At 43.0% G+C, this 285,692-nt stretch overlaps 3 protein-coding genes and 1 long non-coding RNA gene across 8 annotated transcripts; 2 read left to right on the forward strand and 2 right to left on the reverse strand.

Annotated features, from left to right (window-relative positions):
• Nucleotides 1–43,146: 43,146 nt before the first annotated feature.
• On the forward strand, nucleotides 43,147–198,171 carry LOC112230760 (netrin-G2-like). Of its 2 annotated transcripts, XM_042311251.1 has the most exons (18): nucleotides 43,147–43,852; nucleotides 45,159–45,439; nucleotides 45,714–45,963; nucleotides 74,365–75,008; nucleotides 132,583–132,755; nucleotides 135,052–135,087; nucleotides 137,007–137,177; nucleotides 146,719–147,057; nucleotides 156,883–157,014; nucleotides 157,145–157,264; nucleotides 171,684–171,803; nucleotides 171,932–172,033; nucleotides 172,223–172,327; nucleotides 172,486–172,617; nucleotides 174,445–174,522; nucleotides 176,576–176,743; nucleotides 177,575–177,709; nucleotides 196,983–198,171. In XM_042311251.1, exons 3-18 carry the CDS (start codon nucleotides 45,745–45,747, stop codon nucleotides 197,207–197,209), a joined length of 2,901 nt encoding a protein of 966 aa, XP_042167185.1. In that variant the 5' UTR covers nucleotides 43,147–43,852; nucleotides 45,159–45,439; nucleotides 45,714–45,744; the 3' UTR covers nucleotides 197,210–198,171. The 2 variants fall into 2 exon arrangements, with proteins under 2 accessions (XP_042167185.1, XP_042167186.1); XM_042311252.1 differs by lacking the exon at nucleotides 137,007–137,177 and having other exon boundaries at nucleotides 43,150–43,852; nucleotides 45,159–45,963.
• Nucleotides 198,172–209,833: 11,662 nt separating this feature from the next.
• On the reverse strand, nucleotides 209,834–213,066 carry LOC112230543. Of its 2 annotated transcripts, XR_002950352.2 has the most exons (4): nucleotides 211,835–213,066; nucleotides 211,319–211,471; nucleotides 211,055–211,134; nucleotides 209,834–210,510 (listed from the first exon to the last, which is right to left on the reverse strand). It is a non-coding gene; the product is annotated as an uncharacterized LOC112230543 (long non-coding RNA). The 2 variants fall into 2 exon arrangements; XR_002950351.2 differs by having other exon boundaries at nucleotides 209,834–211,134.
• Nucleotides 213,067–230,766: 17,700 nt separating this feature from the next.
• Nucleotides 230,767–237,668, reverse strand: LOC112230761 (dolichyldiphosphatase 1). The gene is made up of 8 exons (XM_024397032.2): nucleotides 237,400–237,668; nucleotides 236,123–236,223; nucleotides 235,703–235,787; nucleotides 233,058–233,157; nucleotides 232,838–232,936; nucleotides 232,485–232,613; nucleotides 232,200–232,289; nucleotides 230,767–232,088 (listed from the first exon to the last, which is right to left on the reverse strand). The coding sequence occupies exons 1-8, from the start codon at nucleotides 237,473–237,475 to the stop codon at nucleotides 232,052–232,054; spliced, it is 717 nt and encodes a 238-aa protein (XP_024252800.1). The 5' UTR covers nucleotides 237,476–237,668; the 3' UTR covers nucleotides 230,767–232,051.
• Nucleotides 237,669–269,083: 31,415 nt separating this feature from the next.
• On the forward strand, nucleotides 269,084–280,061 carry LOC112230762 (alpha-N-acetylgalactosaminide alpha-2,6-sialyltransferase 6). Of its 3 annotated transcripts, none has more exons than XM_024397033.1 (7): nucleotides 269,084–269,189; nucleotides 269,847–269,926; nucleotides 271,064–271,270; nucleotides 277,477–277,895; nucleotides 278,175–278,282; nucleotides 278,500–278,571; nucleotides 278,686–280,061. In XM_024397033.1, exons 2-7 carry the CDS (start codon nucleotides 269,903–269,905, stop codon nucleotides 278,870–278,872), a joined length of 1,017 nt encoding a protein of 338 aa, XP_024252801.1. In that variant the 5' UTR covers nucleotides 269,084–269,189; nucleotides 269,847–269,902; the 3' UTR covers nucleotides 278,873–280,061. The 3 variants fall into 3 exon arrangements, with proteins under 3 accessions (XP_024252801.1, XP_024252802.1, XP_024252803.1); XM_024397034.1 differs by having other exon boundaries at nucleotides 278,503–278,571; XM_024397035.1 differs by lacking the exon at nucleotides 278,500–278,571.
• The last annotated feature ends 5,631 nt before the right edge of the window (nucleotides 280,062–285,692 follow it).

Raw genomic sequence — 285,692 nt, forward strand, 5'->3', positions numbered from 1 at the left:
ATTTGTCAACGTATTGTGATCTATGTGGAAAATCTGTGTGGAAAATGTATTGGATTTGAAAAAAGTAATCGAAGTAAATTGTTGTTTTGAGGGTGAAATTTCAACCACAGGATTATGTCATCATGGTAACCAAATTTCAACATAAACAAACCTTGTACAAAATATGTTGAACGTGTACCTTTTAAACAACATCAGATCTTCAAATGTTTCTATCTACAGCTACCCTTTGGTCTCACATCCACATTTTAACCAATCCCAATGTAAATAGTCCGGGTGGCCAATTTATTAATTGTTCAGCAATCTTATGGCTTGAGGGTAGATGTTGTTAAGGAGCCTTTCGGATCTAGACTTGGCACTCCGGTACCGCTTGCCATGTAGCAGAGAGAAGAGTCTATGATTTGGGTACCTAATTTTTTGGCGCTTTCCTATGACACCACCTAGTATACACCCAGATAGCAATGAGGAATCGGCCCAGAAGCGTCCCTCTTCTGGGGGCCAGGAACTGTTTGAATCGGCATGGAATCAGGTGTCGGACTCGGCCCGAAATCAAAATGAATGACTACCCAGAATCGTCCCAAGTACATTGGGCCATTTCTTTCTACCGGAATTCAGCCGACTTTGCCTACATTTTACCAGAATCCCCCAGAAGCGGCCCGATACAAATGTAAATAAATGTATCCAACATTTTATACATATTATACCCAACCACCATGTTTTTTACCCCCTTTTCGTCACATCCAATTGGTAGTTACAGTGTTGTCCCATCAATGAAACTCACGTATGGCCTCGGTAGAGGCGAAGGTTGGGAGCCATGCTTCCCCCGAAACACAACCCTGCCAAGCTGCACTGCTTCTTGACACAATGCGCTTAACCCGGAGCCAGCAGCACCAGTGTGTCAGAGGTAATACTGTACATCTGGCGACCGTGTCAGCGTGCATTCGCTTAGCCAGCCACAGGAGTTGCTACAACGTGATGGGACAAGGACATCCCGGCCGAAAAAACCCTCCCCTAACCCAGACGAAGTTGGCCCAATTGTACGTCGCCTCATGGATCTCCCGGTTGCCCCAATACATTTGGGCCAGATAACTCACACCGGATTTGGCCCGAGCCCTACGTAATACATTTGGGCTAGGTATCTCACACAGGAATTGGCCCGAGCTCAATCCCCGCGTCCTAGCCATAAGCAATACTGCCGAAGGTGGGCCAGACTCGGGCCACATGACATCAGCTGAATCTGACTCTCAGCCGAGTGCCCCAACCCTCTGCCGGAATCCTCTATGCTAGCTGAGTAGGTTCTATATGGCAGGAATCTTGGCCCCAGTGATGCACTGGGCCGTATGCATTACCCTCTGTAGCGCCTTAAGTTTGTATGCCGAGCAGTTGCCATACCTGGTGGTGATGCAACCGGTCAGGATTCTCTCAATGGTGCAGCTCTAGAACTTTTTGAGGATCTGGGATCCAATGCCAAATCTTTTCAATCTCCTGAGGGGGTAAAAGTGTTGTTGTGCCCTCTTCACGACTGTCTTGGTGTGTTTGGACCACAATAGTTTGTTGGTGATGTGGATAGCAAGGAACTTGAAGCTCTCGACCCGCTCCACTACAGCCTCCTCGATGTGAATGGGGGTGTGTTCCGCCTTCCTTTTGCTGTAGTCCACGATCAGCTCCTTTGTCCTGCTGACGTTGAGGAAGAGGTTGTTGTCCTCGCACAAAACTGCCAGGTCTCTGACCTCCTCCCTATAGGCTGTCTCATTGTTGTCGGTAATCAGGTCTACTACTGTTGTGTCATCAGCAACTTGATGGTGTTGGAGTCATGCTTGGCCACACAGTCATGGGGGAACAAGGAGTACTGGTGGGGACTAAGAACACACCCCTGAGGGGCCCCCGTGTTGAGGATCAGCATGGCAGATGTGTTGTTGCTTACCCTTACCACCTGGGGGTGGCCCGTCAGGAAGTCCAGGATCCAGTTGCAGAGGGAGGAGTTTAGTCCCAGGGTGCTTAGCTCAGTGATGAGCTTTGTAGGCACTATTGTGTTGAATGCTGAGCTTTAGTCAATGAACAGCATTCTCACATAGGTGTTCCTTTTGTTCCTTTTGGGAAAGGGCAGTGTGGAGTGCGATTGAAATGGCCTCATCTGTGTATATGTTGGGCCGGTATGCGAATTGGGGTGGATTTAGGGTTTCCGGCATGATGGTGTTGATGTGAGACATGACCAGCCTTTCAAAGCACTTCATGGCTACCGACGTGAGTGCTACGGGAAGTAGTCAGCTTACCTTCGCTTTCTTGTGCACAGGGGCTATGGTGGTCTGTTTGAAACATGTAGGTATTACAGACTCGATCAGGGAGAGGTTGAAAATGTCCTGGTAATTTGTCTGTGTTGACCTGTTTAAAGTCGTTTGGAACAGCTGGTGCTCTCATGCATGCTTCAGTGTTGCTTGCCTCGAAGCAATCAAAAAAGATATTTAGCTTGTAAGGTAGGCTCGCGTCACTGGGCAGCTCGTGGCTGGGCTTCCCTTTGTAGTTTGTAATAGTTTTCAAGCCCTGCCACATCCGACGAGCATCAGAGCCTTCGTCGTCGTAGGATTCAGTCTTAGTCCTGTATTGATGCATTGCCTGTTTGATGTTTCGTCAGAGGGCATAGCGGGATTTCTTATAAGCATCTGGATTAGTGTCCCACTCCTTGAAAGCAGTAGCTCTAGCCTTTAGCTTGGTGCGGATATTGCCTGTAATCCATGGCTTCTGGTTTGGATTTGTACGCATGGTCTCTCTTGGGACGACTTCATCGATGCATTTGTTGATGAAGCTGGTGACTGAGGTGGTACAATGACATTGGATGAATCCCGAAACATATTCCAGTTCTAGCAAAACAGTCCTGTAGTGTTTCATCTGCATTATCTGACCACTTCCGTATTGAGTGAGTCACTGGTACTTCCACTTTAGTTTTTGCTTGTAAACAGGAATCAGGAGGATAGAATTATGGTCAGATTTTCCAAATGGAAGGCGAGGGAGAGCTTTGTATGCGTCTCTGTGTGTGGAGTAAAGGTGGTCTAGAGTCTTTTTCCCTCTGGTTGCACATTTGACATGCTAGTAGAAATGAGGTAAAATGGATTTAAGTTTGCCGGCTTTAAAATCCCCAGTCACTAGGAACACCGCTTCTGGATGAGCAATTTCTCATTTGCTTATTGCCTTATACAGCTTATTGAGTGTGGTCTTAGTGCCAGCATCAGTTTGTGGTGGTAAACAGATGGCTATGAAAAATATAGATGAAAAATCTCTTGGTAGATAAGTGGATCATGAAGTACTCTACCTCAGGTGAGCATTACCTTGAGACTTCTTTAATATTAGACATCACGCACCAGCTGTTATTGACAAATTGACACACACCCCCGCCCCTCGTCTTACCAGACGTAGCTGTTCTGTCCAGTCGATGCACGGAAAAAACAGGCAAAAATATATTATCCATGTCGTCGTTTAGCCACGACTCGGTGAAACATAAGATATTACAGTTTTTAATGTCCCATTGGTAGGATGGTCTAGAATGGAGATCGGATAGAACGGATGATTGAGGCGGGTTTCTAATTCTAACAAGGCACCCTGATCTCCACCATCTTTTCTTCGCGCGAACAACAGGGATTTGGGCCTGGTCTCGGAGAAGCAGTATATCGTTCACGTCGGATTCATTACATAAAAAATCTTTGTCCAGGTGAGTAATTGCTGTTCTGATATCCAGAAGCTATTTTCAGTCATAAGAGATGGTAGCAGCAACATTATGTACTATATAAGATGCAAACAATGTGAATAAACACACAAAATAGCCCAAATGGAGCCCGTAAAACGGCAGCCATCCCCTCCAGCGCCATATTCAACAATGCATTGTTTTACTCCTGACAGTTTAAAACTTTCTGAGAAACTTTCCATTATTGACTATTTTACAAATAGGGTTACTATACATAACCTTAACCCATTGTATAAGAGATTCTCCAAAATGGAAATATTGCAGGCATTTATATATACATTTCAGGTGTACTGTATCAAAAGCCTTTCCAAAGTCAGCTATGAATACCAGGCCTAGATTTCTGTGTATTAGGTAGTTGTTGTGGAATTGATAGATTACTCAGTTTTGCCTTAAAAGAATGGGCAAAAATCCCAGTGGCTAGATATGCAAAGCTTAGAGACATACCCCAAGAGACTTGCAGCTATAATTGAAGCAAAAGGTGGCTCTACAAAGTATTGACATAGGTGGAGTGAATAATTATGCACGCTCAAGTTTTCAGTTTTTTTGTCTTATTCTAAGTCTGATTCACAATAAAACATATTTTGCATCTTCAAAGTGGTAGGTGTGTTGTGTAAATCAAATGATACAACCCCCCCAAAAAATATATTTTAATTCCAGGTTGTAAGGCAACAAAATAGGAAAAAAAACAAGGGGGGTGACTTTCACAAGCGACTGTACCTCTGCTGCAGAGGATAAATTCAGAATGAACTGCATCTCAGATTGCAATCCAAATAAATGCTTCACAGAGTTCAAGTAACAGACACATCTCAACATCAAATGTTCAGAGGAGACTGCGTGAATCAGGCCTTCATGTTTGAATTGCTGCAAACAAACCACTACTAAAGGAAACCAATAAGAAAAGATTTGCTTGGGCCAAGAAACACGAGCAACGGACATTAGACCGGTGGAAATCTGTCCTTTGGTCTGATGAGTCGAGATTTCAACAGTGAAGAGGCAACTCCGGAATGCTGGCCTTCTAGGCAGAGTTACAAAGAAAATGCCATATCTTAGACTGGCCAATGAAAAGAAAATATTAAGATGGGCAAAAGAACAATGATCCAGTCTATCTGGAGGCCTCTTACGCTTCAATGTTGTGATGCAAAAATACTAGTGAAATGCATAGCACTCAGAATTAAAACGGTTTTACCAGGTATTGTTCATCCTAATTAGGCAGGTTTTTTTACATGGACATTACATTGGAGATAATACACGACAACTACTAGAAATAATAGAACATCATGAAAAATCTAAGAAGCCAGGCCTGGTATTTATTGCGGATTTTGAAAAGGCCTTTGTGTAAAAGTAATGTATAACAACCCCTAGGTGTAAAAGAGTAAATAGCGGCTACTTCTCAGAGAGTTTTGAATTGTCAAGAGGAGTTAAACAAGGGTGTCCGCTGTCGCCATTTCTATTAGTTATGGCCATTAAAATGCTAGCTATTAAAATCTGATCAAATAACAACATTGGCTATTAGAAATTCAATGCTTAAAAAAAGGTGTACATGTATGGCAATGTCTCAAGTTATATATTAAGTCCACAAGCTAGATCCCTGCAATGTCTCATTGAAGATGGACCTCTGGACTAAAACCTAATTATGATAAGTGTACAATATTACATGTTGGATCTTTAAAAAATACAACTTTTACATTACCCTGCAGTTTACCTACATAACGGCTGACGGTGAAGTAGACATACTTGGTATTCATATCACAAAATATATAAATGAGCTCTCCACAATGAATTTCAATAGAGAACTTCTAAAAATAGACAAGATCCTGCAACAATGGAGAGGTAAATACCTGTCTATTTATGGAAAAAAATTGCCTTGATTAACTCCTTAGTCATATCTCAGTTGACTCATTTACTTATGTGTCACATTCTGACCTTAGTTCCTTTGTTATGTCTTTGTTTTAGGTTGGTCAGGGCGTGAGTTGGGGTGCGTAGTCTATGTTTTTGGCCTAGTATGGTTCTCAATCAGAGGCATGTGTCGTTCGTTGTCTCTGATTGAGAATCATACTTAGGTAGCCTGTTTTCCCCATTTTGGTTGTGGGTGTTTAATTTTCTGTTTAGTGTTTTCTGCACCTTACAGGACTGTTTCTTTTTTTTTCGTTTATTCACGTTGTTGTTTTGTATTTCAGTGTTCCATTAATAAAATCATGAACACGTAAAACGCAGCGCTTTGGTCCACACCTTCTTCCACCTACGAAAACCGTTACATTATGACGCTGCCTACTCCTGATGATTCCTTTTTCAAATCGTATGAGCAAAACATATTTTGCTTTATCTGGGACGTTAAACCAGGCAAAATAAAGCGTGCCTATCTTTATAATGAATATGAATTGGGTGGGTTGAGATTATTAAATATAAAAGCACTAAACCTCTCTCTAAAAACTTAACTTACTCAAAAGTTTTATTTGAACCCTAACCCTAAATGGTTTTCATGTAGATTACTAAGAAAAACTCATCCCTTGTTTAAAAATGGCCTTTTTGCCTTTGTGCAGATTGCCATGTCTCATTTTCGATAAATTGAAAATGATACTTTTTTCAAAGTATCTCTCTTTTTCAAACAAGCATTGTAGAGCTACAATTTACATTTCATTCCTCTGAAAAGAAAGAACACATTATATGGCTGAACTCAAATGTGCTGATTGATAAAATGCCTGTATTTATGGGAAAGATGTTTGAAAAGGGTATTTTGTTTTTAAATGATATTGTAAATTGGAATGGTAGCGTAATGTCTTTCATGGAGTTATCAGAATTGTTTGGGAAGGTCTGCTCAATCCAAGAGTACAACCAATTGATTACAGCATTACCCCAAAAATGGAGGAGGCAGGTGGCAGTGGGAGGAGGTAGGGAACTGGTCTGTCTGCCCAATATAAAGGATCAAAACTGGCGGAGGAATAAAAATAGCATAAATAGGAAAGTATACCAGTTTCATTTGAGGACCAGGATGTTGACAGACAGCTGTTTCATACAGATTGCAAAATAGTTGGGAAGAGATTTTTGATGTACCAATTCCATGGTACAGGGTGTATGAGTTGACACTGGTATCTTCTGTGTGTCGCTCTGGATGGGAGTCTGTATGTTTTAAACAATTATAGTAATAATAAAGTTTATAATTATAGTAATTATAGTAATAATAAATAATAAACCTTACCCAAGATGAGCTGTGATTTCAATTAAAGATTAAATAAATGATACGCTACTTTTTTTATCACACAGTATTCATGTTCATAACATTATCTACATAATGTTGCTGAAATGTAGCAGTGTCATTTTCTGGGTCACAAAACAATACATTTTTGGTGGGTGGCCTTTGGAATATAACTTTATCCTGTATGGCAAAGAAATGCAAGAGAGAGAGAAAAGGCAGATTTAGAAGAGAGGCTTGAAAGAAACAGCTATGCTGCAGGTTGTTAACAACTTTCTTGGGATGACCAGGTAAAGGGCCAAAGGTCACCATGTGTGGGTTTTTTTGGGGGGGGGGGGTCAGGGTCAGTGGGTGGTCATTCCCTGTTTCCTGGTGAGTGAACAGAACACCTGATGAAGGTGAAAAGAGCACCGCTCCCAAGGTGGAACCACTCACTGTGGGTTGCTAGGAGACCAAGCTGAGGTAACTGTGTGTGGGGGCGGAGAGGGGTGTGTGTGTGTGTGTGTGTGTGTTCTTGTGTGTGATTTTACCCCCAAGGAAATCTAAGTTCACAGTTGTCTTGAAAGCACCATGACAATGAGATGTATGTACCATCGGTCTAGTAAAATATAAAAGCTAATTATTTCAATTCATGCTCAGCTGTGCTACAAAGGTTATGTTTTGAAATACAATATTATATGGTCTGAGAAGAACAATATTGGCAGGCCCGACATATAGCCAATATACTGCACAAACCTAATTCCTACAGAACTGTTTTTATTAGGTTATGGTTATACTTTTTAAGTCGTGTTTTCATGTTTAAAAAAATATATATTCTTAGTAGATCCCCGCTTGTTTTTTGACTGTGAAAGTAGTCTTGACTCAGAAAGGAAAGGGTTGGTGACCACTGATCTACACTGATTGAAGTGGATTTAACAGGTGACACCAACATGAGATCATAGCTTTCACCTGGATTCACCTGGTCAGTCTACGCAAGTCATGGAAACAACAGGTGTTCCTAATGTTTTGTACACTCAGTGTTTAGCCTTGGTGACAAACTGAAGAAGGTTTACATTAGCCTAATTGCCCTAAATCACTATACAGTACTACACTATAGAGAAGAAGAGAAATAGGCAACTCTCTCTCAGCTTCAAATAACATCAAACCACTGGAAAGGAAGTACAGTGGAGAGAACAAGTATTTGATACACTGCTGATTTTGCAGGTTTTCCTAGAAATAAAGAACTCCCCGGGAAGAAGAAAAGCGGTGTTTCATGATTAACTGGTGTGATTGTGATAACGTACAATAACTAAAGCCCTTTTTGTTCACCCGACCTAGAATACCTCACAATCAAATGTTGACCGTATTACCTCCCAATATAATTTTATTTGGTTATAGTCACAGCCATGTATATTCTCCCTCAAGCCGATACCATGACGGCCCTCAAGGATCTACACTGGACTTTGTGCAAACTGGAAACCACATATCCTGTGGCCGTATTTATTGTAGCTGGGGATTATAACAAAGCAAATTAGGGATGCCTGTAGAACTCACGCATCAGGAACTCTCGACCATTGGTACTCCCCCTTACGGTATGGCAACAAGGCCCTCCACCGCCCACCCTTTGGCAAATCAGATCATGACTCCATCCTGCTCCTCCCTTCCAATAGGCAGAATCTCAAACAGGAAGTACCTGTGCTAAATTCTATTCAAGGCTGGTCTGACCAATCAAAATCTATGCTTCAAAATTGTTTTGATCACGTGGACTGAGATATGTTCCGGGTTGCCTCTGAGAATATCATTGACATATACAGTGGGGAGAACAAGTATTTGATACACTGCCGATTTTGCAGGTTTTCCTACTTACAAAGCATGTAGAGGTCTGTAATTTTTATCATAGGTACACTTCAACTGCAAGAGATGGAATCTAAAACAAAAATCCAGAAAATTACATTGTATGATTTTTACGTAATTAATTTGAATTGTATTGCATGACATAAGTATTTGATACATCAGAAAAACAGAACTTAATATTTGGTACAGAAACCTTTGTTTGCAATTACAGAGATCATACGTTTCCTGTAGTTTTTGACCAGGTTTGCACACACTGCAGCAGAGATTTTGGCTCACTCCTCCATACAGACCGTCTCCAGATCCTTCAGGGTCCGGGGCTGTCGCTGGGCAATATGGACTTTCAACTCCCTCCAAAGATTTTCTATTGGGTTCAGGTCTGGAGACTGGCTAGGTCACTCCAGGACCTTGAGATGCTTCTTACGGAGCCACTCCTTAGTTGCCCTGGCTGTGTGTTTCAGGTCATTGACATGCTGGAAAACCCAGCCACGACCCATCTTCAATGCTCTTACTGAGGAAGGAGGTTGTTGGCCAAGATCTCGCGATACATGACCCCATCCATCCTCCCCTCAATACAGTGCAGTCATCCTGTCCCCTTTGCAGAAAAGCATCCCCAAAGAATGATGTTTCCACCTCCATGCTTCATGGTTGGGATGGTGTTGTTGGGGTTGTACTCATCCTTCTTCTTCCTCCAAACACGGCGAGTGGAGTTTAGACCAAAAAGCTCTATTTTTGTCTCATCAGACCACATGACCTTCTCCCATTCCCTCTCTGGATCATCCAGATGGCCATTGGCAAACTTCAGACAGGCCTGGACATGCGCTGGCTTGTGCAGGGGAGACCTTGCGTGCGCTTCAGGATTTTAATCCATGACGGCGTAGTGTGTTACTAATGGTTTTCTTTGAGACTGTGGTCCCAGCTCTCTTCAGGTCATTGACCATGTCCTGCCGTAGGGTTCTGGGCTGATCCCTCACCTTCCTCATGATCATTGATGCCCCACGAGGTGAGATCTTGCATGGAGCCCCAGACCGAGGGTGATTGACCGTCATCTTGAACTTTTTCTAATAATTGCGCCAACAGTTGTTGCCTTCTTACCAAGCTGCTTTCCCATTGTCCTGTAGCCCATCCCAGCCTTGTGCAGGTCTACAATTTTATCCGTGATGTCCTTACACCCTCTCTTGTCTTGGCCATTGTGGAGAGGTTGGAGTCTGTTTGATTGAGTGTGTGGACAGGTGTCTTTTATACAGGTAAAGAGTTCAAACAGGTGCAGGTAATATAGGCAATGAGTGGAGAATAGGAGGGCTTCTTAACTAGCCTCTCAAAGTTCTTCATGATGACAGAAGTGGGTGATAGTCATTTAGTTCAGTTACCTTTGCTTTCTTGGGTACAGGAACAATGTTGGACATCTTGAAGCAAAAAGGGACAGCAGACTGGGATAGGGAGAGATTGAATATGTCCGTAAACACTCCAGCCAGCTGGTCTGCGCATGCTCTGAGGAAGCAGCTAGGGATGCCGTTTGGGCCGGCAGCCTTGCGAGTGTTAACACTCTTTGGGCTAGGGGGCAGTATTTTAACGTCCGGATGAAAAGCGTGCCCAAAGTAAACTGCCTGTTACTCAGGCCCAGAAGCTAGGATACGCATATAATTGGTAGATTTGGATAGAAACGCTAAAGTTTCTAAAACTGTTAACATAATGTCTGTGAGTATCACAGAACTGATAGGGCAGGCGAAACCCAGAGGACAAACCATCCAAAAAAAATATTGTTTTCAATGGCTGCTATGTTTATGAGGCAAGATCCTTCCAGATTGCATTTCCTAGGGCTTCCACTAGATGTCAACAGTCTTTAGAAAGAGTTTCAGGCATGTTTTTTGAAAAATGAGCTAGAATTATTAGTTTTTCTAAGTGGCTCCCATTTTGGCTGTAGTGTTTTCATGCGCGTGAATGAAAGCGCGTTCTTTGTTGTTTGTTGTGTAAAGACAATATCGATTCTCCATCTTCAATTTTATTGTTCATTTACGTATTGGGATAGCTGAGGTTTGATTATAAACGTTGTTTGACTTGTTTCGAGAAGTTTATTGGTAACGTTTGGGATTAATTTTGTATGCATTTTGAAGGAGGGAAAAAAGTGGAGTTTTTGGGGTTATAAAGAAGGACTTTATCGAACAAAAGGACAATTTGTGATGTAGCTGGGACGTTTTGGAGTGCCAACAGAAGAAGATCTTCAAAGGTAAGGCTTTTATTATATCGCTATTTCTGACTTTCGTGGTGCACCTGCCTGGTTGAAATACTGTTTTCATGCTTTGGTATGCGGGGCGCTGTCCTCAGATAATCGCATGATGTGCTTTCGCTGTAAAGCCTTTTTGAAATCTTACACAGCGTCTGGATTAAAAATAAGTTAAGCTTTATTTTGATGTATGACAATTGTATTTTCATGAATGTTAAATATGTCTATTTCTGTCATTTGAATTTCGCGCTGTGCAATTTCACCGGATGTTGTCAAGGTGGTTCGCTAGCGGAACGCCTGCACCGGAAAGGGTAAATGTCTTACTCACGTCGGCCACAGAGAACGAGAGCCCACAGTCCTTGAGAGCGGGCTGCATCGGTGGCACTGTGTTAAACTCTTTGGGCTGCAATCCCGTTAACTTCTCTAGGATAGGGGGCAGCATTTGTAATTTTGGATGAAAAGCATGCCCAAATTCAACTGCCTGCTACTCATCCCCAGAAGATAAGATATGCATATTATTGTGGATTTGGATAGAAAACATTCTGAAGGTTCTAAAACTGTTTGAATTATGTCTGTGGGTATAGCAGAACTTATGTAGCAGGCGAAACCCCGAGGACAAACCATTCAGATTGTTTTTTTGAGGTCACTTTCTTCTCAATGGGATTTCATTTGGAATCCAGATTTCTAAGGGACTTACCTGCAATTTCTACCGCTTCCACTGGATGTCACCAGTCTTTAGAAATTGGTTGAGGTTTTTCCTTTGTGTAATGAAGAAGTAGCCCTGTTCAAAACGAGAGCAACTTCATGTGTACTGTTTGATAGAGGCGCGTGACTAGAAAGCATGCGTCAGTTTGTTTTCTTCCTGTATTGAACACAGATCATCCCATCTTCAATTTTATTGATTATTTACTTTAACAAATACCTAAAGTTGTATTACAAAAGTAGTTTGAAATGTTTTGACAAAGTTTTACAGGTAACTTTTGAGATATTTTGTAGTCACGTTGCGCAAGTTGGCGTTTTTCGGAATCAAACACGCCCAATAAATGGACATTTTGGATATATATGGACAGAGTTAATCAAACAAAATTACCATTTGTGATGTTTAAGGGACATATTGGAGTGCCAACAAAAGAAGCTCTTTAAAGGTAAGGCATGATTTATATTTTTATTTCTGCATTTTGTGTCGTGCCTGCAGGGTTGAAATATGTTTTCTCTCTTTTGTTTATGGAGGTGTTATCCTCAGATAATATCATCGTTTGCTTTCGTGGGAAAAGCCTTTTTGAAATCTGACATGTTGGCTGGATTCACAACACGTGTAGCTTTAATTTGGTATCTTTGATTTTTATAGGAATTTATTTGAATTTGGCGCTCTGCATTTTCTCTGGCTTTTGGCCAAGTGGGACGCTACCGCCCCACATATCCCAGAGAGGTTAAATTTGCATTCCGCCCCAAAAGATCCACAGACGATGCAATCGCCATCGCACTGCACACTGTCCTATCCCATCTGGACAAGACTAATACCTATGTAAGAATGCTGTTCATTGACTATAGCTCAGCCTTCAACACCATAGTACCCTCCTAGCTCATCATCAAGCTCGGGCCATGGGTCTGAACCCCACCCTGTCAACTGTGTCCTGGACTTCCTGACGGGCCATCCCCAGGTGTTGAAGGTAGGAAACAACACCTTCACTACGCTGATCCTCAACACACAAGTGTGTGTGCTCAGCCCCCTCCTGTACTCCCTGTTCACCAATGACTGCGTGGCCACGCACTCCTCCAACTCAATCATCAAGTTTGCAGATGACACAACAGTAGTAGGCCTGATTATCAACAATGACGAGACAGCCTACAGGGAGGAGGTGAGGGCCCTGGCGGAGTGGGTCCAGGAAAATAACCATTCCCTCAACATCAACAAAATGAAGGAGCTGATTGTGGACTTCATGAGACAGCAGAGGGATCACACCCCTATCCACATCGATGGGACCGCAGAGGAGAAAGTGAAAAGCTTCAATTTTCTCGGAGTACCCATCACTGACAATCTGAAATGGTCCACCCACACAGACAGTGCGGTGAAGAAGGAGCAACAGCGCTTCTTTAACCTCAGGAGGCTGAAGAAATGTGTCTTGGCCCCTAAGACCCTCACAAACTTTTACCAATGCACATTTGAAAGCATCCTCTCGGGCTGTATCACCGACCTGGTACGGCAACTGCATCACTCGCGACCGCAGGGCTCTCGAGATGGGTGGTGCGGTCTGCCCAACGCATCACCGGGGGCACACTGGCTGCCCTCCAGGACACCTACAGCACCCGATGTCACAGGAAGGCCAAAAATATCAAGGACATCAACCACCTGAGCCACAGCCTGTTAACTCCGCTATCATCCAGAAGGTGATGTCAGTACCAGTGCATCAAAGCTGGGACCGAGAGACTGAAAAACAGCTTCTATCTCAAGGCCATCAGACTGTTAAATAGCGATCACTAGCAGCTAAGTAAGTAACCACAGAGATAATACATCCATACAGATAGCAGTTATCCTCTAAGAACAAGTTTCAGATAGATACCAGACATGGATAATATAGTATTATTCTATCACATTCAATAGTAAGTCCTCTGGATACTGTAACAAAGAGATACATGTTGGCCCCTCAGAGGGGAAGGGCTGACTAGTCCTTGGGCAATGTTCTTTGTTCCTGGACCATTTGCCATGCGGCTCCAGGTGGCAGAGAACACATAAATTAAGGCCGAACCTACATTACCATATAAATACCTACTCTGCTAATGAGCTAACATTATACATGCTACCAAATGAATACCTGCTATGCACGTGAGATAGGACACAATGTGAATTATATTGTGTTTACTAGATAAATGTAAAAGTGACAAGACATTCAGACCAGCCTTACTGGTAAACTTTGGTAAACTACATTTAAAAAAATGTTGTCACAGTATACAGATTACACACACTTCTACTTTATGAATAAAACACTGCAGTATTTCAGTCATTGATTAACTTGTGATACCACAGTTTTGCCACATGCAACCTAATCCATCATGAGACCTGGGACCATGGGAAAATGACAGCCAATTCACTACAACTCAATGAACTAAGAACGTTTCTCTATGGTCTGTCAGGTCTCTGTCCTCTTTCTACCCCAAGGATCCTCACCTGAACCCTGGCTACGACAACACTGTCCTAAGGGGTTGTTTACAGATGTGTCACTTTTCCTGACCAAACACAGCAACCGTGTGTGTGTCCACGGACCATGGTGAACAGTTACATTACATTGCAGATCATGCACCACTTCTTTGGGGCCATCCCAAATTTCCAGACTGATTTATGCACAAGCACGACTCCCACACAACTTGACTTTTGCGTCATCACAAACTGATAGGAGGGAGTGAGATGCAAAGAAAGAAAGAAAGAAAGTAAGAAAGAAAGAGCAACAGAAGTAGAGAGACAGAGAGAAGGGGAGAGAGATGGAAAAAAGCTGTGAAAGAGGAGACAGAAAAGAGAAAGAGGGCCAGAGAGAGAGCGAGACTGTGTGTGTGTGTGTGCGTGCGTGCTTGTGTGTGTGGGTGTGTGCGTGTACGTGTGCGTGTGTGTGGTTGCGTGAGCACTGTCCTGAGCCCAGTCCAAACTATGCAAGTCGTTATGATGAACCGTATATCTTTTTATCAAGGTCTGCCAACCAGGCTACTCAGGAACCCCAGCCCTCTGCCAGACATATGGACACACAGAGGCTACATCCCCAATGGAATCCTATTCCCTATTTAGTGCACTAATGTTGATAAGGGCCCATAGGGAATAGGGTGCCATTTGGGACACATCCAGAGACAGTACTGCCCTCACCACGTTTTCAAACTCAGCATTTTGCACACTTTTACGATGTCATGGAAATCAAACATCTAGAGGGTGTTGGGTTCATTAGTGAACACCATATCACAATGTTTTGGAATGGAATATTTAAATGGTTTTGCAATGAAAAATGTAAATGTGTGTTTATTATTAGAGACGTTGAGATAGTACCTCCTCTCTTCGGAACACTTTCTTTAGTTCCGCGGATACTGAACATGACCTAGGTAGCTGACAATGGTTTATTAGCCTAATACATCCAGAATTGGCCTATATATAGAGTATGTTCAGTATATTCTGTCCAATGAGAACACTGTATTATCAGATTCATACACTATCGTTTCATAGTTACTTGTGTCATTGCCAAGCTCAATCTAAATGGCACCCTTATTCCCTATATAGCCATTACTTTTCCCTAGAGCCCTACAGTGCATTAGGAAAGTATTCAGACCCCTTGGCTTTTTCCACATTTTTTTACCTTACAGCCTTATTCTAAAATGTATTTATTTTTTAAATATCAATCTACACACAATACCCCATAATGGCAAAGCAGAAATGGGTTTTTAGACATTTTTACCACATTTATTAAACAGAAAAAACAGAAAACCCCTATTTACATGACTATTCAGACCCTTCGCTATGAGACTCGAAATTGAGCTCAGGTGCATCATGTTTACATTGATCATCCTGGAGATGTTTCTACAACTCGTAGGTTGATGGGAGTGGTATTGTGAGTGACCTGGCCTATAGAGTGTCTGTCCAGTGCTCTAACGTCCATGGTACTGGAGAGGGGCTGAGTGGGGATGCCCAGCTCTGACGCCAGGGCAGCATCCAAAAAGCTCTCATCGGCCCCAGAGTCGATGAGTACCCGCAGAGATTTCGACTGGTTCCCCCACAGCAGGATGGCATGGAAAGGGGTGCGAGTAAGGGGAGAGGAAAAGTTCTCCATAAGGCCCACCAGAGTACTCGCCCTTTCCTGAAGAGCCTGGGTTTTTAATGGGCATATAGCTACGAAATGTCCCGTAGCTCCACAATATTGACAGCTCTGTGTGTGGAGTCAAGCTAGCCCTGCCCAGGTGCATGGAATCCGAAGGAGGCGAGCCGGCAGCCCTAGGTGATTCCCGAGAGAACTCGGGTGACGTCGGGTTCACTCAGACATGTAGACTTCGGGGGTCTCCGAGGAGGGAATCGAGGGCGACACATATTCCCTCGCCCTCCTGCGTTCTTGAAGCCGTCCATTGATCTGTCAAGGCTATGAGGGAGCACCCGGTCTGGATGGTCAAGGCTATGAGGGAGCACCCGGTCTGGATGGTCAAGGCTATGAGGGAGCACCCGGTCTGGATGGTCAAGGCTATGAGGGAGCACCCGGTCTGGATGGTCAAGGCTATGAGGGAGCACCCGGTCTGGATGGTCAAGGCTATGAGGGAGCACCCGGGCTGTGAGCTCATCTTTGATCACCTCTGATAATCCGTGAAGGGACATGTCGAACAATGCTTCCAGGTTCCAGGCACTCTCAGACATCAACGTGCGAAAATTCACAGCATAGTCTCCTACACGACAGGAGTCTTGATGCAGCTGGAGAAGCTTACGAGCAGCCTCTCCCGGACAACGGAGAATCAAACACCTTCCGAACATCCTCCATGAACTCCTCCAGACTGATGCAGACGGCTCCCACAAGGCGAGTGCCATACCGGACATCAGGGGGACCAGGGCAGGGAGAGGTCCATAAACAGGTCAGAGTCGGGCATGTACAGAATGGCAGGCAGGCTCAGAGTCAGGGCAGGCAGAATGGTCAGACCCGGGAAAACTAGGAAACAGAACTTGAGAAAGCAGGGAGACGGGAAAACACGTTCGTAAGACCTGACAAGACAAGACGAACTGGCAACAGACAAACAGAGTACACAGGTATAAATACACTGGGGATAATGAGGAAGGTGGGTGACACATGGAGGGGGGTAGAGACAAGCACATAGACAGGTGTGACATAAATGGAAGAAGTTTGGAACCACCAAGACTGGAGCTGGCCGCCCGGCCAAACTGAGCAATTGGGGGAGAAGGAACTTGGTCAGGGAGGTGACTATGAACCTATGATGGTCACTCTGAAGGAGCTCTAGAGTTCCTCTGTGGAGATGGGAGAACCTTCCAGAAGGACAACCATCTCTGCAGCACTCCACCAATCAGGCCTTTATGGTAGTGTGGCCATATGGAAGCCACTCCTCAGTAAAAGGTACATGACAGCCTGCTTGGTGTTTTGCCAAAAGGCACCTAAAGATTTTCAGACCATGAGAAACAAGATTCTTTGGTCTGATGAAACCCAGATTGAACTCTTTGGCCTTAATGTCAAGCGACACGTCTGGAGGACACCTGGCACCATCCCTACGGTGAAGCATGGTGGCAGCATCATGCTGTTGGGATGTTTTTCAGCGGCAGGGACTGGGAGACTAGTCAGGATCAAGGGAAAGATGAACGGAGCAAAGTACAGAGAGATCCTTGAGGAAAACCTATTCCAGAGCACTCAGGACCTCAGACGGGGGCGAAGATTTAACTTCCAACAGGACAACAACCCTAAGCACACAGCCAAGACAACACAGGAGTGACTTTGGGACAAGTCTCTGAATGTCCTTGAGTGGCCCAGCCAGAGCCCAGACTTGAACCCGATCGAACATCTCTGGAGAGATCTGAAAATAGCTGTGCAGCGATGCTCCACATCCAACCTGACAGAGTTTGAGAGGCTCTGCAGAGAAGAATGGGAAAAACTCCCCATATACAGGTGTTCCAAGCTTATAGCGTCATACCCAAGAAGCCTCGAGACTGTAATTCGCTGTCAAAGGTGCTCCAACAAAGCACTGAGTAAAGGGTCTCTATACTTATGTAAATGTCATATTTCAGTTTATTTTTATTTTTACATTTGCAATAAAATCTAAACAAATGTTTTTGCTTTATCGTTATGGGGTATTTTGTGGAGAGAAACTATTTAATCCATTTTAGAATAAGGCTGTAATGTAACAAAATCTGGGAAAAATCAAGGGGTCTGAATACTTTCTGAATGCACTGTATGTAGGGCCCTGTGTTTTGGTAAATCATGCCACATTACCTGGATTTTAAAGCCCACTTGCAGTCCTTTTAATAGTATTTTTAAATCATCATTTTATGTGAAAAACATTTTTAAAATATAAATACAAAATATATTTTTGATAATTTTAACATGAAATTAGATATTTTCACACACAGCCCTGATTGGCTAATAGGACGGTCTAGGGCCCACCCCCTTACCCCTTTCAAAAACACACAAAAAAAAAGCCTTATTCGGACAGGATTTGTTTAACTGGGGGAGGTCAGGTAATGTAATTACGTGCACGAGCACAAAACACAACATCTTCTAGTCCAGTCCGAATCTGCAATGTCAGTCATTTTTACAGGCATGAAAGTAACAATTCCAGACAAAATAACTTACTGTTTTTTGGCCAACTTCAAAGTTCTCTGATAATACTAGTCCGTGCGAATATAAACATCCCTGTGTTCTGAGAGAAATATTTTAGTTTGACAGGTGTTGCACGCAGTTTGAGCAAGAAAACAATAAGTGATCCGATAAATTGAATGAAGTGCTACACAGCCTATATATGAATGGCCTACATGCATCAACTTTATAGTGAATTATTTTGTTTATAGGTTCTGTTGGAATGAATTGAACATCAGCAACAACAAAAAAAGCCTATTTAATGCAACCCTTGCTGTTAATATATCGCAAAGCAGCTGAGCTAAACGTTTGGAAATGACAAGTTGACTTTCTCATTCAAAGCCTATAAACAAGGCTGGGGGGCATTAAGGATGTCTACTATTGCGGATTGCTAAAATATCCTAATGATTATGATCACACTTCCTCAATTCAAATATTATGACGACACTATACCAAAGATCGTTTGGTATGGTTTAAAGAAACGTGGGAACCAAGCTCGAGTTATCAGTGTAGCCTGTTATTGCCGGGACTTCTTGAAATATCTAGAAAAAAAAACACCAGGCTTCTGTCATAAATGTCAACAACAACAAAAAATAATTAATTGCAGGGGGCAGTTTAGAAAAAACGAATCCTGTCTGAATCCTGGGATTATAATGATGACAGAACTACGTGAGTTTTTATATTTTGAATTCCATGGTCGCACATTGAGATTCGTGGTTGCAAGTACGATTCGCAAATGTGTAATTTAATTTTGTAAGCTTGTATCATATGTGTGAAAGATTTATTATTATTTATAAAAATATTATTTATTTAAGATCGCAAAGTTTTAACTTGACATTTGAATACATTCAATAAGATTTGCAAGTATAATTTATTTTTAGAAATATTAATTAAGTCCATTTACGAGTATGCTGTGAATCCACTTGCAGAATTAGAATTTATGCGCGCTTGGAGTTCTGTCACTGTTGTCACGAGTGATTCGTAAGCTTGTACAAAGTGTTGTACGTTTGTAGAAAGAGATTTTCAAGTGAAAATGTGATTTGCGCTCTGGGGGCAGGACCTTTTACTCATGACCCCTAAGACCTCACAAAAGGTGCAACAGCGCCTCTCCAACCTCAGGAGGCTAAAGAAATATGGCTTGTCACCTAAAACCCTCACAAACGTATACAGATGCACAATTGACAACATCCTGTCGGGATGTATCACCGCCTGGTACGGCAACTGCACCGCCCACAAGCGCAGGGCTCACCATAGGATGGTGCGGTATGCCCAACGCATCACCAGGGGCAAACTACCTGCCCTCCAGGACACCTATAGGACCAGATGTCACAGGAAGGCCATAAAGATCATCAAGGACAACAACCACCCGAGCCACTGCCTGTTCACCCCGCTATCATCCAGAAGGCGAGGTCAGTACAGGTGCATCAAAGCTGGGACAGAGAGACTGAAAAACAGCTTCTATCTCAAGGCCATCAGACTGTTAAACAGCCATCACTAGCACAGAGAGACTGTTGCCTACATATAGACTTGAAATCATTGGCCACTTTAATAAATGGAACACTAGTCACTTTAATAATGCCACTTTAACAATGTTTACATATCTTGCATTACTCATCTCATATGTACAGTTGAAGTCTGAAGTTTACATACACTTATGTTGGAGTCATTAAAACTAGTTTTTCAACCACTCCACAAATGTATTGTTAACAAACTATAGTTTTGGCAAGTCCGTTAGGACATCTACTATGTGCATGACACAAGTACATTTTCCAACAATTGTTTACAGACAGATTATTTAACTTATAATTCAATGTATCACAATTCCAGTGGGTCAGAAGTTTACATACACTAAGTTGACTGTGCCTTTAAACAGCTTGGAAAATTCCAGAAAATTATGTCAAGACTTTAGAAGCTTCTGATAGGCTAATTGACATAATTTGAGTCAATTGGAGGTGTACCTGTGGATGTATTTCAAGGCCTACCTTCAAACTCAGTGCCTCATTGCTTGACATCATGGGGAAATCAAAAGAAATCAGCCAAGACCTCAGCCAAATTGTAGATCTCCACAAGTCTGGTTCATCCTTGGGAGCAATTTCCAAATGCCTGAAGGTACCATGTTTGTCTGTACAAACAATAGTACGCAAGTATAAACACCATGGGACCACTACGGTTTGCAATGGGGACAAAGATTGTACTTTTTGGAGAAATGTCCTCTGATTTTATTTTATTTTATTAGGATCTCTTTTAGTCCCCATTTGGACTAATCTTCCAAGAGTCCTTAACATTAAAATACAATTTATAATACAAACACACTTTCACATACTGTATAACACACTATTACAAACATACATAATACACTAGCATAATGACCCAATAAATACTCAATCTAAAAAAATATTGATGGTATGATGAAACTAAAATAGAACTCTTTGGCCATAATGACCATTGTTATGTTTGGAGGAAAAAGGGGGGGGGGCTTGCAAGCCGAAGAACACCATCCCAACCGTGAAGCACGGGGGTGGCAGCATCAAACATGGGGATGCTTTGCTGCAGGAGGGACTGGTGCACTTCACAATATAGATGGCATCATGAGGTAGGAAAATTATGTGGATATATTGAAGCAACATCTCAAGACATCAGTTAAAGCTTGATTACAAATGGGTCTTCCAAATGGACAATGACCCCAAGCATTCCAAAGTTGTGGCATAATGGCTTAAGGACAACAAAGTCGAGGTATTGGAGTGGACATCATAAAGCCCTGATCGCAATCCCATAGAAAATGTGTGGGCAGAACTGAAAAAGCGTGTGCGAGCAAGGAGGCCTACAGACCTGGCTCAGTTACCCCAGCTCTGTCAGGAGGAATGGGCCAAAATTCACCCAACGTATTATGGGAAGTTTGTGGAAGGCTACCCAAAATGTTTGACCCAAGTTAAACAATTTAAAGGCAATGCAACCAAATACTAATTGAGTGCATGTAAACCTCTGATCCACTGGGAATGTGATGAAATAAATAAAATATGAAATAAATGGTCTACTCTTATTCTGGCATTTCACATTCTTAAAATAAAGTGGTGATCCTAACTGACCTAAGACAGGGAGTTTTTACTAGGATTAAATGTCAGGAATTGTGATAACTGAGTTTTAAAGTATTTGGGTAAGGTGTATGTAAACTTCTGACTTCAAATGTATATACTGTATTCTATACTCTCTATTGCATCTTAGCCTACGCCACTCTGTCATTGCTCATCCATATATTTATTTAGTCCATTCCTTTACTTAGATTTGTGTGTATTAGGTGTTTGTTGTGGAATTGTTAGATTGCTTGTTAGATATTGCTGCAATGTCGGAACTAGAAACATAAGCATTTCGCTACACTCGCAATAACTTCTGCTAACCATGTGTATGTGACCAATAAAATTTGATTGATTTGATTTGACCACCTAATGCGAGTCCGATTCAAGACCTGAGCAAATCGAGTTTGAGTCAAGACCATGACCGGAAGGGGGGCGAGACCGAGTCAAGACCGAGACCCGGAGGGGGACAAGGGGTCCAAGACAGAGTCAAGATCAAGAACCAGAAAAATGTGAGTCCAATTCAAGACCATGTTATAATGTTGTCAAATCACCACCATAATAAGAGTTCAAACTGTCCAGTATTTCTGTGTTCATATTTCAAACCAACATATGGATTCTTTAGACATTCAGAATAGTGAATAAAGGCAGGATGAGGGAACATAGAGCCACTCTACAAATTATTACTAACCCAAACACAGTGGGGAACAATGGGCCTCCTGCACATTCAGAGAAGGGTTAAGGATTTATAAAATAATAATAATAATGATAATGATATTACTATTTTCAATGATGTTCTGATTGAATCTCTTCAGTTTTTGTTGGAAAGGGTTAACACTGATCTCTGTGGAGATAAATCTAGCTAGGTAAGTCAGCCATTGGCTATGCCATCAGAAGCTCGATAAAGGCACCTGTCATTCAACTGCATTAGGGCAAAATTCTGGAGTGACAGTGGAATCAACCAATCACATTTTGACTTAATGAGTGGGACTTTTTTACAAAAACATATGGAAACTTCTTCCTTGTTGAAGTACAACAGGTCACTGAGCAATAGCGAGCAGTAGTTTTCCCATGGTCTAGCTAGATAGCTTAACAGGTCACTGAGCAATAGCGAGCAGTAGTTTTCCCATGGTCTAGCTAGATAGCTTAACAGGTCACTGAGCAATAGCGAGCAGTAGTTTTCCCATGGTCTAGCTAGATAGCTTAACAGGTCACTGAGCAATAGCGAGCAGTAGTTTTCCCATGCTCTAGCTAGATAGCTTTTGTTGTTGGCTAGTTTACAGTGGCTGCAGCAGGTGCTATTAAATAGGATGTTGTTGCTAAACTTGTTAGCTTCTCAGGTCTACACCTGCTGTATTCGGCGCATGTGACAAATACATTTGAGTTCATTTTGATTACTCGTCCATCTGTGATTGATTGTATGGCCAATAGAAGACGTTGGTAGTCATTACAGGTATTTGGCATATAGGAGCTTTGTTAGCTGGTGCTGGGGTTATCTGTTCCATAGGAACAGAGTGGTGCTGCAGCCTGCACAGTCCATCGCATCTACCAGGGGTTCCAGGATGACAAGTGAACCCATCCTGGATGGGTTTGGAAACTTGTCTGCAGAAAGAAATGAACAGACAAAGAACATATATGAGCTGCAATAAATCTGAACAACTTTCATATCCATACCATAATTTGCCAGATTGAAACTGAATATTCACTGAACTTACACCTTACCTTTTGAATAAAGAATGTGGTGACATAAAAATAGTTGTTGGTAAGAGGTAACCCAGTCAACAGCCAAAGTTTACTTTTTCCTTGGGGCTATGACAGTCTATTACAAATCAGTCTGACAGTACTTTGACAGTATGTAAATCTGAAGGAAGTATGGATTGAAGTGACTGAAATGATTGAGAATGGTATTGGGAAGTGATCAGAAGATCTCCAGTCAATTATTGTATGATCTTCTGTGTAGAAAATAACATAATTGAAATTTCTTCAATGATGTGTTCTGCCTGACCCTGTCCACATTGTTCGTACCAGTCCTGCAGTTTGTGTGCATCTCATTCCTGTTCCTGAGAATCATATCTTTCAGGAATGCGATCATAATAGTGTTTAACTCCAACCGTTAAAAAGTTAGAGCCACATTTGCAGAAGAAACACAGAAAGCACTCTGTTTATCACAACCGCATTTAGAAAGCACTCTGTTTATCACAACCGCATTTAGGGGCTGCTATCAGAGCTGTATCACATTAGTGGAAACCAATATTGTTCTCAGGGCAGGTCTGCTGGTTTTAGCTGGCAGAAGTAACTTTTTAAAGCAGGTTAGGTTAACTAACAAAGCAGGATAGGGGAAATAACGTGACAGGTTAGGAGAATTAGGTTTGGAAAAGGGTTAGGGTTATGGTAGCTAAAATTGTCTCTGACGTGACTCAAACATATCTAGCTACAACCAGGCCTGACCTGAGAAAAGTCTGTCCATAACACTTTTTTACAATCTTCCTCTGTCCATTGTCTGTGTTCTTTTGCCCATCTTAATCTTTTCTTTTTATTGGCCAGTGTGAAATATGGCTTTTACTTTGCACCTCTGCCTAAAAGACCAGCATCCTGAAGTAGCCTCTTCACTGTTGACATTGAGACTAGTGTTTTTCGGGTACTATTGAATGAAGCTGACAGTTGAGGACTTGTGATGTCTGTTTCTCAAACTAGACACTCTAATGTACTTGTCCTCTAGCTCAGTTGTGCACCGGGGCCTCCCACTCCTCTTTCTATTCTGGTTAGAGACAGTATGCGCTGTTCTCTGAAGAGAGTAGTACACAGCGTTGTACGTTGTACGAGATCTTCAGTTTCTTGGCAATTTCTCGCATGGAATTGCCTTCGTTTCTCAGAACAAGAATAGACTGATGAGTTTCAGAAGATAGGTATTTTGTTTCTGGCCATTTTGAGCCTGTAATCGAACCCACAAACGCTGATGCTCCAGATACTCAACTAGTCTAAAGAAGGCCAGTTTTATTGCTTCTTTAACCTCTTGAGCTTACTTGAGACGCAGACGTCTCACCTAGAGCTCTAGAAATGCACATGCGCGACGCTATATGCTAATGGTATTAGTTAAAACGCAAACGTTCATTAAAATACACATGTTTGGTATTAAAATAAAGCTACAGTCATTGTGAATCTAGCCACCGTTTCAGATTTTTAAAATGCTTTTCGGCGAAAGCATGAGAAGCTATTATCTGATAGCATGCAACACCCCAAAAGACCCGTAGGGCATGTAAACAAAAGAATTAGCATAGTCGGCGCTACACAAACCGCACAATAAAATATAAAACATTAATTACCTTTGACCATCTTCTTTCTTTGCACACCTTGATGTCCCATAATCAATACTGGGTCTTTTTTTGGATTAAATCGGTCCATATATAGCCTAGATATCGATCTATGAAGACTGTGTGGAAAACGGAAAAAAAAGAGCGTTTCATAACGTAACGTCATTTTTTAAAAGTTAAAAATTCGACGATAAACTTTTACAAAACACTTCGAAATACCTTTCTAATGCAACTTTAGGTATAACTACACGTTAATAAGCTATAAAAATCATCAGGAGGCGATGTAAATTCGATAGCCTGCCGTGTGGAAAAAATGTCCGGAGAAAAAGGCAGACAATGCCTCGGGTCGGTGGTCGGAGAGAATCGGTTCCCTTTGGGCGGATCTACCAAGAATCAATTCAGATTCAAATGAGGAGACTCTATAGATCCTGTGGTAGCTGTAGGTACTGCAAGCTTGGCCAAATATATTACGGTTCACCTTTAACAATTCATGGGAGTGGCGCATGGATACTTTTTTCCATCTCCAGTGATCAGATTTTCCTGCGCTTTTCGATGAAACAGACGTTCTGTTATAGTCACAGCCGTGATTTAAACAGTTTTGGAAACGTCTGAGTGTTTTCTATCCACACATACTAATCATATGCATATACTATATTCCTGGCCTGAGTAGCAGGACGCCAAAATGTTGCGCGATTTTTAACAGAATTTCAGAAAAGTAGGGGGAAGCTTAAGAAGTTTAATCAGCACAACAGTTTTCAGCTGTAATTGCAAAAGGGTTTTCTAGTGAGCAATCAGCCTTTTAAAATTATAAACTTGGATTAGCTAACACAACGTGCTATTGGAACACAGGAGTGATGGTTACTGAAAATGGACCTCTCTACGCCTATGCAGATATTCCATTAAAGAGCAGCAGTTTCCATCTACAATAGTCATTTTGTTACGCCCTGGTCTTAGTATTTTGTGTTTTCTATTTATTTGGTCAGGCCAGGGTGTGACATGGGTTTATTTTGTGTTGTGTTTTTGTATTGGGGTTTTAGTAGGTATTGGGATTGTGGCTGAGTAGGGGTGTCTAGCATAGTCTATGGCTGCCTGAGGCGGTTCTCAATCAGAGTCAGGTGATTCTCGTTGTCTCTGATTGGGAACCATATTTAGGTAGCCTGGGTTTCACTGTGGGTTTTGTGGGTGATTGTTCCTGACTCTGTGTTAGTTGTCACCAGACAGGCTGTATTAGGTTTTCACATTTCCGTTTGTTGTTTTTGTATGTTTCGTATTTATCGTCATTAAAGATGTCTCGATTTAACCACGCTGCATTTTGGTCCGACTCTCCTTCGACGGAAGAAAGCCGTAACACATTTACAACATTAACCATGTCTACACTGTATTTCTGATCAATTTGATGTTATTTTAATGGACAAAAAATGTGCTTTTCTTTAAAAAAACAAGGACATTTCTAAGTGACCCCAAACTTTTGAACTGCTCTGACAGCTGGTGCTTAAAGCCAATGAGGGAGATATGAGTCTCCAGCTTCAGTGACTTTTGCAGTTTGTTCCAGTCATTATCAGCAGAGAACTGGAGGGAAAGGCGGCCAAAGGAGGAATTGGCTTTGGCGGTGACCAGTGAAATATACCTACTGGAGTGCGTGCTACGGTGGGTGCTGCTATGGTGACCAGTAGGCTGAGATAAGGCAGGGCTTTACCTAGCAGAGACTTGTAGATGACTGGGAGCCAGTGGGTTTGGCGACGAGTTATGAAGTGAGGGCCAGCCAATGAGAGTGTACAGGTCGCAGTAGTGGGTAGTATATGGGGCTTTCGTGACAGAACGGATGGCACTGTGATAGACTGCATCCAATTTGTTGAGTAAAGTGTTGGAGGCTATTTTGTAAATGACATCTCCAAAGTCGAGGATCGGTAGGATGGTCAGTTTTACGGGGGTATGTTTGGCAGCATGAGTGAAGGCTTCTTTCTAGCAAAATAGGAAGCAGATTCTAGATTTAATTTTGGATTGGAGATGCTTAATGTGAGTCTGGAAGGAGAGTTTACAGTCTAATCAGACACCTAGAATATGTGGACAACTACAATACCTAAGTCAAAGCCGTCCAGAGTAGTGATACTGGACGGGCGGGCAGGTGCGGGCAGCGATCGGTTGAAGAGCATGCATTTAGTTTTACTTGCATTTAAAAGTAGTTGGAAGCCACGGAAGGAGAGTTGTACGGCATTGAAACTCATCTGGAGGTTAGTTAACACAGTGTCCAAAGAAGGGCCAGAGGTATCTGTATACCTCTGGCCCTTCTTTGGACTCTGTGTTAACTAATGGTGTTGTCTGTGTAGAGGTGGATCAGAGAATCACCAGCAGCAAGAGCAACATCATTGATGTATACAGAGAAGAGAGTCGGCCCGAGAATTTAACCCTGTGACACCCCCATAGAAACTGCCAGAGGTCCGGACAACAGGCACACTGAACTCTATCAGAGAAGTTGTTGGTGAGCCAGGCGGTGATTTGAGAAACCAAGACTGTTGAGTCTGCCGATAAGAATGTGGTGATTGACAGAGTCGAAAGCCTTGGCCAGGTCGATGAATACGGCTGCACAGTATTTTCTTTTATCGATGGCGGATATGACATAGTTTAGGACCTTGAGCGTGGCTGAGGTGCACCCATGACCAGCTCTGAAACCACATTGCATAGCGGAGAAGGTACGGTGGGATTCGAAATGTTCTGTAATCTGTTACGGATGCAGGCAATGAGGCAGTGATCACTGAGATCTTGGTTGAAAACAGCAGAGGTGTATTTAGAGGACAAGTTGGTTAGGATGAAATCTATGAGGGTGCCCGTGTTTACGGATTTGGGGTTGTACCTGGTAGGTTCATTGATAATTTGTGTGAGATTGAGGGCATCAAGCTAAGATTGTAGGATGGCTGGGGTGTTAAGCATGTTCCAGTTTAGGTCACCTAGCAGCACGAGCTCTGAAGATAGATGGGGGGCAATCAATTCACATATGGTGTCCAGGGCACAGCTGGGGGCAGGGGGTGGTCTATAGCAAGCGGCAATGGTGAGAGACTTGTTTCTGGAAAGTTGGATTTTTAAAAGTAGAAGCTCTTATTGTTTGGGTACAGACCTGGATAGTAAGACAGAACTCTGCAGGCTATCTCTGCAGTAGATTGCAACACAGCCCCCTTTGGTAGTTCTATCTTGTCGGAAAATGTTATAGTTAGGGATGGAAATTTCAGGATTTTTGGTGGTCTTCCTAAGCCAGGTTTCATTCATGGCTAGGACATTTGTGTTGGCAGAGTGTGCTAGGGCAGTGAGTAAAACAAACTTAGGGAGGAGACTTCCAAAGTTAACGTGCATGAAACCAAGGCTTTAATGGTTACAGAAGTCAACAAATGAGAGCACCTGGGGAGTTGGAGTGGAGCTTGGCACTGCAGGGCCTGGATGAACCTTTACATCATCAGAGGAACAGAGGAGGAGTAGGATAGGTACGGCTAAAGGTTATCAGAACTGGTCGTAAAAAGCAAGTTGCTGGGCGTGATAGAATAGAACATTGGAGGTAAACCTAGGCATTGAGTAATGATGAGAGAGATATTGTCTCTCGAGACGTTTAACTCAGGTGATGTCACCGCATATGTGGGAGGTGGAACTAAATGGTTGGTTAAGACATATAGAGCAGGGCTAGAGGCTCTACAGTGAAATAAGACATTAATCACTAAGCAGGACAGTAATGGACAAGGCATATTGATATTAGGGAGAGGCACGCGTAGCCAAGTGATCATAGGGGTCCAGTGAGTGGTTGGGCTGGCTGGAGACGCGACGATTCAGAAACCTAGCAGGCCCGGGGATAGCAAGCTAGCAGAAGAGCCTTAGAGGGACATCGCAATGGAGGAAAGTCTGTTTTAGCCTCCGCATGCGGTGATGTCGATAGACCAGTCGTGATGGATTAGTAGGGTTCCGAGTAGCAGAGGGGTCCAAGTACAATTGGCAAAATAGATATAGCGGCCCAAGAAATTGGGCAATGGATCTATTCAGCTAACAGTCCAATATCCTCTAGACAGCTAGCGGGCCGCGGCTAGCAGATGGGCATTCAGGGGACGTCGTGGCTTAGGGGCCAGTTGAGTACCCCCTCAAGCAGATTACGTCAGTTGTCCAGTCATGAAGGATTGGCGGGGTTCCGTGCTCCGTCCCGGCAGTAGAAGGGGTCCCTGTATTGTAGCCCAGGAGTGGCTGATGGGCCTCTTCAGCTAGCCAGGAGAATGGGCCTAGCATGGGCTAGCTCCAGGCCAATTGGTGCTTGCTTCGGGACAGACGTTAGCCAGTAGTCACTCGGATTGCAGCTAGCTAGCTACGATGATCCAGGTGAAAATGTTCAGAGCTTGCGGTAGGAATCAGGGGACATGGAGAGAAAATATGTCCGGTATGCTCTGGTTTGAGTGGCGTTGTACAAACTGGCGAGAGCTTTCCGAGCTAAAGGTTAGCTGAGGACCGCTAGCAGTGGTTAGCTGACTACTAGCTAGTAACTAGTGAGCTGGCTTGATTCTGTTGGGGGACTCCGGTTCCGAGGTAAATAAAAATACTTTAGTATAAAACAGATCCACACCACATTGGGTGAGGCAGGTTGCAGGAGAGTATTTTGAAGTTTTGAAGGTTTGGAAAAATATAAAAAACATATGCGAAGATATACATGGGACACGACAAGGCGAAGGACAAAGATGTCTGACTGCTACGCCATCTTGGATACATTGATCTATATGTATACATACGTACATACGTACATACATTTAAAAACGTATGCATACATATCTTTTATTAAAATATATATTTCCTTTATTACCCTCCAACCCTCCCCCAATTGGAGCAAAATAGTGAACAACACTTAGGCCTGTATTTCCAGCTTATACATACTATATACATTTTATGGACACAGTTTATTTTTACCCCTGTCCTTCCTCTACCTTCAACCTCTCCCATCTATTTCTGATTTTCTATTTTCCATATTACGTTCTTAACATATACAGTTGAAGTCAGAAGTTTACTTGGGTTGGAGTCACTAAAACTCGTTTTTCAAACACTCCACACATTTCTTGTTAACAAATTATAGATTAGGCAAGTCCGTTAAAGGACATCTACTTTGTGCATGACACAAGTACATTTTCCAACAATTGTTTACAGACATATTATTTCACTTATAATTCACTGTATCACAATTCCAGTGGGTCAGAAGTTTGCATACACTAAGTTGACTGTGCCTTTAAACAATTTGGAAAATTCCAGAAAATTATGTCATGACTTTAGAAGCTTCTGATAGGCTAATTGACATCATTTGAGTCAATTGGAGGTGTACCTGTGGATGTATTTCAAGGCCTACCTTCAAACTCAGTGCCTCATTGCTTGACATCATGGGAAAATCAAAAGAAATCTGCCAAGACCTCTGAAAAAAATTGTAGACCTCCACAAGTCTGGTACATCATTGGTGGCAATTTCCAAAAGCCTGAAGGTACCACGATCATCTGTACAAACAATAGCACGCAAGTATAAACACCATGGGACCACGCAGCTGTCATATCGCTCAGGAAGGAGATGCATTCTGTCTCCTAGAGATGAACATACTTTTGTGCAAATCAATCCCAGAACAACAGCAAAGGACCTTGTGGAGATGCTGGAGGAAACAGGTACAAAGGTATCTATATCCACAGTAAAACGAGTCCTATATCGACATTAGCTGAAGGACCACTCAGCAAGGAAGAAGCCTGTGCTCCAAAACCACCATAAAAAAGCCAGACTACGGTTTGCAACTGCACATGGGGACAAAGATCGTACATTTTGGAGAAATGTCCTCTGGTCTGATGAAACAAAAATAGAAATGTTTGGCCATAAGGCCCATCATTATATTATGAGGAAAAAGGTGCGGATTGCAAGCCGAAGGACACCATCCCAACTGTGAAGCACGGGGGTGGCAGCATCAGACATGGGGGTGCTTTGCTGCAGGAGGGACTGATGCACTTCACAAAATAGATGGCATCATGAGTTAGGACAATTAAATGGATGTATTGAAGCAACATCTCCAGACATCAGTCAGGAATTTAAAGCTTGGTTGCTAATGGGTCTACCAAATGGACAATGACCCCAAGCATACTTCCAAAGTTGTGGCAAAATGGCTTAAGGACAACAAAGTCAAGGTATTGGAGTGGAAATCACAAAACCCTGACCTCAGTCCCATAGAAAATTTGTGAGCAGAACTGAAAAAGTGTGTGCGAGCAAGGCCTTCAAACCTGACTCAGTTACACCAGCTCTGTCAGGAGGAATGGTCCAAAATTCACCCAACTGGGAAACTTGTGGAAGGCTACCCGAAACATTTAACCCAAGTTAAACAATTTAAAGGCAATGCTACCAAATACTAATTGAGTGCATGTAAACTTCTGACCCACCGGGAATGTGATGAATCAGATAAAAGCTGACTTAAATAATTATCTCTACTATTGTTCTGACATTTCACATTCTTAAAATAAAGTGGTGATCCTAACTGACCTAAAACAGGGAATTTTTACTTCGATTAAATGTCAGGATTTGTGATAACTGAGTTTAAATATATTTGGCTAAGGTGTATGTAAACTTCCGACTTAAACTGTACGTTTTAAGGTCACAGTGTGTTTTAGTTATCTTGTTCTTATTAGTTATTAGTCCCAACCTTCAGCTCCATTCAACCCCTCCCATCTATCTCTTAAATAGCCATATTTGACCGACCAGACAGCCCAAGCCACCTGCACGCCCGACCCCGAACAGTCTAGTCAATACTCAACTCTCCCCCAACACAATTTCCTTTCCAGTTCACACTTTAAAAAATATAATTCCCAAGAGAAAGGTATGGAAACAAAAAAACACATAGTGACAACCTACAGGATAGCAGAATCCCCAGGGCCAGGACTGAGCAGCCCAGCAGCTAGGGACAGCCTAAATAGTTATCTCTTCTGACGTGGGCATGTTTTCAATACAGACTCCTTCAGTCATACTGTATTCCATGTAAGGCATCCAGACTTTATTAAAGTTGACCAGTATACCCTGTAATAAATCAAATCTACTGATACATAACTTGACATTGTGGGAGGATAACCAACCTTCCAAATAAATGGCAATGCATTTCTTAGCCGCTATAAATGTTATTTGGTTTTTAATATATCAGTCTCCAGTAGCAACATTTCATGGCAAAAAAAACAGGGAGAATCTGTAGACATGCTGAAATAAAATAACATACTCTCTTTACACCTATCAGGAATCAGGATAAGACCCAGATGCAGACAGTTCGAATCACAGATGTTTATTTACAAAACAATAGGCAGGCAAATGACAGGTCATGGGCAGGCAGTGGTCAGTAATTCAGGGCAGTGTCAGAAAGGTACAGAACGGCAGGCATGCTCAGGGTCAGGTCAGGTAGAGGTCAGTAATCCAGGGCAGTGTCAAAAAGGTACAGAATGGCAGGCAGGCTTAGGGCAGGCAGAATGGTCAAAAGTGGGAAGACTAGGGGGAAAAAAACTACAGCACGGGAACACGCTGGTGGGACAAGACAAACTGGCAACAGACAAACAGAAAACGCAGGTATAAATACACAGGAGATAATGAGGACAAATGGGAGACACCTGGTGGGGGTGGAAGACAAGCACAAGTTTAGTGAAACAGATCAGGGTGTGAAAACACCTCCAGCAGAGGATTGACATTTCTGAGTGCATGTAGTTCAGTTTCACTGGCATATAGTACATTCTACGGATGGCCTTAAACTGCAGTAATTTATGTCTGAGATGATATGAACATGACTGGGCCTTCAAACATATCTGTATCCACTCATCATCAATAGCTTCTACCAGGTCTTCCTGGTTTGTGTTATCACCTCTATCAACACTGGATACAATTTGTAAATCAACTTTGGAGGTTTGTCAGGCTGCCTTAAAATAGTATCTGTCTTGTCCAGTGTTTGCTGCACAGAGACAGTAAAGTGTTGTATCTGAAAACATTCACCTCACCTCCATCACAGACGGGTCTTCCCTGGCTGCCTGACCCTGCTGAGACCCGTCACCATCTGAACCTCCTTACATGAGGCATGACAAAGAATTACCTTGGTGTACATTTATAACTTAAATTATCCAATAATATGGTGGTTGAATAATAGAAATGACCATCATTCCTAGACTGTAGCTTTAAGCTGCTGTCCTGTAGCTACTGTAGCTCTATCTATCTTCTCAAGATGGAACTTTGTATCATTCACTGGTAGTGTTAATATTCTGCAAAATTCCCCTGAGCTCTGTAGACTGGTCTTCCCTGGCTGTCTGACCCTGCTGGAACACCTGCCACCATCTTGCTAACACATGATGAGCGTAGTGTTATGTACTGACTGCACTAGAGGGCTGCATTCAGCATTTTTCATGGTGCGCGCGGGAGCGGGCGGTCAGACAGACGTCTTTGTCCCACAGGTTCTTTGGAAATGGGCCTATTTCTGTTTGGGCAATTATTTTCCATGGAGGGCCATGTTAGAATATATTTTTGCCATCGTGGGCCAGAATCATATTACAGTATTATACATAATGTGTATGACTCTGTTGACAGATATATCTACTGTAAACCACGTCCAGATATGAACAGAAATAAACCACATCCGTGTTCTCCTTTTGGTAGGTATTTTAATTATTCAACATGCAATGAACGACACAGAGGGAAAAGTACACTGTGCATTCAGCACCACGGACAGAACTCCTCTTAACGGGAATGCACAAAAACACAAGAGAGAGAGAGACCTCAACATTACATTTAAACTACTACTACTACTACTTTAAACTCTAAATCAGTGTGAGGAGTGAAGTCTTTGATGGGCATTGACTAGAGCAGTGAAGTCAGGTATAGTTTCTGACATCGCTATGCACAGGATTGCTGAGAGGTGTGAGTCAGGAAGAGATTATCTGTGCCTTGACTTGTTATATTTCATCACTGAAAATGTCTGTTCACATACATAGGTTACCCAAACAGTACCAACATCTTCTGAGTGTCAAGATCGTCGTATGAACTGGAAATATACTGCAGCATGATTTGGGTACCACATGTTTAATAAAGGAAACTCACTAAACCAATAAACTGCAAATGAACCGTGAAGTTCAAGCAGTGCTCACCAGCAGCAACACAGAAACTAGATCCCACAAAACACAGTGGGGAAATGGCTGCCTAAATATGATCCCCAATCAGAGACAACGATAAACAGCTGCCTCTGATTGGGAACCATACCAGGCCAACATAGAAATAAATGCACTAGATCACCCACCCTAGTCACACCCCGACCTAACCAAAATAGAGAACAAAAAAGGCTCTCTATGGTCAGGGCGTGACACTGGGCATGATTCCTAATCTTTGGATAGTTGTGTTCATCAAGAGATGCATAGAACCTCGTCAGTGACATTGTTTTGAATAGTTCTCCAATCACTGCATCAGACTGAAGATCGATAAACTCAAGTTGCAGGTCAGTGGGAGCGTTATCCACATTGAAGGTGAAAGGAGAGAAAACCAACAGCATGTCATTTTCCAACACTTAATCCTCAAAATTATGAGAAAACTCACCTTTCAAAGCGCGCAGCAGAGATGTATACTTCACCCACTGGTCATCTGATAGGGAACAGACTAGTAGTGTCAGAAGGTCATCTGATAGGGAACAGACTAGTAGTGTCGGTAGGTCATCTGATAGGGAACAGACTAGTAGTGTCAGAAGGTCATCTGATAGGGAACAGACTAGTAGTGTCAGAAGGTCATCTGATAGGGTACAGACTAGTAGCGTCAGAAGGTCATCTGATAGGGAACAGACTAGTAGTGTCAGAAGGTCATCTGATAGGGAACAGACTAGTAGTGTCAGAAGGTCATCTGATAGGGAACAGACTAGTAGTGTCAGAAGGTCATCTGATAGGGTACAGACTAGTAGCGTCAGAAGGTCATCTGATAGGGAACAGACTAGTAGTGTCAGAAGGTCATCTGATAGGGTACAGACTAGTAGCGTCAGAAGGTCATCTGATAGGGAACAGACTAGTAGTGTCAGAAGGTCATCTGATAGGGAACAGACTAGTAGCGTCAGAAGGTCATCTGATAGGGAACAGACTAGTAGTGTCAGGTCATCAGGGTACAGACTAGTAGTGTCAGGTCATCTGATAGGGAACAGACTAGTAGTGTCAGAAGTTCATCTGATAGGGAACAGACTAGTAGTGTCAGAAGGTCATCTGATAGGGAACAGACTAGTAGTGTCAGAAGGTCATCTGATAGGGTACAGACTAGTAGTGTCAGAAGGTCATCTGATAGGGAACAGACTAGTAGTGTCAGAAGGTCATCTGATAGGGAACAGACTAGTAGTGTCAGAAGGTCATCTGATAGGGTACAGACTAGTAGCGTCAGAAGGTCATCTGATAGGGAACAGACTAGTAGTGTCAGAAGGTCATCTGATAGGGAACAGACTAGTAGCGTCAGAAGGTCATCTGATAGGGAACAGACTAGTAGTGTCAGGTCATCTGATAGGGTCATAGTGTCAGGTCATCTGATAGGGAACAGACTAGTAGTGTCAGAAGGTCATCTGATAGGGAACAGACTAGTAGTGTCAGAAGGTCATCTGATAGGGAACAGACTAGTAGTGTCAGAAGGTCATCTGATAGGGAACAGACTAGTAGTGTCAGAAGGTCATCTGATAGGGAACAGACTAGTAGTGTCAGAAGGTCATCTGATAGGGAACAGACTAGTAGTGTCAGAAGGTCATCTGATAGGGAACAGACTAGTAGTGTCAGAAGGTCATCTGATAGGGAACAGACTAGTAGTGTCAGAAGGTCATCTGATAGGGAACAGACTAGTAGTGTCAGAAGGTCATCTGATAGGGAACAGACTAGTAGTGTCAGAAGGTCATCTGATAGGGTACAGACTAGTAGTGTCAGAAGGTCATCTAGGGAACAGACTAGTAGTGTCAGAAGGTCATCTGATAGGGAACAGACTAGTAGCGTCAGAAGGTCATCTGATAGGGAACAGACTAGTAGTGTCAGGTCATCTGATAGGGTACAGACTAGTAGTGTCAGGTCATCTGATAGGGAACAGACTAGTAGTGTCAGAAGGTCATCTGATAGGGAACAGACTAGTAGTGTCAGAAGGTCATCTGATAGGGAACAGACTAGTAGTGTCAGAAGGTCATCTGATAGGGTACAGACTAGTAGTGTCAGAAGGTCATCTGATAGGGAACAGACTAGTAGTGTCAGAAGGTCATCTGATAGGGAACAGACTAGTAGTGTCAGAAGGTCATCTGATAGGGTACAGACTAGTAGCGTCAGAAGGTCATCTGATAGGGAACAGACTAGTAGTGTCAGAAGGTCATCTGATAGGGAACAGACTAGTAGCGTCAGAAGGTCATCTGATAGGGAACAGACTAGTAGTGTCAGGTCATCTGATAGGGTACAGACTAGTAGTGTCAGGTCATCTGATAGGGAACAGACTAGTAGTGTCAGAAGGTCATCTGATAGGGAACAGACTAGTAGTGTCAGAAGGTCATCTGATAGGGAACAGACTAGTAGCGTCAGAAGGTCATCTGATAGGGAACAGACTAGTAGCGTCAGAAGGTCATCTGATAGGGAACAGACTAGTAGTGTCAGAAGGTCATCTGATAGGGAACAGACTAGTAGTGTCAGAAGGTCATCTGATAGGGAACAGACTAGTAGTGTCAGAAGGTCATCTGATAGGGTACAGACTAGTAGTGTCAGAAGGTCATCTGATAGGGAACAGACTAGTAGTGTCAGAAGGTCATCTGATAGGGAACAGACTAGTAGTGTCGGAAGGTCATCTGATAGGGAACAGACTAGTAGTGTCAGAAGGTCATCTGATAGGGAACAGACTAGTAGTGTCAGAAGGTGGATGAGATTGTTGGCTTCTATTTGGCAGGTCAGGAGGCTGTACATCTGGTGTGCAAAAAGGCTCTTCCCTTGTAGTTTGGAATTGAGTTCATTCATGAGGGCCATTATACCCACGGTGAAGGCAAAATCAGCCAACCATTCTTTATCTTGCAGTTGAAGGAAGTCTACATATTTTCCTTTAATTTGCAAATATTTGCACCTTCCCCAAACTCGCCGGCTGAGGCATGGGAACCTGACGAGCTGGCTGAGGCAAGAAAACCTCTCGAGCCAGCTAAGGCATGGAAGCCTGACAAGCCAGCTGAGGCATCCCTGGTTCCTTCGGCAGCAGCACCCGAGTCGGCTGAGTCGTGGGAGCCTGACGAGCCGGCACCCGGACCCGACGTCACCAACCAAAACAAAAACAAAAACAAAAAAACCTCCCTGAAAAAAAAAGAGATCAGATGTGCGAGTGACTTTTGAGTTAACTTGAATATTAAATTAACTTAAATATGATTAGACTGTAGTTTACTACAGTGTCTGTAAATAAATATAGATAATGGAAGAAGTGGAGGGCGTCCAACCAATGTGAGTCGAAATGCAATCAAAAAAGGTTATCATCATTGAAAAGGAAAAGGCACATAGGTTAGGCTACTTTGGTGAGAGAGTAATTTCGGAGTGTGGGGGAGATATGACCCCGTCCCCAGTGAAAGTTGCACCCCTGACAAATTGTAATGTTTTGTTTTTTAGGTATAGGCCTGTCATAATAATGGCACAATAACACATTGTTTTTCATAACCAAGTTGTAGGCTATTGCTTTCATTTAAACTATAGATTGATAAGTTATCAAACTCTTTGACTCAATTTTTGATTGTGGATGTCACAAAAATGAACCAGCTTTGAAGACAACTTCAGAAGGGTATTTGAACATGGATAGCGCGTCACTAGCCACGCGTCACTAGCCATTCTGAAGGCGCTGTCCATGGTGCTAAAGCGGACTGACAGTTTGTACTCTTGTACTTTCTCCACGGATCTCATACGCAGGGCCTACATGAGCCCAGCTGGTGACAGCTGCGTTGCACTTCAAACATTTAAAAGCTGTGACATGTATTACAAGAGAAGAACCGAAGCTACAATAGGCTATGGTGTAATAACAATGTCATGGGGTGTCCTGGTTTACCACTTTTTTATGGTGATTTTGGATAGTGAGAGAGAGGTAGAAAGAGAGAAACGTGTATTTGGAAGGGAAGTCTGAACCTCTATTTGGGAACACTGACAGTACAGCATGGCGTTGATCGATAGTTTGTCCTTGCCACGTCTCCTCTGTCTTTCTCACATCTTTCAGATTCTTCTTAACCCTTGCAATGCCCAACTGAGCCCCCTTCACCCATCCACGAAAAAATGTTTTACTCTGTAATGAAGTCTTCATGTAAACACTCTAAAATGACAGTTGAGAAAAGACGTAAATAAACAGGCTAAATCGGCCCGTGATCGCTTGGAGTCACATAACATGCATTAGGATGTGGCATTCATCAAAGTTAGAAAAGCTGTCCATATGATATGAGTCCTGACATCTTTCTCAAAGGCCCACACATGATTTAGATTTGGTCATTTTCCTGACGTCAGCACTGTCGCTGACATTAGCTAGTTTGGTCACATCAAATCCAGTTCACTTGAAAACGAGACTTGGCATCAGAACATTTCAGCATCAATAAACACGTCAATGAATGATCTCATTTAGGATATTATTGATTGTTTTTGTATTCCACTTTCTGGTTGTAGTCAAATTATTGGACTTTGGATTGCTAATTAAGGTATGCTAAATTATTGGTCTCTATCTTTCTGGCTACTAAGGTGCAGCATGCAGGTGTCTTATTTTTTAAAATGTATTATGTGTTTGTCCTTAAGCCTTGTCTTATCCTTGTAATCATTGATGATGCTTGAGGTGATAAAATAATTTCCCAAGTTGGGATCAATAAAACTATTCTCTACTCTACTCAAATGCATGTTAAATTATTTGGTGGTCTTTGGTCTTGCTTGAGATGGTTAGGCCTATGGAAACAATATATCATATCGATTGCTTCTCTAAACTGCAGCTTTTGTTACATCAAGGGTGAATAATATGATAATACCAGTTTCTAAACCCAGATGCACAACATCGCGATACTTCCGGGAACGCTTGCGAAACCGACCAGGCCAGGGTTTAGGGTTTGAGAAGTCAATGAGAGAAGTGAAAATTCTTCCTTAGTTGTTCAATTTTTCAAAATCTAAAGGCACAACCTAAATTCGAGACAATGTTGTAAGTAGTTGAAGATGTTATTACTCCAACAATGTGACACATTTCCAATTTCATCAAAAACAACTTTATATCGAAGTGCGCAGCTCGGCGTGAGACGACCGTTAGACCAGATGACGTGTTTCTACTCATGAGTTTGGCTAGCCAACATCGCCATGATATCACCTACAAGTGTGATCGGGGATTTCTATTGGATAAGCAGTTTTTGCCTATCTTCATACTGTACTGTCTTTGACAATACTACCACTCCCAATTCTCAAGGTTTTACTGTATAATGGTGGTCAAAAACAGGTAAAACGTGGTAAACGATTGAATATTGTATATTCCAATAGTTTCACACTCTACTAGATCCACTTCAAAGTAATTTCATTCAAATGTCAGCAGTGATGATGGTGATGAATGAGGGGCTTGATATGTTTAAAATTATATTATGCCTACCTTCATCCCCCAGCATCAATAACAATGAAACACCCTGCTGAGGCACACTGCTAATAGAGCTACACTGTAGCTTTATAGTAGGGCCCTGTGTTTTGGTTAATCATGTCACATGACCTGGAGTTGAACCTTTATTACCATTTTTTTTACATCATATTTTCCCCTTTTCTTTTTATGTCAGAAGGTCCAGCACCATTGTCAGATTTTTTTGTCTAATTCTCTTTTCTGGAAAGGCTTAAAACAAATGTTAAAAGGACAGTGCAGCCTAAACATCTAAAATGAGTTTGGGATGATATTTCCACACTATGAGGTCGAAATAAAACAGAAAATTAAACAAATTGTAAAAAAAAAGCCTGGAATTTCAGCCTGTTTAGATAAATTGGTGTTTTTGTCCGCGGTCTGATTGTAATTGACCAATGAGTTCATCTTTGATTTCAATATCCCCTCCTACTCGCCCTGTCAAATTCTTGTCATACACAGGAGAGGTAGCTAACTAGTTATGCACAGCAAAAAGCCAGAGATATTGCAGCAAGGCAGCAATTGTTTCTTTGCACTGTCTTCCAGCAGAACAATCACTTCATCTGATTAGACATTTTGACAAGCTAGCTACACCAACCAGCCAGTGGATTTGCTAGCAGCTTCATCATCCATCTTGCTCCGTCAGGATTCTGTCTCATACATCTTGCATCCGGCAGCAATCTTTCAAATAAGCATCTATATAGTTATTCTTCTAGCTAGCTATTATTATTAAAGGCAAAAGACATAATATTGTGGTGCTGCTGCTAGGTAGCTAACGTTAGCTTAGCGACTGCAACTAGGATAGCTACCTGACATTTACATTTACATAGCTAGGGAGCCTACCTGTTGCTAGCTACATAACAAGTAATTTCAGAATCGTAAAGGTGCAATGCTCCCCTAGGCATACTTCCCCCTATGTCTGGGATCCAGCCAGCCCTTTGATCATGAGTTTTGTTAAGAGCCCCGACGCTCGGTCTGAACATTAACACGCATCACTTGCGGTACGCTCTTGGAAGCATAAGGACCTTATATTTCATATCAGCGAGAAATTATAATAATAATTAAAACAAAATATTAAATTGATACACACCTTTATAGGGTTAGTGTTCCCACACAGCTATATCTCTATGATACAGCGCTTGTTTACAGAAAACAGACTGAAGACAGAGTTGACCACCTGTGCTAATTAGCTACCTAGCTTGCTCTTAACACTGTGTCAGCACGACTCTGGAAGTGTAGCAAAAGTGTACTTTCCTCAGACGCTGTATGGATCTGTGCAAAACCAGTAAGTTCATCTTTTTATTTGAAGGATTTTTTTTTCTCGCTGATGAAAGATAAAAGGCCATGTTTCGAAAGCCATATCGCAAGCGATGATTGCTGATGTTTCTAAACATCAAAACACAGCGTCAGGATTGTGGTTCACATGAGCCAGTTGTTGTCTTGTTTTGTACACTTTGTACAAAATAATAAAATGCGGTACTACAGGATATTTCTTAACGTAGCTCTTTATTAGCTAGCTATAACTGGCATGTTCACGTATCGCCAACCAGGATCAAACTGCCCATGACCTAACCATCTGGGTGGTCTTAACCAATCATAGCACAGTATGATATGGCGGTAAAATGCATCCAATTACAATTCAGTATGTTTACACATATGAATATTACAGTTGTGGACAAAGCTGACCGCTGGAAACTGTAGGAAGAAGCCGCCTAGAGTTTAAGAGCTAGGATTCAGCTCGCTAATGTTAGCTAGTGTCTAGCTAGATAGCTTAACAGGTCACTGAGCAATAGCGAGCAGTAGTTTTCCCATGGTCTAGCTAGATAGCTTTTGTTGTCGGCTAGTTTGCAGTGGCTGCTGCGGGTGTTATCAAAGAGGATGTTGCTACTAAATTTGTTTGCGTCTCCCTTTTCAAGAATAAGTTTCATATTATCATCATCTGGTAAGTGGTAAGGTTTTTTATTTTATTGCAGTTATGCACATCAATAACATAAACTAATGCTAGCCAGAGCTATAAGTGCGGCAGGTAGTCTAGTGGTTAGAGCAGGTAGCCTAGTGGTTAGAGCAGGTAGCCTAGTGGTTAGAGCAGGTAGCCTAGTGGTTAGAGCAGGTAGCCTAGTGGTTAGAGCAGGTAGTCTAGTGGTTAGAGCAGGTAGCCTAGTGGTTAGAGGCAGGTAGCCTAGTGGTTAGAGCAGGTAGCCTAGTGGTTAGAGCAGGTAGCCTAGTGGTTAGAGCAGGTAGCCTAGTGGTTAGAGCAGGTAGCCTGGTGGTTAGAGCAGGTAGCCTGGTGGTTAGAGCAGGTAGCCTAGTGGTTAGAGCAGGTAGCCTAGTGGTTAGAGCAGGTAGCCTAGTGGTTAGAGCAGGTAGCCTAGTGGTTAGAGCAGGTAGCCTAGTGGTTAGAGCAGGTAGACTAGTGGTTAGAGCAGGTAGCCTAGTGGTTAGAGCAGGTAGCCTAGTGGTTAGAGCAGGTAGCCTAGTGGTTAGTGCAGGTAGCCTAGTGGTTAGAGCAGGTAGCCTAGTGGTTAGAGCAGGTAGCCTAGTGGTTAGAGCAGGTAGCCTAGTGGTTAGAGCAGGTAGCCTAGTGGTTAGAGCAGGTAGCCTAGTGGTTAAAGCAGGTAGCCTAGTGGTTAGAGCAGGTAGCCTAGTGGTTAGAGCAGGTAGCCTAGTGGTTAGAGCAGGTAGCCTAGTGGTTAGAGCAGGTAGCCTAGTGGTTAGAGCTTTGGGCCAGTAACTGAAAAGTTGCTGGTTTGAATCTCTGAGCTGACAAGGAAAAAATCTGTCATTCTGCCCCTGAACAACGCAGTTAACCCACTGTTCCTAGGCCAGTTAACCCACTGTTCCTAGGCCAGTTAACCCACTGTTCCTAGGCCAGTTAACCCACTGTTCCTAGGCCAGTTAACCCACTGTTCCTAGGCCGTCATTGTAAATAAGATTAGTTCTTAACTAACTTGCCTAGTCAAATAAAGGTTCAATGTTTATTTTTTTTATTTTTTTTAAATAGGACTGCATGTCACACATATGTCACACATATGGAAAAACATATGGAAATGTCTGCTCTACCCAAATTACAACCGACTAATGCAGCATTACCACAACAAATGGAAAAGGAAAGTGAAAGGGAGAGAAAGTAAGAAACTTTCCTTGAAGACCATCATTGGTTGAAGAAAATTGTGATAAATAAAAGAGTATACCAGTATAATATAAGGACCAAAACATTGACAGCGGTGCCCTTATAGATTGCAAAAAAGTTGGGAAAAGATTGAGGTACTGATTCCATGGCACATGGTTTATGCTGAACAGATACGCAAAAGGACGCTGGATTCAAAATGTTGAATGTTTTAATTTAAATGATTATACAAAATTCTTGCAACTAATAGAATGTTATATATGGGGGATACAATCTTTCCATCTCTGCAGATTTTGCTGTGAGGAGGCAAAGTCATTAGATAATTTATTTTGGTACTGTCCATATGTAGCTCGTTTTTGGTCACAGGTCCAGGAATGGCTGAAGAATTGTAACATTTACCTAGAACTAACGCTGCAGATAGTAATACTGGTGATTTGAAAAGCCATTGTCAATCGATCAAAAATATAATTTATTCTTTAAGCAAAACATTTTATTTTCAATCTGTAGAAACAATGAGAATAGAAAGGTTCAGAACTTGTCTGAAACAGCACAGTTGAAAAATATATGGCAAATATAAATCCAATATGGATGGTGTTAAACCCGAGCAGTGTTTATGTCCCGAATCTAAACCGCCATCTATCCAACACGTCCTAAAACGCGCAAACAACTCTGGCTTATCTGCTGCTAGCAATTTCCTGATCCAACTATCGGACCGCTCGGACGCACAGGATGAATCCGTGACAGAGAGCGGAAAGATACGACATGGGCTATAGCTCCACTTCCCCGCAGGTCCTTTAAGCAGCGCGTGCTGATCGGCCTATGGGACGGTTCAGTTTGGTGCATGTCGGCCCACGCGAGAAAGCGTCGAGAGCGAAGTTGCGCCGCCCGCCCCGGAGGTTAGCAGATAAAAGCCCTGAAAGTGATTGGAAGTGACGGTGAAAAGGATTTAGCCCAGGCATTAAGAGAGAGAGAGAAGGGTTTGTGAGTACATAAGAGAGAGAGAAGGGGAGAGAGAGAGAGGGACAGGGAGTAGACGAGAGAGAGATTTTCCACCAAGCTTTTTTTTTCTGCCCTTGAGCATCCCGGGTAAACCCGAGCTTGTAAAGTGGGAGGAGAAGAAACGGGCACCAGCCCTTCCTCAAAGTCAATATTTTCACTTTTGATTCTCCTTCAAACTGGAAATCACGCTCTTTTTCCCCAACCGCCCGTTTCCAGATCTAGGATACCGTTCTACTCTGTGCAGCCTTCCGCCGTGTAGTAAAAAAGTTACCCGCTGGAGAAGACCAACAAGGAGACCAGACCAGATAACAGGAGTGGAGTACAGTAGCCTACACCTCGACAGGAGCCCGATAGTGTAGATGGAGCCGTGCACGGCTCACGGCGGAGAGGTGGTCGTATAAAGGGACAGAGAAGCTCTCCCGGATCAGATGAATGTTCTAAGTAAGTGGCAAATCCGACACGTGTCAAAATGTTTGATTTAAAAAAAAATAAACGAGATTACGAAACCTAGTCTAAAACGCACCGCTCACTTCGAGTGATGCAGACTATTCAATTGCCACTCACTATTCTAAATAGTATTAGGCATATACTCAACAATCAATAAAACAGTTGTCACTTCATATTATGTTTAGAAATAATATTATTTATTAGGTTACCAAATTAAATGCAGCCTGAATGGTTGCTATACTTTTGATTCGCTCTGCTGAAGCTAGCAGAAGCACTAGTCAGACACACCCCTATACCGTATTTGAAGAACAGCTTTCAAACTAAACGCTGAATTTAGCTTTACCTCATTTTCGTGGAAAAAATATCTGTGGACAGATAGCCAAACTGTGAACAGGGTTAATCCAATTAAAACGCATTTTGCTCACTCTGGTCATCTAGCATTTGGAAAGGCGATGCAGAATCAAACTCTCGCGCATAGGCGGCAGAGGGTCCCTGGTTCGAGCCCAGGTTGGGGCGAGGAGAGGGACGGAAGCTATACTGTTACATTTACGCAGGTGCGCAATCAGGACAGCAGAGTGACGGTGTGTGTAATAATTTACGAAGTGCAATGTCAGATATAATGCATGGCGATGCAGGTGAAGTTAGGATGCCTCATATTTTATGGAATTGATGCACAAAGTGGTGGAGTGACTTTTTCACTTTCCTTCAAACCCACCTTCCAAGACGCAATGCATATGCTACATCATAAGTTAAGTTATAGCTCATATGTCTTTCCTTCTTTCATTGAAAGTCCACACCACCCACACATTCCCACCTTTCCTTCTTTCATTGAAAGTCCACACCACCAACACCACCCACACATTCCCACCTTTCCTTCTTTCATTGAAAGTCCACACCACCCACACATTCCCACCTTTCCTTCTTTCATTGAAAGTCCACGCCCAAACCACACCACCCACACATTCCCAACTTTTGAAAATTGGCACCAAGCCCTGCATATGACTTAAAAACTTGTGCATAATTCTGGAAATAAGATCTCTGAAATATGTCACCTACACGATCACAATGACATACTGTTTGCTTACAATATCCTCTCTGTCAGCCTACATGGTTTGGTCCAATTTCTGGGAAGTTCAGTCATAGGCCTACTCTCCCAATACAACTTAGGTTATGTAGCCTAAATGTCCAATATTGGAAAATAAAATGAGCGAAACATGTGATGAACAAGAGAAACTATGCTATGTAGTCTCTCTCTCCCTCTATCAGTCTAATATCTTAATAATTTCCCTCTTCTTTACAGGACAATCACTGAGGCAAGGCTCCGGGCCGCTGCATCACGACCCGATGGCTGTATCTAAAGACGTAGTCCACTCTCCCTTTATCATCCCTAGCGGGCAGCTCTCACCTCTCCCAGGCGAAAAGGACCTCTGAAGTATGGATTTGTTCTGCTGATTCTCCAACCACCACCACCGCCAACGCAGCACTGGCGCCACTATGGTTGAAGTAGATGTGAAGTTTCTCTGACTTTCGACGCCCCCTGCACTATTATTGGTCACTTTTCCATATCCGACATCGAAACAAGTTAGTGTCATTTCCTAAAGGATCTGTGATTATTTGTAGGCCCACGTTTGCTGAACGGCTGTAGATTTGACTTAGCCAACTCGAAAACTTTTGTTTCTCTTGCATTTTGTATTTTTTCCATCATCCCCAAAACGTCCCCTTAAGCTCAGGTGAGCGTGCAGATGCATCTTGGTGACAACGAAGTTACTTACTGTGTCCGTATGATCCTCAGTCGAGTTCCATGCTCTTCGCCTCAACTCTGACTACTGTGGCCCCCCTCGCCCTTTTCCGCCAGACCCCACTCGTCCTCGGACCACTCTCGTGCCATGCTCCGCCAGGCCGTGTTGCTCCTCCTGCACTGCTTTTCCCCCTTGACGCTGGGCCAGTACGACCTGTGCAAGTCCCTGGTGAGCACGGACGATGGCGCAGTGTGGGAGCAGTATGCATGCCAGCCCAAGGCCCAGTCCATGAAGGACTACATGCGGGTGAAGGTGGACCCGCCGGGCATCACCTGCGGCAACCCGCCCGAGAGATTCTGCACTCTGGTAAGTTGGAAAGGTGGAGTGGTTGGTTTATTGTAATGCACTGCAATTGATGTTGAAAGTTGCTGCAGTGAGGGCGATGAATTAAAGAATGAGTTGAATTGACAGGTCTGAACTATAGTCCAGGGAACATCCAGGCAAAGGGTAACCTATCGCAATGCCTATTTGCAATCAACACTATTTCAGTGTGACTTTGGGAAAGCCTCATTTGTTTGCGGTCTTAAATAACCCAGTAAGAGGCGATATGCAGAGTTTTTGCTCAATAAAGGAAATGTGAGAACAACAGAAGCAGAGTTGGATAAAAAAAACATACCAGGCTACTGGGCTTACTCAGGTCAGAACCTCCTGATGCAATGTGAATTTGAGCAGGCTTGAGCGGTCCTTGGCCAAGTTTGGCGGGCTCCAAAAGCCATGACATCAGTGAAATGACTTGGCCATGGGCTCGAGCTCACTGAGAGAGGTGCGGAGGTGTTGTTTACATTCACATTGTGTTGGCAGACTGTCAACCGGCTTGATTGCGTTTTCGGGAGGACTTCAAATTTCGCCTGCTAAACAGCATCAAGACGAGAGAGAGGGTGGAGGACCTTTCGTTTCAAGGGCACTCGCAGGGCGAGAGTGGAGAACTGCGGGAAAATACTAGGCATTAGAATGCAAGGCTCAACGTTATAGTTCCCGCTTTAATAGGTTGTTGAGTGGAATTAAACTCTATAAGTAGGAAGTTTGGATAGTTTGAAACTTTTTAGAATAGGCTACCTCTGTGGGCCTGTTTTAGCTACAGCATACTGCTTACTTTTAATTGTCACAACTTGGACACAATCTGAGTGTCTACTTAATGTGTTTGGCGCAAGATCCCTATCACTTGGCTGGACAATCCTTGTAACAGCTACCCAGTCAATGAGTCAGTGAGGTAATCAGATGAGGAAGGACTTACAACCAAGGACAGAGATACAGAAGTGATTTATTCATTATCCACTGATGTCTCAGAACCACACTTTCACATACACACACTGTGTATTGTACACTCTTAGAAAATGTGCTAAGTAGTACCGTATAGGGTTCTTTGTTGTCCCTATAGGGGAACCCTTTTTGGTGCTGGGTAGAACCTTTTGCAGAGGGTTCTAGGCTTTTTCAAAGAACCGTCTGTATATGGTTCTACCTAGAACCCTCTATGAAGGGGTCTGCTTAGAATCCTCTATGGTTCTACCAAGAACCATTTTATCATCTAAAGGTTTTCCCTAGAACCGTCTACGAAGGGATCTACCGAGAACCCTTTTGGAACCCTTTTTTCCTAAGAGTGTATGGCTACCTTAATCCTGCATTTTACAAACATATCTACACACTCCTCATTGAGACTAATAACAGGACTCAAGGATCATTTGATAACGTGAAGCAGAGTGGATATGCTCCTTCCTCGGCTACCTAATGGTTAATGATTTGTTTAATGTAGAAGTAGCAGAAACTGCTGACGGCCTGAGAAAGCCCTCTCCAGTGACTGCTCCTCAGAAGGAGAGCGAGAGAGATGCTGAGGCGTCCTGTGAGAGAGAAAGAGAGAGATGCTGAGGCGTCCTGTGTGAGAGAGAGAGAGATGCTGAGGCGTCCTGTGCGAGAGAGAGAGATGCTGAGGCGTCCTGTGCGAGAGAGAGAGAGATGCTGAGGCGTCCTGTGCGAGAGAGAGAGAGAGAGATGCTGAGGCGCCCTGTGAGAGAGAGAGATGCCTCAGCATCCTGTGTGAGAGAGAGATGCTGAGGCGTCCTGTGTGGGAGAGAGAGAAATATGCTGAGGTGTCCTGAGAGAGAGATGCTGTCCTGTGTGAGAGAGAGAGAGATGCTGAGGCGTCCTGTGTGAAAGAGAGAGAGAGAGAGAGAGATGCTGAGGCGTCCTGTGTGAAGAGAAGAGAGAGAGAGAGAGAGAGATGCTGGGGCAGCCTGTGAGAGAGAGAGATGCTGAGGCATCCTGTGAGAGAGAGAGAGAGAGATGCTGAGGCATCCTGTGAGAGAGAGAGAGAGAGATGCTGAGGCATCCTGTGAGAGAGAGAGAGAGAGATGCTGAGGTGTCTTGTGTGAGAGAGAGATATGCTGAGGCATCCTGTGAGAGAGAGAGAGAGATGCTGAGGCGTCCTGTGTGAAAGAGAGAAAGAGAAATGCTGGGGCGTCCTGTGTGAAAGAAGAGAGAGATGCTGAGGCATCCTGTGTGAAAGAGAGAGAAATGCTGGGGCCTCCTGTGTGAAAAGAGAGAGATGCTGAGGCATCCTGTGTGAAGAGAGAGATGCTGAGGCGTCCTGTGTGAGAGAGAGAGAGATGCTGAGGCGTCCTGTGTGAGAGAGAGAGAGATGCTGAGGCGTCCTGTGTGAGAGAGAGAGAGATGCTGAGGCGTCCTGTGTGAGAGAGAGATGCTGAGGCGTCCTGTGTGGGAGAGAGAGAAATATGCTGAGGTGTCCTGTGTGAGAGAGAGATGCTGAGGCATCTTGTGTGTGAGAGAGAGAGAGAGAGAGAGAGAGAGAGAGAGAGAGAGAGAGATGCTGAGGCATCCTGTGTCAAAAGAGAGAGAGATGCTGAGGCGTCCTGTGTGAGAGAGAGAGAGATGCTGAGGCGTCCTGTGTGAGAGAGAGAGAGAGATGCTGAGGCGTCCTGTGTGAGAGAGAGAGAGATGCTGAGGTGTCCTGTGTGAGAGAGAGATGCTGAGGCATCTTGTGTGTGAGAGAGAGAGAGAGAGAGAGAGAGATGCTGAGGCATCCTGTGTCAAAGAGAGAGAGAGAGAGATGCTGGGGCAGCCTGTGTGAGAGAGAGAGAGATGCTGAGGCGTCCTGTGAGAGAGAGAGAGATATGCTGTGGCGTCCTGTGAGAGAGAGAGATGCTGAGGCATCCTGTGAGAGAGAGAGAAAGAGAAATGCTGGGGCGTCCTATGTGAAAGAGAGAGAGTGAGAGATGCTGGGGCCTCCTGTGTGAAAGAGAGAGAGAGATGCTGAGGCGTCCTGTGTGTGTGAGAGAGAGAGATGCTGAGGCATCCTGTGTGAGAGAGAGAGATGCTGAGGCATCCTGTGTGAGAGAGAGATGCTGAGGCATCCTGTGTGAGAGAGAGATGCTGAGGCATCCTGTGTGAGAGAGAGATGCTGAGGCATCCTGTGTGAGAGAGAGATGCTGAGGCATCCTGTGTGAGAGAGAGATGCTGAGGCATCCTGTGTGGGAGAGAGAGAAATATGCTGAGGTGTCCTGTGTGAGAGAGAGATGCTGAGGCGTCCTGTGTGAGAGAGAGAGAGAGAGATATGCTGAGGCATCCTGTGAGAGAGAGAGATGCTGAGGCGTCCTGTGTGAAAAAGAGAGAGAGAAATGCTGGGGCGTCCTGTGTGAAAGAGAGAGAGATGCTGGGCATCCTGTGTGAAAGAGAGAGAGAGAAATGCTGGGGCCTCCTGTGTGAAAGAGAGAGAGATGCTGAGGCGTCCTGTGTGAAAGAGAGAGAGAGAAATGCTGGGGCGTCCTGTGTGAAAGAGAAAAGAGAAATGCTGGGGCCTCCTGTGTGAAAAGAGAGAGAGATGCTGGGGCATCCTGTGTGAAAGAGAGAGAGAGAGATGCTGGGGCATCCTGTGTGAAAGAGAGAGAGAGAAATGCTGGGGCCTCCTGTGTGAAAGAGAGAAAGAGAAATGCTGGGGCCTCCTGTGTGAAAGAGAGAGAAATGCTGGGGCATCCTGTGTGAAAGAGAGAGAGAGAAATGCTGGGGCATCCTGTGTGAAAGAGAGAGAGAGAAATGCTGGGGCCTCCTGTATTGACGTTTGCCCTCTAATGGCATGGCCCGAACCTGCAGCTAGAAACTTTCACAATTATGTTTCTGAGCGATGAAATATTGATGTTCTCCTTAATGGGCTTCTTCCTTACAAGGAGCTCCGGACGCTAGCCGCCATTCCGTTCCAGATCCCAGTCTTAGGCTCCCTCTATCCTCCTGGAATGTTCCATAGGGGAGGGGTTGTGGGTGGTACCTGGGACAGCAGATTAGTCTTAGTCATCAGTTTTTATACCAGCTGGGATCAATAGGCTTGAGTAGAGCAGACTGGTCCTTTCCTCTTAGATAGTGATGCACTGATATGACATTTTTGGCTGATACCGATATCCAATATTTTCCTTGCCAAAAAGAACTATACCGATAACCAATATTTAACAGGCTGACCACACTGCTTGCGTCGCATGCGCGAGCTTTGCAAAATAAATGTAGAAATCTATGTTTTTCAATTATTGCACCCACACTGCTCGCGCGCCCCAAAGAGCGTCTGCGCTGCCACAGGCTAAAATAGAAATCAGTTATATTTCTGACACAGATCGCGCTGCAAGTCCTGCCTCTCCCATCTCCTCATTGGTTAATAGAAGCAGGTACCCACGTGCCATCTCCTCATTGGTTATATCCACGTGGGTGACTGAAAGATGAACGAGGGCAGTGGTGGTAATGCACCTAATTTATGAAAGTTGCCAATTGCAATATAAAGTCAAGAGAAGAAAAAGCATGGAAGGAAGAGAGATAACTAGAAATGATTCGGTTGACCGTTTTATGTGAAGATTAATTGGCGGAGTAGAGGACCTTGTGCATTTCAGGTAAAATAACAACTCAATGTTTATATTCCAGGGCAAATTAGCTAGCAACAGCAAGCTAGCTAAATAGGACAAATTAGCTAGCAAGTGCAAGCTAACTAGCTAAATTGCCATAAATGTTTAATGCTTTTCGACCTGTCCCCTAATTAATATAATTGGTTATGAGTTTGTTTTGATATTTTAACCTGCGTGTCGTTATCGCGTTTGGTGTGGGGGGACAAAATACATTTATGCACGATGGCACGCGCAAAGCCGGTTTGGGTTCCGTGTAAGGCACTGCATCTCAGTGCAAGAGGCATCACTATAGTCCCTGGTTCGAATCCAGGCTGTATCACATCCGGTCATGATTGGGAGTCCCATAAGGTGGCGCACAATTGGCCCAGCGTTGTCCAGGTTTGGCCGGGGTAGGCCTTCATTGCAAATAAGAATTTGTTCTTAACTGACTTGCCTAGTTAAATAAAGGTTACACACACACACACACTGACCAAAAAGTTATTTTGTTGGCATTTATGTATGTCCCCATTACCAGTAAAACATAATCAGAACCTATTTCTTTCACTTACTTGCTGTGCTGTGTCATTGTTCAGTCATTTCATTCTCAACCAGGACTTCTATGGAACGCCGTTGGGTCTTTGTATGTCAAAAAGATACACGTCAAGTAATACTTTTTGACGTGTCAAATAAGCTTGTTGACCAATCAGGACCCGAATATGACTTCACGTCACATAATAATTTAACGTGTTCATAAATGTTTTACATAGTTATTACACATTGATTACACTCGTATTTCATATGTCACAACGATTTATCCATACGTATGTTATGATGCTGGTAAAGTTGTCTCCTGTATCTACAGTGCTCGTCATAAAGAACATAGCAAAAGGACAATCTTTTTCAGTAATTAGCTAGCTAACTATATAGCTAGGTGTCATCATCTAAAATAACCCTCATTTATAAGACTGTTCTTATTTGATTAATGGTGGTCGGACCCATCTATGTGAAGCTGGCCACAATAAGGATTAGCCACAATAGTGGACTTTGTGGTTAGCCTTCAAAATAAAAGTATGTCATTGACAGTGATGCAAATGAATACAAATAGTATAATTATGCCATAATTGAATTTGATCATGCTAAACGAGATTGTAATGTTATATAAAATCAACAAAAGACAATAATTTGTTAATTTGACACAAATCTGTTGAAATCACACTGGATGTATTGTACTTTAGAGTTGCATTGGGGGGCATCCTTATTTCACTGCACAGCCTTATCTATGGATGGTGGATCAATGACATCGGGTATCAGTCTACTCAGTGACACCCAGAGAACATTAGCGTAGTATAGCCATGCGGCCGTGCCATTAGCGTAGTACTCTTATTGCGGGACTCTGAAACATCTGAATTGAGCCACATTTATTGTCAACCTATGTATTGAACGCTTTCCCTAGGAAAACAAAACTGTGTGGATATTTTGGAGTCTGAAAACTCTGAGGAGGATGTTGGGAAAATATTTATATTGGGTAATGAGTAGACCGTTACCCCATTTCATTGATCCCCAATCCTTAGGTAAAACTGTAAAGTGCAATATGAATGTCAACACACACAATAGGCTGACTGGGAAGGGGATTTCACACAGTCAAAGTTCCGCGATAAAAGCTACAACGCTAATATTTGCGTAAACTCTTCATAGTTGTGTCCTGTGGGTGTCACCGAGTAGACAGACACCCCATTTCATTGCTTCACATTACAACCTTATTTAACATTATCTAGTCTAAATATGGCATGATTCCACCAATTGTAACCCTCTGCATCAATTTCAAAGAGGTACTTTTATTTTGAAGGCAAACCGTAAATTCCACTATTGTGCCGAATCGTTAATGTGGCTAGCTTCACAACACATAACCCTGTCAGGTCTCACTAGCCAGATGAAGCTAGCTGGCTGCTTTGGGCAACAGGGTTAAGTAGCTGGCTAGCTATTTATTTTCATTGAACTGAAGCTCAATTTCAATAGGGGAACAACAAGTGGCTACCAAGCTAATACGCACAAGGATTCCTAAATCATTAATAAGAATAGTTTAAATGACTGCAGTTTCAACTGGACATTGTTTTCAGCTTGGTTGTATTGGCGCTATCTAAGTACCAAGCTAAAGCTAACTAGCTACCCCAGTTGTGAAGTTGCGGTCGAAGAAATAATGCTTTATTACCAACGCGGTATTGTAAACACATTGTTCGTGTTTGCTTGTTTGCAGACTTTTTTTGTACAGCTTTGACAGTGCTACTGATAGTAGTGGTGGCGCTTGACTTGCACGTGCAAATTCAGAACACACAACATTGTATAACAGAACTGTGTTATTTGACGTGTCAAATTAAAAGCTTATTTAATTCGTCAAATAATGGTATTTGACTTGTATCTTTTTTGACACGCAAAGACCCAAACGGCGTTCCATAGTATGTCATGAAGATAATAGCAGTGACGCTATTACTGTGTACTCCGGTAGGGCAACATCTGAACAGTAGCGCACTTGGTAACGTTAGTGTGTACTGGTGCTCGTTCAGTTGAGAATGCCAACATCACCCACGACAGGGAACGGTTGATTGTCAAGGACAATGAATTCCATTATTTTGGCGTTAATAGATTTCACCTTTGAGTTGCCTCGCTGAAATTTTGTTTATCTTTCAATTGACTGCTCGACTTGTTGACTGCTCGATCCACACAGCAGAAATTGTGGGCTAGGTTAGGGATGCTGTGTTGCACGTGTAGCGGAACATTTTACGTGGGGTCATTATATAGGTGGGGTCATTATATAGGTGGGGTCATTATATAGGTGGGGTCATTATATAGGTGGGGTCATTATATAGGTGGGGTCATTATATAGGTGGGGTCATTATATAGGTGGGGTCATTATATAGGTGGGGTCATTATATAGGTGGGGTCATTATATAGGTATATTATGTATGCACGTCAGCTTTCACATCGGTGTTAAACTAGACATCTGGCCGATACCGATGTTGGCATTTTCAGTTAGACTCAGACGATTCTGATATGTTCACCAATATATTGTGCATCCCTACCCTTAGATCATCTAAGGCTGTGTGTCGTCACCATTCTGCATACTTCATTCCTTCACTGATGTGTGCACTCGTTAGCTCCACCAAAATCCTTTATTTAGAAAAGTTAAAAGGTGATTGAAGTTTCAACCATCTTGGTGTTCATCGGAATAAGTAACAAACAGAGAAAGTGTGTGTGTGCATGTATGTTTGTGTGTATGGATGCATACAGTACATGCATGTGCGTGTGTGTGATGGCAGTTCAGTATCTGTGTACAGTATGCATTGGAAGACACTGACATGGTGCTGAAGTATATGAATGGACATATGGACATTAGTCAGATCCCAATGCTGTTTTCTATTATGTTATGCAATAGTGAGACAGATGTAACTTAAAGACCTACATTACAGTAAATACACACATGTATGTGTGGGTGTTTTATGCATGTGTGTGTTCTGTGTTTTATGTGTGTGCGTGCGCTTTTTCACCAATGCATGTCCCCACTGTACCTTAATTATTTTTCACATGAATACACTGTTTCCCCAAAACGAAGGCCGTGAATGCGGATGCTAGTTTGATGTTGAGGCACAGATTTCCCTGCCTTCATTTAGCCCTGTTCCTCCTCTCCTCTGGGATACACTGTTATATTCATCTCCTGTTCATGGGGTGTGAAGCTAGCTATAGGTAGTGTCCTCTGCCAACTGGGGCAGTATGGTAACTCCTTTAAACATGGCGGCCCTCTTTCTTTTGAGGATGATTCTACTGTACTGTAGCGAGCTCTCTATACATGGTAGTTGTACTGTTTTGGTCGTGTGTAACCCCTGGGGATGGTGTGTGTGTGTGTGTGTGTTGCAGGCAGGGAGGGAGAGAGATAATGATGAGGGAGAGGTGGAGAAGATCACATCTTAGCTAAGCAGAAAGATGAAATCAGACCAGCACTGTCCTCGTACACACACACACACACACACACACACACACACAAACACAGACAACAAGCCTGTGTTAGTGTACAGTACGTCTTTCATGTGGCTTGGTTTGAACCAAAACCTTCAGTCAAGTCCCTTAGGTAAAGTACCCCCATGAAAATTGATTCCTCGCCGTGTATGTGTACATGTATGTGTACGAGTGTATGAAGTAACTGATGAGGGATGAACAGAGTGTGTATGTACAGTATGTTTATGTGTGAAAGAAGGGAAAAAAAACCTTCCTCTTCCACAACAGATTTAGCCTGTTTTAGAAGGTAGAAATCAGCCAGCTCTAAAAATAGACGAGAGAGAGAGAGGGAGAGGGAGACAAGCTTAAGCGGAAGAGGAGCATGCTTGAAAGGAGAGGAAGATGGCAGCTGGTAGTGTGGTGGAGTAGAGAATAGCAGAGGGGAAGAAAGAGGTGAAGCTAGAGGTTTCACTCTTGCCAAAATCGGTCCAAAATATGCCCAATGCGTTTCTATGGACCTAAGCTTGTCGCCTGCCTTCCTGCCTTTGGGACAACAACTCCCATTGTTATGGCGGAGACATGAGCGTCTCGTCATTATATACAGATCTATGAGAACAGTCAGTAGATCACTGCTGTCGCAATCTGGGCCCAGGGCCATGCCACCTCCCCCTGCTAAAGCCAGGCTAACCCTGCCGTTGCCCTTTCCCTGGCTACCTCTGCCCAGGGTAACATACAGGGCTACCCAAACCCAGCAGACCTTGTGTTAGGTCTGTGTTCTCCTATCCTGATTATCCAGAGTGGTTGACTGGGTACCGCAAGGGTCTTGGGCAAGACCCAGGCAGTTGATATTGGAGACCGAGGTGGGAAGACCCGGTTCACCGGCAACCCCCGATCCCCTTCGGACACGGCCAGCCATGCGGCCGTGCCTAACAGGGAAAGGGGGGATGGAGCCGGTCGGGCGCAACCCAGGCAACGTGAAATGCGGGGAACTGAGCTCGGGCGAGGGCCGACGCCACCCTCCCGGCCCAGGACACCACACCGAGGGAAGGGAGAAGCCTACCCGGCCTTCAGAGAGTTATAAATACTCGCGCTGTTTATCCACGCTTCGTTGGTCTGTTTCGCTTGACGGCCCTCCGATCTGTTTTTGTTAGATGGCCATCCAACCTGCAACCTTTTTTTTACTGTTATATCTGTGTTCCCTTTCTTGTAATGTCACTTATTGCCCACTTTACTATCATCCTGGGCTTATACAGTGCCTTGTGAAAGTATTCGGCCCCCTTGAACTTTGTGACCTTTTGCCACATTTCAGGCTTCAAACATAAAGATATAAAACTGTATTTTTTTGTGAACAACAAGTGGGACACAATCATGAAGTGGAACGACATTTATTGGATATTTCAAACTTTTTTAACAAATCAAAAACTGAAAAATTGAGCGTGCAAAATTATTCTTATTATTATGCAAAAAGGTCGCAAAGTTCAAGGGGGCCGAATACTTTCGCAAGGCACTGTAGATCGAGATCTGCTGTGGATATGGGTACGGCGTGAGATTTACACCCTCTACCCCAGATTTTTAAGGGCCATTGACAGCTCACCGGACACCGCCGTAACCACAACTCTTTCCAGGGCTTGGGCCCTTCTATCGGGGCGAAACCATTCCAAGGGCGCCCTGTCCTTCACAAAGAGAACTCTCCCCGGGATTCCCGCCAGCTTCTCTGGGAAAGGGTCGCGTTACCGCACTGGACGACTCGCAGCGTCCGTCTCCGCCACTCAGGATTCGAGGATCTGAACCTGACTCTTTCGAGGCCATCGCCCCTCCTTCCGAACGACGTTCGCCCAGAGAGCATACATCTCTTAGGACCGACTGACCCATGTTCAACTGCTGTTCACATGGAACCCTTCTCCACTTCTGCCTTCAAAGTTCTCGTTTGAATATTTATCCATTTTCAGGGCTAGTTGATTTGGCAGGTGAGTTGTTACACACTCCTTAGCGGATTCCGACTTCCATGACCACCATCCTGCTGTCTATATCAACCAACACCTATTCTGGGATCTGATGAGTGTCGGCATCAGGCGCCTTTACCCGGCGTTCGGTTCATCCCACCACACCAGTTCTGCTTACCAAATGTGGCACACTAGGCAACTCGCATTCCATGCCTGGCTCCAAGCCAGCAAGCAAGCAAGCCAGGCTTCTTACCCATTTAAAGTTTGTAGAACTAAGAACAGATATAGCCTTGGTTCACCCCAGACTTGACTGCCCTTGACCAGCACAAAAACATCTTGTGGTGTTCTGCATTAGCATCGAATAGCCCCCGCGATATGCAACTTTCAGGAAAGTCAGGAACCAATATACTCAGTTAGGAAAGCTAAGGCTAGCTTTTTCAAACAAAAATTTGCATTCTGTAGCACTAATTCCAAATAGTTCTGGGACACTGTAAAGTCCATGGGGAATAAGAGCACCTCCTTCCAGCTGTCCACTGCACTGAGGCTAGGAAACACTGTCACCACCGATAAATCTACGATAATCGATCATTTCAAAAAGCATTTTTCTACAGCTAGCCATGCTTTCCACCTGGCTACCCCTACCCCGGTCAACTGCCCGGCACCCTCCACAGCAACTTGCCCAAAACTCCCCATTCCCCCTTCACCCAAATCCAGATAGCTGATGTTCTGAAAGAGTTGCAAAATCTGGATCCCTACAAATCATCTGGGCTAGACAATCTGAACCCTCTCTTTCTAAAATGATCTGCCGAAATTGTTGCTACCCCTATTACTAGCCTGTTCAAACTCTTTCTTGTCGTCTGAGATCCCCAAATATTGGAAGGCTGCCGTGGTCATTCCCCTCTTCAAAGACACTAGACCCAAACTGTTATAGACCTATATTCATCGTGTCCTGCCTTTCTAAAATCTTCAAAAGCCAATTTAACAAATAGATCACTGACCATTTCGAATCCCATAACTTGTCCACTATGCAATCTGGTTTCCGAGCTGGTCATGGGTGCACCTCAGCCACGCTCAAGGTCCTAAACGATATCATAACTGCCATCGATAAAAGACAGTAGTGCAGCCATCTTCATTGACCTGGCCAAGGCTTTCAACTCTGTCAATCACTGCATTCTTATCGGCAGCCTCAATAGCCTTGGCTTCTCAAATGACTGCTTCGCCTCGTTCACCAACTACTTGTCTGATAAGAGTTCAGTGTGTCAAATCGGAGGGCCTGTTGTCCGGACCTCTAGAAATCTTTATAGGGGTGCCACAGAGTTCAGTTCTTGGGCTGACTCTCTTTTCTGTATATATCAATGATGTCGCTCTTGCTGCTGGTGTCATGCAACAAACCTTCCGTGGCCTCCAACTGCTTTTAAATGCTAGTAAAACTAAATGCATGCTCTTCAACCGATTGCTGCCTGCACCTGCCTGCCCGACTAGCATCACTGCTCTGGACAGTTCTGACTTAGAATATGTGGACAACTACAAATACCTAGGTGTCTGGTTAGACTGTAAACTCTCCTTCCAGACTCATTTTAAGCATCTCCAATCCACAATTAAATCTAGAATCAGCTTCCTTTTTCGCAACAAAGCCTCCTTCACTCATGCTGCCAAACATACCCTTGAATGTTTGGCAGCATACAAGGGTATGTATCCTACCGATCCTTGACTTTGGCGATGTCATTTACAAAATAGCCTCCAACACTCTACTCAGCAAATTGGAAGCAGTCTATCACAGTGCCATCCGTTTTGTCACCAAAGCCCCATACACTACCCACCCCTGCGACCTGTACACTGTGGTTGTCTTGCCCTCACCACATATTCATCGCCAAACCCACTGGCTCCAGGTCATCTATAAGTCTTTGCTAGGTAAAGCGCCGCCTTATCTCAGCTCACTGGTCACCATAGGAACACCCACCCATAGCACACGCTCCAGCAGGTATATTTCACTGGTCATCCCCAAAGCCAACACTTCCTTTGGCTGCCTTTCCTTCCAGTTCTCTGCTGCCAATGACTGGAACGAATTGCAAAATCACTGAAGCTGGGGTCTTATATCCCTCTCTCTAACTTTAAGCATCAGCTGTCAGAGCAGCTTACCGATCACTGTACCTGTACACAGCCCATCTGTAAGTAACACACCCAACTACCTCATCCCCATATTGTTATTTATCCTAGTATCTCTACTTGCACATCCTCATCTGTCACTCCAGTGTTAATGCTAAATTGAAATGATTTCGCCTCTGTGGCCTATTTATTGCCTTACCTCCCTACTCTTCTACATTTGCACACACTGTACATAGATTTTTCTATTGTGTTATTGATTGTACATTTGTTTGTGTGTAACTCTGTGTAGTTTTTTTTTGTCGCACTGCTTTGCTTTATCTTGGCCAGGTCGCAGTTGTAAATAAGAACTTGTCTCAACTAGCCTACCTGGCTAAATAAAGGTGAAATAAAAAAAAGTTTGAAATCGTCCCAAGACCTCTAATCATTCGCTTTACCAGATAAAAACTGCGAGACTTTGAGCGCCAGTTATCCTGAGGGAAACTTCGGAGGGAACTAGCTACCAGATGGTTCGATTAGTCTTTTACCCCTATACCCAGGTCGGACGACCGATTTGCACTTCAGGACTGCTACGGACTTCCAACAGAGTGTCCTCTGGCTTCGCCCTGCCCAGGCATAGTTCACCATATCTCGGGTGCTATCGCACGCGCTCACGCTCCACCTCCCCGACAGAGCGGGCTAGACGAGCCGGTGGTGCTGAGGGATCCCACGTGCACCGTTCCTCACTTTCATTGCGCCACGGGGTGTGTTTGGAGAAAACCCTCGGACTTGCATGCGCGTTGGACTCCACACCATAACCTACCCACAGGTGCGCCATGCGGCCTTGCCTAACAGGGAAAGGGGGTTGAGATGGCCCCTGGGTGGCCAAGAACCCTGCGCCGAGGGAAGGGAGAGGCGGGGGGCGTGAGCCCCCTACCCTACCCAGCCCACAGTTTTGTTTTTGGAGCACATTAATGGTCACCAATGGAAACCTTGTTACGACTTTTACTTCCTCTTGACTGACCTCGGCGGGGCCGATCCGAGGACCTCACTAAACCATCCAATCGGTAGTAGCGACGGGTGGTGTGTACAAAGGGCAGGGACTAAATCATCGCGAAGTGACCAACTATTCACCAAGCTCTTGATCAGATGTTAGTCTTGGTCTGGAAAAAAAGACCAAGGGTCTGCATAGATACATTTTTAGATCATGGCAGATAAAGATGGGGCTGAACTGGGAACATAGAACAACTAGCTTTTAACAAAGTTGCAAAAACTACACAGAAAGAAAAGATTGAGGAACATTGTCAGGTGCGCCATGACAGGGGGGAGGAGTTCAACATAAGGAATGATTCAATCAACAACAACAAATGAATAGTCCTAAAAGAGCCAACCAATTGTCAGGTGCGCCATGACAGGGGGGAGGAGTTCAACATAAGGAATGATTCAATCAACAACAACAAATGAATAGTCCTAAAAGAGCCAACCAATTGGGCACAAAGTGGTTTGAATAAAAGTTGTTTCAGCTAAATTTGGCAACATATTGTGACGTGGAATCTATGTGGAAAAACACATTGGATTTGCAAAAAGGGTGAAATTTCAACCACAGGATTATGTCATCATAAACAAATATTGTATAACATATGTTGAATTTTTACCTTTGAAACAATGTCAGATTTTCAACATTATTTCCACTATCAGAAAAAAACGTCAGGGCAGCACCGCCTACTGATGAGTTAATCGAGAGCTATCCCTTTGGTCTCACATCCAGGATTTTAACCAAGCCCTAGCATTGGTATTCGTCACTGACTGCTACCAATGTGCTCTCATGAGAATGATTATTGAGAGATCTCCACCTAATTACTAAATAGATTCATTGTGGCTATCAAAGTCATTCCAAAGGTTAGGTTTAACACAGGAAATGAAATGTCAACAAAAATATAAACGCAACATGTAAAGTGTTGGTCCCATGTTTCATGAGCTAAAACAAAAGATCCCCAAAATGTTCCATATACACAAAAAGCCTTTTTCTATCAAAGTTTGTGCACAAATTTGTTTATATCTCTGTTAATGGGCAGTTCTCCTTTGCCAAGATAATCCATCCAATCCATCCACCTGACAGTTGTGGTATATCAAGAAGCTGAATAAACAGCATGATCATTACACAGGTGCAGCTTGTGCTGGGGACAATAAAAGGCCCCTCTAAAATGCATGCAATTGGCATGCTGATTGCAAGGAATGTCCAACAGAGCTGTTGCCAGATAATTGAATGTTCATTTCTCTAACATAAGCCTCCTATGTCATTTTTACCTTTCTATAACTCACCTTGCGAGGGTTACGGCACTGAGCCTTCTAAAATGTTTCCAGAGTTGGAGAACACGTTGGGAGAATTCTTAGATCATTCCTCCTTACAGAATCCTTACAGATCCTTGAAATAACTTGTCTGCGCTTCAATTCAAACCACAGGTTTTCAATGGGTTTCAGTGCTGCAGACTGAGATGGCCATTGCAAAATGTTGATTTTGTGGCCATTTCTTTATGGATGTGTGTTTGGGGGGTTTGGGGTTATTGTCTTGCAGGAAGATCCACTAAGTTTCGACCTCCTAGCAGAGGCAACATGGTTTTCCTGGTACGGTGTAGTTCATGATGCTGTTAACCTTAACAAGAGTCCCAGGACCACTGGCCCACAACATCAAAGGTCCACCACCATATTTTACAGTAGATATGGGGCTCTTTTCTGCTCATGCATACTCATTTCGATGCCAAACCCACCACTGGTGTGAGTGGCCAAAGAGCGATTTGATTTGGTTAGATTATATGAAAAAATAGAGCACTTTGGTGTCGAAATGAGAATGTATAAGCAGAAAAGAACCACATACCTACTGTAAAATATGGTGGTGGATATTTTCATAGTTTATAATTCTATTTATTTTAGGTGCAATGTTTCGTGTGTGTGAGTGTGTGTGTGTGTGTGTGTGTGTGTGTGTGTGTGTGTGTGTGTGTGTGTGTGTGTGTGTGTGTGTGTGTGTGTGTGTGTGTGTATACATATGATGTGCATGCATGCTGAGACTGTTTAGATACACATGGTTTGTTGGTGGAATGATATCAATAAAGCCTTAGGCGGTTCAAATTCGGACTAGGGAGGATCTGTTACTGGGCTCAGACAGTCTGAGGTGAAGAACTCACACCACCTCTAAGCCTCCCAATGATACCACTTCACCTCTCTGCCTCTTGGATCCTTGGATGGAGTACAATATTGGGAACATAGCCGAGGGTTCGTAAGTTAAGATTTCCGGTCTTTAGCCATGGGATACTTATCGCAAAAAGATAGCAGGATATCCTGTGTCCCTTGAAATATGTCCCCAAAGCTGATAAAGTTAGTTGAGTATTATTTTATTAGTACTTAGGCTGAGTTTCATAAATGTAGGCTAGTGTTACATTTTCCTACAGCTATGGTAGCTATAGGCTCAATCTCCCCCTAGTTTTTGAGTGTCCCTCAAACAGAGCAACTAGTGGTAAGGAGAGATAAGTAACCCTGGGGATTGGGACATCACTGTCTCATTTGCACACAGCAGAAGCTGTCAAAGGATAGCCTACTACACAATGCAGACCTGGCTGCTGATAATCTGGGCACACTGTCCTGTGGTGGAGCAGCAGCCAGATGACCCAACCCTCATCACCCCTCTCCTCTCTCGTCACCTCTCTTCTCTTCCAGTACTGGGTTTTGTCTCTCATCTTTTGGCCTGCTTTTCACAGCTGCATGCATGTGCACGTACAGCACCAGGCAAAAGTTTGGAGACCTACTCATTCAAGGATTTTTCTTTATTTTTACTATTTTCTACATTGTAGAAAAATAGTAAAGACATCAAAACTGTGAAATAACACATGGAATCATGTAGTAACCACAAAAAGTGTTAAACAAATAAATGACCCAACACACCTCCATGCTGAACAAATCAAAATATATATTTTAGATTCTTCAAAGTAGCCACCCTTTGCCTTGATGACAGCTTTGCACACTGTTGGCATTCTCTCAACCAGCTTCACCTGGAATGCTTTTCCAACAGTCTTGAAAGAGTTTCAAATAGCCCTTAATCAGCATGGAGGTGTGTTGGGTCATTGACCTGTTGAAAACAAATGATAGTCCCACTAAGCGCAAACCATATCACTGCAGAATGCTGTGGTAGCCATGCTGGTTAAGTGTGCCTTGAATAAAACAAAATAATCACAGACAGTGTCACCAGCAAAGCACCCCCACATCATCACACCTCCTCCCTCATGCTTCACGGTGGGAACCACACATGCGGAGATCTTTCGTTCAACTACTCTGCGTCTCACAAAGACATGGCGGTTGGAACCAAAAAAAGACAACATTTCCACCGGTCTAATGTCCATTGCTCGTGTTTCTTGGCCCAAGCAAGTCTCTTCTTATTATTGGTGTCCTTTAGTAGTGGTTTCTTTGCACTAATTCGACTATGAAGGCCTGACTCACGCAGTCTCCTTTAGTAGTGGTTTCTTTGCACTAATTCGACCATGAAGGCCTGACTCACGCAGTCTCCTTTAGTAGTGGTTTCTTTGCACTAATTCAACTATGAAGGCCTGATTCACACAGTCTCCTTTGAACACTTGATGCTGAGATGTGTCTGTTACTTGAACTCTGTGAAGCCATTATTTGGGATGGATTTTTCTGAGGCTGGTAACTATAATGAATTTATCCTCTGCAGTAGAGGTAACTCTGGGTCTTCCTTTCCTGTGGCGGTCCTCATGAGAGACAGGTAACTCTGGGTCTTCCTTTCCTGTGGCGGTCCTCATGAGAGACAGGTAACTCTGGGTCTTCCTTTCCTGTGGCGGTCCTCATGAGAGACAGGTAACTCTGGGTCTTCCTTTCCTGTGGCGGTCCTCATGAGAGACAGGTAACTCTGGGTCTTCCTTTCCTGTGGCAGTCCTCATGAGAGACAGGTAACTCTGGGTCTTCCTTTCCTGTGGCGGTCCTCATGAGAGCCAGTTTCGGCGCTTGATGTTTCTTTAAACTTCTTGAAAGGTTCCGTATTGACTTCATGTCATGTTCTGTATTGACTGACCTTCATGTCTTAAAGTAATGATGGACTGTCGTTTCTCTTTGCTTATTTGAGCTGTTCTTGCCATAACATGGACTTGGTCTTTTATCAAATAGGGCTATCTTCTGTATACCATCCCTAACTCGTCACAACGCATTACGCATTAAGAAGGAAAGAAATTCCGCAAATTAACCTATAACAAGGCACACCTGTTAATTGAAATGCATTCCAGGGGACTACTTCATGAAGCTGGTTGAGAAAGTGCCAAAGTGTGTGCAAAGCTGTCAAGGCAAAGGGTGGCTACTTTGAGGAATCTAAAATCCAAAATATATTTAGATTTTTTTTAAACACTTTTTTTGGTTACTACATGATTCCATATGTGCTATTTCATAGTTTTGATGTCTTCACTATTATTCTACAATGTAGAAAATAGTAAAATATAAAATTGAATGAGTAGGTGTGTCCAAACTTTTGACTGGTACTATATAGACGAATGCATGTACAGATGCATACATGCAGATTCATGCATTCATATGCACACACACACACACACACACACACACACACGCACACACACACGTGCACACACACACACGCATGCACGCACGCACGCACACACCACCCACTCCTCTGTCACTGGGACTCCTCAGGGAAACTGAGCCTGTAATTAAACGAGGCAAAAGGGTTAGCAAAATAACGCAGACACACACTCTCTGTCTCACACATCAGCACACGCACGCACACACACACACACACACACACACACACACACACACACACACACACACACACACACATTTCATCACTCACTGGCAGCAAGTTACACCAATAACAGACACACACTCTCTCTCACACATCAGCACACACACGCACGCACGCACACACACACACACACACACACACACACACACATTTCATCACTCACTGGCAGCAAGTTACACCAATAACAGACACACACTCTCTGTCTCACACATCATCACACACACACATGCAATACTCACACCGATACCCGCACGTACACACACACACACACACACACACACATTTCATCACTCACTGGCAGCAAGTTACACCAATAACAGACACACACATGTTTCTGTACAGGACAATCACATTTCCCAACAGGACAAGGGAGACAGAGAGTCCTCTAGTGACCTAAACTCACATCTTTGAACAAAACAACATAATGCAAGAAAGCAATATCCCCATGTCTGTCCCACTGTGTGTTTTTTTATGGGAGGCTCATTTCATTTGATGATTGTTCTAAACACTACATTGTGTTCTTTGGCTGTCATGGTCTTTATTCCCCTTGCTGGCAATACCTGGAAAGTACTATAACGAGAGAGAGCGAGAGAGAGAGTTACAAAAATAGCTACACAACATCCCTCTTGTTGGTGTAGGTCATTTGAATTTGATTGAGTCCTATTACTTTTTAGATAAACAGCCAAATTGCATTGATATTGTGAGTGATTCTTTTTTAATTGAATATATTCATGTTTGGTACGTAGTTCTCCAGTGTTGGGATGTCTCTAACTTGTTATAATGTTTCTTCTCTCCTCAAGATGGATGTGCTCACCTACACTGAGTAGGTAAACATTAGTAACATCTACTCTTTCCATGACATAGACTGACCAGGTGAATCCAGGTGAAGGCTATAATCCCTTATTGATGTCACATGTTAAATTCACTTCAATCAGTGTAGATAAAGGGGAGGATATAGGTTGAAGAAGGATTTTTAAGCCTTGAGACATGGATTTTGTATGTATACCATTCAGAGGGTGAAGGGGCAAGGCAAAAGATGTCAGTGCCTTTGAACGGGGTATGGTAGTATGTGCCAGTCGCACCAGTTTGAGTGTGTCAAGAACTGCACTGCTGCTGGCTTTTTCACACTCAACAATTTCCTGTGTGTATCAAGAACACTGAGTGTTGGTATCCAAATCTAGGTCCCTCAGGTGTAGGGATCGAGGGCTCATGCATGCTTCTGTTCCAATTGGGACGTATCACATCGAATCATAAAACACTGTATACTTTTTGGACCATGGTTATTGAGTGTTCCGAGTAAGACATATGTACCTAAGGAATGAGCAAGCTTCTGTTCTGATTGGGACTTGTCCCGCTTAAAACAAGAACCCACTTATCACCTTGGCCCGCTGCGTGTAGACACGGCGACAGAGTTCCATCGCGCTGGTCGTCACAGTGACAGGATCCCAGTGAGGATAATTGCTGGAGGGTCTTAGCGGTGCCGGCCACCTGCCGTAGCAGTTGGCCAGGATCTCTCTGTGTGTGTGCATGTGTGTGTACACACTGCTGGCAGAAGGTAGCTATGTGGGCCAGAGAAGAGGAGAGAGTAGCAGGATAAGGAGAGAGGGGGTAAGGAAAGAGGGCATGAGAGGGGGAGGGTTTAAACAAATACACTCACAACCCTCCCATACAAAATGAAATACATCCCGTCCCTGATTATCTGAGAGACAGAGAGGACAGACAATCAGGTCATGTGCAGCTTTCAGTGAATCATTTAGCGCATCACAGCTCAGTCCCTCATACTCAACACACGCACCAGATCCAGATGTACAGTGGCGTCTGACATTTTTGTCACCCTTGATAAAGATGAGCAAAAAAATATATAAAATAAATAGTATAAATACTGCGCTGTATTGTATGCTCATATTTTGGTGGGAAATTATATTATTTTATACTAATGCGATTGCTCAGAGAAAGCGATTTTGTTTAATTAGTCATGTTTTTTTCTCAAAGATTGGGGTCCAAATTATTGACACCCCTGTTTTCAAATCCTTTCAATACCTCACCTTGCATGTGAGCCTTTTCCAAAAATATTTTATGATATTGGAGAACACATTTGGAGGGATCTAAAGCTTTGTTCACACTGCAGGCCTTAATGCTCAAATCCGTTTTGTTTTTCAAATCTGTTTTGAAATGCTGACTGTCCAACCAGCAAGTGATCAGATTTATTGTGTTCAGACAGCAGTCATTTGATGACATGACTACGCTAGTTGCCATAGTAACAACGGGTGTGAGTGGTGTAGGTTGATTGGTTCTTGTGTTTCCCATCACTCAGAAGCTAAGGTGACAACAATACAACAATACCTGCCATGGACATTTCCCAGTTACTTTGAATGTTCAAAATCATAGTGTTAGAACACTTTTAAAGCCTCAAAGGATATGACGATCCAACTATCGAAACACCAGTCAACTAGCTAGCTGTTTAGCTTACTAGATCATTCACTAATTTATTTGTGAACAATTTGCAAGATGGTTAGCTACCACATGTCCTTGTCAAACTGTCAACACTAGCTATGCCAAATAACAGTCTAAAAACCACTTGAGGAAAAATACATCAGATTTGACCGTTCAGACACAAGTAGCATCTTTCCAGATCCTTGACATCCTTGACAAAATCAACATCTTGCAATGGCCATCTTTCGCCGGGAACACTATTGAATAGCTGTGGTTGAATTGAAGTGGGCCGTCCATAAGCACAGACCATTGATCTCAAGGATCTGGAAAAATGCTGTATGGAGGAATGGTCTAAGATCCCTCCCAATGTGTTCTTGTACAACATAAAACATTTTAGAAAAATGTTCTGTGCCGTTCAGTGCTGGGGGCTAACGTGTTATGTAATCAGATTACTTTTATGAGTAAGCGAGTAAAGAAGTGCGTCCTTTTTTCAAATTGCGTAATATTATTACAGATATTTTGGCAAACGACTTGTGCATTACTTTCACAATCATAGTTTTACTGAGCACGTGTTTCCATAATCCAATTTGTTTCCTCATTTAGTTTTCGAGCGAGCAGAGAAAGGCTGTTTGGAGAAATGTCATGACAGCTGCTGTCCGTAGAAATGTATACAGGGTGCACCTCTGATCTTTGCCATTGATCGCTTCCGTGGTAACAAAGCCCACAGAGGGCTTTCCCGTCTAGTGGCAAGTGTGCCCTTGATAAATCTCCAGGGGTCCGTGTACGTGTGGTCTATAACCAGAACTGGCGGCTCGATAGAAAGATGTTGAATGAAAAGATAGGAAACCTGTACAGATGTTTGGCTGACATTATATATGACGAATTAAGCAGCCCTTATGATAGTGTAACAGATGTTAATCGTAATCTCCTTGCGTTGTGTTTTGTCCAAATAAATCACCCCAGCCAGTGGTCCCAGTCGAACATTATTGCCTGTATTTAATAGGAAACAGCACGTTAGTTGTGCAGGGCTTAATGATGTCGATGGTAAAATCTGTAGCATGAAAACAACTGTGTTAGCAGTGAGCTTATGTGACCATTACATCGGTGCATGCTAGCTAACACACTTATATACAGAAATCATATACCAAAGCACATCCCAGAAAGCCCCTCAATCCCTAACAGGCACCATATACCCACACATGTATATATCAGCAATGTACAGCAAACTTGTACACATTGTAAAACAGTATTCAGAATGTGACCTACCCCTTGCATCACATTTTCATACTGGGGAGACCTGACGTTCGCGATCTCGCCCTATCTGCAAGCGGGGCCAATAACAACACGCCTTATTGTCATCGGAATTGAACCAACCAATAAGATTGCTTGAACATTAAATACACCTTTCTTTAGAGGCAAGTGGAAACATAATCAACCCTGTTACAATAGCACAGCACAGGAAAACAGCGCTACATATGAAAGGAGAAAATAGTTATCAAGCTTGACAGTCAAACAAGCAGTGCAATCTTTTTTTTTTTTTCATAAAGGTAACGCAAAGTAACATAACTAGTATTATAAACTGGGTGGTTCGAGCCCTGAATGCTGATTGGCTGACAGCTGTGGTATATCAGACCATATACCACGGGTATGACAACATTTTATTTTTACTGGTCTAATTACGTTGGTAACCAGTTTATAATAGCAATAAGGCACCTCGGGGGTTTGTAGTATATGGCCAATATACCACAGCTAAGGGCTGTGTCAAGGCACTTAACAGGTGACATCAATAAGGGATCGTATCTTTCACCTGGTCAGTCTATGTCATGGAAAGTGCAGGTGCCCATAATGCTTAGTACACTTAGGTATGTACTTGTTCAACAATATCTCTTTCTCTGAGTAATTGTATTAGTATCAAATAATATAATTTTCTAAATGTTTTTGGCATGCAATATAGCTCAGTATGTGTATTTATTTTATACAGTCTTTTTAGCTAACCTTTATCAAGGGTGCCAAGTGACCTCACTGTACATGCAAAATACCCAATCCAGAAACACTATAATATATTTGCGTCATTCTTTATACAGACCTTCCGTCACTCTGTCCTACGTATTGCTATACATTACCGGTATGTCAATCAAATTCAATCACATGTATTTATAAATATACAGAAACCCAGCCTAAAACCCCAAACAGCAAGCAATGCAGATGTAGAAGCATAGTGGCTAAGAAAAACTCCCCATAAAGGCAGGAACCTCGGTAGAAACCTAGAGGTCCTCTTCTGGCTGTGCCAGGTGAAGATTAGAAGAGTACATGGCAATTAAGACCAGATTGTTCTTCAAGATGTTCAAACATTTATAGATGACCAGCAGTGTCAAATAATAATCTGTGCTTGTAGAGGGTGCAACAGGTCAGTACCTCAGAGTAAATGTCAGTTGGCTTTTCATAGCCGAGCATTCAGAGGTTGAGACAGCAGGTGTGGTAGAGAGAGAGTCGAAAACAGCAGGTCTGGGAAAAGGTAGCACATCCGGTGAACAGGTCAGGGTTGCATAGCCACAGGCAGAACAGTTGAAACTGGAGAAGGATCATGACCAGGTGGACTGGGGACAGCCTGGAGTCATCAGGCCAGGTTGTCCTGAGGCATGGTCCTAGGGCTCAGGTCCTCCAGGAGGGGAGAGAGAATTAGTGGGTGCATACTTAAATTCACACCAGATAAGACAGGAGAATTACACCAGATATAACAGACTGACCCTAGCCCCCCGGCACATAGACTGTTGAGGCATAGATACTGGAGGCTGAGATGGGGGGGTCGGGGGACACTGTGGCCCTGTCCGAAAATACCCCCAGATGGGCCATCCGGACAGGGCAAACCAGGCAGGATATAACAGGATATAACCCCACTCACTTTGCCAAAGCACAGCCCCCACACCAATAGAGGGATATCAACAGACCACCAACTTACTACCCTAAGACAATGCTAAGTATCGCCTATGAAGACCTCCACCGCACGAGCCCGGGGGGGTGCAAAACGGGACAGGAAGATCACGTCAGTGACACAACCCACTCAAGTGACGCAACCCTCCTAGGGACGGAATGGAAAAGCACTAGTAAGCCAGTGACACAGCCCCGTAATAGGGTCAGAGGCAGAGCATCCCAGTGGAGAGAGAGGAGCCAGGCAGAGACAGCAAGGGCGGTTTGTCGCTCCAGTGCCTTGCCGTTCACATTCACACCCCTGGGACAGACTATACTCAATCATAGGACCTACTGAAGAGTTGGATAGCCAGACCATTCCATAAATTTTGAGCTCTATAGGAGAAAGTCCTGCCTCCAGCTGTTTTCTTAGGAATTCTAGAGACAATAAGGAGGCCTGCGTCTTGTGACCATAGTGGACGTGTAGACCAAATTGGAGAGATAGGTAGTAGCAAGCCCATGTAACGCTTTGTAGGTTAGCAGTAAAACCTTAAAATCAGCCCTTGCCTTAACAGGAAGCCAGTGTAGAGAGGCTAGCACTGGAGTAATATGATCAGTTCTAGTCAGGATTCTAGCAACTGTGTTAAGCCTCTAAGTTTATTTAGTGGTTTATCCGGCTAGCTGGAGAGTAGAGGATTGCGGTAGTCTAATCTAGAAGTGTCAAAAGCATGGATTTGTTTTTCGGCATAATTTTTGGCAAAAAGTTTAGGATTTTTACAATGTTATGAAGATGGAAAAAAGTAGTCCTTAAAATATTCTTGATATGTTCGTCAAAAGATATATCGGGGTCGAGAGTAACCTATATGTTCTTGTGCATCCGGGACAGTGTCTGTACAGTCTAACGGTGGTCGTTTCCTCATGGCATGTCACTAATCCTCCTTGTGTCTGAAGCAGGAGTGAAGGTTGGACAAATATTTGTACCTTTTTTTTGGCCCAGGACCAGAACCTGGTAACTTTCTGAAAATTCACAGGTTTTCCACAAATCCTGGTTGGAGGATTCCGAATGACCTGCTTATTCCCTGCTGATTCTAGGAATCTTCCAACTGGGATTCCTGGAAATCCTGGAAATGTAGTAATAGTTACGGAGAGGAAACGAGCATGCCACCTCTCCCCAGTGAGAGTGGGAGGTTCTCATCTAATGTTGTTGTTGGGAGAGAAGACCCAGTCGTTTCAATATTAAGTCATAGCCGCCCACACTGCAATATCTTCTATAGCAGGGCTGTTCAATTCCGAGCTTCAAAATCTGTAGTACTGCTGGCATTTCATTCTTCTCCTCTTAACAGGGATTGGTGCCTTGAACACAGCAGGGTAGTGTGCAGTAGGGCACACCGAAGCTAAATATTTTTCAACCTCTGTTTCAAAACATTATATCTCTACTGAACACAGCCTCGAGTGGAATCTTTGACCAATCAGTAACCAGGTTTCCATCCTATCTTTTATGCCCGTAAAGGTCTGATGGAAGCAGAACATTTGTTGGTAAACTTTCCAAATATCGACAAAACAAAATACTAGAAAAATATAAGGTGGTATCTTTTTGTTTCTGTAAAAAATTTAGAGAAATTTCGCTTTTATGCGCAAATATTGATATACAGTGCATTCAGAAAGTATTCATATCCCTTTACTAATTACACATTTTGTTTTTAGACTGAATTCAAAATGGATTCAAAATGTTTTTTAACCCATTTACACACAAAACCCCATAATGACAAAGTGAAAACATGTTTTTTGACATTTTTGCAAATGTATTAAAAATGAAATACAGAAATATCTCATTTACATAAGTATTCCCCCCCTAGTCAATACTTTGTTGAAACACCTTTGGCTGTGATTACAGCTGTAAGTCTTTCTGGGTAAATCTCTAAGAGCTTTCCACACCTGGATTATGCAACAATTACCCATTATTATTTTCAAAATTCCTCAAGCTTTGTCAGATTGAGTGTTGATCATTGCTAGACAACTATTTTCAGGTCTTGCCTGTGACTCTGCCACTCAGGAGCACCCACATCTACTGTGTTTTAGGTTATTTTCTTGGTGAAAGGTGAATTTATCTCCCAGTGTCTGGTGGAAAGCAGACTGAACCATGTTTTCCTCTAGGACTTTGGCTGTGCTTAGCACTATTCTATTTTTTTTTTATCCTGAAAAACTCCCCAGTCTACCAATAAGTGCCCTTCTTTGCGAGGCATTGGAAAGCCGGGTCTTTGTGTTGAATCTGTGTTTGAAATTCACTGCTCAACTGAGGGACCTTACAGATAATTGCATGTGTGGAGTACAGAGATGGGGTAGTCATTCAAAAATCATGTTAAACACTTTTATTGCACACATAGTGAGTCCATGCAACTTATCATGTGACCTGTTAATCAGACTTTTACTCCTGAATTTATTTAGGCCAAAAGGGTTGAATACTTATTGATTTTCATTTTTATTCATTTGTAAAAGAAAATTGAAGAAACATAATTCCACTTTGACATTATGGGGTATTGTGGGTAGGCCAGTGGCACAAAATCTCAATTTGATCTATTCTAAATTCAGGCCGTAACACAATTTTTTTTGGTAAAAAGTCAAGGGGTGTGAATACGTTCTGAAGGCACTGTAATAACCATCATATCGATGTAAACGTGGAGTTGTTGGAGAGTTTCCAGTCATCTGATGATTCTCAGTACCGATACTGTTCTCTTTGAAGTAGAATGAATAATCGATATACGTTTATATATTAGACATGTGTAAGCAGAATGAAGGCTGAGCCCATGTGAGCTGGATCAACATCGAGTCAACTATTAGATATGTAAAAAACAGAATCTGTGTGGATGAGGCAAGGTAGACCAACAAGACGTGACTGGTCGGGGCCATATCTGACCTTGTGAAGGTTACTGGACATGCACATCGGTTAATCATACATAGACAACATCGGCCTGAACTTTTGGACAGGAACATTAAATCATCTGTGATAGGCACCAGTAGGAGTGTGCATGTCACGCCACAAATAGAATCTATGCCCCAATGTCTTGAGTCAATAAGAGAATGGAAACTAAGTAAGACACCAAGATTCATAAAGTGGAGTGACAATGTAAGGGTGTAAGGGTAAGACTGTATAAAAGCCAAATACTAAGAATGAAGAGTCAGTTGTTCCATGGAATTGCCCGGCTCTGTTACTTTGTAATAAAGTCTAATTGAATTTACAAGTTCCGGTATCTGAGAAATATTTGATTCCATAATTCCACAACAGAGTCATGTGATGACATGTTGTATGGTTCTCCCACTACGACTCGGGAAAGCATGCAGTTTATTAGGCTACAGATGAAATAAGATTAACTTCACAGGGTGGTGAAAGTGTAAGGTGAGAAGCTTGATGCTCCTTTCCAATAAATATCGAGGGTTTTACTCTGGTGACATGATGATCGATGATGCTTGGCTGCCGTATTTACAACTTAAAATAATTTTGCTCTTATGTCCATAATAATCTAAACTGTATCTGTAAACTGTTAGCTAGAGCACACGTGCCAAAACCAGAGTGGGCACAAAACTATCAGTAGAGTTGAATTTGTATTTGTATTTTTTTATCTGTACATGGGAATTTAAACGCAAAATAATTTTTATGTGCGCTATGTCGTCACGCGTATCCTGAGGTTAGGATCTGAGTACCCCACTCGAGCAGGCGGCAGGTAGCCTGGCGGGTAGGAGCGTTGGGCCAGTAACCAAAAGCTTGCTGGATCGAAGCCCTGAGCCAACAAGGTAAAAATCGGTCATTCTGGCAGTAAGCAAGGCAGTTAAGAAGAGGAGTTGGGTTAAATGCACAAGACACATTTCAGTTGAATGCATTCAGTTGTACAACTGACTAGGTATCCCCCTTTCCTTTCTTCTGAGAAGTTTCTCTTACCCTCGCACCACTAGATTTTGCATATGCTTGTTTTTTTCTCTTAGCTCAGTGTCATCATAAATCAGATGATTTATGAACTCAGCCTGCACAGAACTGTAAACTTTATTTTGTTATTAGTGTGGGTTTGACGGACTGGTTAGTTTTTTGTACAGGCACAGTTCACCATTTCAAATCATTTACTTTTCACTTTTTTAAATTTAATATTAAATGTTTTGGTTTAGGTTTTAGGATGAATGCCAGGAGCATGAAAGTAGGTACAGGAATTTCTTCTTTTGCATCATATAGTCCAGGATTTTGCATTTTTTGTGATATTTGTGGACGAAAATGCTTGATTTTCCTGCGTAAGTTCTGACATTTTGCATGCAATATGTTGGTTAAGAGGGGTTCAGGGCAACGGGACCATGTGACTGTCTGCCAGTAGGTGATTTTGTCAAATCTCTTGTGAAAATTAGCTGACGGGGGAAAAGGATTGTTGATGTGAGGCTCGATTGAACCATATTATGCAGTAAAGTGCAGTGATTGGTTGAAATTGCAAGCCCTCTATGTACTGCGTTGATGATAATATTGTGATGAAATAGTTGTGATTGGTCGATTTTGCTAAAGAAAATTGTGATTGCAGAATCCTGGAGGGACTGATGATAGACTATATTCCATTTCACCTAAGACTTGAGAATCATTTAGTGCATCCATTTACTGTCTGTCCACTGACTCGTTTGTGTTCTTTTGACTCTGCAGGAGAACCCGTACCTGTGCAGTGACGAGTGTGACGCCTCCAACCCGGACCTGGCCCACCCTCCTCAGCTGATGCAGGACCGCGAGCACACCGGCCGCATCACCTACTGGCAGACAGTCACATGGGCCCGTTATCCAGAACCCCTCTTGGCCAACATCTCCCTAGCCTGGAACAAGAGCCTGGAGCTGACGGACGACATCGCCATTACTTTTGAGTACGGCCGCCCCACCTTAATGGTTCTGGACAAGTCCATGGACCACGGCCGCACCTGGCAGCCCTTCCAGTTCTACGCTGACGATTGTCTCGAGTCCTTTAACATGGCACCAAAGCGTGTCCCCGACCTATCGCCTGCAAATATTACCCTTGTCATCTGCACCGAGCAGTTCTCACGCTGGGTGGGATCGAAGAACGATAAGAACGTAAAGTTCGAGGTTCGGGAGCGTTTCGCAGTGTTCGCCGGGCCGAGGTTGCTCAACATGGACAGCTTGTACACCCGTATGGAGAGTATGAAGGGCCTGAGGGAATTCTTTACCTTCACTAACCTCAGGCTGAGGCTGCTCAGACCGGCCCTGGGGGGAACCTACATGCAGAGGGACAACCTGCTCAAGTACTTTTACGCCATCTCCAACATCGAGGTGCCCGCAAGGTAAGATTGATCCAGTGATCCTCTTACTAAAAAAAAAAAAAAAAAAAAAAAAAAGATTGAGTTACTGTTAAATGCGATAGAGAACAGCGTCATGTCTTGTCCATTTTCTGATGCTAATGTTCTGCTACGTTCTACTACGGTTTGCTCTCTACTGAGCAGGACCAAGGTGTTTTATAGAGAGAAGTGTTGGCTGCTGGGTAAATGAGTTTACTTCAAGGTTCATACACTGAAAATAGGTCAAACACCTGAAACGCTACTCTTATTGTTAGTTTAGAAAGCTATAATTAAATCACTCTTACATTCATACACACTTTCACACTCCCCAACATACATAACCACACTAATCATAGGTCCTTTACACTGATCCTCTGTTACTCCTCTGTTACTCACTGTGCATGAATCCTAGTACTGTCGCTGTCATTGGTCTACTAAGGCGTGATGATGAACGACGCTAACACATGGCCTCGGTGGTCTTAACATAAACCTGTGTCCACATCTACTGTGGCGCCGTGGGGCCGGGCAGGAACTTGGAACCTCTTACACAGCAACTTTGTGACAGGGAGAGATGGCTTTCGCTGTTGCACCGCCTGCTTAGCATCAACAAGCCATTTCTCCCTCCTCTCAAAATGATTATTCCAATCAAAATGGCAGGGTGACATTTGAATGGTATTTAACAGCCACATTGGAATGGAGGGAGGAGGGGAGGAGAAGAGAAGGGGGGTGGAGGTGTGTAGCGTTAAAAGTGAGAAACGTGTGAGTGAGGGATTGTGTTGAAGAAGTGTTGGTTGACAGAGGTGATGAGAGAAGAAGAGGAGTAGAGGTGTTTGAGGTCTTGAGTGGATGCTGACACAGCACTACAGCCCCCCAGGTAGCTCTGCCACCCCCCGGCCTGTGGTTAGAAGCAGGAGCAGACCTGGAGGTATTGATCACAGACACTTTTCATGCTTAGCATGGAGATGCAGAGGGAAAAGCTGAGCGAGCGATAGAAAGAAAGGTGTAAAGAGGGGAGGGATATGCAATTTCACATGGTTGGGCTTGGAGTTTTTCCTGACCACAAATAGCCTAGATGTAGAGCCTAGAGTATCCTGGTTACTTTCTGGTCACTTGGTCAGGAATAACTCCTGAGCCTATCTCCCAAACCCAACAACCCTGACCAAGCCCCTTTGCCCAATACTTAACTTACCAATGTTGCGCAATTTCCCCTAATCAAATACAATACCTCTATCAGTTGTTTTGTAATTTCTCGCTAGAGCAATAGCTACTGAACAACCGCATTGACTAAGTTGCTTTGCATAAAAGCGTCTGCTAGTTAAATGTCCATTTAATATTCTAATTTCCTTACCTTATAGAACATACCTCATCTCTCAGTCTCTCCCTTTACATCCGGATCGAGCAAAGAAGTTTTAACACAATACACAATACGCCTGATGTCTTCCTCCATCCCCACCCACATCCCCAGTAACATAGTCACTGATCAATGCTGTTATTCTGGGATTGAATGGAGGGAGGGAAGGAGGGAGGGAATATTGGGTGATGGGGGTTGGTCGGTCAATGGGCCGGTGGGGGGGTCTCCGGACACTACTGTATAATCGGAGGTGTCTGATGATTACCGTTGGATATTGATTTCCGAAGGCCAGACGATTAGTCAATGTTCCCTCGGGACAATAGGGCCATCCCATCTGGCACGGAACATATTTGGATTTCCAAACTGCTCGGGAGAACATTTTAATAATGAATAATGAATATTTACCTCCGTTGCAGATGCACTGCTGGGACCGCTCGCGCTGAAATTGGTTTTATATTATAAAAGAAGACCAAATGGCGTGCTTCCTAGTCCAGGTCGCCGCAGTAATGACATAGGGTGGGGATATCGACAGTGGGGAGAGGTAGAGAGTCCTTTCCTGAAGGGCTCGTGTGGCCCCTGCACTCCCCACTCCTGGCCCCTTAAGCAGCAGCTCAGTGACTGAACACTAAACAGTGAAAGGTAATAATCAGTCATTGAACTCAATGAGGTGAGTATGGGTAATCCTAACACGATAGGCCATTAAGTGCCGATGCAGGAGAGGAGGAGAGATTGTGTTTGTGTGTGTGTGTGTGTGTGTGTGTGTGTGTGTGTGTGGGGGGGTTGTTAGATCTGTGTATGTGCCGGATGTTTGGAATCATTTAGCAACCTGGATGGGAGACAAGGTTGTTGGAGACTTATTATAGGTCTATATTCCCCAAGAGATTAAATCATTTCTATACTACTCAGGTACTGTACATACACATTGCTTGCTCATACTGTATTGATCAGGCCCTATAAAAACGGTGCTATCTCACTGTATAACCGGAACTCTGACTCTCTCTCTCCCCTCTTCATCTCCCCATCTGTCACTGGCTATCCAGAGCTATGGAGTGGGAGGAGGGGGGGGTACCAACGACCATTCTAAACCATTCTAGAATGTATAATGTATTTGGATTAGGACTGTGCACAGATGTGGATTGGGCCTTTCTAATGGAATAGGCAGCAGGTCGTTGAGTGAGTCTGTATAATGGAATCGATGTTCCGGCTTAGAGCCATACAGGAAGAATAGAAAGAGCCACCTAAGTGGATTATAGGCCCAAGACAGAAAGCCCTGCTGTGGCCAGAGACGGATGAGGATGAGGGCAATGAGGGTGAAGACCTACATTTGTCTCCCTGGTAATCTGACAGAAAGCATAAGGCAGGGTGGCAGGCTATAGGCGGCATCAAGACGTCTGTTAAAAGGCACACAGAGGGTGACTTTTTCCTGTCACAAAGACACCTGCGCTGTGAGCTAATGCATAGTGTAAACAAAATTATATCTGCAGCGCGATTTATGTTGTAGTATTTCTTTTTATCAATTACAATGAGGAGAAACTTAAATGTAAGCGCAGATTTACGGAGCATTTACACTATACAAGCAGCACTTGCCCAGCCATGCAAGCATCGCCCTCATGTGGGTGCCAGCAAGCAAGCAAGCTAGTGCTACGTATCAACAGCCATTGTCAGACAATCCAGTAGGGGTCGGAAGCTATTGTGAGCATCCATTTGTAATTTACGTCATGAGAGTATTTTTTTATAATGTTCAGCTTTCCCCAACTTTAGTGCAAGTTTAGCTTTCTCGCCTCGCTCGCATCGCTCAACGGTTCCCCCGACCACTTTGCTTCTCTCACTTTCCTTTAATTGAAATGGCTTCCGATATTTCACCACACGATGCCCCTTCCTAGTTTAAATGGCCAATTAGTTAAAGCGCAGTACACGCGCCACAAGCACTGCAATCGCGAGGTGTAGTATTCTACCATTATTTTCACTGTTGCAGTGTGTTAGTTCACAGCACAGCTGTTTAAAACTGCTTGGTGATAGGGGGGCAGGTTGAGTACCTTGGATGAATAAGGTACCCAGAGTAAACTGCCTGCTACTCTGTCCCAGATGCTAATATATGCATATTATTAGTAGTATTGGATAGAAAAACCCCTGAGGTTTCTAAAACTGTTTGAATGATGTCTGTGAGTATAACAGAACTCATATGGCAGGCGAAAACCTGAGAAAAATCCAACCAGGAAGTGGGAAATCTGAGGCTTGTAGTTTTTTAAAACTCAGCCCCTATTGTAGATATAGTGGGATATTGGTTATGTTGCACTTCCTAAGGCTTCCACTAGATGTCAACAGTCTTTAGAACTTTGTTTGAGGATTCTACTGTGAAGGGGGGCCGCATGAGAGAGGAATGAGTCAGGTGTCTGGCAGATTGCCACAGGCTCTGAGGCAAGGTCCGGAGAGAGTTAGCTCTCGTTCCATTGCTTTTCTACAGACATAGGAATTCTCCAATTGGAACATTATTGAAGTTTTATGATAAAAACATTCTAAAGATTGATTCTATACTTAGTTTCTACGTGCTGTAACGGAACTGTTTAAACTTTTTGTCCGACCTGAACGTGCTTTTGGATTCTGTACTTAGATTATTGCATGTTTTTTTTTTTTCCCGTAGATTAAAAAAAAAATGACACAGCGGTTGCATTAAGGAGAAGTATATCTCTAATTCCATGTATAACAGTTTTATTTTCATCAACATTTATAATGAGTATTTCTGTAAATAGATGTGGCTCTCTGCACAGTCACCGCATATTTTCGAAATACTGAAGGTAACGCGCTAATGTAAAATTTGATTTTTTTGATATAAATATGCACTTTATCAAACAAAACATGCATGTATTGTGTAACATGAAGTCCTATGATTGTCATCTGATGAAAATCATCAAAGGTTAGCGATTAATTTAACTCTATTTGTGCTTTTTGTGACTCCTCTCTGGCTGGAAAAATGGCTGTGTTATTCTGTGAGTTAGTAGGTGACCTAACATAATCGTTTGCGGTGCTTTCGCTGTAAAGCATTTTTGAAATCAGACACTGTGGCTGATTAATGAGAATTTTATCTTTAAAATGGTGTAAAATACTTGTATGCTTGAGGAATTGTAATTATGAGATTTTTGTTGTTTTGAATTTGGCACCCTGCACTTTCACTGGCTGTTGGCGAGGTGGGACACTACCGTCCCACATATCCCAGAGAGATTAACAAAATGAAAATGTTGCCCAAAGACTTTCTTAGTTGAGTTTGAACAGGTCCATTCCCAAGTTGAGGGAACAACTCTTCTTTTAATTAATTTTTTCTTTACTTTCTCAACACGTTGGAGACACCTCAAACCAAGTGACCATACGATGTTAATGCTAATGAATCGGAGTAGTGTTTTTCAGATGAACATGTCGCATCGTGCTTGTTTGGCGTGTTTGTCTCTTGGCCATGTGTATCTCCCTTTGATACCTGGGCCCCCTGCTGAGTGAGATAATGTGCTGAGCGCTCTTGGCTCCCTCAGTCTCCTTCTACCCAGCTGTTTGTGCTGGTAGGGCGGAAACAGGTGGAGCTAGGCTTCTGCAAGTTTGGGGGAGTGTGGGGTGGTAGGGCTGAGGGTTGTAACAGGTGCGGCTACGCCTGGGGTACTACAAGTTTAGGGGACGGGGGGTAGGGATGGAATGGGTGAGGCTACTGCAGGTTTGGAGGACTGGGGAGTGGGGGGGTGAGACCTTCCTTGATTTGAGGGATATTTCTTGTTTTATTTATTTTATTTTTTACAATTTGCATTTGTTTATGCCGATCTAAAGTAAGACATACATCTCTAGTGCTTTAGGCTAGAAACAAGCTGTAAAATGCCAGAGGAAGATGCAACATTCAGAAGCTAAGCTACAACCTTCTAAAGTTGAAAAGTCTTAAGTAATTGGGCTTTGCTTGGGAAGAAATCTTATACAATGTGTGACTCTGTCGCTATCAATTGATCAAATCACTTTCTGTAAAATAGAATGTGTAATTAAATTGAGCGTTCATATGAACTAAGGGCTGTTCGGTGGGAGGAGAGGGGGGGGCTTAACATTACCTTCATGGCTCAAAGACACAGTACATCTGGGTATTGCAGATAGGACTGTATTTGTTTAACAGGCAAGGTCTGTGTAAACTTTGTGTGATAGGAAGTTATGTGTGACATTCAAGAGCTCTGTGTGAGGTACATATGTGGGTGACAGATAAGACTGTGTGACAGGTAAGGCTATGTGACAGGTAGGTTTGTATGTATTATGTGAAAATGACAGGTTGTTAGTCCCAAGTAGTGAGTAATTTTGGGTCTCAAAGCTCTGTCTACTTTACCTCCTGTGGAGAATGAAGGATTGATGCTAGCTAGCCCTTTGTTGTTTCTCTGTTTCACAGCACTCTTTTTTAGGACTTGATTATCGATGTTATTGGAACTTTGTCTTTGGAAACTGCCACACTGACTGGGTTTTGAATTATGCCAAAGTTTTCTTTGGTGTCCTTTACCTTGTGAAGGTGAGGGGAGAGGGAGGGAGGGGGGGAGGGAGGGAGGGAGGGAGGGAGGGAGGGAGGGAGGGAGGGAGGGAGGGAGGGAGGGAGGGAGGGAGGGAGGGAGGGAGGGAGGGAGGGAGGGAGGGAGGGAGGGAGGGAGGGAGGGAGGGAGGGTGATAGATGTTGAGATGATGAACCTCCAGTATAGAAGCATTGTACTGGGCTGTGTGATTTTGTGTTGAATTATGTGTGTGTGTGTGTGTGTGTGTGTGAAGCTCTGTAAGTGTCATCCAACACACAGCTGCCTACATGGTGAGTGAGTAGCATTCCACCTCCAAAACTGATAATGAGGTTGTACGTGACTGCAGTTCCACCAAAAATATGTTAAGATCTCAGGTAATAAATTGAAGTTAACACAGTGATTTCTGGATATCTGATCTCATATCATAACACTTTAAAAAAAATTATGTTGATATATTTTAGCATTTCCATCCAACTAGAAAATGCAAACATACGGTATCTTACGTGTGAGAAGTGTCTTAGAAAGATACATTCTACACATGCATTAATGCAGATAAGGTGGGACCATTCTAGCCAATGAGAGGGCAGATACGAGTGTGAACCACAGGCACAACTCCGATATCAAGTGTTTTTTTTCCAAAGTTGCCGAAATTCCACACGTCTCCATTTATGTCAGTGCATTCCTAACAACCTCACCATTACGAAACATCATCTTGATCAAATAAACCTCACGTAGCAAATTAGCAACAACAAAAAATATGTTGACCAAATTCGACACGGTCATTGAACTCTGTACAATATCCCTCACTTCATGGTTTTATTTTCGTGGACAGATTTTGTGCGGAGTAAACTCACGGCCGGCCCGCTCATTAGACAGGATTAGGGCTGACAGATTAACAAGTGCGGCATTTTCTGAGCTAAACTGACCAAGACGCACCTCCAACAACAACACATAAAACCTCAGACAAGTCTGCCATAAACAATGACAATTTCTCTCAACCAGTGGCATATGGCCGTTTTAGGTGAGCGCAGATGCTGAACATTGATAGCAGTGCCCACTTTGTCAAAGGCAGGGGTGCAAAATATTTTGTTTGTGCATTCCAAGCGCGCCTCTCCAGGGTCCTGTTGGAGAGACGCATCTCTGCAGCGCTCCACCAACGTTCCTTCAAAAACATAATCTATCATAAATCATGTAGCAGATACAGGATATGGTGGAAAGAATATGTGGCCTTTTTTGTAGCCTAAAGGCTGGAGATAAAAAAAAAATTCTGAGCTAAACTGACCAAGACGCACCTCCAACAACAACACATAAAACCTCAGACAAGTCTGCCTAAAAACAATGTTTTTTACAAATTTTTATAGCCTACAGGCTGGAGATAAAATGTATGACTATGTAATGAGACGGACACTTTTTACATCGTGCAGCCGATCAAATAGCCTGACCTAAATGACGCTCAATCAAATATAAAATATCATGTTAACAAACAACATATCCTAAAAAGAGGACAGGTCCAAGTAAAATTGACAATATGGAATGGACAATCATTCCATATTGTCATGGTCATGGTTTTAAATGTACCTCAGTAAGCATGGACTGATGCTGATGCCTTTTGGATGTCTTTTGGTGCAGTTCCAGATCGGCCTTGATTTCAACATCCATGGACTTTGGTTTTTGGTCTGGACCAAATCTGAACCAATCCTAGACGTCTATGTTTGGTTCAGATTTGGTGCAGTCCAGACCAGGATTGATTTCAACGTCGACAGACATAGATTTTTGGTCCGGGCCAGACCAAATGTGATCCAATCATAGGCTTTCGATGTTTGGTTCAGATTTTGTCCTGTCTTGATTTGGCCCAAACATAGAAATCTATAAATGACTTATTTTTATTCATTCAGAACCAAAAATGTACCTGATTTCAATGTCCGGAAAATACGTATTTTTTTACGTCAAGAAAATATGCCTTTTCAACGTCTTGGAAAATATGTCTTTTAGACATCTTTATCTTTTCAACATAATTTTGCTCACTGGGACTATTCTAGTTTTGCAGGGGGTGGCATTTTTTTGGTCTTGCCTATGGTGGCAGAAGGACAAGGATTGGCCCTGAGTAAACCCTGTGGCTTTCCCACGCCCCTTATATGTTACCTCAGGCAAGCTCCTTCCCTCAGAGGTTAACTTCCAGCTAGAGAGACAGCTTTCTCAGAAAACAGATCACTCTTTAAATCATTCATGAGAGGGCTCTTCGGGAAAAGAAAGACATGCAGAAAGGAGAGGAGAGGAAGGGCAACAAAGCGGCAATGAGGTGTCATTCTTCCTCTCATATGCAGTGATTTATGACGCAGAGGTTGTAACTGATTTGATAATCACTGGTTATTTCCCCTCCAAGGCAGGAGAAAGTAAGAAGTCAGCGGTTTTTTATTTTTTATGTTTGTTTTTTTGTTTCACTGGTGTGCTTTCTTCTCCTCTTTCAGTGAATCTTGCTTTCTTCTCTATGCTTCACACACACACTTAAACACACGCACCCCCCTTCTTCCATAAATATCCTTTTAAATTCACATACACAATACATAATTATCCTCTCTTCCTTGTGGTACTCTATGGAGTCAATTTGTTCAAAAGAATATGACCAAAAGAAAAAATTACGTAAAATATATTTTTTAATTGTAAGTGAAAGTGATGCACATTGAAACAAAAAAATATACATTACCAGTCAAGCGTTGACATGCTCATTCAAGGGTTTTTCTATATTGTAGAATATCAGTGAAGACATCAAATCTATGAAATAACACATATAGAATCATGTAGTAACGAAAAGAGTGTTTAACAAATCAAAATATATTTGAGATTCTTCAAAGCAGCCACCCTTTGCCTTGATGACAGCTTTGCACACTCTTGGCTTTCTCGAGCCCTTGGACTCCCGAGCACCGAGTTTGGGAAACGGAGCATTATGCAGTATTGTTTGTAGGCTATTGACAAAATAATCTCAATTTAATCCATTTTAAATTCAGACTGTAAAACAACAATGTGGAAAAAGTTAAGTGGCGTCAATAGTTTCTGAAGGCTCTGTATGTAAAACTGTACACTTTATTCAGGTGAACAGTGTTCAATGACTATGCAATTAGAGCAATCTCTAAGGTGCCAACACGATTAATCGGACGATTTTTATATATCTATATTTGTAATTATGACAATTACAACAATACTGAATGAACACTTATTTTAACTTAATATAATACATCAATAAAGTCAATTTAGCCTCAAATAAATAATGAAACATGTTCAATTTGGTTTAAATAATGCAAAAACAAAGTGTTGGAGAAGAAAGTAGAAGTGCGATATGTGCTATATAAAAAAGCTAACGTTAAAGTTCCTTGCTCAGAACATGAGAACATATGAAAGCTGGTGGTTTCTTTTAACATGAGTCTTCAATATTCCCAGGTAAGAAGTTTTAGGTTGTAGTTATTATAGGAATTATTAGACTATTTCTCTCAATACCATTTGTATTTCGTATACCTTTCACTATTGGATGTTCTTATAGGCACTATAGTATTGACAGCCTAATCTCTGGAGTTGATAGGCTTGAAGTCATAAACAGCGCAATGCTTGAAGCACAGTGAAGAGCTGCTTGCAAATGCAGGTAAGTGCCGTTTGAATGAATGCTTATGAGCCTGCTACTGCCTACAACCGCTCAGTCAGACTGCTCTATCAAATATCAAATCATAGACTAAATTATACTATAATAACACACAGAAATACAAGCCTTTGGTCATTAATTTGGTCAAATCCGGAAACTATAATTTTGAAAACAAAATGTTTATTATTTCAGTGAAATACGGAACCGTTCCGTATTTTATCGAACGGGTGGCATCTCTAAGTCTAAATATTGCTGTTACATTGCAACCTTCAATGTTATGTACAATTCTGGCAAATTAATTACGGTATTTGTTAGGAAGAAATGGTCTTCACACAGTTCGCAACGAGCCAGGCGGCCCAAACTGCTTGCACAGAACGCAAGAGAATTGACACCATTTCCTTAGTTAAAAGAAATTCATGTCAGCAGGCAATAAAAATATATACTTGTGTATTGATTTTAAGAAAGGCATTTATGTTTATGGTTAGGTACACATTGGTGCAACGACAGTGTTTTTTTCACGAATGCGCTTGTTAAATCACCCATTTGGCGAAGTAGGCTGTGATTCAGTGATAAATTGATTGATTATATGCAACGCAGGACAAGCTAGATAAACTAGTAATATCATCAACCATGTGTAGTTAACTAGTGATTATGTTAAGATTGGTTGTTTTTTAGGGTTAGTTTAATGCTAGCTAGCAACTTACCTTGATTCCTTGCTGCACTCACGTGACAGGTGGTCAGCCTGCCACGCAGTCTCCTTGTGGAGTGCAGTGTAATCGGCCATAATCGGTGTCCAAAAATGTTGATTACCGATTGTTATGAAAACTTGAAATCGGCCCAAATTAATTGGCCATTTCGATTAATCGGTTGACCTCCAGTGCAGGGTAGAGTACCAGGTTATAGTCGGCTAGAAACAGTAACTAAGTTAAGGACAGGGTACTGGGCGACGGCCAGCTACTGGTGACTGTTTAAGTCTGATGGCCACTGAGGAATGAGGTTGTCACTCTTTCATCAAAGTACTTGGCATGATTTTGATAATTTTCATGTTGTAAAATAGTTTAAACATTGTGTTATCAATACAGTAAGAATTTCCTTGAATGTGATGTTAAATAAAATACACAATACAACAATGTTACATTAAATACACACACGATGCATCCACACTCAACCTCCTTAAAACATTATTATGCTGCTGCCAACAAAATGGCTGTGCAGGACCTATAAAACCAACAACAGTTATTTGATAGAAATGTACAGCAATGACATCAAACTAATCAATGAGATATGTGTGTTGCCTGTGTTTACTGAGACAGCGTTGCAACCAGTGGATGAGCTATTCCTCTTCCTCACACATCTCACTCTGCGGTTTAAGGAGAGAGACCTGGGCCAACACTTTCACATCCATCCCTCTACAGTCAGTAGGATCATCAAGTGGGCCAACTTCCTACACACAGCTCAGAGCAGTGAACATCTTGATGTCACAAGAGGAAGTAAAAGCCAACATGCCTGAGGAATTTAAAAGCTACACAGACACGCAGGTCATTACTGACTGCACAGAACTTGTCAGACATCGTCCTCTCATCTGCTGAGGAATGAGATGTTCTCCAACTACAAATCCCACTGCAAAATGGACTCATCTGATGAACTGGTCCTTGATGTAGTCCATTCCTGAAATACAAGGGTAATGTTCTCTGCTTCACTGTAACGTTCTCTGCTTCACGGAAACATGGCTAACTGGAGAGACGCAATCCGAAGCGGTGCAGCCAGCGGGTTTCTCCACGCATCGCGCCGACAGAAACAAACATCTTTCTGGTAAGAAGAGGGGCGGGGGCGTATGTCTTATGGCCAACGTGACATGGTGTGATGAAAGAAACATACAGGAACTCAAATCCTTCTGTTCACCTGATTTAGAATTCCTCACAATCAAATGTAGACCGCATTATCTACCAAGAGAATTCTCTTCGATTATAATCACAGCCGTATATATCCCCCAAGCAGACACATCGATGGCTCTGAACGAACTTTATTTAACTCTCTGCAAACTGGAAACGATTTATCCGGAGGCTGCATTCATTGTAGCTGGGGATTTTAACAAGGCTAATCTGAAAACAAGACTCCCTAAATTTTATCAGCATATCGATTGCGCAACCAGGGGTGGAAAGACCCTGGATCATTGTTACTCTAACTTCCGCGACGCATATAAGGCCCTGCCCCGCCCCCCTTTCGGAAAAGCTGACCACGACTCCATTTTGTTGATCCCTGCCTACAGACAGAAACTAAAACAAGAAGCTCCCACGCTGAGGTCTGTCCAACGCTGGTCCGGCCAAGCTGACTCCACACTCCAAGACTGCTTCCATCACGTGGACTGGGAGATGTTTCGTATTGCGTCAGACAACAACATTGACGAATACGCTGATACGGTGTGCGAGTTCATTAGAACGTGCGTTGAAGATGTCGTTCCCATAGCAACGATTAAAACATTCCCTAACCAGAAACCGTGGATTGATGGCAGTATTCGTGTGAAACTGAAGGCACGAACCACTGCTTTTAATCAGGGCAAGGTGTCTGGTAACATGGCTGAATACAAACAGTGCAGCTATTCCCTCCGCAAGGCTATCAAACAAGCTAAGCGCCAGTACAGAGACAAAGTAGAATCTCAATTCAACGGCTCAGACACAAGAGGTATGTGGCAGGGTCTACAGTCAATCACGGACTACAGGAAGAAACCCAGCCCAGTCACGGACCAGGATGTCTTGCTCCCAGGCAGACTAAATAACTTTTTGCCCGCTTTGAGGACAATACAGTGCCACTGACACGGCCTGCAACGGAAACATGCGGTCTCTCCTTCACTGCAGCCGAAGTGAGTAAGACATTTAAACGTGTTAACCCTCGCAAGGCTGCAGGCCCAGACGGCATCCCCAGCCGCGCCCTCAGAGCATGCGCAGACCAGCTGGCCGGTGTGTTTACGGACATATTCAATCAATCCCTATACCAGTCTGCTGTTCCCACATGCTTCAAGAGGGCCACCATTGTTCCTGTTCCCAAGAAAGCTAAGGTAACTGAGCTAAACGACTACCGCCCGTAGCACTCACATCCGTCATCATGAAGTGCTTTGAGAGACTAGTCAAGGACCATATCACCTCCACCCTACCTGACACCCTAGACCCACTCCAATTTGCTTACCGCCCAAATAGGTCCACAGACGATGCAATCTCAACCACACTGCACACTGCCCTAACCCATCTGGACAAGAGGAATACCTATGTGAGAATGCTGTTCATCGACTACAGCTCGGCATTTAACACCATAGTACCCTCCAAACTCGTCATCAAGCTCGGGCCGCCCCCAGGTGGTGAGGGTAGGCAACAACATCTCCTCCCCGCTGATCCTCAACACTGGGGCCCCACAAGGGTGCGTTCTGAGCCCTCTCCTGTACTCCCTGTTCACCCACGACTGCGTGGCCATGCACGCCTCCAACTCAATCATCAAGTTTGCGGACGACACAACAGTGGTAGGCTTGATTACCAACAACGACGAGACGGCCTACAGGGAGGAGGTGAGGGCCCTCGGAGTGTGGTGTCAGGAAAATAACCTCACACTCAACGTCAACAAAACTAAGGAGATGATTGTGGACTTCAGGAAACAGCAGAGGGAACACCCCCATCCACATCGATGGAACAGTAGTGGAGAGGGTAGCAAGTTTTAAGTTCCTCGGCATACACATCACAGACAATCTGAATTGGTCCACTCACACAGACAGCATCGTGAGGAAGGCGCAGCAGCGCCTCTTCAACCTCAGGAGGCTGAAGAAATTCGGCTTGTCACCAAAAGCACTCACAAACTTCTACAGATGCACAATCGAGAGCATCCTGGCGGGCTGTATCACCGCCTGGTATGGCAACTGCACCGCCCTCAACCGTAAGGCTCTCCAGAGGGTAGTGAGGTCTGCACAACGCATCACCGGGGGCAAACTACCTGCCCTCCAGGACACCTACACCACCCGATGCTACAGGAAGGCCATAAAGATCATCAAGGACATCAACCACCCGAGCCACTGCCTGTTCACCCCGCTGCCATCCAGAAGGCGAGGTCAGTACAGGTGCATCAAAGCTGGGACCGAGAGACTGAAAAACAGCTTCTATCTCAAGGCCATCAGACTGTTAAACAGCCACCACTAACATTGAGTGGCTACTGCCAACACACTGTCAATGACACTGACTCTACTCCAGCCACTTTAATCATGGGAATCGATGGGAAATTATGTAAATATATCACTAGCCACTTTAAACAATGCTACCTTATATAATGTTACTTACCCTACATTGTTCATCTCATATGCATACGTTGATACTGTACTCTATATCATCGACTGCATCCTTATGTAATACATGTATCACTAGCCACTTTAACTATGCCACTTGGTTTACATACTTATCTCATATGTATATACTGTACTCGATATCATCTACTGTATCTTGCCTATGCTGCTCTGTACCATCACTCATTCATATATCCTTATGTACATATTCTTTATCCCCTTACACTGTGTATGACAGTAGTTTTTTTTGGAATTGTTAGTTAGATTACTTGCTCGTTATTACTGCATTGTCGGAACTAGAAGCACAAGCATTTCGCTACACTCGCATTAACATCTGCTAACCATGTGTATGTGACAAATAAATTTGATTTGATTTGATGACAATAGAAATGATGCAGTTATATTTTTTGTGAGCCTACATTAATCCATCCCCATCTATATAAACCAAGCAACAGGGCTAAATAGGTTACCCATTGGACTGAACCACAAAGTCAGGAATGTAGTTTAAATGGGTGTTTCTCAAATCTATCAAGTTTCAAAATGTACAATATACAAAGTTGTTCATGTATAATAAAATATTGTTAATGTTGTCTTACCCATTCTGATGGTGGCGTCATCATTTTTCCACTTTGTTGTGCAGATTGCACCTGCGATCAGCTCAGGGTCTTGAAATATGTGGCTGAAGCGCTTCTTCAGTCCCAGTTGTAGCACATTGACCAGAGGCTTATAGTACTTCAGGGACAACTTGATCCAGTCAAGTTTTGTGATCAGCAGGTTGATAGTTGGAAGTAGCCACCCCATCTTGACAGGATGTTGATGGCCTTTGCGACTGGGCTCATGGTGGCAGCATACTCTGTGAGGAAGGCGAGTTCAACTGGATTGAACCAGTGAATTAAAAAATAATAATAATACTGTTTCCTTACCTACAAAAGGGACCACTAACTATTTCACCTGATTTAACTACAATAATCAATGGCTGGATGAGTAGTTGACTAAGTTATAGAGTAGGGCTACAATATGGGAAAGTTATTAGTCCCCAAGCAAAAGGTCAGGAAACACTGCAACAGATTTAGATGATATTCAAGACCTTACATTATGATAAAATAATACAGAATTCTTACTTACGTTGGAACCTCGAGGTCTGTGCAGAGAACTCTGATGGCCGCCTCGCCTTTGTCTTTGATGATCCTCAGGGGTCTTTCTACAGCCATGAACCAGGAGTTTCACCTTGTAGCATTCCGGCACAGCAGCTGGTCATTGCAAGTATCTTCAACGGTTTCGGCTGCAAGTGTAGATATCCCACATTTGTTTCAAAGTGCTTGACACTTGCCAAATGTTGAACAGGACACTTTTTTTGTAAGCCTCACTGAATGTTGCTTTCAGGGCATCAACTGTAGATATTAGGTTGAGTAGGTGACAAGCACAACGCTGGTGCTTCGGCAGCTGGTACTCAAAACCATCATCTTCATTCAGGATCGTTGCCACATCAACAAACTCCACTTCTTCAATCTCCTCTTGTTCCTCTTCACCATCGTCCTGTCCTGGCTGAACTGCTTCATCACCACCCGCTGCTTCGACTGCCTCGTTTTTTTCATCTTCTCCAAAAACTTGGAAAGCCTTCAAGAAGTTAGAGCCATTGTCTGTTGTTCTCATAATCTTACTCCGGATGGATGTCATTTAGGGCGCCTGCCAACACATCAAAGGTGTGCGATCCTCTCAACCGTTTTAGGCTGCGGAGCATCTGTTGAGACTGTCAGGGTCTATCCAATGGGCTGTAACACCAATGAAGCTCCATCTTCTTGTAGACCAGCAGTCGGTGGTGGTAGCAATGTGGTCAACTCCGATCAGTCAAATTCTTAATTTCCTTGGATGCTTCATCAATCCTGGAGCATAGTGTGAGCCTTAATATTATCTTTGAGTTAGGCTGCAGATCCTGCACAAACACTCTGAATGGTTCTTGTTCTATAACAGTGAATGGTTGGAGCCCTTGGACCACATACTTCACCACTTCAGCATCCACCTTCCTCTCGATCACATTCCAGAGGTTTTCAATGGGGTTCAGGTCTGGAGATTGGGCTGGCCGTGACAGGGTCTTGATCTGGTGGTCCTCCACCAACACCTTGATTTTCCTGGCTGTGTGGCATGGAGCATTGTCTTGCTGGAAAAACCAATCCTCAGAGTTGGGGAACATTGTCAGAGCAGAAGGAAGCAAGTTTTCTTCCAGGGCAACCTTGTACATGGCTTGATTCATCCTTCACAAAAACAAATTTGCCCGATTCCAGCCTTGCTGAAGCACCCCCATATCATCACCGATCCTTCACCAAATTTCACAGTGGGTGCGAGACCTGGAGAGGCCTACAAGCCACCATGTCTCGCAACCACTGTGAAATTTGGTGGAGGACCGGTGATTGAAAACCTCTGGAATGTGATCGAGAGGAAGATGGTCACAAGCCATCAAACAAGGCCGAGCTGCTTGGATTTTTGCGCCAGGATTGGCAAAAAGTCACCCAACATCAATGTGAAAGACTGGTGCCAAGATGCATGAAAGCTGTGATTGAAAATCAGGATTATTCCATCAAATATTGATTTCTGAACTCTTCCTAAGTTAAAACATTATTATTGTGTTGTTTAAAAATTAATATGAACTTATTTTCTTTGCATTATTCGAGGTCTGACAACACTGCATATTTTTTGTTATTTTGACCACAATATTTTTATTTGACATTTGTGAGAAATGTTTTCGGTAGTTTATAGAATAAAGCAAAAATGTTCATTTTACCCAAACACATACCTAGAAATAGTAAAATCAAAAGTAACAGTCAGTATCTGGTGTGTTCACCAGCTGCATTAAGTACTGCAGTGCATGGACTGCACCAGATTTGCCAGTTCTTGCTGTGAGATGTTACCCCACTCTTCCACTGAGACATCTGCAAGTACCCGGACATTTCTGGGCAGAATGGCCCTAGCTCTCACCCTCCGATCCAACAGGTCCTAGACGTGCTCAATGGGATTGAGATCCGGGCTCTTCGTTGGCCATGGCAGAACACTGACATTCCTGTCTTGCAGGAAATCAGGCACAGAACGAGCAGTATGGCTGGTGGCATTGTCATGCTGGAGGGTCATGTCAGGATGAGCCTGCAGGAAGGGTACCACGTGAGGGAGGAGGATGTCTTCCCTGTAACGCACAGCGTTGAGATTGCCTTCAATGACAACAAGCTCAGTCCGATGATGCTGTTACACACTGCCCCAGACCATGACGGACCCTCCTGTTCCAAATCGATCCCACTCCAGAGTACAGGCCTCGGATGTAATGGTGTAACGCTCATTCATTCAACGATAAATGCAAATCCGACCATCACCCCTGGGTGAGACAAAACCATGACTCATCAGTAAAGAGCACTTTTTGCCAGTCCTGTCTGGTCCATCGACGTTGGGTTTGTGCCCATAGGCGACGTTGTTGCCAGTGATGTCTGGTGAGGACCTGCCTTACAACAGGCCCTCAGTCCAGCCTCTCTCAGCCTATTGTGGACAGTCTGAGCACTGATGGAGGGATTGTGTGTTCCTGGTGTAACTCGGGCAGTTGTTGTTGCCATCCTGTACCTGTCCTGCAGGTGTGATGTTCGGATGTACCAATCCTGTGCAGGTGTTGTTACACATGGTCTGCCACTGCGAGGACGGTCAGCTGTCCGCCGCGTCTCCTTGTAGCGCTGTCTTAGGTGTCTCACAGTACGAACATTGCAATTTCTTGCCCTGGCAACATCTGCAGTCCTCATGCCTCCTTGCAGCATGCCCAAGGCACGTTCACGCAGATGAGCAGGGGACCTGCTCTTTCCTTTGGTGTTTTTCAGTCAGTAGAAAGGCTTCTTTAGTGTCCTACGTTTTCATAACTGTGACCTTAATTGCCTACCGTCTGTAAGCTGTTAGTGTCTTAACGACCTTTCCACAGGTGCATGTTGATTAATTGTTTATTGTTCATTGAACAAGCATGGGAAAGTGTTTACACCCTTTACAATGAAGATCTGTGAAGTTATTTGGATTTTTACAAATTATCTTTGAAAGACAGGCCTTCTTTCCCTGATAAAGGGCCATTTTTTTTCTTTGCTGAGTTTTCTTGAGCAGGGGTGGAAAGAGTATTGTATAATCCTACTCAAGTAGAAGTACTGTTACTTTAATGAAATTATAATCAAGTAGGAGTAAAAATACCGGTGTAAAAACTACTCAAGTAAAAGTAAAAAGTAGCACATTTAAAAAGTACTCAGAGGAAGAGTCACTAAGATACTTCTAAAATAATTTGCTTTTTCAATTTTGATGGTTATTTTTATTTTTCCTTTTACACGAATGGATGTTCATGTGAAAAGGGTGTGGCAATTGAATGCAAGCTTCACAAACAAATTAATATAAAGAAATTACTTTTCTATATACTACTCTATATGTAATATTGTTTACATGTAATGCTTGTCAGGCTAAATGTTCCATAAAACACCAAAATATAACCAACAAGATTAGATCCAGCTGATTTTAATATTAAATCTTCACAAATACAAAATGCTCAAAAGGCATTATTTTTTTTGGTGTAACTACCTATCGAACACTTAACTCACTTCACTTCTCTCTGAATTTTCCGTGTCAGTTGGAGCTGGTTTTCTAAGTTAATTGAGTCTGTCCCGTCTCGCTTTGCAGTGAAGAGTAGTCCAGCACACCTAATAAGATGCTCACAAGCGACAGATGCAGACAGGCCTGTGATGAGTTTGAGAGACAACTTCTTTATGTACGGAAACAAATGAAGTAAATCCATTTTGTCCAATGGACTAGCAAGATACCCATCCAGCTCCCCTGTACCTTCTGACCGTTTGATTGTCAGTGTTGAGAATAAATCCTCTTCATCAGATGAATGCTGCCTTAGATGCTCATTCTCGACCTGTGTGATTGTGTCAAGATGATTCTTCAGATACGGAAACCTGTACATTGGAAACAACACAACATTCACATATTGTGTTTCAGCCAACTCTGTTGTATGTGGCTGGCAACACAATCATATTATTGGCATTGCAATAGCTCTAACACAGACTTCCACACTTGTTATTCTCAGATACTGAGATTGATTTGAGTTGTTCAAATACATTCAGACCTAACAAACTCTCTAACGCTGAGGTGAGTCCATGTCTGGCTGTACCCAAACATAGTTACAGTGTATGCATAGGTTATTGTCCAGCACCTGTAATGTAACTTAAATAAAAAAAATATAAATATAAGAAAAAACAAGTAAAGAAAAGACTCAAAGACCAAAAAATATCATCACATGGACAATGAGGTTCAAACCTTTTGGAGTAAAGAAATCATAACGGCTGTGATGACATCAGCTTTGTCAGTCCAAGATGTACAGCAGCAATAAGCTGTGGCTCTTCCATCATTTCTCAAAGCACTTTTGGAGACTGTTCTGAATGGCTCTGATAAGTGGTAGGCACATTTGGCAAGATGCTTCCAGCCTTTGAAGTTTTGTTTTTAGTAAGAAGATCACTGGCAGCAGCCACCCCATATGCGTGTTGGTCTCAGACTGTAGAATATTCAAAGCTGAGACCAAAGGCTTCATCACTTTGCAGTACTCATTCAAGAAGGACATTTCTGCTGGGCTCAGCCTGAAAGATAAGGTAAGGTAAATGTAATACATCTTACATCTTAGAATCCTAACATTTCACAATAAATATTGCTACAATAGGAAAACATTACATTGATTCAAAGAATTGCTACTCACATTATCACTTTTAATTTTTCACACACATTTCTTATGGCATCCTCCTCCTTCTCTTGTATGATACATGTGATCCTCTCCACAGCCAGGTATGTTGAGTTTAGAGGTCGACCGATTAATCGGAATGGCCGATTAATTAGGGCCGATTTCAAGTTTTCATAACAATCGGAAATCAGTATTTTTGGGCGCCGATTTGCCAATTTTAAAAATCTTTTATATACCTTTATTTAACTAGTCAGTTAAGAACACATTCTTATTTTCAATGACGGCCTAGGAACGGTGGGTTAACTGCCTCGTTCAGGGGCAGAACGACAGATTTTCACCTTGTCAGCTCGGGGGATCCAATCTTGCAACCGTACAGGTAACTAGTCCAACACAATAACGACCTGCCTCTCTCTCGTTGCACTCCACAAGGAGACTGCCTGTTACGCAAGTGCAGTAAGCCAAGGTAAGTTGCTAGCTAGCATTAAACTTATCTTATAAAAAACAATCAATCAATCATAATCACTAGTTAACTACACATGATTGATGATATTACTAGATATTATCTAGTGTGTCCAGCATTGCATATAATCTGACTGAGCATACAAGCATACAAGTATCTGAGTATCTGACTGAGCGGTGGTAGGCAGAAGCAGGCGCGTAAACATTCATTCAAACAGCACTTTTGTGCGTTTTGCCAGCAGCTCTTCGTTGTGCGTCAAGCATTGCGCTGTTTATGACTTCAAGCCTATCAACTCCCGAGATGAGGCTGGTGTAAACGAAGTGAAACCTTTGAGCCTTTTAGTAGTTGTTCCCCTTGCTCTGCATGGGTAATGCTGCTTCGTTGGTGGCTGAAGAGGGACGGAAGCTATACTGTTACACTGGCAATACTAAAGTGCCTATAAGAACATTCAATAGTCAAAGGTTAATGAAATACAAATGGTATAGAGGGAAATAGTCCTAGAATTCCTATAATAACTACAACCTAAAACTTCTTACCTGGGAATATTGTTAATACTGGGAATATGTATGTTAAAAGGAACCACCAGCTATCACATGTTCTCATGTTCTGAGCAAGGAAATGAAACCTTAGCTTTCTTACATAGCACATATTGCACTTTTACTTTCTTCTTTTAGTTTGTTTTTGCATTATTTAAACCAAATTGAACATGTTTCATTATTTACTTGAGGCTAAATTGATTTTATTGATGTATTATATTAAGTTAAAATAAGTGTTCATTCAGTATTGTTGTAATTGTCATTATTACAAAAAAAAAAAAAAAAAATTGGCCGAATAACCGTTATCGGATTTTTTGGTCACCCAATAATCGGTATCAGTATTGACCTTTTGTAGCTATCACAAAAAAAAATTTGCAATGAGGTTCAGCAGGTGACATGCCCACCATTGATGCTGAGGGAGTTGATATTCTAGGTCAGTGTCAAGGCCTAGAATATGCAGGGTGGTTACCAAATTTTTAAAAGCTGGTTGTTTGACCACAGAATGGCTTTTGGCCCTCACAGATCAAATTAATGACAAGCTTGTCAACGGTTGCCTGCCTGTGAGACGCACCTGGCTCCTCCCACTGCCATCAAGTTGCAGAGGTGACGATATTGTAGTTTATCTTTAATGGATGTTTCCTCTGTGGACAAAATTATTGCATCAATCTTGGCAAAATGTATACAGCCTGACCAGTTTGGTTTTATACAAATTAACTTAAACCAGCACAATGTGCAATCTGTAAGTATTGCATATTGACAAACTTTGTAAACGGCTAAACATCAAGCTAGGGTTCATCTATAGAAACAGGACATGTTTGTCCTCTACAAATAGAAGACAAATTGTGCAAGCTACTTTTATGTCTGCTCTAGATTATGGGGATATTATTTACATGTTACGGCATCAACACTTAAATCGCTGCATGCTACTTATCACTGTGCACTTAGGTTTATTACGGGTGCTAGGTACAGAACTCACCACTGTGTTTTATATCAAAATGTGGGTTGGACTTCGCTGTCCGTGCGACGAGAACAACATGCTCTCATGTTTGTCTATAAAGCACTTCTGAACAATCTACCGTCTTATTTATCATCACTCATCAATATTAGAATTAGAATTCCTAAAACCAGGTCTCAAGATTACACTTGAGGCCCATGTGATTTCCACAGATTTGGGTATGGCTGCCTTTTCCTGTTACGCTCCTTGCCTGTGGAATAGCCTGCAGACTAAACTTAAACCTGAGACTCTGAGACTCTCCCCCTGTCGCCCATTTTAAACATTTATTGGAGGATTTTTATTTTTGCATTGCTTGTAACTGTTTCGGCTAATGCAAGTTCTTGGGCTGTTAGGGGAATAACCTGTTAGGGGAATAACCTGTTAGGGGAATAACCTGTTAGGGGAATAACCTATGTGTAAATGTAATCTGTTGCTGTATTTTCTTGTGTTATCTGTGATCGTTTTGTTTGTCTTGTGTAGTTTCTTAATCATCGTACCTAAACTGTATGTGTAAACATGTCTACGCAGGGTGTCACGTTCTGACCTTTATTTCCTTTGTTTTGTCATTATTTAGTATGGTCAGGGCGTGAGTTGGGGTGGGCAGTCTATGTTTGTTTTTCTATGATTTGGGTATTTCTATGTTTCGGCCTAGTATGGTTCTGAATCAGAGGCAGGTGTCATTAGTTGTCTCTGATTGAGAATCATACTTAGGTAGCTTGGGTTTCACTGTGTGTTTGTGGGTGATTGTTCCTGTCTCTGTATTTGCACCAGATAGGACTGTTTTGGGTTTTCACATTTCTTGTTTTTGTTAAGTTGTTCATGTGAAGTGCTTTATTAAACATGAATCAAAATAACCACGCTGCGCTTTGGTCCGCCTCTCCTTCAAGTCAAGAAAACCGTTACACAGGGCCCAGCTGTAAAAGAGACCTTGGTCTCAGTCTGTGTTCCTTGTTGAAATAAAGGTATAAAAAAAATGTTTAAAAAATTGGGCAATGACAATTTTTGTTTTGGCTCTGTAGTCCAGCACATTGGATGTTTAAAATATACATTGACAATGGGGTTAAAGTGCAGACGGTCAGCTATAAGGTGTTTTTATTCATATCAAATGAACTACTTAGAAATTACAGGATGTTTTGAATAATGTCACTGTCCAAATACATACGGATGTTGGGGAATATTGTTCTTTCTTTTCCCCAGTTATATGAACTATAGTTTTACCAAACAAGATTTTTTGGCTATTATTCTAGGTAATAAGTAAGCAAAAAAAATAATGCATATACCTAAATCAGTGAATTTGTAGACAGAAATTATGAGATCTTAAACAATAAAATACAGTAATTTCATAGCTTACCTCACTCCTTCTGCAATGCGGTTTGGTGTAGGCTTGGATATAATCATCTTGTTGATGAACCCAGGTTTCACACCCTGTGAGACAAATACAGACCTGCAATGCATTTCAATTAACAGGTGTGCCTTGTTAAAAGTTCATTTGTGGAATTTCTTTCCTTTTTAATGCGTTTGAGCCAATCAGTTGTGTTACAAGGTAATCAGTTGTGTGACAAGGTAGGGGTGGTATACAGAAGATAGCCCTATTTGGTAAAAGACCAAGTCTATATTACGGCAACAACAGCTCAAATAAGAAAAAGAAACAACAGTCCATCATTACTTACTTTAAGACATGAAGGTCAGTCAATGCGGAACATTTCAAGACCTTTGAAAGTTTTTTCAAGTGCAGTCGCAAAAAGCATCAAGCTCTATGGCTCTCATGAGGACCGCCACGGGAAAGGAAGACCCAGAGTTACCTCTGTTTCAGAGGATAAGTTAGAGTTTCCAGCCTCAGAAATTGCAGCCCAAATTATGCTAGTGCTTCAGAGTTCAACAGACATATCTCAACATCAACTGTTCAGATGAGACTGCGTGAATCAGGCCTTCGTGGTTGAATTTCTGCAAAGAAGCCACTACTACAGGACACCAATAATAAGAAGAGACTTGCTTGGGTCAAGAACACGAGCAATGGCCATTAGACCGGTGGAAATCTGTCCTTTGGTCTGATGAGTCCAAATTTGAGATTTTTGGTTCCAAGTGCCGTGTCTTTGTGAGATGCAGAGTAAGTGAATGGATGATCTCAGCATGTGTGGTTCCCACTGTGAAGCATGGAGGAGGTGGTGTGATGGTGCTTTTATTTAGAATTCGAGGCACACTTAACCAGCATGTCGACCAGAATATTCTGCAGCGTTACGCCATCCCATCTGGTTTAGTGGGACTATCATTTGTTTTTTAACTGGAGAATTACCCAAGATACCTCCAGGCTGCGTAAGGGCTATTTGACCAAAACGGAGAGTGATGGAGTGCTTCATGTGGCCTCCACAATCACCTGACCACAAACCAATTGAGATGGTTTGGGATGAGTTGGTCTACAGAGTGATGGAAAAGCAGCCAACAAGTGTTCAGCATATGTGGGAACTCCTTCAAGACTGTTGGATAAACATTCCAGGTGAAGCTGGTTGAGAGAATGCCAAGATTGTGCAAAGCTGTCAAGGCAAAGGTTGGCTATTTGAAGAATCTCAGATATAAAATATATTTCAATTTTTTTTAACACTATATTGGTTACTACATGATTCCATGTGTGTTATTCCATAGCTTTGATATCTTCACTATTATTGAACAATGTAGAAAATAGTCAAACTAAAGAATAAACCTTGAATGAGTAGGTCTGTCCAAACCTTTGACTGTTACTGTGTGTGTGTGTGTGTGTGTGTGTGTGTGTGTGTGTGTGTGTGTGTGTGTGTGTGTGTGTGTGTGTGTGTGTGTGTGTGTGTGTGTGTGTGTGTGTGTGTGTGTGTGTGTGTGTGTATGCAAATAGAAGGCAAGAAGCAGAACTCCATGACCTTTTTACCATGAAAACACACCCATCCCCCATAGCCTTGCCTCCACGTCAAAGAGTTCAAAAACTTGGTGCAAAAACTTTTGACCAAAGAAACTAAGATTGGATGCAGACATCAACTGAATGCTTTCAAAAATAATGTTCAGAACATTTGAATTTGAACACAATTCAGCTATTACATTTCCAGTTTCAACTTTCGCATACAATATTTCTATTCTTTATTTACTTTTTTCTTTTGGAACAATTATTTTGAACTCATTGGCTCCATACAGCCCATCCGCCCACCCACCTGCACTGTGCCTAACCTAGCATCTGTTGAGAAGGGTGGATTCTCTTGATACCGCGATGCGTGCCTTTAAAGCTGAGATGTATGCTGGGAATTGGAGGAACATGAGGAGGAGTGGAGTTTGTTGTCTTGACTGGCCTGTGAGGATCAGGTTACAATGGATCACGGTTCTACAGAGATATCCCTCCCTCCTGCAGAGAGGGGGAGGTATAGAGGGATTGATGGGGGGGTTTATGACCTCACGGCCGTCGTAAATTATAAGGCAGCAGCCCAACTCCGTTCCTAGTCGATAATGTGAGAGACTGGAATGTATGTGCCTTAAGAGTTTACAGCCCAAAACTACAGAACATCAAATAAATGGACTTTGGGACATTATATTTCATCAGCCAAAATGGTGGTAACAATGGTAGATGGAATATGAAAATGAATGTCGATTTTGTTATGTCATTTAACGTTAAATGAAGACGTTATGACGAAAACATTGTAACTTTAGGAGATATTCTTTGAGTGGATTCTGGAAACGGTTACTCATTAAACAAACTTTTCCCATGGTGCCCCAGGTTACTGAGTTAATGGTTACAGGATTAATTTAATCACTTAATTATATACCTAGTTAGTTAATTATTTGATAAATAGCATGTCATCACATGAACAATAATACGTCACACATTGTCCTTGGAAAGACTGCTTGTTTTTGCTCTGTCAGCCTCTATTATTACAGAGTTTAGTGTTTCGCACTTTTACTATCATCAGCTTGTCTGTGAGTGTCATCAGAAACATGTAGATAGACAAGGAATAAACAACAACAAAATAAAATGTGTGACCACCAAAAAACGATTTAAAACAAAGCACACTACTGTATCTGCTGCCACCTTTTTATGGAACAGTAAGAGACTAACAGAAGTTTTCAGAATCAAACTGAAGTTATCGTTCATCACTCCATCCTTCAACCTGGCCACACATGGTAAGCTAAGCAAACTCTTACAGGCCAGACTTAGGCATCACAGAGTCATCCATATACTCCACAGGGAGGAGGTGAGGGCCCTCGGAGTGTGGTGTCAGGAAAATAACCTCACACTCAACGTCAACAAAACTAAGGAGATGATTGTGGACTTCAGGAAACAGCAGAGGGAACACCCCCCCATCCACATCGATGGAACAGTAGTGGAGAGGGTAGCAAGTTTTAAGTTCCTCGGCATACACATCACAGACAAACTGAATTGGTCCACTCACACAGACAGCATCATGAGGAAGGCGCAGCAGCGCCTCTTCAACCTCAGGAGGCTGAAGAAATTCGGCTTGTCACCAAAAGCACTCACAAACTTCTACAGATGCACAATCGAGAGCATCCTGGCGGGCTGTATCACCGCCTGGTATGGCAACTGCACCGCCCTCAACCGTAAGGCTCTCCAGAGGGTAGTGAGGTCTGCACAACGCATCACCGGGGCAAACTACCTGCCCTCCAGGACACCTACACCACCCGATGCTACAGGAAGGCCATAAAGATCATCAAGGACATCAACCACCCGAGCCACTGCCTGTTCACCCCGCTGTCATCCAGAAGGCGAGGTCAGTACAGGTGCATCAAAGCTGGGACCGAGAGACTGAAAAACAGCTTCTATCTCAAGGCCATCAGACTGTTAAACAGCCACCACTAACATTGAGTGGCTACTGCCAACACACTGTCAATGACACTGACTCTACTCCAGCCACTTTAATCATGGGAATTGATGGGAAATGATGTAAATATATCACTAGCCACTTTAAACAATGCTACCTTATATAATGTTACTTACCCTACATTGTTCATCTCATATGCATACGTTGATACTGTACTCTATATCATCGACTGCATCCTTATGTAATACATGTATCACTAGCCACTTTAACTATGCCACTTGGTTTACATACTTATCTCATATGTATATACTGTACTCGATATCATCTACTGTATCTTGCCTATGCTGCTCTGTACCATCACTCATTCCTATATCCTTATGTACATATTCTTTATCCCCTTACACTGTGTATGACAGTAGTTTTTTTTGGAATTGTTAGTTAGATTACTTGCTCGTTATTACTGCATTGTCGGAACTAGAAGCACAAGCATTTCGCTACACTCGCATTAACATCTGCTAACCATGTGTATGTGACAAATAAAATTTGATTTGATTTGATTTATACTCTTACAGTAGGATAATAATTATAAAAGAGACAATATGAATATTTAAACAGAACAATAATAAAGATGTCAATGGAGATGCTGAGAAGTAGGAGTTACCTCCTGTATTATATTACCCAAAAAGTATTTCTAGAGCGCCAGTAAATATTCATAGTAAAAGACCTCCAAGAATTAGGCCTTGTACTTGCCTTGTTAACTATGGCTGATTTTTGACTCTCTCTCTCTCTCTGTTTTTTGAAGCACTCTCATGCGCAAACACATGCACACACACACACTCTCTCCCTCTGTCTCTCTCGCCCTCCCTGCCTCCCTCCCTCTCCCAGGCCTGAGGCAGCTCTGTGCTCTCTATCTCTTCTATGACTGATGATTTTCCCTCTCAATGTTTTAGCAGGAAAGTTGTATTAACCCCTGTCCTCTGGCTGATTTCAGCTCATCTTACCGCACAGCACCTTTCAAACCCTGAATTATGCACCAATACACACACACACACACACACTTCCATTAGGCCCTCAAGGAAAACAGATCTTCAGTAACCCAGTACCAGCACCCTGGGAGACCAACAGGCCCTGTAGGGGCCCGAGCTTTGACATCCCTCCATCGCTGCTGTCCCTTTCTTTCAACCCTCTCTTTTTCTTTTGGAGCCGTTCCATAATTATGGAATCCTCTTCTCTTCTTCCTGATTCCACCCATTTTATCCCTCCCTCCTTCCATCCCCCATCCCTCCCTCCTTCCATCCCCCCATCCCTCCCTCCTTCCATCCCCCATCCCTCCCTCCTTCCATCCCCCATCCCTCCCTCCTTCCATCCCCCATCCCCCCCCATCCCTCCCTCCTTCCATCCCCCCCATCCCTCCCTCCTTCCATCCCCCATCCCTCCCTCCTTCCATCCCCCATCCCTCCCTCCTTCCATCCCCCATCCCCCATCCCTCCCTCCTTCCATCCCCCATCCCTGCCTCCTTCCATCCCCCATCCCTCCCTCCTTCCATCCCCCTCATCCCTCCCTCCTTCCATCCCCCCATCCCTCCCTCCTTCCATCCCCCATCCCTCCCTCCTTCCATCCCCCATCCCTCCCTCCTTCCATCCCCCCATCCCTCCCTCCTTCCATCCCCCCATCCCTCCCTCCTTCCATCCCTCCCTCCTTCCATCCCTCCCTCCTTCCATCCCCCATCCCCCATCCCTCCCTCCTTCCATCCCTCCCTCCTTCCATCCCTCCCTCCTTCCATCCCCCATCCCTCCCTCCTTCCATCCCCCATCCCTCCCTCCTTCCATCCCTCCCACCTTCCATCCTTCCATCCCCCATCCCCCATCCCTCCCTCCTTCCATCCCTCCCTCCTTCCATCCCCCTCATCCCTCCCTCCTTCCATCCCCCCCCATCCCTCCCTCCTTCCATCTACCCATCCCTCCCTCCTTCCATTCCCCCATCCCTCCCTCCTTCCATCCCCCCATCCCTCCCTCCTTCCATCCCCCATCCCTCCCTCCTTCCATCCCCCCCCATCCCTCCCTCCTTCCATCCCTATCCCCCCCCATCCCTCCCTCCTCCTATCCTTCCCCCCATCCCTCCCTCCTTCCATCCCCCCATCCCTCCCTCCTTCCCTCCCTCCTTCCATCCCTCCCTCCTTCCATCCCACCATCCCTCCCTCCTTCCATCCCCCATCCCTCCCTCCTTCCATCCCCCATCCCTTCCTCCTTCCATCCCCCATCCCTCCCTCCTTCCATCCCCCCATCCCCCATCCCTCCCTCCTTCCATCCCCCATCCCTCCCTCCTTCCATCCCCCATCCCTCCCTCCTTCCATCCCCATCCCTCCCTCCTTCCATCCCCCATCCCCCATCCCTCCCTCCTTCCATCCCCCATCCCTCCCTCCTTCCATCCCCCCATCCCTCCCCCATCCCCCATCCCTCCCTCCTTCCATCCCCCATCCCTCCCTCCTTCCATCCCCCATCCCTCCCTCCTTCCATCCCTCCCTCCCTCCTTCCATCCCTCCCTCCTTCCATCCCCCCATCCCTCCCTCCTTCCATCCCCCATCCCTCCCTCCTTCCATCCCCCATCCCCCATCCCTCCCTCCTTCCATCCCCCATCCCTCCCTCCTTCCATCCCCCATCCCTCCCTCCTTCCATCCCTCCCTCCCTCCTTCCATCCCTCCCTCCTTCCATCCCCCCATCCCTCCCTCCTTCCATCCCCCATCCCTCCCCAGGTGCTCATCCTGTCTGCTGCGTTCATTAAAACACATTCAGCAGTGGCACCGTGGTGGACTCGGGAGACACGCACACACACACACGCACACACACACACACACACACACACGCACACACACACACGCACGCACACACACACACACACAGGCAAACTCTTCCTAATATCAACAGAAGCACAATATTATGTCCATACGGATCTATCCACCTACAAGGTGCAAGGGCGGGATGGGCTGGATGAGTGAGTGTAAGGAAAGTGTGGAGGACAGGGAGAGGGACTTGGGGACAGGGCATAGCCCTACAGCACAAGTACCTTAAGATGGCACATCAGATGACCACGTAGTGTGTAGAAGACATTTACACAAAAAACTATTATTCACACACTGGGGACTGAGCCTGTAGCAGAAGGGGGGGTGCTAAAATAACATGGATGCTAAAATAACATGGAATTGTTATAAGACGGTCATACTATGGATCATTTATCTATTTGACTTTAAAATATTAGGACCCCTTTCGGTATTTGTTAAAGATATAGATTGTGCCTTTTACTAACTATAGCCCATAGAAACTCATTGAATAACACATTCTTAAATGGCAAAAAGGATAGTCAAAAATAAATAAGACCCAAGGTTTTGAAGTGTCTGTCCTAAATCTAGGAGATGTCAAACTAAACCCAGTAAATTCCTCAGCAGTCTACACACAATACCACATAATAAAGCGAAACAGGTTTTTAGAAATGTTTGTAAATGTATTAAAAATACAAAACAGATACCTTATTTACATCCAGTACCAGTCAAAAGTTTGGACACAGCTACTCATTCAAGGGTTTTTATTTGTACTATTCCCTACATTGTAGAATACTAGTGAAGGCATCAAAACTATGAAATAACACATATGGAATCATGTAGTAACCAAAAAAAGTGATAAATCAAAATCTATTTTATATTTGAGATTGTTCAAAGTAGCCACCCTTTGCCTTGATGACAATTTTGCACACTCTTGGCATTCTCTCAACCAGCTTCATGAGGAATGCTTTTCCAACAGTCTTGAAGGAATTCCCACATATGTTGAGCACTTGTTGGCTGCTTTTCCTTAACTCTGCGGTCCAAACCATCTCAATTGGTTTGTGGTCAGGTTATTGTGGACGCCAGGTAATCTGATGAAGCACTCCCATCACTCAATTTCTTGGTCAAATAGCCCTTACACATTCTGGAGATGTGTTGGATCAGTGTCCTGTTTGAAAAACAAATGATAGTCCAACTAAGCGCAAACCAGGTGGGATAATGTGTATCGCTGCAGAATGCTGTGGTAGCCATGCTGGTTAAGTGTGCCTTGAATTCTAAATAAATCACTGACAATGTCACCAGCAAAGCACCCCCACACCATCACACCTCCTCCTCCATCCTTCACAGTGGGAACCACACATGCGAAGATCATCCATTCACATACTCTGCGTCTCACAAAGACACGGTTGGAATCCAAAATCTTACATTTGGACTCATCGAACCAAAGCACTAATTTCCACCGGTCTCGTGTTTCTTGGCCCAAGCAAGTCTCTTCTTCTTATTGGTGTCCTTTAGTAGTGGTTTCTTTGCAGCAATTCAACCATGAAAGCCTGATTCATGCAGACTCTTCTGAACAGTTGATGTTGAGATGTGTCAGTTACTTGAACTCTGTAAAGCATTTATTTGGGCTGCAATTTCTGAGGCTGGTAATTCTAATGGACTGATTCTCTGCAGAATGTGAGGCATCTGTTTCTCAAACTAGACACTAATGTACTTGTCCTCTTGCTCAGTTGTGCACCGAGGCCTCCCACTTCTCTTTCTATTCTGGTTAGAGACAGTTTCCTCTGTTCTGTGAAGGGAGTAGTACACAGCGTTGTACGAGATCTTCAGTTTCTTGATAATTTCTTGCATGGAATTGCCTTAATTTCTCAGAACAAGAATTGACAGATGAGTTTCAGAAGAAAGTGCTTTGTTTCTGGCCATTTTGAGCCTGTAATCGAACCCACAAATGCTGACGCTCCAGATACTCAACTGGTCTAAAGCAGGCAAGTTTTATTGCTTCTTTAATCAGTACAACAGTTTTCAGCTGTGCTAACATAATTGCAAAAGGGTTTTCTAATGATCAATTAGCCTTTTAAAATTATAAACTTGGATTAGCTAACACAACGTTCCATTGGAACACAGGAGTGGTGGTTGCTGATAATGTGCCTCTACACGCCTATGTGGATATTCCATTAAAAATAAAATTATTAGTTTCCAGCTACAAGAGTCATTTATAAAATAAATGTCAACACTGTATTTCTGATCAATTTTATTGGACAAAAAAAAATCTTTAAAAAACAAGGACATTTTGAAGTGACCCCAAACTTTTGAACTCTAGTGTATATATTTTACACATATTTAACCCACTGTTTTGGCTTGGCACAAAACTACCTTCATACTTGCATTATTTTTTTATTTTTTTCTCGGTTACCTGCAGACGAGTCCCATGACACTCGTGGGGGTCCTAGAGCAAAACGGAGAACACCATTGAATCCCATTAGTTTGTAGCCCAAACGGTTCGGACACAGGATGTTCTTCTACCAACCATATCTCTAAACTACTGCTCGTCTGTGCGTGAGAAGATGAGAGTTTGAAATAGGCTGTGGCCAAGCTTGTTTCAACATTTATATATTTCCAGTAGGGCTGCTGCTGCTCAGCATTCATACATTAGAGCGGCCCTGTATTACTGTACTCTGTATAGGTCTCTCTCGCTCTCTGAGTCTCTCTCTTTCACCACCTAGCTCAGTTCCCAAGCCATTTACTGCATCCTGTGTGAATTATTGACACATGTATACTCACACAGCAGTACACACACACATACCAAGACACTGGGCAAACGTCCTCATGCATGTTCACACGTAGACATAGATACACACCCTCACAGCATGTGCTTATGTAACTACCCCGCCTGCCCATTTCTACTCTACACACACAACTATTTCTAAAGCAATCAAGGTCATTTCGAAGTGTCTTAGTGCTTTTCCCATTTTCCTCTGGGTTGGGTCTAATGGCAGTGAACTCTCAACCCCAAATGCTTCTCAGCTTCAGCGTGTGTGTGTGTGTGTTGATTTTGTGCATTCTCGTGTGCGTGAGTGCGTGTGAGCGTACGTGCATGTGTGTGTGTGTGTGTGTGTGTATGAGAGCGGGGCAATGTGCTTGTTTTGCTTACCCTAAAAGCACAGTCCCTTTGGCATGTCCAATGGTCCCTCAGATGTTACAGTAGAGAGAGTTTCTGATGTTATCTGGAATACAAGTCCAAAACAACAGTGAAAATGGACAGGGAATAAATTGAATGTACATTACAAACTGTAGAAGCTTTTACTGTCACAATAATGTTTCCGGTAACAATGAAGAGATCTAAAGAGAACAGGTTAGAGTTTTCCGTCATGAATCTTGTTCTGGAGGCAGCAGAGTGATCACTAACAGAAAAAAAGTCACTTTTTGTTTTCATACAATTTTACAATATTAGATTTAGACTTTGCAGCTGGCCTATAAGATGGGATATTGCTCAGTTCTGCCCCCAGGACAAACGTCAACCTGCATCCGATGGGAAGAATTGAGAATTAGAGTCAAACTTTCCCTTTGGTTTGAATGAGTGAAGAGCTGTGAATAGGCTCACAATTATCCCGGTCAACAGATCATTGAAGGGGAGTTCCGTTGTTGATTAACTGAGCCCATAAAAGAGAGCGAGAGATAAAGGTCCAGGTCCACCCATTCAGATCAGACCTATGCCCCTCCTGCTCGCCCCATGTCTCCCACTCCCGCAAAGAGTGCCTCAACATGGAGGACACCCATACGCCCAGGTTGTGATCAGGAATACAGGCCCAAGCAGGAACCTAGACTTCACCAAAGAAATACAGACATTGTCATCCTACATGAAACATGGTATAGAGGAGACGGATCCACTGGTTACCCTCTAGGTTAACTTATAATACTTATTTTCCACCATAATTTGCAAATAAATTCATAAAAAATCCTACAATGTGATTTTCTGGATTTTTTTTTCTCATTTTGTCTGTCATAGTTGAAGTGTACCTATGATGAAAATTACAGGCCTCTCTCATCTTTTTAAGTGGGAGAACTTGCACAATTGGTGGCTGACTAAATACTTTTTTGCCCCACTGTATATCCCCCCCACTAGAATCCCCATACTTGAATGAAGACAGCTTCTCCATCCTGGAGTGGGAAATCAATAATTTCCAGGCCCAGGGACATGTACTAGTCTGTGGCGACCTAAATGCCAGAACTGGACAAGAACCTGACACCCTCAGCACACAGGGGGACAAACACCTGTCTGGAGGAGACAACCTCTCCTCCCCCATATGCCCCCCTAGGCACAACTACGACAACAAAACCGAGTCACAACTCCTGCAGCTCTGTCACACACTTTGTATGTACATGGTTAAATGGTAGGCTTCGAGGGGACTCCTATTGTAGGTAAACCTATAGCTCATCTCTTGGCTGTAGTACTGTAGACTACTTTATCACTGACCTCAACCCAGAGTCTCTCAGAGCGTTCAGTCAGCCCACTGACACCCCTATCAGATCACAGCAAAATCAAAATCTACTTGGAGAGCAATACTCAATCATGAGGCATCAAAGCCAAAGGAACTGAATAATATTGAGAAATGCCATAAATGGAAGGACTGTAGTGTGGAAACCTACCAAAAAACAATTAGGCAACAACAATTTCAATCCCTTTTAGACAACTTCCTGGAAAAAACATTCCACTGTAGTAGTGAAGGTGTAAACTTGGCAGTAGAAAACCTAAACAATGTATTTGACCTCAACTTCAAATCAAAAAACTTCGAACAAAAAACTTAAGAAAATTAACATGCTGTAGAATGCAAAAACCTAAGAAGGAAATTGAGAAACGTATCCAATCATAAGCATGGAGACCCGGAAAACCTGAGTCTATGCCTTCACTTTGATGAATCACTAAAACAATACAGAAATACACTACGGAAAAAGAGGGAACAGCATGTCAGAAATCAGCTCAATGTAATTGAAGAATCAATAGACTAACCACTTCTGGGAAAATTGGAAAACTCAAAGAGTTATCTATCAAAAATTGAGATGTATGGCTAAACCACTTCTCCAATCTTGTTGGCCCTATAACAAAGAATATACATGATCAAATACAAATCTTAGAATAAACTGTTACAGACGACCAGAACCTACTGGATTCTCCAATTACATTGAATGAACTACAGGACAAAATACCTTCCAACCCAAAAGTCTGCTCTCTCGGGCACCAGGCGGTGTCTGTCCTCACAGAATGCAGTCTCCCAGTGTCTGTCCTTACGGAATGCAGACACCAATATTGGAAGCATCAGGGAGTTTTTTTGTTTTTCTTTTGGTGATGTCGGATCCGGGTGCTGCTGACAAAGAAACCGGAGGTGCCTCAGCTGGCTCGACGGGCTTCCATGGCTTAGCTTGCTCGAGAGGTTTTCTTGCCTCGGTTGGTTCGGCGGGCTCCCATCTCATGTCATGCCTCAGCCGGCTCTTCGGGCCCCGACACTTCAGCAGGCTCCCATCCCACACCATGCCTTAGCTGGCTCTTTGGTCTCCCATGCCACGTCATGCCTCAGCCGGCTCGTCGGTCTCCCACGCCACGTCATGCCTCAGCCGGCTCATCTGGGCCCCCACGCCACATCATGCCTCAGCCGGCTCATCTGGGCGCCCATGCCTCGGCCGGCTCCCACACCTCGGTCGGCCCGTCAGGCTCGCCCGGCCCGTCAGGCTCGCTGGGTGGCGACCTTAGAGAGGGGGGGGGGGTACTGTCATGCCTGCTCCCGCTCTCCCTCTTTGGCGCTCGAGGGCACCAGGTGGCCCATTATTACGCACACGTCACCATCGTTATGTGCATCAGCGCTTCATGGGACTCACCTGGACTTTATTACTTCATTGAGAGATGAAGCTGGAGAAGAGTCCCCTAAGCAAGCTGGTCCTGGGGATCTGTTCAAACACAAACAGACCACACAGAGCCCCAGGACAGCAACACAACTCGTCAGGCTCTCATGCCTCAGCCAGCTCGTCGTGCTTTCATGCCTTCGTTGGATCGCCAGGCTCCCCTGCCTTGTCGGGTCTGTCAGGTTCCCGTGTCCCAGCTGGCGACAGGTTCCCGCGCATCAGCAATGGTGATTGGTCCGCTCCTGAATCCCGGGATCGACCCTTGGGTTGGCGTCCTGCGGCTGGAGCCGAACGTGCCGGGGAGGGGGTACCGTTAGTTATGCTCTCTCTCCGGGGCTCTAGGTCGCCATGCTCCTGCGTCTCAGCCGGATTGACAGGTTTCCCGCGCCTCTGCAGAACTGTCCCCTCCTGATCCCCGGGATCGTAATTTTGGTCGGCGTCCTGCGGCTGAAGCTGCGTGTTGGTGAGGGAGAACTGTCACGTGTGCTCCCTCTCCAGACTCTAAGTCACCAGGCTGCTCATTATGGCACACACCTGTCACCATCGTTACATGCACCTGTGCGCCATCAGACTCACCTGGACTCCATCACTTCCCTGATTGTGTGTATGTGTGTGTCACTCCCTTTGCTTCCTTCCCCAGGCGTCATTGTTTATGTTTCAGTTTCATGTCTGTGTGTTCCCTGAATTTGCTTCCCGACTCTCAGCGCACATCGTTAGACAGACCTACTCATTCGAGGGTTTTTCTTAATTTTGACTATTTTCTACATTGTAGAATAATAGTAAAGACATCAATTATGAAACAGCGCATATGGAATCATGTAGTCAGCGTGGAACGGATGTAAGTGTGGCTAGGTCTACATAAGGGTGCTAATTTAAAAAACTCACAAAAGCTCTGACGAAGGCCATGAGGCCGATGCGTAAAGCTTATTAAAGATTAATGATACGATCAAGAGCAGTGTGCGGGTTCCTCCTTTTTCTTCATCTAGCTCAGGTGTGCAAGTGCCTTTTGAATTTGACTTTACAAACAAGAGGGCTTAATTGGAGTCTATTTCTTCGGAGCCCAGATCTATATAAAATAACTTAACTGGCTGAGGTAGGCTATGAGGCTTAACAGCCTAATAGAAGTAGGATTTTTTTTATCAGGCCTACTTACAATTGCAACTGGTCAAAAATGTAGCATCCTACATAAAACAATAATTTAAAGAATAAAGTCTGCACGTTCGAACTAAAACAATGTAACTAAAAAGAAAGAGCACATTGGTAATCCCAAACTCTAAAAGTAATTGGAAAGGTAGATACAAATGATGTGTGACATTGTGGTTACAATAAAGAATGTAGCCCATCATGCAAATGATTCCTATTAGCAGGACAATAGACTCTTTATAGCCTGGCTACTGTTGTGAAAATCCCTCAACTTGCAATGTATTCGATGCTTTAGTACTCTAGAGTGTTACATTTCTAACTCAAAACAGCATTTCTTCATCAACATCTTTATGCTTTTGTTCATCTTCTTGATCTTCCTTTTTTTCTGTAGCAATTTTGAGCAAATTGCTCAAGGGCCACAGTTGATTAGTCTGTGAAGATGATGTTATTGAATGTCTCGCCAGCTTTGATCCATGCCTGGGCCTGCAGGACGCAAAGTTCTTTGTTTGTCAGACAAATCATTCGGTCGAAACTACAGAACAGCACAACACAAGGGAACACATGGTTAATGTTCTGAGAATTTAATTTTATATATACACTGCTCAAAACAATTAAGGGAACACTAAAATAACACATCCTAGATCTGAATGAATGAAATATTCTTATTAAATACTTTTTTCTTTACATAGTTGAATGTGCTGACAACAAAATCACACAAACTATCAATGGAAATCAAATGTATCAACCCATGGAGGTCTGGATTTGGAGTCACACTCAAAATTAAAGTGGAAAACCACACTACAGGCTGATCCAACTTTGATGTAATGTCCTTAAAACAAGTCAAAATGAGGCTCAGTAGTGTGTGTGGCCTCCACGTGCCTGTAAGACCTCCCTACAACGCCTGGGCATGCTCCTGATGAGGTGGCGGATGGTCTCCTGAGGGATCTCCTCCCAGACCCTGGACAGTCTGTGGTGCAACGTAGCGTTGGTGGATGGAGCGAGACATGATGTCCCAGATGTGCTCAATTGGATTCAGGTCTGGGGAACGGGCGGGCCAGTCCATAGCATCAATGCCTTCCTCTTGCAGGAACTGCTGACACACTCCAGCCACATGAGGTCTAGCTTTGTCTTGCATTAGGAGGAACCCAGGGCCAACCGCACCTGCATATGGTCTCACAAGGGGTCTGAGGATCTCATCTCGGTACCTAATGGCAGTCAGGCTACCTCTGGCGAGCACATGGAGGGGTGTGCGGCCCCCCAAAGAAATGCCACCCCACACCATGACTGACTCAGCGCCAAACCGGTCATGCTGGAGGATGTTGCAAATCAAATCAAATTTATTTATATAGCCCTTCGTACATCAGCTGATATCTCAAAGTGCTGTACAGAAACCCAGCCCAAAACCCCAAACAGCAAGCAATGCAGGTGTAGAAGCACGGTGGCTAGGAAAAACTCCCTAGAAAGGCCAAAACCTAGGAAGAAACCTAGAGAGGAACCAGGCTATGTGGGGTGGCCAGTCCTCTTCTGGCTGTGCCGGGTGGAGATTATAACAGAACATGGCCAAGATGTTCAAATGTTCATAAATGACCAGCATGGTCGAATAATAATAAGGCAGAACAGTTGAAACTGGAGCAGCAGCACGGCCAGGTGGACTGCGGACAGCAAGGAGTCATCATGTCAGGTAGTCCTGGGGCATGGTCCTAGGGCTCAGGTCCTCCGAGAGAGAGAAAGAGAGAAGGAGAGAATTAGAGAACGTACACTTAGATTCACACAGGACACCGAATAGGACAGGAGAAGTACTCCAGATATAACAAACTGACCCTAGCCCCCCGACACATAAACTACTGCAGCATAAATACTGGAGGCTGAGACAGGAGGCAGCAGAACGTTCTCCACAGCGTCTCCAGACTCTGTCACGTCTGTCTCATGTTCTCAGTGTGAACCTGCTTTCATCTGTGAAGAGCACAGGGCGCCAGTGGCGAATTTGCCAATCTTGGTGTTCTCTGGCAAATGCCAAACGTCCTGCACGGTGTTGGGCTGTAAGCACAACCCCAACCTGTGGACGTCGGGCCCTCATACCAACCTCGTGGAGTCTGTTTCTGATCGTTTGAGCAGACACATGCACATTTGTAGCCTGCTGGAGGTCATTTTGCAGGGCTCTGGCAGTGCTCCTCCTGCTCCTCCTTGCACAAAGGCGGTGTTAGCGGTCCTGCTGCTGGGTTGTTGCCCTCCTATGGCCTCCTCCACGTCTCCTGATGTACTGGCCTGTCTCCTGGTAGCGCCTCCATGCTCTGGACACTACGCTGACAGACACAGCAAACCTTCTTGCCACAGCTCGCCTGAGCCACTTGTCTGGGTTGTAGACTCCGTCTCATGCTACCACTAGAGTGAAAGCACCGCCAGCATTCAAAAGTGACCAAAACATCAGCCAGGAAGCATAGGAACTGAGAAGTGGTCTGTGGTCACCACCTGCAGAACCACTCCTTTATTGGGGGTGTCTTGCTAATTGCCTATAACTTCCACCTGTTGTCTATTCCATTTGCACAACAGCATGTGAAGTTTATTGTCAATCAGTTTTGCTTCCTAAGTGGACAGTTTGATTTCACAGAAGTGTGATTGACTTGGAGTTACATTGTGTTGTTTAAGTGATCCATCATAATATTAATCTAATTAATTAAGCAGGTACCAGTCAAAAGTTTGGACACACCTACTCATTCATGGATTTTTCTATATTTTTACTATTTTCTACATTGTAGAATAATAGTGAAGACATCACAACTAGCAGGTGTAGCCCATCATACAAATGTTTTCTATTAACAGGACAATATACTTTTTATATCCCGGCTACTGTTGTGAAAATCCCTCAACTTGCAATGTATTCGATGCTGGAAATCTACAATGGATTCACCAAAGTCTCCTGAGAATGAGTAAATGTCCAAACTGTAAATGAAAGCAAAGTCAGATTTTTCAAGAGTCAGTTGAGATTTCGACCAAGACCAGAGATTTCTGTTGGCCTGGCAATCGAACACAGATTTCTTCCTCAGGGTGTTGCATATACTTCTCGAAATTACATGTTCAAAACATCCTGCATTGGCCGGGAATCGAACCCGGGCCTCCCGCGTGGCAGGCGAGAATTCTACCACTGAACAACCAATGCCTTTGAATACTGAGAAAAGGCCGGAAATCGTATCATAAAGCTTTATCTCCAAGCATATTTTTCAATTTGTGGGCTCATCTACATTGTTCACCCGAAAAAAAGCAGTCCTTTCTCCCCGTCGGGGAATTGAACCCCGGTCACCCGCGTGACAGGCGGGGATACTCACCACTATACTAACGAGGGGCTGGTGTGTTGGACCTTTGAAAAAACGTGGAGCATTGGTACAAACCATAAGTTTGCAGTGTTGGGCTTTAACCCTTCTAACAAAAACATCTGTATAGACTGAATGGTTAGAGCTAGAAGCTGCTGTGACCCCTCTATGGAATGCTGGGACTCTCACCAACACGTACATGTAATCGATTTCGCTCTATACCACTCACAGGCCACACAATCGTAGTTAGAAGGTGACGTGTTTGTGGGATGTCCCAGGACATTGTCACAAATTCCAAACTCAAGACAGTTGTCACTGACTAGTTGGTTACTCGTTTCCCATTTAAGTACTCTAAAGTGTTACATTTATAACTCAAAACAGCAGTACAGTATTTTTCATTAACATCTTTATGCTTTTGTTAATACAAAAAAATAGAAAGAAATCATTCCAATGCGAATGTTTATATTTCACTTCATCTCAATTTGTTTATTGGTTAAACAAGAATTAGAAAATTAGGGTGCATAAATGTTATGCTCTTAGTGTGACCTTTATTTAACTAGGCAAGTAAGTTATGAACAAATTCTTATTTACAAGGACAACTTACTCCTTCCTCGTAAATAGCCCAGTACTGTACTGCCGACCGTAATGTTTTGTTCCAGCAAGTACCACACCTACTCATTCCAGGATTTTTAAATTAAAAAAAAAAAATTCTACATCGTAGAATAATATTGAAGACATCACAACTATGAAATAACACATATGGAATCAGTTAAGAACAAATTCCCATTTACAAGGACAGCCTTCTCCTTCCTTCCTCCCCAATGGGGATTTGAACCCCAGTGTCCCGTGTGCACAGCATTCTGTAGTACAGACATGGCCTGCTGTCCCTTATGTAAGGAATTAGGCAATTTCCCATGTTTACTACAGTATGTATTGTAGACTGCATGGTAGCCTAATAAACAAATAAACACATTTTGTTAATAAAATAATGATTAAAAAAATACTCTTTCAAAATGCAGATGTTGATTTCGTTTTGGATTCATAACGAATTACTATGGGAACCCAGAGTTACCTCTGCGGCAGAGAATAAGTTCATTGGTGTTACCTCTGCGGCAGAGGATAAGTTCATTAGAGTTACCTCTGCTGCAGAGGATAAGTTCATTAGAGTTACCTCTGCTGCAGAGGATAAGTTCATTGGTGTTACCTCTGCGGCAGAGAATAAGTTCATTGGTGTTACCTCTGCGGCAGAGGATAAGTTCATTAGAGTTACCTCTGCTGCAGAGGATAAGTTCATTAGAGTTACCTCTGCTGCAGAGGATAAGTTCATTGGTGTTACCTCTGCGGCAGAGAATAAGTTCATTGGTGTTACCTCTGCGGCAGAGGATAAGTTCATTAGAGTTACCTCTGCTGCAGAGGATAAGTTCATTAGAGTTACCTCTGCTGCAGAGGATAAGTTCATTGGAGTTACCTCTGCTGCAGAGGATACGTTCATTAGAGTTACCTCTGCTGCAGAGGATAAGTTCATTAGAGTTACCTCTGCTGTAGAGGATAAGTTCATTAGAGTTACCTCTGCTGTAGAGGATAAGTTCATTAGAGTTACCTCTGCTGCAGAGGATAAGTTCATTAGAGTTACCTCTGCTGCAGAGGATAAGTTCATTGGAGTTACCTCTGCTGCAGAGGATACGTTCATTAGAGTTACCTCTGCTGCAGAGGATAAGTTCATTAGAGTTACCTCTGCTGCAGAGGATAAGTTCATTAGAGTTACCTCTGCTGCAGAGGATAAGTTCATTAGAGTTACCTCTGCTGCAGAGGATAAGTTCATTAGAGTTACCTCTGCTGCAGAGGATACGTTCATTAGAGTTACCTCTGCTGCAGAGGATAAATTACATCCCAAATAAATGCTTCACGGAGATCAAGTAAAAGACACATCTCAACATCAACTGTTCAGAATAGTCTGCATGAATCAGGCCTTCGTGGCTGATATGCTGCAAAGAAACCACTACCAAAGGACACAAATAATAAGGCCAAGAAACACGAGCAATGGAGATTAGACCGGAGGATATCTATCCTTTGGTCTGATGAGTCCAAATTTGAGATTTTTGGTTACAACCGCAGTGTCTTTGTGAGACATAGAGTAGGTGAATGGATGATCTCCACATGTGTGGTTCCCACTGTGAAACATGGAGGAGAAGGTGTGATGGTCTGGCTGTGCTTTGCTGATGACACTCTGGGTGATTTATTAAGAATTCAAGGCACACTTAACCATCATGGCTACCACAGCATTCTGCAGCGATATACCATCCCATCTGGTTTGTGCTTAATGGGACTATTTGTTTTTAAAGAGGACAATGACCAAACACACCTCCAGGCTGTGTAAGGACCACTTGACCAAGAAGAAGAGTGATGGAGTGCTGCATCAGATGACCTATGCTGCATCAGAAAACCTGGTCTCCACAATCGCCCAACCTCAAGCCAATTGAAATGAGTTGGACCGCAGAGTGAAGGAAAAGTAGCCAACAAGTCCTCAGCATAAGTGGGAACTCCTTCTAGATTGTTGGAAAAGCATTCCAGGTGAAGCTGGTTGAGAGAATGCCAAGAGTGTGCAAAACTGTCATCAAGGCAAAGGGTGGCTACTTTGAAGAATCTAAAATTGTAAAACATTAATTACAACCCTTGTATGAGTAGGTGTGTCCAAAAGTTTGACTGGTACTGTAGACATATTTTTGGGGAACTTTTTATTGTTTTTTTCACTTAGCCAAATCAAGTGAATTAGATAACAAACCAATGTTAACATATGTTTCCCATGCCCATAAAGCCCTTTAATTGAATTAAATTAAAAAGAGAGAGGATTGGTCAGGCGAAGATCGTTTGAAGGAGACCCACAGGCGCATAATTATTCCGGTCACCAGATCATCGAAGGGGAGTTCCGTTATAGATTTACTGAGCCCATCAAAGAAAAAGAGTGGTAGAGAAAAAGAGGATTGGTGAGGCGAAGATAGTTTGAAGAGACTCACACACGCATGAGCGCGCACACACACACACACACACACACACACACTGCACTCCAGGAAAATCGATCCTCCTCCTTCAGAGTAAAGAAATTTATGAAGCGGGAACATAAAGGCAGTCATGTCCAATTAGCTCTGCTGAATTTACAATGGGAGGAGGGAGGGAAGGAAGGAAGGAAAGGGGGGGGGGCGAGGCCGTTGGCCTGCTGATCAATGACCCGGCTGCACACTATGGTGTGTGTGTGTGTGTGTGTGTGTGCCACAGGAGGTTGGTGGCACCTTAATTGGGAAGAACGGGCTCAAGGTAATGGCTGGAGCGGACTAGGTGGAATGGTATCAAATATATGAAACACATAGTTTCCATGTCTGATGCCATTCCATTTGCTCTGTTCCAGCCATTATTATGATTCATTCTCCCCTCACCAGCCTCCACTGGTGTGTGTGGGTGTGTATTTGCATGTACAGTGCATTCAGAAAGTATTCACCCCCTTCCATTTTTCCACATTTTGCTACTTTACAGTATTAAATTATAATTGTTCCTCACCAATCTACACACAAAACCCCATAATGACAAAGTGAAAATAGGTTTCAAATGTATTAAAAATAAAAAACAGAATTATTTACATAAGTATTCAGACCCTTTGCTATGTGCCTCAAAATTGAGTTCAGGTGCATCCTGTTTCCATTAATAATCCTTGATGTTTCTACAACTTGATTGGAGTCTACTTGTGGTAAATTGAATTGATTGGAAAGGCACACACCTGTCTATATAAGGTCCCACAGTTGACAGTGCATGTCAGAGCAAAAACCAAGCCATGAGGACAAGGGAATTGTCCGTAGAGCTCTGAGACAAGATTGTGTCGAGGCACAGATCTGGGGAAGGGTACTACAACATTTCTGCAGCATTGAAGGTCCCCAAGAACACAGTGGCCTCCATCATTCTTAAATGGAAGAAGTTTGGAACCCTCAAGACTCTTCCTAGAACTGACTGCTTAGCCAAACTTAGCAATCGGGGGAGAAGGGTCTTGGTCGGGGAGGTGACCAAGAACCCGATGGTCACTCTGACAGAGCTCCAGAGTTCCTCTGTGGAGATGGGAGAAGCTTCCAGAAGGACAACCATCTCTGCAGCACTCCACCAATCAGACCTTTATGGTAGAGTGGCCAGATGGATGCCACTCCTCAGTAAAAAGGCATGACAGCCCACTTGGAGTTTGCCAAAAGGCAGCTACAGGACTCTCAGACCATGAGAAACAAGATTGAACACGGGAGGAAACCTGGCATCATCCCTACGGTGAAGCATGGTGGTGGCAGCATCATGCTGTGGGGATGTGGGGATGTTTTTCAGCAGCAGGGACTGGTGGCACCTTAATTGGGAAGAACGGGCCGATTTCAAGGCAGCAGCTCGTAAGCATTCATTCAAACAGCACTTTCCTGCAATTGCCAGTAGCTCTTCATTGTATGACTTCAAGCCTATCAACTCCCGAGATTTGGCTGGCAATACTATAGTGCCTATAAGAACATCCAATAGTCAAAGGTATATGAAATATAAAATGGTATAGAGAGAAATAGTCCTATGAATCCTATAATAACTACAACCTAAAACTTCTTACCTGGGAATATTCAAGACTTATGTTAAAAGGAGCCATCAGCTTTCATATGTTCTCAAGGAACTCAAACGTTAGCTTTTTTACATGGCAAATATTGCACTTTTACTTCCTTCTCCAACGCTGTGTCTTTGCATTATTTAAACCAAATTGAACATGTGTCATTATTTATTTGAGACTAAATTGATTTTATTGATGTATTATATTAAGTTAAAATAAAAGTGTTCATTTAGTATTGTTGTAATTGTCATTTTTACAAATATATATATATATAAAAATCGTCCGATTAATCGGTATCAGCTTTTTTTGGTCCTCCAATAATCGGTATCGGCGTTAAAAAATCATAAATCGCTCGACCTCTACTTGACACATTAGAAAGAATTTACAACAAAAAAACTGAGCAAACTAGAATGCTATTTGGCCCTAAACAGAGTGTACACAGTGGCAGAAAACCTGACCACCTGACCCAAAATTAAGGAAATATTTTACTATGCACGGTCCACAAAATGAGGTGGAAACTAAGCTGCACTTCCTAACCTGCCAAATGTATGACCATATTAAAGACACATATTTCCCTCAGATTACACAGACCCAAAGAATTTGAAAACAAATCCCATTTTGATAATCTCCCATATCTATTGGGTGAAATACCAGTGTGCAATCACAGCAGCAAGATTTGTGACCTGTTGCCACAAGAAAAGGGCATCAAACACCAGTGTAAATACAACCCATATTTATTTATTTATTTTTCTTTTTGTACTTTAACTATTTGCACATCACTACAACACTGTATAAAGACATGACATTTGAAATGCCTTTATTCTTTTGGAACTTGTGTGAGTGCAATATTTACGGTTAACTTTTTATTGTTTATTTCACTTTTGTTTATCCATTTCACTTGCTTTGGCAATGTAAACAAGGTTTCCCATGCCAATAAAGCCCCTTGAATTGAATTGAGAGAAAAACAGAGTAATAAAGAGAGAAAGAACAGGGGGTAGATCTCCCCTGCTGTGTGTCTGCCATCCCAGTTAGAGAAGCATCCATGCAGACCGTCCTCCTGGTGTTCCCCTGCAGTCAGGGAGCAAGGCAGACCGGCAGCACTTTGATAGCCCCTCTATAGCAGAGTAGTAAACCCTCCTCTCCTACATCATCCCTTCATCTCAGAGGAAGGGATTCTCACATCCTCCCCTTGCCCCCACAACCCAATAACTTTACACTGTATGGTCCAATGGGTGAGAGAGAGAAGAGACATGGAAAGACAGAGAGGGCAAGAGTAGGATGGGCAGAAAGAGGTTCAGGGAGTCACTCTAAATGAGAAGAGAGAAGAAGAGTTCCACATCAGCAAAGAGGGAACTATTGGGCCAGCGATAGAGAGATAATGATCAAGGGAAAGAGAGAGTGAGTGATAGTTAAGTCCCTGGAGAGAGAAAGGGAGAGAGAGAGGGAGAGGGAGGGAGGAACAGGCGTTAAAGACAGAGAGTTAAAGGCCTATTAACGGCTGCTTCCCCAGTCTTTCTCTCCTCTATCCTTCCTTCGCCTCTTCTCTCTGCCACAACGCTCCCTTGATGTTTGTTTATGTTTTATTCGTATTTATTCCCCTAATTGCCGCATCTCTCCAACTGGCTCTCCTCCCCGCGTCACACACAAACACGTGCATGCATGCACGCACACACACACACACACACACACACACACACACACACACACACACACACACACACACACACACACACACACACACACACACACACACAGGTCTCTCTCACACAAGGGGAGCACACATTGTATGTTACTGCCAGGGAGGGAGAGAGAGACAGGTGCACAACATAATTCAGACCATACACACAGACAGGCAGGCACAAAGACAGACAGTCCACCATCTCTGTCCATCTGCGCGAGTGGGGCTACTAACTAGTGGACAGAGGGATGCGTTTGCATATCTCTCTCTCTCTCTCTCTCTCTCTCTTTGTGTGATGGATCCTGCTGTCCTATCTTCACGTCCCTTGACTAAGAGCTCTCTCCTTCTCTGCTCCTCTTACTTCACGTTGATGTCTTTGCAGTGGGGGATATGCAGCAGTTAGACATCTTGCACATTAACATATGATTGTGGCCCATGTATTATTTGTCTGTGGAGGGACTGTAAGTAGAGACTGAGAAATCCCACAACAAGCTGTCCTCAGCAGGAGAGCAGAAGAGAGAGAGACTGAGAAATCCCACAACAAGCTGTCCTCAGCAGGAGAGCAGGAGAGAGAGAGAGAGACTGAGAAATCCCACAACAAGCTGTCCTCAGCAGGAGAGCAGAAGAGAGAGAGACTGAGAAATCCCACAACAAGCTGTCCTCAGCAGCAGGAGAAATCCCACAACAAGCTGTCCTCAGCAGGAGAGCAGAAGAGAGAGACTGAGAAATCCCACAACAAGCTGTCCTCAGCAGGAGAGCAGGAGAGAGAGAGACTGAGAAATCCCACAACAAGCTGTCCTCAGCAGGAGTGCAGGAGAGAGAGAGACTGAGAAATCCCACAACAAGCTGTCCTCAGCAGGAGAGCAGAAGAGAGAGAGACACTCTTCAAAACCCTCATCGTCACCGTCACCCATCCGTAAAAACAAAGTCTAATAGTGGAGCTGGGAGGGTGAGATGGTGAGTGTCAGGAGTTGGGGAAGCAGGTGTGCATGCGTTTGTGTGTGTGTGAACGAGAGAGAGATAGAGAATGTCATGAATGTCATGGAGTCATAGGGGAAGCTTTTATATCTTTCATCACATTCCCAGTGGGTCAGAAGTTTACATACACTCAATTAGTTTTTGGTTGCATTGCCTTTAAATTGTTAAGCTTGGGTCAAACGTTTCGAGTAGCCTTCCACAAGCTTCCCACAATAAGTTGGGTAAATTTTGGCCCATTCCTCCTGACAGAGCTGGTGTAACTGAATCAGGTTTGTAGGCCTCCTTGCTCACACACGCTTGTTCAGTTCTGCCCACAAACTTTCTATAGGTTTGAGGTCAGAGCTTTGTGATAGCCACTCCAGTACCTTGACTTTGTTGTCCTTAAGCCATTTTTCCACAACTTTGGAAGTATGCTTGGGGTCATTGTCCATTTGGAAGACCCATTTGCGACCAAGCTTCAACTTCCTGACTGATGTCTTGAGATGTTGCTTCAATATACCCACATAAGTTTCTTCCCTCATGATGCCATCTATTTTGTGAAGTGCACCAGTCCCTCCTGCAGTAAAGCACCCCCACAACATGATGCTGCCACCCCTGTGCTTCACGGTTGGGATGGTGTTCTTCGGGCTTGCAAGCCTCCCCCTTTTTCCTCCAAACATAACGATGGTCATTATGGCCAAACAGTTCTATTTTTGTTTCATCAGACCAGAGGACATTTCTCCATGTGCAGTTGCAAACCGTAGTCTGGCTTTTTTATGGCGGTTTTGTAGCAGTGGCTTCTTCCTTGCTGAGTGGCCTTTCAGGTTATGTCGATATAGGACTCATTTTACTGTGGATATAGATTCTTTTGTACCTGTTTCCTCCAGCATCTTCACAAGGTCCTTTGCTGTTGTTCTGGGATTGATTTGCACTTTTCGCACCAAAGTACGTTCATCTCTAGGAGACGGAACGCGTCTCCTTCCTGAGGGTATGATGGCTGCGTGTTCCCATGGTGTTTATACTTGCGTACTATTCTATGTACAGATGAATGTGATACCTTTAGGCGTTTGGAAATTGCTCCCAAGGATGAACCAAAGTTGTGGAGGTCTAGATTTCTTTTGATTTTACCATGATGTCAAGCAAATAGGCACTGAGTTTGAATGTAGCCCTTGAAATACATCAACAGGTACACCTCCAATTGACTGAAATTATGTCAGTTAGCCTATCAGAAGCTTCTAAAGCCATGACATCATTTTCTGGAATATTCCAAGCTGTTTAATGGCACAGTCAACTTAGTGTATGTAAACTTCTGACCCACTGGAATTGTAATACAGTGAATTATAAGTGAAATAATCTGTCTGTAAGCAGTTGTTGGAAAAATGACTTGTGTCATGCACAAAGTAGATGTCCTTTACCGACTTGCCAAAACTATAGTTTGTTAACAAGACATTTGTGGAGTGGTTAAAAAACAAGTTTTAATGTAAACTGAATGCATGTAAACTTCCGAGTTCAACTGTAGCTCTGGTCCTGGGCATTATCATGGTGCTATTTAGTGATGGTCCTGGGCATTATCATGGTGCTATTTAGTGCTGGTCCTGGGCATTATCATGGTGCTATTTAGTGCTGGTCCTGGGCATTATCATGGTGCTATTTAGTGCTGGTCCAGGGCATTATCATGTTTCTATTTAGTGCTGGTCCAGGGCATTATCATGGTGCTATTTAGTGCTGGTCCAGGACATTATCATGTTTCTATTTAGTGCTGGTCCAGGGCATTATCATGGTGCTATTTAGTGCTGGTCCAGGGCATTATCATGTTTCTATTTAGTGCTGGTCCAGGGCATTATCATGGTGCTATTTAGTGCTGGTCCAGGGCATTGTCATGTTTCTATTTAGTGCTGGTCCAGGGCATTATCATGGTGCTATTTAGTGCTGGTCCAGGACATTATCATGGTGCTATTTAGTGCTGGTCCAGGGCATTATCATGTTTCTATTTAGTGCTGGTCCAGGGCATTATCATGGTGCTATTTAGTGCTGGTCCAGGGCATTATCATGTTTCTATTTAGTGCTGGTCCAGGGCATTATCATGGTGCTATTTAGTGCTGGTCCAGGGCATTATCATGTTTCTATTTAGTGCTGGTCCAGGACATTATCATGTTTCTATTTAGTGCTGGTCCAGGGCATTATCATGTTTCTATTTAGTGCTGGTCCAGGGCATTATCATGGTGCTATTTAGTGCTGGTCGTGTGCGTTCCTCCACTACGTAGTGAAGCTCGGTGCTATCATCAAACAAAATGAATGAAGATAATGCAGTGGAAGCAGTGGAGGAGAGAACTGGTGAGAGAGTGAGAGGAGATTGAGAACGAAATAGGAAATTGAGAGAGAGACAGAGAGAGGATATTGAGAAAGAGAGAGAGATTGAGAGAGGAGAGAGAGAGGATATTGAGAAAGAGAGAGAGATTGAGAGAGAGACAGAGATTGAGAACGAGAGAGAGAGAGAGGAGAGTGAGAGGAGATTGAGAACGAAATAGGAAATTGAGAGAGAGACAGAGAGAGGATATTGAGAAAGAGAGAGAGATTGAGAGAGGAGAGAGAGAGGATATTGAGAAAGAGAGAGAGATTGAGTTTTAAATAACCTTTATTGCGTCTGGGAACCCACAACACGGTAAACACTCATACAAACTATGGTTACACATCAATTAAAAATCTTCCTCCACAGTAACTAAACACAACAGCCTCTGAATACCCGATATACTCATAAACAGATCAATATTGTTAACCATTTTGTAATAGCAAACTCAACCCTGCAAACATCCCCACCAGCATTCCCACCACATCCACAGATCCCTGTCCCCGAATACTGTTCTTTTGTGTCTTCCATATTGCCAATTTAGCTGCCCCCGACACAAAATTAAGCAAAATAACTACACCCCTTCGATTAAACCTACACTGTAGCCCAAATATAAACTGTATATAATGTAAACCAAATATAAACAGAGCTGAAAACCATCTAGTGATCAGGTCAATCATCCTGACCAACCTGGAACACTGTAAGAACAGATGTGCCAGAGTTTCAGACTCAGCACAGAATGGACACCCTTCCCCAACAGTAGGATCCAGATGTACCAGATGCATGTTGGTGACTATGGCTCTGTGTATTATCCTCCATTGGAGGTCAGCTGTCCTCTTTTCAATAGGCAGTTTTTATAAAGACCGCCAACAGCCTTTTGGGGAGGCACCTGGACCAAACACCCCTACCCACCTCGTCGATTTTACCCCTTCTAGGGTAGAAGCACGGGACACTTTTACACATTATGCCTTCTTTCCCACCGCCTTGAACTCCCCCAGCTCCGGGGTATGGATGGAAAGCAGCATCTCCACGTCCTCCTCGAATGCCCCCATCGCAGCACTAACATTCAGCGCAGGGAACACATAATCCAGACCCTCCATCCTCCTCTAATGCCCCCACCGCAGCACTAACATTCAGCGCAGGGAACACATAATCCAGACCCTCCGTCCTCCTCTAATGCGCCCACCGCAGCACTAACATTCAGCGCAGGGAACACATAATCCAGACCCTCCGTCCTCCTCTAATGCGCCCACCGCAGCACTAACATTCAACGCAGGGAACACATGATCCAGACCCTCCATCCACCGATCAGAATTGGAAGTGTCAATCACATACTGCCGATGAAGTACTGGCAAGGAATTACAGACCTCAGCTACAACCTTCCTCAGTAAGAGAGATGATCGGATCCCCGCTCTTTCTCCCAGCTCCTGCAATGATCTGCTCCTACTCCGCATCAAATGACCCAGCTTGGTACACCCCACACCTAGCAGGCATGAACGTAGGCTGGATGAACCCATAGCACAGGACTGGATGGCAGTGTTGTAAAAAGAGAGGCTCTTCAAAAAGCCACATCCCTGGTGGCATGCCGACCTTACGGGACTTGACAAGAACTCTCCAAGCTTGCATATCAGACTCATAAAATGCAGTCAAGCCAGACAAATCACACCCCTCTAGCTTTAAGAGGAAAAGATGCTTGTCTAAGCCCAAACAGCCCGGTCTCCTCATCAATGTGTAGGCTGTGTCGACCCAGCTAGGACACTCTGGCTGCTTGAGGCCGGAAAGCCATGATCCTGGAAGAAATGTCCACCAGAACTTGCCCACCCTCGTGCAGTGGCAGGCACAGGGCCGCAGCTTTAATCTAATGTTGTCCAGACCAAAAGAAATTGGCAAGGCTCCTCTGAAGCTCTTACCATCCCCCCCCGCTGGCCGTAAAATCATTAGTCTGTGCCACAGGGTAGAGACAGCTAAATTATTGCCAACCAGAACCCTTCCTCTGTAAGACAGCTTGGATAACACCCATTTCCACCTTGACAATCTGGCATACACTTTCTCCACTACACCCTTCCAGTTATTTTTCTGAAAGACATTGGAGCCTAGAAAACAAACCCCCCAAAGTCTTCATCCCATCCCTGCCCCACTGAAGCCCCCCTGGTAACCATGGAGTGGACCCCGTATTCACACCTTTAGAGCGTTTGAGAGAACCTTAACAACCTCACTCCCTGTAATAAAAACTGTCATCTGCATACGCAGACAGTGCTATCATTACTCCTGGCACAGAGAAACCAGTAAGTCTCTCTCTTAAAAAACAAAGCATTGGTTCAATTGCCAGACAAAATAACTGCCCTGAAATTGGGCATCCTTGCCTGATACCCCTTTGAACAGGGATGTGGCAACTTAAACCACCCCCACCTTCACCATACATGAGGCCCCAGCATAGTCAACTCATCCAAGACAAAAAAAACATCCCCGAACCCAAAGGCTTTCATTGTTTTGAACAAGTATTGGTGGTCCACACGGTCAAAGGCCTTCTCCTGATCCAAAGAAAGTAAACCCACATTCACATAAGACAGTTTACAAATGTCTAAAACATCTCTTATCAGAAACAAGTTATCAACAACAGAGAGGTCAGGTACACAGTAAAACTGGTCCTTCTGGACCAAAAGCCCCAGATATTCTGTTAACCTGTTTGAGACATTTAGATACAATTTTATATTCTTCACACAGCAATGCAACAGGTCACCGATTTTTTTAGAAGAGACAAATCCCCCTTTTTTTGGCAACAAAGAAAGCCAAGCACATGAAAAGATTCACACACCACTTCATAAAAATACCCCCCAACAGACCTCCAACTGCTTATAGAACTCAGATGGTAAACCATCGATGCCAGAGACTCGGCCTGATGAGAGCTGCATAACTGCTGTGGACAGCTCCTGCAGAGTCATGTCAGAGTCCAAAGCAACTCTCTGCTCAGGGCCCAATTGAGGAAGTCCATGTAACAACTGTTCAGTACACAGAGAATCACAATCCTTCACCTTGTAGAGGACAGTGTAGAAATCCACGGCATGTTGGCGCATCTCACCGTCATCCGTGGTCACTTTCCCATCAGGGAGATGAAGGCAGACCATCTGTTTGCGTTGCAATGTTGACTGCCCTAGGTTTTTAAAAAGCGCTAGGAGCATCCATATCCTTGAGGGTAGCAAAGCGAGACCTAATCAAGGCACCCTTCATTCTTTCATGTAGAAGCGACCTCAGTTCATGTCACTTGTCCTGTAATTTCATGACTAGTCCGGGGTCATTCTGGGTGAGCAATTTCAATTCAATAGATTTTATGTCCTGTTCAAGGGCCCTGATAGTCTCTTTAACTTACGAGACAGAGCAGGATACAAGACAATCGTATTTGGGCCTTCCCAACCTCCCACCATTGTCTCAGGGACTCAAAATTCCCTTTTGTAACCCTCCATTTTCCCCCAAAACAACAAAAACATTTCACAAAACATGACATCATGTAACAATTTAACATTAAAGTACAAATAAGGTGATGACCTGCTTGGACAGGACAAGTTAATATCAGCAGACACATTATGGTGATCAGAGAAACCCACAGGAGTAATGTCACACCTTCCAACCCTACTACAGTCGTGCTCGGATACATACGAGCTGTCTAACCTTACTACAGTCGTGCTCGGATACATACGAGCTGTCTAACCTTACTACAGTCGTGCTCGGATACATACGAGCTGTCTAACCTTACTACAGTCGTGCTCGGATACATACGAGCTGTCTAACCTTACTACAGTCGTGCTCAGATACATACAACCTGTCTAACCTTCCAACCCTACTACAGTCGTGCTCAGATACATACAACCTGTCTAACCTTGCTTTACTGGCACGACCTTCATTAACCTTTAACCATGTGTACTGCCTAACTTTTGTATTCCTTAATCTCCACACATCAGAAAGCTCAAACTCAGTTAATAGACCAGACAGGCAAGTAGCTGACTGCAGGTGAGGTCTTCAGCAGTGCGGTCAACAGTAAAATCCACTGTACAGTTCCAGTCCCCCCCTAAAACCATACACTCCTCTTGGTCACACTGTCTTAAGGTTTCCTTTATTTTACCAAATACAGCAATATGCTCTCTAACCTCATTAGGAGCATAAACATTTAAAAATAATAATAATAACATCTGACTTGACTAATAAAACCTGACCCTTGACAATCTCTGTTGTAGATACCACCCAGCACTGAAATTAGTACCATGACTGAGTATATGCTGTCCCTCCCACCACATACCCCAGTCAACCTCGTTAGCTTCATCACTATGGGTCTCCTTTTCTGTTTTATTACTTCTAATACCCAAGCCCTCTTATTCCTGTCCCTTTCCTTATTAATATTGAAGAGAAACTACCCTTAGTACCTCCATATAGAAAAGAGAAAGGAAAAGCAGAAGAAACCACAGAGAAACCAGACGAGGAGAAAAAAACACCCTATGAGGCATGATCATCATCATTGTTTTAATTTTCTCTGAACCTTACCACGTTTCCCACTACCTTTTGATGCCGTGACAGCAGTAACACAGTTCCTCAAGTGAAAACTATTTTTCTCACTCAACTGGTCTAACCCCACTGTCCTCTGTAACATCACAGCAGACCTCACAAACTTATCAACATAAAATAAATCTGCCAATTTGACAGATTTCCCAAAAGTCTGATCCAGGAACCCATTAACCTCCTCTAGATTGTAAATTGAGTCATCACCAGCTGCTATCATATCAAGAGAGATATCCATATCCTTCTCCTGATCCTCCTCAACAGAGGACACATCTGACTCCCCTCAGCCACATCCCTCTCAACACTCCCCACTTGCACCCGATCACTCGTACCCGGAATCTCCTCCACTACCTGGGATACTAGCCCCACCTGATCCCCCTCCTCTACCCCATTACTCGTAGTGGGCATCTCCTCCACTACCTGGGATACTAGCCCCACCTGATCCCCCTCCTCTACCCCATTACTCGTAGTGGGCATCTCCTCCAATACCTGGGAGACTAGCTTCACATGAACCCCCTCCTGTAACCCATCACTGGTACTTGCTCTCCAGATCTGCTGCATAACATTCCCCTCTGGTACAAATTGTAACTCCCTGCCCTCAACACAGACAACTTGTTCCTCAGCAACAGGTGCTTGTGACTGCTCTACCACTGTCGGACCACCTCTCCTTACATCAGTGGGCCCAGGCTTTACGAGGACCTCCTGCGCCCCTCCCTCCGCCTTCTCCCTTTTCGGACAAGCATGTCGCTTATGGCCACCATCCCCACACTCAAAACACTGTTGACTACCCATTCTAGCATAAACCATATACCGTCTGTTGTCATACTTGACTTTAAACGATAACTCCAAAGGCCGCTCCGGCGAGTCCAAAAACATAAACACCTGTCGCCAAAACGACATAACCTGTTTCAGAGCCGGGTGTTTGCAACCCAACGGGACAACCTTAATTGAACTTGCAAACTTCCCAAACCGCAATAACTCACGCTCCAATAGCTCATTGGGAATAAACGGTGGTACATTCGAAATCGTTACCCTTGTTGACGGAGAAAAAAGCGGAGTAACTTGAATTAACATACCTTTAAGAAGTACGCCATGCTCAACCATCCAATCAACAAGACGCTCTTCTTTAAGAAGTACCCCATGCTCAACCATCCGATCTACAAGACGCTCTTCTTTAAGAAGTACCCCATGCTCAACCATCCGATCTACAAGACACTCTTCTTTAAGAAGTACGCCATGCTCAACCATCCGATCAACCAGACTCTCTTCTTTAAGAAGTACGCCATGCTCAACCATCCGATCAACTAGACACTCTTCTTTAAGAAGTACGCCATGCTCAACCATCTGATCAACAAGACACTCTTCTTTAAGAAGTACGCCATGCTCAACCATCTGATCAACAAGACACTCTTCTTTAAGAAGTACACCATGCTCAACCATCCGATCAACAAGACACTCTTCTTTAAGAAGTACACCATGCTCAACCATCCGATCAACTAGACGCACTTCTTTAAGAAGTACACCATGCTCAACCATCCGATCAACAAGACGGTCTTCCTTAAGAAAAAACACCACCGCTTTATTCATCCGTGACGCATAAGCAACATTTTCATAGCCTACCTTCTCTCCTACCGCGACCAGAAACTCCTCCACAGTGACATTAGCTTCAGTAACACACCTTAAGCCATGCCGAAGTGACAGGGACGGCGTCTCCATGTGGGTCGCCATCCCCTCCAAAGCTAGGACAATTTCAACAAGAAAAACAATATGCTTAATTCAACCACAACAAAAAAATAAAAACAATCACCTTAATCATGCATAGGAAAAGGAAAACCACCAAGAGAAGTAAAACTAGAAAGAAAAAACAGGCGAACTAACTCCAGACAACACTCGCTCATACAATTCCCAGCATGCACCAAACACTCCCAGCATGCAGAGAGAGAAAGAGATTGGCAGACAGAGAGAGAGGAAGATTGAGGTGGTCATTTTGCCAGCATACAGGGTTTATTCTTTGAATATATTATGTTACATTCAGATATCTGTTCACTCCAGCGGAAACAATCAAAAATTGGAAACCAGCCGCTCATCTGGAAAAGGCGCTAATTTAGTCACATAATACGAATGCAACAAGATATCACAGATTCACATCATTTCTTGACATCCCTGGACAGAAATCTATATTTGACTAGTAAACTGAGTTAATCTCCCACATAAACTCCAGATGATTTAGGCATATTAGCCACACAGAAACAACTCTAACGTTAAGTTACGCATTCATTCTGACTGGGATAAGTTGAATGGGAAGTGCAGTTTTTTTGATGATATTTCCACACTATGAAGTCAAAAAGTGGAATTTCAACCTGTTCAGGTGGGATGGAATTGTTTTGCCGCTTCATAATGTTACAAGGTTGAACTGACAACAACCTTTCATTGCAGTCTGGTTTCTTTATTGGCTTTCAACAACAGAATTCAAGAGTGTTTACTCATTTGAAAAATGTCAATACATTTTGCAAAATTCTGAATATACTTTGTGATGATACTGAAGATTACACCATGGGCCATTGCATCATAGGCTTAACACAACAAGCAATACTAAGTATGTGTTTGGCCTCTGAGATGCAGAAGCCTATAGTCTGCCCTGTAGATAATCATGGCATTCTGCAATGAATAGATGGCAGACAGGGTATAGGCCAGGATGGTCCCACATGCAAATAGGCTGTCCTGTTCCTGCATCTTCTGGTGGTCTAATGAAAACAGTACAATAATGATACAACAAATTAAGATGCATTATGTACTGTATGCCTTTTGTTTTGATGACAAAACAAAGAAGCCTACACACCTGTGGAAGTTCATCACTTTCAGGGTCCAACTCCAGCTCCAACTGACAGGCTGAATACCATGTGCCTTTGTTGTTGTTTTTGAAGGTGTAAGGGGTGGGGGTGGGCTCTAGACCATCCAATCAACCAATCAGGCTGTGTATGTACATGTCTCTAATTTCATATGAAATGTTTTTTACTAACGCTCACACAATCAGACTGAGCATTCCACTGGCCCAAGGAGGCTCTGGGAAATAAATTGTAAAAAAAAAATATTATGGAGTTAGATATATATTTTTTTAAACACACACAGTGATGTATAAGACATAAAGTGATGATTTCAAAATCACATTAAAAAGACTGCATGTGGGCTTCAACCCCCCAAGGTTGATGTCCACACCTCCCCGGAAATCAAATTAGCATAATAAAAAAATCCCCGTAAAAAGACCATGACACATCCCGAAAATCGGTCTTCTCACAAATCGTCTGTAGCGTCCGAACGGTTTTACCTAGAAATGATTATGACCCCTCTATGGAAAGATGAGACTCTAAGGAACACGATGGTGGTCTCCATTTCTGCGTCTTGGGACTCATCTGAAGCTGGTACAGCTGACCTGCAAACTTCAGTCTGTAGCGTCCGAACAGTTTGGGCTACACACTAATATGACCCCTCTGTGGAAAGGTTTTGCTCTAGGATGCCCACAGGCCTCACAAGACTTGTCTTCAGGTCACCCGGTACCCGTTGAAAAAATGAATGGAAGTATACAGTAACAGTCAACATTTTTGATACAACTACTTATTCTAAGATTTGTCTTTATTTGGACTAGTTTCTACATTGTAGAATAATAGTGAAGACATCAAAACGATGAAATAACACATGGAATCTTGTAGTAACCAAAAACATTGTTAAACAAATCAAAATACATTTCATATTGAGATTCTTCAAAGCAGCCGCCCTTTTCCTTGATGACAACTTTGCCCCCCCCAAGGGATCTGAACTTCTTGACAAGGTGCCTAGGTGTTGGGTTAAAGTCGCTGCAATATGCTTAAGCGAGTACACACCGCACATGCACACTTCTGTGCCTCCTTTCACACACACTCACACCCTTCTTCCTATCCCTTGTCCTCAGGTGTAAGTGTAACCTGCATTCGTCGCTGTGCCTGCTGCAAGAGGGGAACCTCCAGTGTCAGTGTGAACACAACACCACGGGACAGGACTGTCAGCGCTGCAAGAAGGGCTTCAAGGCCAAGTCTTGGAAAGCTGGCTCCTACCTGCCCACACCCAACGGATCTCCCAACACCTGTACGTATCCCCCATTTGTACAGTAGAGTTCTATTCTATTCTGTTTCTATTAATTTCTATTCTGTTCCTTGACCACTTTGAACAGGACCCACTTACATAGCTCACTCATACAAAGTGAATTGAATTATATTCTTTACAGGTCCCATTTAGTTCAATTATGAGAATGTTACAGTATGTTGGAACCTGTTTATGATCTTTTACATAAAATATTATGTTCTTATGTTCTTTTTGATTATTCATATTTAATTGAACCATCTGTGAAGGATGGATGTGGATTCCCCAGACTTCTCCAACTCATTTCCTGAATGAAATGAGAGATGAAGAGACAGAGTTGTTTTTCTCTTACCCAATGCATTATTTGTGAATCGGGAGGTGACGGAACAAAAAGTGAGCGTGAGAGTAGGGTTACCTGGGGGGCTCTGAGGTTCTGGAACATTGTTAGAGTAGGGTTACCTGGGGGGCTCTGAGGTTCTGGAACATTGTTAGAGTAGGGTTACCTGGGGGGCTCTGAGGTTCTGGAACATTGTTAGAGTAGGGTTACCTGGGGGCTCTGAGGTTCTGGAACATTGTTAGAGTAGGGTTACCTGGGGGCTCTGAGGTTCTGGAACATTGTTAGAGTAGGGTTACCTGGGGGCTCTGAGGTTCTGGAACATTGTTAGAGTAGGGTTACCTGGGGGGCTCTGAGGTTCTGGAACATTGTTAGCCTATAGAGTCCTGGAAAAGTTTGGCCTTTTATAAACTCATTTGATAAATAATGCAATTTTACATCATTTTACATGACTGGACACTTAGCAGAATCTTTTTAAGACTGCACAAAAGATTGAAATGACAGGCTATTTTGACACTGACAAACTGAGAATCTGAGATCAATAAAAACAACCTTGTCTTGAATCCATTACTAGCCTGGGCCTAGGTGTGAGGAGGCATTGTACAATAAGAGAAGGAAAGTATAGTTCTAAAAAAGCTTTCACTGACTCTCCCAATGATGCCCAGCTCACTTGCCGGCGATGTCCGATGCACTCTCTTGTTTTACTTTGTACCTAGGCTACTGTTCGCTAGGCCTATTTGGAAGTTGCTCAAATATTTTGGCAACATACAGACAGATTAGAGACTTCTCTTTTCATCTGAAGACATTTGCTTTCCAACCTGTGTTTTCCCGCGATTTTATTTGAAATATTGCAAAAGGCCTGTTTTGGCTGCATGCTGTTCACTGACAGATTTGCCGCGCTTTCCTGACACCTTGTGATTGGCATAGACAGAATTCACAGCGAGGCATTTTTTTTTTAAAGGGAGCTATTGATCCTCTATGGCGAAATTATAGGCCTAATCCTGGTGGACTGTTCTGAATGATTTAATTTATTTTTGAACAGAGAGCAGTAGTCATAATTCTATAACTTTGACAAATGTATTTTAATTTATCAGAGGTGCTGCAGCACAAATCCCACGACTATGATTCTATTAGGAAAACATTAAAAAAATATTTCCACGAGAGGTACTGGATCCTGGCAAATAGGTTCCGTAACCAAACTAGAGGTTCCAGATCCTGTACCTCAGAGCAGAGATCAGTGTAGTGTAGTGTGGAGGGGGGGGATCTTGTTGGAGAATGTACTGTTGCTCGCACTGGCGATGATAAAATAATAATCTAGGCCAGGCAGCACATCCCATCCTGCCATAACTCCCCCCCAACCCCTCCTCTGCCTCCCTTCGTCCACCACTGCGGAGCACCCTCCCTGCCTCCCAGCCTGGACTCTTCTGTCAGCTCTCTGGCAGATCAAGCCTGCTCTGGGGGCGGCCCAACTCCCCTGGCACTTGCCTGGTGGCGAGAGCCTATGCCTCCCCTATCATCCCATGATCAGAGAACCAGAGTTGGGTAGAGAACAGGGGCCTGGATGAACAGATTTGAGTGGTGTTCTACTGCAGAGGATCTAGTAGCAAACTGCATACAGATCAGAGTTCCTCTGTCCTCATCCCACAGACTGTGCAGGCTTTTTTTCCACCCCAGCACCAGCACAACTAATTTAACTAATTATGGCCAAATTATTAATGGAAGTTGATTGGTTGTATCAGGTGTGTTGGTGATGTTGGGCTGGAGCAAAAGCCTGAACACTCCTGTAGGTACCCACCAAGGTCAGGCCAGGATTAAAGAAAGCTGATATACAGTTTTTTGACGCACAACACACACAAGATCATTCTACAGAGTGTGATTAACAAGGTCGGGAAGACTGCATAAATAAACAGATACTTATACACTTTCTTTTTGTTCTTCCCCCTCCCCCTCTCTCGCCCTGTTTTTCAGGTGCAATCGCTGGTGCCCCCACAGGCGGTGGTTCTAGTAAGTAATAACAAGCCAAGAAGAGGATGTTGCATTCACACATACACTCTCTCTCTCTCTCTCTCTCTCTCTCTCTCTCTCTCTGTCTCTCTCTCTGTCTCTCTCTCTCTCTCTCTCTCTCTCTCTGTCTCTCTCTCTCTCTCTCTCTCTCTCTCTCTCTCTCTCTCTCTCTGTCTCTCTCTCTCTCTCTCTCTCTCTCTCTCTCTCTCTCTCTCTCTCTCTCTCTCTGTCTCTCTCTCTCTCTCTCTCTCTGTCTCTCTCTCTGTCTCTCTCTCTGTCTCTCTCTCTCTCTCGTTCCATATCTCTGTTCTTCAGCTTCCGCTCTTCTTATTTTGTTGGTTGCAGTGCTGGACTTGTCTTCCATATCATTGATAGGACGTCCTGTACGGTTGCCACCATGGCATCGAAATGTCATTTTTTATCCCAGCTACATTAGCTTCCACTGCAGGAATCTTTTCACAGTTCTGTCTCTCTTATGTTAGAATGAAGTCACTGGTGGAGAGGCATGGGAGAGAAAAAGAGAATGAAATAAAGAGGGGGAATAGAGAGAGCAGGGAAATGTGGGCTGTAATGCGGTGTGTGTGTGTGTGTGTGTGTGTGTGTGTGTGAGAGAGAGAGAGAGGGATAGGAAGTGAGTATGAAAGGTAGAGAGGGGGAGCAGGGGAATTTGTAAGTGTGCTGTAATACGGTGTGATTGTGGGTGAGGAGCTCCTAGAGGAATGAATCAAATGGAATTTGATTAGAGATACTCTCTGTGAAGACACTCTCAGCTCAGAGCGCTTAGATGGAAATGATCAGCAAAGTGGCAACATCAGACCTGACAGACAGCACTGGGCTTTCCTGGTTAGTCTACAGGACTTTTTTTGCACGGAATTGATCTTTTTGACAAAATATAGCATGTTACAAACGGCACCCCATAGGACTGACTAGGGATCTTTGGGGTTAAGATAGACTTGTAAAACTATTATTAGACTTGGCTTAAAGCTATTCAAGGATAAAAAAAATATGACATATGCTTTTAGACTAGTCATATGTAGGACTAGCCAATGTTGTAGTGCAGGGGTAGGCAACCCTGGTCCTGGAGTACTGCAGGCACTTCATGTTTCTGATTTAACCCACCTGGAAGACCAGGTGTGTTGAATTTAGGCAATCACTGAACTGATCAATTATCTCAGTTGGTCAGGGCTGCGTTCAGTACATGCAAATGTAATAGAATGTTCAATTGAACAGAAGCAGTGTTGTACTGAATGACCAGTTGAAAAACCAACAATTATCTCAGTTGGTCAGGGCTGCGTTCAGTACATGCAAATGTAATAGCATGTTCAATTGAACAGAAGCAGTGTTGTACTGAATGACCAGTTGAAAAACCAACAATTATCTCAGTTGGTCAGGGCTGCGTTCAGTACATGCAAATGTAATAGCATGTTCAATTGAACAGAAGCAGTGTTGTACTGAATGACCAGTTGAAAAACCAACAATTATCTCAGTTGGTCAGGGCTGCGTTCAGTACATGCAAATGTAATAGAATGTTCAATTGAACAGAAGCAGTGTTGTACTGAATGACCAGTTGAAAAACCGGGACGGGTTGGGTTGTGGGTTCAAAATGTACTGCTGCTCTTTAAATAAGTCACTCGTTGCCTCAAGCCACACCCCTGCACACCCACTAAATGGACCAAACGTATCTCAAAGTCTGTTCAAGAACGTTTCGGGAAAACGTGTCGTTCAGTACAAACCATTCCGCAATGTAACAAATGTTCAAGCACCAGTGGTTTAGGGCCTAGTTGGAACAAAATCCTGCAGTACCTGCGGCACTCCAGGAACAGGGTTGCCTGCCCCTGTTGTAGTGTTTCAGTGGATTTTTTGACTGGAGAGGGGGGATGTTTTGTTTGTTCGTCAACTTGAAATCTGTTTTCTCACAGAACTGTCAGAAACTTTGCCTTTGACCACCACAACCACTACTTCAGCCCCCACTACAACCTCCATAAGTGAAAGTGAACCTGAAACTACAACCGTATTCCCCACTACCACACCAGAACCAGACCTGACCACAACCGCTACTCAAGAAGCTTCTGCTACTACTACTCAGGAAGGTGGGCACCTAGAGAAGATAGAGTTAGTGGTAGTGGGTAGAGTAGATATAGGTACAGTAGAAAAATATAGACTTATCATAGACAATAATTGTGTGTGTGTGTCATGTGTCTGTGCCCATGCACACGTGTGTGTGCATTATCATTAAAGTCTCTTTTGTCAAACCATCCATCATCTTGGTTGACATTAATGTCAGATGTGATGTGTCCATGTAGTCCATCCATAGGAGAGAGTGGGCGTTGTGCTACTATAGAATGGACAGGTTGGCTGGATTCTTTCTGATTGACTGGATTTGAGGAGCCCCTATCCGACAGGACCAAACACCCTGTCAAGACCGTGAATATAAAGTGGTCCTCAGAACCAGGTCTAGTCCCGACCGACAACGGTCCTAGGTTAAATTTAAACCTGACATCTTGGGAGCCAGAGGGCCAATCGTGTTCCTCCGGGAAAAGCACTTAGTGTGTAGGGAGGAGGGAGGGAGAGGACGGCGAAAGAGGGAATGACAGGAACGTCGTGTCTGATGTCGTCAGAATTTTCTTTGAGGAAATCCATTAAATGCTGTTGTTGAATTGCACAGCACTTTTCCGTATTTTAAGGCCGATGTCAAGAGCTCCTATAGAGTCACTGATGAGCTGTGATTGAGGAGCAGCTAACTAAAGCTTTAAAACATCAAAAAGAAACAGTCGTCTCGTTACCAGTCTGGTGTGCAATCTGTGTGTTTATGGATGGCTCAGAGAAACTCATATATCATCCTCCCGGGGATCCGAGCTCTCACTCACTCCCCCACTTCCCCATCACCTCCCTACAGGTAGAGTACATGCTGTACCTGACCAGGAGTCCACCCTCTTCTCATGGATCTAAGAATAAAAACCCTGATAATTCCAAGTCCAGTCATAACACACGTGTGTGCGTGTTGGCATGGGGATGCTTCTTCCCTGCAGAAAGAATGCACATTCCATCCACACGAGTTTGTCTACAGAGTTAGAGAAGTGTGTCATACTTAATTAAATAAGGCACAAGAGGCAGTGCTGTGTCATGAATACAGTTGCAAGTAAATGGCGTTGTTTGGCCCTACACAATAACCGTCATCATGGTAGCATTCACATTAATGTAGAAGTGTTTAGAAACATATTCTATTTTTATTTACAATAAAAGTGACACCAAAATGACAGTACATGATTTACTGTTCATTTCTATTGGGCACAAAATAATCTGAAACGCAATGTGAAATGCTGTAATTTCTAAACGGTTCACCCAATATGGATGAAAATACCCTCAAATTAAAGCTGACAGTCTACACTTTTACCTCAAAGTCAACTCAAATCCATATTATATTTCAAATCCAAAGTGCTGAACTACAGAGCCAAAACAACAAAAAATGTGTCACTGTTCAAATACTTTTGGAGCTCACTGTAGGGAAAGGGAAATGGGATACCTAGTCAGTTGCACAAATGAATGCAATTCTTACAAAATGTGTCTACCGCATTTAACCCAACCACTCTGGATCAGAGAGCTGCAGAGGGCTGCCTTAATCTGTAGATCCACTCTCCCTTATTAGTCTCATGGGCCTTCCTCCCCCAGCCAGTCAGCCGGTCAGTCTCTGCTACTGAGCATGCTCAGATGGACAGGGGATTAGTAGTCCAGTGGCCAGCCAGAAGGATCTACAGAGCTCTGACCCCATTGGTCAATTTGGCCAGATGGGTGTGGGGAGAGGAGGGCTGGTCAGAGGGAGAATCTCAATTGCATTCTACTCGCGGCCTCTCTCGTTGCCTCCTTTTCAAAACTCATTGGAGGAGAAGGTCGGAGTGGAGGGATCTTTGGCTTTCTCATGCAATGGGATTTGGAGGCGAGGAGAGGACACGAGGAGTATGCAATTGAGATTCTCCCAGAGAGACCAAATCCTTGGGCCCACTTGACCCCTCCCCTTCCTAAATCTGCCTTTGCAGATAGAGGCCTTGGCAGGTCAAGCGGCATTCCCTATCTGCTAACTAAGAAACACAGACACTTGCTGCGCAAGCATACAAACAGTCTACTATGCTCTAGTAAAAGTCCAGTAGGACTCAACTTTGCATAAACATGACCATTTATTAAACCCAGAGAAATCCAAACATAATAACAATGTAGGAGAACACATGTTTTTTTTTACATCCTGTGTGGGTGTTATTAGGTGTTCTGGGAACGTTATCTCGATCCCTCCCTGAATCACATTACCATTGTTAGCGTTGCGCAAATGGCTGTCTAGCACTGCAGTAACAAATGCCAGGCACACCAAAACTGGCAGGCGGCATTAAATGTCATTGTGATCGTTTATCCTGCCTACATTAACCCAAACAAGTGACAAATTGTCTCATTTTACGCAAATGTGTTTGCGTGACAGGAAAGAGTAGAAATACAAGGGATGTGGAGGGTATATGTGTTGTGTGTGTGTGTGTGCATCTGCGTGCATCCATCTGCGTGTGTGCTTGTACATTCGTACATAGAGTACATATGTGCACCTAGTTCAGCTGCAGCTGGCCCAGAACATCTTGCTCTTCATTGCAAATCGGAGGGCCTGTTGTCTGGACCTCTGGCAGTCTCTATGGGGGTGCCACAGGGTTAAATTCTCGGGTCGACTCTCTTCTCTGTATACATCAATGATGTCGCTCTTGCTGCAGGTGATTCCTTGATCCACCTCTAAACAGACGACACCATTCTGTATACATCTGGCCCTTCTTTGGACACTGTGTTAACTAACCTCCAGATGAGCTTCAATGCCATGCAACTCTCCTTCCGTGGCCTCCAACTGCTCTTAAATGCAAGTGAAACTAAATGCATGCTCATTAACCGATCGCTGCCCGCACCTGCCCGCCCATCCAGCATCACTACTCTGGACGGTTTTGACTTAGAATATGTGGACAACTACAAATACCTAGGTGTCTGGTTAGACTGTAAACTCTCCTTCCAGACTCACATTAAGCATCTCCAATCCAAAGTTAAATCTAGAATTGGCTTCCTATTTCGCAACAAAGCCTCCTTCACTCATGCTGCCAAACATACCCTCGTAAAACAGACCATCCTACCGATCCTCGACTTCGGCGATGTCATTTACAAAATAGCCTCCAACACTCTACTGAACAAATTGGATGCAGTCTATCACAGTGCCATCCGTTTTGTCACCAAAGCCCCATATACTACCCACCACTGTGACCTGTACGCTCTCGTTGGCTGGCCCTCGCTTGATACTCGTCACCAAACACACTGGCTACAGGTCATCTACAAGTCTCTGCTAGTTAAAGCCCCCTGCCTTATCTAAGCTCACTGGTCACCATAGCAGCACCCACCCACTCCAGCAGGCGCGTGCTGTACAGGTGCTACTGTTCACCCCCAAAGCCAACTCCTCATTTGGTCGCCTTTCCTTCCAGTTCTCTGCTGCCAATGACTGGAACGAACTGCAAAAATCACTGAAGCTGGAGACTCATGTCTCATACCTAGTGAGGACTAGCTTTAAGCACCAGCAGTCAGACCAGCTCAAAGATCACTGCACCTGTACATAGCCCATCTGTAAATATCCCATCCAACTACCTCATCCTCATACTGTAATTATTTATTGATCTTGCTCCTTTGCACCCCAGTATCTCTACTTGCACATTCATCTTCTGCACATCTACCATTCCAGTGTTTAATTACTATATTGTACTTACTTCGCCATCATGGCCTATTTATTGCCTCCCTTATCTTACCTCATTTGCACACACTGTATGTAGACATTTTTCTATTGTGTTATTGACTGTATGTTTGTTTACTCCATGTGTAACTCTGTGTTGTTTGTGTCGTACTGCTTTGCTTTATCTTGGCCAGGTCACGGTTATAAATGAGAACTTGTTCTCAACTAGCCTACCTGGTTAAATAAAGGTGAAATAAATTTAAAATGTAAAATTATCAGAGGGCTAATATTAATAGTATGCATTCCCGTCTATCTTAGCTAAGAGTTGAGGAAAGAGTGACTGCGTCACTTCTTGTTTTTATAAGAAACGTTAATGTGTTGGAATTTCCATATTGTTTGTATAATCAACTTACACACAGCACTGACACACACACTTACTCCACCAGACATGCCACCAGGGGTCTTTTCACAGTCCCCAGGTCCAGAACAAATTCAAGGAAACGTACAGTATTATACGCCATTCCATCTCATATAGAGCAAGTGAACAGCAAACCTAGTTTTAAAAAAACATATAAAGCAACATCTCACGGCACAACGCCTCTCCCATGTGACCTACTTGTTGTGTGTATTTACTGACATTTATGTGTAACTGATAGATGCACACACACATACTACATGTTGATGTTATTAAATGGTTGTTGCCATTGGCGTCAGCTAATGGGGATCGTAATAAATCAAATCAAATAACAGTGTGTCATTGGACGTACTAACTCTATGGCAGCACTCAAGGGGCTTTCATTTTTGAGCTCTCCCCGTAGATACTGTCCCCATGAGTGACAGAACACAGAGCCAATCACGGTGCAACTAGAGAACGTTACCGAACCCTACGCTCTGTATTTTCCACTGGCTGCCCCACCACCACAGAAAGCAATGAGCTGGGCTCAAACACCTGCATTTTGGAGCTTCCTTACTCAAGAAAGAAAAAAATAGACTATATTTGTATGCAGCTTTTATGTAAAACAAAAAATGTTAATGCCAAAATAACAGGCAAAACAGGCAACAAAAACCATTTATTTTTTTGGCTAAATAGGTGAAGGTGAGGCTCAAGACAGGTGAGGCTCTGCCCTGTTTGATGGGTCACCAATTACCTATAGTCATCCACAGACTATTCACTCTTAGAAAAAAGGTTCCAAAAGGGTTATTTGTGGAGGGGCAAGAACCGTTTTAATCTGAACAACTGCTTTTGGAAGACAAAGGTTATTTTAAAGGCAAAGGGTTCAATCGAGAACCTTTAACATCCTAAGAACCGTTTTTTGGAAGTATTATTTGATGATTCCTTTGAAGGCAAGAAGGGTTCTTAGAAGGCAAGAAGGGTTCTTAGAAGGCAAGAAGGGTTCTTAGAAGGCAAGAAGGGTTCTTTGAAGGCGAAAAGGGTTCTACGTAGAAACATATATAATATTTCCCGGCATGCTCTATTGCAGGGCGATTTTCAAAATTGTTCCTTTCAATATCTGTGTTTTTGCATGTACATTGTATGATTGATACGTTTTATGCTACACAAAGATAAATAGCATACCTTTTTCTAAACTAATCCAATCTGTTAGAAGTTTGACTCATCGTTACTGAGATAGTTGTTCCAGTTTAGATCATTGAGGTAGTCGGTATTCAATCTTCCCTACCCTGGCAGTCATTCTGAATGCAGGTTGTGGGTGAATACAAATTCCAACTGTTGGATATCCTAACTTTGGCTTGATTCCTATAGGAATTACAAATCACTTTGCAAGCCAGCATGATGTGACTTGCAGGCCTGATGTGGCATGTAAACCAAGAGTTTCCCAACACCACTGTGTTATGGTAAAACTAGGCCATCACAGTAAGGCCTTGTGATATATGTAATGTATTGTCATGAAGTTCCATTTTAATGATAACATTTGCCTAGATCAGGTTTTCTTAAACTATAGTTTGGGACCCAAATTGGGCCATGGGCATCTATTTCTTCTTAATTTGGGTTGTTTGAGGACAGTACATTTCTCATTTGGGTCTCGAGCTGAAAAAGCTTAAAAAGGCAGCCATCTCCTCCGGCGCCATTATTATAATGTATCTAATTCTGACCTAGATAGTAATTTGGTGAAATCCACAGGCCTTTAAAAGGAAAGAATTTAACAACCATGTCTGCGGTCACTAATACTGCTTTCACACAGTATTTAGCCTTCAGAAAAATTGGGGCAATGTTTATATGACCCCCTTACAAACAGGCACCTTTTATACCTCCCGTGCACATGCCGGCATACAGGGGACAAGTGTTAGTAGTGGTGTGCAGATGTAGGTGGTTGTCTATTTTAATAAATCTATTGAGAATATACACCATAAAAAATAAATTCATTGTTAATTCATTTAGGCAGGTCCTAAAAAACATTTTAAGACTAATAAAATGTATTTTAAAATGTTTAATTAGGCCTATGTTGCGAGTCTGTGCAGCCATGGCTTCCGAAACGTCTGTGTACGCTATCCTGATGCACTGACAATGAAATATGGACAATGAAGTAAGCTTCATGCGACATCTTTTTGAGAGCGAACCCATTACACATTTCTGTGCGCCATCCAAAGGAAATCAATAGTTTGTTATTTTGTTAATTAAACTGACACCCAATCACAGCCAAAACACATATATTTTATAGTAAGAATATAATGGAATATAACAGAATAAAATACAACAAATATTTCTCCCAGACAACTTGTGTCATGGGAACGTCTGGAACAGCTGTTAATATAAAACAGTTATATTTTGAAACAGAGCCCAAGCCCATGCTATTTTTTTTTAAATCCACATTTCATCTCTTTCCTACCCTCTACACTCACCCCTCTACCCTCACCCCTCTACCCTCACCCCTCTACCCTCACCCCTCTACCCTCACCCCACCCTCACCCCCTACCCTCACCCCTCTACCCTCACCCCTCTACCCTCACCCCTCACCCCCCTACCTTCACCCTCACCCCTCTACCCTCACCCCCTCCCCTCACCCCTCTTTGTTAGAGAGTCTTACCTTTATCACCATACTGATAGAAAATAATCGACATCCTATTTTCAGATGCATCTGAGTCTCATTCATATTTCACCACCTCCGCGGGCTTTTGGAGTTGCCTATGTGATAGAGCAAAAGAATAGGTCTACACTTGATTTAGGCCACATTATTACATGCTAAATGCTTCTGATAAGTTATAGATGAGAAACTAATAGATAAGCTACCACCTCCACTTATTTGCCCAGCCAGAAACGAATTAGCCAAATATCGGTTACTAAGTGACTGTGAGTGAAGAGCAAAATGATCCATTTGTTAAGCTACATAACATGACAAAATGTTCTAATAAATTAGCAAACTAAACAAGATGATCATAGGCAGCACTCACCTCAACTTAGTTAACATTTTCCCGGTGTAATTGTAGCCTAACCAATATCCAAACGGAGATTCAGGGGAAACTAAAATCAGACATTTCTTGATTTACCAAGACGAGTCCCCACGCTTGTCTCTTAGCAGCTTGATGGCGTCAAAACGGTGCTGAAATGATCATCTAGTTCAGGCTTTCCCAAACTCGGTCTTGTGGCCCCCCCTGGGTGCACGTTTAGTTTTTTCCCCTATCACTACACAGCTGATTCAAATAATCCAAGCTTGATGATGAGTCGGCTATTTGAAAACAAAACGTGCACCCAGGAAGGGCCCTAAGACCGGGTTTGGGAGATCGAGTTGACCACACGCGGGTAGGCAATTGCTTCAAATGTATTACAAGGATTGGTTGACTTTGCAAGTTTCAGTGTGCAACAATTTGATACTGTACATGACTTCAATTGCATTAGCATATATTTTCATCATTCGGTGATATTTATTCCCACAGTAGCCTAATTCTCTATGTATCCATCCAGGTGTGGTTCGGAAGACGGTGCATGCTTTAGTGGTGGGCTATGGTGGGCTATGGTGGGCTATGGTGGGCTATGGTGGGCTATGCGAAAAGATGGGCGAAGGGACATGCCTTGAAAAGTTTAGAACTGGTAGGAAGATGGTTAACAGGCGAAGCCTTAGCCACCATCAAGAGTTTAATTGAGAGCGTAATGTGTGCCAAATCCGCCTTCAGCGTTTGCAGCATTGTATGCAGAACTTTACTGAAATGATTACTGGGCCGTTTGGAGGAAATTCAAGTTTTGGCTTTGATACCGGCAATACCTTTCAGATATAAAGAAAAGGTGGGAAAAAGATGGCGGGATGATAAAACTGGTGGGGAAATGCCTTAGTATGAAAGGGATATTACAAAAACAGTCATGGGTGGTAACTCTACAATTCACTCCAAATGAAAGTTACCTTGGGAAATATGAAAATTAGGCTTTACACCATACAGTGTGAAAACAACACCAAAAATGACTGACTGTAATAGTGTTTTTGTTTAACACTAATAGGAGTTAACTCTAGATCAACACTCGTGTTGACAATAAACTCACTCTGTGAGTGTTAATTACCCTATAGTGGTACATTTTAGTAAAACTGGCAAGTGGAATGTTAATATTTTACATAAACACTCAAAATGTAATACTATAATCAGAGTACTTTTTACACTCTGTAGAGTGGGACCATATGGGTACTGCGGCAATATTCAATATTGCTAGCAACAACAGATTAAATGAATTTGGCCAAGGGGTCCGTGGAACAAGTTTAGAGGGTGCAATACAATAATATGTAATATTATTGATCTACAATATAGGCTACCTTAGATGCACAACAGGGCCTGGGAGGCTCACAGGGATCCATGGTACTCTGTGAAAATTTGCATAATAATTTAAACTTTGAAACTACAATGTGTAGACTTGCAGGAATGTGCTTTTAAACTGCCATTTTTTTTCCCGTTCCATGGAAAATGGTGTAGAATTGCAGGAAATTACCGTGAAAAAAGCAATAGAAATGATCCCTGATGCTAAGAGGGGGGCCTTTAAAATGTTAGTTCCCAGGGCCCCAGACCCAGGGCCCGAGACTTGGTTAGTCTGGCCATGCGCTGCACCAGTCATAGTAAAACGCCTTGTATGTTATTTTTATCGCACTGTAAAGTCAGAGTCATGTTCTGATTTTGAGGGGGTCCCTAATGAATTTGCTATCACAGAAGCCCCCAAAAAGTTTGGCAACCCCTGTATATTAGCTAATAGGGCTAGCATATAGTACACCAGCTCTAGTATAAATCTTTGCTTCTATACTGTATATCTACTGTGGTATGTATGACATCCGTATTTACATGTTGTGTAGATTAACCTCTTAAACTGATGTATATCATTTGCATTTATCCATATATCTAATGTACCACAATCTACTAAAGCCAGTACTGACCCATACAAATACTCACACACATGGGGCGGCAGGGTAGCCTAGTGGTTAGAGTGTTGGACTATGTAACCAAAAGGTTGCAAGCTGATAAGGTACAAAGCTGTCGTTCTGCCCCTGAACAGGCAGTTAACCCACTGTTCCAAAGCCATCATTGAAAATAATAATTTGTTCTTAACTGACTTGCCTAGTAAAATAAAGGTAAAAAAATAAAATACTGTCAGCCCCTCCTATAGGTGCGAAGTAGGGAAAGGTACTACTTTTGAGTTTAGTCAATCTCAGCCGTGTGAAATCACACTTCCATCATGTCTTCACTTCTGTGCCTGCAAGTGTTTTGCGAGTGTGTGCTTGTGCACGCTGACACTTTTGTGCTTAAATGCACATTTTGCAAGTCTGTCGATGTGTGTTTGTGTGTGCGCGTACGTGTCAGAGAAAAGAAAAGCTTGGCTTTCTTTGGATAACCAATCTGAGACAACATTCCCTATGCTAATGCCTTACACCACTCATTTCTCATCCCTTTCACATTCTCTCTCTTTCCTCAAGAGCCCATCCTTTCAACCGAGGCCCCAACCGACACCACCACCACTCCCCCAACAGAGCCCCCTGTTACGGACCCTGAGCCTCCCCTCATTTCCACCATCGCCCCCACCGATTCCCCTCCACCTCCTCCACTTATAGAGGAAGAACGTACAACTTCCATCTACATTACCACAGAGGCCACGCCCCCTACAACCACCCCTCAGTCTATCACAGAGGAGTCCACACCCCCTCCACCGATCATGGAGGAGCTCACGTCACTGTTCCTGACCGAGAGCACTGCCCCTGTCACAACACCGCCCCCAACGGAGCTGCCTAAGCCAATGGTTGTAGAGAGTGAAGAAGGTAAGCCAGACCCATAGAGTAGTAGTTTAGAGTAGATGTAGAGTAGAGCTACAGCCTCTAAACTGAAAAGCATTCTGATTTATTTGAAGGATTCCTGTGGTGTGGCGTCATAGAACTATAATCTATTTTCTCTCTGACTGGCTTCTCTCAGAGGTAAGGCCTGGAACAAAAAGGGCTATTTAATAAGGAGTGTCCCCTTACATTACACAATAATCATATTCGATGTCAGAGCTGCTCATTCAATGTAGATAATGATACTGAAACCCAGTTAATGGATGTGTGTGTGTGTGTGTGTGTGTGTGTGTGTGTGTGTGTGTGTGTGTGTGTGTGTGTGTGTGTGTGTGTGTGTGTGTGTGTGTGTGTGTGTGTGTGTGTGTGTGTGTGTGTGTGTGTGTGTGTGTGTGTGTGTGTGTGTCTGTGAGTGTCTGTGAGTCTAAGTGTGTGTGTGAGTCTGTGAGTGAGAGAGACAGAGAGAGAGAGAGTGATAGTGAGAGAATGTGGAAGGCGAGGGAGAAAAAGCTAGAGTGAGAGAAAGGGAGAGAGGGTAGGATAAAGTCCTGCTTCACTGTCAGTGTGAAATCAGTGTGATTTCAACATGTTTCAGAGACACTGGGTTCCTGTCAAGCTACTGGCAGAGGAATAGCGGGGAGGGAGTGAGAGAGAGTGAGAGAGTGAGAGAGAGGTACTGTAGAGAGGGGAGGCCAAAACAAAACCCATCCATTTGCATCATCACTCCCAGAGAATGGTTTTACACAACTCATAAAGAGGCCTTGAACCACTCTTGATCAAACTTGCTGTCAACACACAATTTCAAAGGTCTATACTCTATTCACAATTTGCTCCATATTTGACAATGCATAAATTCACCTCCTTCACATTTTACAATTCCATGTAGGCTACCTCCACATCTACGGCATTCATATTAGGAAGATGTCAAATTTCAGGTAAAACTCTGTCACAACTTCCTAATATGGATGCAGTATTTCACTTGTACGGTTTATGTCAAGGAATTTGTGGCTGGAATGACATGCTGCCAGGCACTGTGAACATGATTCTGTAGGGAGGCAGTCTGCCTGCTGGTTGAGAATTGGTGTGGGGAGTCAGGGAGCTCTAGAGGGCAAACAGTGTTGCTGTGTTGACTCTCGATCAAACTGCTGGCAGTGACCAGAGCAGATGATCTGAGAGCTCCATCACTGTCCTGCTCCGCTAAGCTGCCCTCTACACACACACACACACACACACAAATCCAACCCCATCTCCCTGGGTGTGTGTGTGCGTACATGCCATTCAGACAGTGCGGGTTGAGCTGACGAGCCGATTGAGATTAATGCCGGTATGGCTGTGAAGCGCTCTCTCCCCCAAGGCAGCGTGGGTAACTGAGATTAAATGCATTTATGCTCTCTGTTTTGCAAGATCAGCCAGTGTAACTTCAGTGTCCCTGAGAGATCAGCCCCCATAGGGTGTGTGTGTGTGTGTGGTGTGTGTGTGTGTGTGTGTGTGTGTGTGTGTGTGTGTGTGTGTGTGTGTGTGTGTGTGTGTGTGTGTGTGTGTGTGTGTGTGTGTGTGTGTGTGTGTGTGTGTGTGTGTGTGTGTGTGTGTGTGCACGCCCTGGGACTGTTCTGTTGCAGAAGGCCACTTCACACCTATGTATTAGGGACCAGGTTGCCAGAGAACAGAGTCAGCTGATCAGCAAACCAGTGGCCCAGCCTGGGGTTGGAGACCCCAGTCTGCCCTTGAACTCTTTAGTTGTTTCCAGGATAGCAGGTTGAAACAACCTCTATAAACTACTGTCCTTCACCTTTTGCCACATGGACAATCCTGCCTCTGGACATCCTTTAGTGCATCACTGAACATAAAATGATCACTTACACTATCAATTACACCTGTTTCCTTCTATTCTTGTTTCCAGTGTGCCTGTCTGTCCGGTGTGGCAATAAAGTGTGAGTTGTATCCCTGTCCCCTGCTGGTTATTCAGTCCTCTTACCGGGACTCTGGGACCGTTGCACCTATAATCGAAACTGTTCAGAGTCCACCACACATTTGGTGGCACTCTTTTTCAGTGTGTGTGTTTGTCCCCACTGGGCAAAAAGTGGTTGAATCAATGTTGTTTCCATGTCATTTCAACAAAAAAATGTAGAAAACTGATTGGATTTGAAAAAAGTCATCAACATATTGGAATTTTGCATTTTTTTCAGCCAACTTTTAACCTAAATCCAATGATATGGTGACATTTTTTGTTGATTTCACATTGAATTAACATTAGTTGACAACTCAACCAAATGTAAACCAAAATTAGACAATGATATGATGTCTGTACCCAGTGGGTCTTCTCTGTGGTATCCCTGTGTACATGCATACGTGTGTGTTGTGTTTACGTATGAGGAGGTGTTAACCAATCGCTACCTATCCCATATGGAGAATGGGGAGAGGGAAAATCGCGAGACTCAAACATGAGGGGGATGGGGGCGGCGTCACGTTGATGAGGTATGATGGCTGGGGGCCAGCTGTGTAAAGCGGGACGAGGGGGACAGGGTGCTCTGGGAACAGCTGCCAGTGTCCCCTCTCTCTGCGGCTCAGCAGCACGATCTATACTAGGATCAGTTGGCGTGGAGGGGTGACCGCCTGGGAGGAAAATCCTCAGGGAGCGTGTAAGCTAAATTATCCTCTAGGTAAGCTCCATAGAGATGAATAGCGGGCTCTTATGTGTCTCCGTCACAGAAAAGGCCATACCTATGTATAGATAGGCAATGGCTCTCTATGGCAGACTCTCATGTCACCTGGCTGTTGATAGAGACTACTTCTAGGGTACACCTGGAACCATATATAGAATAGATTGTATTTCTATGGCACCCATACACCCAGTAGTGCTGCATAATCAATATGTGGTCATTGAATGGTCAATAGCCTGGTCATCTTAAAGGTCATCTTAAAGGTCCCGAACGGTCAAAATCATGTTTTTCATTCAACTGGATAATATTTGGATGAAACTAGATCAAAGTAGAGTAGCTCAGCAATGTGAAATGTATCTATCTCCAAAGTATGAAAAATGACTGTTGCTTCTACATTGATCAAGTTTGATCATAAAGTTACTGGTCCCCTCCCCATGTCAAACACTTTGATGCAGGAGACAGGATGGAGACAGGATTGTGACATCACAAAAAGCCTAATTTTAATACATAAGTACAGTCTTGTAACCAACATCGCAGAAGGCATGTTCGCAGAGGGGCGTGGTTTACATAGCTAGGTAGCTAGTCTACTGGTGCCAAAATTTGACTGCAGCGTGTCAGCAAATATAATAAGACGTTTCCCCTATTCATCAAAGGCAAATATACTTGTGTCTGGTGTTAGCTAGTTATTGGCCAGCTAGGTCTTCAGCCAGTATTTGGGGGAATGGTTGTCCCAAACACTGACGCAGTTGTCATGTTATTACATTAAGAGACATGCCAAACAAGAAATTCATACAAACTTCTTGACATCATTGATAGTCAAGATACACTATATATACAAAAGTATGTGGACACCTCTTCAATTTAGTGGATTCGGCTATTCAGCCACACCCATTGCTGACAGGTGTATAAAATCGAGCACACAGCAATGCAATCTCCATAGACAAATATTGGCGGTAGAATGGCCATACTGAAGACTTCAGTGACTTTCAACGTGGCACCGTCATAGGATGCCAACTTTCCAACAAGTCAGTTTGTGAAATTTAGTCAATTGTAAGTTATGGTGAAGTAGAAAAGTCTAGGAGCAGCACAAGCTCACAGAACAGGACCGCTGAATGCTGAACCGCTTAGCGCATAAAACTTGTCTCTCCTCGTTAGCAACCCTGACCCCCGAGTTCCAAACTGCCTCTGGAAGCAATGTCATCACAATAACTGTTCGTCAGGAGCTTCATGACATGAGTTTCCACGGCCAAGCAGCCGCACACAAGCCTAAAATCACCATGTACAATCCCAAGTGTCAACTGAAGTGGTGTGAAGCTCGCCGCCATTGGACTCTGGAGCAGTGGAACCGCATTCACTGGAGTGATAAATCACGCTTCACCATCTGGTAGTCCGATGGAAAAATCTGGGTTTGTCAGATGCCACCTGCTACCTGCCCGAATGCATAGTGCCAACAGTAAAGTTTGTTGGAAGAAGAATTATGGTCTGTGGCTGTTTTTCGTGGTTCGGGCGAGGCCCCTTTGTTCCAGTGAAGGGAAATCAACGCTACAGCATACAATGACATTCTAGATGATTCTGTGCTTCCAACTTTGTGGCTACAGTCGGTGTGGAAGAACTTGACTTGCTTGCACAGAGCCCTGACCTCAACCCAATCGAACACCTTTGGGATGAATTGGATCACAGACTGCGAGCCTAATTGCCCAACATCAATACCTGACCTCACTAATTCTGTTGTGGCTGAATGGAAGCAAGTTCCCACAGTAATGAATTGGATCACAGACTGCGAGCTAGGCCTAATTGCCCAACATCAGTACCTGACCTCACTAATTCTGTTGTGGCTGAATGGAAGCAAGTTCCCACAGTAATGAATTGGATCACAGACTGCGAGCTAGGCCTAATTGCCCAACATCAGTACCTGACCTCACTAATTCTGTTGTGTCTGAATGGAAGCAAGTCCCCACAGTAATGTTCCAACATATAGTGGAAAGCCTTTCCAGAAGAGTGGAGGCTGTTTTAGTAGCACAGGGGGGACCAACTCCATATTATTGCCCATGATTTTGGAATGAGATGTTCGACCAGCAGATGTCCACATACTTTTGGTTGTGTTGTGTATATGAATATTGTCTGACAGTCAACATATATATGTAATGTACCCAGACCTCACCCTGTTAAGTTTAATCTAAAATTGTCCAAGATGAACCAGCTACCTAGCTATCTTAATAAACATTGCTGACAGTTATATTTGGGCTAGCTAATTCATATAGACAAAAAAATAATATATATATATATACTGTATATATATACAGTTGAAGTTAGAAATTTACATACACATTTCCTGACATTTAATCCAAGTAAATATTCCCTGTCTTAGGTCAGTTACAATCACCACTTTATTTTAAGAATGTGAAATGTCAGAATAATAGTAGAGAGAATGATTTATTTCAGCTTTTATTTCTTTCATCACATTCCCAGTGGGTCAGAAGTTGACATACACTCAATTAGTATTTGGTAGCATTGCCTTTAAATTGTTTAACTCGGGTCAAAGTTTCAGGTAGCCTTCCACAAGCTTCCCACAATAAGTTGGATGAATTTTGGCCCATTCCTCCTGATAGAGCTGGTGTAACTGTGTCAGGTTTGTAGGCCTCCTTGCTCGCACACGCTTTTTCTATTCTGACCACACATTTTCCATGGGATTGAGGTCAGGGTTTTGTGATGGCCACTCCAATATCTTGACTTTGTTGTCCTTAAGCCATTTTGCCACAACTTTGGAAGTATGCTTGGGGTCATTGTCAATTTGGAAGACCCATTTACGACCAAGCTTTAACTTCCTGACTGATGTCTTGAGATGTTTCTTCAATATATCCACATAATTGTCCTGCCTCATGATGCCATCTATTTTGTGAAGTGCACCAGTCCCTCCTGCAGCAAAGCACCCCTACAACATGATGCTGCCACCCCCGTCCTTCACAGTTGGGATGGTGTTCTTCGGCTTGCAAGCCTCCCCCCTTTTCCTCCAAACATAACGACTGTCATTATGGCCAAACAGTTCTATTTTTGGTTCATCAGACCAGAGGACCTTTCTCCAAAAAGTATGATCTTTGTCCCCATGTGCAGTTGCAAACCGTAGTCTGGCTTTTTTATGGCAGTTTTGGAGCAGTGACTTCTTCCTTGCTTAGCGGCCTTTCAGGTTATGTCGATATAGGACTCGTTTTACTGTGGATATAGATACTTTTGTACCTGTTTCCTCCAGCATCTTCACAAGGTCCTTTGCTGTTGTTCTGGGATTGATTTGCACTTTTCGCACCAAAGTACATTCATCTCTAGGAGACAGAACGCGTCTCCTTCCTGAACCTTATGACGGCTGCGTGGTCCCCTGGTGTTGATACGTGCGTACTATTGTTTGTACAGGTGAATGTGGTACCTTCAGAAATTTGGAAATTGATCCCAAGGATGAACCAGACTTGTGGAGGATCCACAATTTACAATTTCTTTTGATTTTCCCATACTGTCAAGCAAAGAGGCATTGCGTTTGAAGACAGGCCTTTAAATACACCCACAGGTACACCTCCAATTGACTCAAATTATGTCAATTAGCCTATCAGAAGCTTCTAAAGCCATGACATAATTTTCTGGAATTTTCCAAGCTGTTTAAAGGCACAGTCAACTTAGTGTTTGTAAACTTCTGACCCATTGGAATTGTAATATGGTGAATTATAAGTGAAATAATCTATCTGTAAACAAATGTTGGAAAAATTACTTGTTTCATGCGCAAAGTAGATGTCCTATCTGACTTTTCCAAAACTATAGTTTGTTAACAAGAAATGTGTGGAGTGGTTGATAAATGTGTTTTAATGACTCCAACCTAAGTGTATGTAAACTTCCGACTTCAACTGTATATATCTATATATATACAGTGCGGAGAACAAGTATTTGATACACTCCTGATTTTGCAGGTTTTTCTACTTACAAAGCATATAGAGGTCCGTAATTTTTATCATAGGTACACTTCAACTGTGAGAGACAGAATCTAAAACAAAAATCCAGAAAATCACATTGTATGATTTTTAAGTAATTAATTTGCATTTTATTGCATGACATAAGTATTTGATACATCAGAAAAGCAGAACTTAATATTTGGTACAGAAACCTTTGTTTGCAATTACAGAGATCATACGTTTCCTGTAGTTTATGACCAGGTTTGCTCACACTGCAGCAGGGATTTTGGCCCACTCCTCCATACAGACCATCTCCAGATCCTTCAGGTTTCGGGGCTGTCACTGGGCAGGACGACTGCACCGTATTGAGGGGAGGGGAGGGGAGGGCCCGGGTGGGCATCTAACCTCGGTGGCTGCTCCGGTTCGGGACGTAGCCCCCGCTCCCTACGCTGATCCCTCCGCTTCTGTGGAACTGGACCGTTGATCGTCGCCGGAGACTCCGGACCGTGAATCGTTGCCGGACGAACCGGACCGTGCATCATCGCCGGAGGCTCTGAACTGGGAACCACCGCTGGAGGCTCGGGACTGCAGATCGTCGCCGGAGGCTCCGGACTGGGAACCGTCGCTGGAGGCTCCGTGCCCTGGATTTTCAATGCAGGCTCCGGGCCATGGATCATCACTGGAGGCTTCGTGCCATGGATTATCACTGGAGGCTCCGGGCCATGTATTATCACTGGAGGCTTCGTGCCATGGATCATCACTACAGGCTCTGGGCCATGGATCATCACTGGAGGCTTCGTGCCATGGATCATCACTAGAGGCTTCGTGCCATGGATCATAACTACCAGCTCCGGGCCATGGATCATCACTGGAGGCTTCGTACATGGAGCCGGAACAGGTCTCACCGGACTGAGGAGACGTACTGGAAGTCTGGTGCGTGGAGCTTCCACAGGGCTTTCCAGAGTGGGGAGACATACTGGAGGCCTGGTACATGGAACCGGAACAGGTCTCACCAGACTGGGGAGATGCACTGGAAGCCTGGTGCGTGGAGCAGGCACCTCATACACTGGACCACGGAGGTGCACTGGAGGTCTCGAGTGTAGAGCTGGCACAACCCGTCCTGGCTGGATGCCAACTTCCGCCCGGCAAATGCGGGGCGCTGGCACTGGGCGCACCGGCCTGTAAAATGCTCACTGGAGACACTGTGCGCATCACCGCAGAACACGGTGCCTGACCAGTCACACGCTCCCCACGGTAAGCACGGGAGTTGGCTCAGGTCTGAACCCTGACTCCGCCATTCTCCCTTGTGCCCCCCAAAAAAAATGTGTTGGGGCTGTCTCTCGTGCTTGCTTTCGTTGAGCTATCTCCTCGTTTCGTCGCCGTTCCACTTTCGGTGCCTCTATCTCCTCCTTCGGACGACGATACTCCCTGGCCCTTGTCCAGGGTCCTGCTCCCTCCAGGATTTCCTCCAGGTCCAGTCCTCCATTTTCTTTAATTTTAAATGTTCCACCAAAAACAATAAACAACTCATCGAACAAAAAGCTAGGAGTGCAACATATGCAACATAAAAAGACAAGATCCCAAAACAAAAGGTGGGAAAAGGGCTGCCTAAGTATAATCCCCAATTAGAGACAACGATAGACAGCTGCCTCTGATTTTGAACCATACTCTGCCAACGTAGAAATATAAACATAGATTTCCCACCCTAGTCACACCCTGACCTACCAAATAAAGAATTTAAAGGATCTCTAAGGACAGTGCATTTTCAATGTTTTTAGAGTTGCTTTGTGTATCAGCAAATTGTCTCGAGATAATCTTACAGCAACACTGTATTGGCAGTGATTACAGCCTCGAGTCTCCTTGGGAATGATGCTACAAGCTTGGCACACCTGTATTTGGGGAGTTTCTCCCATTCTTCTCTGCTGATCCTCTTAAGCTCTGTCTGGTTGGATGGGGAGCATCGCTGCACTGCTATTTTCAGGTCTCTCCAGAGATGTTCGATCGGGTTCAAGTCTGGTCTCTGGCTGGGCCACTCAAGAACATTCAGATACTTGTCCCGAAGCCACTCCTGCATTGTCTTGGCTGGGTGCTTAGGGTTGTTGTCCTGTTGGATGGTGAACCTTTTCCCAGTCTGAGGTCTTGAGTTCTCTGAGGTCTTGAGTTCTCTGGAACAGTTTAAAAAAAATCTAAGATCTCTCTGTACTTTGCTCTGTTCATCTTTCCCTCGTTCCTGACTAGTCTCCCATTCCCTGCAACTGAAAAACATCCCCACTGCATGATGCTGCCATCACTATGCTTCACCGTAGGGATGGTGCTATGTTTTCTACATATGTGACGATGGCATTCAGGCCAAAGAATTTAATATTGGTATCATCAGACCAGAGAATCTTGTTTCTCATGGTCTGAGTCCTTTAGGTGCCTTTTGGCAAACTCCATGTGCCTTTTACTGAGGATTGGCTTCCATCTGGGCACTGCCATAAATGTCTGATTGGTGGAGTGCTGCAAAGATGGTTGTCCTTCATAAATACCTTATTTACATAAGTAGCGCCTTTCTCCCCCGATTGCTCAGTTTTGCCGGGCGGCCAGCTCTAGGAATATTTTTGGTGCCTCGACACAATCTTGTCTCGGATGCTCCATGGACAATTCCTTCAACCTCATGGCTTGGTTTTTGTTCTGACTTGCACTGTCAACTGGGGTACCTTATATAGACAGGTGTGTGCCTTTCCAAATCATGTTCAATCAATTGAATTTACCACGGGTGGACTCCAATCAAGATGTACAAACATCTCAAGGATGATCAATGGAAACAGGATGCACCTGAGCTCGGTTTCGAGTGTCATAGCAAAGGTTCTGAATACTTATGTAAATAACGTATTCATGGTGGGGGGGTGCAAACATGTATAAAACCTGCTTTCGCTTTGTCATTTTGGTGTATTGTGTGTAGATAGATCAGGGGGGAAAACAATTCAATCCATTGTAGAATAAGGCTGTAACTTTAAAAAACGTGGAAAAAGTCAAGGGGTCTGAATATTTTCGAATATTTTCCAGAGGGAAACCATGAAGCTGTTTTCCCAAATGCGGATTACATCTTTAAAGGAGAATGTTCCCTATTTACAACTTGTTTCCCACATGCCTTGACAGATTAGTCATTCCTATTTTAGAGGTTAGATACCCCTTAGAGCTCTTTGAAAATAACAATATTTTTGCACATACTTCTTTTGGAGGTTGCAATGTTTTTTGTACAGATGCTAATAGTGAAGTGGCAGAAGATGCAGGAGAGACTGAGATTCCCTCTGAAAAAGAGGGTGAGGAAGAAGAGATGAAGGAGAAAGAGAGTGGGGAAAAGACTGAAGAAGGTATAGCTGGTGTATTGTAGCCGCATTGTGTAGGTCTAGTATGTGGGTACTGTAGTTCTGTAGTACTATGCGTTTGTAGAGAGACATGCATATTCAGACTGTAAAGGACAAAATCTTTCAATGTTCACAGTCACCTCCAAACCTGCTGAAGCAGAGGACAATGCGAAGAGTGATACTCCCTCTATGATAGGACTAAAGAAAGAGGAGGAGAAAGAGGGAATGGAGAAGAAAGAGGAAAAGACTGAAGAAGGTATAGGTCTATTGTGCATTGTGTGTACTGGTAGGTTAATGTGTAGTAGAAGTAAAGTACTTGTAGCTGTGTCATTGTTCATAGACAGACTAATACACTTACTATAAGGTAGCTACAGTATAGTGCTGATAAATTATGTCTATTAAGAGTCTGTTTTTTAAATCCCCATGGACCCATCCTTATGGTAAAACTTTAGTGTTGTTTTTCTGTGGGTGAAAAAATAGAAAAATATGCACATCCAACTTATCAGGTACAGGACAGAACAATGTATCAAAGACAAAAGTAATGTCCGCAACTCTGCTATGCTCCCATGGTGACTTAATCAGATGCACAAAACAGACAGATGCCACTTTTTTATTATTTATTACTTTAGTTTATTTGGTAAATATTTTCTTAACTCTTCTTGAACTGCACTGTTGGTTAAGGGCTTCTAAGTAAGAATTTTACGGTAAGGTCTACACTTGTTGTATTCGGCGCCAATGACGAATAAAGTTTGATTTGATTTGAAAACGTGTCAATCTGAGTTGGATATTTATCAGATCATACACCACTGTGAAACACACCTTAACCTCTGGACTAGAGGCATGTAGGCTACAACCGGTCATTGAATACATCCAGTCAAATTAATACGATACATTAACATCAAAATAAATATTACACAGTCGACATATATGGAAAAATATGAATACATTTTGATTCGTTTATTCTTGTCAAGTAATATTGATGTGCAATAGGTTAAAAACAGGTGAGACAAATGCATTAATAATTTTGTATACAATATTATATAAGGAAAAGGCAGCCCCCTATGAGCAGAACACATTTTATAGAAACTTCTTGGAGACAGATGAACAAATGATTGTTGACGTCAGGAAACAGCAGAAGGAGCCAGTATCCAAATCGACGGGGCAGCAGTGGAGAAGGTGAAAAGTTGTATATTACTCGCATCACTGACAAACTGAAATGGTCCACCCACACAGACAGGGTGGTGAAGAAGGACGCTGAAGAAATTTGGCTTGTCACCTAAAACCCTCACAAACCTTTACAGATGCACAATTGAGAACATCCTGTCGGGCCGCCTGGTACGGCAACTGCACCACCCACAACCGCAGGGCTCCCCAGAGGGTGGTTGGATCTGCACAGCACATCACCTGGGGCAAACTACCTGCCCTTCAGGACATCTACAGCACCCATTGTTACAGGAAGGCCAAAAATATCATCAAGGACAACAACCACCCGAGCCACTGTCTGTTCACCCCGCTATCATCCATTTGATCTTGCAACCTTTCGGTTACTAGTCCAATGCTCTAAGCACTAGGCTACCTGCCGCCAAGATGTTGTGGAATTGTTAGATAACTTGTTAGATATTACTGCACTGTCGGAACTTGAAGCACAAGCATTTAGCTACACTCACAATAATATCTACTAACCAATAAAATTTCATTTGATATATCCAAAAGGACTCTCGTCTCAGGAGGAAATTGAGAATATCCCCTTTACGTGGCATTTTCGCATGTTTAATTCCCAGGTAGCAAAGGTAGGACATGTTGTACTTTGCCTGGGAAAAGTGCACGGGACTTTTGATATCATTATTTCTTAAGCAAATCCTGTGTTATTGGATTCTGGTTTTAAGCTGAATGTGTTTCCCACGTACGCCAATCCGCATGGACACTTGATCAAATAAATTACGTTTGTGGTGTTGCAGTGTGGCCTTTAATTTGTTTCTCTTTGTCAGTCTCTTTGCCAGTCTCTGAGTTGTAAAAAAAAAACTGCCATTTGTGAGTAAAGTTGTCCCGAGTGCACAATCCACATAGGGTGAATTCAAAATAAGTGGGACACTTTCTGTATTCTATAACCTTTTTCGACAGCTATCCAACATATTAGCCCAACACATGATACATTTCTGAAATCCTCAAGATGTTGATATCATATTCACAGGAGGCATGACACACCCATGTATACACTGAGTCAAAACCATATTTCAGTTTGCTTTTGGCACACTGGAATAGCAGGTTAGATAAACTGGGACACCATTATTCTAGTCCTAATTGTACCCCAATTACAATATAATTGACATTTGTGTGATCAGGAAACATCTGACAATTTCAGAAAGGTATCATATGTTGGATAGATGTCTGAAGAGGTTACAGAAGATGGACCCTGCTGGTCATCTATGAACGTTTGAACGTCTTGGCCATGTACTGTTATAATCTCAAGAGGACTGGCCTGGTTCCTCTCTTGGTTTCTTCCTAGGTTCCGGCTTTTCTAGTGAGTTTTTCCTCGCCACTGTGCTTCTACATCTGCATTGCTTGCTGTTTAGGGTTTTAGGCTGGGTTTCTGTACAGCACTTTGTGACATCAGCTGATGTAAAAAGCGCTTTATAAATACGTTTGATTGATTGATTGACCTGCAAAAAGTGTCCCACTTTTTCTGAATTCACTCAAATAACAGTACTAATAACATTAGTACACGGATATAGTACTACAAGAACCAGAGAGCCCTACATAACCTAAGTACAGGTGGTCCCTAATGTAAATTGGATCTCTTTCCTCCATTGGAAAAGCCTATAAGACTGTCCCTCTTTAGCTACAATTCTATGGCACGTTATTTAAGTGTCAGTCATTGTTGCAATTTACCACAATCTGCCACCATCGACCACAAACAATTTACCACAATCTGCCACCATCGACCACAAACAATTTACCACAATCTGCCACCATCGACCACAAACAATTTACCACAATCTGCCACCATCGACCACAAACAATTTACCACAATCTGCCACCATCGACCACAAACGGTAGCGGCTTCAAAAAGAAAGAACTACTGCACTCCATGCTGTCCTACTTTAGCTAAATATGGTAAAACGGGACAACTAAAAAAATGACTGAATAACAAAACCCAAAAATTGTATTGTGATACAGCAGTACATATTAATCACATTTACATCACAATTTGTCACTGTGCATTATTTATGACAGTTGTATAACCTTAAAAGGGTAGGAAGCATGGGTTTTTACTCACCAACGTAACAACACAGTATGGTCAAAGACTTATTAACTTAATTGTCTCGATCTGGTTACCTATAACTACAAACATAGTTATGTTTAGTTTTTTTATATATATATATGAACTTATTTCCAGATATTTTTGGAACTACCAGGAATACACTATTTCTCAATGTATATAATGGCACCGGAGGGATGGCTGCTGTTTTACAGGCTCTTAATCAACTGTGCTATTTTTTTTTTAATTGCATTGCTTGTAACTCATTTTGTACATAATGTTGCTGCTACTATCTCTTATGACCAAAAAGAGCTTATGGACATCAGAACAGCTGATACTCACCTCGAACTGGACAAAGATTTTTTTCTCTAATGAGTCTGACGTGAAGGATATACTGCTTTGTCAAGACAAGGCCCAAATCCCCGTGATCAGTGTGAATAAAAGGGGGAGGAGGGCGGGGTGCCTTGTAAGAATTTGCTGACGTGTAGGTAAACCACCTCTTGCCTCCGTATTATTGGCCAACGTGCAATCATTGGAAAACAAACTGGACAATCTACGATTAATACTATCCTACCAACGGGACATTAAAAATGGTAATATCTTGTGTTTCACAGTGTCACGCCCTAATCTGTTTCACCTGTCCTTGTGCTTGTCTCCACCCCCTCCAGGTGTCGCCCATCTTCCCCACTTATCCCCTGGGTATTTATACCTGTGTTTTCTGTCTTTCTGTACCAGTTCATCTTGTTTGATCAAGTCAACCAGCATTTTGTCTCAGCTCCTGCTTTTCCCCAGTCTCTCTTTTGACCCTTGCTGTCCTGTGCCTTGACCCCACTACTCTGGATTTTCAACCCCCTGCCTTCACTTGCTGTTTGCCTGCCCCTGTTGTTGCAATAAATATTGTTACATCAACACAGTCTGCACTTGGGTCTTACCTGAAATCTGATACACAGAGTCGTGGCTGAACGATGACACAATATAGAACTGGCAGGCTTCTCCGTGCATCGGAAGGACAGAGGAGCCTGTACATCTGGTAAGACGAGGGGCGGGGGTGTGTTTCAATTTGTCAATAACTGCATTGTCTAATATTAAAGAAGTCTCGAGGTATTGCCCGCCTAAGGTAGAATACCTCATGATAAGCTGTAGACCACACTATCTACCAAGAGAGCCTCTATTTACCACCACAAACCGATGCCGGCACTAAGATCACACTCAACAAGCTGTATAAGTCAATAAGAAAACAAGAAAATGCTCATCCAGAAGCGCCGTTCCTAGTGGCCGGGGACTTTAATGCAGGCAAACTTAAATCCGTTTTACCTCATTTCTGCCAGAATGTGCAACCAGAGGAAAAAAACTCTAGACCACCTTTACCCCACACACAAAGCTTTCCCTCACCCTCCATTTAGCAAATCTAACCATAATTATATCCTCCTGATACCTGCTTACAAGCAAAAACTATAGCAGGAAGTACCAGTGACTTGCTCAATACGGAGGTGGTCAGATGATGTGGATGCTATGCTACAGGACTGATTTGCTAGCACAGACTGGAATATGTTCCGGGATTCATCCAAATGGCATTGAGGAGTACACCACCTCAGTCACCGGCTTCATCAATAAGTGCATCGACGACATCTTCCCCACAGAGACCGTACGTGCATTTCCCAACCATAAGCCATGGATTACAGGCAACATCCACACCGAGCTAAAGGCTAGAGCTGCCGCTTTCAAGGAATGGGACACTAATCCGGACACTTATAAGAAATCCAGCTATGCCCTCATCAAACAGGCAAAGCGTAAATACAGGACTAAGATTGAATCATACTACACTGGCTCTGATGCTCGTCGGATGTGGCAGGGCTTGAAGAATATTACAGACTACAAAGGGAAACCCAGCCGCCAGCTGCCCAGTGGCACGAGCCTACCAGACGAGCTAAATGCCTTTTATGATTGTTTCGAGGCAAGCAACACTGAGCATGCATGAGAGCACCAGCTGTTCCAGAAGACTGTGTGATCAGGCTGTCCATAGCCAATGTGAGCAAGACATTTAAACATGTCAACATTCACAAAGCAACGGGGCCAGACGGATTACCAGGACGTGTACTCAAACCATGCGCGACCAACTGGCAAGTGTCTTCACTGACATTTTCATCTTCTCCCTGACTGAGTCTGTAATACTTACATGTTTCAGACCGCTATAGTCCCTGTGCCCAAGAAAGCGAAGGTAACCTGCCTAAATGATTACCGCCCCGTAGCACTCACATTGGTAGCCATAAAGTGCTTTGAAAGGCTGGTCATGGCTCACATCAACACCATCATGCCAGAAACCCTAGACCCACTCCAATTCGCATACCGTCCCAACAGATCTACAGATGACGCAATCTCAATCGCACTCCCCACTGCCCTTTTCCACCTGGACAAAAGGAACACCTATGTGAGAATGCTGTTCATTGACTACAGCTCAGCGTTCAACACCTTAGTTCTCCTCAAAGCTCAACACGTAGCTAAGGACCCTGGGACTAAACACCTCCCTCTGCAACTGGATCCCGGACTTGACGGGCCGCCCCCAGGTGATATGGGTAGCCAACAACACATCTGCCACGCTGATCCTCAACACTGGGGCCCTTCAGGGGTGCGTGCCCCTCCTGTACTCCCTGTTCACCTACAACTGCGTGGCTAAGCACAACTCCAACACCATCATTAAGTTTACTGACGACAACGACACCGACAACGATAAGACAGCCTATAGGGAGGAGGGAGGAGGTCATAGGCTGATAAGACAGCCTATAGGGAGGAGGAAGGAGACCTGGCATTGTGTTACCAGGACAACAACCTCTCCCTCAATGTAAGCAAGACAAAGGAGTTGATTGTGGACTATAGGAAAAGGTGGGCCGAACAGGCCCCATTAACATCAACGGGGCTGAAGTGAAGCGGGTCGAGAATTTTAAGTTCACCAAAGATTTGGCATGGGTCCTGAGATCCTCAGAAAGGTCTACAGCTGCACCATCGAGAGCATCCTGACCAGTTGCATTACTGCCTGGTTTGGCAACTGTTTGGCATCTGACCGTAAGGCGCTACAGAAGGTAGTGTGTACGGCCCAGTACATCACTGGGTCCAAGCTTCCTAACATCCAGGACCTATATACTAGGTGGTGTCAGAGAAAGGCCCAAAAAAGTGTCCAAGACTGCAGTCACCCAAGTCATAGACTGTTCTCTCTACTACCGCACGGCAAGCGGTACAGGAGCACCAAGTCTAGGACCAATAGCTTCTACCCCCAAACCATAAGACTGCTGAACAATTAATCAAATGGCCACACACACTATTTACATTACATTGACACCCTCCCTCCCCTTATTTTTAAACTGCTACTACTCGTTGTTTATTACCTATGCATAGTCACTTTACAAATGACCTCGACAAACCTGTACCCCCGCACATTGACTTGGTACCGTTACCCCCTGTATATAGCCTCATTATTGTTATGTAATTTTCTTGTGTTACTTTTAGATAGTTTTGGGGGGTTCACTTTTGTTTATTTAGTAAATATTTCTAAAGGTCTACCGTTTCTTAGACTTGCTTTCAATGAGAATTAATTTGGTCGAGTCACCCTTTTGTAGGAGCCCCGTGTTAAAGAGTAGCGTAACAAAGGTGTTGTTGCCTACCTTCACCACCTGGGGTCGGCCATCAGGAAGTCTAGGACCCAGTTGCACAGGGCGGGGTTCAAACCCAGGGCCCTGAGCTTAGTGATTAGCTTGGAGGGGACTACGGTGTTGAAGGCTGAGCTGTAGTCGATAAACAGCAGTCTTACATAGGTATTCCTCTTGTCCAGGTGGGGCAGTGTGCAGTGCGAAGGCGATTGCGTCATCCATAGATCTGTTGGGGCGGTATGCAAATTGTAGTGAGTCTAGGGTGTCGGGTAAGTTGGAGGTCATATGTTCCTTAACTAGCCTCTCAAAGCACTTCATGATGACAGAAGTGAGTGCGACAGGGCGATAGTCATTTAGTTCAGTTACCTTCGCTTTCTTGGGTATTGGAACAATTGTGGCCATCTTGAAGTAATTGGGAAGAACATACTGGGATAGGGAGAGATTGAATATGTCCGTAAACACTCCACATGCTCTGAGAACACGGCTTGGGATGCCGGCTGGCCCGTCAGCCCTGCGAGGGTTAACAGACTTAAATGTCTTACTCATGTCGGCCACGGAGAACAAGAGCTCACAGTCCTCGTGAGCTGAGTTAGCCCGTGTCGGCGGCACAGTGTTTTCCTCGAAGTGGGCGAAGAAGGTGTTTAGCTTGTTTAGCTGGGAGCAAGGTGTTGGTGTCCACGACATGGCTGGTTTTCGCTTCACTATCTGTGATTGTCTGGAGTCTCTGACACATACGTCTCATGTCTGAGCTGTTGAATTGACACTCCACTTTGTGCAACATCCTCTATGCACTTCCTGATGAACTCAGTCACCAAGTCAGTGTGTACGTCAATGCTAATATCAGAGGCAACCCGGAAGATATCCCAGTCCGCATAATCAAAACAGTCTTGAAGCATAGATTCCAATTGGTCAGACCAATGTTGAACAGCCCTTACCACAGGTACTTCCTGCTTACGTTTCTGCCTATAGGAGGGGAAGAGCAGAATGGAGGCATGATCTGGTTTGCTGATGGGAGGACGGGGCCTTGTGACCGTCCTGGAAGGGGGAGTAGCAATGGTCAAAAGTTCTCAATTAGAGAGTAGCGCAGTAGCTATGTTGACAAACCTTCGGTAGCGTTTTCCTCAGATTTGCTTTATTGAAATCCCCAGCTACAATAAATACGGCCTTAGGATATGCGGTTTCCAGTTTGCACAAAGTCCATTGTAGTTCCTTGAGAGCCATCATGGTGTCATCTTGAGGGGGAGGTATTCTGCCATTTCAGAAACATCGGTTGCTGACAGGTGTATAAAATCGAGCGCACCTCCATGCAATCTCCATAGACAAACATTGGCAGTAGAATGACCTTACTGAAGAACTCAGTGACTTTCAACGTGGCACTGTCATAGGATGCCACCTTTCTAACAAGTCAAATTTCTGCCCTGTTAGAGCGGCCCTGGTCAACTGCTTATATTTTGAAGTGAAATTGTCTAGGAGCAATGGCTCAGTCGCGAAGTGATAGACCACACAAGCTCACTGAACAGGACCACGAGTGCTGAAGTGCGTAGCATGTAAAAATCGTCTGTCCTCGGTTGCAACACTCAATACTGAGTTCCAAACTGCCTCCGGAAGTAACATCAACACAAGAACTGTTCGTCGGGAGCTTCATGAAATGGGTTTCCATGGCCGAGCAGCCGCACACAAAACTAAGATCAACATGCACAGTGCCAAGCGTCGGCTGGCAAGTGCCGCCATTGGACTCTGGAGCAGTGGAAACTCGTTCTCTGGAGTGATGAATCACACTTCACCATCCTGGCAGTCCAACTGACAAATCTGGATTTGGCGGATGCCAGGAGAACGCTACCTATGCTACCTGCAAAAAAACACTAGATATAGGTAGGTGATAGGATAGGATGAAAAATTGTCTGGAGCTGTTTTTCATGGTTCTGGCTAGGCCTCTTAGTTCAAGTGAAAGGAAATCTTAATGCTACAGCATACAATGACATTCCAGACGATTCTGTGCTTCCAACTTTGTGACAACAGTTTTACGAAGGCCTTTTCCAGTTTCAGCATGACAATGCCCCCGATACACTAAGCAAGGTCCATACAGAAATCGTTTGTTGAGATCGGTGTGGAAGAACTTGACTGGCCTGCACAGAGCCCTGACCTCAACCCAATCAAACACCTTTAAAATTAGCTGGAATGGAGATTGCGAGCCAGGCCTAATCCCCCAAAATCAGTGCCGGACCTTGCTATTGCTCTTGTGACTGAATGGAAGGAAGTCCCAGCAGCAATGTTACAACATCTAGTGGAAAGCCTTCCCTGAAGAGTGGAGGCTGTTATAGCAGAAACGGGGAAGACAACTCCATATTAATGCCCATGATTTTTGAGTAAGCTGTTCGGCGCGCAGGTGTCCTCATACCTTTGATCATGTAGTGTATCATCTACAGTTGATGTCGGAAGTTTACATACACTTAGGTTGGAGTCATTAAAACTCATTTTTCAACCACTCCACAAATTTCTTGTTAACAAACTATAGCTTTGGCAAGTCGGTTAGGACCTCTACTTTGTGCATGACACAAGTAATCTTTCCAACAATTGTTTACAGACAGATTATTTCACTTATAATTCAATGCATCACAATTCCAGTGGGTCAGAAGTTCACATACACAAAGTTGACTGTGCCTTGAAGTAGCTTGAAAAATTCCCATTAATAATGAAGCTTTAGAAGCTAATTGACATCCTTTCAGTCAATTGGAGGTGTACCTGTGGATGTATTTCAAGGCCTACCTTCAAACGCAATGCCTCTTTGCTTGACATCATGGGAAAATCAAAAGAAATCAGCCAAAACCTCAGCCAAAGCCTCAAAACCTGAAAAATAATTGTAGACCTCCACAAGTCTGGTTCATCCTTGGGAGCAATTTCCAAATGCCTGAAGGTACCATGTTCATCTGTACAAACAATAGTACTCAAGTATAAATACCATGGGACAGCGCAGCCGTCATACCGCTCAGGAAGGAGACGCGTTCTGTCTCCTAGAGATGAACGTACTTTGGTGCGAAAAGTGCAAATCAATCCCAGAACAACAGCAAAGGACATTGTAAAGATGCTGGAGGAAACAGGTACAAAAGTATCAATATCCACAGTAAAACGAGTCATATATCGACATAACCTGAAAGGCTGCCCAGCAAGGAAGAAGCCACTGCTCCAAAACCGCCATAAAAAAGCCAGACTACGGTTTGCAACTGCACATGGGGACAAAGATCGTACTTTTTGGAGAAATGTCCTCTGGTCTGATGAAATGAAAATAGAACTGTTTGGCCATAATGACCATCTTTATGTTTGGAGGAAAAAGGGGGAGGCTTGCAAGCTGAAGAACACCATCCCAACCGTGAAGCACAGGGGTGGCAGCATCATGTTGTGGGGTTACTTTGCTGCAGGAGGGACTGATGCACTTCACAAAATAGATGGCATCATGAGGTAGGACAATTATGTGAATATATTGAAGCAACATCTCAAGACATCATTCAGGTAGTTAAAGCTTGATCGCAAATGGGTCTTCCAAGTGGGCAATGACCCCAAGCATACTTCCAAAGTTGTGGCAAAATGGCTTAAGGACAACAAAGTCAAGATATTGGAGTGGCCATCACAAAGCCCTGACCTCAATCCTAGAAAATTTGTGTGCAGAACTGACAAGCGTGTGCGAGCAAGGAGACCTACAATCCTGCCTCAGTTACACCAGCTCTATCAGGAGGAATGGGCCAAAATTTACCCAACTTACTGAGGGAAGCTTGTGGAAGGCTACCCGGAACGCTTGACCCAAGTTAAGCCATTTAAAGGCAATGCTACCAAATACTGTAAACTTCTGACCAACTGGGAATGTGATGAAAGAAATAAAAGCTGAAATAAATCATTCTCTCTACTATTATTCATTCTTAAAATAAAGTGGTGATCCTAACTGACCTAAGACAGGGAATGTTTACTTGGATTAATTGTCAGGAATTGTGAAAAACTAAGTTTAAATGTATTTGGCTAAGGTGTATGTAATCTTCCAACTTCAACTGTATATAACGTTAATATAGTTTGATCTTGGATAGAAAGTTATTTTGCTCAGGGTTGTGAATGTGTTCATGTTCTAAGAGTCCCATATAATGATTGACATAATTGGGTGCCATCATACTCCCCATAGTGGTTCCTTTTGTTTGTAGGAAAAAGTAACTTCTAAACATAAAACAGTTATTTGTGAGTACCAGCTCTGCTAAGTCTCTGATACATGAGGAGCTAGGCTGAGAGTCTGTAGGGCATTGTTCCAAGAAGGAGCTCAGGGCCTCTAGTCTAACTTGGTGGGGTATAGACATGTATAGGTTTTCAAAGTCAAAACAGGCCAATAGTGTGTTGTCATTGATCTGGGGAATTTCTTTGAGTACATTAATCATGTCACCATAGTCCCCAGTGAAGGAGGGTAAGGAGGAGACACATGGCTTGAGAAATGAGTCAACAAAAGTGGATCTTTTTTTTGTCGGGCTCCCAATTCCGTCAATAATAAGGCGTTGTACTCATTCTTAGGGATTTTCTCTCTGATATGCAGTAGCATGAGCTTGTCATGAATAGAGGCATTTAACTGGGAAGTAAGGTCCAAAGGGAGTTTCTGATACAAAACATTGTCAGACAATTGTCGATTCATCTCTGTCTCATAGTCCACCAGGTTCTGCACCAATATTGCACTACCTTTATCGGAAGGCTTCACAATGACAGTTAAATATTTGTTAAAATCGCTCAAAGCTTCTCTCTTTGGCCAAGTTACTTAACACCTGGTATTCACATGTTTTACTTGGTCTTCAATATGTTTCCAGTGATGCATTCTTTCTCTGAGGCATAAAGGTGGATTTACCCCTGAAAATAGCAGACTTGCTACATATTCGTTGCATTGAGGGTAAGTTGATTTCTGATGCCTTCTCATTTTCCATGTAATTTGTGTCAACATTATGGGCATTTCCAATAGACACAGTATCATTTGTAGCAAATAATTTCATCAGTCTTAGAGTTCTGAAAGTGTTAACTGAAGCGTTCAAGTCAAGTGTGTTGTTAGTACAACTGATACGCCTTTGCTGAGAGCAGATACAAGGTTCAGATAGGGACTTGATGGATAGATTTATCACATTCAACTTTTCTGGCTCTGTGTCATGTAGTTCTCCATAGTAAGAGTTTGCGCTTCCCCCACCTCATCTTCTTCCGTGGTGAGGGTATGATGTTGGGCCTGTATTTCCCTTGCCACGGCCTAAGAAATGCCTCTCACCCTGGCTGGGAGGGCTGGAGTTGAAATTGATGTCAAGGGAGGAGTAGGAGGAACCATGTGTAAGGGCATACGGTCCAGAGCGCTCTCTACGCACACCTGCCCTGTGTGAACACCCCAGCAAGATACTTTCTTAGTGATATTCCCAACGGGTATTATGTAGGCTTATGTGGGTATTGCACTCAGGACAACTTGATTCACAAATGGCAGGTTTTTTTTCACCCAGAGACTTGCAAAGAGACAAAAATTAAAGGCACAATATCCCGCAACACCCCAAACGTCCTTTATTTGATCAAGTGTCCATGCGGATTGGGGTATGTGGGAAAGGCGATCAGAGCGCTAAAAATCACAGAACACAGGAGTTGCATAAGGAATAATGATATCAAAAGTCCTCTTGCTTTGCACTTTTCCCAGGCAAAGCACAACTTGTCCTCTCTTCAATACCTGGGAATTGAACATGTGAAAATGTCACATAGAGGAGGCAATATTGACAATTTCCTCCTGAGACGAGAGTCGTTTTGTATACATTTCCTCAACAATAATGTGGAGGATAATCCACCTCTCCAAGGGGGTCTAAATGGTCTAAATGTGAGGTCTAAATGTGGAACTAGATATGTTCTGCTCCCCAGGGGCTGGCTGCATTTTCCCATTTTCCTTATATAATATACAAAATGATTGACACATTTGTTTTTAATCTATTGCACACCCATAAGAATAAGCAAATCAAAATGCATGGATGTTTTTCCATATACAGTGCATTCGGAATGTATTCAGACGTTATAGCCTTATTCTAAAATTGATTGACATCAATCTACACACAATACCCCATAATGACGGAGCAAAAACAGGTTTTTATATATTTTAGCAAATGTATAAAAAACTACAATTTGAAATATCACATTTACATAAGTATTCAGACCCTTTACTCAGTACTTTGTTGAAGCACCTTCAGCAGTGACTACAGCCTCGAGTCTTCTTGGGTAAGCTTGGCACATCTGTATTTTGGGAGTTTTTCCCATTCTTCTCTGCAGATGCTCTCTCAGGTTGGATGGGGAGCATCACTGCACAGCTATTTTCAGGTCTGAGAGTCCTTTAGGTGCCTCCAAGCTGGCTGTCATGTGCCTTTTACTGAAGAGTGGCTTCTACTCTACCATAAAGGCCTGATTGGTGGAATGCTGCAGAGATGGTTGTCCTTCTAGAAGGTTCACCCATCTCGACAGAGGAGCTCTGTCAGAGTGACCATTGGGTTCTTGGTCACCTCCCAAGCCCCTTGTCCCCGTATCTCTCAGTTTGACCGGGTGGCCAGCTCTAGGAAGAGTCTTGGTGGTTCCAAACTTCTTCCATTTCAGAATGATGGAGGCCACCGTGTTCTTGGGGACCTTCAATGCTGTGAAGGGTTGTTCCTCGACACAATCCTGTCTCTGAGCTCTACGGACAATTCCTTTGACCTTGTGGCTTGGATTTTGCTCTGACATGCACTGTCAACTGTGGTACCTTATATAGACAAGTGTGTGCCTTTCCAATGTCCAATCAATATAATTTACCACAGGTGGACTCCAATCAAGTTGTAGAAACATCTCAAAGATGATCAATGGAAACAGGATGCACCTGAGCTCCATTTAGAGTCTCATAACAAAGGGTCTGAATACTTATGTAAATAATGTATTTATGTTTTGAATTTTGAATTTAATTTGCAAACATTTCTGAAAACCTGTTTTCGCTTTGTCGTTATGGGGTATTGTGTGTAGATTGATGAGTCAAATATGTAATTGAATTAAGGCTGTAACGTAACAAAATGTGGAAAACATGAAGGGGTCTGAATACTTTCCAAATGCACTGTATGTATACTGTGTACTGTGTAATGTATACTGTGTAATATTTATATTAATTTATTTAATTGATCAGATGTAGCCTACATGCCTCTGAGGATATTTATGTAGGTGCATTTACAGTGGTATGACCTGACGAAGACTCAAATCGATACGTTGTCTGTTTTGTGCGTCTGATTAAATCATAATGGGAGCAAAAAACGTCAATTAAACGCTGAGTCTCAAATGGCCGCCTATTTAATACCTGGGCAACAGCACACATTTCAGCAAATAAACGCCTGTTTCAAGTAAACATGATTGATTTAATGTTTTATTTGTTACATTCAATCATTTTGTAATGACTCGCCAGCAAGAAACTGCTAGCCATTAGCTGCTAACAGCAGAGAACTGCTAGCCATTAGCTGCTAACAGCAGAGAACTGCTAGCCATTAGCTGCTAACAGCAGAGAACTGCTAGCCATTAGCTGCTAACAGCAGAGAACTGCTAGCTAACAGGCAAGCAAAAAAACAGTAAACAACTTCGGGAGTACAAACCCTGAGAAATCTCCCTGTTGTGTTCAGTGATTTAAGCAAATAAACGCCTGGGCTGTTAATTGAAGTTTTGCGGTACCAGAGTTACGGACATAACTTTTTAAGTTTTCTGAGAGTGGTCATATCTCACTGGTGCTCGCTTCGCAGTCACCCAAAAGCCTGAAGCAGTGGACTCTGGGAAAAGAGAAAAGCCCTCTGGCAAAGATGAGCGGATGGTGGAGAAAGAGGAAAAGAAAGAGACGACAACAGAGAAGGAGAGAAATAAAGGTTATAGCTTGCTAGCTGTGTAAAATGTTACGTTTTTCTAAGTGACCTGTAGTTTGTAGTTCATAGGAGATGAGGCGAAGTGAACAAATTCTGACTTCGGTTTTTCGGGCTCTTTCTGACTCTCACAGTTCCCCCCCAACCTGAGGCAGAGGGCCCTGGAGAGAGTGAGAGCCCCTCTGAGGGAGAAGGAAAGAAGGAGGAAGTGGTAAAGCAGGAGATTGAGGCAGAAGGTATCTGTCATGGTGTAGGATTTGAAAGACTGCATTAGTTAGTAGTTGTATAACTCATTGTGCTCCTTTGAAATAGACTGGATCAATTAGGTACACTAGTATTATGAATGAATGAATGAATGAACAGACGGGAGGATGAACAAACAAAATAACAAATCAATGAATGATGTGATCCTTTGGTGCTCGCAGCCCCTCCAATGCCTGAAGTGGAGGGGACGGGTGGCACACAGGAGACCGGTAAACCCTCTGAAAAAGAGGAGGGGAGGGAGGAGGACACAGGAAAAAAGACTGAAGGTATCTTCTGTGGATGAGCTGTACATATATAGAGCTAGTGAGTGTATAGTCGAAGCCTGTCGAAGTTGGAGCTTGAAAATGGGAGCAGTCAGACAGCACTAATCAACCTGTAGAGAAATAGATCTCCAATCTCTCATTCTTCCTCTGTGGTGATCCAGAGGAAGTTCGCGAATCACCTGAGTGGGGAAGCTTGGGTCAGGAGACCTTGGAGCCCCCTGAGAGAGAAGAAGAGAAGAAGAAGTGGGAGGAGGAAGAGAGTGAAGAGGAGAGAGAGTATGCAAAAAAGAAAGGTAGAACTTATGCTAGTGTGTAGTGTACACACCCTATAGGCTAGGATCTTTTAGATTGCATCTCTCCCAGGTAGAACGTATGCTAGTGTGTAGTGTACACACCCTATAGGCTAGGATCTTTTAGATTGCATCTCTCCCAGGTAGAACGTATGCTAGTGTGTAGTGTACACACCCTATAGGCTAGGATATTTTAGATTGCATCTCTCCCAGGTAGAACGTATGCTAGTGTGTAGTGTACACACCCTATAGGCTAGGATCTTTTAGATTGCATCTCTCCCAGGTAGAACGTATGCTAGTGTGTAGTGTACACACCCTATAGGCTAGGATATTTTAGATTGCATCTCTCCCAGGTAGAACGTATGCTAGTGTGTAGTGTACACACCCTATAGGCTAGGATCTTTTAGATTGCATCTCTCCCAGGTAGAACGTATGCTAGTGTGTAGTGTACACACCCTATAGGCTAGGATCTTTTAGATTGCATCTCTCCCAGGTAGAACTTATGCTAGTGTGTAGTGTACACACCCTATAGGCTAGGATCTTTTAGATTGCATCTCTCCCAGGTAGAACTTATGCTAGTGTGTAGTGTACACACCCTATAGGCTAGGATCTTTTAGATTGCATCTCTCCCAAGTAGGGTGACCACATGTCCCGGATTGTCCGGTACAGTCCCACATTTGGCCCTTAGTTCCACAACCAAACAATCACGCATTTTATCAACAAATTCAAACACCGCTAATTTAGAAAACAGGTAGATTTGTCCTGTATTTCAGTCAGACATTCCAACCTGTCTCTTGCAGTCATGTTGCACTAATGAAAAAATACTTAAAACACTTCTCCAAGCGTTGCTGAGATCTGACATCGGCGAGACAAGACATCAGGCTACATTCTAGCTAAACTTAGATAGGACAGTTGCCTAACTACTTTATTCATGCTTCTGACAGCGAGCTACTAATGTAAGTAAATAGCCTTATTAGACTGAAAGATTTAAGGTGATTTCGTCAAACTTATGAGGCTCTCCATGCTCATTGCTCATTCACCATATTTGCTGCTACTTCACTCAATCCCATTTTAAGTCTCCCTTCCTAACTGTTTTACATTCCCCGAGACCAACCAGAAATGTTTCCTTGGCCAAATATTCCCAGATTTTCATAAAAACAGCCACACACGGTCTCTCGTTTCTGCAAAAGAGTAGGCTAATTAGCTAATTTTGGTGCAGTAGGGATGTAGTGCTGCCAGATCCTGTGATTGTTTAGTAAAGTTAGATCAAAGCTGAAACAATGTCTTCGACAATCACATAATGATTCATTAGTATTATACATAACATAACCAAATATAATAGCATATTATAATGTTACTGATGCACCAAAAACACCACGTTAGTCATTTCTGAATAGTCCCAAAAATATTCTCATGCTTTCAAAACTCAACAGTGGCCGCCACTAAATCAAATGTATTTATAAAGCCCTTTTTACATCAGCAGATGTCACAAAGTGCTATACAGAAATCCAGCCTAAAACCCCAAACAGCAAGCAATGCAGATGTAGAAGCACGATGGCTAGGAAAAACCCCATAGAAAGGCCAAAACCTAGGAAGAGACCTAGAGATTATAAGAGTACATGGCCATTAAGGCCAGATTGTTCTTCAAGAAGTTCAAATTAGAATTATATCTCTATGGAACAACTTCTCAAAAATATGCAGCTGCAATCGGTAGCCCATAGGCTACATTGTTGTGCTCTAGCATGGGCTGTTTGCATGTTGTGCTGGGTTGCAGATTCAGGTTGGATCCAGGAAACCCTTCTAAAACAATGATTCCTTCATCTCCTGAAGGGATTCTCAAGCTCTTGATCTCAGGAGGAGAGCCCCAGGCCAGACAGTTGTATGGGATCATATATGATGATTTTAAAGGTAAGACACAGAACAATAGTAGCAGTGGAGTGACTAGGGATGTGTACAGGAGACTGAAGCATCATCCGGGCATGGAATCTTGTTTAGTAAGTGGACATCAGTTAGTAGAGTAGATATTTAGAGGAGTAGATTGTAGGGTAGAGAGTTAGTAGAGTAGAGAGTTAGTTGAGTAGCATTGAAGACATTTTCACTGTCTGAATGACCAGATCAGTGGCAAAAACCGTGAAAAGATTCCTTTTCTCTGCGTGTCTTTGTTGTCTTCCTTTTCATTGTTTCTTCTGTCTGACTCGATCATCCCTCCTCATCGTGTTGGTGTTGTTTGGCTCACAAGGTAAGCATCTACATGTCTTATTCTCTGTCACTATGTTGTATCCACAGGTCACTATCTAGTCATTGCTAATCACTATTTATCACCCATTCAAACAGGTCCATTTGCTCCCTGTCCAACACTTCTCCTAATGTGTGACAGAAATATTATTCATCCCTATTTTGAATGCCAAGTAATATAGGCATACGGAATCTTCAAAATAAGAGCCTCTCCCTTGTTACAATATTTTATTTACGGCTTTCCATGAAGTCCCATCTTGACTTTTCCTGCATTTGTGGAACAATGCCCCATTCTCCCGTCTGTGGTGGGTATTTATATTGAATTACTGAGTAACGTTTCTCACCTGACCCATCTTTTATCACTGAGAGAAGCATTTTATGTGAGCCTGTGCAAGTGTGTGTGCGCGTTTTATTTGACTTCTCAGTTCGCAGTTCTCCCCTCTCAAAACAGCCCATAAATATTTCAGTGTCATCAACCAAACAATAATAAATTAATAATGTGATGGCTAATTAAACAGCTAAACGCCAACTTTTTAGTGTGCATTTAAATGTGTATTTGCATAAACATGCCTGGTAAACGCCTCCTTAGAGGACAGCGATGCCTTGCAGCGCACACACACTGCAGCTGACTTCTGAAGCTTAATAAAACCTTAATTAGGTACAAACCTCAGTAAAGATAATCACAGGAAGGATCTCTCTCTCTTTCTACAATGATGAAAGCACTCATTATCGATTCATTGACTCAGATTGCCTGACGTTAAGATATTTGAAGCGTTCCTAAATTGTTAATATCCTAAACCTACTCTAACTGTTTATTAAAACTGTTGGGGGTACTCGAGGAGTGGAGTTGGGAAACACTGTCCTATGTCCCACTGTTAATAACACTAACTCTTCTCTCTCCCCTCCAATGTCACTACTGTACTCTAACCATCCCATAACCATTCTCAAACCATTCTTTAACTCTTCTCTCTCCCCTCCAATGTCACTACTGTACTCTAACCATCCCATAACCATTCTCAAACCATTCTTTAACTCTTCTCTCTCCTCCAATGTCACTACTGTACTCTAACCATCCCATAACCATTCTCAAACCATTCTTTAACTCTTCTCTCTCCTCTCAGACTGTGAGTGCTACGGCCACTCTAACCATCCCATAACCATTCTCAAACCATTCTTTAACTCTTCTCTCTCCCCTCAGACTGTGAGTGCTACGGCCACTCTAACCATCCCATAACCATTCTCAAACCATTCTTTAACTCTTCTCTCTCCCCTCAGACTGTGAGTGCTACGGCCACTCTAACCATCCCATAACCATTCTCAAACCATTCTTTAACTCTTCTCTCTCCTCTCAGACTGTGAGTGCTACGGCCACTCTAACCATCCCATAACCATTCTCAAACCATTCTTTAACTCTTCTCTCTCCCCTCAGACTGTGAGTGCTACGGCCACTCTAACCGTCCCATAACCATTCTCAAACCATTCTTTAACTATTCTCTCTCCTCTCAGACTGTGAGTGCTACGGCCACTCTAACCATCCCATAACCATTCTCAAACCATTCTTTAACTCTTCTCTCTCCCCTCAGACTGTGAGTGCTACGGCCACTCTAACCATCCCATAACCATTCTCAAACCATTCTTTAACTCTTCTCTCTCCTCTCAGACTGTGAGTGCTACGGCCACTCTAACCATCCCATAACCATTCTTTAACTCTTCTCTCTCCTCTCAGACTGTGAGTGCTACGGCCACTCGAACCGCTGCAGCTACATAGACTACCTGAACATCGTAACGTGTGTCAGCTGCAAGCACAATACAAGAGGACAGAACTGCCAGCACTGCAGACTGGGCTACTTCAGAAATAACTCAGCTGAACTGGATGATGAGGGTGTCTGCATCGGTCAGTCACAGTGTGTGTGTGTGTGTGTGTGTGTGTGTGTGTGTGTGTGTGTGTGTGTGTGTGTGTGTGTGTGTGTGTGTGTGTGTGTGTGTGTGCATTTACTGCAGAATAGTCATGAGGCGTTGTGTGTAACACAAACAAACACAAACAAACAAAGTGTGTAATGTTGATTCACCAAGGAATCATTGATCAACCATACAGTTTAGAAAGATCAGCATTTCCATCTCCAACCGATACTGCGTGGAAAAAAGAACAACAAAACAGATAAAGACAGTAGAAAAACACTGACACACTGAGATAAGACTATTATTTTTTTTATTCAACTAGGCAAGTCAGTTAAGAATAAATTCTTATTTTCAATGACAGCCTAGGAACAGTGGGTTAATTGCTTGTTCAGGGGCAGAATGACAGATTTGTACCTTGTCAGCTCCAGGGTTTGAACTTGCAACTTTCTGGTTACTAGTCCAACGCTCTAACCACTAAGCTACCCTGCCACCCCAGGGTATCCTTGAGTTGACTGTGGTGTTGATGTAGTCCATCTGCAGGTGAGCGGCTAGGGGGTAGGAGCAGAAATGGGGGGGCAGGGACCAGGCCTTGGAGTCAGCACAAATGAGGCCCCATTAGCTCACCTGCCAGGCTACTGGCACACTGAGACTGGCACCGAATCAATACAGAGCAGAGAGAAAAGGAGAGAGAGAACGCAGGGAGACAGTGTGTGTGTGCGTCTCATGCACTCATGCAAGCACACACCAAATGAAATAAATATATTTTCTAACATGTCTTCTCTCTCTTTCTCTCGTTCTCGTCTCCCCCTCCCTCCTCTCTCACCAGAGTGTAACTGTAACCAGATGGGTTCTGTCCATGACCGGTGTAATGGGACAGGCTTCTGCCAGTGTAAAGATGGCACTACGGGGCCCAAGTGTGACGACTGTTTCCCTGGGTACTACTGGAAACAAGGCTGTTACTGTGAGTATACAGCGGGAGAAGGCCTTAGAGTGGGGGTGGAGAGGAGTTTTTATTTAGGTGCATCTATGTAAGTGCCCATGCTTGATATAGTGCCCTTTGTTCAGATGCAGAAACCTCTCTCCACACTCTGCCACTTGGTCTTTGTGTTAATCTTAGCATCCATATCTCCTTGCTTACCCATGGGACTGGGGCGTGTATCATGTTAGGAGCATCACCTGTTCTTTTAATTGATGACCCTGTCACTTAACACAATTTTTGGGAGCCTCTTTTGCCATATGATATACCATACAGCAGCATTTCCCAAACTCGGTCCTAAGGACTCCAAGGGGTGCACATTTTGGTTTTTGCCCGAGCACTACACTACTGCCAATTCAAATAATCAGCACATCGTCAAGAGTTTGGGTGAAGCTGCCATACAGTCAGGGCAGGGCCACGTCTCAAACACATATAGCCCCACCTACCTCTTTTTCCCTACAGGCTAGAATCAGAAGGAATCCCTCTTTACTGCAGTTGGTTAGTTAGCCAAATGTGTAAGTAGGACATAGTGGATCCCATATTTAGATTAAAGTGAGAGAGTAAAAGGCTAGGTATTTAGGTCGCTTTCAGAAATATGGCACGGAAGCACCATTGGACCATATTTACTTTCTTCAGCAAGATGCACAGCAAGATCCAGAACAGAAAAGCTTAAGCATGCTTTTGTGTCATGCCCCACAAATCTTCACGTCTCTGTCACACACGTGCATCCACGCACACACACACACATGCATGCACGCACGCACACACACACATGCATGAGGCATGCACACATGCTGTGACAAACACACATACACGCTCTCTTGTACACATACTATGTTTTTAAGTCAACTATCTTGTACAATATAAAAACTACCAGAGTGCATTTCACCACCCTGTTTATAGCTTTTTAATGATGGTATGTTATAAGGGCACGAAGCGAGACCCAAATGCAGACACAGGAGGCAGATGATAGAGCTCCGATATTTATTAAACCAGGTCAGAGTCCAAACAGTACCAGACGATAAGCAGTCTTGAGGTCAGGCCAGGCAGGGGTGAGAAACCAGATCCGAGTCCAAAAACAGTACAAGGGGATAGGCAGGCTGGTAGTCAGAACAGGCAGAGTGGTCAGCCAGGCGGGTTCGGAGTCAGGACAGGCAAGGGTCGAAACCAGGAGGACTAGAAACAAACAGAGACTGGGAAAAATAGGAGCAAGTAAAAACGCTGGTTGAGTTGGCAAACAAGACGAACTGGCACAGAGAGACAGAGAACACGGGGATATATACACCGGGGATAATAAGCGACACCTCGAGGGGGTGGAGACAATCAGAAGGACAGGTGACCAGATCAGGGTGTGACATTATTCATTCAACCTATGATGTATAGGCAAATAAGAGTCTATATATGAGTCTTCTCAATCAATCAATGACAGTTTATTGGTCGCATACACAGATTTGCAGATGTTATTGCAGGTGTAGCAAAATGATTGTATATCGAGATCCAACAATGCAGTAATATATATAAGTAAATAATTGTGTGTACCGCAGTAGTTATATAGGATGAGCCATGACTAGAAAACAGTATATACAGTTGAAGTCGGAAGTTTACATACATCTTAGCCAAAAACTCAGTTTTTCATTTAATCCAAGTAAAAATTCCCTGTCTTAGGTCAGTGAAATTTCCGAATAATAGTAGAGAGAACGATTTATTTCAGCTTTTATTTCATTCATCACATTCCCAGTGGGTCAGAAGTTTGCACACACTCAATTAGTATTTGGTAGCATTGCCTTTACATTGTTTAACTTGGGTCAAACTTTTCGGGTAGACTTCCACAAGCATCCCACAATAAGTTGGGTGAATTTTGGCCCATTCCTCCTGACAGAGCTGGTGTAACTGAGGCAGGTTTGTAGGCCTCCTTGCTGAGCGGCCTTTCAGGTTATGCTGATATAGAACTCCTTTTGCTGTGGTTATAGATACTTTTGTACCTGTTTTCCTCCAGCATCTTCACAAGGTCCTTTGCTGTTGTTCTGTGATTGATTTGCACTTTTCTCAGTACGTTCATCTCTAGGAGAGAGAATGCATCTCCTTCCTGAGCAGTATGATGGCTATGTGGTCCCATGGTGTTTAACCTTGCGAACTATTGTTTGTACAGATGAACGTGGTACCTTCAGGCATTTGGAAATTGCTCCCAAGGATGCACCAGACTTGTGGAGGTCTACAAAAAAAAATCTGAGTTCTTGGCTTATTTCTTTTGATTTTCCCATGATGTCAAGCAAAGAGGCACTGAGTTTGAAGGTTGGCCTTGAAATACATCCACAGGTACACCTCCAATTGACTCAAATTATGTCAATTAGCCTATCAGAAGCTTTTAAAGCCATGACATTTTATGGAATTTTTCAAGCTGTTTAAAATCACAGTCAACTTAGTGTATGTTAACTTCTGACCCACTGGAATTGTGATACAGTGAAATATAAGTGAAATAATCTGTCTGTAAACAATTATTGGAAAAATGACTTGTGTCATGCACAATGTAACCGACTTGCCAAAACGATAGTTTGTTAATAACCTCTCTGAGATATGTGGGACGCTAGCGTCTTTTCCCTGAAGCCAGCGTCCCACCTGGCCTGAAGCCAGGGAAAATGCAGAGCGCCAGACGTCTTTTCCCTGAAGCCAGCGTCCCACCTGGCCTGAAGCCAGGGAAAATGCAGAGCGCCAGACGTCTTTTCCCTGAAGCCAGCGTCCCACCTGGCCTGAAGCCAGGGAAAATGCAGAGCGCCAGACGTCTTTTCCCTGAAGCCAGCGTCCCACCTGGCCTGAAGCCAGGGAAAATGCAGAGCGCCAGACGTCTTTTCCCTGAAGCCATGCAGAGCGCCAGACAGTCTTTTCCCTGAAGCCGTCCACCTGGCTGGCCTGAAGCCAGGGAAAATGCAGAGCGCCAGACGTCTTTTCCCTGAAGCCAGCGTCCCACCTGGCCTGAAGCCAGGGAAAATGCAGAGCGCCAGACGTCTTTTCCCTGAAGCCAGCGTCCCACCTGGCCTGAAGCCAGGGAAAATGCAGAGCGCCAGATTCAAATAAATTACAACAAAAAAAAACTTTCATTAAATCACACATGCAAGAAAACTAATTAAAGCTACACTTGTTGTGAATCCAGCCAACATGTCAAATTATCAAAAACGCTTTTAGGCGAAAGCAAAACAATGCTATTATCTGAGGATAACACCATAGTAAACAAAGAGAGAAAACATATTTCAACCCTGCAGGCGCGACACAAATATAGTTCATGCGTTACCTTTGACGAGCTTCTTTTGTTGGCACTTAAAATATGTCCCATAAACATCACAAATGGTCCTTTTGTTCGATTAATTCCGTCGAAATATATCCAAAATGTCCATTTATTTGACGCGTTTGATCCAGAAAACACAGGTTCCAACTTGCTCAACGTGACTACAAAATATCTCAAAGTTACCTGTAAACTTTGCCAAAACATTTCAAACTACTTTTGTAATACAACTTTAGGTATTTTTTACACTAAATAATCGATAAAATTGAAGACGGGATGATCTGTGTTCAATACAGGAAGAAAACAAACTGTAGCTAGCTTTCTGGTCACGCGCCTCTATCAAACAGTACACTTTAAGTGACCCTCGTTCAAGATGGCCGTACTTCTTCATTACACAAAGGAATAACCTCAACCAATTTCTAAAGACTGTTGACATCCAGTGGAAGCGATGGGAACTGCAAGAAGGTCCCTTAGAAATCTGGATTCCCAATGAAAACTCATTTAAAAGAGAGTGACATCAAAAAAAAATCTGATGGGTTGGTCCTCGAGGTTTCGCCTATTAAAGAAGTTATGTTATACTCACAGACATGATTCAAACAGTTTTAGAAACTTCATAGTGTTTTATATCCAAATCTACTAATAATATGCATATCTTATCTTCTGGGGATGAGAAGCAGGCAGTTGAATTTGGGCATGCATTTCATCCGGACGTGAAAATACTGCCCCCTGTCACCAAGAAGTTAATAAGAAATTTGTGGAGTGGTTAACGTCTTAAGGTATAGGGGGCAGCATTTTCCCTTTTGGATAAACAGCGTGCCCAATTTCAACTTCCTGCTATTCATGCCAGGAATATAAGATATGCATATTATTAGGCCCTATACATATATATAGATAAGATATGCATTTTATTAGGCCCTATACACCAGATTGAGAGTCATTTGGCCATTTTAGTTGTGAATGATACAAACCTTAGAAATCAAAATATATATGGGCTAAATTATGCGATAGGCAATTAATGATTTGAAAAAGTTGCAAAAAAGCTTGCGCTCTGTTCCTCGCCTCAGGCTGCACAGCTGTAATCTCATCATATTTTCACCCATCCAACTATCCAGACTATTCTCAGTTTTACTAATATGTTTTGATTTAGAATAACAAACTCGAGGCCACGAGCTTTCCCGCCGGTCCATTTTTCCAATTATGCCTGGTAGGCTACTTTGGTGTTATAGCGGAGCTGTGCTTAATATGAGCAGAGGAGAAATAAACACTTATTTGACTCCATGCATCAACTACTGTTTGAGGAGCATGCTCTCGCTGACAGGTGATATACCGCCCTAACTCCATATGCCATGAGCTCTCCAACCCTGTTCCTGGAGCTACTCAGTGGTTCATTTTGGAAACCAAGTGAAATCTGGTTTGGAACATCGATAGTAACGTGTTTTCGCAATGAAAAATATCCCTAAACTGTTGACAGCCCCTCTGTACGCTCGAGAAAGGAATAAAGGAGAGAGAGGAGATGGAAACGCATGTTAGTGAGATATTTTGATTAGCTAAAGGATATGTGTCACCCAAGTAATTATCTCTATTACTAAACTATTCAAAATCAAATACAAATTCGCAATAATTGTAGGCTAACTGTAAGCCACCCTGCACAATCAATGAACTAACAGCATTGTCTAGGGCTATACGTTCTCTCCCAGACTCATGGATAGACATTTCAGCATTGTCTAGGGCTATACGTTCTCTCCCAGACTCATGGATAGACATTTCAGCATTGTCTAGGGCTATACGTTCTCTCCCAGACTCATGGATAGACATTTCAGCATTGTCTAGGGCTATACGTTCTCTCCCAGACTCATGGATAGACATTTCAGCATTGTCTAGGGCTGTACGTTCTCTCCCAGACTCATGGATAGACATTTCAGCATTGTCTAGGGCTGTACGTTCTCTCCCAGACTCATGGATAGACATTTCAGCATTGTCTAGGGCTGTACGTTCTCTCCCAGACTCATGGATAGACATTTCAGCATTGTCTAGGGCTGTACGTTCTCTCCCAGACTCATGGATAGACATTTCAGCATTGTCTAGGGCTGTACGTTCTCTCCCAGACTCATGGATAGACATTTCAGCATTGTCTAGGGCTATACGTTCTCTCCCAGACTCATGGATAGACATTTCAGCATTGTCTAGGGCTATACGTTCTCTCCCAGACTCATGGATAGACATTTCAGCATTGTCTAGGGCTATACGTTCTCTCCCAGACTCATGGATAGACATTTCAGCATTGTCTAGGGCTATACGTTCTCTCCCAGACTCATGGATAGACATTTCAGCATTGTCTAGGGCTATACGTTCTCTCCCAGACTCATGGATAGACATTTCAGCATTGTCTAGGGCTGTACGTTCTCTCCCAGACTCATGGATAGACATTTCAGCATTGTCTAGGGCTGTACGTTCTCTCCCAGACTCATGGATAGACATTTCAGCATTGTCTAGGGCTGTACGTTCTCTCCCAGACTCATGGATAGACATTTCAGCATTGTCTAGGGCTGTACGTTCTCTCCCAGACTCATGGATAGACATTTCAGCATTGTCTAGGGCTGTACGTTCTCTCCCAGACTCATGGATAGACATTTCAGCATTGTCTAGGGCTGTACGTTCTCTCCCAGACTCATGGATAGACATTTCAGCATTGTCTAGGGCTATACGTTCTCTCCCAGACTCATGGATAGACATTTCAGCATTGTCTAGGGGGCTATACGTTCTCTCCCAGACTCATGGATAGACATTTCAGCATTGTCTAGGGCTATACGTTCTCTCCCAGACTCATGGATAGACATTTCAGCATTGTCTAGGACTATACGTTCTCTCCCAGACTCATGGATAGACATTTCAGCATTGTCTAGGGCTATACGTTCTCTCCCAGACTCATGGATAGACATTTCAGCATTGTCTAGGGCTATACGTTCTCTCCCAGACTCATGGATAGACATTTCAGCATTGTCTAGGGCTATACGTTCTCTCCCAGACTCATGGATAGACATTTCAGCATTGTCTAGGGCTGTACGTTCTCTCCCAGACTCATGGATAGACATTTCAGCATTGTCTAGGGCTGTACGTTCTCTCCCAGACTCATGGATAGACATTTCAGCATTGTCTAGGGCTGTACGTTCTCTCCCAGACTCATGGATAGACATTTCAGCATTGTCTAGGGCTGTACGTTCTCTCCCAGACTCATGGATAGACATTTCAGCATTGTCTAGGGCTGTACGTTCTCTCCCAGACTCATGGATAGACATTTCAGCATTGTCTAGGGCTGTACGTTCTCTCCCAGACTCATGGATAGACATTTCAGCATTGTCTAGGGCTGTACGTTCTCTCCCAGACTCATGGATAGACATTTCAGCATTGTCTAGGGCTGTACGTTCTCTCCCAGACTCATGGATAGACATTTCAGCATTGTCTAGGGCTGTACGTTCTCTCCCAGACTCATGGATAGACATTTCAGCATTGTCTAGGGCTGTACGTTCTCTCCCAGACTCATGGATAGACATTTCAGCATTGTCTAGGGCTGTACGTTCTCTCCCAGACTCATGGATAGACATTTCAGCATTGTCTAGGGCTATACGTTCTCTCCCAGACTCATGGATAGACATTTCAGCATTGTCTAGGGCTATACGTTCTCTCCCAGACTCATGGATAGACATTTCAGCATTGTCTAGGGCTATACGTTCTCTCCCAGACTCATGGATAGACATTTCAGCATTGTCTAGGGCTATACGTTCTCTCCCAGACTCATGGATAGACATTTCAGCATTGTCTAGGGCATGGATAGACATTTCAGCATTGTCTAGGGCTTCTCTCCCAGACTCATGGATAGACATTTCAGCATTGTCTAGGGCTGTACGTTCTCTCCCAGACTCATGGATAGACATTTCAGCATTGTCTAGGGCTGTACGTTCTCTCCCAGACTCATGGATAGACATTTCAGCATTGTCTAGGGCTATACGTTCTCTCCCAGACTCATGGATAGACATTTCAGCATTGTCTAGGGCTGTACGTTCTCTCCCAGACTCATGGATAGACATTTCAGCATTGTCTAGGGCTGTACGTTCTCTCCCAGACTCATGGATAGACATTTCAGCATTGTCTAGGGCTGTACGTTCTCTCCCAGACTCATGGATAGACATTTCAGCATTGTCTAGGGCTGTACGTTCTCTCCCAGACTCATGGATAGACATTTCAGCATTGTCTAGGGCTATACGTTCTCTCCCAGACTCATGGATAGACATTTCAGCATTGTCTAGGGCTATACGTTCTCTCCCAGACTCATGGATAGACATTTCAGCATTGTCTAGGGCTATACGTTCTCTCCCAGACTCATGGATAGACATTTCAGCATTGTCTAGGGCTATACGTTCTCTCCCAGACTCATGGATAGACATTTCAGCATTGTCTAGGGCTATACGTTCTCTCCCAGACTCATGGATAGACATTTCAGCATTGTCTAGGGCTATACGTTCTCTCCCAGACTCATGGATAGACATTTCAGCATTGTCTAGGGCTATACGTTCTCTCCCAGACTCATGGATAGACATTTCAGCATTTTAGGGCTATACGTTCTCTCCCAGACTCATGGATAGACATTTCAGCATTGTCTAGGGCTATACGTTCTCTCCCAGACTCATGGATAGACATTTCAGCATTGTCTAGGTCTATACGTTCTCTCCCAGACTCATGGATAGACATTTCAGCATTCTCTAGGGCTATATGTTCTCTCCCAGACTCATGGATAGACATTTCAGCATTGTCTAGGGCTGTACGTTCTCTCCCAGACTCATGGATAGACATTTCAGCATTGTCTAGGGCTATACGTTCTCTCCCAGACTCATGGATAGACATTTCAGCATTGTCTAGGGCTATACGTTCTCTCCCAGACTCATGGATAGACATTTCAGCATTGTCTAGGGCTATACGTTCTCTCCCAGACTCATGGATAGACATTTCAGCATTGTCTAGGTCTATACGTTCTCTCCCAGACTCATGGATAGACATTTCAGCATTCTCTAGGGCTATATGTTCTCTCCCAGACTCATGGATAGACATTTCAGCATTGTCTAGGGCTGTACGTTCTCTCCCAGACTCATGGATAGACATTTCAGCATTGTCTAGGGCTATACGTTCTCTCCCAGACTCATGGATAGACATTTCAGCATTGTCTAGGGCTATACGTTCTCTCCCAGACTCATGGATAGACATTTCAGCATTGTCTAGGGCTATACGTTCTCTCCCAGACTCATGGATAGACATTTCAGCATTGTCTAGGGCTATACGTTCTCTCCCAGACTCATGGATAGACAGATAGAGCGTAGCACAATAATACATTCCACACTCAAATACTATTAGGTCTACTCTAACTAATACTATTAGGTCTACTCTAATAAATACTATTAGGTCTACTCTAACAAATACTATTAGGTCTACTCTAACAAATACTATTAGGTCTACTCTAACAAATACTATTAGGTCTACTCTAACAAATACTATTAGGTCTACTCTAACAAATACTATTAGGTCTACTCTAACTAATACTATTAGGTCTACTCTAACAAATACTATTAGGTCTACTCTAACTAATACTCTAACAAATTAGGTCTACTCTAACTAATACTATTAGGTCTAACTCTAACTAATACTATTAGGTCTACTCTAACAAATACTATTAGGTCTACTCTAACAAATACTATTAGGTCTACTCTAACTAATACTATTAGGTCTACTCTAACTAATACTATTAGGTCTACTCTAACTAATACTATTAGGTCTACTCTAACTAATACTATTAGGTCTACTCTAACTAATACTATTAGGTCTACTCTAACAAATACTATTAGGTCTACTCTAACAAATACTATTAGGTCTACTCTAACAAATACTATTAGGTCTACTCTAACAAATACTATTAGGTCTACTCTAACAAATACTATTAGGTCTACTCTAACAAATACTATTAGGTCTACTCTAACAAATACTATTAGGTCTACTCTAACAAATACTATTAGGTCTACTCTAACAAATACTATTAGGTCTACTCTAACAAATACTATTAGGTCTACTCTAACAAATACTATTAGGTCTACTCTAACTATTTAAGTTGAGTAGATGCTTGAGCAATTATGCACAAAAGACATCTTAAATCAGTTCTGTTTTATGTTTTATTGGCTTGCGTAATATGTGGTAGGCAATGTATTGTATAAGGAACAATCAGGGCCTCCTGAGTGGCGCAGTGGTCTAAGGCACTGTATCACAGTGCTGGCTGTGCTAGAGATGCTGTGTTCGAGTCTAGGCTCTGTTGCAGACGCACAATTGGCCCAGCGTCGTCTGGGTTAGGAGAGGGTTTGGCCAGCAGGGATGTTCCTGTCCCATTGCAGACTATCGACTCCTGTGGCAGGCTGGGCACAGGGCACACTGACACGGTCGCCAGGTGCACGGTGTTTCCTCCGACACCTTGGTGTGGCTGACTCCCTGGTTAAGTGGGCATTGTGTCAAGAAGCAGTGCGGCTTGGTCGGGTTGTGTTTCGGAGGACACACGGCTCTCGACCTTCGCCTCTCCCGAGTCCGTACGGGAGTTGCAGCGATGAGACAAGACTGTATAACAATAAGGAACTATCATAATTTTTACTGTTTTTTGTCAGTCTTGGGCTCATAAGCCTATGCATATACATAAGCTCTAATATGCATATGGTTGTTTTTAATTAATCAACTTAGAAAGCGCTGCCCATTCCGTTGTGTTAGGCTTTACAACAACATCCACAACAACCATGTTTTACACTCAGTTTCAACCTGCTGTTGAACTTCTTTCTTCAAAATGATCATCATATTTTGAGTTTTAAAATCAGGATACTGTTTTGATAAGTGTTTCATGTAATTATCGATTTCATTTGCATTGATGTTAGAGTGGTTAGAGGGACAATAGGGCCCTGAGTACCAGGCCATTAGGACCTGATGGTCATTAGCAAGTTGAGTACTACCAAAGTATTTCCAGAGTGCATAAAGGGAGATTACTGTGGAATTTTACTGTGGTCATGACTCATGACTGCCGGTGTGGCGGTAATAAGGTCACCACAACAGCCCTAGCCATAACATACACATTTCTCAACAACAGGTTGTGGTCAATATCAAAGGCTGCACTGAAATCTACCAGTACAGCTCCCATAATCGTACTAATATCAATACCAATCTACCAGTAATTTGTGTCAGTGCAGTACATGCAGTTGAGTGCCCTTCTCTATACTATAAGAATGATAAAAGTATGTTGTTCATTTGTTAACAGAGAAAAGGCATTGTATTTGGTCAAACACCATGTTTTACAAAAGTTTACTAAGAGCTGGCAGCAAGCCAGAAAGCTGAGCATCAGTATAGACACAAAGTAGAGTCGTAATTCAACGGCTCAGACACGAGAAGTATGTGGCAGGGTCTACAGTCAATCACGGACTACAAAAGGAAAACCAGCCCTGTCGAGGACCACAATGTCTTGCTTCCAGACAAACTAAAACCACTTCTTTGCTCGCTTTGAGAACAACACAGTGCCACTGACACAGCCCGCTACCAAAACATGCGGGCTCTCCTTCACTGCAGCCAACGTGAGTAAAACATTTAAACGTGTTAACCCTCGCAAGGCTGCTGGCCCAGACGGCATCCCCAGCCGCATCCTCAGAGAATGAGCAGACCAGCTGCCTGGTGTGTTTACGGACATATTCAATCAATCCTTATCCCAGTCTGTTGTTCCCACATACTTCAAGAGGTCCACCATTGTTCCTGTTCCTAAGAAAGCGAAGGTAACAAAGCTAAATGACTATTGCCCACGTAGCACTCACTTCCGTCATCATGAAGTACTTTGAGAGACTCATGACTGCGTGGCCATGCACGCCTCAAACTCAATCATCAAGTTTGCAGACAACACTACAGTGGTAGGCTTGATTACCAACAACGACGAGACGGCCTACAGGGAGGAGGTGAGGGCCCTCGGAGTGTGGTGTCAGGAAAATAAACTCACACTCAATGTCAACAAAAGAAAGGAGATGATTGTGGACTTCAGGAAACAGCAGAGGGAACACCCCCCTATCCACATCGATGGAACATTAGTGGAAATCCTTGGAACATAAACAGTTCTGTCAGTTTCTTAACAGCTGCATGTTTATCAATAATTGGAACATAAATTCATCAAGTGTAACGTCTGGATGCTCCTTATTAATCACATCAAACCAACAAATATTTTTTTATATAATCCACATAAGAGTCACATCAAAATATTTTCTAAGGTCTCTTATACAATATTTTAGGCCCAGCTTTTGGAACTTTAGCTTTCCTGGATATAGCCCTTATATTGTGATCACTGCATCCAATGGGTATGTATGCAGTTTCAGAATAAAGATTACAGACATTGGTTACAGTGCAAAGCTTCCTCTTGAGCCGACAGCTTGATGAAAACCAGAAAATATTCAGGTCCCTCTCTGTTTAAATCACATACACTGCCAAGGATATCACACACATTATTTAGATACTGTTAACACTTGATGGCCTACAGCAACACCCCAAAATAACAGGCTTTAGATAAGGCAGGTGAACCTGCAACCACTGCACTTCAATAACACTTTAAATTATATTTTCTGTAAGCATTACAGGGATATGGCAATCTACACCCAACACCCCATAATGACAAAGTCAAAACGGGTTTTTAGAAATGTTTGCAAATGTATTCAAAATTAAAAATGGAAATACCGTATTTACAGAAGTATTCAGACCCTTTGCTATGAGACTCGAAATTGAGCTCAGGTGCATCCTGTTTCCATTGATCATCCTTGAGATGTTTCTATAACTCGATTGGAGTCCACCTGTGGTGATTTCAATTGATTGGACATGATTTGGAAAGGCATATACCTGTCTATATAAGGTCCCATAGATGACAGTGCGTGTCAGAGTAAAAACCAAGCCATGAGGTCGAAGGAATAGTCCTTAGAGCTCCGAGACAGAACTGTGTGTAGGCACAGATCTAGGGAAGGATACCAAAAAATTGTCTGCAGCATTGAAGGTCCCCAAGAACACAGCGGCCTCCATCATTCTTAAATGGAAGAAGTTTGGAACCACTAAGACTCTTCCTAGAGGTGGCCAGCCAGCCAAACTGAGCAATCGGGGGGAAAAGGCCTTGGTCAAGGAGGTGACCATTAACCATATGAAAGAGCTACAGATTTTCTCTGTGGAGATGGCAGAACGTTCCAGAAGGACAACCATATCTGGAGCACTCCACCAATCAGGCATTTATGGTAGAGTGGCCAGACGGAAGCCACTCCTCAGTAAAAGGCACATAACAGCCTGCTTGGAGTTTGTCAAAAGGCACCTAAAGGACTCTCAGACCATGAGAAACAAGATTCTCTGGCCTGATAAAACCCAGATCTTTGGCCTGAATGCCAAGCGTCACGTCGGGAAGAACCCTGGCACCATCCCTACGGTGAAGTATGTTGGTGGCAACATCATGCTGTTGGGATGTTTTTCAGTGGCAGGGACTGGGAGACTAGTCAGAATCGAGGGAAAGATGAATGGAGAAAAGTACAGAGAGATCCTTGATGTAAACCTGCTCCCGAACGCTCAGGATCTCAGACTGGGGCGAAGGTTCACCTGCCAACAGGACCACTACCTTAAGCACACAGCCAAGACAACACAGGGGTGGCTTTGGGACATGTCTCTGAATGTCCTTGAGTGGCCCAGCCAGAGCCCAGACTTAAACCTGATTGAACATCTCTGGAGAGACCTGAAAATAGCTGTGCAGCAACGCTTCCCATCCAACCTGACAGAGCTTAACAGGATCTGCAGAGAAGAATGGGAGAAACTCCCCAAATACAGGTGTGTCAAGCTTGTAGCATCATATCCAAGAAGACTCGAGGCTGTAATCACTGCCAAAGGTGCTTCAACAAAGTACAGAGTAAAGATTCTGAATACTTATGTAAATGTGATATTTATGTTTTGTATTTTTACTAAATTAACTAAAATATCTATTAAAAAAATGTTTTTGCTTTGTCAATATGGGTTATTGTGTGTAGATTGATGAGGGGGAAATGGATCCATTTTAGAATAAGGCTGTAATGTAACGTGGTCGGCAGGATCCCCGGACAGATAGCAGCGGATCCAACTGCATCACGTGATCCAAACTCAAAAGGGTAGTAAAACAAACTTTTTCAATTGAACACTTTTTTCAGAGACTTTCAAAACTTTCCAAAACAACAAACCAAGCTCTCCCTCATTCATCATTCAACAGGAAGTTGTATTCGGCCAAGCACACAAAAGACAACAGCTGGAGGGATAGATCATGAAATTTGAACACTGATACTGAAATAGGGAGAAATAGTCGGGACCGGTATGTTTGCAGTCTGAAAAAGGTGAAGGAGATGAGGAGTGGGGCTGCTCACGTTTTTTTTCCGACAACTGGATTGGCTTCGTGTTTACATGAAACATCGTCAGACATACACCAATATGCCAGATACGGTATGTACTCTTGTCATGCAGCCGACTCCTTTTGTACAGTGTGTGTGTGTGTTTGTGAACTTATGTTTAGCAGACCTAGTTAGAACATGTGTATTCAGCTCTTTTCTGGATGGGAGAAATTGTGAGTGGAAAATATTCAGTGCCTGTGTTGTTATCATAATGATTAGCAGGGCTAGTTCAAACATTTGACACACAGGCACCATGGTGTGTGCTAATTAGATTGAGATGTTTATGAAATCAAATATTTTGAGTAAGCATTTTAACTCAAAAGGAGCCCATGGAGATGTTTTAATATTTAATTGCAATATATTCTAATGTATTTGCCATCTGCTTGTAGGTGTTGGAGGGGGGTGGTGTTTTGGACAGTTTATCAACCCCCCCCCCTCGGCCATTTTCCCCAACGCCCAGGCCCCTCTACCCAACACCCAGGCCCTTCTCACCAACACCCATCCCACCGTCCAGGCACACCCTTGCTCTCTGCCCTGCAACTCCATCAACCTCAAACCCATCTCCCCAACCCAGCTCCAGTGGCAGGAAGACGAAGACAGCTGAAGATCGTTTGGACACTGACATTATACTGGATGAGTGGTGCAGCAGTCTAAGGCACTGCATCTCAGTGCTAGAGGTGTCACTACAGACACCCTGGTTTGTATCCAGGCCCAGCATTGTCTGGGTTTGGCCAGTGTAGGCCGCGATTGTAAATAAGAATTTGTTCTTAACGGACTTGCCTCGTTAAATATATAAATAAAGAAACTGCAGCAGGGTCCAGCAAAGGGTGGTGTCTATTCCTTCTGATCAATGCCTCCCATTTGTCAGGGACATGACAATGTACTTCACAGGACCATCAATCAGTACTGTGTCCACTCTTGAGTGAGATCTCCGTCTCACCCCAAAAACTGGTGGGTGTACTTTTTTCTTATTCACTGGGGTGGAGGGGTATGTTTTTCTATATTTACTCGTGCCCATGTTAATGTGGTGGGTAAATTACTTGTGTTTTCTTTGTTTTTTTCTCTTATTTCCCCTTTCATCACATTTCACCTGTGTATTACTCTTATGATTGTAAATACATATCTAAAAGGTCTGCAAATGTTTTTGTCTTGTTATTTTTACGTTTTGTATGGTTATTTTTACAAACCAGGCAACTCAAAGCAACTTTCGAAAACAATGTTTTTGTTCGTTTCTAGCTTGTTAGCTAGCTAGCTAATGTTAAGTTAGCTGGCTAGCCAGTTCAAATAATGACCTCATATAGCTGACAACTTCTTCACTTTAATTTGTCTTCATTATTACAGAAAAAACTCACAAGATCATTATTTACAAGTTAATGGTGAGCCAATTACAGAGAATAGCTTTCTGAGAATTTTAGGATGTGGATACGTTGGCCTAACTTTATATCCTAATTTCACTTGGATGCAGGTCATGTTTTTCACATTACCGTCTCTGGTAAACACATACTATATCAAATCAACGTTTATTTGTATGCACAGGATCTAGTGTAGTGAAATGATTACTTGCATAGTGGAGTCTTTTGCTTAGACATGCAGCTAACTAGCTAGCTAAACAATAAACCATAATCCCAACTCATAACGTTACTACCCTGCATGAATCTGCAGGTAGCTAAACAACCAGGTTCAATTTACGAATAATATTACTACACCAATCATACACATAGCCAGCCAGCCAGCTAACATTAGCTAGCTAACAGTACGCAACAATATCTTGAAATGAAAATGACTTTTTTAGAAGCATATGATATCTGAAAATGTAGCTAGCTAGACTATCTTACCTGTATACATGTATGGACGCTTCTCCCTCTCTGTCACGGATGCCATGGTTTCCCTTAGTTTGAAGATGTAATCCAGAGACAGGTGTTTTATACAACAGCCCTACTTTCTACGAAATAGCAACATTAGCACAGATAGCTTGGAATCTAGACCGTAGGCAATGGCATTGCCAAACAACGCTACTGCCACCTTCTGGTTTGGAGTATTTTAACTATAGAAATATACTGTAGAAATATTTGTATATATTTTTATTTAAATCAATGAATGTCAAGTTCCGTTACAGTGTGTTCTCTTTTTGACACCCTCTGCATATTTGCAATCAAACGCTAGAATTTTCTCCATCTCCTTAGCTATCACACTCAAATTCCACCGGGCATTCCACTGATTTCAAACTTGGTCCTCCAGAAAGTGGAGAGCAACATTTTTGCAGTTCTACTACATGATATCTATCAAAAAAGCAGCGGTAGAAAGGATTTACACATAGATAGATATATTTCCACATATTGACCAGCGTGTGTTACATGGCAGACCAATCCGAACTCATCCCTCGGCATTTCCAAGCCATCATGGCTAGCGGGAAGGTTCTTGTCTTTTTTTCCCATGGCTAAACCAACTAGGCTTGTAATTTCACAATTGTATTCGTATTTACAGATGGCATACAAGTTTGTTATTAAGGCACATGAAAGTTAACATGTTCCAGAAGGCATTTCTGCCAAAAAGTGCATTTTGATTTTAAAAAGTTTATGTTCAAATGCACAACATACGCTTAGTTTCCTGAAATGAGTCACATATGGGCTCGGTGTTTGGATCCTCGGCAAGCACTCTGGCATTGGTAGCAAAAGCTGGCCTGCCATGACTTGGGAGCTGAACTTGGTTTATGAGAAGATTCCCGCATCTCCCTCCCGACCATATGCTCGTATGTCGATCATCGTGAAGTGGGACTTTACGTCGTAGACTGCCATCAGGACCATACAGAAAAGTCATTGTAGTAGTAGTAGTACTCGTTGCTAGAGTTTGCTAGAGCTCAGATCCTAATATGTTTTCCGTCGACTGCTCCTGCACAAAACAGATAATTGCAACAATCCCCAAACTCTCTTGTGATTTCTGCCCATTTTGCCACAGAGGGATAAGCAACAAAATCCTTCATCAGGACATGCAAGATAGTCTGGCACACTTCTGTGACGATGCCACAAACTGTCAAGATTCCTAACTTAACTGGCAGTGATACTTTGTGTGCTGCCATTCGCCAAAAACATCAATGCTTCGCATGGGTTGGACATCCCCTCTTGTAGTGGTCAGTGGATGAACTTGCCATTTTCTCAGTCGTTTGTTTTTTCTTCTGTAAGAGCTGTTCAAGATCTAGCAATTGCAATTCATATAGAGACAAGTTTGCTTCTGTGGCTAAAAAGTAGCATCGTAGCGCATAGAACACGAGACTAGCCAGACATGTAGCTATTTAGCTAGTATTTGTAAACAAAAAGGCATATAACACCAGTTCAAATGGCGTCCCTAGCTACAGTCAAAGAGTGCCTTGGAACCTCTTGCTTGGTAAGCTACTCTGGCACCCCAAGACCTCTGGTGGATATACACTACGCAACAACAAAATTTGGACAAAAGTGTGTGATGCCCCAAAAATACTGCTTCCGCCCTTGCACATCCACGCACATTGATCGGCTGAGTGGAGCTTGTAGCCTCCTTTAAAGTGACAAAGGTTCCGGGCAGGGTACTGGGCGTAGGCCGGTTAGTGATGACTGATAAACGGCTTCTATTTCAGACCATCAGACTGTTAAATCGGTCTCTCTGTCCCAGCTTTGATGCACCTGTACTGTCTCTGCCTTTAAGATGGTAGCAGGGTGAACAGGCTGTGGCTCGGGTGGCTGAGGTCCTTGATGATCTTCTTGGCCTTCCTGTGACATCGGGTGTAGATGTCCTGAGGTGCTGGCAGTGTGCCCCCAGGGATGCGTTGCTGTACCAGGTGGTGATACAACCCGACATCGTTATTTTGATGGTGGTGCATCTGTAGAAGTTTGTGAGGGTCTAAGTGGCCAAGCCAAATTTCTTCAGCCTCCTGCGGTTGAAGAGGCGCTGTTGCGCTTTCTTCACCACACTGTCGGTGTGGAAGGACCATTTCAAGTCCTCAGTGATGTGCATGCCGAGGAACTTTAAGCTTTTGACCCTCTCCACTGCGGTCCCATCGGTGGGGGCGGGTTCTCTCTGCTGTCTCCTGTAGTCCACGATCAGCTCCTTTGATTTGTTGACGTTGAGTGAAAGGTTGTTTTTCTGGCACCACTCCGCCAGGGCTCTCCCTCCCTGTAGACTGTCTCGTCGTTGTTGGTAATCAGACCTACCACTGTTATGTGGTCAGAAAACCTGATGTTTGAGTTGGAGATGTGCATAGCCACGCAGTCATGGGTGAACAGGGAGTACAGGATGGGTCTGAGCACACTCCCTTGTGGGGCCCCCGTGTTGAGGATCAGCGTGGTAGAAGTGTTGTTTCCTACCTTCAACACCCAGGGTCGGTCCATCAGGAAGTTTAGGTCTCAGTTGCACAGGGCAGGGTTCAGACCAAGGGCCCTGGGCTTAGTGATGAGCTTGGAGAGCACTATGATGTTGAAGACTGAGCATTGTCGATGGATCTAGTCACTTTAATAATGCCATTTTAATACTGTTAACATATCTTGCATTACTCATCTCATATGTATATACTGTATTATATACTATATATTGTATCTTAGCCTATGCCGCTCTGACATTGCTCATCCATATATTTATATTTATATATTCTTATTCCATTCCTTACTTAGATGTGTGTATTAGGTATTTGTTGTGGAATTGTTAGATTACATGTTAGATATTGCTGCACTGTCGGAACTAGAAGCACAAGCATTTCGCTACACTCTAAATAACATCTACTAACCATATGTATGTGACCAATTTGATTTGATTTGATTTGTTGGGGCGGTATACAAATTGTAGTGTGTCTAGGTTGTCGAATAAGGTGATATGATAGCCTCTTAAGGCACTTCATGATGACAGAAGTGAGTGCTACAATAGTCATTTAATTCAGTTACCTTCGCTTTCTTGGGTGGACATGTTGAACCAAGTAGGAATTAAAAATACATACATACAAAACATTGACTTAAAAATGTATTAATTGATTAAAAAGAGACATTCAACTGACCCAGAGAAAATGCATGCTTGGGAAAAACAGAAAAGAAAGAGGGCAGAAAAGAAGGCAGGTGTTACTTGTTGGAGAATTCATATTTTCTTCCCTTTTTTTCTTCCTTCCCCCCTCTCTTTTTATCTTTACTTTTAATTGCTCCCTTCTCACTCCATCCCTCTTCCCTATCTTGTTGTTTCTGTGGCAAAACTTGTCCTCTCATCTTCCACCTCATCGCTCTCACCTTCTATCCTACTACTCTCCTTCTCTTTGCTCCCCATCCTCATTTTATCTTTCATGAAACTGTTGTTTTGCCACTTACATCTCTCCTTTCTTCCCTTCTCCTTCCATAACCCTACCATCCTCCACCCCCTTTCTCTGCATGTACCGTTCCTCTCGCTTTTTTCTTCTTCCTCCCTCTCTACCTTCATCCACACCTTCTCTCTCTACCACGTCCTTCACCTTCCTCTCTTCTGCCCCCCCCCCCCACACTCTCTCCTACAGCTAATGTGTGTGACGAGGAGCTGCTCCTGTGCCAGAATGGTGGGACGTGCTCCCAGAACCAGAAGTGTATCTGTCCTCCAGAGTTTAAGGGTGTGCTGTGCCAACAGTCCCGCTGCGAGGGGGGCAAGGCCTGCAACACCGCCTCCACCCTCCACCTCCTGGCCCTCGTCCCCCTACTGCTCTGCGTCCTGCTACCACACCTTTTGGCCACATTAACTGCACACTGAGTCACCTGCTGCCTCCTCAAATACTGTTGTGTGTGTGGGCAACCCCAGAGAGGGAAGAGTGGGAAAGGCCTGCTAGCTGGCCAAGGACCCTATGAGCACACACAAACATCACAAGACTGTTACTGACTCGGGGAACCCCCCCCTGTTGTGAAAGTAAAATGAGACTTCAGAGGAAGACTGAGGAAAATCAAGACAACCAACCCACTGTCTCTCCCTTTATACGAGAGACCTGGAGAAATCGCATACCAAAAAGCATTATTATTACTATTAAACGAGCAAATGAGAAATCATTTAAATCATTACTGTTCACTATGAAGAAGAAGGGAGGGAGGAAATGGCTGATGTAAAACAATGACGTTTCCTTTGTCTTTATTGATTTGAGTTAATGCACCCCACTTCTCTTGAGACACTGCACTTACTGCTGCGGAAAGAAAGAAAGACAGGGATTGTTTGACTAGACGGGGAGCTAGAGGGAGGGGGAGGGCTAGGTCGTGATTCGCTGCTGAGGACTACTTAGAATATTAACCAGGTTCCACGACTTCGACTCGAAAACAGACTTGTTTTTACCTTTTTTCTGCTGCAGTTTTTTTATTTCAGCATCTTTTTCTGTCATTAATGTATCTTATGTGCCCACCGACTGACTGAGATGATACATTTAATTATTACAATATCCATATCCAGAGGGTTATCAATATTAAGATTTTAGTCACTATTACGGTCGTTATAGGAATGAGTGTTGCCACCGTTTAGCCAGATTTAATCTTCACACAGTATTCAGGAATAAAACAATCTAATTTACCAACAGTCTAAAAAGAGAGAGAAAGGGGGAGAAAGTATCAATATTATAAGTCATTATTTTAATATTTTTTGTGGAGATTCTTTTTGTTTAGTTATAATACATAAACTATTCCAGAGGAGCATTTTATTACACTGTAAGCTTTACAGTAAATGTGAATTATTTACCTGTGCTTGTACTTTATTGATTCAATTCATTCTTTCAAGAGAAAAAAATGTGTCACTACCAACCAAAACTCTCAATTGTCTACTCCAGATTGGAACTGTCTGGATTGCTGAAAAGTGGGGGGAAAAGACAACCTCATTCATTGGTATTTGATTTCATTTAGGTCTGACATGTTTTATGTAAATGGTAAAAGAACTGACATGATGAGTGACGCCAACAACTGAATCTGTCAAACCACTATGAGATTCACTCATAACGACAGACACCCCAATGCACATGAGAATACAATCATAAAAAGTTGAACAAAAATTGCACCATAATGTCCAGACAAACATTTTCCCCCGTAAGGTTCTGACAAGTGTTCTCCTCGTAGAAATAGACTTACTAGAATGTAAAAAGCGCCCAGACCACTATTTTTATTTCTATGGTTCTCCCACTCTCTCTCTGTCGCTTGCAGAGATCATCATCGTCGTGGAAACCCCAGGCTTACGGGGTTATGTTAATGACACCCTAGGCACTGTGTTGCATCTTTTACCTCGCTTTTGTAAAAAATAAATTAAATAAAAACATTTCAGTGAAAGAGTAGTACCTGGCTTTGGAGTCACTGACATTTTGAATAAATAGAGAACTACAGGAGAAATGCACCATAACTCCATTACAAAAGCACTACACACTCCACAAAGCATACCTGGGGGAATGCAAAAAAGGTGGTGGGTGTCCGCAGGCAATAAAAAGAAAAGACAAAGACATTCAGCCGGTGGTAAAATAAAAATCATTAGGTATTCTAGTCTATTCTGTCTGTAAGGCATCTCTATTCTGTCTGTAAGGCATCTCTATTCTGTCTGTAAGGCATCTCTATTCTGGGATCCATTTCAGAAGAAGTCCGAAGTGTTAAAATGAAGGGCAAAGTGGAGGTGTAAGATACTGTTAACACTTGATGGCCTACAGCAACACCCCAAAATAACAGGCTTTAGATGAGGCAGGTGAACCTGCAACCACTGCACGTCAATAAAACTTTAAATTATATTTTCTGTAAGCATTACAGGGATATGGCAATCTACACCCAACACCCCATAATGACAAAGTCAAAACGGGTTTTTAGAAATGTTTGCAAATGTATTCAAAATTAAAAATGGAAATACCGTATTTACAGAAGTATTCAGACCCTTTGCTATGAGACTCGAAATTGAGCTCAGGTGCATCCTGTTTCCATTGATCATCCTTGAGATGTTTCTATAACTCGATTGGAGTCCACCTGTGGTGATTTCAATTGATTGGACATGATTTGGAAAGGCACATACCTGTCTATATAAGGTCCCATAGATGACAGTGCGTGTCAGAGTAAAAACCAACCAAGCCATGAGGTCGAAGGAATAGTCCTTAGAGCTCCGAGACAGAACTGTGTGTAGGCACAGATCTAGGGAAGGATACCAAAAAATTGTCTGCAGCATTGAAGGTCCCCAAGAAGACAGCGGCCTCCATCATTCTTAAATGGAAGAAGTTTGGAACCACTAAGACTCTTCCTAGAGGTGGCCAGCCAGCCAGACTGAGCAATCGGGGGAAAAAGGCCTTGGTCAAGGAGGTGACCATTAACCCGATGGTCACTCTGAAAGAGCTACAGATTTCCTCTGTGGAGATGGCAGAACGTTCCAGAAGGACAACCATATCTGGAGCACTCCACCAATCAGGCATTTATGGTAGAGTGGCCAGACGGAAGCCACTCCTCAGTAAAAGGCACATAACAGCCTGCTTGGAGTTTGTCAAAAGGCACCTAAAGGACTCTCAGACCATGAGAAACAAGATTCTCTGGCCTGATAAAATCAAGATCTTTGGCCTGAATGCCAAGCGTCACGTCGGGAAGAACCCTGGCACCATCCCTACGGTGAAGTATGTTGGTGGCAACATCATGCTGTTGGGATGTTTTTCAGTGGCAGGGACTGGGAGACTAGTCAGGATCGAGGGAAAGATGAATGGAGAAAAGTACAGAGAGATCCTTGATGAAAACCTGCTCCCGAACACTCAGGATCTCAGACTGGGGCGAAGGTTCACCTGCCAACAGGACCACTACCTTAAGCACACAGCCAAGACAACACAGGGGTGGCTTTGGGACATGTCTCTGAATGTCCTTGAGTGGCCCAGCCAGAGCCTAGACTTAAACCTGATTGAACATCTCTGGAGAGACCTGAAAATAGCTGTGCAGCAACGCTTCCCATCCAACCTGACAGAGCTTAACAGGATCTGCAGAGAAGAATGGGAGAAACTCCCCAAATACAGGTGTGTCAAGCTTGTAGCATCATATCCAAGAAGACTCGAGGCTGTAATCACTGCCAAAGGTGCTTCAACAAAGTACAGAGTAAAGATTCTGAATACTTATGTAAATGTGATATTTATGTTTTGTATTTTTATTAAATTAACTTAAATATCTTATTAAAAAAATGTTTTTGCTTTGTCAATATGGGTTATTGTGTGTAGATTGATGAGGGGGAAAATGGATCCATTTTAGAATAAGGCTGTAATGTAACGTGGTCGGCAGGATCCCCGGACAGATAGCAGCGGATCCAACTGCATCACGTGATCCAAACTCAAAAGGGTAGTAAAACAAACTTTTTCAATTGAACACTTTTTTCAGAGACTTTCAAAACTTTCCAAAACAACAAACCAAGCTCTCCCTCATTCATCATTCAACAGGAAGTTGTATTCGGCCAAGCACACAAAAGACAACAGCTGGAGGGATAGATCATGAAATTTGAACACTGATACTGAAATAGGGAGAAATAGTCGGGACCGGTATGTTTGCAGTCTGAAAAAGGTGAAGGAGATGAGGAGTGGGGCTGCTCACGTTTTTTTTCCGACAACTGGATTGGCTTCGTGTTTACATGAAACATCGTCAGACATACACCAATATGCCAGATACGGTATGTACTCTTGTCATGCAGCCGACTCCTTTTGTACAGTGTGTGTGTGTGTTTGTGAACTTATGTTGGGAACCCAACATCTGTCTGGTGGAATCCACAAAGCATATTGATTTATTATTATTATTATTATATATTACATATACAGGAGCTGCCTCCACTACTTCAGCACCATTTCAACATCAAATCACCTATGTTTTGTCTAAGACAGTGACAACTAAAAGACTCCAAAAACAATTTTGTTCAATCAACATCAGTTAAACATGATGTAGCTGTCCATGGTACTGATAAAACATGTTGATGCACCTGGCATGTAGAGAAACGCCAACGCCATACTCTCTTTCATGTTGCCAAAACAGTCGATGAGTCTGTCATACAGTACACACTTTTAGTTTTTGTTGTTCTAGTCTACCTGGCTAAAATGCTTGCTCACGGGCCTCCCGAATGGTGCAGCGATTTAAGGCAGTGCATCGCAGTGCTTGAGGCATCACTACTGATGTAGTCCCACCCCTCCTCATCCCACAGGTCTCATACTCCCCACCCTGAACCTGATGATAAGGACCCTTTCACTTTTTCCACATGTTGTTACATTACAGCCTTGTTCTAAAATTGATCAAATTCTATACATTTTCAGAAATGTTTGCAAATGTATAAAAAAAAGACATTTTTAACAAAATATTGCATTTACATAATTATTCAGACCCTTTCCTCATTACTTTGTTGAAGCAACTTTTTCAGCGATTTAAAGCCTCGAGTCTTGTTGGGTATGACGCTACAAGCTTGGCACACCTGTGTTTGGCGAGTTTCTTCTATTTTTCCCTGCAGATCCTCTCAAACTCTGTGAGGTTGGGGTGGCAGGGTAGCTTAGTGGTTAGAGCGTTGAACTAGTAACTGGAAGGTTTCAAGTTCTAATCCCTGAGCTGACAAGGTATTAATCTGTTGTTCTGCCCCTGAACAGGCAGTTAACCCACTGTTCCTAGGCTGTCATTGAAAATAAGAATTTGTTCTTAACTGACTTGCCTAGTTAAATAAAGTTGGAAGGGGAGTGTTGCTGCACAGCTATTTTCAGGTCTCCAGAGATGATCAATCTGGTTCAAGTCCAGGCTCTGGCCTGAGACTTGACCCAAAGCCACTCCTGTGTTGTCTTGGCTGTGTGCTTAGTGTCATTGTCATGTTGAAAAGTGAACGTTTGCCCTAGTCCGAGGTCCTGAGCAGGTATGTACTTTGCTCCGTTCATCTTTGCCTCGATCCTGACTAGTCTCCCAGCCGCTGAAAAACATCCCCACAGCATGATGACCAACGTAGGGATGGTGCCAGGTTTCCTCCAGATGTGACGCTTGGCATTGAGGCCAAATAGTACAATCTTGGTTTCATCAGACCAGAGAATTCTGTTTCTCATGGTCTGAGAGTCCTTTCGGTGCCTTTTGGTAAACTCCAAGCGGGCTGTCATGTGCCTTTTACTGAGGAGTGGCTTCCATCTAGCGAGTCTACAATAAAGGATGATCAACAGGATAAAACAGGATAAACCTGAGGATAAACCTGAGCTCAATTTCAAGTCTCATATCAAAGGGTCTGAATACTTATGTAAATAAGGTTTTTCTGTGAGATTTTTTTTACATACATTTGCAAACATTTCTAAAACTTTGTTTTCACTTTGTCATTATGGGGCATTGTGATGTCATTATGGGGCATTGTGATGTCATTATGGGGCATTGTGATGTCATAATGGGGTATTGTGTGTAGATCGATGAAAACATGTATGTAATCCATTTTAGAGTAAGGCTGTAACGTAACAAAATGTGGAAAAGGTCAAGGGGTCTAAACACTCCGTATGCACTGTACTGTATATCCACAGTATAATGACATAAACTTTTCAAAGCACTAGTAATGAGTTCAGGTTTCTATCACCTGAAGCATGTGCAGAACCATGTTAACACGAGCTTGGCAAGTGTGCATGCATCTTGTGCATGTATTTTTATATTGTGTGCATGCATCTTGTGCATGTATTTTTATATTGTGTGCATGCACCTTGTGCATGTATTTTTATATTGTGTGCATGCATCTTGTGCATGTATTTTTATATTGTGTGCATGCTTCAGGTGATAGAAATCTGAACGCAGCGCTTTGAAAAGGTCATTATACGTTCCCGTGGATACAGTGAGCTCCGCTGTTGATTTATCTCTGTATTCCAACACTTTAGATTTGAAATTATACAATGACTATGAGGTTAATGTGCAGACTTTAATTTCAGGTGAATCATTTCGAAATTACAGCACTTTTTGTACATAGTCCCCCCCATTTTAGGGGACCAAAAGTAATTGGGACAAATGCACTTGTGTATTAAAGTAGTCAAAAAGTTTAGTATTTCAAATTTCAAATTATTCTGTGCCCAATAGAAATGAATGGTAAATAATGTATGATCATTTTGGAGTCACTCATTGTAAATAAGAATAGACTATTTTCTAAACACTTCTACATTAATGTGGATGCTACTCAATCATCAAGTTTGCGGACGACACAACAGTGGTAGGCTTGATTACCAACAACGATGAGACGGCCTACAGAGAGGAGGTGAGGGCCCTCGGAGTGTGGTGTCAGGAAAATAACCTCACACTCAACGTCAACAAAACTAAGGAGATGATTGTGGACTTCAGGAAACAGCAGAGGGAACACCCCCCTATCCACATCGATGGAACAGTAGTGGAGAGGGTAGTAAGTTTTAAGTTCCTCGGCATACACATCACAGACAAACTGAATTGGTCCACTCACACAGACAGCATCGTGAAGAAGGCGCAGCAGCGCCTCTTCAACCTCAGGAGGCTGAAGAAATTTGGCTTGTCACCAAAAGCACTCTCAAACTTCTACAGATGCACAATCGAGAGCATCCTGGCGGGCTGTATCACCGCCTGGTACGGCAACTGCTCCGCCCTCAACCGTAAGGCTCTCCAGAGGGTAGTGAGGTCTGCACAACGCATCACCGGGGGCAAACTACCTGCCCTCCAGGACACCTACACCACCCGATGTTACAGGAAGGCCATAAAGATCATCAAGGACATCAACCACCGAGCCACTGCCTGTTCACCCCGCTATCATCCAGAAGGCGAGGTCAGTACAGGTGCATCAAAGCTGGGACCGAGAGACTGAAAAACAGCTTCTATCTCAAGGCCATCAGACTGTTAAACAGCCACCACTAACATTGAGTGGCTGCTGCCAACACACTGACAATGACACTGACTCAACTCCAGCCACTTTAATAATGGGAATTGATGGGAAATTATGTAAATATATGAACAATGCTACCTTATATAATGTTACTTACCCTACATTATTCATCTCATATGCATACGTATATACTGTACTCTATATCATCGACTGCATCCTTATGTAATACATGTATCACTAGCCACTTTAACTATGCCACTTTGTTTACATACTCATCTCATATGTATATACTGTACTCGATATCAGCTACTGTATCTTGCCTATGCTCTGTACCATCACTCATTCATATATCCTTATGTACATATTCTTTATCCCCTTACACTGTGTATAAGACGGTAGTTTTGGAATTGTTAGTTAGATTACTTGTTGGTTATTACTGCATTGTCGGAACTAGAAGCACAAGCATTTCGCTACACTCGCATTAACATCTGCTAACCATGTGTATGTGACAAATAAAATTTGATTTGATTTTATTTTATTTGATTTACTGTGATTACAGATAGTCCTGAATTAACCGTGAAAAATTATGACTGAGAAAGTTTGATGTATACATGTCATACCCCCAAAAAATGTTAACAATTCCTGTTATTGTAATGTTGAGAGGTTAGTGTGTCTTGGTGCTATGATATTTGTGCGTCTGTAACATTCTCACTCATTATTCACGATTCTTTCAGGACTATCCAGAATCATGGTAGCATCCACATGAATGTAGAATTGTTCAGAAACATATTTTATGCTTATTTACATATTCTATGCTTATTTAAAAGTGACTCCAAAATGATCATACATTATTTAGCATTAATTTCAAATTGGACACAAAATAATCTGAAACAACCAAAACAAGAAGCAAATGCACCCAACAAGTTTGTGGATTCACAAGCATTCGGGCTTGCCCAAAGTTAACTGCCTGCTACTCAGGCCCAGAAGCGAGGATATGCATATAATTGGTAGATTTGGATAGAAAACACTCTAAAGTTTCCAACACTGTTAAAATAATGTCTGTGAGTTTAACAGAACTGATTCTGCAGGCAAAATCCTGAGAAAAATTCATCCAGGAAGTAGGATTTCATTTATTTTTGTAGTTTTCTACTCAATACCATTACAGTATCCATTGACTTAGGACTCAAATTGTAGTTCCTATGCCTTCCACTAGATGTCATCCGTCTTTAGAAATTGTTTCAGGCTTGTATTCTGAAAAATAAGGGAGTAAGAGCAGTCAATGACTGGACACTAAAGTATTACAGAGCTTTTTCATGCGCAATCCCGAGAGAGTGCCTTTCTTGTTAACCTTTTATATTGACAACGTTATTGTCCGGTTAAAATATTAGCGATTATTTAGGCTAAAAACAACCTGAGGATTGAAAATAAACATCGTTTGACATGTTTCTATGAACTTTACGGATACAATTTGGATTTTTTTTTGTCTGCCTGTTTTGACTGAGTTTGAGCCTGTGGATTACTGAAGAAAACGCACAAACAAAGGTTTTTGGATATAAAGAGAGACTTTATCGAACATTTATTGAGTAAATGAATGTCTTCTGAGTGCAACCATATGAAGATCAAAGGTAAGTGATTAATTTTATCTCTATTTCTGACTTGTGTATAACTCTATTTGGTTACTGTTTGTAATGAATTGTCTGCTGGGCGATGTTCTCAAATAATCGACATCTGACACCTTGGTTGGATTCACAAGAAGTTCATCTTTAAACCTATGTATAACTCTTGTATGTTTTCTGAATTTTTATAATCAGTTTTTGAATTTGGCGCTCTGCAATTTCACTGGATGTTGGTCAGGTGGAACGCTACTGCCCCACGTACCCTTTTAACACAAAGGGTATATTTTGACTGGCAGCAAACATTTACTATAAGCTTTGGTGCGTCCACTACCATATCTACTAGCATCACTTGTTCTCTCAATTATTTTAATTGCCTCCGCATAGGAGATATAGGAGATTTGATTGACCGCTCAAACTTTTGCCACCTCAATCTCCTTGACCCTTGCAGGGCACTCCAGGAACTCAGGACCATTATCCCAACCACAATTGCAACGTTTTCCTTCTACACATCGTTCTTCAGTTTACTCTGTCCTTCTGCACATACTTGAAATATGGGCAAATCCTTTACAATTCTTACACTGCAATGGTTTTGGGACGAAAGCTCTTACAGCGTCTCTTACATAACCAAGCTTCACATGCGTTGGTATTTGCTCTTTATCAAAAAAACAGGAGCGACAGACTTTCTTTTTTTTCTCCATTCACAACACCAGGAATTCTCTTCAAGTATTCAACCTGAACATCCGTCATCACCCCTGAGATGACTCCTTTGATAAATGCAACCTCAGGATATGTGGTTTCCAGTTTACATAGAGTCCAATTAAGTTATTTCAGAGCCGTGGATGTCTGCTTGGGGGGGGGGGGATTATGTGATTATAATCGAAGAGAATTCTCTTGGTAAATAATGCAGACCGCATTTGATTGTAAGGAATTCTAGGTCAGGTGAACAAAAGGACTTGAGTTCCTGTATGTTGTTATGATCACACCACATCTCGTTAATCCTAAGGCATACCCCCCCGCCCTTCTTTTTACCAGAGAGATGTTTGTGTCACACTCGCTATCCTCAAACTCCCTGTCATAAATCAACCAAGGCGCAGTGTGCATGTAGTTCCACATCTTTTAATGAAAGTGAAACCGAAATAACCAAAAAACAAACAGGTAAACAGCAAAGACCGTGACGCAACCAAGGTGCCCACAAACACACACAGAAAAATAATTACCCACAAAACACCAGGTGGGAAAAGGCTACCTAAGTATGGTTCTCAATCAGAGACAACGATTGACAGCTGCCTCTGATTAGGAACCATACCAGGCCAAACACATAGAAATAGAAAACATAGAAAAAACACATAGAATGCCCACCCCAACTCACGCCCTGACCAAATCAAAATAGAGACATAAAGGAACTAAAGGTCAGGACGTGACAGTTTGTTTCTGTCGGTGCGATGCGTGAAGAAACCAGGTGGCTGTACCAACTCTGATAACGTATCCCGAGTGAGCCATGTTTCCGTGAAATGAAGAACAATCTCTGATGTCTCTCTGGAAGGCAACCCTTGCTCGGATTTCTACTGAAAAATGATAAATGCTATTTACATGTGAAAAATGAATGCCATATGCTGCTTTGCTATAGGCCTATTGTTTACCTTTTTTGATGAGGACACTTTGACATCTTGATAATATGCAGCTGTTTAAAGGGCAAATCCACAGATGAAACAAAAAAATGGATGCCCCACCTCTGTTTTGGTAAAAAGCTGAGGGATATACCTGGAGAAATATAACCACTCTCAGATTAATAGACAGAGCTATGGATGCAAGGACTGACCATCCATGATAAACATTTTTGTTTTAACCATATGAGGCTATACAGTGTTAGTTTATATTTTCAATGTTTACTAAAATTGGAGTAAAACAAGCTTATATTTGGGGTTCTCAAGGAGTGTGCCAGTTGAACTAAACTCATGAGGCATTTATAAGTTATATTCTTCAAGAATCAATGGATATATACAGGACCAGTCAAAGGTTTTAGAACACCAACTCATTCAAGGGTTTTTCTTTATTTTTACTATGTTCTACATTGTAGAATAATAGTGAAGACATCAAAACGATGAAATAACACATGGAATCATGTAGTAACCAAAAAAGTGTTAAACAAATCAAAATATATTTAATATTTGGGATTCTTCAAACAGCCACCCTTTGCATTGATGACAGCGTTGCACACCGGAGAGAAACCGCCACCTGACTCCTCAGGAGAAGAAATGGAGGAATCTGGACGATCGGTTGATTCAGAAACTCCTTCAATAGTCCTGCACCCAAAAAGAAACAAAAAGAATTGTCTTTGCGCAAACTCCAGGGCAACATAATCAATGCTGTCTCTGCAAAGAAAAGAGCCGATGGGCTGGAGAAAATGATACGTGAAAACACAGAAAACAACCTCGAGACCTCTCTGAATCATGCATACGAGAGTATAAAAGAGTTTAAACGTGCATATAGCATGCTTCTGTCTATTTGAGCTGGTCAGTATGTCTAGGTAATCCTGTCTAACATGGCTTTTTAAAATTTGTATATCGTGTAGTCAAACTGCATAAGTGTGTCACGCCCTGACCTTAGAGAGACGTTTTATTGGTTAGGTCAGTGTGTGATTTGGGGTGGGCATTCTATGTTGTCTATTTCTTTGTTTTTAGCCGAGTATGGTTCCCAATCAGAGGCAGCTGTCTATCGTTGTCCCTGATTGGGGATCATACTTAGGCAGCCCTTTTCCCCCACTTTCTGTTGTGGGATCTTGTTTTTGTTAGTTGCTGGTTTAGCGCTACAATACTTTGTGTCATTTATCTTTTTTGTTTTTTTGGTGTTCATTTAATACATTTCAAAATGTACCCCTACCATGCTGCACCTTGGTCTCATTCCGACGGCAGCCGTAACAGAAGATCCCACCACCAATGGGCCAAGCAGCGTGGTCAGGAGGACTGGATCTGGGAGGAAGTCCTGAAGGGAGCAGGACCCTGGACAAGGGCCGGGGAGTATCGCCGTCCGAAGGAGGAGATGGAGGCAGCGATAGCGGAACGGCAACGTTACGGGGAGTTATACCAACAAAGCAAGCACGAGAGGCTTGGGCCACACGGGGAGATTGGAGACTGGCGGAGTCAGTTGGCAGAGTCAGTTCAGACCTGACCTGAGTACTGTCACGCCCTGACCTTAGAGATCCTTATTATTCTTTGTTTGGTGGGAAAGTCTGTTTCTATTTCTTTGTTTTTTGCCGAGTGTGGTTCCCAGTCAGAGGCAGCTGTTTATCGTTGTCTCTGATTGGGGATCATATATAAGTTGTCATTTTCCTTTTAGGTTTTGTGGGAGCTTGTTTTCTGTTTAGTTTCCTTACAGAACTCTGCGCTTTAGTTTTTTTTTCTTTGTTATTTTGTTTTGGTCAATAAAAAGACGATGTACGCCTACCACGCTGCGCCTTGATCCACTCTTCATTCTACAAATGAGAGCCATAACAAAGTAAGTATCTGCTGTAGGTATATTTGAATGTTAATGTTTTGGGTTGGTATTCTAAGGAATTTTCTCGTTTTATAGTTCAAACAAATTACAAAATGACCATCGTTTCCACAGACTGCAATTATTTTGCAATTTGGGTGAACTACTCCTTTAATAAAGTAAGACCCTGTTCCACATACTGAAGTGAGAGCTGCAGTACCTCGGAGATGACAGTAGGGGGCATCTGATCAGGGTCTCCCACAAGGATGAGGTAGAGCATGGGAATGAGTGTCTCCGTCTCAGTGGTCTGCTCTGCCTGCACAGTGCCATAGGGACACAACAAACACAGACAAGGGGTTGGTCCTCACATTCATACAGATCGAGTAGAGGAGATGCAGTCCAACTGGGGAAGACTGGTGTTCCTGAGTGGCGCAGCGGTCTAAGGCACTGCATCTCAATGCAAGAGGTGTCACTACAATCCTTGGTTTGAATCCAGGGTGTATCACATCCAGCCGTGATTGGGAGTCCCAGAGGGCAGTGCACAATTGGCCCAGTGTCATCCAAGTTTGACCAGGATAGGCTGTCATGGAAAATAAGATTTTTTTGTTAACTGACTTAAAGGTAAAAAAATAAAATACAAATCCACAGGGCTTGCAAGCTTTTATTCCAATCATCAATTCGTTGAATCAGTTGTGTTACAGCACTGGACAGGAACTAAAGCTTTTATTCCAATCAATCAATTTGTTGAATCAGTTGTGTTACAGCACTGGACAGGAACTAAAGCTTTTATTCCAATCAATCAATTTGTTGAATCAGTTGTGTTACAGCACTGGACAGGAACTAAAGCTTTTATTCCAATCAATCAATTCGTTGAATCAGTTGTGTTACAGCACTGGACAGGAACTAAAGCTTGCACATCGTGCATCTCCATGACCCCAATGGTATATAGAACACTATTGCTGCTTTACACTATTGAAATGCAGCCAAACTAAAGGAGCTACAAATTCTGACCACGTCAACGATGATGCAACTGAAGGGCTCATGTCCCAGGCACTGGAAAGCCGACTCCAGGGCGGAGCTGCAGCTCTGGGTGCAGCAGACCACATGGGTGTCCTGTAAGACACAGGGCTGGGTGTCCTGTAAGACACAGGGCTGGGTCTCCTGCTTCCTAATGCGAGACTATGGGAGAAAGACAGGAAAGGAAAAGAGGAAAGAGGTCAAGAAAGAGAGACAGGAAATAGAAGAGAAAGCGAGAACTGAGAGAGAGGCATTTCTAATGAGATTTCTCTCCGCAAAGCAGTTTTTTCAATCCCCTTTAATTCTGAATAATAATATATCTCCTCGTATCTGATAAGCCCTTATACGCATGACAAAGTTGCATCTGTATGCACATAATGTGGTACAGTGCCTTGCCTGTTTTAGCTCGTAGCTGGTAGCTGAGTCTGTCTCTCTCAGAGCAGTCTGTACTTTCTCTGCCAGCTCATGGTGCTACACACCAGCCAATAAGAGAGGGAGGAAATGAAAGAGAGAAGCCATGAACAACAACTCTGAACAAGTCTTAGGATATTAATGGGATTTGCAGTTCCTAATGCATGTCTGAGCCGAGGTCTACATTGATTATGAGCGAGACCACAGCGTATGACTAGAGCTTCGAATAGTTTTGGCAAGTGTAGGTAGGTGGCTAGCCCTCTAGCGGACCCTGCTGGTGAAAGCCTGTGGTTACCATTTTCTCAGTCTGGCAGTTTGGGCAACATCCTGGAGATCTTCTCGATGCTCTCATGTAGCTGCACTCTGACATCATTGCTTGATGATACAGAGGAACACAGGGAAAATATATCAATGTTTGAATGTATCAATGCTATTAGCCAAGGTTGTGTTCAGCAGGAAAGAAACAGGAGCAAGATGAAAAAAATAGACACTCTCTAGAATGCTAGAGCAAAAGAAAAATGTCCAGACAGGATGTCCAGAAACCAGATAAACAGCGTACCTCAGAGAAAAGATTTTGCAGCAGGCCCACAATGGTTTTGCTCTTTCCTGTTCCTGGGGTCCGTGTATCAGGCAGATTTTGGGGGTGCGCTGTTGGTTTCTGATGATGGACATACTGTTTTCTCACAGCCCTCACCTGGCTTGGGTTGTAACCCTGGGACAAACACATCATATAGATGTATTGTTAACATACAATTACTAGAAAACCTGTATACAAGGCAATTATCACACATGCAAGGGGCCACCTGATATCAAACAAAAACATTTGACAGATTTACAATTGTATAGTAAAGAAGGAAAGCAAATTCTAATTATTTGAATGTTGATAAAAACTCACTGGAGTCACACAAATACTCTGTAGTTGGTTACCCAATAGTTCCACAAAGGAATATCTTCCATTTAAAAAACGCCAAACTCTCCCAATTAAAATGCCTATTATAATAGGGTTCAGGTTGGGGAGTATGAGACCTGTGGGCTGAGGAGGGGTGGGACTACATGGTGCTGACCCGGAGCTCACCACATCACAGTGCACCGCCTGCTTGTTCACCAGGGTCCTTATCATCAGGTTCAGGGTGGGGAGTATGATACCTGTGGGCTGAGGAGGGGTGGGACTACAAAGTGCATTTAAGATGATCCACACACTAACGGTGTAAACCAATACAATATGTTACATACAGAACAGCATACCAATACAATATATACATCCTTATTTATGATGAGAATGGATGAATAGAGGTAACAGATGGAAGAAGTTAAAGAAACATGACAGTCTTTTGTGTAGAGGATATTTACATTCAACTTTCCATATCAATACAACCCCGTTCCCTCTTTCCATATATATATTCCTATCCCTTCCTGGCCCTTCCTGGCCTCTTACACACAAACGTGCTTTCACCCACACCTCTGTTGAAAACATCTCTGCACATCGCCAAAATGTTCCTTGGGATCCAGAAAGCCCTGCTCGTGCCATTAAGCATCTGTATTCTGGGACAGCCATAGAATGACCAGGTCATCCTCCTCAGGGTGCAGCTGACGTCATTATTCTCAGCTCGCGGACAAAAATACGTTTGTTGTGTGGATCAGCCTTGTAACACAGCATTACAAATAAACACAACTTATATTTTTAGCATCATCAAATTTGTATCATCAATGTTTGTAGTATGTTGATTCTAGTGCAAGCGGCAAGCTTTGTTGTTTTTATGGTTAGCATAAGCAGTATAATCTGTTACTTTATTAAGCTTACCTCTAAAACTAACATTGTTTTTATGGTTAGCATAAGCAGTATAATCTGTTACTTTATTAAGCTTACCTCTAAAACTAACATTGTTTTTATGGTTAGCATAAGCAGTATAATCTGTTACTTTATTAAGCTTACCTCTAAAACTAACATTGCAAAACAGTGGCTGTACTCATTTGCACAACTTTGAAATTCTGATACCACATTTCCTGATTCCTTGTTCTTTAGCCATTCACCTGAAAGCTTTGATGAGGGAAAGAAATTTCGAGACTTTAATTTAAGAGATCGATACTAAAAGACGGCCTTTCCAATAGCTTCATGACTCATTACTCACAACTCTAAAGTTAGCCAAAATGTTAATGCTCTTTGTAATGCTATATTGACTATCGTTTTCAGTTGCCAATAGCCTAAATGGACCTAAAATCACACCTAAGTTACAATCTGCACTGAACAAAAATATAAAATGCAACAATTTCAGACTTTACTGAGTTACAGTTCACATAAGAAGAACAGTCAATTGAAATAAATGCATTAGAACCTAATCTATGGATTTCACATGACTGGGAATACAGATATGCATCATTGGTCACAGATACCTTAAAAAAAAGTAGGGGTGTGGATCAGAAAACTAGTCAGTATCTGGTGTGACCTCCATTTGCCTCACGCAGTGCGACATCTCCTTCGCATAGTGTTGGTCAGGCTGTGGATTGTGGCCTGTGGAATGTTGTCCCACTCCTCTTCAATGGCTGTGCGAATAGAGTTGCTGGAATCCCACCGCTACCATAACCCCACCATCACAATGTTGACATCAGCAAACCGCTCGCCCACACGATGCCATACACGCTGTCTACCATCTGCCTGGTACAGTTGAAACCCGGATTCATCCATGAGCACACTTCTCCAGTGTGACAGTGGTCATCAAAGGTGAGCATTTTCCCTCTGAAGTCGGTTACGACGCCGAACTGCAGTCAGGTCAAGACCCTGGTGATGACGATGAGCACGCAGATGAGCTTCCCTGAGACGGTTTCTGACAGTTTGTGAAGAAATGTTTCACTTGTGCAAACCCACAGTTTCATCAGCTGTCCAGATGGCTGGTCTCAGATGATCCTGCAGGTGAAGAAACCCGATGTGGAGGTCCTGGGCTAGCATGGTTACACATGGTCTGAAGCTGTGAGGCTGGTTGAACAAACTGCCAAATGGTAGAGAAATTTACGTTAAAATTCTCTGGCAACAGCTCTGGTGGACAGTCCCGCAGTCAGCATGCCAATTGCACCCTCCCTCAAAACTTGAGACATCTGTGGCATTGTGCTGTGTGACAAAATGGTACATTACAGAGGGGCCTTTTATTGTCCCCAGCACAAGGTGCAACTGTGTAATGATCATGCTGTTTAATCAGCTTCTTGATATGCCACATCTGTCAGGTGGATGGATTATCTTGGCAAAGGATAAATGCTCCCTAACAGGGATGTAAACAAATATGCGCACAAAATTTGAGAGAAATATTTTTTTGGTGCGTTATGGAACATTTCTGGGATCTTTTATTCCAGCTCATGAAAACGGTACCATCACTTTACGTGTTGCGTTTATATTTTTGTTCAGTATACCTTCTTTACTGTTAAACTCCAAGGTTGGGTTAATGATTTTTCATTCCTATTAAAGACATTTATTGTAAACAAACTTCGACACCGTCTCAGAAGCTCGACTAATATATTAATATTAAACATTGAAATGTTATGTAGGAAAGATAAGGGAGAGTAGTTTGATTATGATAGGAACTTATTAAAGCCGTTTGTTTTTCTACATTGTGTCCTTCACTCTAAAAGGTCCCATGTTGGGAAAGGTTCTGCACTTGAAGAAACTTTGAAAGTTCTTGAAATTTTCCAGATTGACTGACCTTCATGTATTTAAGTAATCTTTTTGCTTATTTAAGCAGTTCTGGCCATAACATGGACTTGGTCTTTGACCAAATAGGGCTATCTTCTGTATACCAACCCTACCTTGTCACAACAAATCTGATTGGCTCAAACGCATTAACATTTAACAAGGCAAACCTGTTAATTGAAATGCATTCCAGGTGACTTCCTCATGAAGCTGGTTGAGAGAATGCCAAGAGTGTGCAAAGCTGTCATCATGGCAAAGGCTGGCCATTTTGAACAATCTCAAATATAAAATATATTTTGATATATTGATTCTCTCGATCTCTCTATTGTAGCTAGGTCGCCCTATGATGACCCCAAAATCTTAGAGCCCAAACACTGTAACTAGCCAGAAGGGATCCATGGATGTTTCTTCGTCTGGGGAGTGTGTGGAAATAAATGTTCACACGTTACTCTCAAAGAGAAAACTGAAAATACCAAATGAACGCTACTGACCAGCGTCATTTATCTGTATTTAACCTTTATTTTGACGGGAAGGCCTCTTTTCCAGATATACAGCAAATCAAATCCATTTGTTTTTGTCAAGTGTCGAATACAAGCAAATGCATACTTACAAAGCCCTTAACTAACAATGCAGTTAAGAAAAATAAGTGTTAATTAAAAAATGGATAAGTAAAAGATGTAAAAGTATGTTAAGGAAGAGGTTGTTGTTCTGGCACCACACGGCCAGGTCTCTGACCTCCTCCCAATAGGCTGTCTCATCGTTGTCGGTGATCAGACCTACCACTGTTGTGTCATCTGCAAACTTAATGATGGTGTTGCAGTCATGAGTGAACAGAGAGTGCAGGAGGGGACTGAGCACGCACCCCTGAGGGGCCCCCGTGTTGAGGATCAGCGTGGGGAATGTGTTGTTACCTACCCGTACCATCTGGGGGTAGCCCGCCAGGAAGTCCAGGATCCAGTTGCAGAGGGAGTTGTATAGTCCCAGGGTCCTTAGCTTAGTGATGAGCTTTGAGGGCCCTATGGTGTTGAACGCTGAGCTGTAGTCAATTCATTGCATTCTCACATACTGTAGGTGTTTCTTTTGTCCAGGTGGGAAAGAGAAATGTGGAGTGCAATAGAGATTACATCATCTGTGGATCTGTTGGGCGGTATGCAAATTGGAGTGGGTCTAGGGTTTCTGTGAGCCGTGTTGATGTGAGCCTTTCTAAGCACTTCATGGCTACAGACGTGACTGCTATGGGTGAGTAGTCATTTAGGCAGGTTAGGTTACCTTAGTGTTCTTTGGCACAGGGACTATGGTGGTCTGCTTGAAACATGTTGGTATTACAGACTCGGACAGGGAGAGGTTGAAAATGTCAGTGAAGACACTTGCAAGTTGGTCAGCACATGCTCAGAGTACACGTCCTGGTAATCCGTCTGGCCCTGCAGCCTCCTGAATGTTGACCTGTTTAACGGGATCTGTGTCCCTATACCGGGAAGGTTGTTGCTAATGTGCGCTAATTTGACTAGAATGACGTTGTAAGTATCATCCAACTTTCCAGGACATGTCTTAAATGTGCAGAAAGATTAACAAGAATTTAATCTAAGTGCACTGTCCAATTTACAGTAGCTATTAAGGTGCACAACAACAAAACACGTACCACGGCAACTGGTTTGATACATTCACCTCTGAAGGTAAATCACTTACATTCAGTCATCTGGCTCTGATTTGTCATCCTGAGGGTCCCAGAGATAAAATGTAGCATAGTTTTTTTTAATAAAATCTTTTTTTACGTTCAAATGTAGGATCTGGGTTCTAAAGTTTGAACCCCTGCTGTTTCTCCATTCAGATGATTTCAAGAATATGCTTATCCTTGCTTCATGTCCTGAGCTACAGGCACTTAGATTTGGGTGTCATTTTAGGCAGGGAAAAAGGGTCAGATCCTTAAGAGCGTCTTACCCACAGTCTACAGAGAGTGTGATCACATAGTCGTCCGGGACAGATGATGCTCTCATGCATGTTTCAGTTTTACTTGCCTCAAAGCGAGAATAGAAGTAATTTAGCTCATCTTGTAGGCTTGTGTCACTGGGCAGCTCGCGGCTGAGCGTCCCTTTGTAGTCTGTAATAGTTTTTGAGCCCTGCCACATCCATCAAGCGTTGGAGCCGGTGTAGTACGATTCGATCTTAGAGTTAGTGAGGGAGAGATGAGCCTCCAGCTTCAGTGATTTTTGCAATTCGTTCTAGTCATTGGCAGCAGAGAACTGGAAGGAAAGGCAGCCAAAAGAGGAGTTGGCTTTGGGGGTGACTAGTGAAATATACCTGCTGGAGCGCGTGCTGCTTTGTTGACCAGTAAGCTGAGATAAGGCGGGGCTTTACCTAGCAAGGACTTATAAATGACCGAAGTCAAGGATCGGTAGGATGGTCAGTTTTACGATTGTATGTTTGTCAGCATGAGTGAAGGATGCTTTGTTGCGAAATAGAAAGCCAATTCTAGATTTAATTTTGGATTGGAGATGCTTAATATGAGTCTGGAAGGAGAGTTTACAGTCTAACCAGACACCTAGGTATTTGTAGTTGTCCACATATTCTAAGTCAGAACCATCCAGAGTAGTGATCCTAGGCGGGTGAGCAGGTGCGAGCAGCGATCGGTTGAAGAGCATGCATTTAAGAGCAGTTGGAGGCCAAAGAAGGAGAGTTGTATGGCATTGAAGCTCGTCTGGAGGTTAGTTAACAGTGTCCAAAGAAGGGCCAGAAGAATGGTGTTGGGGTTAGTGTACTCCATTGAATACATAGAGGTCAAGGGTGCCAATTGAAAGTCAAGGGGTGTGTCTGTGTCTTTTGGATTACTCTCTCTTTATAGAGAACCCGTGGTTCAAGTCAAGAGCTACCCTTCCCCTTACAGTCTGCTCTGCACATGTCTGAAAGTGACAGAGCCAGCAGCCAAGAGAGTTACACTTATGAATATACAGTGGGGCAAAAAAGTATTTAGTCAGCCACCAGTTGTGCAAGTTCTCCCACTTAAAAAGATGAGAGAGGCCTGTCATTTTCATCATAGGTACACTTAAACTATGACAGACAAAATGAGAAAAAAAATCCAGAAGATCACATTGTGGGATTTTTAATGAATTTATTTGCAAATTATGGTGGAAAATAAGTATTTGGTCACCTACAAACAAGCAAGATTTATGGCTCTCACAGACCTGTAACTTCTTCTTTAAGAGGCTCCTCTGTCCTCCACTCGTTACCTGTATTAATGGCACCTGTTTGAACTTGTTGTCAGTATAAAAGACACCTGTCCACAACCTCAAACAGTCACACTCCAAACTCCACTATGGCCAAGACCAAAGAGCTGTCAAAGGACACCAGAAACAAAATTGTAGACCTGCACCAGGCTGGGAAGACTGAATCTGCAATAGGTAAGCAGCTTGGGTTTGAAGAAATCAACTGTGGGAGCAATTATTAGGAAATGGAAGACATACAAGACCACTGATAATCTCCCTCGATCTGGGGCTCCACGCAAGATCTCACCCCATCCCCATCTCAAAATGAACACAAGAACGGTGAGCAAAAATCCCAAAACCACACGGGGGGACCTAGTGAATGACCTGCAGAGAGCTGGGACCAAAGTAACAAAACCTACCATCAGTAACACACTACGCCGCCAGGGACTCAAATCCTGCAGTGCCAGATGTGTCCCCCTGCTTAAGCCAGTACATGTCCAGGCCCGTCTGAAGTTTGCTAGAGAGCATTTGGATGATCCAGAAGAAGATTGGGAGAATGTCATATGGTCAGATGAAACCAAAATATAACTTTTTGGTAAAAACTCAACTTGGTGGCTGACTAAATATTTTTTTTGCCCCACTATGTAAAATGCTAATATGTATTAGATCCAGTATAATGGAATAACTAAGACCTGAATTTGAATGCAGCGTGTTCCGATTCGTCCTTCTCTTTCTGTCCAGCCGGGTCAACCAAAAACACTTGGCCTGATGGTTCATGCAGATATTGGGGAAGCAAGTTAGAAATGTATTGATCCCTTAAAGGATTTTACTATTAAATGACCCATATCACAACTCTCATACCTCTTCACAAAAATATATCTAAATCAAATTTGGGAAAAGGATTTTACTCACAAAAGACATGGAATTTATTTTCCCAGTTAGAAATGGTAAGCCATGCATCAAATAACTATTTTCAGCAGAAAAAACAAACCCTCAAATGCACTATTGCATTTTGTAAGTTGTCTGCAGGTGGCTTGTTGTGCACTCAAATATCCAGTCATTATCAGGTTCTGTAAACTACTAAGTGATGCTATGAAAAGGATTCTTTCCACGTTATCAAGCTCACTCTGACTGACAAATCACTGCCTATTACTGTGATTAAAAAGAGCATATGAAACATTGTTTTTCACAAGGCCTACCTGTGCGCCTTCCTTTAAGCACCTCTGTTCGAACACCTCTCCTGTGCTTGACCACATACAGCCACTTGCGGATCTTTTCAGTGTTCATGTGAAAGATAGTTATTGCGAGGATGGAACATTTGTTAACTTCAAAAAAAGTTTTTTAACACCCATGTAAAATGAAGGCCTGCAAAGCTTACAGATGTAAGTCTAATAGCATGAGATGAAAGTAGACAAACATCAGAGTGTGCAATATGAAGGCCTCGTCAGTGGACATTGTGAACCTTGTTTGAAGTCACTAGGTCACATTCCCAAGGAGCTATTGAAATCCTAAATTTGGAAAAATTCATTTTAAAATCATGTGAGATGAAAATGGACAAACTAAAGGGTGTACAATTGTTAGGCTCACTCAGTGGACATTCTGAACCTTGTCTGAAGTCACATGACCAAGGAGCTATTGAAATCCTAAATTTTGAAAAATTCATGTAAAATATTGTGAGATGAAAATTGACAAACTAAAGGGTGTGCAATATAGAAGGGTAGTCAGTGGACATAATTAACCTTGTTTGAAGTCATTAGGTCACATGACCAAGGAGCTATTGAAATTTGAATGTAAAAAAAATGTTGTACTTTGTTTACGCTCCCTAACTAATTCAACTAGGAATACAAAATTCTGCTCACATTTCCACATGTTTATTAACTTTGGAAAGCGAATTAATGTCCAAGTCGCGAAAATAAAACCTGTGCAATGTTGTGCGCAATTTTTCGAACATCATGATACTTATTTGGAGCTCAAGTGGTTTGAAAGCGCGAATATCCACCTAGAAACTGTCTTTACCTCGGTCATTAACAGCAGAATAAACTGGCAGTTCGGCTAGCTGGTTTAACGTTGCTTTGTCTGTAAATAATGGTTCGTTGTAGGATGAAGCAAAGATTTTTGTATTTTTTATAACTAAACCATCTCATTGTTCTATCTGTGCTATAACCATAACTGTTTGCAACTGCCTAGCTAGCTAGTTATATAGCTAGCAATGAAAACTACTTTTTGATACAGTTGAGACATTAACGTATGTACATGTAGCCATCTTGGCATTTTAACTGTAGACTTTTGCTGGTGTGTGGATTACTCACAGCAGACTGAAACACATTCAAAATAATCCTTCCCACTTGGCTTTTAGCAACAGAAGCCAGAGCTGTGTTGATACCAGCAGCTGTTTTCAGGATTATACTGGTATTGAAAGCTGTAGTAACACGTTGCATGTAGTAAATGATGGAAATATTAGTAAATCCAATGGATCTTATCTGAAGTAGCAGAGGGCAGGATGTGCCATTTGACAGAAAATCCTTGACCGACAGAATGGACTTTCTCATGAATGTCCCAGACCCCTCAGTATCTCAACCAATCATGGCAACAATCTGTGTTTTCTCCATGTCTTAACAGTTTCGTGATTTCACATTTCATTTATATTTACAGATTACATACGAGTTTGTTTTCAGGCACAGGTTCAAAGAAGGCATTTCTGCTAAAAAAAAATGCATTTTAATGAAAAAAACGTTGGTTACATTCAAATTACATTCCCTAACCAGAAACCGTGGATTGATGGCAGCATTCATGTGAAACTGAAAGCGCGAACCACTGCTTTTAATCAGGGCAAGGTGTCTGGTAACATGACTGAATACAAACAGTGCAGCAATTCCCTCCGCAAGGCTATCAAACAAGCTAAGCGTCAGTACAGAGACAAAGTAGAATCTCAATTCAACGGCTCAGACACAAGAGGCATGTGGCAGGGTCTACAGTCAATCACGGACTACAGGAAGAAATCCAGCCCAGTCACGGACCAGGATGTCTTGCTCCCAGGCAGACTAAATAACTTTTTGCCGCTTTGAGGACAATACAGTGCCACTGACACGGCCTGCAATGAAAACATGCGGTCTCTCCTTCACTGCAGCCGAGGTGAGTAAGACATTTAAACGTGTTAACCCTCGCAAGGCTGCAGGCCCAGACGGCATCCCAGCCGCGCCCTCAGAGCATGCGCAGAGCAGCTGGCCGGTGTGTTTACGGACATACATATTCATATACGGCCACCATTGTTCCTGTTCCCAAGAAAGCTAAGGTAACTGAGCTAAACGACTACCGCCCGTAGCACTCACATCCGTCATCATGAAGTGCTTTGAGAGACTAGTCAAGGACCATATCACCTCCACCCTACCTGACACCCTAGACCCACTCCAATTTGCTTACCGCCCAAATAGGTCCACAGACGATGCAATCTCAACCACACTGCACACTGCCCTAACCCATCTGGACAAGAGGAATACCTATGTGAGAATGCTGTTCATCGACTACAGCTCGGCATTCAACACCATAGTCCCTCCAAGCTCGTCATCAAGCTCGAGACCCTGGGTCTCGACCCCGCCCTGTGCAACTGGGTACTGGACTTCCTGACGGAACGCCCCCAGGTGGTGAGGGTAGGCAACAACATCTCCTCCCCGCTGATCCTCAACACTGGGGCCCCACAAGGGTGCGTTCTGAGCCCTCTCCTGTACTCCCTGTTCACCCACGACTGCGTGGCCACGCACGCCTCCAACTCAATCATCAAGTTTGCGGACGACACAACAGTGGTAGGCTTGATTACCAACAACGACAAGACGGCCTACAGGGAGGAGGTGAGGGCCCTCGGTGTGTGGTGTCAGGAAAATAACCTCACACTCAACGTCAACAAAACTAAGGAGATGATTGTGGACTTCAGGAAACAGCAGAGGGAACACCCCCCTATCCACATCGATGGAACAGTAGTGGAGAGGGTAGCAAGTTTTAAGTTCCTCGGCATACACATCACAGACAAACTGAATTGGTCCACTCACACAGACAGCATCGTGAAGAAGGCACAGCAGCGCCTCTTCAACCTCAGGAGGCTGAAGAAATTTGGCTTGTCACCAAAAGCACTCACAAACTTCTACAGATGCACAATCGAGAGCATCCTGGCGGGCTGTATCACCACCTGGTACGGCAACTGCTCCGCCCTCAACCGTAAGGCTCTCCAGAGGGTAGTGAGGTCTGCACAACGCATCACCGGGGGCAAACTACCTGCCCTCCAGGACACCTACACCACCCGATGTTACAGGAAGGCCATAAAGATCATCAAGGACATCAACCACCCGAGCCACTGCCTGTTCACCCCGCTATCATCCAGAAGGCGAGGTCAGTACAGGTGCATCAAAGCTGGGACCGAGAGACTGAAAAACAGCTTCTATCTCAAGGCCATCAGACTGTTAAACAGCCACCACTAACATTGAGTGGCTGCTGCCAACACACTGACAATGACACTGACTCAACTCCAGCCACTTTAATAATGGGAATTGATGGGAAATGATGTAAATATATAAACAATGCTACCTTATATAATGTTACTTACCCTACATTATTCATCTCATATGCATACGTATATACTGTACTCTATATCATCGACTGTATCCTTATGTAATACATGTATCACTAGCCACTAACTATGCCACTTTGTTTACATACTCATCTCATATGTATATACTGTACTCGATATCAGCTACTGTATCTTGCCTATGCTGCTCTGTACCATCACTCATTCATATATCCTTATGTACATATTCTTTATCCCCTTACACTGTGTATAAGACAGTAGTTTTGGAATTGTTAGTTAGATTACTTGTTGGTTATTACTGCATTGTCGGAACTAGAAGCACAAGCATTTCGCTACACTCGCATTAACATCTGCTAACCATGTGTATGTGACAAATAAAATTTGATTTGATTTGAATTTCTCTTGTGAAGTAGTGATGTGCATCATCATGTTACACAGGGCGTCGAGGGGATTAGCATTAGCATTGTCATTAGGATTAGCATTCGGAATGCATTACTATTTAGCATGCTTATTAGCAATTAGCATTTATCTGTGATGATAGGCTATTTTCGGTTGTAGATCGAAAATATTTGATAATTTGTAGATATGTCTACATTTCTTTGTTTCTTTGTGCATCTAGCATGTGTTTGGGTCCACATGGCCTGCTTAGTTTGTTGTCATGCAAATAGGCATATTTTTCCCATACTGTGCTATAGCCTAAGTTCTCTTCTTTACAGAACCACAATTAGTATCCGAGAGAGTGGTTTTGTATGTGTGTGTGGATCTTCATTAAACCCTTGAACTGGAACTACTGCTTCCTCGTGTTCTGAACAGACACCCTGTGGTGGTTGCTACCAGCCTAAAATCCAGCACCTACATTTTTTTATCCCTTTTTATTGCTCCTTCGAATTCATAAACAACCCATAATTTTCATGGTCCTTTGAACCAGATGCAGTAACTGCCAGAGTCCAAGGATGCCAGTCACCAGAGAAGATCCTCCACAAGTTGTGGTTCGTCCCCGCCATCAGACTTGCCCCCCACATCGTCTGGTCGACTATGAGGTAAGTTACGAGTCAAGGCAAACACCACACACAACTCCAATGTGGGACCACAAGCAGAGGGCACTGTGAGTGGAATGAATTACTCTCACAACAAGACCAGCAGCAGCTACCCTCCTGTACAAGAGGAGAGAGAAACCCGTTCTTCTTCCAGAACAGTCGTAACATGCCTGAAGCTGACAGAAGAGGAACCTGAGAGGTTGACACGGTGTATGCTTCAATTGCCTCGGAATCAGCTTCGGATGCTTTGAGAGAATATTACACTTACAGTCGGCTCCAATCGTAGTAATTCAGGGTCGAGACTCCGGCCTAAATATGTATCAAGGTACAAGCTCGAAACACCCGCCTATATGAAGCTACCTGACTGGCACAGTCAAGCGTGGACTGTCATTCTAGGCGTCGGTGGACTCGGTCAAGTGAGGATCGGTAGCCTACAGCACCGCTGTGCTCCGTGATCACAGCAAAACTCCAAGCGAGGGAGTGGTAATGTTTGATCAACAGGCTGGTGTGGAAGTCAGAGACTGGCACGACACCGTGGGTCAACAGTAACCAACAACAGATTCAACAAGCTAAATACGGAAGCTAGCTATGCATAGCTAATTTAGCTAGCCATCTACGAGCTAACTTCTGAGGTAACAGGATAGACCTGAAGCTAACTATCTAGCTAACACACAAGGATGAAAATGCCAGACAAAAAGCAATAAAGTTAGCTAGAGAGAGGGGAGGTAGATTAGATCAAATCCTCACGGCACCTCCTCGAGTTGTTGAAGAATCGTAAGAAAGTAATTCGAAGGGGATTGATAGCTATTTTGTAAACTAAAACACAAACGTGAGAGTGAAGAAAAGTGAAGAAAAGACACTGCCTTTTATAGTGACAGGTCATGTGGGTACAGTAAGGGTTTGGCATGACTGTAAACATCTTTGATATTATGCATCTCAATCATATCACATGAAGGGGAAGGAGTTCCCAAAGGTCGTTTGGCGACCCATTATGAAAATGAAAGAGAACTAACATTAGCTAGCCTAAAGAATCCGATATTACTGTCACTGTAAATACATCTTCCCTGTAAGGTCAGAATGGCAGGCTGCCATGATCAGGACACCGCGGATCAGGACACCACAGATCTGGAGATATGGCATACCTCAATCCTGGGATTGGTGCTGTCATACTAAGTATCCCATTATCCAAAATTATACATTGAGAAGATTGAAATACTGCTAGTTTTTAATTCAACTGCAATTTTGGTCAGCGTGCTAGGCTAGCTAATGCTAAAGCAACCCATTGGATTCGAGAACACTTCCGGTTGCTACTCTCCCCAATGCTTAGTGTCGAATTCATTTCATCCAGTAGATACACATGGCGAAGCATGGCTTAACATGACCACCACTCCGAGTAGGGTACAGCCGTAGGGTACTCCCATGTTATTAAATGGCCTACTTTACTCATAACCCAAATGTACATCATGATTATCAGCCAAAGAGCCAATTCCAACATTCTAACTAGCTAACTAACTAACCCAGCGGTTAAGATGCCAAAAATCTAGCATACTGTTTTGTGAGAACATTAGTAGGAGAAAATACCACCAAATTAAGTTTCATCAACTGCCCAAGGACCAGGTTAGACAGACCTCATATTTTCAAGCTATTACGCCGCAATGATGATAGAAACCTGTGTGCTCCAGTTACTCAATACATTTGTGTGTGTTCGAAGGACTTCATCACCAGTGAGTCGCTTACACTTGTTTATATCAAACTAGCAACAGTTGAAGTCGGAAGTTTACATACACCTCAGCCAAATACATTTAAACTCAGTTTTTCACAATTCCTGACATTTAATCCTAGTAAAAAGTCCCTGTCTTAGGTCAGTTAGGATCACCACTTTATTTTAAGAATGTGAAATGTCAGAATAATAGTAGAGAGAATTATTTATTTCAGCTTTTATTTCTTTCATCACATTCCCAGTTGGTCAGAAGTTTACATACACTCAATAAGTATTTGGTAGCATTGGCTTTAAATTGTTTAACTTGGGTCAAACGTTTTGAGTAGCCTTCCATAAACTTCCCACAATAAGTTGGATGAATTTTGGCCCATTCCTCTTGACAGAGCTGGTGTAACTGAGTCAGGATTGTAGGCCTCCTTGCTCGCACACACTTTTTCAGATCTGTCCAAAGATTTCCTATAGGATTGATGTCATGGCTTTGTGATGGCCACTCCAATATCTTGACTTTGTTGTCCTTCAGCCATTTTGCCACAACGTTGGAAGTATGCTTGGGGTCATTGTCAATTTGGAAGACCCATTTACGACCAAGCTTTAACTTCCTGACTGATGTATTGAGATGTTGCTTCAATATATCCACATAATGTTCCCTCCTTGTCAACCCTTTGGATGACAAGTCAGAGGAAGACTTTCAAAAAGTAAGTGAATATTTAATCGCTATTTATGAAACCTGTGCTAGTGGAAAAATATTTGCTTTCGCTGTAATAGCTACTGTAAATCGGACAGTGCAGTTAGATTAATTTGGCTAAGGTGTATGTAAACTTCCGACTTCAACTGTATATGACAGCTGTGTCATCTGGTCGCTGAGCCGGAGGAGCACGTGTTAATCCTGCTGTAGAATTAATTGTGACCAGCCAGCAGGTTAAACGAAAGACTGAAATGAACGAGACTCTCGATTCAGTAAAAGAGTCTTTCAAAAAGAACAAAATAATTTGCTATCTGCATATCACTAGCTAGTAGAAATCCCTGGGTAACGTTAGTATGCTTAGGCTTACTTTATTCGCTAGTTAGCTAGTTACCTGTCATTATTTTCCTCATCAGCGAATTACAATCAATTTGTTATCAGTTTTAGCAACATTTTGCAGGATAACTTCTAGCTGTGTTGACAAAGTTGGCTGGTGAACGGATGTGATACTGTAGTGTGGCAAGTGTTGAGTCGAACTCGGCGAAATGCCTTGTCTGGGAAGTCGTTAGCTGACTAGCTAGGCTAGCTACATGTCTTGTTCATAGCCAAAACTCAGTCTGCTTAATCCAAAGTGTGGAGTCATTTAATTAATCCTGGTAGACAAATACATTCACGAGAACGTTCAATGATATTTCTCGCTAACATGTTGTTTCCACGTAGAAAGTTTACTCTGCAATGCCAGCCGTCCGCCCCACAGTGCAGATATTGGCAAGTGACGTTCTCAGTTCGTGCTCCCCTAGTCCCGTGCAGGTGCTTCATGGTCAGGGCCTAAAATTAATATCTGCCAAATGCGGATAGATTTCTATTTCACCAGCCACCAGGCCTGGTCCTGGCTCCCAAAAACATTGGGTACAATCGTGGGTAAAAACACTGGGGAAGCCAAGCAAAAACAAAAGCCATATTACAACCTGTTGTGATATTTGCGTTGTTTGCACTATAACCTATTCGTTCATACACCACTGGTATATACAATAAAGCTGTGACAACAAAAAGACAACAGTCACATAGTGGCTGAATAAATTCAACTACACATTGTTTCATCACAAAACCGGAGAGCAACGTCTGTCTGGTGAGGTCCACAAAGCAAATATTGCATGTAACAAACAGTTATATGACCTGCAGCATGGTCAAGCAAGTTAATGTTTTTGACAATTTACTAAACAACTACTGATTTAGAACTACAGAGTTACCCCAAGTCAGCACAAAGACAATAGGAGCTCTGCTTCCACTATTCCAGCACAATTTCAACTTAAACATTTAAACATAATCAAATCAACAAGGCTATATATGCATAGTTTAATACACTGAAAACAAACTTAAAGACACCAAAAACAATTTAGTTCAATAAATGTTCCTAAATATCATGTGGCTGTTCATGGTACTGATTGCTGTCTCTGTGTGTGTGTCTGCGCAAAACAAAAAGTTGACTCACCCTACTTATAGACTAGTTGAATGCCATCATCCTCTCTTTCATGTTTTGTAAAACGGTCTATCGCTCTGTCATACAGTATGCTTTTTGTTTTTCATAGGCTACCTAGCTAAAATGCTTGTTTGCCTAACTTCCTCGCATGGACAAAAATTAACCAGCTAAGTTAGCTAGGCTACATATTGAACTTCAATCGTCTCAGGCCAGTGGCACAATATATTAATTTCTCGTTTAGATCAGAATCGCTGTCATAATCATTGGCCTGTACATAGAATTAAGTCAAAATCACAAGTCCAAATCTACATCTTCATCCATGGCTTAGGAAAAGGCCAATTTAGCAAGCTAGCTACTTCAGGACATCAACACAAGCAGACCAGAAACAAACACATTTGTCTGACAATGATGACGTTTTGCTTAGGATTGCTTAGGATGCGATTTGATTGATGTGAAGCCAAATCCAAACTGGCCTCCCTTGGGGGGTGTTTTTCTGCTCCAGGACAATCCACAGTTGAGCTCAGCTCAACGCTGACTGGCTAATTATTTTCTAATTGTTTTATCAAGGGAAGCCAAATGCTTGCTGGCATCAATCAAACAAAATGCTATGGTGACAACATGTCATATTCTTTTGTTCCAGACAGCATTGGATACATGGGCTACACATACTGAGAAATGTGGTGCTGTTTCCCTCGCTCCAATGATTTCTCCGGTATGAAAACACAGTGAGACAAAATGTATTTTATAATTTTAAAAAAATGTATTGGTCAAATATTTGGGGAAGCAAGGCTTACTTTGGCATCCATGAATACACGCCACTGCGCAAAAAACACCCTCCTATACCCCAAAAAACTAGAATAGTCCCAGTAAGCAAAATTACATTGAAAAGAAGTCTAAAATACGTATTTTCCAGACGTTGAAGTTAGATTCATTTTAGTTTTGAATGAAAGTTGAAAATATGTGTTTTCCAGACGTTGAAAATACATATTTTCTGGACGTTGAAATCAGGTTAATTTTTGGTACTGAAATTAAAGTTGAAAATACGTCAAATCAAGGCCGGTCCAGACTTTTTTTCATATTTTATTTCCATGTCCACAGAAGTAGATTTTTAGTCTGGTCCAAATCTGAACCAATTATAGATGTCTATGTTTGTTCAGATTTGGACCGGACTAAAAATCTACATCTGTGGACATGGAAATAAAAAATGAAAAAAATACATCCAAAAGAGGTCTGTGTCGGTCCGTGCTTACTGGGGTGTAGCCTACAGTGTCAGCCGGCAAAGGAATTTTATGACTGCCCATCTACGTGGCAGGCCTACCGTTTGTAAAACAGAAAAAAAGATAGCCGATTCAAAAAAGATGTGGGCATTGGTCCGTACTTACTGGGGTGAAGCCTACAGTTTCGGCCCCAATGGAATTTTACAAATGCTCATCCATGTGGTTAGCCTACTGAATATCAGCTACCCAACTTTATCAGGAGTTATCCTGAGCCTATTTGCAAGGAGAATCAATATGTTTACACAGTGGGAATGCAGAAATATATATATTTTTGCAATGATCAGCTCGTCAAAAATGGACATATACAAACTTGAAACCAATGATCATGATAATTAAGCCCACTGGGTGAAACTCATGGACACCAGTTGTGAGTAGCCTGATTGTCCATTCCATATTGTCCATTTTACTTTGACTTGTCCTGTTTGAAGGATATGGTGTTTGTTAACATGTCAGCAAAATGTTTTATTTGCTTGGACACCATTTAAGTTAGGCTATTTGATTGGAGAAACGTGCATGCTGTAAAAAGTCTCCATCTCATTACATTGTCATACATTTTATCTCCAGCCTGTTGGCTACAGATAAGGCCACATAGCCTACTTTCTATATGCTACATGATTTATGTTAGATGATTTATTTTTACGTTGGTGGATCGACGCAGCACTCTGGAGAGGTGCGCTGGGAATGGACAAGTGAAGTGTTTCGTGCCCATGCCTTTGACAAAGTGGGCACTGCTTATAACATGGCGGCATCAGCTCTCACATAAAAAGCGTATAAGTTGGTTGAGAAATATTGTCATTGTTTTGGGGCAGATTTATGTGAGGTTTTATGTGTTATTGAAGGTGTGTCTTGGTCAGTTTAGCTCGGAAAATGCCGCACTCACCAATCTGCTGCCAGCCAATTTATGCTTGCTCTGAAATGCGATCAGGAGGCTCTGTACCAGTGGAGGTTGCTGAGGGGAGGACGGCTTATAATAATGCTGGAGTGGAGTATAATGGCTGGAATGGATTGAATGGTCTATAAATTACATCTCTGTAACCTAGCATGGTAGGATGGTTATCTGAATCAGGGTTAGTTTAGCAGCTGGGGTGAAAGAGGAGTGATTACGACAGGAAACTAAGTCTCAATTTAACTTTAGCCTGCAGCTTTGATATGTGCTGAGAGAAGGACAGTGTAACATCTAGCCATACTGCCAAGTACATGTATGAGGTGACTACCAAACCACATGACCTTTGTTTTGGAGGTGTTCAGAACAAGGTTAAGGGCAGAGAAAGCTTGTAGGACACTAAGAAAACTTTATTGTAGAAAATGTTGAATTTTGCCTGGTAAAAAAATCTGAGTGGCTGGTACATTTAAAATCTACCTTCCATAGTGGCTGGTGGACCAAAAAGTTCATTTTAGGCCATGTTCATGGTCATGCTGGTCATGGCTAGTAGGAATACAGCTTTTGTCAAATTAACGTCAAAAGTTGAATTTTTTGCATTTTATCTAACCCATTTGAATCATTTTACCCTAACCTTCACCTAATTAAAAAAAATGTTACTTAACCTTTAAGCTAATTATCCTAACCTACTACGTTAATTGTCCTAACCTGCTGCATAAGTACTCCGAACCCGCTACAAAAAGTTTTTTTAAAAGCTGGATCCCATCTAGCCATTACCATGTTTCATTACTGTACCGCTGAGAAGTGGCCCTAATTTATAGGAAATTGGGACATGTAGTACTCCGACTCAGGGATTTGTTCTTCATTACACACATAAACCAAGAAATAACTTGAGAGAATGAATATCATTCATGACATGTCCAAGAAAATTGATACATTGACAACTAGGGCTGAGTTCCCCAAAAGCATTGTAGCACTAAGATAATTTAGTTTAAATGGAATTAAGATGGACAAATATATTAGTTCTACAATGCTTTTGGGAAACAGCATAGGGCAGGTACACCCTCCCAACCTCTTCACATCAAGATGGGAAGACCATGATCATTTTATGGTGTGCAAATTTGATATCAGACAAGGTCTGGTTCATGCAAATTGTTCACTGGGGGATTTGACCAATAAATTGAATGACCAATCATTGAATTTGGCTGGCATAGTTGATGATTGGGCCGCAAACAACCCCTGGTCTAAAAGCCATAATGTGGTTTCTTACAGTGCAGATCTCCTGAACATAGCCATGTTAACATAAGTTGAACATCTTATGTGACATGCTTGTGTAAGATCTGTGCAGGTAGGTTCTACCTAAATGTCCAAATAAACCAAAATGACCTTCAGGATTGCATAATGATTCTTACATAAGCTCTCTTTTAATTTACTATTATTCACTGAAGAATTGGAGGGGGGAGCATACAATTTTAGATAAACACTTCATTTATTTATTCAGCCTGATATGGGTTACACAAAATTATAATCTAAGAGAACTACTTCCCTTTATGGAGCTAATGACATGACAATTCCAAATGAGCTTTTAACCTTCACCAGACAGCCTCAAAACATCAGCTCTTGCATTTCCGAGGAATGCAGCATTAACACATGCTACAGATTGACCTGAGGTTTAATAGAAAAAGAAAATCACCATTAACATTTCCCCTCAGCAGTCATTTGTTTCTTTCACCAGATGATATGGAATGTTTTGAAAAGACAGGTAAAAAGAAAGTTAGGAAGGACAAGTGTTAAGCCACTGTTTCATGTTCTCTAGAACCGCAAAAGGAGAAATACATGTCCCCGGTTTGTGCTCCTGGGGTGTCAGACATGAGAAAGGGGTTGAGAAAACACTCCCTCGCTCCCTGTGTGGAAGAGGAATAGAAAAAGAACAGAGCCCCTTGTGTTATGGCTCGTTTCTCTTCTTCTGCATCATCTCAAACATAATCGAGACCTCAAGTTGTACAGAAGATACACTAGCCTTGGCTTGTACAGTATGTGAGGGCTTAAACGCCTGCAAGTACATTTTGGAACCGAATACATTGGGCTGACAAGATGTATGAGAGGGGGAAACAGGGGTCTTTCACATGTAAATAAAGTTAACCCACCCACCTTTCTCATGTAAATAGTGTTAACCCGCCCACACACTTTTCTCTTTAATTTTAACAAAGTACACATTTGTTTATATATTACATGTTAGAGTTTTAAAAATGGTTCTCTTTTCTGTAATATAAGACCAAAAAAAAAAAAAAGGGTTTACTACCCCACCAATTTCATATTTCCCCCACCAGCAAACCCAAAACAAAAGTGTGACAAATGTCATGGTGTATTAACACCAGCCAATGTTTTGTTAATTGACAGAGCCATCCATTAGTTTCTGAAAATCTTTCTTACAGTAAATGGTTCCTGTCTGTGTGTGAATTTACAGTTAAAGTATATATTAATTTGTCATTAAATAGTATGCCTCTTTCACGGTCTTTTATGCGTCGGGGGAACATTTGGGCAAGCTGTACAAAGTGAGGCATGTGGACGGACTTGCTCAGGCTGCAGGCCCCGGGCCGTGTCCTGGCACTCTCTTTAGGTCAACCTGTAAATGGGTTGGCCCTTTTTTCATTGCAATCAGGTCAGTCCAGAAGATGATTCTCCAGTGTGTTTTTTTATGAGTGTGTGTGTGCGCGCATATGTGTGTGGTCCTTTACTCAGTTTCACCAAGGAACTGCTACGATCACTGAAGTTTTGTTCCAAGCTTCCGTTGTCTGTTTCTGGAGGACAAGCAGACATTCAAACTATTACTAAACATGGTTGAAAACATCTCAATATGAAGTCACAGATTGCTTTCCCACCTAATATGGTGAATAAAATATATAACTCACCTTGCCTCTGATCTGGTCACCGTGTACTCAAACCACAGGATGTTGGGGATCAGGCTTGTGTCCCTCACCAGAAAAAACTCTGATATTGGCCTGTCAGCAGTCAGGATTTGGGAGAGAGGTGGGACAAAGATAAACACTGAGAAACAATAGAAAAAAATACATCATATCAAATGAAAAACATCAGATTCACTGAGAATCTGTAGCTACAGTGCATTCTGCCCAAATCTGTGCCAGGCACTTTCTTCTAAGCCTGTGTGCCCCCCGAGAGGTGTCCCCATTCTTTACCATGCTGCCATCTTGGGGAATAGCGGTGTCAGCACCTCCTGTGTGAAGAAGAACCAGACTACTCCGATGGTGCTACCGGTCACTCCCCCGTAGAATACCTGACTCCAGGTGTGGTACAACAGGTAAACCCTGAGAAAGAAAAAAAACAAACACACAATTTGGTCATTGAGCATATTTTTAAAATAAAAATTGTGCAATTTTTGGGTTGAGCTAATTACGACAGTTATTAACAGCAAAACTATTTGAGGAGTTGGGACCAAATTGAGCAACTGTGTCATGCTCTAAAAATACATTCAAATCAATATTTTTTATTTATACTAAGTCTCCTCCATTGTCATCCCTCCCGCCCTCACCTGCTGTATGACACGGAGAAGGCCACACCTAACAAGGTGATGGACAGTATATGTCTCCACAGCAGCTCCACACAGCGAGCGTTGTTCGTTTGATGCATTCTAGACGTGGGCAAAGTGCGTCAGAAAACATCAAATGTCACGTATGAATAATGACTATGAAAAATAATTATTTTCGTGACCATTTTTTAAAGAAATGTAGACTGGGAGAGAAGTCACTCACCTTAAATAAAGAAAAAGAAAGAAGTAAACAACAAAAAACCAGATGAACTGGGAATGACTGGAGGGCATCCCATACTCAGTGGTCAGGGTTGCATGAGCTCCTGGAAAAATATTGGGGAAGAGAATAGACATGGGGTTAACCACATGCTATGAAATTAATCACGAATAGATGCTTTAGGCCGTGGCCAGACATGGATGACATTAAAAGGGATGAAAAGCAAAGGCCTTCGTCCATTTTTGTTGGTCAAAAGTTTCATTGAACTTTTGATGGACAGTCGGGCGAGTTTGGTATGTAAAAACGACGGGCAAAACTGGAGATACTTCCATTCCCCTCCACTGTCCAACATATAGGCCCTGTAGAAAATCCATTGTCTCATCTGTGTTTGACAGATGCAAGACAACCTATTCCCCCTCGGGAGACTAAAAAGATTTGGCATGGGTCCTCAGATCCTCAAAAAGTTATACATCTGCACCATCGAGAACATCCTGACTAGTTGCATCACTGCTTGGGATGGCAACTGCTCGGCCTCGGACCGCAAGGCACTACAGAGGGTAGCGCGTACGGCCCAGTACCTCACTGGGGCAAAGCTTCCTGCCATCCAGGACCTTAATACCAGGCAGTGTCAGAGGAAGGCCCTAAAAATCGTCAGACTCCAACAACCCTAGTCATAGACTGTTCTCTCCACTACCGGAGCACCAAGTCTAGGTCCAAGAGGCTTCTAAACAGCAGCTTCCACCCCCAAGCCATAAGACTCCTGAACAGCTAATCAAATGGCTACCCGGACTATTTGCATTGCCCCCCCTTCATCTTTTCCACTGCTGCTACTCTGTTGCTATTATCTATGCATAGTCACTTTAATAACTCTACCTCAATTACCTCGACTAACCGGTACCCCCTGCATACAGCCTCGCAATTGTTATTTTACAGCTGCTCTTTAATTTGTTAAAAAGTTTCTTACCTACCAGGGATTTTTCTTAAAACTGCATTGTTGGTTAAGGGCTTGTACGTAAGCCTTTCACAGTGTACCGTCGTGGCCAAAAGTTTTGAGAATAAAAATTCATATTCGTCACAAAGTCTGCTGCCTCAGTTTGTACGATGGTAATTTGCATATACTCCAGAATGTTATGAAGAGTGATCAGTCCTTCTTTGCCATGCACATTAACTGAATCCCCAAAAAACATTTCCACTGCATTTCAGCCCTGCCACAAAAGGACCAGCTGACATGTCAGTGATTCTCTCGTTAACACAGGTGTGAGTGTTGACATGGACAAAGCTGAAGACCACTCTGTCATGCTGATTGAGTTCGAATAACAGACTGGAAGCTTCAAACGGAGGGTGGTGCTTGGAATCATTGTTCTTCCTCTGTCAACCATGGTTATCCGCAAGCCGGAAACACGTGCAGTCATCATTGCTTTAAACAAAAAGGGCTTCACGGGCAAGGATATTGCTGCCAGTAAGATTGCACCTAAATTCAACCATTTATCAGATCATCAAGAACTTCAAGGAGAGCGGTTCAATTGTTGTGAAGGCGGCTTCAGGTCGCACAAGAAAGTCCAGCAAGCGCCCGGACCATCTCCTAAAGTTGATTCAGCTGCGGGATCGGGGCACCACCAGTACAGAGCTTGCTCAGGAATGGCAGCAGGCAGGTGTGAGTGCATTGGCACGCACAGTGAGGCGAAGACTTTTGGAGGATGGCCTGGTGTCAAGAAGGGCAGCAAAGAAGCCACTTCTCTCCAGGAAAAACATCAGGGACAGACTGATATTCTGCAAAAGGTACAGGGATTGGACTTCTGTGGAATGGGGTAAAGTGGTTCTCTGATGAATCCCCTTTCCGATTGTTTTGGGCATCCAGAAAAAAACTTGTCCGGAGAAGACAAGGTGAACGCTACCATCAGTCCTGTGTCATGCCAACAGTAAAACATCCTGAGACATTTATGTGTGGGGTTGCTTCTCAGCCAAGGGAGTGGGCTCACTCACAATTTTGCCTAAGAACACAGCCATGAATAAAGAATGGTACCAACACATCCTCTGAGAGAAACTTCTCCCAACCATCCAGGAACAGTTTGGTGATGAACAATGCCTTTTCCAGCATGATGGAGCACCTTGCCATAAGGCAAAAGTGATAACTAAGTGGCTCGGGGAACAAAACATCGATATTTTGGGTCCATGGACAGGAAACTCCCCAGACCTTAATCCCATTGAGAACTTGTGGTCAATCCTCAAGAGGCGGGTGGACAAACAAAAGCCCACAAATTCAGACAAACTCCAAGCATTGATTATGCAAGAATGGGCTGCCATCAGTCAGGATGTGGCCCAGAAGTTAATTGACAGCATGCCAGGGTGGATTGCAGAGGTCTTGAAAAAGAAGGGTCAACACTGCAAATATTGACTCTTTGCATCAACTTCATCTAATTATCAATAAAAGCCTTTGGCACTTATGAAATGCTTGTAATTATACTTCAGTATTCCATAGTAACATCTGACAAAAATATCTAAAGACACAAAAGCAGCAAACTTTGTGGAAATTAATATACGTGTCATTCTCAAAACTTTTGGCCACGACTGTATATTTGATGCACAGACAGACACTTATTATTGGTGTATGTACTGGGTCACTGCAGTAAGTGGCTTGTCGCTTTCCTCACCTTCACATGGGCGGGGCTCCCTTAAAATATGCTTCAGCAGCCAGTTCACCCCTTCGTTCAGTACGAGCCCACCGAAGAAGGAGATCTATGAAAGAGGAATGGGAAAAGGATTCGGTGTGATAATTTGCTTAAGTCCACACTGTGAATGGATACAGATTTTAGAAACGTGCTTACAGTAATGCACCTTTCAATAATACCCTAATCTTTAATATTAATGGCCAATGATAATCTAATCTATATGACCTTGTACAAGCATTTCTGTATGTAGAGTTTTAGCATGGATCATGTGTGAGTGTGACACGTATCCTGTCCTCATTTAGTGGTCCAGCAGGGACTTGGGTAGCCCCATTTGGGACCTCTTTTATGGATTTCTGTAATAGAGGTCCCATATGGGGCAAGGATCTGGGTTATATTACTTACCGTGTGCAGTTCACGCTTGAACACTATGAGGGTGACAAAGCCCACAAGGATCACTATGGGTAGCAGGCTGGTGTAGGCCAACAATTGTCCCGTCAGATCACCTTTGGGGGAAAAAAATATAATATAAACACTCCCTTTGCAAGACAATTTGAACACTCGGGAGGGGCTCCCAAGTGGCTCAGCGGTCTAAGGCACTGCATCCCAGTGCTAGAGCCATCACTACAGACCCTGGTTCGATTCCAGGCTCTTTCACAACCGGCCGTGATTGAGAGTCCCATAGGGTGGCGCACAATTGGCCCAGCATCGTCCAGGTTAGGCAGTCACTGTAAGAATTTGTTAACACACTTGCCTTGTTAAATAAAGGTTTAATAAAATACATACAAATTCAGGGCAATGTACAGTAGGGCATGGGGGTATTTAGGTTGTGGAGTGGCTACCTATCTAGTATGCTATGGCAGAGTTGTCATGCATTTACCTTTCCACACTTACTGTCAGATCAGTGATGATTGAAGGAGAAGGGGCAAACATCAAGCAGAAGTTACATTCTCAATGCCTGGATATTATACAGATAATTGTTAAGTTAATATTCAAACACCATAAATGTAGCTTGTTTAATTGCATGATGAGATTAATTTTGTATCGGCATCCACATCCCATTACAATGGATGCAGGGTTAGTTTGCCAGCTAGCTAGTTGGTTAATATGAGTCTACTAGCTAACGTCAAAGTGTGTATACATTACAAATGATCAATTTGCGTGATTAAAAAAAAGGTACACAACCAACATATGGTTTGGCCATTTTCTAGGCTTGGAAGGCGTAACCTTGCTAGCCAATTTACTACCGCAGTGTCTCTCAGCTAACTAGCTACTTTGCGATCAACAAAACCTAGTTGGCTATACCGGGCCAGTAACAAGTCAAGTAGGAAATTATACGCGACAAACTTTAAACTACATTTTATTCTGAGCATACGCTGTTTCATGACCATTTAAGTTCAACATTTTATGTAGCAACGCAAACTCGAACTAGTTAATTTAGCATTGTGGACAACTTTTCCAACTGCGCATGCGGAACTGTCCCACTATTTGGCATTTAATGTTACCAACGTTCTCTGCGGAGCTGTGTATGTGCTTTTTATTGTTTCACTATTTGGCAGGTCACGTCGGTCGTGCCAATTCAATCGCAAAACATCCCACGATATCTTGCAGATTACCAAAGCATCGAGTATCTATCAGACAAATGTAAAATAATAATAATGATGATTAGTCAATACACTTACCAGCAGGGAACTCTACGTGGGTTAGCGATATCGACCGCCATCGAGGTGGTACCGAGCAGTATTCTTCCGACGCCATTTTACCCGGACACCGGGCAATGTGGATCAACGAATCAAAACGTAATACCAGAGTCCGTCTAACCAATACGAAACACAATACTTTCAACCATTCACAATACTCGAACAAACCTATACTGGAATATAAAGGAGGAGTTATCGTCCAAAGAGGGGGTTCGATTAATCCCGCCCGCAAAAACGGTTCGAAACAAAAGTGATGTAATTAAGCACGTGTAGTAACGCCGTGTTCAAAACCACTGGGAACTCAGAAATCTCGGACTTCTGTTAGTTCACGACAAAATGGAAATCGGAAAAAACGACTCCGACTGGGAAAATTCGTTTTGGTCATACATCTCGGGATTCCAATTCGGGAACTCGGGGCACTTTATAGAGCTCGACTTTCTGATCTGAAAATGACTGACGTAATTCAACCTTTTTTTGTATGAGTTTCCTGTTGTCATGAAAGCGTCATAATTACAAGGATTCTGTGTTTCCAATGCAAAAGGGGTTGCTTTTGTTAATGCAAACAAGTTATTATGTGGAAACATTTATTACATGGAAAAGTGATGTATGTTTCTGTAGGATGCACCATGCTGCCTTGTTGACAAAATGACAGAGTGGTGCAGAGTATTGTTCGATTTGAGAAGGGTGCGCCTCCCACCCCACTTTCGCTGGATGATATGACAGGCCTTGCCCAGGGCCCCAGGCTCAGCATAATCTAATCCGCCCAATGATCATAGTGCTATTGCTCGAGTCTTGTCCAATCACAGGTTTGCAACTTTCACTGGGGACAGGTGGGACATGATGTGCGTGATGAATTGTCTCTACCTTCTTGTCCTTTGTGCTGTTGTCTGTGCCCAATAATGTTTGTACCATGTTTTGTGCTGCTACCATGTTGTGTTGCTACCTTTCTATGTTGTCGTCTTAGGTCTCTCTTTATGTAGTGTTGTCTCTCTTGTCCTGATGTGTGTTTCGTCCTATATATATTTATTTATTTTTTTGCCAGCCCCCCTCCCTGCAGGAGGCCTTTTGCCTTTTGGTAGGCCGTCATTGTAAATAAGAATTTGTTCTTAACTGACTTGCCTAGTTAAATAAAATAAAAAATGACCCCCCCCTCCCACATTCTGAAATGGCATTTTTGTCCCCCCCAATTTTATCATTGCACTGTGATACAAAATGCAGCACCAGTGTGCTTTAGGACCATGCGGATGCCTCAGAGCTGTCGGATAGGCTGCTTTCTGGCTGAAATGCAAGGACAAAACAGAACGTGTGGACAAGCTGTGTGAAGGCAAAGCTTCTGAAAGGCTGGTGTATAGGACCAGTATGGGAGAGATTAATAGAGGGAGCTGCTGTCAGTGTACTTGCGCTTTTTCTCTGAGTTGTACAAGCAAGCAGAGCAGAAACTGGCTACTCTTTAGTTGACTGATCTAGCTGGCAAGGTAACTACTGTTTGACAGAAGAAAAAAAATACTTGCAGTGCTGAGCTAGTAGTGTAACTGATGTGTTACGTTATCCAATGTTTCATCCCCTCTCGACTTCAGTGAATGAACTACTAGCAGCTAGTTAGCTAGCTAGTAACTACCACAGCCAGTTCAGCTCTAGCTAGCCTATGGCTATCTGTCAGGTAGCAGTATGTAACAGCTGTTGTGTGTATGGAAATGTTTTGTAGTCTTTGTTTCCCATTTCAACAGAAGTAAATTGATATACCATTATACCATTAGCTAGAGCTAGCCAAAGGTTTGCTAATGTTAGCTAGCTAGTTCACTAACTTTAGCTATTTATGCCTCAATCACACTAGACCTAAATACAGATATGTTAGAATGCCCAGTTATGTTCATATAATCTCAGACATAAATGACTACAATGTAAAACCATCCATAGAACTACAGTGGGGGAAAAAACGTATTTAGTCAGCCACCAATTGTGCAAGTTCTCCCACTTAAAAATATGAGAGAGGCCTGTAATTTTCATCATAGGTACACTTCAACTATGACAGACAAAATTAGAAAACAAAATCCAGAAAATCAAGCATTTCAAGGTCCTGGAGTGGCCTAGCCAGTCTCCAGATCTCAACCCCATAGAAAATCTTTGGAGGGAGTTGAAAGTCCGTGTTGCCCAGCAACAGCCCCAAAACATCACTGCTCTAGAGGAGAGCTGCATGGAGGAATGGGCAAAAATACTAGCAACAGTGTGTGAAAACCTTGTGAAGACTTACAGAAAACGTTTGACATCTGTCATTGCCAACAAAGGGTATATAACAAAGTATTGAGATAAACTTTTGTTATTGACCAAATACTTATTTTCCACCATAATTTGCAAATAAATTCATAAAAAATCCTACAATGTGATTTTCTGGATTATTTTTTCTAATTTTGTCTGTCATAGTTGAAGTGTACCAATGATGAAAATTACAGGCCTCTCTCTTTTTAAGTGGGAGAACTTGCACAATTGATGGCTGACTAAATACTTTTTTGCCCCACTGTATATGCCAGTTAAACTGAATATCATGCACTCAGAAATGTTTTTACTCTGCTGGAGGTGAGAAACACAAAAGGGGACATATTTTGAAGGCTGGCTGATTTCTGGTAAAGAGTATGTTCTTTTATCGCAGCATGTCTACAGATTCTCCCTGTTTTTGTTTGCTTGGAAATGTTGATACTGGAGACTTATCAGAAGAAACTGTGTAACCTAGCATTTATAACGGCTAAGAAATGCATTGCCATTAATTGGAAAGTTTGTTATCTTCCCACAATGTCACAATGGATAGCAGAAATGTCAAGTTATTCATCACTTGATTTGATTTATTACAATATTAAGGGTATACTGTGCAAGGTCTGGATCCCTTATGGAATACTGTACGTCAAAAGGGGGGGGGGGGTGACCCACCTATATTGTGTGCAGTCTCTAACTCTGAATGATCGGCTATGAAAAGCCAACTGAAATTTACTCCTGAGGTGCTGACCTTGTTGCACCTTCTACAATCATTGTGATTATTGTTATCGGACCCTGCTGGTCATCTATGAACGTTTGAAACTCTTGGCCATGCACTGTTATAATCTCCACCTGGCACAGCCAGAAGAGGACTGGCTACCCCTCAGAGCCTGGTTCCTCTCTAGGTTTTTTCCTAGGTTCTGGCCATTCTAGGGAGTTTTTCCTAGCCACCGTGCTTCTATGTCTGCATTTCTTGCTGTTTGAGGTTTCTGTACAGCACTTTGTGACATTGGCTGATGTAAAAAGGGCTATATAAATACATGTGATTGATATGAGGGGGTTCATGAGGGCAATTAACAATGATGTAGAGGTTCTCTGCATTTGTGTCATCCATGACTCCTGGCTCCTCCTCCACAGGCTCTGCCTTCCAGGAAGTTGAGGGATTGGCTCATTGATTCGGACAAGGTGGGACTCGTATCTGTGACACAAAAAAACAGCCATTGACAACCTAAACCAGGGGTGGGCAAACTATGGCCTGTGGGCCGGAGCCCATTCCATCGTTACGTGTGACGTTTGAGGAAAAATAAATAAACAATGGGTTATATATACCTGTATATATTTATTTTTTATAATACACCCTCTGGCCACACTTTAACGTCTAAAACTAGATAGACAGTATATAATTTCTACAATGGACCTACATATTTTCAAATAACTGACCTTTATCTGGGCCACGGTTTGATTTTCTGAAACAAATCATTCATTAAAAAAATTGTGCAGCTCACCATTGAATTTCAAAATCACGACTTGGTCCTTGAGCAAAAAAGGTTCGCCCACCCCTGATCTAAACTGATTAATTTATATTAATGTATATTATCAACAGGACAGTTTGGGTCCTGGATGCTGATTGGCTGAAAGCCATGCTATATCAGACAATATATCACGGGTATGACAAAAATTACTTGTTTACTGTTGTAATTATGTTGGTAACCAGTTTATAATAACAATAATGCACCTGACAAGATTACATACATACATTTGTTTATATCAGTAGTTGCTGCTGGTGTGGTGGCTGTGGAGGTGGAGGCCGCTGGTGTGGTGGCTGTGGAGGCCGCTGGTGTGGGTGTGGAGGCTGCACCAGCTGGTGTGGTGGTTGGGGAGGTGGAGGCCGCTGGTGTGGTGGTTGTGGAGGTGGAGGCCTCTGGTGTGGTGGTTATGGAGGCTGTACCTGCTGGTGTGGTAGTTGTGGAGGCTGCACCTGCTGGTGTGGTGGTTGTGGAGGCTGCACCTGCTGGTGTGGTGGAGGTGGAGGCCTCTGTTGTGGTGGTTGTGGAGGCTGTACCAGCTGGTGTGGTGGTTGTGGAGGCTGCACCAGCTGGTGTGGTGGTTGTGGAGGTGGAGGCCTCTGGTGTGGTGGTTGTGGAGGCTGTACCTGCTGGTGTGGTGGTTGTGGAGGCTGTACCTGCTGGTGTGGTAGTTGTGGAGGATGCACCTGCTGGTGTGGTAGTTGTGGAGGCTGCACCTGCTGGTGTGGTGGTTGTGGAGGCTGCACCTGCTGGTGTGGTGGAGCTGGAGGCTGCACCTGCTGGTGTGGTGGTTGTGGAGGCTGTACCTGCTGGTGTGGTGGTTGTGGAGGCTGTACCTGCTGGTGTGGTGATTGTGGAGGCTGTACCTCTGGTGTGGTGGTTATGGAGGCTGCACCAGCTGGTGTGGTGGATGGAGGTGGAGGCCTCTGGTGTGGTGGTTGTGGAGGCTGTACCAGCTGGTGTGGTGGTTGTGGAGGTGGAGGCCTCTGGTGTGGTGGTTGTGGAGGTGGAGGCCTCTGGTGTGGTGGTTATGGAGGCTGTACCTGCTGGTGTGGTGGAGGTGGAGGCCTCTGGTGTGGTGGTTTTGGAGGCTGCACCAGCTGGTGTGGTGGAGGTGGAGGCCTCTGGTGTGGTGGTTGTGGAGGTGGAGGCCAGCTGGTGTGGTGGTTATGGAGGCTGTACCTGCTGGTGTGGTAGTTGGAGGCTGCACCTGCTGGAGGTGGTGGTTGTGAGGCTGCACCTGCTGGGTGGTGGAGGCTGGACCTGCTGGTGTGGTGGTTGTGGAGGCTGTACCAGCTGGTGTGGTGGTTGTGGAGGCTGCACCAGCTGGTGTGGTGGTTGTGGAGGCTGGACCTGCTGGTGTGGTGGTTGTGGAGGCTGCACCAGCTGGTGTGGTGGCTATGGAGGTGCACCTGCTGGTGTGGTGGTTGTGGAGGCTGCACCAGCTGGTGTGGTGGTTGTGGAGGCTGTACCTGCTGGTGTGGTGGTTGTGGAGGCTGTACCAGCTGGTGTGGTGGTTGTGGAGGTGGAGGCCTCTGGTGTGGTGGCTGTGGAGGTGGAGGCCTCTGGTGTGGTGGTTATGGAGGCTGTACCTGCTGGTGGTGGTGGAGGTGGAGGCCTCTGGTGTGGTGGTTGTGGAGGCTGCACCAGCTGGTGTGGTGGTTGGAGGTGGAGGCCTCTGGTGTGGTGGTTGTGGAGGCTGACCTCTGGTGTGGTGGTTATGGAGGCTGGACCTGCTGGTGTGGTAGTTGTGGAGGCTGCACCTGCTGGTGTGGTGGTTGTGGAGGCTGCACCTGCTGGTGTGGTGGAGGTGGAGGCCTCTGGTGTGGTGGTTGTGGAGGCTGTACCAGCTGGTGTGGTGGTTGTGGAGGCTGCACCAGCTGGTGTGGTGGTTGTGGAGGTGGAGGCCTGTGGTGTGGTGGTTGTGGAGGCTGCACCAGCTGGTGTGGTGGCTATGGAGGTGGAGGCCTCTGGTGTGGTGGTTGTGGAGGCTGCACCAGCTGGTGTGGTGGTTGTGGAGGCTGTACCTGCTGGTGTGGTGGTTGTGGAGGCTGCAACAGCTGGTGTTGTGGCTGTGGAGGTGGAGGCCTCTGGTGTGGTAGTTCTGGAGGCTGCTGATTTTAGGGATCTGATGAGTCTCCTCTATATGAGGCATCAGGTGATCCACGCTTATTTTAGGGAAGACAACCCCCTTGTCATCTTCCAAGTCAGCGCTTTTCCCTTCGAGACCTCGAATCGTATATGGGCCGAGATAGTTGGGATCTAGTTTGCCCCCTTTCCTCTGCACTCATGTTGACTTATATATTTGAACTTTATTTTTCGCCCGGAGTACAAATGTTTGATTTATTATTGTTATTATTATTTTAGTATTGCTACTGTCCCTACATTATTAAAAACTAAAACAGAAAAAGTTTTTAAAAAATGTAGGAATAGCCATAAGAGGGAAAAGCACAATGGGATGGGGGATTGAGGGATGGATAGAGAGAACAGTAGGAGGGCTCTGAAAACTATTATTGCTGAAATAACAACTTCCTTTTGTGACTAGAGTCTAATACTTCTGGTGGCACATATCAGAAGGCATGATAGGTCACCAAAAATGATTCAGAAGTGTGCCAGGCTTTGCAGTCCCAAGATAGAAGGGAGGGAGAATTTCGGCAGGCAAGAAAATAGCCCCTCCCCCTTCTAATTTCCTTAATTTTGTGGCTAGAGTCAAATACTCTCTGTGGCACACATCAGAGTCAAATACTTCACATCAGGATGGGCAACCGATATGAATAATTAATAGACTAATACACCTGAAACAAATAGCCAAACCAAAAACTTGAGACATTACTAGTGACTCCCTGCTATCAAACCATCATAAAAAATAAACTGAAACGCAGCCTAACGTGATCAGACATTTCAGCTAGCAAGCAAGGCACAGCAATGAAGAATTGAGTGTGTGCGCGTTCACGCGAAGGGTGGGGGGGGATCTGGCATGGGGGAGCTTTTCGGCACAACGGCGGCCCCATCTTCTCATGGAGAGTCGGAGGTTCCTTCGGTATCAGCCAATATTGTGATGGCATCGCCGAGGACTAAGGTGGGTTCTGCGTCACCAGGGTTTACGGTGGGCTCTGCTATTCCTATAATTTGTGGGGGGGGGGAGCCCCTAATGGGGCTAAGGTTGAGGGCTCCGGCTCCAAATGGACAGCAGCCATCAACCATTTTTATGGGAAGTTCCATGGTTAGATCGGTGGAAGAAATACCCGTACATTTTGTTTTCCTGGAGTTAGGGTATTGGATTTATCAGAAGCCATGCCCACCATCAAGAAACAGATTCCTGCTCTGAAAATAATTGTGTTGCATATTGGGTCTAATGGTATTATGCATATGAAATCTGTAAAGCTAATTCTTGGAGAATGCTCAGAAATTAGCAGGACATGTAATTGTCTCGGGCCCAATTCCGTCACCGTTGTGGGACTGAGTGTTTTATAGCCGTCTTTGGTCTCTTCACCAGTGGTTAATGCATCTGACCAAGTACTTGGACATGTTCAGGCCTGGCTACTTGGTGGAAGACGGAACTCACCTGGGTGAAAATGGCTCCCGGCTGTTGTCATCAAACATTGGAAAGGTTGTTGGTCATCAAAATGTATATGAGGACAACATTAGCCTTACATGTAAGTCAGTTTTCTCTTTGGTCACTGTGAGAGTTCCACATGTTGTATCTGAAAGTGGTGACATGCCTAATGGTGCTAACCGGAGAAATGTCATTGCTATTTCTACTTTGTTTTCTTTTCCTAATATGTATAATCCAATCATTGAGTATCCTGTTGTTCTGAAATCTCAAAGTATTGAAACTCTGTATGATTTCAAATGTAGAAAAGGTTTGACATTTTCACATGTTAATATTCATAGTTTATTACCTAAAATTGATCATGTCAAGATCTGGGCCTCTCAGGCAGACCCTGATATTTGTATTGTATCTGAGACCTGGTTAACTGATAAAACCCTGGACTCTGATGTTGCTATGGATGGTTACAATGTGTTTAGGGCTGATAGGAGAGGCAAAGGTGGTGGTGCTGCTATTTCAGCCCAACCTCACATTCAATTCGTGCATATATGTACATAAAGTATTTCAGCGGATTTTGTGCGTTTTTGTGCATTTTTTCCTACTTAATTAGTGCGAAAAGACACAAATTTAACCAGTACACACAAGCCTTTGCAATAACCATTGACGCGATAGCCTATATAACCATTGACACGATAACCATTGACGCGATACCCTCGACTATTTCATATTATTTTTTTACATTATGAATATATAGATATTTTGTCTTTATTTAATCCCTATTAAAACATTGTAGTTGTATGCCTATATGTACTGTTTTAGATTTATCTGAACATCCTTTTCAAAATAGAATGAATATTAAGCAATGCATGATGGCTAATGGTATTTTATTTGGTTGTAGTTTCATGTATTTATATTTATTACAAAAAACAAATGTGTAAACCATTTTTGTTGACCAGAATGTAACTGAAAATACAATAGCAGCCTTGCCATTGTCCATCAATACCACTTTTTTCCCCCGTATAACATTTTGGGAAATGTATGCAGTCATTGTAGTCTTAAAATATTGTTGGCCAACCAAAATGACCAAAACGCTAACCCGTAATAAGGCTAGGGTGTAATTGTACTATGAGCTGGCTGAGTGTAAATACGTAGCTTTGAGTGTAAGCACCTTTTCACTAGAACTTTCTCGTGTTAAAATTACCATCAATGCGAAATAGCTAGAAAGCTTTTGGATTTAATGTAATGTAAGCATGCACCATGCTCCCATATGCGCACAAATACTCCCAGCACCACAGATTTATGATTTATCATTGCATTTTGTTTGTCAAAGTAGAGCCCACATGGCACAAATGTCAATTTAAACGTGGACTCCGTGATATGACCTGATCACAGGTATCAATGATATTGCCCATTGAGCATGAGGCACAAGGGTGCACTTGTTAGCATCCTTGTGAACCTCTACACATGTTAGCTGTGTGAGTGAGCCAGAACCTGGGTCTACTGCAGGTGCCTTTCCTCAGCTGAAAAATCACTTCACCTTATGTGAAAATAAAAGTCTTGCTTGTGCTCCGTATGTGCACAAGCAAGCCATGCTTGTGGGAGACTTTTATTAGTGGGCCAGCCATGATAATTGAAATGCACGTTTTAGGAAAATAATAAGAAAAAGACAATCAAGCCTCCAGGGACAAAGGGATGAGAGAGAATAGATTGTTCCTCCAACCAGGAAGGCAACTACATCCACTTCTCTTGGTAAGTTTCATCCTGTCTAGGTGTTTCATTTTATTCGTCCCTGGTGTGACTTTTTCCTTTCAAACATACTGTATCGTAGCATATCAAAGGTTTGTTGCCGTGCCATAGGCCGGTCTAGTACCATCTACCCACAGCACATAATATTTTACATGCGGGTCTGATCCCACTTTTCCCTGTCTCTAACTGTTGTCTGTCTCTGACGAAAATACATATTTAACGAAAGGAGAGTCAGAACTCCAGCAAATCTTTTGAATTAAAAACCTTTTTTTTTCAGCTCCAAGGGCCAGTACACCAAGAGCCAGACCAGTGCAAAATTGTTGGCCAGTCACTGAGGAGGAAGAATATGGTATTGATGAGCGATTTAATAGATTATCCTATACAATCCCTTGTTATTCAGTGGCCTTATAATTCATTTATTGTATTTGTATTTTTATTAAAGCCCTAATCGGTAGTTGAAAAAATTACAAAGCACACTCCCCTCCCCTGTTTTGGTTTAAAGCTGAGTGATGGGGTTGGGGAAAATGTAACCACTTTTTAAATGTTTTGTATTTCACCTTTATTTAACCAGGTAGGCTAGTTGAGAACACCTTTATTTAACCAGGTAGGCTAGTTGAGAACACCTTTATTTAACCAGGTAGGCTAGTTGAGAACACCTTTATTTAACCAGGTAGGCCAGTTGAGAACACCTTTATTTAACCAGGTAGGCCAGTTGAGAACACCTTTATTTAACCAGGTAGACTAGTTGAGAACACCTTTATTTAACCAGGTAGGCTAGTTGAGAACACCTTTATTTAACCAGGTAGGCTAGTTGAGAACACCTTTATTTAACCAGGTAGGCTAGTTGAGAACACCTTTATTTAACCAGGTAGGCTAGTTGAGAACACCTTTATTTAACCAGGTAGGCTAGTTGAGAACACCTTTATTTAACCAGGTAGGCTAGTTGAGAACACCTTTATTTAACCAGGTAGGCTAGTTGAGAACACCTTTATTTAACCAGGTAGGCTAGTTGAGAACACCTTTATTTAACCAGGTAGGCTAGTTGAGAACACCTTTATTTAACCAGGTAGGCTAGTGAGAACACCTTTATTTAACCAGGTAGGCTAGTTGAGAACACCTTTATTTAACCAGGTAGGCTAGTTGAGAACACCTTTATTTAACCAGGTAGGCTAGTTGAGAACACCTTTATTTAACCAGGTAGGCTAGTTGAGAACACCTTTATTTAACCAGGTAGGCTAGTTGAGAACACCTTTATTTAACCAGGTAGGCTAGTTGAGAACACCTTTATTTAAGGACATTGACTGCCCCGCCTGGTCAGTGATATACAGGACATTGACTGCCCCGCCTGGTCTGTGATATACAGGACATTGACTGCCCCGCCTGGTCAGTGATATACAGGACATTGACTGCCCCGCCTGGTCAGTGATATACAGGACATTGACTGCCCCGCCTGGTCTGTGATATACAGGACATTGACTGCCCCGCCTGGTCTGTGATATACAGGACATTGACTGCCCCACCTGGTCTGTGATATACAGGACATTGACTGCCCCACCTGGTCAGTGATATACAGGACATTGACTGCCCCACCTGGTCTGTGATATACAGGACATTGACTGCCCCGCCTGGTCAGTGATATACAGGACATTGACTGCCCCACCTGGTCAGTGATATACAGGACATTGACTGCCCCACCTGGTCTGTGATATACAGGACATTGACTGCCCCGCCTGGTCACCCAGCATGCTTGCAGTGTCAGTGGACGGGAACAAGAAGCTGTATCGATTCAAAAAAAGTTAAACTATTCATAATTTATCAAATAACACCGTACTCTATACCATTAAACAATCCAAACAAGGTTTGCCTTTGTCCAGTGTGAAGGTTTTCAGATGCAGTTGAGCTCATTTTTAGCTTAAATGTTTTGAGTTTGTAGTGAAATGAATTATCAACATTGTCAAGTGTCCCACAATTACTGAGGTTGCTTGCTATTTCATATATATATATTGACAATTACTGAGGTTGCTTGCTATTTCATATATATATATTGACAATTACTGAGGTTGCTTGCTATTTCATATATATATATATATTGACAATTACTTAGCTTGATTGGTATTTCATATAGCAATCAATATATATATATATATATATGTTCAACTTTTTTTGAATCGATACAGCTTCTTGTTCCCTTCCACTGACATTGCAAGCATATATATATATATATATATGTATATATTTCATGTATCCTTTCAAGGACAGATGACAAAGGACTCTTTGATGGCGTATTTATTTACAAGGATGAGGATGTCTGACTTTGAACTATGTCCATAAAAAGACTAAACGTTTCCTGTGTATCTTCTAATCTGTGAAATAGGACTGACCTCGGGCCATCTGACTCAAAGGCAGACTTGTTCTACACTATTCCAATAAAAACAGATCATTTCATGGTCCAGGGTCATTACACAATTCCATCCGTTCAGAAATGCAACACACTTTACAAGTGCTTCTTTTTGACAGTCAATCTCCAACTTCTGATCTCCATTGTAGCTCAGCACCCTCAGCTAGATTTTAGAAACCTAACCACTGTCACGTGAACACCTATACACCACCTATACTCTTCTACTTCCTTGTCTACAGTTATGGAAAAGGGGTATGTGGATCATCCCAGTGGACAGCAGCTAAAGAGTCGTCAAGGAAAACAAAAGACAAACTTGATGAAGAGGGACTCGAAGTCGCCATCTGCCACCACAGAACACTTCCGAGGAGCCTCAACATGATGCGTGGAGAGATCTTTGCGTACCAACTGTTCTTGCAGAAGGAATTGTCTGGCAGCAGGAACATACAATTCATGTGTACGGATGTGATCTGCACATTTTGGCCTGACCAAAGTTGCCCTTCATTGTCCAGAGCTCTTCTAGACATGAGGCCACTGCTTTCCGTCATGCAAAGGCACATCGTTTGAAATGCGAGGTGAGTGTTTCTTTATTAATCTGTTCAAAGAGAATTTCCAGCTTCAGTTCTTTACAATTTGTTTAAAGTTGTTCTATTCAGCTATGTTAGTACCTATCTGGAATAAGAAATTCTATTTGGCTTTTCTAGCAAGAACAGACATGCTAACCATCCAGGCCGTGGGGGGGAAAAGACATGCTAACCATCCAGGCCGTGGGGGACAGAAGGGGGGACAGAAGGAAGAAGAACAGACATGCTAACCATCCAGGCCGTGGGGGGCTAACCATCCAACAGACATGCTAACCATCCAGGCCGTGGGGGGGAACAGACATGCTAACCATCCAGGCCGTGCTAACCATCCAGGCCGGGGGAACAGACATCCAGGCCTAACCATCCAGGCCGTGGGGGAACAGACAGACATCCAGGCCGTAACCATCCAGGCCGTGGGGGGGGGAACAGACATAACCATCCAGGCCATGGGGGGAACAGACATGCTAACCATCCAGGCCGCTAACCATCCAGGCCGGGGGGAACAGACATGCTAACCATCCAGGCCGTGGGGGGGGACAGAAGGAAGAAGAAGAACCTGCACAGCGTATTTTCCAGGAGATACTTGAAGGTGTAATGTGTGGATCAATACATTTATTTTAGAAGTATTATATCTATGCATTTAATTTATTTTAATTTATTTTAATTTATTTTAATTTATTTTAATTACTCTGTTTTGTTTTTGACATAATTCTCAGAAAAAATCCAGGAGGAGTGATTTGGTTGTAGGCGATGAGACTCTGTACAACTGCACAATGGAAGTTCAGCAATGGGCTAATACAGGTAAATTAAGACAAATAAATTTAAAAAATCCTAAATGTAACTCTCCTGGACTGTCACCTTGATGTGGTGGAGAGGCTTGCGTACTCCAATGACCCTGAGAGCTAACCCTTAGAGGGTGTATTCCCTGGTCCTCCAGGTTGGGGCTCACACACCCCCTACATGCAGTGGGGAGAACAAGTATTTGATACACTGCTGATTTTGCAGGTTTTCCTACTTACAAAGCATGTAGAGGTCTGTAATTTTTATCATAGGTACACTTCAACTGTGAGAGACGGAATCTAAAACAAAAATCCAGAAAATCACATTGTATGATTTATAAGTAATTAATTTGCATTTTATTGCATGACATAAGTATTTGATCACCTACCAACCAGTAAGAATTCCAGCTCTCACAGACCTGTTAGTTTTTCTTTAAGAAGCCCACCTGTTCTCCACTCATTGCCTGTATTAACTGCACCTGTTTGAACTCGTTACCTGTATAAAAGACACCTGTCCACACATTCAATCAAACAGACTCCAACCTCTCCACAATGGCCAAGACAAGAGAGGGTGTAAGGACATCAGGGATAAAATTGTAGTCCATCAGGGATTGTAATTGTAGTGAGTGAAGGAGGCTTTGTTGCGGAATAGAAAGCCGACTCTTGATTTGATTTTCGATTGGAGATGTTTGATATGAGTCTGGAAGGAGAGTTTACAGTCTAGCCAGACACCTAGGTACTTATAGATGTCCACATATTCAAGGTCGGAACCATCCAGGGTGGTGATGCTGGTCAGGCGTGCGGGTGCAGGCAGCGAATGGTTGAAAAGCATGCATTTGGTTTTACTAGCGTTTAAGAGCAGTTGGAGGCCACGGAAGGAGTGTTGTATGGCATAGCTCTCTTTTGGAGGTTAGATAGCACAGTGTCCAAGGACGGGCCGGAAGTATATAGAATGGTGTCGTCTGCGTAGAGGTGGATCAGGGAATCGCCCGCAGCAAGAGCAACATCATTGATATATACAGAGAAAAGAGTCGGCCCGAGGCTTGAACCCTGTGGCACCCCCCATAGAGACTGCCAGAGGACCGGACAGCATGCCCTCCGATTTGACACACTGAACTCTGTCTGCAAAGTAATTGGTGAACCAGGCAAGGCAGTCATCCGAAAAACCGAGGCTACTGAGTCTGCCGATAAGAATATGGTGATTGACAGAGTCGAAAGCCTTGGCAAGGTCGATGAAGACGGCTGCACAGTACTGTCTTTTATCGATGGCGGTTATGATATCGTTTAGTGCCTTGAGCGTGGCTGAGGTGCACCCGTGACCGGCTCGGAAACCAGATTGCACAGCGGAGAAGGTACGGTGGGATTCAAGATGGTCAGTGACCTGTTTGTTGACTTGGCTTTCGAAGACCTTAGATAGGCAGGGCAGGATGGATATAGGTCTGTAACAGTTTGGGTCCAGGGTGTCTCCCCCTTTGAAGAGGGGGATGACTGCGGCAGCTTTCCAATCCTTGGGGATCTCAGACGATATGAAAGAGAGGTTGAACAGGCTGGTAATAGGGGTTGCGGCGGATAGTTTCAGAAATAGAGGGCCAGATTGTCAAGCCCAGCTGATTTGTACTGGTCCAGGTTTTGCAGCTCTTTCAGAACATCTGCTATCTGGATTTGGGTAAAGGAGAACCTGGAGAGGCTTGGGCGAGTAGCTGCGGGGGGGGGGCGGAGCTGTTGGCCGAGGTTGGAGTAGCCAGGTCGGAAGGCATGGCCAGCCGTTGAGAAATGCTTGTTGAAGTTTTCGATAATCATGGATTTATCGGTGGTGACCGTGTTACCTAGCCTCAGTGCAGTGGGCAGCTGGGAGGAGGTGCTCTTGTTCTCCATGGACTTCACAGTGTCCCAGAACTTTTTGGAGTTGGAGCTACAGGATGCAAATGTCTGCCTGAAGAAGCTGGCCTTAGCTTTCCTGACTGACTGCGTGTATTGGTTCCTGACTTCCCTGAACAGTTGCATATCGCGGGGACTATTCGATGCTATTGCAGTCCGCCACAGGATGTTTTTGTGCTGGTCGAGGGCAGTCAGGTCTGGAGTGAACCAAGGGCTATATCTGTGCTATATCTGTTCTTATCTATATCTGTTCTTTTTTGAACGGAGCATGCTTATCTAAAATGGTGAGGAAGTTACTTTTAAAGAATGACCAGGCATCCTCAACTGACGGGAAGAGGTCATTGTCCTTCCAGGATACCCGGGCCAGGTCGATTAGAAAGGCCTGCTCACAGAAGTGTTTTAGGGAGCGTTTGACAGTGATGAGGGGTGGTCGTTTGACTGCGGCTCCGTAGCGGATACAGGCAATGAGGCAGTGATCGCTGAGATCCTGGTTGAAGACAGCGGAGGTGTATTTGGAGGGCCAGTTGGTCAGGATGACGTCTATGAGGGTGCCCTTGTTTGTGCAAACCTGTGTGTGTAGTTCTTTCTTGACCGGGTTTGTGTGTGCAAACCTGGTCAAGAACTACAGGAAACGTATGATCCTTGTAATTACAAACAAAGGTTTTTATACCAAATATTAAGTTCTGCTTTTCTGATGTATCAAATACTTGTGTCATGCAATAAAATGCAAATTAATTACTTAAAAATCATACAATGTGATTTTCTGGATTTTTGTTTTAGATTCTCCCCACTGTAACAAATAATTTGTTACAGAAACCTTCACATGTTCCTCTGGGAAGTGAGTGCAACTACTCACCATTGGAGATATAGTGTTAATTTATAGATTTATTGTATTTCAGAGGAAACAGCTGAGAACCCGGATGGTCCCTAGGTAGTACAGAGAACAATTGAAGTCCTGTTTCTTAGCATCAAACAAAGGAAACAGAACTTCTACCGTCAGACAGGTTTGTTACATTTAATGAATATTGAATTGCACACACTGAAGTTCTCTTTCATTTAAAAGCCATTCAATGATCAAATAATTCCGTTCTCCCTTTGTTTTGATGGCAGATGGATGCAAGAAATGACACAGCAGAAAGATATTCAAAGAAAAGGCCAAATGAACAGCTGCCATAGAGGAGTACAACACCCTTGTACCAGATTCAGAATTCAAAATTCAAAAGGCACTTGCACATCTGAGCAATCTTCTTTGCAGGTGCATGGTAACAGTTGGACAAATGAGGGAAAAAGGAAACCGCACACTGCTCTTGATAGTATCACTGATCTTGAATGAACTTACATATCGGCCTCGCGGCCTTCGTCAGAGCTATTGTCAGTGAGGCCGATGCGTAAGCTTATTAAAGATCAGTGATTCTATCAAAAGCAGTGTGCAGTTCCCTTTTTCCCTCACCAGATTCAGAAATACCATCTGCAGATGAGATCCTTTCCACAGACCTTCATGTATGGCCTTGGAGCTGCATTGACAAAGTAAGTCATATGTTTGTGAGTCACAATAACTATGTTTCTGTTTTGATATCTGTGTTTGTTCAGTTGTGCAAAAACATAGACCGTACTGCCAATAAAGGTACAAATCCACATTGCATTCTTATAAATTTACAGCTGACCTACTCACAAAGACAATAGCCTTTGACCGGGTGAAGCTCCTGAGACGGCTGAAGGAGGAAGAGGTAATTGTCTTAAAGGAAGTCCAGCAGCACTGGGAAAGCCTAAAGAGGGAATCGGAGAATGTGCAAGACCTTGCTTCACATGTGACACCTGACCTAAGCAGGCAAAGTAGGGGAACGTTCATTAATATGTACAATTGATGTTGGCACCCTGTAATTGCATTTAAGGAATACTTCATTGTTAACTCAGCAAAAAAAGAAACGTCCTCTCATTGTCAACTGCGTTAACTTTCAGCAAACTTAACGTGTGTAAATATTTGTATGAACATAACAAGATTCAACAACTGAGACATAAACTGAACAAGTTCCACAGACATGTGACTAACAGAAATGGAATAATGTGTCCCTGAACAAAGGGGGGGAGGTCAAAATCAAAAGTATCAGTCAGTATCAGTCAGTATCTGGTGTGGCCACCAACTGCATTAATTACTGCAGTGCATCTCCTCCTCATGGACTCTACCAGATTTGCCAGTTCTTGCTGTGAGATGTTACCCCACACTTCCACCAAGGTACCTGCAAGTTCCCGGACCTTTCTGGGGGGAATGGCGCTAGCGCTCATCCTCCGATTCAACAGGTCCCAGACGTGCTCAATGGGATTGAGATCCGGGCTTTTTGCTGGCCATGGCAGAACACTGACATTCCTGTCTTGCAGGAAATCACGCACAGAATGAGCAGTATGGCTGGTGGCATTGTCATGCTGGAGGGTCATGTCAGGATGAGCCTGCAGGAAGGGTACCACGTGAGGGAGGAGGATGTCTTCCCTGTAACGCACAGTGTTGAGATTGCCTGCAATGACAACAAGCTCAGTCCGATGATGCTGTGACACAATGCCGCAGACCATGACGGACCCTCCACCTCCAAATCAATCCCGCCCCAGAGTACAGGCCTCGGTGTAATGCTCCGGACCATCAGTTGTTGTTGTTTGGCAGTTGTCTGGTAACGGTGGGCAGTTGTTGTTGCCATCTTGATACCTGTCCAGACAGGAAGATCACATCAGGTGTGATGTGTCTGGTGGATGTACAACATGCCTATCCTGCGCAGGTGTTGCGGACAGTCTGAGCACTGTGGTCTGCCACTGCAGTTGGACTGCCAGCTGTCCATCCTGTCTCCCTGTAGCACTGTCTGCCACTGCGAGGACTCAGCTGTCTGTCTCCCAGCACTGGACATTGCAATTTTTTGCCCTGGCCACATCTGCAGTCCTCATGCCTCCTTGCAGCATGCCTAAGGCACGTTCACGCAGATGAGCAGGGACCCTGGGCATCTTTTTTTGTGTGTTTTTCAGAGTCAATAAAAGGCCTCGTTAGTGTCCTAAGTTTTCATACCTGTGACCTTAATTGCCTGTAAGCTGTTAGTGTCTTAACAACCGTTCCACCGGTGCATGTTCATTCATTGTTTATGGTACATTGAACAAGCCTGGGAAACAGTGTTTAAACCCTTTACAATGAAGATCTGTGAAGTTATTTAGATTTTTACGAATTATCTTTGAAAGACAGGGTCCTGAAAAAGGGACATTTCTATTTTTGCTGAGTTTATTTACACTACACATTATGATTGTTGGTGTTAGGCTGTCAATTGAATCAGTCGGAAGCTGGGAGCAGAGGTCTCTTCTCCATGCTTCAGAGGAGAGTCAACAGCCTCAGAAGACACCAGGACTCTGTTCAAATGATATACAGTAAAGCTATGGGCCAAGACACCTCCCTCCTAGAAAATAACTTACTAGATTATTTCCTGGAAGAGGAGAGCATTCACTACAGCTCTGATGACTAGGAATCTATCACAGCCTGAAGGTGTTCGTTTGGGTGGACGCAGTTTGCACTGGGTGAAAAATATGTGCTTTATCTGCCTTCCTAAGGAAAAATAGTTTGAACATTTTATGGAAAATAAACGTTTATGTTTCTTCCTTGTTGACGATGTGATCATGTGGCACATATCTGAGAAGGGCGCTCGTCTGTTACTGCTTTTGCCCGGTTACATGACCAGGTTTTCTACTCCGATGTTTGTAAACAAAGTAAATGTAAACATACAGCCTAAGCATGTGTCAAACTCATTCCACAGGTGAGCCGAGTGTCTGTGGGTTTTTGCTCCTCCCTTGTACATTATTGATGACTTCAGGTCACTAATTACTAAGGAACTCCCCACACCTGGTTGTCTAGGTCTTAATTGAAAGGAAAAAACAAAAAGCACCATACACTAGATTGACACCACTGGAACTATGGTTCCATTTCTCCAGCCCCTCTGCTTTTTACAGAACCTTTGACGGGGAGAATGATTTATTGTTTCACCTGGTGATTGCCGATTGAAACATTGTTAAACTGTACTGTGCTCCTGTGCTTATTAGTTTTTAGTTAACCTTTTTTTGGTCTTCAAGTAATCATTTGCATCCTGATGGCGCTGCATCAGTACATTAGTTATGGGCTTTTAAGTCAACAATTCCTTGTTATGTATGTATGAGATGTACAAATGCTTAACTAGTACATGGTACTTTGACCAGTTACTTCTTAACTCTCTCTCACTAATGTACCTGAGTATAAGAACTGACTCTCACATCTGCTCTCCCATGTTGCCTAGAATCTACAGGCACTCACACTTAATCAAAAGTATGGACACAGAATGATTGAAGTGATTATTGAATTTTATTATGCTGACCCAATTCTGACCCAATTCTGACCCATGGCATCTTTTGGGAAGATCAGTGCATTTCCCTTGTGTGTTAAGTTGCAAAATTGGAAATATTCCTATTTATTCTTGATTAAAAAATCATCAAAGTTTGGGAGAAAGTCAACTGTTGGTGGTGCTACTGAGCACCCCATGGCCACCAGGGGTATGGGATTGCATAATTATGTCTGATTCATGCAAAGGATTATTTGTGTGCCAAGCTATAAAACTGAGCTACAAAAAACAAAAACATATTTTTGGGGATTCCATGACCAGACCTGACCTCTTACAAAGGTTTCCTAGGGGTGTATCTTTATACATCTTTATTCATGGCAGAAAACAAGTGCATGTACAGAAATGCTTATATAAACGTTGTAACATCGATATTGACGCTTCTAGAAGTTAAAAAATAGACATTCAACAGTCATTACCCGCATGGCCTTATAACCACACCTCTATTGCCATGGTCCTCGGCACATCATATTCCTGATAAGCAACAATGATGAAAATGTATTCTCACTGTCTATTCAAAAAAAGCAGTTGTGGAATGATTTCACTTTCATCTTCATCAAATACTTTCCGTGGACAACTAGCCTAGAGACCAAGCAGATATACTGTATGCATCAATGCGCTAAACATGCTGCTTGTCAATATGACTCAGGCCTATAAAAAGGCAGGTAAAGTAATATACGTTATAGCATTATATATAAATGTAATCTGTGTTGATATACACGTAGGCCTATGTATTATAATATATAGCCTAGCTGTGCCTAGCCTATAGGCCTATAATAAACTTGGATATGAATTGTGAAGGACAACGTCAGCCAGCCAAAATACTACATTCTCATCAATTTTGATGATTCTTTTCTCATTACTCATCAGACATTCACTAAGTACTAAAGTTGATCAGCCCAATCCCCTGCTCATAACTAATATATCAACATTGTACTATGTGCCTAGGCCTCTGGTCAAACGTAGTGCACTTTCAAGGGAATAGGGTGGCATTTGGAAAGAAAGGATCCAGTACCTTTATCCACTGAACTAACATCGTTCCAGTAGAAAGACAGAAGGAAACAACTGACCATTAAGTCTCAGATGTGCATTAATTTGTTCCAAACAGAATGTTGTAGCTTTACTATATTGGAAAAGGCCCAGGTAAAATGAAGAACTGTGTATGTTAACCTGTGCGCCTTTTCTAATAGTGCGCCGACGTTTTATACTCTCATTAAAGCTGATAGTCTGTACGTCAACCTCATAGTCATTGTTTTATACCCTCATTAAAGCTGATAGTCTGTACGTCAACATCATAGTCATTGTTTTATACCCTCATTCAACCTCATAGTCATTGTTTTATACCCTCATTTTATACCTCATAGTCCATTCAAAGCTGATAGTCTGTCAACCTCATAGTCCTTGTTTTATACTCTCATTCAGTCTGTACGTCAACCTCATAGTCATTGTTTTATACCCTCATTAAAGCTGATAGTCTGTACGTCAACATCATAGTCATTGTTTTATACCCTCATTAAAGCTGATAGTCTGTACGTCAACCTCATAGTCCTTGTTTTATACTCTCATTAAAGCTGATAGTCTGTACGTCAACCTCATAGTCATTGTTTTATACCCTCATTAAAGCTGATAGTCTGTACGTCAACCTCATAGTCATTGTATAATTTCAAAGACAACGTTCCGGAGTACAGATCCAAAATAACAAAAAATGTGTCACTGTTGCAATACTTTTGTATATCAAGAATATCTAAATGCATATTCTCATGAAACTAATTGAGATCAAATGGTTGGCATGCTGATGCTCCATGAATGTTTCAATGGTAAATCATGGTGAATTTGGCCAACCATTTATGATTGACAGGGATACATGTGAAGGGAGAGTGAGGAATACATTTGTGCATAAAGTAGAGGTTAAACTGGAGAAACCTGGTCCTCGGCCTTGATCCAGTCATCGTCCCATTTCTTGCCACCGTAAGACAAAGAAAACATAAAAAGTAACATCATGTTTTTAAGCAGAAAATAAATAATTCAATATATAATCATGGGCAAGGAAGCACCTATTCCTTTCAAAGGGTTTTATGATTTTTGTTTGTACCTAATCTCACGTTAGTCAAGCGCCTCCTCAAATATAATATTTCAACTACTATACATAAAGTACCTTGCAAAAGTATTCATACCCCTTGGATTTCTTCACATTTTATGGTGTTACATTGGCTTGAAATTGATTTAATTTAGATTTTTTTTGTCAACAATCAACTCAAAATGGTGTAAAGTGGAAGAAATGTGTGATTTATTTTTATAAAGGCATATCTAAATTAGTTAACAGGTTAAATTTGGCTTAACAAATCACAGATTATGTTATATGGACTTAATAGGGGTTGACATAATTTTTTAATAACTACCCATACCTCGGTCCCTCAGTCATGTATTGAATTTCAAGCACAGATTCAACTACAAAGACCAGGGAGCTTTTTGAAAGCCTCATAAAGAAGGGTAGTGATTGGTAGATGGATCGGTGGGTCCCCTGCGGGACGTTGAGCTAACATAGGCTAATGCAATTAGCATGAGGTTGTAAGTAACAAGAAAATTTCCCAGGACATAGACATATCTGATATTGGCAGAAAGCTTAAATTCTTGTTAATCTAACTGCACTGTCCAGTTTACAGTTTAATTTAAAAAGTTATTAATAAACCAATTAGGCACATTTGGGCAGTCTTGATACAAAATTTTGAACATAAACACAATGGTTCATTGGATCAGTCTAAAACATTGCACATACACTGCTGCCATCTAGTAGCCAAAAGCTAAATTGCAGCTGGGCTGGAATAATACATTATGGCCTTTCTCTTGCATTTCATAGATGATGGTACAAAAACAATACAAAAGAACAGTTGTTTTTTCTTTGTATTATCTTTTACCAGATCTAATGAGTTATATTCTCCTACATTCCATTCACATGTCCACAAACCTCAAATTGTTTCTTTCAAATGGTACCAAGAATATGCATATCCTTGCTTCAGGGCATGAGTTACAGGCAGTTAGATTTGGGTATGTCATTTTAGGCAAAAATTGAAAAAAAAACAGGTCCGATCCTGAAGAGGTTTTAACTGCCTTGTTCAGGGGCAGAACAACAGATTTTTACCTTGTCAGCTTGGGGATTCAACCTAGCAACCTCTACGGTTACTGGTCCAACACTCTAACCACTAGGCTACCTGCAACGGAATACACTTTTTAGGCCAAATGCAAAGCCTTATGTTTGGGGCAAATCCAACACATCACTGAGTAACTGCCTCCTTATTGTCAAGCAGGGTGGTGTCTGCATCATGGTATGGGTATGCTTGACATCGTTAAAAACGGTGGAGTTTTTCAGGATGAAAAGAAACGGGATGGAGTTAAGAAAAGGCAAATTACTAAAGGAAAACCTGGTTCAGTCTGCTTTCCACCAGACACTGGAAGAGGAATTCACCTTTCAGCAGGACAATAACCTTCAACACAATGACAAATCTACATTGGAGTTGCTTGCAAAGAAGACAGTGAATGTTCCTGAGTTGCCAAGTATTGTTTGGACTTAAATTTAATTGGAAATCTATTGCAATACTTTAAAATTGTCTAGACATTATCCCCAACATATTGATAGAGCTTGAGGAATTATGAAAATAATAATGGCTAATATTGCACAATCCTGGTGTTTGTCACACCCAGACCATAGTTTGCTTTGTATGTTTCTATGTTTTGTTTGGTCAGGGTGTGATCTGAGTGGGCATTCTATGTTGGATGTCTAGTTTGTCTGTTTCTGTGTTTGGCCTGATATGGTTCTCAATCAGAGGCAGGTGTTAGTTGTTGTCTCTGATTGGGAACCATATTTAGGTAGCCTGTTTTGTCATTGTGGGTTGTGTGTGATTGTCTATGTTAGTTGCTTGTGCCAGCACAGTTCTTATAGCTTCACGGTTATTTTTCGTTTATTGTTTTGTATTCAGTGCTTTCTTTAATTAAAATATCATCATGAACACACCGTGCTGCGTTTTGGTCCGATCCCTGCTACACCTCCTCTTTAGACGAAGAGGAGGAAATCAGCCGTGACAGTGTTAAGCTCTAAAATACTTACCCAAGAAGACTCACAGCTGTAATCAAGGTCAAAGGTGTTTCCAAGGGGTATGACTACTTTTGCAAGGCACTGTAATGTCCAATACCAAGGTAGGGCCAAAACCATATGTATTTGGAGAGTGAAGCTAAAATGTGAAATTTTGTATTTTAAATAAAAGGTTTCATGTACTATAACTTTAATACACTTTAAGTGAATTTGTCCAAATAATTATGGCTTCTTCAAATTGGGACTATATACATAAAGTGATTACATTTCTAAATTGTGAAAAGGTGACCTCTATTGCCTCATGAAACATTTGATCTCAAATCCAAAATTCTGGAGTTTAGAGTCAAATTGTACATTTTGGCATCACTGTCAAAGTACATATGGTGTTGGTTGTACAGTATATCTTCAATTAATTCTGGGAGATTAGATGAAGTAAACATACCATCCAGAGCATGGCTTCCCCTCACTTTCTGCTCCTGCCCCTTTATTATGCAACAAATTAGGTGTTGGCTTTACTTTAAAGCTGCACTATGCAGAAATCGCTCCGCCATTTCATGGTAGCTAATATCAGCTGTTTGAAGTTGTTGTACAAAACCAAAGTGAAAGACTCGAGAATGGGAAGCATAGAAATAACGCACACTGTAGAACAGATCTACTGCTTCTTAGTCTTGCTTTCAAGTAAAATATCTGTAACCACTCAAAAAGTTACATATTGCCACTTTAACTACAAGGCCTATGCACTGCAAGTTAACTACAATTGGTGTTGTACTAGGATTAGCCTGTAAATGCAGTCACAGGAATTTCAATGTACTGGAAATTGACCTCCTTTTGAAGTTCTATTGGCAAGAATCTTGAGAATAGGGACAATCATTTGCCCCTGATGCACTGGACACTGAAACAAATCCTTGTATTTATTTAATCAACACCCAGCAGAACATGAATAAAGTTAGCGGGGCAATCATTTGCATTATTCATTTTACATCTATGCCTAGCCTTAGACTACACTCTTAGAAATGGTTCTTTGGCTGTCACCATGAGAACCCTTAAGACAAAGGGTTCTACAAGGAACACAATAGAGTTCTACCTGGAACCAAAGGGTTCAACCTAGAACCAAAAAGGGTTATCCTTTGGGGACAGCTGAAGAACACTTTTTTCTAAGAGGGTACAGTATGCCTGCCTCCTGAAAGGTAGGGGACCATCAATCACTGGATTTAAAAAAAAAAAAAATTTTTTATTAAAAACATTTAAGTTATTGACATCAACATTTCTGAATGAACAATAAGTTCTGATACTGATGTACCTTTTTGCATTTAGTCATATTTCCTCTTCCTTGGCCAGGGTTGGATGGGGTTGACTGTGTCATGCTCAGCGGGTCGGATTTTTTTTGAGGGTGACAGGACTTTCTCCCGTCTTTTTTGGTTCGGTTTGGGTGTAAATGGTCTCCTGGGCGGTGGGGGTCATTGGGGGTTTAACCTGGTTGAGGATGGGGGTGTCGCTGGTCTCCTGGGCGGTGGGGGTCATTGGGGGTTTAACCTGGTTGAGGATGGGGGTGTCGCTGGTCTCCTGGGCGGTGGGGGTCATTGGGGGTTTAACCTGGTTGAGGATGGGGGGTGTCGCTGGTCTCCTGGGCGGTGGGGGTCATTGGGGGTTTAACCTGGTTGAGGATGGGGGTGTCGCTGGTCTCCTGGGCGGTGGGGGTCATTGGGGGTTTAACCTGGTTGAGGATGGGGGTGTCGCTGGTCTCCTGGGCGGTGGGGGTCATTGGGGGTTTAACCTGGTTGAGGATGGGGGTGTCGCTGGTCTCCTGGGCGGTGGGGGTCATTGGGGGTTTAACCTGGTTGAGGATGGGGGTGTCGCTGGTCTCCTGGGCGGTGGGGGTCATTGGGGGTTTAACCTGGTTGAGGATGGGGGTGTCGCTGGTCTCCTGGGCGGTGGGGGTCATTGGGGGTTTAACCTGGTTGAGGATGGGGGGTGTCGCTGGTCTCCTGGGCGGTGGGGGTCATTGGGGTTTAACCTGGTTGAGGATGGGGGTGTCGCTGGTCTCCTGGGCGGTGGGGGTCATTGGGGTTTAACCTGGTTGAGGATGGGGGTGTCGCTGGTCTCCTGGGCGGTGGGGGTCATTGGGGGTTTAACCTGGTTGAGGATGGGGGGGGTGTCGCTGGTCTCCTGGGCGGTGGGGGTCATTGGGGGTTTAACCTGGTTGAGGATGGGGGGTGTCGCTGGTCTCCTGGGCGGTGGGGGTCATTGGGGGTTTAACCTGGTTGAGGATGGGGGTGTCGCTGGTCTCCTGGGCGGTGGGGGTCATTGGGGGTTTAACCTGGTTGAGGATGGGGGGTGTCGCTGGTCTCCGGGCGGTGGGGGTCATTGGGGGTTTAACCTGGTTGAGGATGGGGGTGTCGCTGGTCTCCCGGGCGGTGGGGGTCATTGGGGGTTTAACCTGGTTGAGGATGGGGGTGTCGCTGGTCTCCCGGGCGGTGGGGGTCATTGGGGGTTTAACCTGGTTGAGGATGGGGGTGTCGCTGGTCTCCCGGGCGGTGGGGGTCATTGGGGGTTTAACCTGGTTGAGGATGGGGGGGGTGTCGCTGGTCTCCCGGGCGGTGGGGGTCATTGGGGGTTTAACCTGGTTGAGGATGGGGGGGTGTCGCTGGTCTCCCGGGCGGTGGGGGTCATTGGGGGTTTAACCTGGTTGAGGATGGGGGGTGTCGCTGGTCTCCCGGGCGGTGGGGGTCATTGGGGGTTTAACCTGGTTGAGGATGGGGGGGTGTCGCTGGTCTCCCGGGCGGTGGGGGTCATTGGGGGTTTAACCTGGTTGAGGATGGGGGGGTGTCGCTGGTCTCCCGGGCGGTGGGGGTCATTGGGGTTTAACCTGGTTGAGGATGGGGGGGTGTCGCTGGTCTCCGGGCGGTGGGGGTCATTGGGGGTTTAACCTGGTTGAGGATGGGGGTGTCGCTGGTCTCCCGGGCGGTGGGGGTCATTGGGGGTTTAACCTGGTTGAGGATGGGGGGCGTCGCTGGTCTCCCGGGCGGTGGGGGTCATTGGGGGTTTAACCTGGTTGAGGATGGGGGGCGTCGCTGGCCTCCTGGGCGGTGGGGGTCATTGGGGGTTTAACCTGGTTGAGGATGTGGGGGGCGTCGCTGGCCTCCTGGGCGGTGGGAATCATTGGGGGTTCAACCTGGTTGGGGATGGGGGCGTAGCTGGTCTCCTGGGCGGTGGGGATTATTGGGGGTTCAACCTGGTTGGGGATGGGGGCGTAGCTGGTCTCCTGGGCGGTGGGGATTATTGCGGGTTCAACCTGGTTGGGGATGGGGGCGTAGCTGGTCTCTGGGCGGTGGGGATTATTGCGGTCTCCTGGGCGGTGGGGATTATTCGGGGTTCAACCTGGATGGGGGTGTAGCTGGTCTCCTGGGGGCCAACTGTATCAGACAGTTCTTTGGCAGCAACAGGAGGTTTGGAGGGTTGTAGTGTGGGGGTGTTGATTTCCACTGCGAAATAGAACATATTAAGGAAATGGGACAGACAAGTGGACAACAGTTTCCATTTGGCAGAGGTGAGAATGTGTTTTTAAGCAATAAGGCCCGAGGAGGTGTGGTATATGATCAATATACCACGGCCAAGGGCAGTCCTTATGCATGACACAATCTGCCTAGATACAGCCCTTTGCCGTGGTATATTGGCCATATATCACAAACCCCAGAGGTGCCTTAGCAGTAAAAATACATGTTTTGTCATACCTGTGGTATAGGGTCTGATATACCAAGGCTTTCAGACAATCTGCATTGAGGGCTGGAACCACCCAGTTTATAATTAAACTTCTACACAGGATATGTGAAAAGCATGTGTTGAAATGTTGCTTGTCGGAACAAACTCCTCTACATCAATAATCATTATACATGAAACATACATAGCTTTACAATTGTAGAACCTAACAATCTAACTAAACAACAGCAGACTAAACTAAAGGAAGAAACATTCAACCAAATACTTTGGCGCGAGCAGGTGTCCTTTGTCCTGATCTTGAGAGCAGGTGAGTGAGCGAGCAGGTGTCCTTTGTCCTGATCTTGAGAGCAGGTGAGTGAGCGAGCAGGTGTCCTTTGTCCTGATCTTGAGAGCAGGTGAGTGAGCGAGCAGGTGTCCTTTGTCCTGATCTTGAGAGCAGGTGAGTGAGCGAGCAGGTGTCCTTTGTCCTGATCTTGAGAGCAGGTGAGTGAGCGAGCAGGTGTCCTTTGTCCTGATCTTGAGAGCAGGTGAGTGAGCGAGCAGGTGTCCTTTGTCCTGATCTTGTCCACATTCTGATTATGCCCACGTTTGTAGAAATGCGTCTGCACATGGTCTTATCCGTCCACTGTGTCCGCATTGTGAATAGATTTACTGTTCCCGCCTTGTATACTAATTCTTTGACAGATATTTTTTCAAAATAATACTTATTTATTTAAAGACACATGTATATTCCATAAGTCAATGATGCCTCCTGTCAATGGTTTTAGAAGGCAGGATGATTTAAATGGTTTCACTGTAAACTCCAGACATGGTCAGGAAGATCTGATCACAATGACTATTTTAATCATTTAACACATGTCTGATTGTGCCCACATTTTCAGACTGTGGACAAGATCAAGGCATATAAAAAATGTTAAAACCAGGGGCTAAATAGAGGTAAGAAGGGCTCAAGGAAAGGGTGTGATGTGTGAGTATGTGAGTGAGAGCAGGTGAGTGAGCGAGCAGGTGTTGTGCGATGTGTGAGCGTGTGAAATAGAAGAGGTGTGTGTGTGAGAATGGGGGAGGTAAGGGTAGGCCATGTTTTTAGGCAGGACTGAAAGATGATGATGGACTCAGAGTCGCGGATGGCTGGAGGGAGGGAGTTCCAGAGCCTAGGAGCAACCCTGGAGAAGGCCCTGTCACTGAAACTAGGGGGTTGGACCTGGGGATGACAAGGTGGCCAACTGTGGTAGAGCTGAGACAGCATGAGGGCTGGTAGGAGAGAAGAAGGTCAGAGAGGTAAGGGGAATCTCCGCTGTTGAAAACGAAATGCTAGTCTAAAAGAAATGTGAGATAATGTCTAGATGCTTTTTATAGTGGAGATCAAGTTAATAAATTGCCTGGCATAGATTTAGCTGGTGGTAACTTGTGGAATAGACACCGGCTGGAATGCGATTTTAAACAATCAGAATTCAGGATTAGACCCACCTGTTGTATAAAATATTGTATTCAATAGTCAAGTAAGAAAATTGGCTACTTTTTACAAGTGTCAGTCCCTCATATTTCTAATCTTAGACCTTTAGCCAATTACTAAATTAGGCTACAGTATTTTAATCACTATTACATTGAAACTACTATTGGTAAGTCCAGTGATGCCAAATTGAATTTGATTGTTAATATTTGAACAAACTTGATGCATTTGTCATAATTATGCATTTTAATTTCTGCACTCTTAAGATCCAATGTTTTGTAACTTAATGTAGCTTTTATGACGCACTGGCTGAATGTTCAGCGTATTATGTTATCTCCTGTTCACTGCTGTATGTCCATGTATTTCACTGAAACTCTGCTTGGCTTTCCTATCAGATCCATTTGTCTTAACTACATTTAAAATGTTCAAATATATTTATGTCCGTGGTCAAAAGTTACAAGAATCATGAATTTAGTGTCACTGAAACGTAATAACGTGCTGGTCATATACCATCAGTGAAAGTGACTATCTGATAGCAAATCAACTCTTTTGTTGATTTGTTTTTGTAAGCCTGGATTGATATCCAATGGAATGGCTTGAAATGCTATGAGAGAGTAGAGTCACTCATCCCCAAAAAGTGTGCTTCATAAATGCTTACAACATGTTATTGGTTTAATGTAACTTTAATACAAGGTCTGACGGTGCCTGATGTTCTGACGATATTAACATCATGTGTTCTAACTTTAATACAAGGTCTGACGGTGCCTGATGTTCTGACGATATTAACATCATGTGTTCTAACTTTAATACAAGGTCTGACGGTGCCTGATGTTCTGACGATATTAACATCATGTGTTCTAACTTTAATACAAGGTCTGACGGTGCCTGATGTTCTGATGATATTAACATCATGTGTTCTAACTTTAATACAAGGTCTGACGGTGCCTGATGTTCTGATGATATCAACATCATGTGTTCTGACTGGGTTATTTGACGGTGCCTGATGTTCTGACGATATTAACATGTGTTCTAACGGAGTTATTTGGAGCTGTTTTACATTCCTCTCTTTAATTAAATATGAAATGCTCTTTAACTGCCTTTTTTAAATGACTTCATTATGTTATGGTGGTGGATTCCAAATAGATGTATTATAAATGTTTACAGTAGGCCTATTGCGTATTCTATATTCAGTACTGTTTATTCAGTATTATCTGGTTTTCCCAACCCTGAAAATGTGAAATATGTGGGGCGGCAGGTAGTCTAGTGGTTTGAGCATAGCGTTTTAAGAAATCCAGCGCTAACCTACAGCTGAGTGTTATGTTCTGCCTGTTGGTTGCGATTGACCCTGAGAGAGTACAGAATATATATATTTTTAATTGAACCTTTATTTAACAAGGCAAGTCAGTTAAGAACTAATTCTCATTTACAATTATGGCCTACCGGGGAGCAGTGGGTTAACTGCCTTGTTCAGGGGCAGAACAACAGATTTTTACCCTCACCAACTGCTATCTGAGCAGCTAACTGATCGCTGCAGCTCTACATAGTCCATCGGTAAATAGCCCACCCAATTTACCTACCTCATCCCCATACTGTTTTATTTATTTACTTTTCTGCTCTTTTGCCCACCAGTATCTCCGATATTTAACATTTTATCGGCCATCGACGCCATCTTTCACAACCATCAAGTGCTATGATGAAACTGGCTCTGGATTCAGTTAATTGGCAAAAAGTAAGTATACCAACATCAATAAAATGTGTAGAGTAGCCTAAATTGCCACAGTAGATCTCATTGGGGAGTGCTTTATGGTAGCCTAAATTGCCACAGTAGATCTCATTGGGGAGTGCTTTATGGTGGCAGAAATTGAGATCAGCTGTGCTGGTGACCTTAACACATTGATATGGTTTAATGAGAGACCACCTAGTGTTGATGGTGCTCAATGTTTGCAATTTATCCTCAAATACTAGCTTCTGTGTCTTTATAAATTATTTCTAAACATCTTAATAATCAAGAAATTGTTAAATAAATACAAAATGGCCCATTATTCATATCTAATTGTTTGCGAAACGTACAACCCAGAAATTGCTCAGTCATCATGATTATCATATTCTTATGCCATACATAATATACTGTATATATTGTATGAGCTGACAGTGCTGTAAATTATATGCAATAATAAAACCCACCAGCTATTAGACAAGAAATCCCTGGCATTTCCACTGCAGTGATGAAATGTTGATGATGCAACCCAGCTAGCACACAACATTCTGTGGACCATATGTTTCAGAGCTTGTTGAGAGCATGCTTGTCCTATGGTTATTTTGCATACAACCTTCCCCACAACGTTCTAGAAATGGTGCAGTATACTTGATTAGCTTCGGACCATTCTCAGCACATTTTAAGGAATGTTATTTTATCGGTATTTCATTACTTCTAGGAATGTTGTCCAACTGGTTTGACATTGGGAATGTTCTTAAATAGGTAAGAGAACATTAGCAAACAATGTTCTTCTGTGGGAATTTCAGTCTTTCAGCATAACATTTTCTGCAGGTTTTGTCAAATTTAATCCACTTTAAATTCAGACTGTAAAACAACAAAATGTGAAAAGTCAATGGTTGTGAATACTTTTAAAATGCCATTCTCAGCGTCAACAAAACTCTTAAGTGTGTTGGCCGCGCCCACTAATTGGCCACACCTGATCTTAATGAGTGCTCGTTTCCTTTGAAATGTGGTCTGTTTGAATAGACTTAAATTAACACCTTTGTATGAGTTTTAAAAAACATGTCATGCTAGTTCCATGCTGGCGGCGCAGTGGACTAATTCTATGGATAGAGAACAGAAGAACATTGATTTAAATCTCACTGATGCCATGCCACAATAAACAATGTGTTTGCATGATTAATGCCTAACCAAATTAATTTGTGCTTGGAGTTCAAAGCAGTTAACCTAAACTAAGCTAGCAGTGTTATTAAGTCTTACTGAAACATTCTGTGAAAGTTAAGGAAGTTATTAAAAACCTATATACTTTAAATTTAGTTCAAAACGTTCAAAACATTCACAACATTTAGAGAATAATCTCATAACGTTATTTAATTACCTCCAATAACCTATAATTTCCATTCTCAGACGTTAATAAAACTTTCAGGGAACCATAGTAAAAATTTCTCAGAACCTCCCTGCACCTAAAAATTAAGTTCCAAGAACAGGTGGGAATTTTCACTTCTGTTCTCAGAATGTTCTATGACTTCTTTCCCAGAACCAATGGGAAACCAAAAACGAACGTTCCAACAACTTCCAATTAACAATATGTGCTAGCTGGGGAGCCAGTCCCCTCCTACAATTGTGCAGGAAGATGGTGCAAGCGCTGACAGATCAAACGTCAATGGTGCACGGACGGATCTCATATGGATAAAACTCTGAGTTGGTAAGCAACCCTCATTTTCATTGCATTTTGTCATTAATCCACTGTTATTGTTGAATGACCGCCATTTTCCGCTATTATGGTTTAAAATAAAGCTATTTATGGTGTCAACACGAATCGTCTCTGATGTCTGGCTGCGTGAGAGGTGAGGCAACTGGTTTAGGAAAATTGTCATGTCTCCCATAGTGATAGCTTTATTCTATTGGATTGTAATGTTTAATATGTTTTGACAGGCTCGGATTAACAGTTTTGTTCAAACAGATTTCAGTGCGCTAAAATGAAATGTGGGCGCAACAAATATCCCTTTCTATTTAAACCAAGGGTGTTTGTTTTGATAAACCACTGCACCTGTTCTGTAAAACAGATAGGGCCTAGAATGATTTATGTTATCATTCGGAATTACACACTTCTCAAGAATTTGGCAACCAATGTTTTTTATTTTCCTTATTTTTTTGCAATGCAATAAACACTAGATTATTCTGCAGCACAATATATGGCTTTTGTATTATTTCCCATGACAATTGTGACCAACAACAGGATTAGTGACATGGTATTGACAATATAAGCACACGCACATAGCAGCCTATGAAAGATTTGTAGCCTATGAAAGCAGCCTATGAAATAGTGTGTATTCACTATGGATCATCTGACTCTTGACAGGGGTGGTGACCAGAAAAGCACATAACATGTGATGTCGCTCAGCCTGATCTAGAAGCATGGGGCTGAGGCTAGTTGACAAGGTAAGTTAATTCTGAGTATTGATACACCCTCAGTTACTGTTCATAAATATAACTACAAGGCACCTGAAATGCTTATTTCTAGAGTCAATGAACTGTTTTTGTAGAATTTGCTATCAAGTATAATTACTGATGAACTATCCATAATAGGCCTATGTTTTGTACAATTTTATAGCATAACATTATCTATGTTGCATATGGTGCAAAGATGCAAAATAAACCTAAACTTGACATACAGTGTATTTGGAAAGTATTCAGACCCCCTTTTTCACATCTGAATGCCAAGCGTCACATCTGGAGGAAACCTGGAACCATGCCCACGGTGAAGCATGGTGTTGGCAGCATCATGCTGTGGGGATGTTTTTCAGCGGCAGGGACTGGGAGACCAGTCAGTATCAAGGGAAAGATGGATGGAGCAAAGTACAGAGAATTCCTTGATGAAAACCTGCTCCAGAGTTCTCAAGACCTCAGACTGGGGTGACGGTTCACCTTCCAACAGGACAACGACCCTAAGCACACAGCCAAGACGATGCAGGAGTGGCTTTGGGACAAGTCTCTGAATATCCTTGAGTGGCCCAGCCAGAGCCTGGACATCTCTGGAGAGACCTGTAAATAGCAGTACAGTGACACACCTCATCCAACCTGACAGCGCTTGAGAGGATTTGCAGAGAAGAATGGGACAAACTCCTCAAATACAGGTGTGCCAAGCTTGCGGTGTCATACCCAAGAAGACTCAAGGTTGTAATTGCTGGTGAAGGTGCTTCAACAAAGTACTGAGTAAAGGGTCTGAATATTTATGTAAATATAATATTTCAGTTAAAATATTAGTTTTTTATTTAACAATTTAATCAATTTTAGAATAAGGCTGTAACATAACAAAATGTGGAAAAGTGAAGGAGTTTGAATGCACTAAGTCATGCACTAAGTCACCAGTGGGATTTGATTTTTTTTTACTGAAAGTCAGATCGACAACAAAGCACTAACATTGATCTCGGCACCCAGAACCAAATACAGTGTACACGCTGGCCAGTTAATCAATTTGTTACCTTCCTGTAATAGTCTGTCACTAAAGAGTAACAAACAACACAGCAATAACTATTGATGTATATCATTTACATGTACCCCCCTCATCTTTTCCAGCAAGGGCAGCAGAGCCAGAAGACGGTGATCTTCGGAGCCATCTTCCTCCTTATGACCCTCCTCATTCTCTATAGCTCCAACAGTGGCAACGACATCAGCCCCTTATACAGTCCCTTCAGGGCGTCCACGCCTCATCACGCCATCAAGGTCACCGACCTCAAGAAATGGGCAGGGAAGGAGGGCTATGTTGCTGTCTATGGAAACAAGGTAACTCACACTCACATTCTATGGAACATCTATTTAATCCTGGAGACCTGGTCAAGAAGGCCACCCTAATATAAAACACATGGGAGCTCAACCAAAAATATATATATTTTTCAATATATTGTACATGGGGCAGAACAAGTATTTAATCAGAACATGCAGTACACTACAAACAGGTAGTGGAGAGCGGCGCAAATTGAACCGTCTAGAGAAATATAGTATGGTTTCTAACAAAGATATCTACATATTTCAGGATGTTGTGTGTCCCTCAAGAATTAATGTAAACATTACAGGTAAGTTGAGCTGTGGAACAGGGTAAGTTCAGCTGCCTAGAAGTGTCAGTACAGAATTGAGTATTACCACTACCTTTTTAAATCAATGTATATCTTTATTTCCCAAACAATTTAACACAATCCAAACCACTTTTTGTCTTTTTAATAGTTTGAAGCATATTTTAACACTGGCTTACTACGTAACAAACACTTTGTACTTGGCTCAACTTACCCTATGGCCATTGGCTCAACTTACCCTATGGCCATTGGCTCAACTTACCCTATGGCCATTGGCTCAACTTACCCTATGGCCATTGGCTCAACTTACCCTATGGCCATTGGCTCAACTTACCCTATGGCCATTGGCTCAACTTACCCTATGGCCATTGGCTCAACTTACCCTATGGCCATTGGCTCAACTTACCCTATGGCCATTGGCTCAACTTACCCTATGGCCATTGGCTCAACTTACCCTATGGCAAACATTTACTATATTAGCCCACACAGTTACAAGTCATACTTGAGTAAAGTAAAGCTACCTTAATAGAAAATGACTAATTTTAAAATACTACTTGAGTAAAAGTCTAAAAGTATTGGTTTTTAAATATACATAAGTATCAAAAGTAAATGTCATTGCTAAAATATCTTAAGGATAAGTGTAAAAGTATAAATAATTTAAAATTGCTTATACCACAATGTTTTATGTATTTATTGATAGCCAGATGCACAGTCCAATGCTCAGACAATTTACAAATCAAATATTTGTGTTTAGTGAGTCTGCCAGATCAGAGGAAGTAGGGATGACCATGAATGTTCTCTTGATATGTGTGTGAGTTTGACCATTTTCCTAAGCATTCAAAATGTAACGAATACTTTTGGGTGTCTAGGAAAATATAAGGAGTAAGAAGTCCATTTTCTTTAGGAATGTAGTGATGTAAAAAGTTGTAAAATATTAATGACTAAAGTATTTCTACTTAAGTGCTTTACACCACTGCAAGGATGCACTTTCATGCCAGGTTTAGGACCTCATTGAAGCTTATAGAGACCCCAACTGATGTACAGAACAATCTTAAAATGATCTACTTTAGTTTTTATACAAGCATCATAAAACCTCTATCAAATTTTTGGGACCTAACTTGCTTATCACTCTTTCCATGTGATCTTATCCTTCAGACTCTATGGAATGATGACCTCTTCCTAAATATTTGGTCAAATTATTACTTTTATGTAACAATCAGTATAACATATTAATGTAATCCCACCCACAAGCCTAAAAACATTACTATTTGCTTCCCCCAAAGGGCTCAAATCATCTGGGTCAAGTCAGCTATTTTTAGGGCACCTCCAGTAGTCTAGGTGTAATTTGAACCCTGTTCCCGCTCACACTTGCGGCATCAAATTGTATCGGTGGATACATTCTTTTTTTTTAACACTGGTTAAATGTAGCTATGTACTGCGTGATTCATAGACTCAATCATGCACAGCCCAAAAACAAAACATGCATTTATTTTTAAGAACATCCCAAGTCCAAAATGAATCAAAACTTCACTGTCCCTAGTGGAAAGCTGTTGCACAGTCCATACAACTGTGTTCATATAGCTGTGTAGAATTGTGGTGTGCTTGTTTACAGTACATGTGCAGTGTGTGTTCATATTTGTGCATGGGTCTTTCATTAAATGAGTCCCTTTTGTGTAGTGTAACTTGGTGGGGTGGGGGGGACGTTCAACTCAACGCACATGTTCAACTTAATAATCAAAATGTGTTCCCATCTCAAGAGATACAATAAAAGTGCCTATAATGTGCCAAATAAAGTAGCAGGGTTGACTTAAAATCAGCTGCAAATCCCCTTGTGACAAGGGAATGGAAGCTTCCCAGCTAGCACATTTGGTTCCTTGGAAGTTGTGGGAATGTTTTTGGTTTCCTGTTGGTTCTGGGAACGAAGCCATACGTTTCCTGACCAACAAAACATGTTTTATACGTTCTGAGAACGCAAGGTAAATTTCAGCTGTTCTGGGAATGTAAATTTTTAGGTTGCAGGGAGGTTTCATTAACGTTTGAGAATGGAAATTACAGGTTGTTTTGAAGGTAATGAATGTTCTGAGAACATGTTTCAATAAGACTTAATAATACTGCTAGCTTAGTTTGGGTTAAGTGTTTTGAACTCCAAGCACAGACACATGGAAATTAATTTGCTTTGGCATTAATCATGTAAACACTTCTATTGTGTTCTCTATGCATGGAATTAGTCAACTGAGCCACCAGGATGGAGCCTGCATGCCATCTTTATTTAACTCATACAAAGCTGTTCATTTTTGTCTATTCAAACAGACCCCATTTCAAAGGGAAAAAAGCACTCATTAGGATCAGGTGTGGCTGAATTTAGTGGGCGCGGCCAACACTTAGAATGAGAGTTAAGTTGTTAAGTGTGTTTTGTTGACGCTGAGAATGGAATGTAAGATTTTAACCTTTTTGGGATAGAGGGCAGCATTTTCACTTTTGGATGAATAGCGTGCCCAGAGTGAACTAACTCCTACTCTGTCCCAGATGCTAATACATGCATATTATTATTAATATTGGATAGAAAACTCTGAAGTTTCTAAAACTGTTTGAATGATGTCTGTGAGTATAACAGAACTCATATGGCAGGTGAAAACCTGAGAAAAACCCAACCAGGAAGTGGGACATCCTGAGGTTTGTAGTTTTTCAAAGCTTGGCCTGCCGAATACACATTGAGATATGGATGAGGTTGCACTTCCTAGGGCTTCCACTAGATGTCAACCATCTTTAGAAACTGATTTGAGGATTCTACTATAAAGGAGGGGCTCATGAGACCTCTGAGTCAGTGGTCTGACAGAGAGCCTTGGTCTCATGACGCGCGCTCCCGACAGGGTTACTTCTCGTTCCAGTGCTTTTCTGAAGACAAAGGAATTCTCCGGTTGGAACATTATTGATGTTTTATGTTAACATCCTAAAGATTGATTCCATACATCGTTTGACATGTTTCTAAAGGACTAACAGAACTTTGAGTTTTTGTCTGGATGAAGTGCCTGCGCCTCATGAAGATGGATTACTGGGCTGAACACGCTAACAACAAGTGGCTATTTGGATTCCTGGGAGTGCCTTCTGATGAAGATCGTCAAAGGTAAGTGAATATTTATGGTGTTTCTAAGTTTGTTTATTCCAAAATGGCGGATATTCCTTTGGCTGTTTTGGGTTCTGAGCACCGTTCTCAGATTATGCTTTTTCCATCAAGTAAAAAAAAAAATCTGACATAGCGGTTGCATTAAGAAGTCTAGCTTTAATTCTGTGAATAACACTTGTATCTTTTATCAATGTTTATTATGAGTATTTCTGCAAAATCACTGGATGTTTTGGAATCAAAACATTACTGCACGTAAGGCGCCAATGTAAACTCAGATTTTTGGATAAAACTATGCACATTATCGAACAAAACATACATGTATTGTGTAACATGCGTGTCATCTGATGAAGATCATCAAAGGTTAGTGATTAGTTTTATCTATTTCTGCTTTTTGACTTATCTTTGGCTGGAAAAATGGTTGTTTTTTTCGACTTGGCTATGACCTAACATAATCATATGTTGTGCTTTAGCTGTAAAGCATTTTTTAAATCGGACGCGATGGGTAGATTAACAAGATGTTTATCTTTCATTTGTTGTATTGGACTTGTTAATGTGTGAAAGTGACATTTAAAAAAAAAAAAAAAGAATTTCACGTGCTGCCTTTTCAGTGGAATGTTGCGCTAGAAAGGTTAAATAACATTCTTAGAATGTTCTTTGAATGTTACCAATGTTTTTATGGAAGTTTCTCAAAACATTACTTTAAATAGAACCCCATGAGAGAATGCTATGCTGAAGTACTGAAATTCCCACCTACAGTGCATTCGGAAAGTATTCAGACCCTTTAACTTTTTCAAAATGTTGTTATGTTACAGCCCTATTCTAAAACGTATTACAATTTTTTTTCTCATCGACACAGTACCCCACAAAAAAACGGAAATATCGAATTTACTTAAGTGTTCAGACCCTTTACTCAGTACTTTGTTGAAGCACCTTTGGCAGCGATTACAACCTCAAGGCTTCTTGGGTATGGTGCTACAAGCTTGTCACCTGTATTTGGGGAGTTCCTCCCATTCTCTGCAGATCCTCTCAAGCTCTGTCAGGTTGAATGGGGAGCATCACTGCACAGCTATTTTCAGGTCTCTCCAGAGATTTTCGATCGGGTTCATGTCCAGGCTCTGGCTAGGCCACTCAAGGACCTTGAGCCTTGCCTCGACACAATCCTGTCTCAGCGTTACAGACAATTCCTTCAACCTCACGGCTTGGTTTTTGCTCTGACATGCACTGTCAACTGTGGGTCCTTTTTATATAGACAGGTGTGTGTCTTTGCAAATTATGTCCAATTAATTGAATTTACCACAGGTGGAGTCCAATCAAGTTGTAGAAACATCCCAAGGATGATCAATGGAAACAGGATACACCTGAGCTCAATTTCGTGTCTCATAGCAAAAGGTCTGAATACTCATGTAAATAGGGTATGTGTTTTTTATTTTATAAATTTGCAAAAATGTCTAAACCGGTTTATTACTTTGTCATAATGGGGTATTGTGTGCAGATTGAGGATACATTTTTTATTTGATCAATTTTAGAATAAGGCTGTAAAAAAATGTTCAAAAACATTATGGACTAGGCTAGCTAGGTTGTTGTGTGCAACAGGGAGGAGCATGGGTTTCTTAAAGCTTGTGAGGGGCAACTGTCTATGGGTTTCTTAAAGCTTGTGAGGGGCAGCTGTCTGTCTGTGGGTTTCTTAAAGCTTGTGAGGGGCAGCTGTCTGTCTGTGGGTTTCTTAAAGCTTGTGAGGGGCAGCTGTCTGTCTATGGGTTTCTTAAAGCTTGTGAGGGGCAACTGTCAATGGGTTTCTTAAAGCTTGTGAGGGGCAGCTGTCTGTCTGTGGGTTTCTTAAAGCTTGTGAGGGGCAGCTGTCTGTGGGTTTCTTAAAGCTTGTGAGGGGCAACTGTCTGTCTGTGGGTTTCTTAAAGCTTGTGAGGGGCAGTTGTCTGTCTGTGGGTTTCTTAAAGCTTGTGAGGGGCAGCTGTCTGTCTGTGGGTTTCTTAAAGCTTGTGAGGGGCAGCTGTCTGTGGGTTTCTTAAAGCTTGTGAGGGGCAGCTGTCTGTGGGTTTCTTAAAGCTTGTGAGGGGCAGCTGTCTGTGGGTTTCTTAAAGCTTGTGAGGGGCAGCTGTCTGTCTGTGGGTTTCTTAAAGCTTGTGAGGGGCAGCTGTCTGTCTGTGGGTTTCTTAAAGCTTGTGAGGGGCAGCTGTCTGTCTGTGGGTTTCTTAAAGCTTGTGAGGGGCAGCTGTCTGTCTGTGGGTTTCTTAAAGCTTGTGAGGGGCAGCTGTCTGTCTGTGGGTTTCTTAAAGCTTGTGAGGGGCAGCTGTCTGTCTGTGGGTTTCTTAAAGCTTGTGAGGGGCAGCTGTCTGTCTGGGTGAAAGGGTTGACGTGCTATGCTCGACCCACTAAATTTTACACCACAAAACACCAGTAGAAACACCTCACCTGCTTTTATGATTTGACTATTAGATGTTAAATGTTTCATTTGAAAATCTTTAAAATATATATATATTATAATGAGAGTTTTGGGGGCTACGTGGGTTAAAATCTTCCTGAGAAATCAGAGTGCACATAGGGACATTTTGGCAAGTCATTGTTCATATAAAAATCAGATGTATTGCATTTTGCATGTGGTCTATATTAAAGGGCACTTCATTTAATATAGCGGGCTTTTAAAATCCAATATTGGTGCACAATTTCTACTTGAATATCAAATGGATAAACGGGACTCATTTAATGGAACGACCCGCATGAGAGAGAGAATTATATACTGTATATATTTTCTGACATTTTCTCCATTCTCCCTCCAGAATATGACCCTGCACTGCCACCACTGTGCTCTGGTGACCAGCTCCAGCCACGTACTGGGCAGCGGGGCCGGACCGGAAATCGACCACACCCAGTGCGTGATCCGCATGAACGACGCCCCCACCACAGGGTTCGAGCGTGACGTGGGCAACCGGACCACTCTCAGAGTGGTGGCCCACTCCAGCGTGTTCAGGGTGGTCAGGCGGCCCACCGAGTTTCTCAACCACACGGACCATAAAGCAAACTCTGCGGTCATATTCTGGGGACCGCCCACCAAGATTGGTAGAGAGGCTAAAGGAACGCTGTACCGTCTGATCCAGAGAGTGAGCATGACCTACAGTAACCTGTCCAGCTTCACAATCACGCCCAGCAAGATGCATAAGTTTGATACACTCTTTCAGAAAGAGACTGGGCGAGACAGGTGGGTAAAAGGGATGAAGGTGGAGATGAGGATGGAACAATGGGGATGATGCTAAATTAATTCAGTTTCATGAAATTTCAATTCAATACGGGAATTCGGCTTCAATTGATGAATCAAATTCTAATTGAATTCTAATTACATTTCTTAATGATGATGATCACAACATGAGGATTTTCCTGGCATCTAATGATAGAAATGCCCCTATCAAGAAATACAAAAGCTTTCTTAATATATATTTTTTTCTCACTAACATTTTTATCCTACGGTTTCCTTCCAAAGAGCGAAGTCTCAGTCCTGGTTGAGCACTGGCTGGTTCACCATGGTGATCGCCATAGAGATGTGTGACAATATTAAAGTGTACGGGATGGTTCCACCCAGTCACTGTGGGTGAGTATGAACAAAGGCTAAACATAACGATAAATCGCTAACAGCAATCTATCAATCACTTAAATCAAACTATTACATTGTGTAATCCTAAATGTGTTCAGTGAGCAAATGGTTAATCTATAATACTGATTATTATGAAACCATTGTCTGCAATTGACAGGATTGCTTTCATATACACAATGTAATATTATGTATTATGATTGTGTTTCTATGAAAGAAGCATGACGAAGACTTTTGGGTCGAAACGTTGCACTGTAAAACAGCGAGGGGAGCATTCGACAGTGTGCGGGTATCTATCTTTCTTGTCTACAAAGGAGCCATAGAGTAATTGCTACCCATTATGTATGCTGATTGTCTTGGAGCACATTGTCAATGTAGTCATTTGTAGCACCCCTTCTCCTAGAAAAAAGCCCCAGCCCAAGAAGATGCCCTACCACTACTACAAGCCCAGGGGCCCAGAAGAGTGTGTCACCTACCTGCAGAACGAGAAGGGCCGAAAGGGGCCCCACCATCGGTTCATCACGGAGAAACAGGTGTTCGCACACTGGGCCAAGCAGTATAATATCAGCTTCACTCACCCCACATGGTGAGATGACTGGTTCCTCTCACAAGGTATGCCCCCTTCTCTGAATAGTAGTCATTTTTCTTGGGAATTACTGTAGCCCTGTGATGACTTGAAGGAAATACAGGAAGTATTTCTTTCACATATGAAGCTGTGGGCTTGGTTTGTAACAAATAATATAAATTAGAAATGTGTTTTTTATTTTACAAAGCTAGCTACAAAAAAAGTGTACAATCTAAGTTTTACAGGAGTTAATTCTGTTTTTCTGTGTACAGTAGAAAATGAAATTCCACACTCCACATTCCACACAGAAAAAAACTAACTCCTGGAAACCGTAGATTTTTATGCTTTTTTTTAATAGCTAGTTTGGTAAAATAAAAAACACATTTCTAATTATAGGGCAACTGATGTTTAATGTAAATATAAACAAACAAAAAATATTTTTACATGTTTCTAATGTTTGTTTTAAAAACGTCCTCAAAAGCAAATGTTATAATATCAACTTTCTCATACTGAGGGGAGATTGTATTATCCTGACGTTAAAGCAAATCATTTCAGAGACAGATGCTTATAGACAGTATGGCTCAAATTAAGTGACATGTTTGTTGCATTACGTTATCCAATCAAACCATGTGTGGCTTCCACCTAACACAGTAAAAATACCAACATCAGAACACTTTAAGCTTACAATTATAGCACTGTAGGTTGGCTCGTGCGAACCCAATGGAATCATAACATTCCTGTTGAATGTAGGGGTGTGTGAGATTTAAGGCATTCACACAACTGTGCTGTACTTGATGCAGAGTTTATTTTATCCTGTCAAACCATGACACAAACAAACATTGTCTCGTCATCTTTGACCCTTTACCTCTGTGACATCCTGAGGCATGCAGCTGTTGGAGTCTGAACGATCCAAAAGAATGTATTGCGTTATTTATTGTTAGCATTGTGCTGATTGACTTGTTATTCTTCATGAATGTTCTGTAATGTGTCTTGAGAACAAATAACATTTGAAAAAAAATGCATGTACATGCCGTTTAAATGTGCATGGAATCCTATACACAGGGATAGTAGAAACATACGACAAAAGGGTAACAGTGGATATACATGGAACGCACCTACTGACCTGATACAAAAGACCAGGAGTACCACCAAGAACATCTTATGGTTCTTCACTTGTGCTGTGATCTATCCTTGAATAAAAAATGCTGATGGTACAGAATGTCCATTCATTTGATCCCAGAAGTATATAAAAGGTGTGAACTATTAGTCCTTTTGACTTCCTTTCAGTGATGGTTTGTCAGTGGCCACTTCCTGTTTCGAACCTTTGGCCTTGTCTGGAAATGTGGCTGCGATTTTCTTCCTCAGGCTGGACATCGAGATCAAGATGGCCTCCTGTGGAAAAGACACTGGGTGGATAAAGACAGGTCAGGTTGAACTCCCAGCTGATATAATGAAAGATAACAGGCCCGGAGTGGAAAAGACACTGGGTGGATAAAGACAGGTCAGGTTGAACTCCCAGCTGATATAATGAAAGATAACAGGCCCGGAGTGGAAAAGACACTGGGAACTGGATAAAGACAGGTGGAAAAGACACTGGGTTGAACTGAACCCAGCTGATATAATGAAAGATAACAGGCCCGGAGTGGAAAAGACACTGGGTGGATAAAAAGAGGTTGAACTCCCAGCTGATATAATGAAAGATAAAGAGTGGAAAAGACACTGGGTGGATAAAGACAGGTCAGGTTGAACTCCCAGCTGATATAATGAAAGATAACAGGCCCGGAGTGGAAAAGACACTGGGTGGATAAAGACAGGTCAGGTTGAACTCCCAGCTGATATAATGAAAGATAACAGGCCCGGAGTGGAAAAGACACTGGGTGGATAAAGACAGGTCAGGTTGAACTCCCAGCTGATATAATGAAAGATAACAGGCCCGGAGTGGAAAAGACACTGGGTGGATAAAGACAGGTCAGGTTGAACTCCCAGCTGATATAATGAAAGATAACAGGCCCGGAGTGGAAAAGACACTGGGTGGATAAAGACAGGTCAGGTTGAACTCCCAGCTGATATAATGAAAGATAACAGGCCCGGAGTGGAAAAGACACTGGGTGGATAAAGACAGGTCAGGTTGAACTCCCAGCTGATATAATGAAAGATAACAGGCCCGGAGTGGAAAAGACACTGGGTGGATAAAGACAGGTCAGGTTGAACTCCCAGCTGATATAATGAAAGATAACAGGCCCGGAGTGGAAAAGACACTGGGTGGATAAAGACAGGTCAGGTTGAACTCCCAGCTGATATAATGAAAGATAACAGGCCCGGAGTGGAAAAGACACTGGGTGGATAAAGACAGGTCAGGTTGAACTCCCAGCTGATATAATGAAAGATAACAGGCCCGGAGTGGAAAAGACACTGGGTGGATAAAGACAGGTCAGGTTGAACTCCCAGCTGATATAATGAAAGATAACAGGCCCGGAGTGGAAAAGACACTGGGTGGATAAAGACAGGTCAGGTTGAACTCCCAGCTGATATAATGAAAGATAACAGGCCCGGAGTGGAAAAGACACTGGGTGGATAAAGACAGGTCAGGTTGAACTCCCAGCTGATATAATGAAAGATAACAGGCCCGGAGTGGAAAAGACACTGGGTGGATAAAGACAGGTCAGGTTGAACTCCCAGCTGATATAATGAAAGATAACAGGCCCGGAGTGGAAAAGACACTGGGTGGATAAAGACAGGTCAGGTTGAACTCCCAGCTGATATAATGAAAGATAACAGGCCCGGAGTGGAAAAGACACTGGGTGGATAAAGACAGGTCAGGTTGAACTCCCAGCTGATATAATGAAAGATAACAGGCCCGGAGTGGAAAAGACACTGGGTGGATAAAGACAGGTCAGGTTGAACTCCCAGCTGATATAATGGAAAAAACTGGGTGGATAACAGGCCCAGGATATAATGAAAGATAACAGGGAAAAGACACTGGGTGGATAAAGACAGGTCAGGTTGAACTCCCAGCTGATATAATGAAAGATAACAGGCCCGGAGTGGAAAAGACACTGGGTGGATAAAGACAGGTCAGGTTGAACTCCCAGCTGATATAATGAAAGATAACAGGCCCGGAGTGGAAAAGACACTGGGTGGATAAAGACAGGTCAGGTTGAACTCCCAGCTGATATAATGAAAGATAACAGGCCCGGAGTGGAAAAGACACTGGGTGGATAAAGACAGGTCAGGTTGAACTCCCAGCTGATATAATGAAAGATAACAGGCCCGGAGTGGAAAAGACACTGGGTGGATAAAGACAGGTCAGGTTGAACTCCCAGCTGATATAATGAAAGATAACAGGCCCGGAGTGGAAAAGACACTGGGTGGATAAAGACAGGTCAGGTTGAACTCCCAGCTGATATAATGAAAGATAACAGGCCCGGAGTGGAAAAGACACTGGGTGGATAAAGACAGGTCAGGTTGAACTCCCAGCTGATATAATGAAAGATAACAGGCCCGGAGTGGAAAAGACACTGGGTGGATAAAGACAGGTCAGGTTGAACTCCCAGCTGATATAATGAAAGATAACAGGCCCGGAGTGGAAAAGACACTGGGTGGATAAAGACAGGTCAGGTTGAACTCCCAGCTGATATAATGAAAGATAACAGGCCCGGAGTGGAAAAGACACTGGGTGGATAAAGACAGGTCAGGTTGAACTCCCAGCTGATATAATGAAAGATAACAGGCCCGGAGTGGAAAAGACACTGGGTGGATAAAGACAGGTCAGGTTGAACTCCCAGCTGATATAATGAAAGATAACAGGCCCGGAGTGGAAAAGACACTGGGTGGATAAAGACAGGTCAGGTTGAACTCCCAGCTGATATAATGAAAGATAACAGGCCCGGAGTGGAAAAGACACTGGGTGGATAAAGACAGGTCAGGTTGAACTCCCAGCTGATATAATGAAAGATAACAGGCCCTGATATAATGAAAGATAGTGGAAAAGACACTGGGTGGATAAAGACAGGTCAGGTTGAACTCCCAGCTGATATAATGAAAGATAACAGGCCCGGAGTGGAAAAGACACTGGGTGGATAAAGACAGGTCAGGTTGAACTCCCAGCTGATATAATGAAAGATAACAGGCCCGGAGTGGAAAAGACACTGGGTGGATAAAGACAGGTCAGGTTGAACTCCCAGCTGATATAATGAAAGATAACAGGCCCGGAGTGGAAAAGACACTGGGTGGATAAAGACAGGTCAGGTTGAACTCCCAGCTGATATAATGAAAGATAACAGGCCCGGAGTGGAAAAGACACTGGGTGGATAAAGACAGGTCAGGTTGAACTCCCAGCTGATATAATGAAAGATAACAGGCCCGGAGTTTTTCCTTACCATGTATAGAAACCAGTGGAGGCTGGTGACTTGAAAGAGTGAGGAGGATGGAAGACCCACGTTATAGGCTCGGACCGAACAACAAAGCGCATTTGAAAAATCATCAAAGACAAATTATTTTAACCGAAAACATTTATTAAACACATTTATAGTAAAATATTATGGGGAATAGGAATGAGAGCTACTTACACTGTTGGGAAGGGCAGCAGTGATTGTATGAGGCATGAGTAGGTGTTTGGAGGCTTGACTTCAGTGCAGGACAGGGTTGAGGTGTTCAGAGGCTTCAGTGCAGGACAGGGTTGAGGTGTTCAGAGGCTTCAGTGCAGGACAGGGTTGAGGTGTTCAGAGGCTTCAGTGCAGAAAAAAGTTTATCATGGATGATGTTGGAGAAGAGCCCAACTCCTCCGCTAAGGACAGGACAGGATTTGACTGGGAGGACAAAAAAACACAAAGAATGAATTAGTCCAAGCAAGGAGTAAAATCACAGTGATGTGTTTGTCTATGTGATTGACTCGTCATAGTAATTGAAATAAAATGTATAGGGGCACTCACAGTGCTTGGAGAGGAAACATTCAATGTGCCAGTGGATGAAATGTTTCTTCAGAGGGGCACAGGGCTGTTAAATTCTTATTTACAATGACGGCCTACCAAAAGGCCAGGGAATAAAATTAAAAAATAAATACAATATAAATATAGGACAAAACCCACAACACTACATAAAGAGAGACCTAAGACAAGGCAGCAACACAACATGTTAGCAGCACAAAACATGGTACAAACATTATTGGGCAAGAAGGTCGAGACAATACATCACACAAAGCAGTCACAATGAGGTTTGAGAAGGAAGGGAAGTGCGACTACCACTCGCTGGAAAATATGTTGTATTCAATTAACTGGGTAGGCCAGACCCAGCTGCTATAGAGAGCAATAGTAATGGCATCTTTTGTAGGCACAAACTCCGCCGTGGTTTGTTGGACAAATCCTATGGGAAAATTGTGTTTTTAGATCAACACTGAAAACAAGGTCTGTGGTAAACGCAGGCTTGAACCTTGTTTTTCACAGAATTTAAGTTCAATTAAAAGCAAATGCTATAATGGTCATGTTAACTGATCTCAGGAAATGTATAATCTCCTAAAAGCCAATTTATGCTAGAACGAAAACGTGGTCAGTGCCATATGGATGGTGTGAAGCAGGCGAAGACCAGTACTAAAAAGCATGCAATACTAACTGTACAATGTGTTGGAGTTTTTTAGGCTCAATCTGTGTCCGGGAAACTGGCCCCAAAAGAAAAGTAATTTCATCTCAGTAACCATTATTGTATAAGCACCAAAAAACCTCGAGAGCTAAACCACAGAAGACTCTAAAGAAGAAAGAAATAAACATGGCTCCTAGACCCATTGTCAGTGTATTGTGTCCTTCGTGTCATGAACACAATGACAAAACCATTGAAGCCATTCTTTGTGATGCCTCTGATTGTTTTAATGGTGTGCATGATATGAGTGATGGACATATGGGTTACATTTTCCAACCAACCAATGTTTTTTTCCCCTCATCAATTCAGGAGTAGGGGGCTATATGTACATGAGGATACCCAAATAACAGTGTTTGGGTCATTTCCCTTCAAGGGGCTGAAATATCTGGCTCTCTACCTCACTTGTGTGTCCCGGTGTCAGATTACGAGCTGGGTTTACACACACACAGAGAATCTTGAAAATAATCAAAAATCCTTCTTTTACATGAATACAGTCTTTCCTACAAGAGACAATTATAAATATAAACATTTAATGGGTTTTAAAGTGTAGTACTGTGTGGTAATAATAGATGTTCTATACATTTTTGGGGGGTAAAAAAACATTCTGGCATAGTTAAATATTGCATAGTAAAATTGTTTAAATAATTATAACATGTTTAAAAGGTCTGTACTAAAGATTTAGAATTAAATAAAGCATTTAAAAATGGTATCTTACCTTTTAATGAATGGAATCTCTGTCTCTCTCACTCTCTCTGTATCTGTCTGTCTCAGTTTCTCAACACAAGAGAAAGGATTCTGGGAAAGGTGTGTGTGTGTGTGTGTGTGTGTGTGTGTGTGTGTGTGTGTTTGTTTGAACCAATGTTTTTTTCTCATCAATTCAGCAGTAGGGGGCTATATGTACTGTACATAAGGATACCCAAACAACAGATGTTTTTTCCCTGGGTGGGGATCAACAAAAAGTCAATCACATAGACAGTAAGAGGCTCCTGCAATCCTTTAAACACATGGAGAATTTTGAAGGTGAGTTGAAATTACAATCTAAACAATGCCTTTTTTAATATAACTATGCATGTTAATATGTGTATATTGTACATTGTAAAATGTATGTTTTTTAATAAGGTGTGTGTGTGTGTGTGTGTGTGTGTGTGTGTGTGTATGTGTATATATATATATATATGTATATATACATACACACACACACACAAGAGGAGGGG

The sequence above is a fragment of the Oncorhynchus tshawytscha genome, linkage group LG33 (genome assembly GCF_018296145.1).
Source record: "Oncorhynchus tshawytscha isolate Ot180627B linkage group LG33, Otsh_v2.0, whole genome shotgun sequence".
NCBI lineage: Eukaryota > Metazoa > Chordata > Actinopteri > Salmoniformes > Salmonidae > Oncorhynchus > Oncorhynchus tshawytscha.

Bases quoted from the DNA above. Each gene is read 5' to 3' on its own strand.
- LOC112230760 (XM_042311251.1), top strand. From the start codon at position 45,745: ATGCTCCGCCAGGCCGTGTTGCTCCTCCTGCACTGCTTTTCCCCCTTG. The intron at 137,178-146,718 runs GTGGGCACCTAG...TCTTTCCTCAAG, and splicing joins TGCTACTACTACTCAGGAAG to AGCCCATCCTTTCAACCGAG. The intron at 172,034-172,222 runs GTATCTGTCATG...TGGTGCTCGCAG, and splicing joins GCAGGAGATTGAGGCAGAAG to CCCCTCCAATGCCTGAAGTG.
- LOC112230761 (XM_024397032.2), bottom strand. From the start codon at position 237,475: ATGGCGTCGGAAGAATACTGCTCGGTACCACCTCGATGGCGGTCGATA. The intron at 233,158-235,702 runs GTGAGGAAAGCG...ATATTTTTCCAG, and splicing joins GGAGCCCCGCCCATGTGAAG to GAGCTCATGCAACCCTGACC. The intron at 232,937-233,057 runs GTGAGTGACTTC...GCCCACGTCTAG, and splicing joins TTTCTTTTTCTTTATTTAAG to AATGCATCAAACGAACAACG.
- LOC112230762 (XM_024397033.1), top strand. From the start codon at position 269,903: ATGGGGCTGAGGCTAGTTGACAAG. The intron at 271,271-277,476 runs GTAACTCACACT...TTCTCCCTCCAG, and splicing joins TTGCTGTCTATGGAAACAAG to AATATGACCCTGCACTGCCA. The intron at 278,572-278,685 runs GTATCTATCTTT...CCCTTCTCCTAG, and splicing joins GAGCATTCGACAGTGTGCGG to AAAAAAGCCCCAGCCCAAGA.